At 34.5% G+C, this 283,173-nt stretch overlaps 5 protein-coding genes, 1 long non-coding RNA gene and 2 other non-coding genes across 26 annotated transcripts; 5 read left to right on the top strand and 3 right to left on the bottom strand.

The window, feature by feature from the left end:
* Positions 1-45,157: 45,157 nt before the first annotated feature.
* Positions 45,158-45,259, top strand: LOC114092075 (U6 spliceosomal RNA). The gene has a single exon (XR_003582614.1). It is a non-coding gene; the product is annotated as a U6 spliceosomal RNA (small nuclear RNA).
* Positions 45,260-76,297: 31,038 nt separating this feature from the next.
* Ccdc88a (coiled-coil domain containing 88A) lies at positions 76,298-202,083 on the top strand. 7 transcript variants are annotated; one of them, XR_011704344.1, is made up of 33 exons: positions 76,298-77,145; positions 77,233-77,333; positions 102,877-102,985; positions 112,420-112,489; positions 114,776-114,834; positions 123,887-123,970; positions 125,827-125,967; positions 132,519-132,691; positions 137,253-137,334; positions 139,617-139,775; positions 141,099-141,245; positions 141,827-141,971; positions 150,192-150,376; positions 153,498-153,635; positions 155,398-156,468; positions 157,957-158,084; positions 162,370-162,511; positions 167,303-167,467; positions 172,771-172,932; positions 174,754-175,031; positions 175,250-175,393; positions 179,074-179,260; positions 181,753-181,898; positions 184,266-184,358; positions 184,487-184,701; positions 187,677-187,760; positions 188,745-188,948; positions 189,533-189,604; positions 190,606-190,686; positions 192,623-192,891; positions 193,299-193,405; positions 198,195-198,294; positions 198,783-202,083. XR_011704344.1 is itself a non-coding variant. In XM_027934372.2 (33 exons), the coding sequence occupies exons 1-32, from the start codon at positions 77,083-77,085 to the stop codon at positions 198,257-198,259; spliced, it is 5,622 nt and encodes a 1,873-aa protein (XP_027790173.1). In that variant the 5' UTR covers positions 76,298-77,082; the 3' UTR covers positions 198,260-198,294; positions 198,783-202,083. The 7 variants fall into 7 exon arrangements, 6 of the variants coding, with proteins under 6 accessions (XP_027790173.1, XP_027790175.1, XP_027790171.1 ...); XM_027934372.2 differs by having other exon boundaries at positions 193,299-193,758; XM_027934374.3 differs by lacking the exon at positions 187,677-187,760 and having other exon boundaries at positions 193,299-193,758.
* LOC114091856 (uncharacterized) lies at positions 150,129-192,885 on the bottom strand. Its single transcript, XR_003582569.3, has 4 exons — positions 192,608-192,885; positions 184,583-184,679; positions 180,768-180,967; positions 150,129-150,337 (listed from the first exon to the last, which is right to left on the bottom strand). It is a non-coding gene; the product is annotated as an uncharacterized lncRNA (long non-coding RNA).
* Positions 202,084-203,524: 1,441 nt separating the features above from the next.
* On the bottom strand, positions 203,525-213,589 carry LOC114091916 (prolyl-tRNA synthetase associated domain-containing protein 1). 2 transcript variants are annotated; one of them, XM_071601588.1, is made up of 4 exons: positions 213,378-213,589; positions 209,891-209,978; positions 206,327-206,909; positions 203,525-205,025 (listed from the first exon to the last, which is right to left on the bottom strand). In XM_071601588.1, the coding sequence occupies exons 3-4, from the start codon at positions 206,408-206,410 to the stop codon at positions 204,594-204,596; spliced, it is 516 nt and encodes a 171-aa protein (XP_071457689.1). In that variant the 5' UTR covers positions 206,411-206,909; positions 209,891-209,978; positions 213,378-213,589; the 3' UTR covers positions 203,525-204,593. The 2 variants fall into 2 exon arrangements, with proteins under 2 accessions (XP_071457689.1, XP_027790273.1); XM_027934472.2 differs by lacking the exon at positions 213,378-213,589 and having other exon boundaries at positions 209,891-210,618.
* A 19-nt stretch (positions 213,590-213,608) lies between these two features.
* Positions 213,609-238,737, top strand: Mtif2 (mitochondrial translational initiation factor 2). Of its 6 annotated transcripts, none has more exons than XM_027934423.2 (15): positions 213,609-213,722; positions 214,939-215,022; positions 217,118-217,374; positions 217,756-217,867; positions 221,360-221,531; positions 221,968-222,128; positions 223,027-223,203; positions 227,312-227,451; positions 228,005-228,129; positions 230,643-230,847; positions 231,486-231,738; positions 232,058-232,198; positions 233,453-233,617; positions 237,698-237,838; positions 238,537-238,737. In XM_027934423.2, exons 3-15 carry the CDS (start codon positions 217,138-217,140, stop codon positions 238,707-238,709), a joined length of 2,202 nt encoding a protein of 733 aa, XP_027790224.2. In that variant the 5' UTR covers positions 213,609-213,722; positions 214,939-215,022; positions 217,118-217,137; the 3' UTR covers positions 238,710-238,737. The 6 variants fall into 6 exon arrangements, with proteins under 6 accessions (XP_027790224.2, XP_071457685.1, XP_027790225.2 ...); XM_071601584.1 differs by having other exon boundaries at positions 214,939-215,056; XM_027934424.2 differs by having other exon boundaries at positions 213,609-213,933; positions 214,939-215,056.
* A 667-nt stretch (positions 238,738-239,404) lies between these two features.
* Rps27a (ribosomal protein S27a) lies at positions 239,405-241,847 on the bottom strand. Its single transcript, XM_027934427.2, has 6 exons — positions 241,816-241,847; positions 241,651-241,715; positions 241,198-241,252; positions 240,564-240,649; positions 240,227-240,358; positions 239,405-239,592 (listed from the first exon to the last, which is right to left on the bottom strand). Exons 2-6 carry the CDS (start codon positions 241,696-241,698, stop codon positions 239,443-239,445), a joined length of 471 nt encoding a protein of 156 aa, XP_027790228.1. The 5' UTR covers positions 241,699-241,715; positions 241,816-241,847; the 3' UTR covers positions 239,405-239,442.
* Positions 241,848-242,191: 344 nt separating this feature from the next.
* Positions 242,192-276,134, top strand: Clhc1 (clathrin heavy chain linker domain containing 1). 7 transcript variants are annotated; one of them, XM_071601573.1, is made up of 13 exons: positions 242,192-242,280; positions 248,078-248,271; positions 249,045-249,303; positions 253,752-253,939; positions 258,889-259,022; positions 261,282-261,483; positions 261,595-261,707; positions 262,273-262,366; positions 263,012-263,118; positions 267,806-267,980; positions 271,384-271,586; positions 272,622-272,801; positions 275,095-276,134. In XM_071601573.1, exons 3-13 carry the CDS (start codon positions 249,127-249,129, stop codon positions 275,289-275,291), a joined length of 1,770 nt encoding a protein of 589 aa, XP_071457674.1. In that variant the 5' UTR covers positions 242,192-242,280; positions 248,078-248,271; positions 249,045-249,126; the 3' UTR covers positions 275,292-276,134. The 7 variants fall into 7 exon arrangements, with proteins under 7 accessions (XP_071457674.1, XP_071457678.1, XP_071457680.1 ...); XM_071601574.1 differs by lacking the exon at positions 242,192-242,280 and adding an exon at positions 245,815-245,871; XM_071601577.1 differs by lacking the exons at positions 267,806-267,980; positions 271,384-271,586.
* On the top strand, positions 246,719-246,791 carry Trnaa-ugc (transfer RNA alanine (anticodon UGC)). Its single transcript has one exon. It is a non-coding gene; the product is annotated as a tRNA-Ala (tRNA).
* Positions 276,135-283,173: the final 7,039 nt, after the last annotated feature.

Genomic DNA, 283,173 nt, shown 5'->3' with positions numbered 1-283,173 from the left:
GTAAAGGGTTCTAGAAAAAAGAAGTATAGAAGCTTCCAGTTATGAAAACAGAGTAGTACCAAAGGGAAAATGAGCCAATAAAAATAACTGGCACAATAATATTATCAGTTAATTAAATAGATGTTCAAGAATTTGATATCAATTACATTTGATAGAAAATCACTTCTGAATGGGCTAGATGAGTACATAACACTAATCAATCTCTTTATAATCATTTCTTGGGAAATCTTTCTGTTGAGACTTATTAAGATGGCATAGGTAGCTCAGTGGTAGAGCACTTGCCTAGCATGTGTGAGGCACTGGGTTCAATCCTTAGCACCACATAAAAATAAACATATAAAATAAAAGCATGCTGTCTATCTACAATTCAAGAAAAAAAAAAAAAAACAAGATGGCAGTAGCATGAAACCAAGACAGGGAGTCAAGGATGGTTGAGAAAGAGAAGTATGGCCAGTACAGGACAGGTCCAGGAGCAGACATCCAGAAATTAACTTGATGAAGGGCCAGTATGGATTTGAAAATTAATTTACCTTTCCAATTAGAAAACATCTTATCTTCCAAATTGACAGTGGAGGAGGGACACCACAATCAAAATCTTTCTATTTGTCACAAGTAGCAAGAGCCAATGAGATTTATAGAGGGGAAATCTAGCTTACTAATTATATTTAAAGTCTCCTTTATAATGGAAGAAAAATGAATCACCAAAAATGCAAAAGCTACATAAATTAATGACCTTCAATATCTTTACACAACTCAGTGACAGCATAGTAGATTTATGTCCCAACATTAACCTCCTTTTAGATTCCTCCTAGGCATAGCTGCAAGCATTTAAAAAAGACTCATGTTACTGCCATTTGATACCTGATATGGAATCTTTTTTAACATCTTTTTTCCTCTACTCTTACACTGATTCATACAGTGCTTTGTTCAAATTCACTGGGGTTTTGTGGCTGGAATTATATGACTCAAAAATGAGTTAATTCCTGTTTGGTTCATGGGCATATAAAACATTCAAGACAAATGCTGAACAGGATGAATGTCCTAATGGTAAACATGCATAGATGATTTTGAAGATTGTTTTGAAAATTCTACTGTAAAGTAAAGGATATTTGATTTTAAAAGATCTTATAATTCTAAGACATGAGTTTCTCGAGTAAACTTTGCGCCTTGACAGGGTATGTATGTTTGTATAGACATTTTAAATTTCAGACTTTATTTGTTGAGTATTACTCTGAAATGCTGTTCTGGAGACTTTTTTTCAAGAATGATGAAATGGTTTAGAATTATAAAAGTTGGCATGGCTTCTTGGAACTTCACTTTTTAAAAACTGCCACTTGCTGAAATCATAAAATGAATATCTTATAACCAATGAAAATCAACATTCATGAAGACAATGAGTTCATATGTATGTATTTAAAATTTTCACTTGTTAAAAGGAAGATTATTTCTATCATATACTGCCGCAGTCTGGCTGGGCACAATCAGGAGCCACTTGTCAAAAGAAACTAACTTTATTTTTAGAACCACACACCAAACCACACAGCTCCTCAGGAAAAACCCTCAGAGCCCAACTGCCACCACCGGCTTTCCACAAGCCTCTCTCTCCCACATAAGCTTCTCTCCACCTCCCACAATCCTCCTGCTCTTGAGGCCGATTGGCTGGGTCACGTGGGCGGAGCCAAAAAAGTCCCCCAATGAGCAGCTCCGTGGTCTGAAAGGGCAGGGAAACAGCCCAATGAGCATCACCGCAGAGGAGCCAATCAGCTAGATGTTGCTGGGGCCGCTGTGAGCCAATCATCAGCCGGCAGCTGGAAGTTTGCTGGCAGCTGGAAGTTTGCTGGGGCCCCTTCGGCTGTGGCTCTCAACATCTCCCCCTCTCTGTTTAAACAACAAGCATGTGGCTTAGGGACCGTGCCTGCCTTAGGTTGTCCAATAGTACATATGGTCCTTAGGTTGGTACCATTGCAATTGGATCTTACCCGTCACTGACTACCGGTCCAGTATACAGCCACACCTGTGGAGAGGTCTTTGTACCAGCGGGGGGGTGAGGTTCTTTGCCTCACCTCTGTTGGCCCCCAAATTTTAGCTGGACGATCATGACAAGCAGAAGGGAGGAAGATACACCAAGCCAATTGACGGCTCCTTTTGGAAAAATTGTACCACCGATGACATCATCAGCAAAAATACCCCAACACTACCACAAGTAGCTGCACCAACAGATAGTTCACAATGCATACAGGTGAGTTCACAATGTGTCCAGGCAAGTTCTGCAAGCAGTTCAGTGATGGCTATTGTAGAAGCTGTAGATTGGTTTTATCTTTGACTTCACCAGCACTGGGATGAAGATAGGAATTCTGGCAATAATGGCTAAAGAAAAAATTATGTAACATTACAGAAGGCACTAAAAGAAAACAATTTTCTTAACAATTTACATTGTCTTCACCAGCACTGGGATGAAGATAGGAATTCTGGCAATAATGGCTAAAGAAAAAATTATGTAACATTGCAGAAGGCACTAAAAGAAAACAATTTTCTTAACAATTTACATTGTCTTCACCAGCACTGGGATGAAGATAGGAATTCTGGCAATAATGGCTAAAGAAAAAATTATGTAACATTACAGAAGGCACTAAAAGAAAACAATTTTCTTAACAATTTACATTATCTTTAAGAGAATTATTAAATATAATGAAAAGGAAAGGTGAAAGTAAACAAACAGATCTGTTAACCTTCTTTTTTGTTTACATATTAAAACAATCCTCAACAGTTGTTTACCCAATTTAAATTAAACCATATAAATCATGTGAAAAAAAAATATTTGGATCCATTTTATCATGAGCGCTCATCATATATGATATATGGACATACATACATTCAAACATATAACACAAAACACAAGTGTGCACACATAATATAATACATACAACACATAACATTATAGTAAAGGCCTTATAACTTTTTACAGGTGAAATCTCCATTGCAATGTTTAAAAACTCTATAGTCAAAAAATAGAACTGATCAGCAAAACATTAACCTAGGTCTGTATGAACTCAAAAAACAAAATAGAACTTCATGATATGGCAAAGAGCAATAATAAAACAGATATTGAAAAAAGCATCCTGGTTCTGTTGCAGATGTAAGAATAGCCGAACTGGAGTTTTGGATATCAGTTGTTATGGATTTGAGCCAAATCATCTTCTTTTTGGTCTGTAGAAATCGCTTTAGTTAATCTTTCTGGAATCCAAATCGGCTGCTGTTCTCCCTGTGGAAACACACAAACAGACCCCCGACTCCAGACAATCACTGGGTCAGGACCTTGGTTAATCTCTCTGGAATCCAAATCGGCTGCTGTTCTCCCTGTGGAAACACACAAACAGACCCCCGACTCCAGACAATTACTGGGTCAGGACCTTTCCATTGTCCTGTTAGAATATCCTTCCAAAGTACCTTGGGCTTATGTACATTTTTTGGACACATATGCCTTTCCGCAGCACTAAGTCCTGATGAATCCAAATTTAAAAAGTTTAGAGTAAAAAGGGTTATTTTAAGTTTATCTTTGGGGAATATATACCCCTTCCCAATTCCTTCTTTTTGCTTTAATAAGTACATTTTAATAGTTTGATGAGCTCTTTCAACTATGCCTTGTCCCTGTGGATTGTATGGGATTCCTGTTATATGAGTAATGCCAAATGTTGAGCAAAATTGTTTAAAAGAGGTAGAAGTATAACCAGGGGCATTATCTGTTTTTAACTGTTTTGGAACACCCACAGTGGCAAAATTTTGTAAGCAATGAGCTATAACATCTTTAGTTTTTTCTCCGGCATGAAGGGAGCCCATCAAAAATCCAGAAGAAGTATCAACTGTAACATGCAAATATTTTAATTTTCCAAATTCTGGCAAGTGTGTGACGTCCATCTGCCAAATATGGTTAGGTATCAATCCTCTAGGATTGACTCCAAGATTAACTTGTGGTAAAAAGGTCACACAATTTTGACATTGTTTTATTATTTGTCTAGCTTGTTCCTTAGTTATTTTAAAACACTTTTGTAAAGTATTAGCATTGACATGGAACTTTTTATGAAAATTTATAGCTTCTTCTAGTGTAGAGAAAATATGTATGTCATATGTAGTTTTATCTGCTAAATCATTGCCCAAACTAAGGGCTCCAGGCAATCCTGTATGTGCCCTGATATGTCCTATAAAGAATGGATCTTTTCTGTCCCAGATTAGACTTTGTATAGTGGAAAGCAAAGAGAAAACAGTAGAAGAAGGGGAAATCCTACCAGCATCTTCAAGAGATACTATAGCATTAACTACATACTGACTATCAGAAAATAAATTAAATACAGAATCTTTAAACATCACAAAAGCTTGTAAAACTGCATTAAGCTCTACCTTTTGAGCTGATTGTTTGGGTACTAAAAATGTAAAAGTTTGATCAGGGGTAACTACTGCTGCTGTACCATTATTTGACCCATCAGTGAATATATTTGGAGCATTCATGATAGGTGTTTTTCTTGTCATTTTTGGAAAAATTACAGGATGCAATGACCAAAAAGACAATAAAGGATTAGATGGTAAGTGGTTATCAAATGAAACATTAGATTTGCACATGATTATTGCCCAAGTATTTAACTCATTAGCTAACTCATCAATTTGATTCATAGTATATGGAGTAATAATTTTATTGGGAGAAATTCCAAACACTCCCTTTGCTGCTTTTATTCCTTTGAGTATTAATTGTCCTACAGCCTCAGGATACCTAGTAAGAATAGTGTTAGGAGAATAAGATAAATGTATCCATAATAATGGACCTTCTTGCCAAAATACTCCTGTAGGAATATTTTTTGTTGGTAGTACAATAAATAATAAAGGCAAACTTATATCAATTCTATCCAAATGCATATTTTCCATATATGTTTCAATGATTTTTAATGCCTTTCTTGCTTCAGGCATTAACATTCGGGGTGAATTTGGATCTGATGGACCTTTTAGGATATCAAATAAAGGTCCCGACTCTCCTGTTGGTATACCTAAATAAGGCCTTATCCAATTTATGTCTCCTAATAACTTTTGAAAGTCATTAAGTGATTTGAGTTGATCTACTCATATTTGAATTTTTGGTGGACGGACCATGGTTGAGGATAATAGAACTCCTAAATAATTAATTGGAAAATTTAATTGTACTTTATCTATTGCTATCTCTAGATTATAATTTTTTAATAAGTTTGTAAGTGTGGCATAACATTCTAGCAATATGTTTTTATCTTTGTGTGCTAATAATACATCATCCATATAGTGAAATATTTGTAGTTCAGGATTTTGATTTCTAAGTGGCTGGATTACTTTGTTAACATAAATTTGACACACAGTTGGGCTGTTAGCCATCCCTTGAGGGAGTACTTTCCATTCATATCTCAGGACCTTCATGATTCAGTGCAGGGATAGTAAATGCAAAACGTGGACTATCCTCAGGATGAATTGGAATTGAAAAAAAAAACAATCTTTAATATCTATAACTAAAACATACCAGGTTTTTGGCAAAGCAGACAACTGAGGAATCCCTGATTGAGCAGGTCCCATAATAACCATCTCATTATTAATGGCTCTTAAATCTTGCAATAATCTCCATTTACCAGATTTCTTTTTGATGACAAAAATGGGAGTATTATGGGGAGATACAGAAGGTTGTATATGTCCTTCTGCTAATTGTTGTTTGACCAGGTCATGGGCTGCTTGTATCTTTTCTTTAGTCAGGGGCCACTGAGGAACCCATACTGGTCTTTCTGATTTCCAAGTAATTTTTATTGTCTCAGTGGCCCTTTCTGAAAATCCAACCCATGTCTTTCTGTTCCTTGATCTATTTGTATTGGTGCTGCTATACCTTGTTCTTGTTTTTCTAATCTTTTTCCTTTCCTAAAACCTTGTCTAGTCATAATAGTGGGTGCATTTTGGTTGATGTTATTTGTTAATGTCAAACCTAATTGATCTAGGACATCTCGTCCCCATAAATTTACGGGAAGATGATCCAATACATATGGCTGTATAGTTCCTTCACATCCTTCAGGATCCTTCCAATCTAATACCATTGCACTTCTATGGGGATTAGTTGCCACTCCTAGGCCTCGAAGCGTTTGAGTGGCTTGTTGTAATGGCCAATGTTTTGGCCATTCTTGACGAGAGATGATGCTAAGGTCTGCACCTGTATCTAGTAGCCCATTAAATTCATGTCCTTGAATATTTAGTTTTAGCATGGGGCGAGAATCTAAATTTAAAGAAAGCATAGCCCAATCTACACCTGTGGAGCCTAATCCCTTGGAATCTATTTCTACAGCACGATTGGAAAATTTATCATGTAGGCTGGGTATTATTAGTAACTGTGCTATTCTATCTCCTGGTGAAATTACTGATATACCCTTTGGAGAACTGGCTATAATTTTTATTTCACCTTCATAATCGGGATCAATTACCCCAGGACTTATCATAAGTCCTTTTAGAGTAGAAGAGCTGTGTCCCAATAATAAGCCTACTGTTCCTTTGGGAAGAGGTCCTTTCACCCCTGTGGGAATGATTTGAACTCCCATCTCTGGAGTTAGTACTGCTCTGGCGGAGGCGCAGATGTCCAACCCTGCGCTCCCTCTGGTTTGTCTGATGAGGGATCTGATGGACAATGTGTCCTGGGCACTACCCTGATGGGGTTGCTGGGTTCCTCCAGTGCTCCGTATATTTATGGTTTTGGGCCCCGGAGCATTGGGCCCCCCTGTCCATTTTTTGGCAATGGAGCCCGATGCCTTTCTCCACGATATCGTGGATAAACACCTGGTCCTTGTTCGTTTTTTGATAATGGAGTACCCTCTATGGTGGTTTGAGAACGGCATTCATTAGCCCAATGTCTCCCTCTACAGCATCGTGGGCAAATACCTGGTATTCTACTCCTTTGATACCTAGTTTTGTTAAACCCTCCTCCAATGGGGCAATTCCTTTTAAAATGTCCTGTTTGTTCACAATTGTAGCATGTTCTTGGCCTGGCATCTAAAGCCTGTTTTACTGCAGCTGCCACAATTTGCCCTTGTTCATTAATGTCTCTGGCATCTAAAGCCTGTTTTACTGCAGCTGCCACAACTTGCTCTTGTTCATTAATGTCTCTACATAATTTAATATATGTGTTTAAATCTTCATGTTTCCATGGTCTAATGATATCTCTGCACCAATGATTCGCTTGCTCATAAGCCAGGTGTTTTAGTAATGGCATTGCTTGTTCTGTATTCCCAAAAACTCTGGTAGCTGTTTGAATAAGCCTATCTACAAATTCAGCATAAGGTTCATTAGCTCCTTGTATTACCTTAGATAATTGACCTTGTAAACCTCCATGTCCTTGTAAAGTCTTCAATGCCTTAATTGCATCTACAGCATTTTGTGCATATACACCAGGATCATATGCAATTTGTTGCTGCTGATCCTCATAAGGTCCCTTTCCTAACAACATATCTAGATTTCTCTGAGGATAACCAGCTGCTGCATTTCGCCTAGCCGTCTCCTTGCAAAATTCCTCATTGGCAACCTTCCATAACAGGTATTGTCCTCCATTTAGCACAGCTTTACACATATTAGCCCAATCTGCTGGCGTCATGTTCAAGTTGTTAATGGATTCGACCATGCTTACAGTGAAGGGTGCTTGAGGACCATAGGTTGTTACAGCCTCTTTTAGCTGCTTCACTGTTTTGAAATTTAAAACTTGGTAAAATCGCTGCCCTCCTGCCTCAAATACAGGGCATGTTAATATTTGAGATCTTGTCTCAGGATCCCAACTATCAACTGCGGGGGTTGGGGACCTCCCAGCATATGGAGGTGGCCTTGTTAGTTGGACACTTACGTCCTTTGGTGATAGAAAGGTGTTAGTAGCAGTCTCCTGTAGAGGTGGTGCTGTTGGTTGGACACTTACACCCTCTGGTGATAGAAAGGTGTTAGTAGCAGTCTCCTGTTGTAACTTTCCCCGGATGGCTTTTTCTGTTTTACACTTTCTTTCTCTGTCTGACTAACTTGAGAGACCTTCTCTTTTACTTGAATCATTATGTCTTCTCCTTCCTCTACCATTGTCTGAACTGAAGGCTTTGGACTAAGCAAACAAGATATGAACGTCCACAATGGCAATGTGCCAACTGGCAGAGTCCCTGGGCTTTTCTTTTCTATTCTTTTTAAATCTTCACCATGATGGTTCCATTGTGATATATTTAACAACTCCTCCTTAAAAAGCCATGGGCTACATTTTTGTATTGTATCAACGTATGCCCTGACTGTTCTTGATTTTACTGAGATGCCTCCTTCCTCTAACAATTTACTTAACACTCTTTCAGTTTGTTTTTTGCTAATTTCTGATCCCGTATTTCTACTATAATACAACCCAAAAAGATGACGCCAAACAAAACCGAGACAGAATGAAATAAAAAGGGAACAACAAAAAGTCATTATAGCCTTTCTATCCTCCTGACATGTGCATCTGTCCTTTCTCCCTATCTGTTCCTCAGATGTAAATAGTTTTTCCTCAGATGTGAGCGGTTTTTCTTCCGTCTCACTCATCTCCAGGGACAGGCAACTTAAAACAAAAGTGAAGCAAAATAAAAGAGGAATCTTAAAATGGCTACCCATCCTCTCGCCCTGCCCTCAGGGGCGAGCAGTTTCACTTACCCTCAGTCGCTCCCCGTGTGAGCCACCAAATGCCGCAGTCTGGCTGGGCACAATCAGGAGCCACTTGTCAAAAGAAACTAACTTTATTTTTAGAACCACACACCAAACCACACAGCTCCTCAGGAAAAACCCTCAGAGCCCAACTGCCACCACCGGCTTTCCACAAGCCTCTCTCTCCCACACAAGCTTCTCTCCACCTCCCACAATCCTCCTGCTCTTGAGGCCGATTGGCTGGGTCACGTGGGCGGAGCCAAAAAAGTCCCCCAATGAGCAGCTCCGTGGTCTGAAAGGGCAGGGAAACAGCCCAATGAGCATCACCGCAGAGGAGCCAATCAGCTAGATGTTGCTGGGGCCGCTGTGAGCCAATCATCAGCCGGCAGCTGGAAGTTTGCTGGCAGCTGGAAGTTTGCTGGGGCCCCTTCGGCTGTGGCTCTCAACAATATACTTTTCTTAAATTTATGCCCGATTCTCTCTCAGTTCTCCTGAGTCTGAGATAGTCAACCCATTTCATGGTTAAGCTTCTAGAAAAAAACATACGAGAGGGGAAAGCAATGAATTGAGTTATATTAGTTGGTGTAGCTTTAACTTTCCCCTTCCTCCTCTTGGAGGTGGTAATTTTCTATGTACTACAGCAATGAAAATAAATTATTATGATTTAGATATGAGGTGTCCCCCAAAAGCTCACAGGTAAGACAATATAAGAAAGTTTAGAGGTGAAATGAATGAGTAGGAGAGCTTTAACCTAATCACTACATTAATTCGCTGCTTTGTATTTACTGGACAGTAGCTGTTGGCAGGTGGAGAGTGGTTAGAGGAGGTAGTTCATTGGAGGCATGCTTTGGGGATTTATATTTTGTCCCTGGTGAGAGGAGCTCTCTTTTGCTTCCTTGCTGCCATGTCCTGAGCTGCTTTCCTTCCACCACACTCTTCCACCATGATGTACCACCTCACCTCAGGCCCAGAGCTATGGAGTCAGTTGTCTGTGGACTGAGACCTCTGAAACCAAGGAGCCAAAATTCTTCCTCCTTTAATTGTTCTTGTCAGGTGTTTTGGTCACAGCTATGAAAAAGCTGACTAAACCACCTATATACCCATAGAGACACTGCCCCAAGCCCTTTGCTGCCTTGGTCATTTTGGCCTTTCCCTGCGGTCCACCACAAAAATATAACCCTGCAGACCAGTTTTCCAGCGCTGCAGCTAGCTTTAGTTCTGACTGGGCCATAACCAAGCTTTACAAGTTGTGAAATATTACATCACTTTTGATTACAAGGGCATAAATCAGTGATTTTCAAACTTTTTCTTTTTACTTCAACCCACTTACTATAAGATACACATTTTAATCTCAATGTACATATATTATTGTAGAATTAAACTAATGTTTCATGAAGCAGTACTTATTTTTACTGTATGTATTGCACTCTGATATTTTTAATTTTATTTGTTTCTATTTTTAATATGTTGTCACCACTAAACTGTTTTCATGTTTTACTAGTGGGATGCAACCGTCAACTGAAAAACACTGACCTAAATCATGACAACTATTTGATGAAGATGTAGAGTTTCCAACAGAGAACATTTTCTGTTTTATTTTATTTATTTAAAAAAAAATTTTAATATCTATTTTTTAGTTTTTTTGGCAGACACAACATCTTTGTTTGTATGTGGTGCTGAGGATTGAACCCAGGCCGCACGCATGCCAGGCGAGCGTGCTACCACTTGAGCCACACCCCCAGCCCCATGTTTTATTTTTTATGGAAGCAAAAACATCTGCTTATAATTAAATTACTATATGTAACTTCATTGTTGTTAAATATTATTTGTTAATGTGCTGAAATGTTTTCATTTTTTCAAAGTGAACATCAAACATGATATTTTGGAAATTGAGCCAAAGGGTAAGAAAAAAAAAAGGAACACAACAGTGAGATAATACTCTAGAAAACAATTTTTATACAAACCAAGTTTTGGGGTATGTATATTTTGTGTTCTGCTTTTCTATTACTCAATTTGTTCATTTCTGCTTTAACTTTTAGTATTTCCCTTTTCTTGTTCGCCTCTAAGGAATTATGCATTTTCTTGTCTACAGTTTTAAGGTTGGTTAATTTATTGCACTTTTTTTTTCTTATTACTATTCATAGATGCAGTGCCATTTTAGGAAAACCTATTTTGCTTCAGTATGCCTTTCATTTAGAGATCCTGGAGATTTTCCTTATTCTCTCAGGAGTTTATGCACTTAAAATTATGTCTGTTATAAACTTAACTAGTTTTTCTAGGTGTTGGTAGCAAATGGTTTTTAAAGTTATGATATATAATAGTACATTATGTTGCAAAACAAACTTCCCCCAAAACACAGTGGCTTGACAACAGCAAAGGTTTACTGGTCATTCACTGTACGTGTTGGTTATAGTTCTCTTCCAGGATCTTCATTCCAGGATTTAGACTAAAGGAGCAGCCTACATATAGGACATGACTGCCTCGTGTCTGAATCATAGAAGGTTCCTTTTTTGTTTTTTACTTTGTTTTTGCTTTTTAAAAACTTTTTCTTGAATTCATTTTTGTTGTTGTTTTGCAATGCTTATGGTTAAATCTTTGGCACAGGATATCTCTTACTTCTGTTCAGATGTGGGGCATACGTCACTTCTGAATACATTTTACAAGCCAAAGCAAGTCAAATGATAAATTTAATTGGAGAACATAATGCTTTCATAAGGAGGGCAGCAAATAATAGGAAACAATAATATAATCTATCCCATTTTATCCCCCATAATGCTTCAACCCAAAAGATTTATCCTTGCATCTCTATCAATTCAAAACTCTATTTTAGTGTTGCATTATATTTAAGACTTACCATTATAGCATTTTGTTTTCATTTTAAAAATCTATCTTTAATCATAGTATAATTCTGTTAATGCACTTTGCTATAAAAACAGCTGTGCTTATCATGTTTTTATAGGCCACATGAGGCTACAGCTATTGTGGATTATAACAACATCAAGAAAATAGGGCTGGGGGCATATAGCTCAGTGGTAAAACATGCATGAAGCCCTGGGTTGATTCCCCAGCAATACACACACACACACACACACACTTTTTTCTTTTTTCTAGTTTACCCTGTACCCACAGCAATGCAGTCTTATCTCCCCCAGAATTCACTGGGGGCTACATGTGCTTATGTAAAAAAGGCCTTGGTGGCCAGCAGGATTCTTCTTGGGCCCAAGTATCTGTCTGGGTCGCTTGTCTTGTGAGAGGATAGCAATGTTCCCTGTCACTTCCAGACAGAGCAGTGTTGCTTTGTGCATCCACAACTTTAGAGACTCAGGGGTTTTATACACTGTTTTCTAAATTGTAACCATCTCTCCCCAGCTTTGGCCCAAGTTCCTAGTTGCTGGGACGTGATGAGATACAGAATAAAATAATTAATGTAATGTACCATACTAAAAATTACCTCTGATAGCCAAACCTTGTGTTTTAATTACTTTGTAATTCTCTCTCTCTATCTCTCCTCCTTCCTCTACATCAGGCTCCTCTCCTGTTTATACTATGATATATCCTCCAATAACCAAGCCACCCTGGAACCTCTGTGAAAACTCATTTAAGTTAAACACCAAGTTGTTATTGTGCTTGTGTAGCCACTATGAATCATAAGTTATTCCCTCTTATCTTTATTAAAATTTCCTTATTCTAAAACATCTTATCACAATAATGACATACATAGAAAAGCATGATATATTAGCAAGGCTTACTAATATATGAATGAAAAAGTATGGTGTACATTCCCACCCTTTTCCATGCCTAATTGGACTTCCCAGAAGGAAGCACTTTTTTAAAAAAAATTTTAATTATACATGGGCACAATTTCTTTATTTTGTTTATTTGTTTTTATGTGGTGCTGAGGATCAAACCCAGGGTCTCACACGTGCAAGACAAGCACTTTACCACTGAGCCACAATCCAAGCCCCCAGGAAGCACTTTTAAACTTTCTCTTTCAAGGCTCTTCATGGTCACTTTGTTTAATTCTAAACAACGAACCTTAACTACTATTTCTTAATTACTTATAAATTATTCTATTCGTTGAGACTAGTCTTCAAAAAAAGAAATAGGGATGTAGCTCAGAGGTAAAGTGCCCTAGGTTCAATCCCCGTACCCACTGCCCAAATTTATAAAGGTTGGCATTTATATTTTCTCTATTAACCATATTTTAAGTTTTCTGTTTTGTTCATTGCATTGCTGCTAAAAATTGAAAAACAGTGACATAACTATAAAAGTTGTTGACAGAAATATTAGTCACTAGGATTTCATTTTCTTGTCTACTAGGACTCTTCAAGTCCTATAAAAGATTGTCCAAATTTAAGATTATAGAGTTTTTGGATAAAAGATTTAGAATAAAATAGAGAAATACATGAGACATTGGAATGGGCAATAATTTGGGGGGCAAGACTCCCAAAGTACAGGAAACAAACACATACAGACAAATTGGGTTACATCAAATTTAAAAACGTCTGCATATCAAAGGAAAATATCATCAGGGTAAAGAGGCAATGTACAGAATGGGAGAAAATATTTGCAAACTATGTATCTGACAAGGGAATAATAGCCAGAATATATAAGAAACTCAATAACAAAAAATTAACCTCATTAAAAATGCGCAAGAGATCGAAATACATATTTTTCAAAGAAGATGAATAGTCAAATATGAAAAAAATATGAAACAACATTATTCTTGAGAGAAATATAAATTAAAAAGACAATGATATATCACGTCACTCCAGTAAGAATGGCTATCTATCAAAAGATAACAAGTGATAGCAAGGATGTAGAAAAAAGAGAATCTATGCACAATGTTGGTAGAGATGTAAATTAATACATCCATTATGGAAACCAGTATGGAAGTTCCTCAAAAAATTAAAAATACAACTATCATGTGGTCTGTAATCTCACTCCAGGTATATATTCAAAGAAATGAAATCAGTATGTTAAGAGAGACGTCTACATTCTCATGTTTTTTGCAGTACTCTTTATAATAGCCAAGAAATGGAAACAACCTAAGTTTCTATCAACTGGTGAATGGAAAAAGGAAATGTGCTATACACACACACCATGGAATAGTATTGATCCATAAAAAAGAATGAAATCTTGTTATTCATAACAACATAGATGGAACTGGAGATCATTATATATTAAGTGAAATAAGCAAGGCCCAGAAAGACAAGTATCTCATGATCTCATTTATATGTCAAATATTTAAAAGCTAATCTCATAGAAACTGAGAGTAAAATGATGGTTACTAGAGGCTGAGGAGAACTAGAGGGAAGGGGGTTGGTAAAGTTAATCAATAGGTACTAAATTGCAGTTCCATAGGAGTAAGAAGTTCTGGTGTGCTATTTTACAGGAAGGTGCATGTAAATAGAGATTGTTTATTGTATCTTTCAAAAAATCGAGTAGAAAATGTTTTAACTATAAAGAAGTTATAAATGCTTGAGGACTTAGATAAGTTTAACCTGGTTGTACAATGTTGCGTTGGAGATGTAGCTCAGTGGTAAGAGTGTTTGTCTAGCATGGTTAATACCTTTTGATCCCCAGCACCATAAAGCAACTAAACAATGTATACATCTAACAGAACATCAACTGGTACCCATTATATATATATATATATATATATATATATATATATATATATATATATATATATATCACACATATATATATATATATATATATATAACATATATATAATTTGTATGTTTTATGAATCAGTTAAAAATAAATTTGATTTTTACATGCTAAAAATAAGTAAAAATTTAAAAAAATATAGAGTTTTCAAAATATTTTTGTTAGTGCATTATAGTTATACATGAATTTAGGGTTCATTTTGACATAATCATACAAGCATGGAATATAATTTGCTCTACTTCAGTTTCCAGTACTTTTCCTTTCTCTCCCTTCCTCCTTCCATACTCCCCTTCCTCTATTTGAGTGGTCTTCCTTCTATTTATTTATAGTTTTTTTTAAATTAGTTAGTGCTCTACAGATATACATAAAGGTGAAATTCATTGTGGAATAGTCATATATGTATATAGCATAATTTGGCCAATTTCCTTCCACTGTTTCTTTTCTAGTTCCTCCTCCCACCCCCTCAATCCTCTTACCTGCACTCTACTGATCTCCCTTCTATTTTCATGGGGATTCCCCTCTACTCCCACTTTTTTATTCTTTATTTTGGTCTAGCTCCAACATACAAGAGAAAATATTTGGCTTTTGACTTTCTCAGTCTGGTTTATTTCACTTAGAATGATGTTCTTCAGTTCCATCCATTTACCAGCAAATCTCGTAATTTAATTCTTCTTTGTGGCAGAATAAAACTTCAATATGTATGTACACCACATTTTCTTTATCCATTCATCTGCTGATGAATGTGCCGGTTCCATAACTTGGTTATTGTGAATTGCATATAAACACTGATGTGGCTATATCACTATAGCATGTTAATTTTAGTTCTTTTGGATAAGTACCAAGGGGTAGGATAGCTGGATCATATAATGATTCCACTCCTAATTTTTTGAGGCATCTCCATACTGCTTTTCAGAGTGATTGTACTAATTTTCTGCTCCATCAACAATGTATGAGTGTACATTTTCCCCCATATCCTCTCCAGAATTTATTATTATTTGTATTCTTGATGATTCCCATTCTGACCACAAGTAAAATGAAATCTCAGGGTAGATTTGATTTGCATTTCCCAGATTGCTAGGAGTGTTTAACATTTTTCATATATTTGTTGGCCATTTGTATTTCTTCTTTTGAGAACTATCTGTGTAGTTATTTTGTCCATTTATTAATTTTTGTGTGTGTTAAGTTTTTTGAGTTCTTATATATTCTGGATATTAATCCGCTGTTAGAGGAGCAGGTGGCAAACATCTTCCACTCTTTAGGCTCTCTCTTCATGCTCTTTATTCCTTTGCCGTGTAGAAGCTTTATAATTTGATGCAATCTCATTTATTGATTCTTTCTAAAATATTTTTTATTTGTAGATGGACACAATACCTTTATTTTTTTGATGTATTTTTATGTGGTGCTGAGGATTGAACCCAGTGCCTCACACATGGTAGGCAAGCACTCTACCACTTAGCTATAACCTCACCCCTACTTATTAATTCTTGTGGTTTAAGAGTCTTGTTAAAAGTCAATACCTGCACCAGTATGTTGGAGTGTTGGACCTATATTTTCTTCTAGTAGTTGCAAAGTTTCTGATCTAATTACTACTAGGTCTTTGATCCACTGTAAGTTGACTTTTGTGAAGGGTGAGAGATGGGGATCTAGTTTCATGCTCCTATATATGGATATCCACTTTTCCTAGCACCATTTGCTTAAAAGGCTATTTTTTTATCCAATGTTTATTTGCAGAACTTCTGTCAAGAATAGGATGACTGTATCTATGTGGATTTGTCTCTGTGTCTGTTTTTATGCCAGTACCACAGTGTTTTTGTTACTATATGTCTGTGATATAATTTAAACTATGGTATTGTAATGTTTGTTTGCAGAACTTCTGTCAAGAATAGGATGACTGTATCTATGTGGATTTGTCTCTTTGTTTTTATGCCAGTACCACAGTGTTTTTGTTACTATATGTCTGTGATATAATTTAAACTACGGTATTGTAATGCCTCCAGGATTGCTCTTTTTACTTAGAATTGCTTTGGTTATTCTGGGTATTTTATTCTTCTCTACAAATCTTAGGACTGTTTTTTTTCTAGTTCTGTGAAGACTGTAATTGGAATTTTGATGAGGATTGCATTGAATCCATCTGTAGATTGCTTTTGGCAATATGGCCATTTTAGCAGTATTAATTCTGCCTATCCATAAACATGGAAGTTCTTTCCATTCTTCAATTTCTTTCTTCAGTGTTCTATATTTTTCATTGTAGAGATCTAATCCATCCTTGGTTAAATTTATTCCTAGGTACTTAATTTTTTGGTGATGGCTACTGTAAATGGAATTGTTTTCCTGATATCTTTCTCATAAGATTCATTGTTGGTGTATAGAAAAGCTATTGATTTTTGCATTTTGATTTTGTATCCTGTCACCTTGCTGAATGTATTAGCTCTAGAAATAAAGAACTTCTGGTGAAGCTTTTTCAGATATTCTTAGTATAGGATCATATTATCTGCAAATAATGACTATTTTACTTCTTCCTTTCCTATTTGTCTGCCTTTTATTTCCTTCTCTTGCATAATTACTCTGGCCAAAATTTCAACTACTATATTGAAAAAAATGGTAAGAGTGTAATCTTTGTCTTGTTCCTGATTTTAGAGGGAATGCTTTTCGTTTTCCCCCCATTCGCTATGATGTTGACTTTGGATTTGTTATATATAGTCTTTATGATGTTCTTCTATCCCTAGTTTCTGCAGTGATTTTATCATAAATGAGTACTGAATTTTGTTGAGTTTTTTTTCTCCGTCTATTGAGAATGTTATGTGATTTTTTCCTTAATTCTATTTATATGGTAAATTACATTTATTAATTTTTTGAACTATTATTGCATTTGTGGAATGAAAGCAACTTCATGATGTCCAGTCTTTTTACTGTGTTGTTCAATATTATTTGCTAGCATTTTATTAAGTTTTTTTTATGTCTGTGTTCATCAAGGATATTGGTCTATAGTTTTCTTTCTTTGGTGTGTCCTTGTCTGGTTTAGGTATCATTGGGGTTTTTAAATAATAATTTTCTAAGTTATTTTTTGTGATGACTTCATACTGTACTAGTGCAGAGGTGTACCAAAATTTACTTATGAAGTCACCTACTGATAGATATTTAGATTGTTTATAGTCTTTTGCTGTTACAAACAATGCTGCAAAACACCCTGCTATCTTTTATGCAAATGTGCATCTATAACTGTTAGCTGAATTCCAGGAAGACAAATTGCTAGTTTAAAGGCATTTAATAGATAGATAGATCATTTTGACCTGCATATCCATATTGAATAGGTAGATCATTTTTATATACATTTCCATGTTGCCCCCCACCCCAAAGAGGCAATACCAATTTACATTCCCACTATCAGTGCATCAGACTGCATATCTTCCCAATTCCTTTATTTTTACATGGTGTAATGTAGCATATTTTTACTTTATCTATCACCACTATCTATTTTTCCAGGTTACTCCTTGACTCCCACAACTCTTCCACTCCCTCTGACCTATGGGCCATTATTACCTTTTCACTAGTTCTCACTCATCTTCTGTTTGCTTCCCCTGCTTCCGTTTTATGATCTTGCATTATAATTATTCTCGCATGCTCTCAAATCTGTTACTTCTCTTTCCCTTTACTGTAACTGACAGCCAAACTCCAGGCCCAATGAAGCCCAGCTCTCTCCCTATGTCACACACATCAGTTCAATGTGATTGGAGAAGAACGAACAAGTATGCAGACGATACTGAAAATTCATAACCCCACTCAGGTAGGCCTTTAATAGAGTCCCAGTGTATCCCTTGGCCCATTCTCTTCCTCTCCTAAAGAGAGAGTCACAAATGTGCTATTTTATTCCTATTCCTTTCTCCAACTCTTTAACATCTTCTGAACCCTCTATTGATGACTTTGCTTCCTGCTTCTCTGAGAACTTCCATATCCACCATCACATTTTCTAGTCTGCCAGTGTCATTGCCCACATATTCTGCCTTCTTTACTGTTACTAAGGATACACTGTCCATCTGCCTGTGTAAAATCAATACATACACTGGATTGAATCCCTTCTCACTTACTCAAGGCCCTGTCTCCATAAATTGTTCCTTCTGTCTTCTGCATTATTGCTATGATTTAGACATGCATTGTCCCCCAAAGATTCATATGCAGGAACCTTGGTCCCCAATGTAACGGTATTGAAAAGTGGTAGAACCTTAAGAAGTAGGCCTAGAGGAATATGATTAGTTCATTGGGGCCACCACCCTCTGAAGAGACTAACACCTGTCTTGCAGGATTGGGTTAGGTTTTATTGGATTAAATTAATTACCTTGAGAGCAAATTATTATACAGTGAATATAACTTTCTCACCTTGCCCTTTTGCTTACTCTCTCACTTGTGTGCTCTTCCATATGTGTTCTTGTTATCCATCACGGTGTGATGTAGCCAGAAGACCCTCACCAGGAGTTGATCTGATGAAGCTGCCTGATCTTGGACTTTCAGCCACCAAAACTTCTTTCCTTTTACAAAGTATCCAGTCTCAGATATTTTATTATAAAAGCACAAAATAGACTAAAACAATCATCGTTTCTTTCTATTGAATCATTCCCATTATTACCAGCTGAGAGCCATAGCCAAGTAGGAATGATGCATGGCAATTTCCTTGTCAGCCTACCCAATATTGCTTAGAGGGGATGCAGAGCCCGGTGGAGGTGAAAAATTTTTCCCAGAACGTGAGTGTAGAGTGCCGGTGATAGTTTGAGAATAAAGAGTTGCTGTTTGAATCTACAAGGCACTCTACACGGGCACAAAGTAACCGAGCTGAGCCGGGCTCTGCATCCCAAATACTCTCTGAATCCCGGGAGAACTCAACGGGAACTCAAGGAGTGGGCGCCTGAGGCAGCAGGATACGCCCTATTCCCAGCAGGATCCACCTTAAACCTGGATCCTCCCTAAACCCGGATCCGCCCTGGTCCTTGAGCAGGGTCACCTTTCTCAAACATTCATGCAATGTCACTGCAAATGACCTGGGTCCAAGGCAAGCCCATTTCCACAATGGAGAGTCCTCCTTCTAAGCAACATTGGGTAGGCTGACAAGGAAATTGTCATTCCTACTTGGCTATGGCTCTCAGCAATTACCATACATGTTGTAGTATTTCCCCATTGGGGAAAAAAATCATCTGTTGGCTCCACATCTCTTCTTACCAGTACCCCACTTGTCAGCTTTCCCATACATACTTTTGTTTAGAGTTGTACAGACAACTCTTTTATGTTTCCACCTCATCTTTTCCAATTCTCTCCTGAACTCATTCCAATCAGGCATTTATCTCCACCATTCACAAAAACAATTTTAATCAAGGTACCCAATAATTACTTCCATGTTGCCATGTCCAAAGATCAATTCTCAGTCCTTACCTTCATGTAACCTATTTGCAGCATTTGACAGTTAGTCGTATTCTCCCCAAAATTTCTTGCTATTTCTGCTCAGATCTCATCTTGTTAGAAAGGACTTTCCTGAGCATTCTGGGTTAAATAGTCAACCAATTGATCCCTTCTACTGTCCACCCCCTGGTCTACTCTGTAGTATTGATTTCACCTGATCAATTTTATGCTTGTTTATTGGGTTCCTCCCTTATTTCAATCTTAGTTTGTATAAAACAACAAATGGCATCTTTGAAATAATAAAGGATATTTGAATATAGGCTAGGTATTAAATGATATTAAAGAATTACATTAATTTTTGTTAGGCGTGGTATTCATGTGAAAAAATTTAAAAGTCCTGTAAGTTAGAGATGCAGAATGAACTATCTACTAGTGAATTGAATACTATTTGAAATATTCTTTACTCAAGAATAAGTCCAAAATTTTGGGCATGAGCAGTTGGGATAGTGGAGCTGTTATTTTCAGAGATTTTTGAAGACTATAGGAAGAGGCAGTTTTGTAGGAAATGAGTAGGAGAAAATAATGGGTTTGGTTTGCATGTGGTAAGTTTGAGATGTATATAGATACCCAAGTAGAGACACTGAGTAAGCATTTGGATACAAAAGTCTAGAGTGCAGGGAAGAGATAAACATCTGTGAGTCAAAACAACATGATATTTAAAGTTATAAGTACATTTAGAAAATTAAAGTTAACTAAAAAAAAAAAAGCAAGAAGTCATCTAAGGACTAAGCCTATTATAGCACTCCAAAATCTAGAGGCCAGAATTGGGGGAAAGTCATCAGAAAAGATGAGGAAGGAGTGGTCACTGAGGTGGGGGAATAAATATGGCAATCTGAGAGCCAAGTGAGGAAGGGCCTCCTCACCAAGAGTTTCAAAAATGGTTATATAATTAAAATATTTAGTGAATGAATAGAGTATAATAATTTATTTCCCTATATCAGAATGTATAATAATTGAAGATATAAAATGTCAAAACTTTTGTGATAATATTTTAGATTTTTTAAATAAAATATTTTTATGCAAATTGTGGTTTGAATAATTGCTAAGAATTACTAATAATTTCAGAATTAAATTCTGGTTTGAATTATTGTAGTGGACACTTTTTTGTTTGTTTGGTACTGGGAATTTAACCCAGGGGTGCCTTACCACTGATCTACATCCCCAGCCCTTTTTATTTTTATTTTGAGACAGGGTCTTGCTAAATTGCTTAGGGTCTTGCTAATTTCTGAGGCTGTCCTCCAATCTGAAATCTTCCTGCCTCCCAAGGTGTTCTTGATGAGAACAACTCAGTGAGACCCTAACTCTAAATAAAATATAAAATAAATGGCTGGGAATGTTGCTCAGTGGTTAGGCACCCCTAGATTCAATCCCAGTACCAAAAAAAAAAAAAAAAGAAAGAAAGAAAAAGAAAAAAATCAATAATGTTTTGTGTTTTTTTTCAGAGTTTTTTCTTCTTTGGGGCCAATACTCTCATCTCCTAGCTGCTTGGAATGTCAGCTGCTGTTGTCTTACAGATGTATCCCTCACTAAGAACACCCTTGGACTATAAGAAACTGCGCTCCTAAAGGTAAACACTCTACCAGTAGGGAGTCCAAGCCAAATGACTGGCTGAGAGTAACAATACATAACCTGGCCCCTTCTCTTAGTTTGGGACAGTTGTACATTTATATATAAATTTATATACATTTATCTATAAATATGTTTGAAAAGCCAGGACATTTGTTCTGTAGAGTTTTCCATATGCTGTAGTCAAAGCAGTTTTGCATAAATGTATATAGATATGCATAATTATGTTCTTTTATGTGTCTCCTTTTAAGGACATCCCTACTCCAGAACTCCCTATAGGACAACTGAGGTTTGGAATGAAACCTGACTGAGATCCATTCCACTTCATGCATACCATTCCACCTTCCTCATTTCCCCAGAGGCATTTCTCCAGTAAACTTCTGCAGGCAACTCTCCACCTCAGAATTTGCATCTAGGGAACCCAGCTTAAACAGTGTTCTACCCGAGGAGGCGCTGTCCCCCAACGTAATTGTGCCATTTGCAAAATAATCTAGAATTTATTATTTATTGGAAAAGCCAGGACATTTGTTCTGTAGAGTTTTCCATATGCTGTATTTGTCTGGTTGTATCCCTGTGTGCATTCCTTATCTGATCCTTCTGTAAACTGGTAGTATAGAGGCTTAATTACATTCACCCCCACCCATTTTCAACCTTGTGAAATTTAAATGTTGGCTTCTGATGCTAAGAGGAGGAAAATCCAAAGCTCCCCAGGATCAGAGGAGATTACTCATGATTATATGCGCCCCTTTCCTACCTCCCTCATCCCCCTTCATCACATAGACTTGGTATCTGCAACTGAAAGCCCTTCCATTTACACACTCAGGACTGGGAACAAATGACTGGAAAATGTGTTTACCTGTGTTTAGTCTTTTTTTTTTTTTTTAAACCTACATTTAGTCTTAAACACTAAATACCTTCCTCCCAGAGTATGATTATCTTTTTCTTACCCAGTAAGGAAACCAAAGACAGCAACACCATCTCGAGATTATTTGCATGTAGAATTCCCTGTCTTTATTAATTTTAAAAGCCATCCTGGCTTTCTTCTGTCAAACGGTTTGATTGTGGATCACATTCTTTCAACGACAGCTGGTTAATCATCATGCTTTTTTCTGGCACCTGCTGCGTGATCAGCGTCATTCTTGGAGAATTCATGCTGATTAAATTCCCTGTAAAACAATTAGGAAGCTGTATCTTGTTTTTGCTCTGTCCTCATCTCCACCCCACAGTTCACACAAATTTATTCCAAAATCAAATAAATATTCTTTCTTTTGTATCAATTCACTGTTTTTGAATTATCTATACTATGCCCCATTCTGTTAAGAGTTGATAACACCTTAGACAATTATGATTTTTCTAAGGTAGTCAAAGCAGTTTTGCATAAATGTATATAGATATGCATAATTATGTTCTTTTGTGTGTCTCCTTTTAAGGAAATTTGTTAAGATTTTTTTCCCCTTCATTTAGTTATTTAATGTAATTACAAGCAACAGAAACCAGGATGAGCTGGCTCAAGGGGGAAAATCTTATTGGAAACATATGAGTCTATCACATAGAATCCAAAGAATTGACCAACCAACCATGAAGAGCAGAAGCCAAGGAAGCTCTGGAGACCCTGGTAACAACTGCTTAGGAAACTTTCCTTTCCTTTATTATGCCTTTAACTTGGCTAGTCCAAACTCTCCGTTCTCTGTGTATCACAATTTAAATTCAAAATCTTCTGAAGGGGCACAATCTGATTGGTTCCCATGCTCTATATCCCTCAGTGTCCGATACAGAAGCCATCAGCTACATGTAGCCATGGAGCACTTGAAATGTGACTACCACAATCGACAAACTGAATTTTTTATTTAATTTTATTAACTAACTTAAAGATTAAAGCAAAGTGAAATATTTTTCTGTTGCACACAACTTTCTTATTTTGGTGTAAACTGAACACATTTCATTTTAACTATTAAAATTTATCATTTAAATTGAGATGTGTTGCCACTGTAAAATATACCAGATTTTGAACACAGTATGGAAAAAAGAGAAGGTAAGATGTCTTATTAATATTCAAGTTTTTAATGATTACATGTAGAAATGATAAAATTTTGGACATATTGAGTTAAATAAAATATTGAAAAGTATTATTTTTACTTTAAAATATAACTGCTATTACAAGAAATGTTGCTATTACTAGAAAATTTTAAGTTTTATATGTAGCACATATTATATTTCTCTTGGATAGTGTTGCTTTTATAACTACTGAGGATTTGCTTCTGAAGATTAAGCACAATTCTAAAAGACTGAATGAAAGTTCTGAATAGATTGGACACCCTCAAAAGGATCAACTACCCGGTATAAAATAACAAATAGAGTGGTTTCTGGGACAACACAAATGTGCCCAATTTTTAGTGGAATACATCTCTTCCATATTATTTGGCTATTTCATTGCAATACTCATTATACCATTAAGTAGTGTTAAAAGCTGTTATCTCAGACTCTAACATTTGATACTACAAATATTCCCATCTAACCAACATTTATTGACAAAACCCCCATCCTTGTGAAACTGAAAATCTAGTAGCAATGAGAAAGATTATAAACAGGTAAGTATATAATGGCCAGTTATTAATAGATGTCCTGAAAAAAATAACAGGAGAAAGAGAATAACAGGAGATGCTCCTTATCTGGATGATTAAGAAAGCCAGATCAGGTGACAGTGAAAGAGAGACTGGAATGAAGGAAAGGGATGAGTCATGTGCCTCTCAGGAAAATCAGTTCTTGAAGTAGACAGAATTAGTTTAGCATGTTCAGGATCCTCAAGAAGCTTCTGTGGCAAAACACAGAGAGAAAAGAGAAGAGTAGAAAATGGAGTCAGAGCAGGGAGTTGTAGTCATATCATTCACGGTCCTCAAGATGAGGTAAATCTGAGTGTAATCCTTTGCAATGCTGAGAACAGAGAATGACTAGATCCATTGATATTTTTCATTATGATTCCACAAATCATATAGGTAGGACTTGATTTTATGACCCATTTTTTTTATGTGGAATTTTCCCCTCATGCTTAAATAAAGGATTATCAACTCTTACTTGATTTCGTGGCTCTGAATTAATCTTTTGAAAAAATTAAATGAATTGTGGAAAAATAATAAAAATTTGCAAAAAAATAATTGAAAATTTAAATTCAGAGCTATTTCCCTTCTGAATTAATTTGAATCCTGAAAATTTTCTATGCCCTTTCTATGTGTATGCCCTTTTCTACACCAATTCCTACAAATGAAAATTATAGGACACAATTATTTACCTAAGGGAATAAATGTTATTCATGGAAGAAGTCTTTCTAATGGATAAGAATTCTTCCAATTATTTTGGATGCAAAGCTTAAAAAAAAAACAATAATTCATTCAATGCCTTTAACACACAAAGGAATAGGCACCCATAAAACTTAAAAGAAACCACAAAGAAGACATGTATGCAGAGACTTATAAATTTTTTAAAGCTAAATAAGCGATAAATAATCTAATACAAAATGTTTATACATAATAACTGCCAATTATGCAGAAAAACTACCACTTTTTATGCACTTTCCAAGTGTCATTTGCCTATGAGTGTCTATATAGACTTGCTAGGGCTGTCATAACAAAATATCTTGCTTGGTGGCTTAAGTAAACGAAATTTATTGTCTTACAGTTCTGGAGGCTAGAAGCCTCTAGGTTTAGTTTCTTCTGAACACATCCCTGTGACTGTGTGTCCAAATATTATCTTATAAAGATACCAATCATATTGGATTAAGACCTAGCCTAAGAAACTCAGCTTAACTGAATTACCACTTTCAAAGCTCTTAACTCCAAATAAAAACATATTTGGAGGTACTGTAGGTAGGACTTCAAAAAATGGATGGGAGGCGGGGGACAGGGATTTGGCCCATAACACCATCACTGACTTTTTATAAGGATAAAATGTTCAATAAGATAGTGTCCCTAAAAGAAGTGGCAATGTGATAAATGTTATCATAGAAATAGGTAAAATTAGTGGTCGAGTATCTTGGGAGCACAGAAGAGAGAGTACAGATTTTGCCTTGTGCAGGAGCTAGAGAGGGCAAGGCAATCAGTTTCAAAAAGCAGGTTACATTTGAAATAGATTTATGGCTAGGGATATGACTCAATGGTAGAGAGTTACTTAGCATGTGTGAGGCCCTGAATTCAATCCCAAGCACTATAAGATTAAAAAAGAAAAAAAAAGTGAAATAGGTTCAAAAGGATAATCAGACATTATTTGCCTGGTGACAACACCCATTGTAGGTGTGCCTAAAATACAAAATCACTAGTTAATTATTAAGATGTCATACATGATGAGCAAGTAAGAAACAATAAGGTACTATGTAAATATTTCATTTAATTTTTATTAATAAGCAAAATTACTATATTCTTTATTCCTTCAGAAAACAAATTGCTAAATAAAAACCTAGGTACATAATACCTTCATTTGCCTTCTTTATATTCTAATGCTTAGCAAAATATTTTCTTGCTCCTTGTTGCATTCCTTCTGTCTTTGATTTCTTTGGGTTTTATGAAATAACTTAGAGAAGTTTTAGATTTATTTTTCTGAAATGGAGAGAGAGAGAGAGAGAGAGAGAGAGAGAGAGAGAGACCTTCTATAAAAATCTTACATGTCATCCCGTGATTGATGATTGTATCTGAAAATAACTATTACTTGTAGCAGGAACTAGATAGAATATATACTTAGTAAAGTTCTATAATTCTCCTGGGTTGAATAAGTATTGAATTGACTTGAAGCAGAATTCTTTATAGCTCTTTATTTTAATACCTAAAATATTGGTCTCAAAAGAAAAGATAACTGTAACTTTTTATTATAATTAAAAATTGAATAACATTATCTTAACACAATATAAGTTTCTTACATGATAATACATAATTTTTTTAGTTGTAGATGGACACAATACCTTTATTTTATTTGTTTATTTTTTATGTGGTGCTGAGGATCAAACCCAGAGCCTCAAATGTGTGAAGTAGGCACTCTACCACTGAGCCACAACCTCAGCCCCAATACATGATTTTTTTTAGAAAGGTCTTAAATATAAGATGACCTCTATAAGTCTGAAATCCCTTTAATTAAAACTACAGAGTCACCAGGGGCAGTGGTGCATGCCTGTAATCCCAGGGGCTCAGGAGGCTGAGGCAGGAGAATCATGAGGTCAAAACCAGCCTCAGCAAAATCGAGGCACTAAGCAACTCAATGAGACCCTGTCTCTAAATAAAAAATACAAAATAAGACTGGGGATGTGGCTCAGGGGTCGAGTGCCCTTGAGTTCAATCCCTGGTACCAAAACAAAACAAAACTGCAGAGTAACTTTTACTTTCCCCCAAATTACTCAATGTATTACTCCTAGAGAGAGTACTAGGGTTTTGTTGGCAAGCATCCTTCCCCCTAGAGAAGTTGGTTAGACAAGAATCTGATTGTGAGGTCTTTGTGGTTTCTGTGGCTCAGACTGTGATGATTGGATCATATTTGTAACATATTAATAAATTATATTCACACTACACTTATGGCATGACATGGGAATAAAATCCCAACTCTTCTAATTACATTAGGAAGAATGAGATTATTTTCCACCAGAAGTAAGAATGCTTTGAATTTCTTGTACTTCTTTCAATACTTACTGCTGTGAAAACTACATCCTATAGAGAATTATGAAACTATAGGTAGCTAAAATGTGCCAAACAAAAGACAGAGACTTTTCCTGGAGGAACTCATGATCACAGTACAAGTGGTATCTTACTGACTTGTGTTATTTTAGTTAATGAATCATTTTATCTTAAATATTAAAATGCCATACTCTTCCTAATTGTCATAGCTTAACTGGAAATGACTTGAAAATGTTTTACAATTTAGCAGGCTAAATGTAATATGCAACCTTGGATTGGATCCTGGAATAGAAAAAAAATAGTAGAAAAACATAAAATCCATTTAGTTTGGCATTTAGTTAATAATATACAAATGCTAATTTCCTAGTTTTGACAGAGATATCCTGGCAATAGATGTTACCATGAGGAGACACTGGATAAAGGACATGGAAGGACTCTCAGTACTATCTTTGTAACTTTCCATCAGTCTAAAATTATTCTGAAATTAAAAGTTTATTTTTCAAAAAGAATTTAGCAGTATGTTAAAGTTATATTTTCCAGTCTACATCCATGAATAAGTGTGCTAGGCTCATTACTGCAGTGATCTGGGGATTGGATTTGGGTTATGGTAGAAAATAAGACAGAAGATGCAAACCAAAAAGACTGGGAACCAAGAGTGCTTTTGCTGTGTGAGGAGGTTCAGAGTTGGCTAAAAGCTCTTGACTAGAGGGGAAATCTTCTAGGTTTAAAATATAGGTATTCACTGATATTAGAAGCATAGAAATGGAGGGTTTAAAAGAAGGTATTGCAATAAAAGCAAAATATTATGTAAACAAAATGATGGCTATAACGCTAAAGAAGGCACTTTCTAAAAATACTTTTGAAATTTAGACTCTATGTTAAATATTTGGAAACTGCCTGTAGAGGAAAAGCTAAGAAAGTTGCTGAATAGGCAGCAGGGCACAGTGACACTCACGTGTAATCCCTGTGACTCAGGAGGCTGAGGCAGAAGGATCATAACTTTGAGGCCAGCCTGGGCAATTTAGCAAGACCCTGTCTCAAAGTAAAATATAAAAACAAGGGTTAGGAAATGTGGCTCAGTTGTAAGTCATTTATTTGCCTAGCATGTCCAAGGCTCTGGGTTCAATCCCTAATACCATAAATGAAAAAGAAAATAGGGTGTGATCTTAAAAATCTTTTCTACTCATATTTACAATTATAGCTTTGAAGATCTTTATATGAGGTACTAAAAATTTTTTTTTAAATAAAGTTTACATTGGACCTTGTAGTCTGCTTCATCATGGTTTCCTGGCTATACCCTTTCTTCAGTAAATTCTGCCCTCTTAGAAGTAAACACATGATCTAGGTCCAATCAAATACAGTACCACTTTCTCTGAGCATTACTGTGGGGTGGGATGATGCAAATATAGAGATGCTAGGAGGAAGCCCTGCTGAGCTAGGCAAATGGACAAGTTTGAATGTAAACTCATTTGCTTGAAAGCAGAAAAGCAATAGCACACAGGGAGACCCATTCTGCCTCTAGCAAGCAGCCTGGACCATGGAGTGTCAAATAATATTTCTACTTGCTGAACTCTGGTAAAAAAAAAAAAAAAAAAAAAAAAAAAAAACAACTGAATTTTATACTCTAAATTGAAGTTAATACAAAGGAGAGAAGCAGGAAATACACTGGGGACTTGGTAAGGACCTACAAATTCGAGAAGCCTGTTTCCCTTTCCCCTTTCAAGTCTGTTATTCTATGATAAACATAATTGAAATCAGTACCTGTGGCCAAACATTACCTCGGTCACACAGTTAGGGGCAGGTTAGCCATTATAAGAGCCTATAGGATGGGTATAGCTGGGATACTGTGCTAAGAAACAGAAACTTCAAGTGCAAGGTAAGATCTCTGACTGCTGGTGCCTAGTCTGTGAAATACCCAGATATCCAATTGGCAAAAATCCATCAGGTCTAAAGGGAGTTGTATTGCCAGAAAACCCACCTTGGAAATAATCGTGTCTTTGTTCAAAGCCTAAGCCAATATCCAGTCTCCATAATCAGAACAATAAGAAATCGGTGGCTGAAGTAGTGCAGTCTAGAATGTGAGGGGCAGGGAAAGATTCGCTCCTTACACCTGTAGACCCATGCAGCAAGATTGACTCACCAAAGAGAATTTTTCATTGCCTGAGAAGCAAATTTAGATGATATTTGTATTACAAGACCAGAGAAACCCCATCTCCACCTGACCAAGAGAAAAGAAAGCATATCACCAAATAAGCAAATAAAAACTACATAGCAAGTTCAAAAAAAAAAAAAAAAGAAAAAGAAAGCATATCACCCAGAATTCCCAGACTTCAAAAGAATATGGTCACTGGATGAGACTGGATTGTTTCACTGGGAGATGAACTGTACAGGGAGATATTGCATTAAATTCAGTAAAGAACATTTTTAGAATTGCACATCTGGAAAGGCAAGAATGTGGATGAAGACAGTGAACCATAGTAGCATTCTGTGCTGCCCAAAGTCTGACTTAATTTGGCTGGCATGGCACTGTTTCTCTCTTCCAGTACCAGAGCCTCTCCCCAGGGACAGATGTTGGCATATGTCACAAGCCCACCTAATTGTAATACTCCATTCCCCAGGCATGTGATTACTCTTGGGGTAGGCTTGTGGCCCAAACAGGGCTTTGAGAGTCTTCTGGAATTGATACTGAGATATTGGGAGAGAAAGGTCTCTTTCCTCTGGGATTCCTAAAGCAGATGATGTAAGCCTAGAGCAGTGGGCAACCTACTTCTCTGGCAGTCTGAAAGATGGAAAAAATGAGGTCACTACACAGAGGAGTCTGAGCCGAGATTTGGGGGAGGGGGAAAGAAAGAGACCTGATGATATAATTTCCATCTGGGCCTGAAGCCAAATCCATCCAGGAACACTCTCACTCTCCCCACCCCCACCCCCCAATCTTCTCACTCCTCTCAATTCCTCTCTTTTTTTTGCATAGAGTTGTATTTCTGTCTATTTCAACTGAAATAGTCTTTACATATTTTTGTTTTTCTAAATATAAAAGTAATACATGGTAAATGTAGAAGAAATTTGAAAAATATAGACAGGCATAAAGAAAAAAGAAAATCATCTATTCTCAAAAAAAAAAAAAAGAAAGAAAGAAAATAATCTATTCTCTCATGCTTACAATAGAGCCAGATGAGTATTTCAGAGTTTTTGTAGTACTTTAAATGCTATTTCTCATAGTTATTATCACAATAGATTATTTTACATAGCTTTTATCATAATAAATTTGCTTCACATGGTTTTGATTATAATAAATATTCAATCTTGAATAGTGGTTTTACTATTTAACATTATATCATTTTCCCATGTTCTTAAACCACCTATAAATATAATTTGCTTAAATTTCCCCTACTATTTAGATAATTTTAAAGTACTAAGACCATTTTAGAGTATAAGGCTTTTCTTAGCTTTCCTGTGCTATTTCGATAATTTTAAAATATTAAAACCATTTGGATTTTAAGCCTAATATTTATTTTTAGAAACATAATTACTAAGCCTAAATAGTAGAACATTTTAAAGGATTCTGATATGTTTTATTGATTCCTTATTTGGTTGAATACAAATATACACATGAGAAATTTGTCCTTCATAGACAATTAGGACTAAATTAATCAAATAAATATGGCTAAGTTAGAGAAAAACCAAACAAGACACCATCAGGCCTTCAATGAATAAATAGTTCTTTTTAGGAGCAAAAACTACCCTGCATTAACTCAATTCAAAATTTAAGCTGTATTAAATGACAGAAACTAAAAGAAATTAAAACACTGACATTTAACCATGTTATCTGATACACATTTCTCCCTAAATGACATAATCTTTTAAAAATATAATTTTAGTGTTTCTCCACTATGAAAGTAAAATATAAAATGATATAAGATACCATCAACAGCTATTTTTTACAATGACAGTGTCCATTGTCATTGAAAACAAGGACAGTGCTGGGAAGGGTGCAGATTAATATAATCCTTTGAAGACATCGTAGCAAATTTTTAGTTTTTATATAAATTAATAAATAGCCAGACATTTCAATTTATTATAGTATTCCATCAAGTGCACATATTTACCTTATTGATACTATTTCAAGCATTTTACTACTGTAATGTATATTCATTAATACATTTTAATATGTTATGGATTATTTACTTTGGATTGATTCCCAGAATTGAGATTACTGAATTAAAGTTAATAGAATTGAGATTGCAAAATCAAGCATTTTCTGGATCGTGATGTAGATGGCCAAAGCATATCAATGTATAAGGCCAAGCACAATAAATGAGTATGCATTTCAGGCCATCCTCTCCAATCTATTAAATTATTTCAATGTTTTGCTTACTTAAGAGGTAGAAAATAATATCTGGCTTTAATATAAGATTATGTCTGATTTGAGTCTGAAGAAGGTGTGGCCTTCACTAGGGAACAATCAGAAGAGAGACCTATTAAGTGGATACAGCAGGTGGAAAGGCACAGAATCAAGAGAGCACAAGTTGGCTGGCCTGGCTGGAGTGCAAGGTGGAACAGGGTGACAGGAGATGAGGGAAGAAAATGGATAATATGCCTCATGAGTCATGCAAACAAGTGCACATTTATAATGTAAGGCCATCAAGCCTTCATCCCTCTTTGTAACTTACTGCACCCTAGTATTGGGGGAATTATCTCACCCCGATTGTGTCTCACTGACAGGATAAATTCAAATGTGCTCCTGGTACTGAAACCAAAGTCCCTATAGGCTTCTTTCCTCAGACTTTCCTCTCACCTCCCTGATATAGTCAGGGGCAATCAGGGGCATACGTGTAACCTAAACTAGACTGACCACACTCACTGTCTCTGGGCTTTTTCTCTTTTCTTAGTTTAAGCTACTTCTGTTTTCTTTTTCTTTTTTTAGAATTTAAGGTTTTTTATTGTGGTGAATTCAAATATACACAAAAATAAAACAGATAGTGTAATGCATCTCCATGAACCAAAACTCATTCTCAACAATGATCAATTCATGGCTAGTCTGTTTTATCCGTTCATTTCTCCATTTCCCCTTGTCCTCAGATATTTCGGAAACCAATGTTGGTTATAATATCAAGGAATATTTTCCAAGAATTATTACTATAAACCATTTGAACAATTTAAGTTAGTTTAATGAAAGTGATTTGCGCTAAAGATAATGAATTCCAAAAGTCCTTTCAGTATTTAGTGCTAAGTGACAAAGCCTACAAAACAGATGTTGAGTAGATGAAGGGAGAAATGTCAGGTTTGTTCATCTTCTTTCTCTGCCTCTTTGTCTTTGTTCTTTGATCTCCAAAGTCAAATATAAGGGTATCAATTTTATTTAACTTGCTTGTATTTATTAAACCTCACATATTACTGAGTCATCTAATCTCTAAAGAGATTTAAACCGGATGCGGTAGCGCATGCCTGTAATTCCAGTGGCTCAGGAAACTGAGGCAGGAGGATCATGAGTTCAAATCCAGCCTCAGCAAAAGTGAGGCACTAAGCAACTTAGTGAGACCCTGTCTCTAAATAAAATACAAAATGGGGTTGGGGATGTGGCTCGGTGGTTGAGTGCCCCTGAGTTCAATCCCTGGTACCACCCCCTCAAAAAAAAAAAAGAGAGATCTAAAACCATATATTTCATTGTTTTCCAGAATATGTTAAATATTTGGCTATATCAAGATCCTTATTAAATTTTTATGTTTGGGCTGGGATTGTAGCTCAGTGGTAGAGTGCTCATAGAGCATGTGCAAAGCCCTGGGTTCAATCCTCATGCCACATAAAAATAAATAAATAAAGATATTGTATCCATCTACAACTAAAAAAATATTTAAAATTTTTTATGGTATTAAAATACTTTATAATGTAGAATTTGCCATTTAAGTGATCTTAATTTTACAATCAGTGGACTTAAGTATATTCATAATGTTGTATACTAGAAATTTTATATCTGTAACAATGTAACATAAGAAGAATAGAAGCAGAAAGAGTCCACCCATTGTAGTGTAAGTGTCCAACCATGATAGTCCAGGGATCCCTGCTACTGAAACCTCCAGGAACTTCCTCATTACAAGCTTGGCCCTCCCGCCTTATCTTCAATTCTAAAAGCTCCCGAAACTCACTTAAGATGAGCAGAGTCAATTTCTCCACCCAAAGAACCCTGAGAGACACACAACTATGAAGGATTTTAAGCACATAACTTAGAAGACTGTAGTGTGGAGGCTGATATGAATTGAATTTTGGTGCCTACCCTGCCATTCATATGTTGAAGCCCTAACCCCAATGTGATTGCATTTAGAGATAGGGCCTTTAGGGAGGTAATGAAAGTTAAATGAAGCCGTAAGGATGGGGTCCTAATTCAATAAGGCTAGTGGCCTTAGAAGAAGAGAAAATGACCCAAGAGATCTCTATCTTTCTCTCATCCTCCATGTAGCCACAAAGAAGAGTCCATGTGAGGAATACAGCAAAAAGAGAAAGGAAGAAAGGCTTCACTAGAGCCAAGTCTGCCAGCACCTTGATCTGGAGCTTCTAACTATCAAAACTATGAGAAAATAAATTTTTGTTGTTTAAGTTACCTAGTCTCTGGCATTTTGTTATAGCAGCCCTAGCAGACTACAGAGGTTATGTGTGTAAAACAGTGATGATGTTGGCCTGGTCTAAAGTAACAACTGGAAATGGAAAGGAGGGTATGAACTTAAGACTGATTAAGAGAAAGAAATAAAAAATTTACTGACAAACTGGATGTGGGGACTGAATCTACATGATTCCCAGGTTTCTGACTTGAACCCCTGGGAATAGTTGTGAGGTAAGGATGAGGTCAATTGTTTTTCTCTTTCTCATATATCTGTGTAAATCCTACCTGTCTGTATCTGGAATATCAAAGCAAAGATCTTAGTAGCTGTTGACAATTCAAATTTATCCAGGCATAATTTGTAGATAAATGAGAGGATCAATGTGGGGTCTGTGTACAGGATAGCTCATGAAGCTTCATTAAAAAGACAATGTGGAAGTTGGCACCTTATGTCCACTACACTCCAGGCTCCACCCATATGTATATATTTTTTATTTATTCTGATTTATTATACATGGTGGCAGAATGCAATTCATTTCATATCATACATATAGAGCACAATTTTTCAAGACACTGATTGTACACAGAATATTTTCACACCATTCATGTCTTATACATGTACTTAAGGTAATGATGTCTAACCCATTTCACCATCATTCCTACCACCTTGCCCCCTTGTCTCCCCTCCCTCCCCTTTGCCCTATGTAAAGTCCCTCCATTCCTCCCATGCTCCCCCAACATTTGCCGTTATAAGTCTGCGTCCTCATATCAAAGAAAACATTTGGCTTATGGTTTTGGAAGATATAATGCTTGCTTCAATTAGCATTATATTCTCCAAATTCACCAATTTACCTGCAAATGCCATGATTTTATTCTCTTTTAATGCTGAGTAATGTTCTATTGTGTATGTATATCAAAGTTTCCCTATCCATTCATCTACTGAAGGGCATCTAGGTTGGTTCCACAGTTTAGCTATTGTGAATTGTGCTGCTATAAACATTGATGTGGCTGTGTCCCTGTAGTATGCTGTTTTTAAGTCCTTTGGGTATAGATGGAGGAGTGGGATAGCTGGGTCAAATGGTGGTTCTAGTCGCAGTTTTTCAAGGAGTGTTCATACTGCTTTCCAGATTGGCTGCACCAATTTGCAGTCCCACCAGCAATTTATGAGTGTGTCTTTTTCCCCAGATCCTGGCCAACATTTACTGTTGTTTGTATTCTTAATAGCTGCATTTAGACTGCAGTGAGATGAACTCTTAGAGTAGAAATGATTTTCATTTCTCTAATTGCTAGAGATGTTGAACATTTTTTCATGTTTGTTGATTGTTGTATATCCTCTTCTGAGAAGTGTCTGTTCAGTTCCTTGGCCCATTTATTGATTGCGTTATTTGTTTTTTTGATGTTAAGTTTTTTGAGTTCTTTATATATTCAAGAGATTAGTGCTCTATCTGATGTGAGGGGTAAAAATTTGTTCCCAAGATGTAGGCTCTCTATTCACTTCACTGATTGTTTCTTTTTCTGAGAAGAAGCTTTTTAGTTCGAATCTATCCCATTTATCAATTCTTGGTTTTAATTTTTGCACTACAGGAGTTTTATTAAGAAAGTTGGGACCTAAACCGACATGGTAGAGATTAGGGCCTACTTTTTCTTCTATTAGATGCAGGGTCTCTGGTTTAATTCCTAGATCCTTGATTCACGTTAAGCTGAGTTTTGTGCATGGTGAGAGATAGAGGTTTAATTTCATTTTGTTACATGTGGATTTCCAGTTTTCCCAGCACCATTTGTTGAAGAGGCTATCTTTTCTTCATTGTACATTTTTGGAGCCTTTGTCTAATGTAAGATAACTGAAGTGATGTGGGTTAGACTCTGTGTCCTCTATTCTGTACCATTGGTCTACAGGGTCTATTTTGGTGACGATACTATACTGTTTTAGTTACTATTGCTTTGTAGTATAGTTTAAGATCTGGCATAGTAATGCCACCAGCTTCATTCTTCTTGCTAAGGATTGCTTTGGCTATTCTGGATCTCTTATTTTTCCAGATGAATTTCACAATTGCTTTCTCTGTTTCTATAAGAAATGCCATTGGGATTTTGATTGGGATTGCATTGAATCTGTTTAATGCTTTTGGTAGTAAGGTCATTTTGACAATATTAATTCTGCCTATCTAAGAACAAGGTAGATCTTTCTTTCTTCTAAGGTCTTCTTTAATTTCTTTCTTTAGAATGTTGTAGTTTTCACTGTAGAGGTCTTTCTCCTCTTTTGTTAAATTTACTCCCAAGTATTTTATTTTTTGGAGGCTATTGTAAATAGTGGTCTTCCTGGTTTTTCTTTCAGAAGATTTGTCACTGATGTACAGAAATGCCTTTGATTTATAAGTTTTTTTTAATCCAGCTACTTTGCTGAATTCATTTATTACTTCTAGAAGATTTCTGGTGGAATGTTTTGGATCTTCTAGGTATAGAATCATATCATCAGCAAATAGTGCCAATTTGAGTTATTCTTTTTCTATGTGTATTTCTTTAATTTCTTTGACTGTCTGATTGCTCTGGCTAGAGTTTCAAGAACTATGTTAAATAGAAGTGGTGAAAGAGGGCATCCCTGTCTTGTTCCAGTTTTTAGAGGGAATGCTTTCAATTTTTATCCAGTTAGAATGATGTTGGCCTGGGGCTTAGCATAGATAGCCTTTACAAGGTTGAGGTATGTTCCTATTATCCCTAGTTTGCATCTATGGAGATGATCATATGATTTTTATCTTTGAGTGTCTTTATGTGATGAATTACATTTATTGATTTCCATATGTTGAACCAAACTTGCATTTCTGAGATGAACCCTACTTGATCATGATGCCCTATCCTTTTGTTATGTTTTTGTATTCAATTTGCCAGAACTTTATTTAGAATTTTTGCATCTATATTCATTAGAGATATTGGTCTGAAATTTTCTTTCTTTGATGTGTCTTTGGTTTTGGAATCAGGTGATACTGGCCTCATAGAATGTGTTTGGAAGTGTTCTTTCTTTTTCTATTTCATGATATAGTTTGAGCAGTATTGGTGTTAGTTCTTCTTTAAGGGTCTTGTAGAACTCAGCTGTGATCCATGCAGTCCTGGGCTTTTCTTGGTTGGTAGACTTCTGACAGTGTCCTCTATGTCCTTGCTTGAAATTGATATGTTTAAATTGTGCATATCACACAATTTAGGCATATCATATGCCTCTAGAAATTTGTTGATGACTTTGATATTTTCTATTTTATTGGAGTACACATTTTCAAAATAATTTCTAATTATCTTCTGTGTGTTTGTAGTCCATTTTGAGTTTTCCTTTTTCATCATGGATGTTAGTAATTTGAGTTTTTCTCTTTCCTTCTCTTCATTAGCAAGGCTAGGGGTTTATCAATTTTATTTATTTTTTCAAAGATTAGTGGGGTTTTTTTGAGTTCTTTATATATCCCAGAGATTAATTCTCTATCTGATGTGCATGTGGTAAATATTTGCTTCCATTCTGTAGGCTCTCTCTTCACCTCACTGATTGTTTCTTTTGCTGAGAAGAAGCTTTTTAGTTTGAATCCATCCCATTTATTGATTCTTGATTTTATTTCTTGTGCTATAGGAATTTTGTTAAGGAATGTCGGGGCCTAACTCAACATGATGGAGATTTAGGCCTACTTTTTCTTCTATTAGGCACAGGGTATCTGGTCTAATTCTTACGACTTTGATCCATTTTGAGTTGACTTTTGAGCATGGTGAGAGATGGGGCTTAATTTTATTTTGCTGCATATGGATTTCTAGTTTTACCAGCCCCATTTGTTGAAGAGACTAACTTTTCTCCAATATATGTTTTTGGCACTTTTGTCTAATATGTGATAACTGTAATTATGTGGGTTTGTCTCTGTGTCCTCTATTCTGTACCATTGGTCTACAAGTCTATTTTGGTTCCAATACCATGTCGTTTTTGTTACTACTGCTCTGTAGTAATAAATTAATTAGCAAAGTAGCAGGATATAAAATCAACCCCCCATTTCAAAGGCATTTCTGTACATCAGTGTCAAATTCTCTGAAAGAGAAACTAGGAAAACTACCTCATTTATGATAACTCAAAAAAAAAAAAAACTTGGGAATCAACTTAATGAAAGAGGTGAAAGACTTATACAATGAAAACTACAGAACATTAAAGAAAAAAATTAAAGAAGATCTTAAAAGATGAAAAAATCTCCCTTGTTCTTGGATAAGCAGAATTAATATTGTCAAAATCACCATACTACCAAAAGCACTATATAGATTTAATGCAATTCCAATCAAAATCCCAATGACATTCCTCATGGAAACAGAAGAAGCAGTCATGAAATTCATCTGGAAAAATAAGAGACCCAGAATAGCCAAAGCAATCCTTAGCAAGAAGAGTGAAGCAGGCGGTATCACTGTACAAGATCTTAAACTATGCTACAGAGCAATAGTGACTTTTTATTCTTTTAATGAATGAGCTCAATGCAACAAATTTTCCCCTTAGCACAGCCTTCATAGTGTCCCAGAGATTTTGATATGTTGTATCAGAGTTCTCATTTACCTCTCAGAATTTTTTATCTCCTTCCTGATGTCTTCTGATATCCATATATCATTCAACTGAGTATTATTTAGTCTCCAAGTGTTGGAGTTGCTTCTATTTTTTATTTCATCATTGATTTCTAATTTTATTCTATTATGGTCTGATATAATGCAGGGTAGTATCTATACTTTTTTGTATTTGCTAAGACTTGCTTTGTGCTATAACATATGGTCTATTTTAGAGAAGGATACATGTGCTGCTGAGAAAAAAGTGTATTCACTTATTAATAGATGACATATTTTATATATGTCTGTTAAGTCTGAAATTATTGATTATATTATTGAGTTCTATAGTCTCTTTGTTTAGTTTTTGTTTGGAAGATCTGTTCAGTGGTGAGAGAGGTGTGTTAAAGTCACACAGTATTATTGTGTTGTGGTTTATTTGATTCTTGAAATTGAGAAGGGTTTGTTTGATACATGGATGCTCCATTGTTTGGGGGCACAAATATTTATAATTGTTTTGTCTTGTTGATGTATGATTTCCTTAAGCAGTATGAATGATCTTCTTTATCCCTTCTGACTAACTTTGGTTTGAAGTTCACTTTATCTCATATGAGAATGGAAACCCCTGTTTGTTTATATGGGACCATATGATATATTTTTTACCATTCTTTTACCTTCTGTCTATAGATGTCTTTTGCTATGAGATGAGTCTCTTGAAGGCAACATATTGTTGAGTTGTTTTTTTTTTTTTGGGGGGGGGGTGGTCCAATCTGCCAGCCTATGTCTTTTATTTATTAAAATCTTTATTTTTTTATGTGGTGCTGGTAATTGAACCCAGTGCCTTACACATGCTAAGCAAGCATTCTACCACTGGCCACAACCCAGCCCCCAGTTATGTCTTTTAATTGATGAGTTTAGGCCATTAACATTCAGGGTTATTATTGAAATGTGGTTTGTATTTCCAGTCATTTTGGTTTATTTTTGGTTTGTATTTTTGACTTGGCTTCTCCTTTGATTGCTTTTCTTTTAGTGTAGTTCCTCCCTCTGCTGATTTTCATTGTTGTGTTTCATTTCCTCCTCATGGAATATTTTTCTGAGGATATTCTGTAGTGCAGGCTTTCTCATTGTAAACTCTTTAACTTTTGTTTATCATTGAAGGTTTTTACTTTATCATCAAATCTGAAGCTTAATTTTGCTGGATTTAAGATTCTTGGTTGGCATTCATTTTCTTTCAGAGCTTGCTATATATTGTTCCAGGATCTCCTAGCTTTGAGTTTCTGGGTTGAGAAATCTGCTGAGATTTGAATTGGTTTACCCCTGAAACTTTTCTCTTGCAGCTTTTAAAATTCTATTCTTATTCTGTATGCTAGGTATTTTCATTATAGCGTGCTGTTGTGTGGAGCTGTTGTAATTTTGTACATTCATTGGGTGTCCTGTAAGCCTCTTTTATTTGATTTTCCAACTCATTCTTCATGTTTGGGAAATTTTCTGATATTATTTCATTGAAGAGATTGTTCATTCCTTTAGTATGTATCTAGGTGCCTTCCTCTATCCTGATAATACTTAAGTTTGGTCTTTTCATGTTATCTCATAATTCTTGGAGGTTCTGTTCATGGATTTTTACTGTCTTCATTATATGGTCAACTTTATTTTCAAGATTGTATGTTTTGTCTTTATTGTCTGAGGTTCTGTCTTCCATGTGATCTAGTCTGTTAGTGATGCTTTCTATTGAATTTTTTATTTGGTATATTTTTTCCTTCAAGCCTGAGACTGTTGAAAAGAAAAATGCTCCAGAATTACTATCTCTTTCTTGAAGTAATCTTTTGCTTGCTGCCTGTATTTGCTCTCTTATCTTTTTGTAGGAGTGATCAATTGTTGCCTGTGTTTGCTCTATTATATCATTCTGTGCTTTGCAGGTCATTTTAGTTACGTCTGTTGTGCTCCTTCTCTGACATTTCAGCTACTGTGCCATCAATGGATTCTATTATTATAGCATCTCAGTTTGTTTGGGGCACCTTCTTCCCTTGTTTTCTCATGTTGTTCAAGTGTCTTCCTCTCTAGCAGTGCATATCTGAGGCATTACAATTTCTACCCTATAATCTTGTAGTGTACTTGCAGGTTACCAATACCTTACCTTTAAAGGTGAGAGCAATATTCACAGCACCCAATGCAAATACTATGCAGCCTTAGACCCAATAGCTTCCATTTAGACAATTACCATTTTGTTGCAACAAACAGAAATGATGTGTTTGACTAGTATCCACAATATAAATAGTAGGTTTGCATATGGGTCTACAGTATCTAACGGTAGACAAAGAGCGGGTGGGGGTAGGGTGTGGGGTTTATGAGGTGGGAGGTGAGAATATAGAGGTATTAGGTTATAGGAAGGGTGAAAGAAGAATCAAAAGAAGTGGACTAGCGTGGATACCTCTGGTGTGACCAGGCCTGCAGGGACCTTGGTGATGGTCTTCCAGGTCCTGACTGTTGTCTCTACGTGGAAGTAGGCCAAGAGAGCTGCATTGGTAGATGTAGGCTGCAGTGCAGTCACTCTCCTCCCCCATGTGTGGAGCCAGGATCACTCTCTTTTTTACTATGGAAATTTTCAAATATACAAAAAATGTAAATAGGTAAATAATATAATAAACTTCCATATACTTATCCATCAAGATGAACAATTAGCACGGGCTTGTCACATTTGCTTCCTATCTTTCTTACCTTTCTGTCTCTCTCTCATGCCACCTAAATGTGAAAAGGGCCAATACAATGCTGTGTTAGGGAGAGAGGAGAGGTATTTTTTAAAAAGTTTGCAGGACAAATATGTGCATGTGAATATTAATTGCTTATTGGCACTGAGAGACTCCTCTTCATCCTAGAAGTTCCTTTGCCTCATTCACAGATTGAGTTCCCAGTCAAGTTTCTCCTGCTAGAGTGATTCTAAGCCAACTGGAGTCATCTGGGAGCTTTAAAAAATATATTGATGTCTGTCTGGGTCCTACCCCAGGAGGTTTTATTTCATTGGTCTGGGATTTGGTCTGGGACACAGGAGTCTTTAAAAGCTGATTTTAAATGTACAGCCAAGATTGAGAAGTTCTACTTTAAAATGTAAAAGCCCTAATTCTTTCTACTTTCTATTTTAAGGTATCTCTGAGTGTTTTGTACAAGATGCTCAAAAAAACAAATGCTGTGAAATTTGGCTGTTCACTTTCATAGTGAACAAACAAGTAATAAGTTCAAACAAGGATTTAGATAAACACGAAGTCTAGCCAAGGCCAGAAATAAATTCAGGAGCAAATTCAAAAATCTGTTGAGTTACTGATCATTTTACCTGGGAATCAGAAAGAAGGGAGCATAGTCAGGTATGTGAACTGAAGAGTTGATACTGAGTTCCTTTTATCCAAGGCAACAATCTCAATGTCCATTGTACATTAGAATTGCCTGAAGTGATACATTTGTTCAGGCTTCACCTCATATATTCTGATTTAATTTCTCTAAGTCAAACATTCTTAAACTTTAGCATGCATCAAAATCACTTGGAGGGCTTGTTAAAACAAATTTGCTGGGTGCCATCCTCAGAATTTCTGATTCAGTAGATCTAAGGTTGGGCCCAATAATTTGCATTTTAGCAAGTTTCCAGGTAATGCTGATGCTGCTGGTCCAGAGACCACATTTGAGAATTACTGGTTTAGGATAAGACCCAGGCCTGAGACTGTTGGAAAAAAAAAAAAAAAAGTTCCAGGTAATTTCAGTGCCCGGAAAAAAAAAAAAAAAATCACTGCTCTAGCACTGCTTACTCTCTAATTGAAGGGAAACAAAGTACAGAAAGCCTTATCCTTTTCAATCAGGACACTTCAGATGAATGAATAAATGAATTTCAGATAGAGTCCTGGTTAGAGTCCATGGAGTCAAACTCTATGTATGATACATTGTGGGGAAAGTAGGGGTAGACTCAATTCCTAAATTTCACTTGTGCTTGGTTTCCAAATTTTACTTCTGTTCAGCAATTTGTCTCTATTTCTCCATCCTTATAGAACTGGAAGAAAACTCTTTCCAGAAACACTATCTGATACCTTTAATTCTGAATAGAAGAACTATCCAGAAACCTTACAAAGTATCTGATAATACAGAAACTTAGTCATGTCCTGGGTTGAATCTTTTTGTTGTTGTTGTTAACTCTGGCATTGCCCTAACATCTGATAAAATATTTTTTTGAATGCAGGTAGCTACTATTTAAAATTAATTTGTCAGTTGAAGAGATGCAGCTAAAGATTAATCCCCGCCACCCCGCACTAAACTACCATAGATCATGTGAACCAGTGCTTCTAACACAAATGGCACACATACAATAATAATACAGTATTTGTACAGCTCACTGAGACAAAAGGAAGAGACTGCTTACAGCTGAAGACAACCAATCAGGGGTAACCAGCCATCGCAAGTCAGTGAGTATCTCAGAAATAAATTATGTTGTTTAGAACACTCTGATGCAAACAAAATACTCTTCTACTTAATGCAGATGTAGCCTTTTCTAACATATAGTATTTAAAGAAAGCATCCTCAAGAAATTATTATTAGCTTAAAAAAGAGGTGGCTTAATGTATATTTTTTTAAAAAAATAGTGTATTTACTTCTGGTAGGTGTGAATTTACTCCATAATACAGATATGCAATAAATATCATCACAATCTTATGGTAATACTGGAAATTATATATATGTGGTGGGGAGGCCTATATAATCCACAACATTTCAGGAAGAACTTGGGTCTTCAAGCCATTGTTGGTATGGAATTCAGATGCTTCATAACCACTCCTTTGAAAGCAGGTGCTCTACTATGTCTATGCCATGATTGGGTTTGGGCAACTTTCTCAAGGCTTCCAAGCCAAGCACCTAGTTTCCACCTGTCCTAAGACCCCATGCAGGTATTTCATTATCCACATACTCTGTGTAAGTGGGACACAGGTCTTGGCTAAAATCGAGCCCCCTCCACCCACCTACCTTCCTTGAGGTCAGCTCAGTTTAGTTCTCTATTAGGTCTTTGTGTATTTTCTATAGGCTAATACAAAGAAGTTAAAAATATTCTGGTAGTGAGAAAAGCCCCAAAGTCATTTTTCTAATGGAAGTGGGAATACTTTTCCACATTCTTTTCAGTCTCCTAAAGCAAGTGGCCAAGAATTAGACAGATACGGGCTGGCGATGTGGCTCAAGTGGTAATGCACTTGCCTGGCATGCACGGGGCGCTGGGTTCGATCCTCAGCACCACATAAAAATAAAATAAAGATGTTGTGTCCACCGAAAACTAAAAAATAAATGTTAAAAAAAGAAAATTAGACAGATACTCTGTTTTGATAAATATAAAAAATAAATTAATATCTATAAACTAGCCTGTCCCCAAAGAATAGGGCCTCTACTTTAAGAGCACATACTTATGGCTAAAGCTTAAGAAATTATATGGTGCACAGTAATTTATTGTGTATTTCAAAATAGCTAGAAGAAAATATTTTGGTTTTTTTAATAACTTTATTTTATTTATTTCTATGTGGTGCTGAGGATCAAACCCAGGGCCTTACAGGTGCAAGGCAATCACTCTACCGCTGAGCCACAACCCCAGCCCCTAGAAGAAAATATTTTGAACATTCCCAACACAAATGATAAATATTTGAGGTGATGGATATGTTAATTGCATTTCTTTTATCATTATACATTATAGACATATTGAAATAGTACATCATACCTCATCAGTACATAAAATTATGTGTCAATTAAAAACTAAAATAAAGATTACAAAATTGTTAATATGATTTATTACAATAGAAGTGTTCAAAAAAAAAAAAAAGCTAGTGTCAGACCTAAATTTTCCACACATACAAAATTTGGATTATTATCAAGTAAGCTAAAAGAGAAAAGTCATACAAGAGTTCTTATAGACAGGGAAAAGTCCATACTCCCTGCTTACAGCTGGCACTCTAACAAGCCCCTTGCAAAGAAGACTCACTTGGAGGCTGATTCAACCATATTTTGACAGAGCATCAGTTAACCTTCTAATCAGGTTATGTAAAACAATTTTATGTTAAGAAAGGTGACATGGAAAAAAGCAAGTTCTAAACCTCGGGTGCTACTTTAAAGGCTATTAGGCAGCTGGACTGCCAGATTCACAGGCTCCATTTATGTACAGTGCAAGTACCTGTACAGTATATTTTCAATACCACTATTTCACTATGAAAATGGTACATGCTCAGATGGTGATATCTAATGCTCTACACCAGCCTTCTTTGGAGGGTGGCCTGTTGTCTTTCGTCTTCTAGCTCTTCACCCCTACCTTGGGTGGGGACTCCTGATAAAGGCATTAAAAATCTTAAATTATTGTCTGTGGGGTAAGAAATTTACACACATACACATTAAATTAGGATATTTTTAAGCAAATTCCAGACAAAATATCAGACACCTTTATCTCATAATATTTAAACATAGTTTTATTTCCCATGGAATTTGTTTTTTCCTCCTAGGCTTAGGAGTGAAATTAATTTAAAAATAGTTGTCATTACTCAAAAATGGATAAAATGTAATATACCTTGCTCTTACAAGGGGCAGAAATCCTACTCAAAATGATGTAAGCAAGAGCAGAATTTATTGGTTCATGGTCTGGGGAGGACTTGGCCATATGCACTCTGGACTGACTCAAAGAACACTAAAATCTCATCCCCTCTTTGTGTGTCTATCTTCCTCACAGGTCTGTTCCTCTCTCTGTTTTGATCTAATTCTCTCTGTCTCTGATAGACCTTTTCTTGAGGCCTGCAAGTCCCTCTTGCTTCCCGTCCTTTTAGCTCCATGACCCTGGAACCTAGGAGTGCCTTAAGAAACTGCTAGAGACGGAATTGGATTATGCCAATTTGTGTCACCTGCTCTAATAATAACTCCAAGGGCAACACTTCTATCCAGGAGGCTGGTGTATTCTAATTCTGGGTCACTTGCCTTGTGTTATGTTTATGAGGGAGGACCATTATCAGTAGAAGGGAACACCCCTTTCAGCAGCATGCACACTAAAATTGGAACAATACAGAGATTAGTGTGTTCCCTGTGCATAGATGGCACATAAATTTATAAAGCATTTCATGCTTTTTAGCTTAAGTGTTTTGCCATTAAAAAAAAAAAAAGTATGTGGAGAGGAGTGACTCACACCTCTAATCCCAGCTATCCAGGAAGTGAGACAGAAGGTTCACAAGTTCAGGGCCAGACTGAGCAATTTAGCAAGATCCTATCTCAAAATAAAATAAACGGGGTCAGGAATGTTGCTCAGTTTTAGAGAATTTGCCTAGCATATGTGAGGCCCTAGTTTCAAACCCCAGCAACACACACACACACACACACACACATACACACACTTGTAACTATGTGAGATTATGGACATGTTAATTAGCTTGATTATTTCACAATGCATATGTATATCAAAACATCAAATTGTACACCTTAAATAAATACAATTTTTATTTGTCCATTATACCACAATAAAATTGAAAAAAAAATAGAAGAAAAAGGGATGGGTACCAAACTCCATACAAGTGTACTTGCCATAGCCTCCTCAGCCCATCCAGTTCCCCTTTCTTTGCTTTTCTATATTTGGGATCTCTGGTTTATATGTGTTAAATTGGATGAGCAAGAAATATTAAAACTGTTCTATGTCTTAAGATTTTATAGTTTATAAACTTCATTCTTCTTCCTACTTTGCAGTAGATAGACTCATGTAGAATAACTGTCAGTAGAACTTCCTGAATTTTTCCCTCAAATCTGAATGTTTTTATAAATAGATGTGAGCTAACACTGACCTGGAAAAAAAGCATGTTAATACATCATAACAGTGAATATCACAACCAAAATAAATTTCGTTAATTAGTGCAATTAGTTGAATTTGGCATTAGGAAAAACAGTTCAATATTTAATCATCATCTACAGGTAAGAAGCTCAGAGATTTTCCAGGTGAATGATGCTCCCAATAAATATATCTCTGTCTCTTGTGGACAATAAGATGATTCAACAATCGCCATATGCAGTATTTAGCTCTCAAGAAGACCTACGGCTTAGTTGGAACACATCCTATTTGCTGTGCCTACTGAAGAGTAGCATGAACAGATTGTTGGTAATAGCTCACTCCACGTAGTATCTGTCAGACATAAAGTGCCAGGTCAAGTACTGACCACCTGCAATGTGGATACTGTTATTTTTCCACTTCTCCCAGTTAATAAGAAGATTCAAAGAGTCAAATTGCAAAAACACTATCAAATAACAATAAATTGTAGTATAGTATCTGACAATAATATTATGGTGTCTAATTTATGATGGCATTGATTTAAAAATAGACAAAGGGTATCAGCTGTAATTTAAAAAAAATTTTAGTTGTAGATAGACACAATGCCTTTATTTTATTTATTTTTATGTGGCACTGAGGATCAAACCCAGTGCCTCCTATATGCTAGGCAAGTGCACTACCACTGAGCCACAACCCCAGCTCTATCAGTTGTAATTTTAAGTGTTTATAATAAATACGCTTCAGTGCAATTATTGGCAATTTTCTGGCATGAAATTCTATTATTGATTATATTCTGAAGAGGAACAGAAATGTTACTATTCTTATAAAAAAGATAATGGCAACACATAGGTGGATAAGATCAAAATAAAGGTGGAATAGTGGATGATAAAGCCAAAGTTCTACTAGTAGCCTAGTTGGTTACTGAGAATTGTACTTAAGACACTAGAAAGACATACTGTTGGGTATGCATGAATGAGTCAATGCCTTGCTACTCAAAATATGATATGTGGACTTGCAGCATCAGCATCACCTGGGAGCTTGTTAAAAATGCAAATTATTTGGCCCCACCCCAGACCTGCTGAATCAGAAATTTTGGGAGTTGGGCCAGAAATCTGTGTTTACAAGTCCTTCAAGTACTTCCATTACATACTGAAGTTTGAGAAACTTCATTCTAATTAGTTATGAGCAATATCCTAATGCCTTATGAAACTACCCAAGCAATAGGAATGGAAGATATAAATTATGTGATACATAGGATTCTTTTGTGGCAATAAACCAACTTAGTAGACTTCTATCATTTTATAGACTTTAGTGATGTTAAATCTACATGTTAGCTGGTCTGAACAGTCTCGTTTTCCTCATCAATTTTTCAAGTCATCAACAGGAACCTCTAAGGTCATTTGTACTTCTGTCATTCTATACTCATATTTACATCATGTCATATAGTACACACAACGCTGAACTAAGGTGTTTCCGTTCAATATCATATTCTTTAATCTTTTTTTAATTTTTTTTTTACTTTTTTCCACAAAACTGGAAGGTTGAGTTTACTAATGTCACTTGGTAATCAGGCAAACTCCTTTCAACATGCACGGTAGCCAGAGCTGCATAATTCAATCTTTATTATTCACATATAATTAAAAATTAAGTTGTAGGAAAGTAGTTTATGAGCCAGTGATCAGTTGGCATCAATAAATATCTATTGTGTGTATATTATAATCAATACTCTGATTTAGGAGCAGCAGAATATACATACATAAAGTGACTTAAGAGATGAGCATCATTTACCATTTGGTTAAGGAGAAAATAGAAACTTGAAAAAAATAAATGATAATATCAGATAATAACCTAGTTCTTATAATATGACAAGGCATTATATGATTAATCATAAAATAAGTGGAAAGTTCAGCAAAAAGGGAGACATTACTTATGGGAAGGCTTCACTGCATTGAACCTGATTAGGAAGTACCTGCTCAAGGAAGGGACTGTGCAGGTGCTAGAGGGAAGGTAGAACTTGAGCTAGGCTTCTGAGAAAGGCATTTCAAGTGCCAGGATCCAAACCCGCCAAGGTTCCCTGTGAAAAGTTTACACAGCAGGGCTGGTTGCTCTCTCCTTGCATACCTCCAGGGAAAGTTGAACCCATAATTGGCCATTGACCAAACATTGGCCACTGGTAAGTGGCCCTTGGAAAGTTTGCTTTGTTTTGTTTTTGTGGTACTGGGGATTTAACCCAGGGGAGTTTTCCCGCTGAACTATATCCCCATCCCTTTTTATTTATTTATTTGTTATTTTGAGACAAGATCTCACCAAATTGCTGAAGGCCTAAGTTGCTGAGGCTGTTCTCAAATTTGTGATCTTCCCGCCTCAGCCTGTCACTGAGATTATAGGCATGCACCACCACTCCTGGCTGGCAGGTTCTTTTTGTTAATGTTGATGATTTGGTGTTTGGCTTTTTTTTTTTTTTTAGTTGTTGATGGACCTTTATTTTATTCATTTATTTATATGTGGTGCTGAGAATTGAACCCAGTGCCTCACACATGCGAGGCAAGAGCTCTACCACTGAGCCACAACCCTAGCCCAATGATTTGGTTTTATACACCTGGAGCAATGGACCATGTCTTACTAGTTTGTTGGATCTGCTTTGCACAAACATCAAAATTGATGATGTATATCTGGTCCATTGTTAGGATTTTGAGTTTCTTTTGCCTTGAACGGTTATATGTATGTGATGAGGCATCTTTCAAAGCATTGATCCTGAGACTTAAACTGGTAGAGACATTTTGCACATGTCTTCTGCTTAAGAGAAAGCATGTCTTCTATGACTCTGGATGATAAGGACTTAAAAGACTGTAGCTGATCTCCTTGGATTCCTTTCAGTGTTTATCTTTTTCTTGTTGCTTTTTTGGTCTCTATCTTTTGTCATGATAAATCTTAGCCATGAGTATCTGACAAGTATATATGAATTTTTGACATAGAACCAATAAATATTTAAATCTGGTGGGAAAAGTAAATTTTTAAAAAGTTTTTTGAAATTGTAGATGGACAGAATACCTTTATTTTATTTGTTTATTTTTATGTGGTGGTAAGGATTAAATCTGATGCCTCACACATGCTAGGCTAGCGCTTTACCACTGAGCTATAGCCCTAGCCCCAGGAAAAGTAAAATTTTGATTGCTCAGTGTAGGTAAAGGGGTATGTGGGTAACATTATGTTATGCTTTAAAAACTCCTGTAAGTTTGAAATTTTTCAAATATTAATTTATAGAAAAATGAAAGGTCTTTGGTAAATAGTACTCAAGAAATGTTGGCAATTAAAGTCACTTACATGTATGCATATATATGTGTGTATAGAATCATATAATCTTATGTTGCCTTGCAGAACAAAAGTTTTATACTTTATTGTTTAGTCAAATCTGTCCATTTTTTCTTGTGTTTGTTTGCATGTGTATTTCCAATATATTTTGTCTACAGACTCCTGCCCTGGACAGATGGGGGCCCTGAGTCCCTGGGTTGGAAGTGGGCATGAGGCTGCAGTGAATGGTGCCAAGAGAATAATTGCCAGGTCAATTTCCTATGGAGTTTCTGGGTCAGTAGTGCCAAGACCAATAGTCTGAGGTCAGGATGCCAAAATCAGATAAGACAATGAGAAGAGGAAGCTTTAATTCAAAGCTGATGGATCCAACACAGAAGGTAATACAAAGAGAGTTCAACAGGGAGCAAGGCAGACAAGCCAGGAATGATCCTGAGAAAAAAAAGGCATACAGCAGCAATTTCCTTTTTTAGGAAATTTCAGTGGTTCCTGCCACCACTGAACTAGGGGATGTGTCCTGAAGTGAGTGAGGCAGCTGGGGAACGGATATTTGTTAACCCAATAGTTCTCTATTATCCTGAGGGTGAATATTCACCTATATTTTCTTCCTTGAAAATTCACATTTATTTAATCCCTCCTGTTACAAAAGTTTATGTATATAAACATTTATTAGAAAAGTAAATATATATGCATGAGATTGGTTACATTGTGCTAGCTTCCTCAGGCTTTATTAATAGGATTTATATAGTGGTCAAGAACATGAATTCTGGAGTCAGATTGCTTGGGTCCAAACTTTGGCTCTAGCAACTAATAAATAATTAGCCACATTACTTAATTTATTTATCTATGTAGATAAAAATATTACCTACTTCCAGCTACTGGAATATCAGTAGCAATGAACATACCTGTCGCGTGCCACCCGTGGGCTACGTGTGGACTTAACACTGGCATCGCAGCTAGTGAATAGGAGAATCTGGTGTCTGGGAACTTCCTCTGTCCAAGACCTCCCAGACATATTGTGAGCCCTATTCAAGCTCTGCCCCAGGTCCCACACAGCACTGGAGATGGTGTGACCTGCTGTAGCCACAGAGCCTCTCAGAGATGGGTGTAACCTGCCAAGATGTCAATCAACCTGTTGACTGCAAGACATCACAAGGAAGACTCCATCCCTGAAACCCTATTCCTGCCTTTGATGTACCCCCTTAAATAAACCACGGGAGCCATTTTTAATTGTACAGCTCTAGCTCCGTGTGGACTGGATCTATCAGGTGCTCTATTTTAAAACTAAAACACTGATTCTCTGTCTTTTGTTCTTCACTAATTATTTCTGACTTATTTTCTCTGGTGGCTTATAATCTCCTGGGCAGGAAGGACCCCCTGGTGAGGCTCTTGCAGCCTCTCCATACATTCCTGATATCCAGATCTTGTTTTCTTTTTTTCTCCACATTTTAAAAATTGGTGCATTATGGTCATACATCATGGTGGGATTTGTTGTTACATATCTGTACATACACAAAATATCAGATCTTGTTTTCTTTCTTTATGTTAATTTTTTTTAAATATTTTTTTAGTTGTAGATGAACACAGGGCCTCACGTGGGTGAGGCAGGTGAGCTACAACCCTAGCCCTCAGATCTTGTTTTCTAAATATAGTTTTCCAAATATGAGAAGCTATTAGTCCTTAAAGAAATAACTGATTCCAGGGATAAAATAGGAAAAGAACAAGATAAGCCTGGAACATCCTGTAATGCCAAAATAAACACTCAAAATATAATGGGGTCTGGTGTGGTGGTGAATGCCTATAATCCCAGTTACTTGGGAGGCCAAGGCAGGAGATCCCAAGTTTGAGATCAGCCTGCGTAACTTAGCAAGATCCTGTCTCAAAATTCAAAATATATATATATATAAATTAAACTAAGAAAGGCTGGTGATGTACCTCTGTATTACAGAATATGAATAGCCTATGTGAGGCCCCAGTTGAATCTCTAGTATAATTTAAGCGACAAAATAAATAATGATAATACTATATAATAAACCATGGAATGAAACAAGTATCCATAAATCCACAGTGATAAATTCAATAAAATAAATAAATAATTGGGGGAGTAGGGGAAGTTCTTCCTTGTGATAGAATTCCAAGTAATAGGGGTTTGGGCTGTAGCTCAGTGGTAGAGCGCTTACCTTGCACATGTGAGGCACTGGGTTTGAGCCTCAGCACCACATAAAAATAAATAAATAAAGATTTTTTTAAATTAAAAAAAAAGAATTCCAAGAAATAAATGTGGAAGAAGTGGTGGAGATTTAAAAAAAAAAAATGGGCTGGGGATATAGCTCAGTTGGTAGAGTGCTTTCCTCACATGCACAAGGCCCTGGGTTCAATCCCCAGCACCACACACACACACACACAAAAAAAAAAAAAAAAAAAAAATCACCATTTTCTAGACACCACAGTGAAAACTAGGTTCAGAAAAGAATCATTAATGGATTTTAAAATGAAGGGCTGTAGTATGGAGAAATGGTATTTTTACATAGTGTAAAGATGTCTTCCCAGAACATAGTTACTAGTGGCAAAGAGAAAAATAATAATGTTACAGTCCACCCTACCTCAGTGATTCTAGTTAATATCACGAGGCATGTCAGTATCAAGTATCTCCTGACGTGCTGCAGCACTACTGTGGTATCACTGCCAAAACATATAACCTGATTTTAACCACGAAGAAACATCAGACAAACCCAAAATGAGGGACATGCTACAAAATTACTGACCTGCATTCTTCCAAAATATTAAGTACATGAAAGACAAAGAAAGATTAAGAAACTGTCCCCGATTAAATAGATGAAGGAGATAAATAAATGTACTGTGTGATTCTGGATAGCATTCTGGTCTGGGAAAAAAATGACATAGTGAGACAGTTGACAAAATTTGGCTAGTCTGTATATTAGTGGTATTTCCTGGTGTTATTTTCTTGGTTTTTATTTTTTTTTCTGTGATTATGTAAGATTTAACATTTGGAGAAGTTGGGTGAAGAGTTTAGGGAATTCCTTGTACTATTTTTGCAATTCTTTTGCAAGTCTGAAATTATTTCATAATGAAAAGTGAATATGCATATATATATATTTTTTTCATAAAAACTCCTTAAGACTTCTAATCATGGGCTGGATTGTATATATATATTGGTATTATGTTCATCTACAACCAAAAAAAATTTAAGAAAATATTTCTGATCATATTTATTACCAATAGACATATTTTTATGTAAATATATCTGCATTTTTGCTTTTCTTACAGAAATGGGATTGTATCATACATGGTCCTTTCTGTTTCCACTCAACAACTGTAGTGGATTCATTTTGAGTATTGGTTCATCTCACAATGACCTAATTTGTTTCCTCCTCCTTAAAGCTGGGCCTCAGACAGCCATGTTTCTGCTGAACCACTTCATTCCCTGATCAGAAAAAGTCAAATCACATGTGAACATCTGACACAAACTGGTTGATCAGATTCTTTCTAACAGGAATTTGAAATTGGGGTCATGATATATTTATTCAGACTGACTGAGCTACTCTCCTGAGTGAACGAAAGATAAAACTTTCAAAGTTGGGGTATAGCAGTTATCTGATATGTGAATGGAATTGTGAAATAGTTCCTAGGCAGAGAAGTGAGAATTGAACAGAGGGGCCACTTCCTGGGTTCTTTGCTGCTAACCATTTTCTTACCCTAGGCTCTTCTTGATGTACTTTTGCCCTCAGATGCCACAAGACACTTTTTTTTTCACCCTCCTTTTTCTTTTATAGTACTGAGGATCAAATCTAGGACTTTGTGCATGCTAGGTAAGTACTCTCCCACTGAGTTACACCACCAGCCCATGTAAGACCTGTTTGAATCCTTATAATTCATTCCCCTTTAAGGTACAAATAAGCTCTCAAGAGGTAAAACCAAATCAGTTATTTTTACAAATATAATTTGATATAAAGAATTGCCAACTAGGTACTGATGAACTGAAAAGGCAAAAACACTTAGAGAACACAGAAGAAGCAAATGCAGGAAAAAGATTCTTGGGGCTGGAAGGAACAAAGGAAAAGATTGGAACCAGTACATCTTAAAAGCTTGGGAGAGGAGCCAAAAAGAAGTGCCTGAAGGGTCCCTACCCCAGCAGAGACTATGGAAGGGTAGATTTGAAGCAAAGGGATGATAACATAATAACTTACACCAGCTCAGGCTGTTTTCTGTTACTTGCAAACAAGAGTTCTAACTAACAAAATAATATTTTACATGACAATATACGCAACCTCAAGATGATTTTAAATGGTTGTGTAATAATCAAAGGTATGCGTGTACTATAATTCATAGGGCTCTGCTTTAAATATTTAGGTTGGTTTTTAGTTCTTCATCATTAGGTACAAAATAGTATTGTTAGGAAATTCCTCCTACATATTTTACTGTACATATATCTGTGCATATCTTTTTTTCTGAATAAATTTCTAGAGCATCCAGATTAAAAAGATGCACACTAAAAACCAAAACTTTGGGTGTTGGAAATTTCCAAATCTGTAGAAAAAGCACATGAATTGTATCAAAGATTCACTAAATGACTTTTTTTTTTTTTACATTTGCTGTCTCTCTCTCTTTCTCTCCTCCTCTTTCTCACTCTTTAAACCATGTAAGAGTAAGTCATAGGCCATAAAAGATATACATTTTTAAAACTTTTAATAATACTGCCAAAATACTCCAGAAAAATGTGTGCCAATTTACACCTATTAATAGCCTTTGAAAATATTTCTTCTCCTTCCCGCTACTATTCCATTCCTGACTAAATATATAATCTTAATTATTGTAGCTTTAAAATATGTTTTTATTACCTGGAGGATCAAGTTCCCTCTTCTTTTACTGTTCTTTAAAAATTTATTGACACATTTAAATATCACTTTTGAATATTCAAAAAATTTCTATGCAAAAAGTCCTTATAAATTAAAGATGCACACTGGAAGTATTTATGGGAGAAAAAGACATGTCTTTTTGCATTTAAGATTTGCTTTAAAATATGCCAAACACACAAAAATTTAGGGAGGGAGTATAAAAAGGTTTTAAAAGATCAGCAAAGTAGTAACAATTATTAAAACTAGTTCTGGATTTATTATACTATTATCTCCACTTTTATGTGTATTTGAAAATTTCCATACTAAAAGTAGAAGTTATTAAATATTTCATTGTAATGACAGATTAAATTAAAATCACTTGACATCACTACTATATAAAATCTGGCTCTTAGTACTCAAAATACATTTACTTATTTGCTTAATCCCATAATACATATAAAATACATTCAGAATTGCTAACTTATTCCCTTAAGAAAAACAAATTTATTAACTAGAGTGGAATACTTATGCACAGTTCATTTTATCATTAGCCTTACAATAGGAGTTTATAAACCTTTTTCTACGAAGATTCAGATAACAAATATTTTCACCTTTGTGTTCTAGATAGATGGTCTATATTTCAACTACTTAACTCTGCCATAGGAGTGCAAAAGCAACCTTAGACAATACATAAATGAATGAGCATGGCTGTGTCTAAAAGAATTTTATTTTAAAAAATAGTTGGTGAGTCAAATTTAGCTCAGAGGCCTTAATTCATCAACCCATGCCTTAGGATATATACTAGAAAATGCTGTGGTCCAAAGTTACTTGAGTCAGTTTTTATCTTTCCTAACTGCTTCAGTGTGGTTGTGTTATTTTTGTCATATAATGAATTTCACTTGTTATTATTTGTACTCAATTATAGGTGTCTCTCACATTCTGGTTGATTTAAATTATCTGTTTTGTTTTCTTAGTAAGTGCAATATTAACATAGTCTTAAAAGCATAACTGTATAAAATAGTTTACTTACAAACGTGTCAGTACCCCCTTATCGCTTCTATCCTGTTCCCACTCCTCCATTCTTTTCATCTTGCCCCCACCTATCCCTTATAAGTAATTAGTGGACTATATGTTTCTGTTCTCCCAAAAGTTCTGTGTTAAAACTCAAAGTGATGATATTAGGAGGTGAGGCTTTGGGGAAGTTATTAGGATGAGATGAGGTCATAACTCTCCTTAATGGGATTATGCCAATACAGCTTGCCTATTTATTTATTTGGTATGCTGGGGATAGGATCCAGGGTCTTATGCATGCTAGGCAAGTGCTCTACCACTGAGCTACACCCTGAGCCCAAGATCTTGCTTCCTTCTGCTCTCTACCATATGAGAAAACATTGAGAAGTTCCAGTCTCATCCAGAAGCCTTCCCGAGAACCTGAGCATACTGGCAACCTGACAATTCCAGCCACCAAAACTGAGAGATAAATTTTGGTTGTTTATAAACCATCCAGCCTATAATAATTTGTTAGAGCAGCCCAAACTAATAAAAGTAATCAATATCATCAGTTCCTAATTTATTATTTTTTCTTCTTCTCCTCTTCCTCCTTCTCACTCTTCACAAATAAAGAGATATGGATATATTTTCTTATCTTCTCTTTATTCTGACATGAAGGATGACATTCTATAAATGTTCTTGTACTTTGTTTTCACAGGTGTCTATATCATGGAAATCAGTCCATATTGAATCATAGAGCTCGTACTCATTCTCCTTTACAGCTGCACTATCTGCCTTTCTGTTGCTATACAATATTTTAAAAATTATTCTAGCAGGATATTTTAAAATTATATACTGTTTTTTAAAAAAACTTTATAGAATTATGCACATAACATATTTTATGCACACATCAAAATTTACAGCTCAATAAATGTTCATAAAAATGAATACACAAATGAACCAGCAGCTTGGTCAAAAATTAGAATGTCATAAGCATTCCCAAAGCATTCATCCTTGTGTTGCCTTCCTGTTCTTCTGCCCCCAGCAACTAACTGGGATAGAAATTTAGGGATACAGAAAGAAGACTGGGCTTCTGAAGGAGAAATATCTCTGTCAAAATATAGACCCCAAAACTTGTGAGCCAGAAGAAGGAATCTAAAGGCCAAAAATGGTCAGAATGTAAGTCTGTGTTAAAGTGATCATAAATTTCTTTGCAATTTTCCAGTTCCCTTTAAGTTTTCTGGAATGTAGTGAAAGAGGAACAAGACCTCAATAGAAGGGGACCATTAACCTCATGAGGATAGAGGCTAACATTTGATTGAGCCATGACCCTCTGGCCTGATCACCTGATAACTACCTGATTAACCACCCGAACTTCAAAGTCATGGATGTAAGCTGAAAACCATGAGCCAGATCAGACCCTCTAAGGGGGAAACATGATCTTGTTGCTCAGTATTTTTCAGTCACAAGAGAAGCCCAGCCCCCTTTAGATCATACATATTCTACCCAGTTATGTACCCTAATAAAAAAATCTTAAGACCTGGTTGAGCTCTTTTAGTAAGATTTGTTTCTTTTTTATTTGAATGAGCATTAAATTATTTGAAATAATTACTGCATCCATCAATATTATCATATGATTTTTCTCTTTTTTCCTGTAAATGTGGTAATTTAAAGTGATTGATTTCTTAAATTATTAAATCATCCTTGTATAATGACCAAAAACCTCTTCTTATGATATATAATCCACATTATATATTGCCAGATTAACATTGTTAATATTTCTTGTTTTTAATATGTTGCTGGATTGGATATGCTGAGAATTTTTGCATATATATTCATGAGAGTGATTGGTCTGGAATATTCCTTTTCAGGTTTTGGAAATGAAGGTTATGTTTGCTTCCTATAAAGAAAAAATGTTTCTTCTTTTTCTATTTGAAAAACTATGTTGCATTAGTTTCCTATTGCTTGTACAAATTACTGCAAACTCAGTGGCTCTAAATAACACAAGCATATGGAAGTAAAAATTGAGTTAGTAGGCTGCATTTCCTCTAGAGACTCTAGGGGAGAATCTGCTTCCTTGTCTTTTCCAGCGCCTAAAAGCTGTCCACATGTCCAATGCTCTTGGTGTCTTCCCCCATATTCAAAGCCAGTTGTGTTTCTCTCATTTTTGGACTAATACACCTGTCTCTCCTTTTTTAGGACACTTTTGATTTCGTTAGGACTGCCTGAAAAATCTAGGATAATCTTTTCATCTCAAATTCTTAACGTAATCACATCTGCAAAGTAACTTTTAGTTTGAAAGGTAACATATTCACCAGTTCCAAGAACTGGGAGGTGTACATTTTGAGGAGATAATCATTCTCACTACAATATACGTATAAGTGTGGTGTTATTTCTACCTCAAAAGTTTGGAAGAACTTATCAGTGAAGCAATCTGGGACTGAGATTTTCTTTGTGGGAAGCTTTATAAGAATGAATTAAATGTCTTAGATATATCATGGACTGTTCAGATTCTCTACTTCTTCTGTTAGTTTTGGTAAGTTACATTGGAATTTGACCATTTCATTCAAAGTGAAAGTTGGATCATTCATAAGATTCTTGGAGTTGTTCATAACAGATTTTTACTCCACCCCTCACCCACTCCCAATGACTGTAGGGTCTGTTGTAATGTTTCTTTCAAGTTTCATAGATTTAAGTTTTTCTTATATCTCACTGATTTCTATTCTTTATTATTCATTTTCTTCTACATTCCTTGGATTGTGTCTGGGGTTTTATTTTTAGATTCTTGAAATAAAAACTTAAATCATTGTTTTTTAGTTTTTTTTTTCTTTTCTAATATATGCATGTAAAACTATAAATATCCTTATAAACACAGATTTCACATCTACAAACTTTGTTGAGACGTTAATTTTGAAAATGTTTTCCCCTATGCAATCTTTCTTATTCTGATTTTTAAAAGTATAGAAAAGTTGTATTACTCATCATGATAGAGAGGGTACTAACCAAAATCCATTTATCTCTTATGATAGCTGAGGACATGGCAAGAAAAATAGTTTTATGATATGTGACTAAATTTTCTCTTGTGTGGTTTAAATAGAAGTATGTGTGCCTTCACTCTTTACTCCGAATGCAAAGAGAAAAGTCCAAAGGGAAGAAGGATTACAAAAAAAAAAAGAAAAGAGCTGAGGGCTCTGAATTTTCATTTAAAATAGAGGTGCCACACACCTGAATACCAGTCCTAGTCAGTTTTATTAACTAGAAATAAATTTATGCTATACTAAGCCATTGAAGTTTGGTGAACTATATAGTTTAGTGTACCCAAATTTACATATTTGCAAAAAAAAAAACCATGAAATTTTATTTTTAAAACATCTGTAACATTTAACTCAGAAAATCCATTTCTGAGGATTTATCCTATGGAACTAAGCAGTATTGAGAGTTTTGAGCTACAAATATATTTATTGTATCACTGTTTATAATGGAAAAATTTAGTAAACAACTATGGCTAATAGCATAGGATTTTACTTAAAAATTGGTTCCTGCTGGGAGCCATTAGCCAAGTAGGTATGACAATTTCCTTGCCAGCGTACCCCATGTTGCTGACATTTTGCAGTGACATTGAATGTAGGTGACCTTGCTCAAGGACCAGGGCAGATTAGGGTGTTCCCGGTTTAAGATAATCAGGTTTAGGGCGTTCCCAGTTTAGGTTCCAGGTTTAAGGTTAAGATTATTCCTGCTGGGAATAGGGCGTATCCTGCTGCCTGAGTTCCCCTTGAGTTCTCATGGGATTCAGACAGTATTTTTTGGGAGATAGAAGCCCAGTGGAGGTGGATTTGGGCAGAGAACGTGGATTTCCCCAGAACGTGATTGTAGACGGCTGGTGTGAGTTCGGGAATAAAGAGTTGCTGTTTGAATCTACAAGCTGTGTGGTGGCTCGTGATTGTGTGCCCAGCCAGACTGCGGCAGGTTCCCATACAATTCAAGTTATATTCTAAAAGTTTAATTACTCACATAGGTATATGACCTTGGTATATTGTTAAGTGGGAAGAAAAGAGTAATACGTAATATACATTATCTATAATATGATTGTGTGTTTGTGTGTGTGTGTGTGTGTGTGTGTGAGAGAGAGAGAGAGAGAGAGAGAGAGAGAGAGAGAGAGAGAGAAAGAGAGAGAGGGAATTTGGAAGGATTTAAGTAAATGGGATGTGGGTATAGTCTTTTCTCAATTTTTTTGTTTTATATTTATTTGTAGTATCTGATTTTCCTGAAGCAAAGATATATTTTAACAAGGCAATTTATATAAATATAAAACTTATATAAACTTAGATTTTATTAATGTTATTTATATTGAATGTATTAAGATTTATAACAAGAATTCAAGGACAGATGTGAATTAGTGCTTAGAGTATTTTGTATAAAACATGTTAATTTTATTTATGTTTTGTGACTACCATGCTAATGATATTTTGATTTTGTAATTGTTCTTTTTAATTTTTTTTTGGTTGTTGACAGACCATTATTTTATTTATTTATATGCAGTGCTGAGAATCAAACCCAGTGCCTCACACATGCCAGGCAAGTGCACTACTGCTGAGCCCCAGCCCCAGCCCGCCCTTTTTTATATATAATTTTATTTTATTTGTTTTTGTATGTGGTGCTGAGAATTGAACTCAGTGCCTCAGGCATGATAGGCAAGTGCTCTACCACTGAGTCACAAACCCAGATCTCTTATGTACTTCGTAATATTCTTTTTTGTGTCCTCTATTTTTAGCAGTTACAGGCACACAGTTACAATGGAATTTATTGGTGAATTGAATTTAAAGGAAGGATCAAACTGTGCACATTGTTGTGTGTGTAAAAACATGGAAATAATAATTAAATTTGCAGTCCCACCAGCAGTGTATGAGTGTACCTTTTCCCCCACATCCTCGCCAACACTTGTTGTTTGTATTCATAATAGCTGCCATTCTGACTGGAGTGAGATGAAATCTTAAGAGTAGTGTTGATTTGCATTTCTCTAATTGCTAGTGATGATGAACATTTTTTCATATATTTGTTGATTGATTATATACCATCTTCTGAGAAGTGTCTGTTCAGGTGCTTGGCCCATTTGTTGATTGGGTTATTTGTTTTTTTGGTGTTTAGCTTTTTGAGTTCTTTATATATCCTAGAGATTAGGGCTCTATCTGATGTGTAAGGGGTAAAAATTTGCTCCCAAGATGGAGGCTCTCTGTTCACCTCACAGATTGTTTCTTTTGCTGAAAAGAAACTTTTTAATTTGAGTCCATCCCACTTATTGATTCTTGATTTTAATTCTTGCCTTTAGGATTCCTGTTAAGGAAGTTGAGGCCTAATCCCACATGATGGAAATTAGGTCTACTTCTTCTTCTATTAGATGCAGGGTCTCTGGTTTTATTCCTAGGTCCTTGATCCATTTTGAGTTGTTTCGTGATGGTGAGAAATAGGGTTTTAATTTCATTTTGTTGCATATGAATTTCGAGTTTTCCCTGCACCATTTGTTGAAGAGGATATCTTTTCTCCAATGCATGTTTTTGGCACTCTTGTCTAATATAAAATAATTGTAATTTTGTGGGTTAGTCTCTGTGTCCTCTCTTCTGTACTATTGGTCTACCAGTCTGTTTTGGTGCCAATTCCATGCTGTTTTTGTTACTATTGCTCTGTAGTATAGTTTAAAGTCTGGTGTAGTGATGCCACCTGCTTCACTCTTCCTGCTAAGGATTGCTTTAGCTATTCTGGGTCTCTTATTTTTCCAGACGAATTTCATGACTGATTTTTCTATTTCTATGAGGAATGTCACTGGGATTTTTACTGGAATTGCATTAAATCTGTATAGTACTTTTGGTAGTATGGTCATTTTGATAATATTAATTATGCCTATCCAAGAGCAAGGTAGATCTTTCCATCTTCTAAGGTCTTCTTTGATTTCATTGTTTAGGGTTCTGTAGTTTTCATTATATAGATCTTTCACCTCTTTCATTAAAAAAAAAACTTTCCCAAGTATTTCATTTATTTATTTGTTTGTTTGTTTATTTTGAGGCTATTGAAAATGCTGGTGGGGCTGCAAATTGGTGCAGCCAATCTGGAAAGCAGTATGGAGATTCCTAGGAAAACTGGGAATGGAACCACCTTTTGACCCAGCTATCCCTCTCCTCGGTCTATACTCAAAGGACTTAAAAACAGCACACTACAGGGACACAGCCACATCAATGTTTATAGCAGCATAATTCACAATAGCTAAACTGTGGAACCAACCTAGATGCCCTTCAGTAGATGAATGGTTAAAAAAAATGTGGCATATATACACAATGGAATATTACTCAGCAATAAAAGGGAATAAAATCATGGCATTTGCAGCTAAATAGATGGAGTTAGAGAAGATAATGTTAAGTGAAGTTAGCCAATCCCCCCAAAACAAATGCTGAATGTTTTCTCTGATATAAGGAGGCTGATTCATAGTGGGGTAGGGAGAGGGAGCATGGGAAGAATAGACGAACTTTAGATAGGGCAAAGGGGTGGGAGGGGAAGGGAGGGAGCATGGGGTTAGAAATGACGGTGGAATGTGATGGACATTATTATCCAAAGGACATGTATGAAGACACGAATTGGTATAAATATACTTTGTATACAACCAGAGATATAAAAAAATGTGCTCTATATGTGTAATATGAATTATAATGCATTCTACTGTCATATATAAATAAAAAATAATTTTAAAAAGAATAATTAAAAATCTCAGTGGTAGCATGCATGTAGAATTGTGACATAATTCTGGCATGTATTTTTATGGTATCAAAAATAACAAACATTTATTTTAGGGAAATTGAAATACCATCAGCAAATAAAATGTGAAATAATGCCCTTGACAGTAATTTCTTTTCCTTTTTGCCAATAGAGGGCAACATGAACAAGTTGCTGGATTGACTGTAGCCTTCTGATTCAACAAAATTTTAAAAGTTAGTATTAAATTTGCAAAAAATAAAGGCAGCACAAATTGAAGATACAAAACTTTTTTTTTCATCTTTTATTGTTGGTTGTTCAAAACATTACATAGTTCTTGATATATCATATTTCACACTTTGATTCAAGTGGGTTATGAACTCCCATTTTTACCCCATATACAGATTGCAGAATCACATCAGTTACATATCCATTGATTTACATATTGCCATACTAGTGTCTGTTCTATTCTGCTGCCTTTCCTATTCTCTACTATCCCCCCTCCCCTCCCCTCCCCTCCCCTCCCCTCTTCTCTCTCTACCCCCTCTACTGTCATTCATTTCTCCCCCTTGTATTATTTTTCCCTTTCCCCTCACTTCTTCTTGTATGTACTTTTGTATAACCCTGAGGGTCTCCTTCCATTTCCATGCAATTTCCCTTCTCTCTCCCTTTCCCTCCTACCTCTCATCCCTGTTTAATGTTAATCTTCTTCTCATGCTCTTCGTCCCTACTCTGTTCTTAGTTACTCTCCTTATATCAAAGAAGACATTTGGCATTTGTTTTTTAGGGATTGGCTAGCTTCACTTAGCATAATCTGCTCTAATGCCATCCATTTCCCTGCAAATTCTATGATTTTGTCATTTTTTAATGCAGAGTCATACTCCATTGTGTATAAATGCCACATTTTTTTTATCCATTCATCTATTGAAGGGCATCTAGGTTGGTTCCACAGTCTTGCTATTGTGAATTGTGCTGCTATGAACATCGATGTAGCAGTGTCCCTGTAGCATGCTCTTTTTAGGTCTTTAGGGAATAGACCGAGAAGGGGAATAGCTGGGTCAAATGGTGGTTCCATTCCCAGCTTTCCAAGAAATCTCCATACTGCTTTCCAAATTGGCTGCACCAATTTGCAGTCCCACCAGCAATGTACTAGTGTACCCTTTTCCCCACATCCTCGCCAGCACTTGTTGTTGTTTGACTTCATAATGGCTGCCAATCTTACTGGAGTGAGATGGTATCTTAGGGTGGTTTTGATTTGCATTTCTCTGACTGCTAGAGATGGTGAGCATTTTTTCATGTACTTGTTGATTGATTGTATGTCCTCCTCTGAGAAGTGTCTGTTCAGGTCCTTGGCCCATTTGTTGACTGGGTTGTTTGTTATCTTATTGTCTAATTTTTTTGAGTTCTTTGTATACTCTGGATATTAGGGCTCTATCTGAAGTGTGAGGAGTAAAGATTTGTTCCCAGGATGCAGGCTCCCTATTTACCTCTCTTATTGTTTCTTTTGCTGAGAAAAAACTTTTTAGTTTGAGTAAGTCCCATTTGTTGATTCTAGTTATTAACTTTTGTGCTATGGGTGTCCTATTGAGGAATTTGGAGCCCGACCCCACAGTATGTAGATCGGAGCCAACTTTTTCTTCTATCAGACGGCACGTCTCTGATTTGATATCAAGCTCCTTGATCCATTTTGAATTCACTTTTGTGCATGGCGAGAGAAAGGGATTCAGTTTCATTTTGTTGCATATGGATTTCGAGTTTTCCCAGCACCATTTGTTGAAGATGCTATCCTTCCTCCATTGCATGCTTTTAGACCCTTTATCAAATATAAGATAGTTGTAGTTTTGTGGATTGGTTTCTGTGTCCTCTATTCTGTACCATTGGTCCACCCGCCTGTTTTGGTACCAGTACCATGCTGTTTTTGTTACTATTGCTCTGTAGTATAGTTTGAAGTCTGGTATCGCTATACCGCCTGATTCACACTTCCTGCTTAGCATTGTTTTTGCTATTCTGGGTCTTTTATTTTTCCATATGAATTTCATGATTGCTTTCTCTATTTCTACAAGAAATGCCGTTGGGATTTTGATTGGCATTGCATTAAACCTATAGAGAACTTTTGGTAATATTGCCATTTTGATGATGTTAGTTCTGCCTATACATGAACAGGGTATATTTTTCCATCTTCTAAGATCTTTTTCTATTTCTCTCTTTAGGGTTCTGTAGTTTTCATTGTATAAGTCTTTCACCTCTTTTGTTAGGTTGATTCCCAAGTATTTTATTTTTTTTGAGGATATTGTGAATGGAGTGGTTGTCCTCATTTCCATTTCAGAGGATTTGTCGCTGATATACAGGAATGCCTTTGATTTATGCGTGTTGATTTTATATCCTGCCACTTTGCTGAATTCATTTATTAGCTCTAATAGTTTCTGTGTAGACCCTTTTGGGTCTGCTAGGTATAGAATCATGTCATCTGCAAATAGTGATAATTTAAGTTCTTCTTTTCCTATTTTTAATGCCTTTAATTTCTTTCGTCTGTCTAATTGCTCTGGCCAGTGTTTCGAGAACTATGTTGAACAGAAGTGGTGAGAGAGGGCATCCCTGTCTTGTTCCAGATTTTAGAGGGAATGCCTTCAATTTTTCTCCATTCAGAATGATGCTAGCCTGAGGCTTAGCATAGATTGCTTTTACAATATTGAGGTATGTTCCTGTTATCCCTAGTTTTTCTAGAGTTTTGAACATAAAGGGATGCTGTACTTTGTCGAATGCTTTTTCCGCATCTATCGAGATGATCATATGGTTCTTATTTTTAAGTCTATTGATGTGGTGAATAACATTTATTGATTTCCGTATATTGAACCAGCCTTGCATCCTACTTGATCATGGTGCACAATTTTTTTGATATGTTTTTGTATCCGATTCGCCAGAATTTTATTGAGGATTTTTGCATCTAGGTTCATTAGAGATATTGGTCTGTAGTTTTCTTTCTTTGAAGTGTCTTTGTCTGGTTTAGGTATCAGGGTGATGTTGGCCTCGTAGAATGAATTTGGAAGTTCTCCCTCTTTTTCTATTTCCCGAAGTAGCTTGAAAAGTATTGGTATTAGTTCCTCTTTAAAGGTTTTGTAAAACTCTGCTGTATACCCATCCGGTCCTGGGCTTTTCTTAGTTGGTAGTCTTTTGATGGTTTCTTCTATTTCCTCAATTGATATTGGTCTGTTTAGGTTGTCTATATCCTCCTGACTCAATCTGGGCAGATCATATGACTTAAGAAATTTATCGATGCCTTCACTATCTTCTAATTTATTGGAGTATAAGGATTCAAAATAATTTTTGATTATCTTCTGTATTTCTGAAGTGTCTGTTGTGATATTGCCTTTTTCATCCCGTATGCTAGTAATTTGAGTTCTCTCTCTTCTTCTCTTCGCTAGCATGGCTAAGGGTCTGTCGATTTTATTCATTTTTTCAAAGAACCAACTTTTAGTTTTGTCAATTTTTTCAATTGTTTCTTTTGTTTCGATTTCATTAATTTCAGCTCTGATTTTAATTATTTCTTGCCTTCTACTTCTTTTGCTGTTGTTTTGCTCTTCTTTTTCTAGGATTTTGAGATGAAGTATGAGATCGTTTATTTGTTGGTTTTTTCTTTTTTTAAGGAATGAACTCCAAGCAATGAATTTTCCTCTTAGAACTGCTTTCAATGTGTCCCATAGATTCCGATATGTTGTGTCTGTGTTTTCATTTATGTCTAAGAATTTTTTAATTTCCTCCTTGATGTCTTCTATAACCCATTAATCATTCAGTAACCTATTGTTCATTCTCCAAGTGATGCATGCTTTTTCCTTCCTTCTTTTATCGTTGATTTTCAGTTTCATTCCATTATGATCAGATAAGATGCATGGTATTGAAGATACAAAACTTTTAAGGAGGAATTCTTGTCTGGTTTCTCTTTCAATCTCCGCACTACAGTGTTGGTAGAATTGTCCCCTATTCTCTATAGGATAAAGGCCATGTTCTTTTTCCTTCCTTCCTTCCTTCCTTCCTTCCTTCCTTTCTCTCTCTCTCTCTCTCTCTCTCTCTCTCTCTCTCTCTCCTTTCTTTCTTTCTTTTTTTGGTAGAGGGGATTGAACTCAGGGGCGCTTGACCACTGAGCCACAACCCCAGCTCTATTTTGTATTTTATTTAGAGACAGAGTCTCACTGAGTTGCTTAGTGCCTCGCCTTTACTGACACTGGCTTTGAACTCGTGATCCTCCTGTCTCAGTCTCCTAAACTCTTGGGTGTGCACCACAAGGCCAAGTTCTTTAGTATGACATTTGGATTTCTTCTTAATATAACTTTAACTTTCATATCTCACCATTTTCCACCTTTGTCAACTGCCTTCTTAAAGCTATTTGTGGTTCCCCAAATACACTATACATTTGTATGATTCAGTGCTTTTCTTCTGTTGTTCTTCTACCCACCAGAAGTTCCCTGTATTTCCCCTCCCCATTGAATGCCTAATCTTCATGCAAGACTTGGCTTAAAAGTCACCTTTCTGTAAAGACTTTCTTAACTTATCATTAAAAATGACCTTGTTTCTCTCTCAAATAGCACATAATATGGGTTCCACTGCTTCAAATAGTCAGTTTGTATTCATTAGCAGTCTACAGAGTTCGAGAGGACTCATTTGTCAAAAAGGAAACATCTATTCATTTTCATATCCTCAATGCTTGATACAAAGTAAATATTCTAAGTATGTGTTCACTGAATGAACAAAGGAAAGGAACTGAGAAGGAAGTTCTTATATAGGGAAAAACATCTTAGCTTATATTTTAGACTAGCATTATGTAGTTAAGGCACGTGGATGGTACTTCTCTCAAGATTTGGAAGTATCAAATATTACTGAAAGTTTTTTTTTTTAAATAAGTGGACATTTTTGGTAAATTTTAATTTCATTACCACCTCTTAGTTATCAGGACTTTTGTAATGTTAGTCCAAGGTAGAGGCAGAAGCACAGGAAATTATGTTACAGTTTAAAGAAATCCTGGTAGCACTAGGTCACATGATTTTCGAGACAGGTGGAATTCCACTTCTCTGTTTCTCTGGAGACAAGGGATGATCTACAATCTGTGTGTACTCAATATACTCATAACTGATCCCAGTCTCATTTTGCCCATATGCTGAGGTTAGCATTCAAGAGTGCAATAAAAGGAGAGGAGACATTCCTTTCATGATTTGACCTCAGGCATGAGTACCACAGAATGTTCAAAAACACATGATCTATATAACAGTAAGTAGACACAGATGATATTTTGTAGAGATGATCATTGTTATACCATCTGCCAGGTTTTGCAGTTGGTTAAAAAAAAAAGAAAAATTATTTTGGCAGGATTTGTTCTTCTCAAAATCATGTTGATTTTTGCCAATTCTGTGTAATTTGATATGTGTCTTGCAAATTGAGTAAGAGAAAAAATTCTTTCACATTGTACTCCAGGAAAAATATGGATATTGTCTTTATGAACCTTGTTAAAAAAAAAAAAAACACATGTATGTATTCAAGTCTAAGTTAGATAGGGCCATAGAAAACAAGGAAATGGAGACAGTTACTTAACTAATTCAGAGTTACCAAACTAAAAACCTTTTTTGTGGCTACCATGATATAATTGATGTACTATGGCCATCTCTGAAATTAAAACAGAGGATATTGAAACCTAACACTGAGAGTAGGCTCCCATCTGAGATCAAAATAGGCCCAATCCAGAATTTGGAATCCTGTATACTAGTAAATTTCCACAAAAGCTGTGTGTGTTTGTGAAAGGCAAAAATTGCACATTGTTATTTTCTAATTTAGAGACAACATCTTCACAAGATTAGTATTGTGAAATATAGGAAGTCTAGCTGGTGGGTAGAAAAAGATTAAACAAATTTGTCAGAAAGTATCATCTATTAATACTAACCCAACCAGTACCATAGCTGTATACTATGTTGCTTTCATAATTTTGTAAGAGGCTGATGGGATTTTAACATGAAATCTAATTTGTAAGTGATTTGAAATGGGTATGTATTCTTAATAAATATTTAATGAATGTGTTTTAGTGAAAGTTGGTTTGTAAATACTACTTCCAGATTTTGCTCCAAATGGGGATACACATAAGAGAATCACAAGTAATTTGTGCTCCATGGTCACTTTAACTTTATTTTGATTTTTTCTTTTAAAATAATGTCTTTTAATAAATAACATTTTATGCTACTTAAATATTCTTTTTTCTATTTAAAGAAAAAATTCTAGATGGAAACTATGAAAACTATGAAAAATTAATTATTTCAATAAATTCTTCATTCAACCTATACACAGCATATAAAATATATAAGACTTCAGAGGGTATTGATACTATATATTTGTTAGTTAAAAAGTTAGTTACTACCATGCATTAGGAGATCATAGATAACTAACTATATGCCACAAATTTTATGGCAACTTGTTAACATACTTATCAGCTGTGTTTCTTAATGACAATCTATCAAAATTTTAAGCCTCTGTTAATTTGAAAAGAATTGCCATCATGTATGGCTATCAGAAGATCTATAGAAATGATTCCAGGTGTTAGACACAGCTCTATGCTGCATTGTCCTGTTGTATCTTCTTGCTCCACCTCCACTCTGTACTTTTTGCCTCAGAGGTTGACCTCTACAGATTACATTGTCTGTGGTTTCTTGTTCTCTGCTTCCCCTTAGGTTCAACAACGCGCTGAAATAAAAGTGATGAATTTCTTCTGTGTTATGATTATGGCAGTGGCTCCATGCTCTATAAACACAGCTCCTGTCCAGTGGCTTTTTTTCCCATGATACCAGCTCTTTTAGGGTTCCCCAAAATACACTCTCTACCTTTTACCCCTTCAGGCCTACAGTAGAGAATACTACCTGTTAATTGCTCATGCCAGGTGCTTCACCACCTTCTATTGGTTCATTTAACTCTCCACACTGCTCTAAAGCATTCTTTTATCAAATTCTCCTCATTCAAACACTTTAACTGTGCCCCCTGCTTCCGGCCAGAACTCAAGAAGATTTCCAAAAAATAGTCTTCTATCCAGAAGAAAAGTTTTCAATGGTGACTGAAACAATTTAAATTATACCTGATACACTTGAATAATGAAATCCAGCTTCTAAGCAACTTGTGGGCCACTTCTGCAATTCTAGAAAATAACTATACAATATATTGATGGAAAATAACTATAATATATATATATTATATTATATATATAATTTAATATTTGTAAAGTTTAAAAAATCATTGGAAAAAAGTCAATCCTGTTTTCTGTTTGATTTGCAGCTAGTTTGATTTTCAACTAGTTTGGAGATTGACAAACCATGGTCTGGGAACCAAACCTGATCCACCATCTTTGATTGTAAATAGACTTTAACTACAACATAGTTTACCTACTTCATTATCTTACAATTGCAGAATTGACTGGTTGCAACAGAGACATTATGGCCCACAGATCCAATTTGGCCTTTATAGAATAAGTTTGCCAACTTTTAAACTAGTTGATTGAATGATACATTTGTCACTTTTCTTTGACCTCATTTAGAAGCAATCTTCTGTGTATCTTGAATGCTAACATGCTTAAATACTGTAGTTCAGGAAATACTGATCAATGAAGAAAGTGAGAATGTACTGACAAACATAGAACTCATAACCTCAGTTTTTCTCCAAACTTGGAGAATATATTTTATTCTTTTATAAGACATATTAGTCAAATTTCATTTATGATATGGGAATTGAGTTCTGATGTTTTAAATTTTGTTCACCTGGTAGTTCTACACCATAATAATATGATAATCATTTGTAAAAATGCATTTGGATTATATTTATTGATGAATTCAAATTAAAAAGCATATATCCAAACTTTGATCATTGCTGTATTTTTAATGGTCTTATGAGAAAGTTTAATTCATTAAAATACTATGAAAAAATTACAGCAACATATTAACCTCTGAGTAGAATTATACATTGCTCTTTCTATTGGTTTTTTTCCTTTAAATGTTATTGATTTTTTTCCAGTGATGAAATTGAAACATTACTTTTATAACAAAAAAATTTTTTAAAATACAAAACATGATTAGCTCAATGTAACTGAAATTTTTATATCATTATTTTAGTTTTAGAAACCAAAGACACACTTTAGTTTACAAGAGAAATAGAGTGAAATTGAGTCTGAAAACTCTTCTCAAGCTAGTATTTTAATTTTTAAGATATTGGCACATATTAGTTGAAATAGAGAATAAGAACATTTAATTTGGAACATTTTCAAAATTTCATATGAATTTTAATTTTTCATCACCAATATATGGGTACTTATCAGTATATAATTTTTTTTGGAGGTGGGTACTGAGGATTGAACTCAGGGGCATTTGACCCCTGAGCCACATTCCCAGCCCTATTTTGTATTTTATTTAGAGACAGGGTCTTACTGAGTTGCTTAGTGCCTTGTTTTTGCTGAGGATGGCTTTGAACTTGTCATCCTCCTGCCTCAGCCTCCAGAGCTGTTGGGATTATAGGTGTCTGCCACCGCGTCCTGCAGTATATACATTTTTATATGCTTTCTTTCTGCTATTCAACAGAAGGAAATAAAATGTCTTCAGATATCCTCACTTGTATGTTCTCATTCGTAATTTATATTTTTTAAAATATGGGAGCACGTCTACATTTTTCTATGATTTAAAGTATTTACTTGTTTCAACCCACACTTAGTAGCAGAAAGGTGTCAATTATTGCCTATGTGGAAATATTCTTACTGATTTATCTTAAAGAGAATGCTAAGTTGTAAGTTCAAGGCATGCCCTAATGATGTTATTGTTATACCCAAGAATATCAATTTGTTTCTTTTATTAGAAGGTCTTAATTTTTTTTCAGGCTATATAACTTGTCAGTGATCTTTACCATGGGACTAATGCCCCCCACAGGGCATATTTATCTATTTTATTAATAATCCATCTTCTATGCAGACAAAGACTAGGTTCTGAATCAACTAGTCATTACTATGTCTGTCTCTGGGATATAAATGGATGAATAGTAGAGGTTAGGAATAGGCTTACGATTAGAATAAGAAACTTATTTTCTTACTTTCTAAATGTCTATTTTACAATTTTGTCATTTTCTGCAAATGTCTTTATTTTTTCCTTTATTTATGAGGTTTCCACTTGCTTAATATTCTTTCAAAAACAGCATCGTATGTAGTAATGAGTCACTGCCTATTGCATAGTTTTGAAGAATTGAAGAAAAAACAATGCAAACACAGAAACTGATTACATGATTGAACAGCCAACACTGAAAATACTATATCTGGAATTGACCATTAATTTATAAGACTATTTTGTGTCATACTGTGGCTGAATAGTTAAAGAAACAGAGTAGAATCACACTTCCCTAAACAAAGATGAGGAAACTGAAAGTAAGCAAAAACATTATACTAAGAGACTTTTAGACCTGTTACAAATCCATAGACTTTACTCATCTTATTCATCTTATTATTAATTCTTTAGACTATTTTAATGATAGACTATTATTCTTTAGACTATTAGACTTAGACTTTAGATTATTAATTCTTTAGACTATTTTAACATGCATTCCTAGCATACAGAAAACTAGAAACACTGAATTTAAATGAGGCCATAGGTAGATATATAGTCAGTTACAAAAGAAGATAGAAAAACTATTCCAAGTAAAATAAAATTCAAAACTTAGTTTTCTGGAGCCTGCGAGTATATCCTTGTAATTTTTTCCTTTCTTCTTCTTTTTAATTGGTACTGGTGACTGAAATTAGGAGTGTTTTACCACTGAGCTTCATCCCCAGCCTTTTCTTATTTTATTTTTTAAATTTTGAGCCATTTGTCTCACCAAGTTCCTGAGGCTGGCCTTGAACTTGTGATCTTCCTGCCTCAATCTCCTCAATAGCTAGGATTAAAAGAGTGCACCATTGTGCCAAGCTACCCTAGCACTTCCTAAGAGCCTCTGAGTATATCATTATATTAAAAGCACAACAGGATTATTTAGATAGTTGTTATGATGTAATTTCTCAAAAAAGTCAATTTATATTCAGAACATGCTGTTCAACAAAGCTTAGTCAATTATAACACATTTTCAGATTTCCATCAAAAGGATCCCCAAAAAGGAAAAAGAGTATCTGTAGTCTCAGGTAGTGAGCATCTGAGGTCTCAGGTTCTGGAAAGGTTGAGGCCAGGATGATCTCTTGAGCCAGTAATTAGAGGTCAGCCTAGGAAGCACAGAGAGATCTCCATGTCTCAAAAATAAATAAGTAAATGAATAAAAATAAATGATAAATAATAAATAATAAATAAATAACAATTTAAAATTAAAAAAAAACAGTTTGGGTGTTTTGAGAAGAATATCATTGTATGCTGCCTAAGAAATAAAAGATTATATGATGTTTATGTATTCCTCTAAGCTTTTCTCTGGAAAAAAATATGTAGCCTTGAGAAAAAGCTGTCTTGAAGGCTATGTATTTTCTGACCTCAATGTCCCAGGGCAAATTCTTTAGTCCTTCAACAATTTCTAGCTAATGTCTTCTCAAGGTCATTAGTTAATTAGAATAGTTCTCAGAGTTGCTCTGCTATGAGCTCTTGTCTATTGTTAGGAATTTAAACTGGTCTTCATGGTTGAAGGAAGACATTGCTCTATTAACTAGATAGATGTGTCCATAATGGTGTCCACTATTGCAAAGCACAATCCTAGACCCAAGGATACAAAATTGAATAAATCAAAATTGTTAAGGAGAAAAGCATGTGGGCAAATACATGCCGATTCAGAGCAAGTTACTAAAGGAAGATGGAGATTAGATACTGTGCAGGCAGAGAATGCTTTACAGAGAGGTAACATCCTGAAGGATGAGTAGGAGTCGGTCTGACTAGCAAGCAAGAAAGAGCATAGGGCATTCTGGACAAGGATGGTAGCATGTGTATTATGGTGAATTTGAGCATGGAATTTTATGGTGAATTTGTGATGGTTCATTTTGTTTGGAATACAGAATTAATGTATTTGAGAATAGCAATTTATACTGCACTGAAAAGAGGACTTTCTCTTTCTGAGTTTTCTTTTTTCTCTCCAGTTGAAATGCAGGACAAAACAATAAGTCCACTGGTCTAAGCAGGTGTCCAGTAGGAAGTAAAACCATTATGCCCATTTTACAGTTGAGGAAACTGATGCTCAGAGAAGTTAAACAACCTTGCATAATTTTGATCACCCCACCCACATTATATTTCTCTTAAAACTATATTGGATATATTGGATAATTAAAACCTTCTATGTTGTCAGGTGAATCTAAAATATTACTCATTGCATCAAGAGGGCTCTTCTGAAAAGTCTGTGACAGAGTGAATTTCTTGATCACATTTTGCAAAGTAGAATCATACAAAATGTTTTCCTTTGTGTCTTTCACTTAGTATAATACTTTTAGGATTTGTCTATGTTGTAGCATCTCTCTCTCTCTTAAGTATTTTTTAGTTGTAGATGAACACAATACATTTATTTATTTATGTGGTACTGAGGATCAAACCCGATGCCTCACACATGCTAGGCAAGTGCTCTACCACTGAGCCACAACCCCAGCTCCTGTTGTAGCATCTCTGGCTCTTCATTCTATACCATTGACAAATAACATTCCATCATATGAATATACTACATCTTATGCAGTCATTTATCAGTCAATGGACATTTCAGGTGTTTTGACTTTTGGGCTTTGTTCAGGGTGAAACTATCACTTCTTATGGTACCGATCAAGATAAACACAGGTAGAAGTAGAGATAGGTGCTCTTGGTACATAGGTAGTGTTATATACTGATAGAATCTTTGTCTAGTGATTTCTAAATGGAACCACAGTCCATTCCAACCATTTAGTTTTGCTTCAGAAGAAAGCTGAGTAAATAATTTGGAAACTAACAAGATGGGTATGGTTTTTCCAAAGTACTTTCCTGTTGCATTTAACATTCTGAGAAAGGATGGATGGAAAATCACTACAAAGTACAAAACAAAAGCACTTTGAATAAATCTTGAGAAATATTTTCCTAAGTGAAAGGATAGGAGGCTTTTGAATTTAATCTTACAGGACATTGCAATTCAAGGACCATTAAATTATATATAATGTACAGTCCCTCTTTTGCCAGACAGAGAAGGTTCCTGATTGTACTCTTGAGATATTATAAAACATTTCTAAGGCTGCTGTTAAACTAGAGAATTGTGAATTGGTAGATTTTCAAATAAGTTCCTGCAGACTTCAGTCTGGCCTAAAATTTCCTGTTTTTACAATTAACTCCTCATGTTTCTTTGTTGAGTATGTGTGTGTGTATGTGTGTGTGTTGTGTATGTGTAAAACCTAAAGATAGACCAGGAAGCATCTGGGGCCATCTGGTTCTACAGGGGAATCCAGATTTCTGTGAAGGATGGGATGGGTACTAAATCTAAAATGGATAAACCATGCTACATTAATGTACTACTCCTGGGCTAACCCTTCAGCTACCATTATCTGAAACATCCTTAACCTGCTGTACTTGTTGTTAATACTTCCTGGGGTTTCCATCTGTGATTGAAGTAAGTTGATCTGTCCTAGGGTAAACTCCAGAATAAACATGAGTACTTCCATGTTGTCAAGTTTCTATGAGATTATAAAGGAAAATAGACATGTCAAGCACTGGGCTCCTCTTGAAAGTAATGCTTCCTTCTTGGAGCCTCTTCTCCCTCTGTCTGCATTTCCTTTACCAAATATGAATGTGATTAAGAAAGAGTCATCAAGAGTAGAGGAAAAAGATTGCTAGCAACCAGGATGACTCAAGTCTTGTGTACTGGCCAGGGCAATGCAAAGCTGTGCTCTACACCACCAGTGCCACATAAATGCATCCTAATAACTTTTAGAAGGGCATTTATTTCTCTATTTTCAAGACAAGATATTTTCTGTTACAACTGAAATGAAGTAGGGGAGGTTACAGGTTAAATTTTCTCTAACGATTCCTCATGGGGGATAGTGATGAAAACATCACCACCAACAATAATAGAATAGTTGCTTTATAAAAGCTGTCATTTCATGGAAGCTTACTGGTTTCATATGCTTTTATTTTAGTTGTAGATGGGCACAATATCTTTATTCTTATTTATTAATGTGGTACTGAGGATTCAACCCAGGGCCTCACACCTGCGAGGCAAGAGCTTTACCACTGAGCTACAACCCCAGCCCCTTATCTTCCTTTCATATGAAGAAAGTGAAGACAGAGAGGTTCAGTAATTTGCCTAGGCTTACAAAGCTGGTAAGTGTTATAATCAGGCAAACTCCAGAATCAGGCTCTCAAATATCTAATTAAATTTAAGAAATTGTGCTGTTTCTTAATTCAGTGTTATGACAAAAACGTTTTTACTGTTTATTTAAAATAGCATATATGTAAATGTGAACACGGCACACATTGTAAAACTATAACAGTATATTTATTTTCTTAAAAAATGTGTTTCACATGCCCATTTTATCTCAGGAAAAATTAGGAGAAACATTTGATTTTGCTAGTGGACTGCTAAAATTATTTTGATGGTTTCAGTCATGCATAGAATAGAGATTTATGACAAATATGTAATCTGTTTATTTGTCACCTAACTTGGATGACTTCCAAATGTTTCCTCTTTGTAGCTCTTGATTTTTTTTCGGATATTTTTCAATGGCCAAATAGTCACACACACACACACACACACACACACACACACACACAGTGTCTGAATCACGTTTGCTCCAGTCAGGGAATACAGCATTGGTTATTTAAAATCCTACCATATTTCACTGGCAACTTTGAAGAACATTCACGCTTTCTCCGACTAGATTTTTTTTTTTCTTAGGAAGGAAAAGGAGAAGAAGAAAAAAGAAAGAAACAAGAACCAAGTTGTGGCTCAAATGTCTTTGCCTGTTTTTCTATTCCATCTCGCTGGGGAGAAAGCATGCTTAACAGATCAAACTGTCCGAAAAAGGCTGTCTGCATCCCTCATGTTTAAAAAAGAAGGACTGCGTTCTCTTTCCTTCACACATCAAAGGAGGCACTCGAGGAGGAAATAAACCATAATTAGGCATGAGCGAGCGAGCGAGCAGACAGACCCCCTTCCTCTGCCTTACCCATCCCCTCCTCCCCGGGCCCCCCTCCGCCGCCCTAGCAGCCGTCCTGCGCGGGAGCGAGGGGCCGGCCACCGCAGCAGCTGCGAGAGCGCGCGCCCGCGCTCCCGCCCGTGGCCAGAATCTGGGCGGCGGCGGGGCCGGCCCGGGGGCGCGCGCTCGGGGACGCGCTCATGCAGCGGTTTTCTTCTCCCACAATCCAGAGGCAGCGGTGCAGGAGGGGCGGGGAGTCGGCGGAAGGATATCGACGCGGAGGGAGCAGCGCGTTCCCTTTGACGGCGGGCTCGTAAACGCTGGTCGGGCGGCGAGGAGTGGGTGTGATGCGGCACTGCGGTTCTGAGGCCGTTACTCCGGCTCCTCCAGAGAGGGCGGAGGAGGAGGCAGGAGTGCGGCGGTGATTTTGTGCCAGGGCTTCCCAGAGGCGCACTGAAAAGGCTGGCGGAGCTCAGGCAGCCGGGGGCTTAGGGACACACATTTAAGCCCCCAGCCCCCGGCAGGGGAAGGGGGCTGGAGGCGAGGCGTGAGAGCTTTGGAGGGATGGTGTCTGCTCGGGGGGAAGGGGCGAACCCTGCCTGTCGGTGGTGAGGGGCTGCGGTCAGGGGAGGCTCTGCGGGTCGAAGCGGCTCCATGCCCACTGGTGGGTGGAACGTGTAGCGCGGAACGCGGGGGTCGAGCCTGGCGGCCTCTCGGACCCCTGACGCGGAATTTCATTTAGCCCACGTTGGGATTAATTCATCGGGGGCAGTTTCGCCGGTCCGCTTCCTCCAGGAGCTGGGCAACCTTGACGGGCTTTTTGTCTTGCTCCAGCCCCCTTTCCCTTCCTCCTCCTCCAGATGCCTTTTCTCTGCCCCTCCTCGCCCGGTACAGACATTTCCAGCGCAGGCTACCGCTCGTGGGGGTTCTTGAAGGCGCTTCACGGGATTTCGGCTCGTTTCCCTCGGGGGTTTTTGAGGAGGGAGAGTTTCCCCCCCTTCCTCGATGGGATTTTCCTCGGTTGTCGAAATGGACTTTCATTGATTTCTTCTTACTTATTTAACGTTTAGTGGCCAATTCTCTAGGCGTATTTTTGTGGTAGTTCCTTTTTTTTTTTTTAATCCCTTTTCGAATACATAATCTGTAAAATGGAGAACGAAATTTTTACTCCCCTTCTGGAGCAGTTCATGACCAGCCCATTGGTCACTTGGGTAAGTAGGATGTCCTTTATTGCTGTGTTATTTGTGGCTGCAGAGATGGAGGTGGGCGTTTACGTCCTAATGATCCTTCTGTTCTAGGTTAAAACGTTTGGACCCCTGGCTGCAGGAAATGGGACCAACCTGGATGAATATGTGGCTTTGGTGGATGGGGTATTCTTGAACCAGGTCATGCTCCAAATGTAAGTGTTTTTCTTCTTTTTTTAGGTAACTTGTTTTCCTTGAAAAATTACCTACTGTGAACTTGGAGACTTTATGTTTTAAGCCCTTAATTTGGTTCTTTGGCAGAAAATTCAGGTGGTTTAAGAATTGGATCTTGAAAGAAGTGATAATCATATGTGCCCAGCCCATTTATCACAGCCCAGTAATTTTACCTGTTAAAATTGTGAAACTTTTATTTTTCTTTCTGCCTTTATTGTCGTTGATTTGTCTTCAGTACTGAAATCCAAACCACATTGTGTCATCTTTGATAATTGGTAAAACAAGAGAGCATCAGAGAGACAGACACAGACACATATGACTCTGGTTCTCCAAGAGAAAAGAAAAAGACTTTACTATGAAGTTATGTGCATTTGATGCAGAAATGGTGTCTGATTAACCTTTGTGTCCAAGAATAAATGGCTCAAATTTCAAAACAGATGAAGTAATAACAGATTTCAGAAGATAGAATTTTAAACATCAGTTCTGATTGGTGAGGAGGACTGTTGCTGTAGCAAGCAATTTAAATGCCTATAGTAACTAAGTCTGATTAGATGACTTTTATTGTGTGAATTTTGAGATTGCTTAATATATGGTCAATCATTTAAAGGTATTTTTAAGGTTTTGAAATGCAAGTAATTGAAGTCTTGACAGCTAGATGATTGAGTAGTCGAATCTTTGTTTTTGTGTTTATAATGTTGAATTAATATTAAGCAGCAGTGTGTTTTTGAGATGGGAATTGGATATTGAAAGCCTATCAGTAGCTGATCAGTGAAATAAAACCTCCATTTTTATCATTGTAGGTATTATAGCATACAAACATACTAAAAACTTCCATGTAGATTATCAAATTTAATATTATAGTTGTGTCTAGAATTATGTGTAGTTAGCCTTATTTCTCATGAATAGACTCTAAAAGTAGTTTGCAACTTTTGATTTGAATTCTTGTCTTATATTGTGTAAAATTATTACATTTTAAATAAATACTTGTTACTAGATCTATTATTCTGCTGTGATAACTTTATATATAAAATAACAATTCTGTATTTCATTGAAAATTATTTTTTCTGTTTATATTTTTGTCTTTAAAGGAGGTTAGAAGTCAAATCCATAAATAATTGTTCCAGTGTTAGCTTCTCTATGTGTTCAGAGATTCTTGTGTTGTTTTTCATGTATATGTTAATCATGCAGGGAAGTATTATGTTACTATACTTTTCAGAAAATGTGTTCTTTTTTTGTACAGGCCTCCTAAGAAATACATAAATAATCTAAATGTGTGTAAATAGTTTTTTCTTTAGAAAGAAAAAAAGAGTAGACATAAATTATTTCCAGCGTTAGTATTTTATTTTTAGCAGCTACCCCATGGAATAACTTCTTCTTTGAAATATTATACTATTTCCTGAACAAAATGGTAGAATGATCAAACTGACTATTTTAGGGAACACAGGACAGGAAGGGTAGCCATTATGATAGATACTTAAAACTCTCCCCCTCTGTGTCTTTACTTGATTATTTGTAGGCAGAAAATTTTAATTTGTGTGCTAAAAAATGTGTATTCACAAAAAATAGGAAATATATTAGTTTTCCACTCTAATTTTTTTTTTGCTGATTTTTTTCCCCCAAAGAATGTTTAGATTGTTTTGATTCCTAGTAATTAGCTCATTTCCACTTAGAGTACACTTTTATATTTAAGTAAATATGTTTATATATATCCATACGTATGTGTATATATGACATCCGTGTGTGTGTGTGTGTGTGTGTGTGTGTGTTTCATTTGTAAATGAAAAATAATGGTGTTCCAAATAGTGGTTGCCAGGTTTTTTTGGAGAGGAATGGTTGCTTTCTAAACCTCAAATCTGCTGCTTTGTTTTCGGTTCCATCTCTCAGGTTCCTTAAAAGTTTTTTTGGTGTCCTAATTCTGTTCTGAATGACCTATATAAATTAAAGGAAAAGAAAATTTATAAAAGAGAAGTATGTTTTTGCTTTTCTAAAAATTAATTTGCTAAAATCAGATAAGTACAAAATTTTTAATGACCTTTTATTTTAGTGATAGGGCAAATAAACAATATATTATTTTAAAAGCTGTGTTATTACATTTTGAAATCTTAGGATTTTTTTAAAATTAGGATTTCTGATGGGCATGTGATTTAATGTACCTTATTAAGAAAGTGTCAGTTGAAACTCTTGAACCCAGTAAATTAACCTAAAGGTTAACGTTAGTCTAAATAATTTCTAGATTACATTTGGTTATAGAATTTGTGAGCAAGAACCATTTGTAAAACTATTTATATATTTATCTTCAGTACCCTGTGCTTGAAGTTTGTTGAGGTTCTTGGATCTGTGGGTTTGTAGTTTTTATCAAATTTGGAAACTTTTCAGCCATTATTTCTTCAAATATGTATATTTATTATATACATTTGTACCTCCTTCCTCCTTTTGGAAGTCTGATTACATGGGTGTTAGGTTGCTTGACATTGTCTTAAAGATTACTGATGTTCAATTTTTCTTTTGTCTTTTTCTTCGTTTCACTTTGCATAGTCTATTTGATGTCTTCAAGTACATTAATCTTTTCTTCTATAATGTTTAATCTGCTCTTTTTAAAATTTTTTTTTAGTTGTGGGTGAACACAATACCTTTATTTTCTTTCTTTATTTTAATGCAGTGCTATGGATCAAACCCAGTGCTAGGCAAGTGCTCTACCACTAAACTACACCCCCAGCCCTTTAATCTGTTCTTAATCCCATCATCTTAATTTTCATTTTGGACATTATTGTTTCATCTTTAGAAATTTAATCATTTATATCTTCCATGTTTTCTGTAGCTTTTTGGACATACGGGAGCTCTAACTGGCTTCATGTCCATGTCTACTAGTTATATATGTGTCATTTCCTTGAGTTTTTTTTTTTTTTTTTAAATATGTCGTTAGTTGTTGATGGACCTTTATTTTACTCATTTATATGTGGTGCTGAGAATCAAACCCACTGCCTCACGCATGTTTGGCAAGTGCTCTATCACTGAGCCACAACCCAGCCCCTTGAGTTGGTTTTGATTGATATTTCTTCTCATTATGGATTGTATTTTCTTGTTTTTATATGCCTTGTTATTTTTTTATTTGGTGCCAGATATTTGAAATTCTACCTTGTTGGTATTGGATATTTGCAGGGTGGGGGTGGGATGGCATACTAGGGATTGAATTTAAGGGCACCTGACCAATGAGCCACATCCCCAGCCCCATTTTGTATTTTATTTAGAGACAGGGTCTCACAGAGTTGCTTAGTGCCTCGCTTTTGCTGAGGCTGGCTTTGAACTCAGATCTTCCTGTTTTAGTCTCCTGAGCCACTTGGATTACAGGCCTGTGCCACCTGCCTGGCTGGTATTGAATATTTTTTTATTCCATTAAATTAAAAAATCTTGAACTTTGTTCTGGGATGCAGTTACTTGCAAACAATTTTGATCTTTTTGAGACTTGCTTATAAGTCCACTTGTTGTATTTATTATTAAGGCAGAACCCTTCTAAGTACTTTGACTAGTGGGAGCAGGAATTGTTTAGTGTTGTTCCCTCTAATGATAGAATTGGTGATTCTTCCATTATCCTTGGATAGGTCCTTTATATTTATATATATTTAGATATACTTCACAAAGTATATCTAAAGAAACACTTAATACAGGCAGTTGGCTGAGAAATGTTCTTTTTTCCTATCAAATCTTGAGATTTCAAAAGTAGATTGGGGGGGGGGGGGCTAGGGTTGTGGCTCAGTGGTAAGTACTCCTCTGAAAACTTGAGAGATACGGTCTTCCTATACAGCTCTTAGGTACTCTACCCTGTGTATTCCAGTTGCCTTATCTCCAGATTTAATTGTATCTCCTCAATTCAGGAGACCACTTTGCAACTGCCTAGGTTTCCTCTTGCCTATTCCTTGGCCTGGAAACTTTTTCAAGACAATAAGCTGGAGCAGTTGTTGGATGGACCCAGGCTGTTACTCATCTAACAGAGATCACTGTCCTTTGTTGCCTGATGTTTAATGTCTTAAAAAATGTTTTGTATATTTTGGCTTACTTTTTCTAGTTGTTTCAGGTAACTGAGTAAATTTGGTCCCTGTTATTCTATCTTAGCCAGAAGTGGAAATCTGTTTATATACTTTTAATTACATTTTGCTCTGCTGGTCTTATATTACTGCTTTCAGAGGTGACATAGACTTTCATTATAGGAGCCTTACTATAGAATTTTTCCATTCAAAGTGTTTATTAAGTACAGGTATATTGATTAATTTAGTGAGTCTGGTGTTACTGTTTTGGACCCAGACTCTGAAAATGAGGAATTGACTTCTTAATGACATTATTTTCTGATCTTGTCTTACAATTTTGGAAACTGTTCACTGACTTGGGATTCACTGTGTTTAAAGGTGAATCTTGGATTTCATTGAGTAACTCCTCGAGTCAAAGAATCTCTAGGAGCTTGTGACATGGCAGCAGTCATCTTTAACTAATGGGAAAGGAGAAGCTATTTAGAGATGAGGAATGATAGGCCAGCACTTCTGTATGCTTCAGGGCATTTTCCTACTTTAACCAAATGAAATATTTTTTTTCTTGGCATTCGTTACCAGACATCAGACTTGGTGACAGTCAAGCAGAAATAAATATATATATATATATATATATATATATATATATATATATATATATATATATACACACACACACATATTTTTTTTTTCTGTTTGAGAAGTCATACAGTTTTGAACCAATGTTGAATATATTTTACTATAAGTTTTTAAGGAATTTATGACATATTTAATTTCATAATCCTAAAATTTAAACCTGTGCTACTTATGTTATCTAAGCTGTTAAAAATGTGGATATGTTAGTTTTAAATGTTACAGTTTTATACTAAGAAAATTATTAGTAGTGTCAGAACAATATTTAGAATTGCTTTCTGTGATTTAACCTCATTAGGTATCTGTAGAGATCTTATTTAGAACAGTTGCTTGTGATATATTTGTTATGACTTTTTTTTTCTTCTTTTAGAATCTAGAATTTGAAGGAACTTTATCATCTGTTGTGAAAATTCCTTTTTATTAAAAATTTTATTTATTGATTGATGCTTGTAGTGCTGGGGATCAAACCAAGAGCCTTACATGGGTTAGATAAGTGCACCAGCACTGAGCTACATTCCCATCTTAAAAATCCCTTTTTAATTAAAGCCCTGATAATTGATCATGCAACTTCTGTTTAGGTATTTCCTGAGAATCAACTTCATAAAGTATATCTAAGGAAACACTTAATACAGGCAGTTGGCTGAGAAATGTTCTTTTTTCCTATCAAATCTTGAGATTTCAAAAGTAGATTAAGGGGGGCTGAGATTGTGGCTCAGTGGCAGAGTACTTGCCTAGCATGTGAGGCACGGGGTTTGATTCTCAGCATTGCATATAAATAAATAAAAAATAAAGGTCCATCAACAACTACAAATATAAAAATAAAAAAAATGCCTTAAAAAAAGTAAATTGGGCGAATGTTATGAGTCTAATAACCATCAAATGACATAAAATATGTAGGCTGTTTTACCAGGTATGACATTGACTTTGAATTAACATTAGCCCAATCTACCTCAGTTTTTCTCAGTGGGACTCATAGTTTATATTCAGTTTTGTTTCATGTATTACTTCTTTAAAAACTTGTTGTCTTGATCCATAATCACAAGAAGTTTTCTAAAACACATTTTTACCATGTTGCTCTTCTCTTTAAAATGATCTGTATCTTTCATTGTCTTCAGAATAAACACATTGTTTAAGCATCTAGAATTCTTTGTGATCTGGCTGCCAGCTTCTTTAATTTAGTACCACTCTTCATTGAATGGTCTAATATCCAGCAAATTTGTAATTCCCAAAGACACTGTATTCTCCTATGTTTCTGTGCCATTCTATACACTCTTTCCTCCCTTAGAACACTTATATCTCCTCACTGTTGCTTTCTTTAACTGACTTCTACTTACCTTCATTCCTCCTTTGCCATTCCCTGGCTCCTGCTAGCCTATGTATTCCTTGTGCCTCTATAGGACGTTGCATATGCTTTGATTATAGCATTTATCTCACTGTATTACAATTCTTGGTTTGCTTCACTCTACTGACTTAGCATGTGAGTTTTTTGAAGTTAGGGATTGTATCTTTCATCTGTGTTCCTAGCACAGTACATGAAATGAATTTGGACAGACTCTGGTTCAGTTCTAGCTGTTCTGCTTATTAGTGTGTGAACTTAAATAATTTGCTTTGGTATCTCCACAGTTCACTTCCTGCATTATAATGGGAGATAATGTTTCCTTCAGAATCAGGAAGGATTGGACATAATCTTAAGGCCAGGATAGTATCTGTTTTCTCATTTGTTGACCACTGTATCTCCAGTGCTGGTTACTGTCATTAATTCTCCTTTGCTACATCATACCTACATATTTACTTGTTTCACAGTTTAGTTTTGTATGATCTGACTTGGTGTCACCTCTTTAGCAAGCTATGTAACTTCTCAATTTCTTCATTTATAAACGGGGGGTAAAATGAATCACAGGATTATTGTGAGAATCAAATAAAATAATTTTTGCACAGTGTTTAGCATATGGTAAGTGTTTAATAAATGTTAACTCTTGATATCTTCTTTAAAAATTTTAAGTTATAAGTGAACACAATATCTTTATTTTATTTTTTTGTGTGGTGCTGAGAATCGAACCCGGTGCCTTGTAGATGGACACAACATCTTTGTTTTATTTATTTATTTTTTTATGAGGTGCTGAGGATCAAACCCCATATCTCACGCATGTGAAACAAGTGTCCAACCACTGAGCTACAACACCAGTCCTGTTTTGTTTTTATTATTATTTATATAATATTTTCCTTCTAGATTCCCTCCCTTCTTTCTTTGCTAAGCATATTTCTACTTATCCTTTAACATTCTGTAAAGTTTCTTGGTAAAGCTAATTGCTTTCTTTGCTATGATTCTGTAGTACCTTCATCAGAGTAACTGCCGCTCTAGATTTTTGTTAGCATTTTTGTGTAATGATTTGTAACTTCTTGTATATACTATCAGTACTTAACATAGGATCTAGCATGCTGTAAGTTTTCAGTAAATGTTGAGGAATAAATAAAGACATTATAATTTTATAAATTTTCAAAATTTTGGAAATATGCTCTTGTTTAGTATTCTAGAATTTAGTTTTACTTTTTAGTTTGTCTTCCATTTTCCCCTTTTCTTTTTTTCTTTCCCTGTATTCTTATTTGTTTCAATTACCTTTATTGGACATTTTTCCTCCTGTTATGTCTCCATTAATGGGAGGTGAGAATGACAGGTCATGCATGGTCTATGGTTTTGTATGGTATTAAAATATATAATCATTTTTATTTTAGTTTCCAGTAATTCTTCTGATGTTGAAATGTCCCGAATGTTGAGATTTTTGTACATTGCCTTATTTTGTACTGAAGATCTATCTATAGTGATTGCCTAATTCTCATTATAACTCATATCTAGTTAAACTGTAGAAATTATGAGAACCTGGAGAAGAACAAATGAGTTGGTTGCTACATATGGAATATGTATAAATTTTTTAACTGAAAGTTCCCTTTATAACATGTATTAATTATGAGAAACTAGTTCTCACAGTATAGATAGAAAGTAAGACTAATTTTATAATTATATTCTTTTAAAAGGACCTCAGGATCCATGAAAGAGTTTGATATCAGTCTAGGCATAAAGTTTTGATATTTGGATATAATATTTGAGATTTTACTTGATATTGAGATATTTGTACCTCAATTTGATCATTAGTGAACTTGCTGTTTTTAGAGACAGTGTGGTATAAAAGTAAAAAACATGGACTTGAGAGGTTAAGCCCTGGATCAGTCATGTAATGTAGTATTTAACCCATTATTGAAATTGAGATTTAACCTGAAATATTCTCTTTATTCCTGATTTTATTCCTATGCTTTCTTAGTACTATTTTGCTAGGTCAATAAATAACAGAACTAGGTTGATGAGCCAGGCATTGGGGCACACACCTGTAGTCCCAGCAACTCAGGAGGCTGAGATAGGTGAATCATGAATTTGCAAGTTTGAGCATAGCCTGGGCAACTTAGCAAGACATGTCTCAAAAAAGGTGATGATGGGGGACTTAGGTCAGAGGTAGACCACTGGCCTACTCTGTATGAAGCCTTGGGTCTGGTCTCCAACCCACTAAAAGAAACAAGAACAAAACCCAAAAAAACTAGGTTGATGAAACTCATCAACTTTGAGTGAAAGAAGGCCTGCTTCTAATATTTGTTGAACCCAGGGAAAACGTTTGTTACAACAGGTCTAAATATTTAAAGATTATCAACCAAACTAATAAGTTCTTAGGCATGTTATGGTCTTTTATCTTAATAAATGTATCTTAATAATGGCTTAAAAGGAAGCGTTCAAATTTAAAATTTAGAATTTATAAACTCACAGCAGAATGTGTTGGAGCTACTCTCCTCCCATCACCCTTGGCTCTTTCTGTCACCATAAAGATGTCTCATGCATAGGCATGTCAACACTCTGCGTGTGTGTCTAGAATCCAAGCTTTACACTCCCTGTTCCAGACAGCTTCCCCTTGGCCCAAGGGTGTACACATCTGCAGTGTAGTTCATCCTCAAAACACATCTGTTAGAAATTGGGTTAGAGGTAATTGGGCAAGATATTCCAGAGTTCTAGGTACCTGGAATGTTATTTGAAAAGAAGAGTTGGTGACGTATAGGTACATCCTTCTGTTTACATGGACTCCTTTCCTAGTGGAATTGTGTGGCGCGGGAGGGCCACAGTAGGACTCAGCAGAGATCTTTTTTATAGGATATGAATACAATACTCAGGGATGAAGGAGTGAGTCATCAAAGATCATTTCATTTATTGGATAGTTTCTGAGCGCTTACTATATAAAAAACTGTCTGCTAGGTGCTGGAATATGCTTTGTCCACTAATAAGGGGGATGAGCATGTAAGCATTAGAGTATGCTACATGATGAAATTGTGATTAATACAGTGCTGGTACAAAGAGGAAAATGATGATTTACATGGAGGAAAGACTTCTTGGAGAAAGTAGCATTTGAACTGGATATAAAAGTTAACTAAGAGTAATTGGGCTGAGCAGGAGTTCTAAATACCGGGGGGCGTGGAAGGAAAGACATTTTAGGCAAAGACAGTAGCAAGAAAGGGGCATGAATAAAATGGTGGATCAGGAAGTTTTGAGGAAAGTGGAAACTTTTTGCAAGACTATTATAGGAGGGAATCACAAAGGGAGTTAAAGATGAATACAAGTATAGTCATGCAGGGTTGATGGCTTATTTGAAATTGGGAAACCACACATTTGTAGAGGAGCCAGTCATCATGGTTGGGTAAACCAGTAATGCTTAGCTATTCAGAAACTGACAAAAAAGAAAAGTCTGTAGAATTTATTCAGAATGGGAGATTGATAAGTAAGTATGGGATGAGAGAAAAAAAATAGTAGAGATTCTTAAGTGAATAATTGGGGTCTCAGGTGACTAGCATATAAACATTAAAGTGAGGGGAAAAAGCAGATGTCTTCAGGAAGAGGATGATAGGCCAGAGGTTGCAAGAATTGTGCAGGAAGAGTATGTTTTAGAAGAAAAGAAATGAGAGAGGGTGGAAAGAATAGGAAGATGAATTCAGAGGGTACTTAATAGAATTTGAGATTTTGGATTTTGCAATTCTGAATAGTGATTAGAGCCAAGATGACCAATGTGTAAAGGTGGATAAAATGAACTTAGAGGAAAATAATAATTAAAGTTGAGAAGGAACTTCCTTCCTTATTCTTGAAGCTTTGATTTTTTAATTGCTGCTAGTAGTAGAAATGAGGGTTAATTCAGAAATTAAAATAGAAAATAAGGCAGTAAATAGTTAATTTTAACAATGTTTTAACTAAAGAATAATAGTGGGGAAGGAAAAAACTGATAACTGTTTATAACTTTATTTATTATTATTTAATTATTATTATCATTTTGGTACCAGGGATTGAACCCAGGGGTGCTTAATCACTGAGCCACATCCTCAGCCCCCCTTCCTTTAAAAATATTTTTTTAGTTGTAGATGATCATAATATCTTTATTTTATTTATTTCTATGTGATGCTGAGGATTGAATCCAGTGCCTCACACATGCTAGGCAAGCACTACACACTGAGCCACAACTCCAGCCCCTCCCCAGCCCGTTTTTATATTTTATTTTGAGACAGAGTTTTACTTAGTTGTTTAGGGCCTCAGTAAGTTGTTGAGGTTGGCTTTGAACTTGCAGTCCTCCTGCCTCAGTCTCTTGAACCTCTGGGATTACAGGTTTGTGCCACCATGCCCCTCTGTTTATAACTTTATATAAATATAATCTTTGTCTTAAAATGAAAAAAAATTAAATGACATATTCTTTTTTTTTTTTTGGTGCTGGGGATTGAACCTAGGGCCTTGTGCATGCAAGGCAAGCACTCTACCAACTGAGCTATATCCCCAGCCCTGAATAACATATTCTTAATGTGACCTAGTTTCTAGTGAAGACTAGGACAAGAAATTGAACTTCACATTATCATTGACGGCATAACTATTTTCTTTCCCAGGGTGGTGAAGGAGCAAGAAAGATGGTTTAGTTTTAAGTATTGAGTGCTAGTCCTTGATTAAAACCTTGGTAATTATAAACTAGTGAAGGATAAGAAGTTATAGAGAAAACCTAATGGAGACAATACCCTAATACATCTTTACCAACACTGCTTAAAAAGGGTGAACTATAGTAAAATTCCAGTTAACTGAAAATGTTCAGGGAAAATGAGGTGTTGGGTTTTCCCATATTTGAGAGTTAACTTAATTTTTCCAGCTCTTTGTTTAAAATCTTTACAAATGAATTAGATTATATTTATGCTGTTGTAAATAGAATATACATGTAATAATTCAAAATCTTGTCTCTCCTTTTATTTTTTTAAATTTATGTTAGTGTTAAATATTGAATATATATCTTAAGACAAATGAATCCAAAGATGAATGAATCCAAAGTGTGAATTTGAAAACAAATCTCTTAGTTTGGGATTTCCCCTCCTCTTTTTCTTTAGTTTGTATAGATTTAAAGGTTTCTTTTGAGAGAGGGGTGGGGTGGGGGGAGTATTAATTAGTTAATGGGAGTAGAATAGGGAACTGTGAGGTTTACAAAAGTTATTTTGACCTTTGGAAACCATGGAGAGTCATGGAAACCTGTATATGGAGGAATTTAGATTTAATTTAAATCTTGAAGAACGATTGTACTTTGGTACATGAAGATAAAGAGAGGAAGATATTTTAGGCTAGGGAAGCAGCTATAGGAAAAAGCATAGTGTATGTATGATTTTAGAGATGGTGAGGAGATTAGCTTATTAGAGGATTCAAGTTGGGGAATAGCAGACTATAAATTCACATAGGCAAAGTACACTAGATTATGAGAAATTTGGAGATTAACTGGTATAATTTAGAAGGTATATGGCAGGCAATGGAGAACCACTTAAAATTCCTTATTACGTGATTAAAACATTAGATTGATATGGAATTCATTTGCTCATCTAATTTTTATTGAGCCTGTACTATGTACACTATTGTGAGACTGAGAGTACATCAGTGAATCAATGCAACTTGAATGTAGGGGTGTTTGAAGCAAGGGTGTGTATTAGGGTTCCCTGAAGGAAAAGAACCAACAGAAGAAAACACACACACATATACACACATAATTATAAAAGAAGATTTATTAGATTCTTTTACATCGTCTGAAGATGGGTAGTCCCAAAAGGCCATCTGCTAGCTGGAGACCTAGAGGAACTAGTAGCTGCTCAGTTCAAGAAGCTGGAAGCCTAAAAACAGGAAGGACCAATGATGTATCCCTAGTCTGAAATTGAAGGCCTGGAAACTCTGTGGAAAATTGCTGGTAGGAGTCCACATTGGAGGAGTATAGAAGCTGGAGTCTGATGTCTTTGGATGATGCCATCAGCAATAGACATACTCTCTAAAGAAGAGTTGGGTGTGTATCCTGTGCAGTTTCTTCCTTTTTTCTGCTTTTTGTTCCATCCCAGATCCTAGCCTTTTGGACAGTACTGCCCATATTCGGAGCAGGTGTCTCCCCTCACTTTGCTGTTGCACATGCTGATTATCTCTGAAAACATCCTCATATATACCCCCATAAGTCTCCTAATCCTAGACATTTCCTTGACATCTCAGTCCTGTCAAGTAGACAATCCAGATTAATCATCATAGGGGGGAATAGAAAGGAGCAAGTAAAGGGGATGAGTGGGCAGTGATAGATGACATCTGAGTTTATGGTGGTCAGGTCCTAGATCACGTTGAGCGGTTATTGGAGAAGGAGCAAATTCAAGAACTGTTTCAAAAGAATTGGTAGTATTTTAGATGCAGTGTATGAAAGACAGGGAAGAATGAAACATGATGCTAAGGTTAAAACTGAGCCAGTGCACTCTGGCACATGCCTGTAATCCCAGCAGCTTGGGAGGCTGAGGCAGGAGGATCATGAGTTCAAAGCCAGCTTCAGCAAAGGTGAGGCACTAAGCAACTCAGTGAGACCCTGTCTGTAAATAAAATACAAAATAGAGCTAGGGATGTGGCTTAGTGGTCGGATGCCCCTGAGTTCAATCCTTGGTACCACCCCCCCAAAAAAAGAAACTGAGCAGACAGATTATATTTTAAAATATATATTTATAGGAAAAATGAGATTTGGATACATAATTTTACATAAAATATATATACTTTTTTCTTTATTTGCAACTAAAACCATTTAAATGTATGAAACAGCAATATGTTTTGACAATGACATCTAATTTTGTGTGAGAACATTTCAATAGCAGTATATTTGTGCTCTTGTTTAAATTTTGTTTTAGAAAGTGCATGTTTCATTTTCAAATTTATTTAGTAGTTGTTTAGGGATGTATTACTATGATTCTTTTGGGCCATTGGAATGCTTGGACAACTACATTTATAGGCTATAACTTATCTGGGAGACTTAATTCTCTGGAAAGTAATTTGCATTTTAATTACTCAGAATTAGTGATCTTATTAATGTTATTTCTATTAATTGTGAATATTCAGCGTTTCATCTGAGCTATTGCTGTCTTCAATAAACTTTTGTTATTTGAGAGTATTCATATAATTACTCCTTTCCATGTTATTCTATAAATGTTACTTGTATTGAATTGTATTCTGGAAGAAATTCCTTTCTTATTTGCATGATTTTACAGAGTGTTTTTTTTTTTTCTTAATTGTGCAATATAGAAATTTATTTCAAGTAGTTAATGTTAAAAAAAACTTATATTTTGGTACTGAGGATTGAACTCAGGGGCACTCAACCACTGAGCCACATCCCCAGCCCTATTTTGTATTTTATTTAGAGACAGAGTCTCACCAAGTTGCTTAGTGCCTTGCCATTAATTGCTAAGGCTGGCTTTGGACCTTTGATCCTCCTGCCTCAGCTTCCTGGAGCCACTGGGATTACAGGCATGTATCACTGTGCCAGTCTAAAAACTTTTTTTTAATGTCCAGTATTTATTGTCTACATTTTTCTTTTGAATATTCCATTATCCTCAGTTTTGCTATTCATGGCTATTTTCAAAATATTCTTAAATCTTAGGTCATTTATTGTTTCATCTTTTAAAAATTACTGACCCATTTAATAAATTGGAAGTCCCTGAGGTGGATGTGTTGGCACATACCTGTAGTTCAAGGCCAGGTTGGGCAATTTAGTGAGACCCTGTCTCAAAAAACAAGGGCTGAAGATGTATCTTAATGGTAGAACACCCTGGGATCTATCCCCAGTACCAGCAGATACATAGATGGATGAATGGATGGACAGAGGGAGATAGACAGGCAGACAAATAAATACACACACGTACACTTAAATCCCCAAACAGCTTACTTTTCTTGGGCCATTGTAGATCATGCTGCAAATTTCTTTAAGTTTTCTATTAATAATTCCTTAACTTTTTATATGTGTATCTTTTCTCTAACTTGATGATTTTTTTTTTTTTTTTGGTAGTGCTGGGTATAGAACCCAGGGCTTGTGCATGTTAGCCAAGCACACTGCTACTGATTTTTTGTAGATCACATTTGTTTTCAGTGTTACACTTGTTAGACATGGCTCTCTTTTTCTCTTCTGGTTTACTTTTTATTATATTATTTTATTTTTTATTATCTTTAGCAGTACTTGTATAATAGGTACCTGTTAACTTGCCTTTAATTCATGGTTTTATAATGTGGTTAGCATTGATCCTTTTGGAGCACTTTCTGGTACACTGAAAAAGACAAACTAATATTGTTGTAATCGTGTTATACTCTTAATGGGAATCCATTTTCTTAGAGTTGTCCTTTGTGGGAACTTTAAAAAAAATTGTAGCTGGACAGAATGCCTTTATTTTATTTGTTTTATTTTTATGTGATGCTGAGGATTGAACCCAGTGCCTCACACTAGGCAAGCGCTCTGCTGCTGAGCTACAGCCCCAGCCTGGGAACTTTTTCAATATTAGAGAAATTGATGATGAAAAACAATTTCTTACCTAATTTAAAAACTGGTTGACAGTTTCTATGTCTTTATATATATTTTAGTTTGTTGATTAGAAGAGATTATACTTTGGAAAAAGTTTTTAAAGATTTTCTTCATTTTAGAGGTGAACTGTTGAAATTACCAAGAGGGGGAGTTTAGGTTAAGTATTTGTATCCTATTGAGTTAGTAGTGTAGAAGTGAAAGCAATAGTAATTAAGAAGTGTGTTACTGATAGAGGAAATGCCTAACTTTGCATCAGCCCACTTCGGCATTTCTTGAGTCTCTAGGACTGACTATATTTGGACAGATACTGCCCTAGAATACTGATTTTTTTTTTTTAAAAAAAAAAAGGTGAAAAAAAAACAAAACTCTGTAACCCTATCTTAAGGTTTAATAAGGATAACACGTAAAGACTCTGTCACAGCACAGCTTCATCAAAATTCATAGCAGCTCAGTTCACAATAGCTAAGCTATGGAACCAACCTAGGTGCCCTTTAATAGGTGAATGGATAAAGAAAATGTGGTACATATGCACAATGGAATATTACTCAGCCATAAAGAAAAATGAAATTATGGCATTTGATGGTAAATGGATGGAACTGGAGGCTGTCATGCTAAGTGAAATTAGCCAGTCCCAAAAAACCAAAGGCCAGATGTTCTCTCTGATATGCAGATGCTGACTCACACTAAGTGGGATTGGGTAGGAGAGTGGAGGCTCATTGGATTGGATGGGGAGAACAGGGATAGGGAAGGGGGATGGGAATGGGAAAGACAGTAGAATGAATTGAACATAACTTTCTTATGTTCATATATTAATATATGACCAGTGTTAACTCCATATCATGTATAACATAAGAATGGGAAGTTATACTCTATGTATGTTTGATATGTCAAAAATACATTCTACTGTCATGTATAACTAAAAAGAACAAATAAAAAAATTCTGTCACAGATCAGTGCTACTCACTTGTCCCATAAACAGTCTTTTTTCATTTTAGTCACTAGTCATGTGGTTAACCACATCACTTTATGAAGGTACCAGTTAACCTAATACTAAGTCCTTAGGTCTCCATTACCAAGGTCAGGAATTGATTTGCCTAATTCAGTGGTTCTCAAAGTGAGATCCATAGACTTCTGCAACCCCAGAGACACTTTGAAGGTTGTCTATCAGGTCAGAATACTTTTCATAAAAATATTAATGTCATTTGCCTTTTTCGCCTGTGTTGAAAAAGCACTGATGGTGCAAAAGTAAAGGTGGGTAAAACTGTTGGCTCCTTGGCATGATCAAGGAGTTGCACCAGATTGGTTTTGGTAGTTATTGTATTCTGCATACTGTGCATTTGTAGTTTAAAAAAGTAAAAATTTAAAAATCCAGTTGATTTAAAAATGTCCTTGATGAAACAGTAAAGATTGCTTTATTGTTTTGATCCTTGACTACACACGTTTTTTTTTAACATTCTGTGGAACAAAATGGAAAGAGTACATAAAACACTTCCATTGCATAATGAAGTATGATTAGCTCAAGGAAATATGTGTGAGTTTTGAGTTGCAAGGTGAACAAATCTTTGTTTTGTGAAGAACTATTTTTATTTGAAAGAACACTGACAAAATTCAGACTTGAGTATTGAGCAGATGTTTTACCAAAAAAATTAAAGTGAGCCTGTAAACAACGGATTATATTTTCAATAATAAAATCTGAATTATGGAAACATAAGCTTGTCAGTTTCTAAGTATTTAAAGACTTTTCTGATGAGGTCAGAGGTGATAGTGATTTTTTTAAAATTCTGAATAAAATATGCTAACATTTGGAAGATCTTTATTATAAACTCAGAGAACCAATATTTTCAAAATGACTAGTGTAAGATGTTAAGAAATCCACATTCATCCATTCAGCATGCCAGATAGGCCATTGGTTTTTAATGTCAGAGTAAGGAAAGTTGAACAATATGGTGTCACAGTTTACCTCGCAACCAGGTACCTCTCACTGAATTTTTGTAGTGTCAGAGAAGAATACTGAGCCACAACCCTAGCCCTTTTTCATTCTATTTACTTATTTATTTGTTAAGCATTTTTTTTAGTTGTAGGTGGACACAATATCTTTATTTATTTATTTTTATGTGGTTCTGAGGATCAAATCCAGTGCCTCACAAGTGCCAGGCAAATGTTTTTCCACTGAGCCACAAGCCCAGTCCCTTTTTTATTTTTTATTTTAAAACATTGTCTCACTAACATTGCTTAGGGCCTTACTGAGTTACTGAGGCTCGCCTTGAACTTTTGATCCTCCTGCCTCAACCTCCTGAGTCCCTGGGATTACAAGCGTGCACCACCACACCTGGCTAAACTATTAAAGAGATTTAGGAAGATAAAAAAAAGTTACTTCCACTGATATTTTTTCTGTTTTGGAAAAGATATATTTCTAAATATACTCTTTGTGATAGTAAGTATAATATTTTTAGATGAATTAATAAAGTTAAATTTTTAATACAGTAAATATAATAAGCAAATTTCTGTAGATTTGGGGGTCTTTAATAATTTTAAACAGTGGGAAAGGATTTTGAAACCTAAAAGTTAGAATACGAATAGATTAATATTTGAAGGGTTCATGTTTACCTATTCTGTAGGAAATAAAGGGTACGTCTTCAGCCATCTTCTCCAGTTTAGATAAAACCAAAGTTACATGTATGTAGTATTGGATTTTAATAAGTTTTCTGTGCATTTGCAATTTTTAAATAAAGCTTTACTTCTTTTATTAAATTAGTGAATATCTTGGTGGGCTATTAGCTCAGATTTGGACTTATTAGAAGATGCCAGATTTTTCTTCAATCTTTAAAGGAGTAATTCAGTGTGTTTAAAATTATGAGAATAAATCTGTAGGTGGTAGTTACAATACATACTGTGCCAAACATGTTTATTATTGTGAAGATCAAAATAGGGGCTGGGGTTGTGACTCAGTAGTAGAGCACTTGCCTAGCTATATGCAAAATTGCTTGAGACTCTCTTTTACTGCCATATTACATATGTGTGAGGCACTGGTTTCAATCCTTAGCATCACATATAAATAAATGAATAACATAAAGTTTCATCAATGCCTAAAATACATTTTTTTAAAAAAGATAAAAATAATTAATACATGTGAAAATATTCTGCAGATTTGTAGAAGATTATATTAGTATTAAGTTGTATTGTTAGCTTCCATGCATAGTGATTAAATTTGTGAAACAGTATGACAGTGAGAATACAATATTTTTAGATGAATTAATGTGAATTAATTAAGTTTATGGGCTACCTTTAAAAAAAAGGGATACCTTTTTTTTTTTTTTTTTTTTAAAAAGCCATTTATTTCACTGATTAATACTAAGTATTAATACTTAATATTTCAATAGACCTCGATAGTGATATTTACCAGATTAACTATATTCATAAAACATTCTGATTTATGTGTATTTTAAGTTAGATATGAAACTCAGTTATTTCAAAAGTTCCATAGTTATGTATTTATATAACAAAAAATTTCAAAAAAAAACACAAAAATTCTATACAACTAGTTTTAAATTATAGAGACATGATCAAAAGCATGAACACATGTAGCAAAAGCGCTGATGGTGCTTTACCACCATCAGTTAAGCATCAACACAGAACAGATGGTCCAAGAGGACACACAACAGCTTTGCAGTCTGGATAGAAGAGCATAAAGCCATTAAAACTATCAGATTTCTGTTTCTCATATATATTAATCAATGAATAAGACATAATCCTCAGTTGTGCAAGGACTAAATCTCAGTGTATTAATGTTGCAAAATTGCTAACTTTTCCTTCATCTTTTCTTCTAATTTAAAAATAGATGTATACAGTAGAAAATAATACTATTACCTGTTTATTATTTAATTGAAATTAATGCAACTTGTCATAAATAGGTCATTTATAAATGCAAAATTGCTTGAGGCTCTCTTTTACTGCCATATTGCATTTAACTTCTGACTGGAAGATTTGAGCTATGTTGCTAGACTGTTTGTCACTAAAACATTTTTCATTTCCATCTTATAAAAAAGGTTGTTTGATCTGTGATTGTGTTACCTTGGAAATAGCTGTGTATGATTAGAAAAGTACTTGTTCATACTGCACATGGTACATAGGTACCATTTAATAGCTCATCTTTTATTTTAGAAAATGGCCTTTCCATATATATTCTTTTAAAAAAGGTATGCATTTAAAGAGCCTTAAACAACTTTGTTAATTATGATTATATATTCTGAATTAATCTTTGTTCAGCATTTTGAATATTAAACAAAATAAAAAGCGTAACAGTGTACTATTTGGAATACTTAATTGATCACAGTTTCTTTTTTTTTTTTAGAAAATTTTAGAATCATAGTATATTCAGTTTGTTTAAATTACTACACAGAGGTTTTTAAATTAGATGTTCCCTTAAATAAATACCTTGAAATACAAGAATGGGGATGTTACAGAAGAATAATATTGTTTGGTTTATGCTTAGTCTCATGGATTTCTTATGACTCTGAATCCTTAGCATTTAATTCAACATATAATACAGTTTTATTAAATATGCTTCTGCTAAATAATAAGCAATTATAAATATTTTAACTTAGAATTATAAATATTTAATTATAAATATTTTTATTTTTAATTATAATTATGATTGTAATGCATTCCACTCTTGTCATGTATTAAGAAATAAAAATAAATTAATAAAAATAAAATAGTCATCCCAACATGCAAAAAAAAAAAAAAAGAAGTAGTAAATAAAATGGACAGGCTTCATGAAGCAAAAAATTTTTTGGAGATGCTTTTCACATCTCCTTAAAAACATGTTTTGCATAATTAAAAGGGTTAGTTAATACCAAAGGGTTTATAACAAAATCCAGAAATTCACTGTTCTTTCTCTCCCCTTAGTTCCATTCCCCAGAGTAAAAACTTATAATTTTTGGACAAAAAATTTCCTATTTTTTATATGTATTATTTATAGTTACATAATATGCCTACTTTGGTATTTATTGGTTTATTGCTTTTAGACATTGTCTGTAGATATCCTGATAATGGCAGATAAGATTTTATCTTTTTTATGTCTCTTATCTGTATTTCTCCTTACCCTGTCCTGATAAAACAGTAATTACAAGTTTACTTGTTAGTAATCAGTACCTACATTACTGTAACTTTAAAATATTTGCTGCCAAATTAGGTATTATTTTTCTTGAAGTCACTAAGTGTGTTGATTTGCATAATTTTCTGTAAATTCATCCTTAAATATTCAACTGTTTTTCATAGAAGTGGAACTTACTTTTTAGCAGTTTAACCTGAGGGCAGTTTTTCTCACATGTAAAGATCATATCTTTCGGGCAAAAGGACATGTTTTCTATGATCCTAACATATGTCAGAGTGACCCTTTCTCATATTAGACATGCATCAAATGGGAAACCTGAGCCTTGTAATTGAAAGTTTATTGCTTTCTAGATTCATGCCTAGAATGTTTAGTGGTTATCCTGGCCTCAAAGTGCAGAAAGTTTATGGTAATAGACTATGAAGTAGGAACTTTGCAGTTCTGTTTCATACTAAAATAACCTTCAACCAAGTGCAAGGTAGATTAGAAACTGAAACTGGGGATTTGAAGTGCCTGGATGTTAGCCTAGTCAACCAAAGAACTTCATTATTCTCCTGAGTTTCTTAATGAGTCTACCAGATCATAGAAGTCCTCTCGGATCTCATGTATTCATTTCAAAGATTTGCAGATACAAAGCAGCACGGTTTTATAAAGGATGTAGAAAACTTTTATTTCAATGTCTTTATGATTTCTGTTCAATGTAAGGCTGTTTTTAGGTTTGAAAGTATTTTTCTCCTCAAGTTTTTTAAATATTTTCTCTAGCTCAAGTTGTATTTTTCATTTTCCCTTCAATTTCTAAAAAAATTAATCTGATACCATTAATATATAAAAATTAAACTCTTTCTTATGTATACTCAGAATTAATTGTTAAAAGCATGTTTTCTCAAAAGCTAGAAGAATTTAACGTGAACTTAGTTGTTTTTACAAAAAAGATTTGATTAAACCAAAATTTTAAATTCTGAAACCTGAGTAATTCTTAGAAGAGCTTTATGCAAAGGAGACTTTCAGACTTCCTAAAAACTGAATAAATTTTGAGATACCACTTGAAAAGTGTTAAACATAAAATTTAAAAGAAAAATTTTAAAACTTATTTGAGGTCTGGGAATGTAGCTCAGAGATAAAATGTTTGCCTAGCATGTACAAGGCCCTGGGTTCGATCCCCAGCACTACAAAATAAGCAAAATATTTATTTGAAAAAAATAAATCAGTTTAAAGAAAACAGAGAAACTTGATAACATTGTGTTGTGTCACAAGATAATATTTGCATCATAAAATTTGTTAAAGTGAAAGTGAAGTCACAAGCCAGGCATAGTGAGGATGGCCTGGAATCCTGCTGGCTTGGGAGCCTGATGCAGGAGGATTGTGAGTTCTAAGCCAATCTCAGCAAAAGTGAGGAGCTAAGCAACTCAATGAGACCTTGTCTCTAAATTAAATACAAAAAAACAGGGCTGAGGATGTAGCTCAGTAGTCAAGTGTCCCTGTGTTCATTCCCTGGTACCCCCCGACAAAAAAATGAAACCACAAATATATTAGGATACTATTAATTTCATTGACTGGTCCAAATTATGTTGTCATGAAGTAATGAGCTAAACTATAAATAGGTATAGTGTTTTTGTTTATAAATGTCACTGTAATGAACTGGTGGGAAAAGGACAAATCATCTTTAGTTACTTTCTGTGAAAACAGAATTAGGAATATGCTCAAATTTTACAGGTAATATTGCTTGAACCTTTCTGTCATTTTTTTCCTTTGTTTTCCTAAAAGATCCTTTAAGAGAAAAGTCTAAAAAAGAATAAAGGGAAAAAGCACTAGGGAAGAAAATTACAGGTTTGGACTTCAACTTTCTGATTTATAGTGAAACTAGGTTTCTGTCAAGTATTTTCTTACTCTAACTATTATCAGTGTGTGAATAGGAAGTCATGGGTGAGAGGTATATAAGGGGTTCCAAATATATAATAAAATAGAAATAAAAAGATGGAAGAATGCTTTAGAGCTAAGGTATTTATTGAATGCTTATGGTTGCAACTTAAATTTATATAACTATAGGTGAACTTAACACTGGGGTTGTTTCTACTTGGTTTTCCCAGTTACAGATGAACTTTTCTCCATAATGAAAGCTTGACTGACTGAAGTTTTTATACATATTAAGTAATATAATTGGTATAGTAGGTATTCAGTGAGTACTTGTGTAGCTCACTGACTAAAAATGTACTGGAGTTGATTATGTAAGCCAAGATTTTTCCCTTTGGTTGTCTGAGTTCTTAACCATGACTTCCTGACCATGCTGCTATTTGGCTTTGTTTGCCATGACACATGACTTGACTGCTATGCTATAGTCTCCTTGTTTTTATAAGACTAACTAGTTCTGGTTGGTGCTTTGACTTCATAGACCCAGTTTTCCATTTAAATTCTCATTTGCCTTGGGCTGGTCTGGTTTTACTCATTGTTTCCCCTACAGTAAGCATTAATCTGTCACAACTCATATTCAGCCTGCCTTACTAGTATTCTTCCTTGTTCTGCAGATAAGTACTCTGTTATTCAGGTGTCTTTGAAACAGAAACTTTAGTGGGGAGCATCTATTCCAGGCTGTCAATTGAGTGATTTTGGAAGAATGTAATCTCATAACTCATTAGAGATAAAGAATTTAAAAAACATTGTGCAAAATCCTGATCATTTATTTTCAGTAGAAAAGTGGATGAAATTTAAGGCAAATGAATATTTTACAGTTTATAGTAGAAGAGATTAAAATGGTCAATACACATGAAAGATTCTCATGGTTAATATTGTAATCATGGAGTTACCAGTTACAACATAAAAGCACAATTGCTTGATACCTGTAAAATGGTAAAGGTATGTGAGAAAAGGGATTATGAGTGGGAGTATAAATTCTGACAGCCATTGCGAAGATCTTTTTGGCAGCGTTTATTAGAAATGAAAATACGTATACCTTATGCCCCAATAGTTCTTCTCTTTACTTCAGAAAAAACCTTGAACATGTGATGTATGTATGAGAAAACACCGCCTATTGCTGCATTGTGTATAATAGTGAAATTTAGGAATGATTTATCAATGAATAAGTGAATAGAAAACAAGTATCACACTTGATATGAATTGAGAGCAAGGAATTGGGTCTTGCTTGAGCAGGTAGGGGTCCCTTTGGGGAAAGGAGCCATATAAAGGACTTTATTTGACCTTCTTGGGGTGGAAGTTGTTGATGTGACCACACATGTTGTTGTGGCATTTGACAACACAGGGTGAAGGTGGACATAACACTTCTAACAGATAATCATGTCACAGTTATACTTCTAGGCAAGCTCGTACAGGGAAGGCTCAGTGATGCCATCTTGCAGATGAAGCACTAAGTGCAGCAGGGTGGACTCTTACTGGATGTTGTAATCTGATAGAGAATAGCCATTCTGTCCTCCAGATGTTTGCCCACAAATAGCAGACACCACTGATCAGGTGGGATGCCTCCTTATCTTCGATTTTGGCTTTGGCATTCTCAGTTGTGTCACAAGGGTCAACCTTGAGGATGATGATCTTGCCCATCAGGGTCCTCACAAAGTGCATCTCTGTGTCTGCCATTGGGGGCCTCGTTGAAGAAAAAGAGCAGTTTTAATTTCTTATACAGTAAATAGTGATAACTATAGCACACTAAAACAAAAGTTGTTTGAGGTCATCAGCTAAGATTGTAAAGGAGATTCAAGGCCTCATAATTGGAACATTGCTGAAATAAAGCACCATTCATTCTAATTCATCTAGGGAAGGACCTGAAGGCATTAGTAGTGCAATGGGCTGTGAGAAAAGGAGGTGGTTTAAGGAATGAGAGTTTTCTATTCAGCTTGTATTCCATACTGGGTAGATGTCAATTTCTTGACTTCTCTGCATCCTTATGTGGAGGATTAAATTCTGTAATCATGGGAAAATATACTGAGTGACTGCTTAGGTTGCTTCTGATATTCTGAACTCAGCCCTTGAACAGGATGTCTTGATTTATTATCTGTCATTTAAGCTGGCATCATCTTTCTATAGCTTGGCCTGTTTCTCTTAATGAGAACCTAGCTTGTACATGCTTGTCTTCTGGCCTCAACTTAACCATCTATTCTGATGCCACCATTTTAATTTTATTTCCCATTCTTAATTACGGCCTTACTCTTTCTGCTTCAGTTTGTCCTTATAATCATTCAGCCCATTGCTTTAATTGAATCTACAAAGTTTATCAATATGAAAGTATTAACTTGCATTATCCACTTCATTCTTTATTTCTTTAGAACATTTGCTCAAATATAATCTCCATTACCCAGGGAGGATAAGTAACATTTATTGGGTTATTAGCCAGTAGTTTAAATTCTTGATTTAAGTGGATTCGTTTTGGTTTAGTAAAATATATATTCAAAAGGAATAAGCCAGGCTCAGTCACGCACATCTGTAATCCCAGCAATTACAATCCCACTGAGGCAGGAGGATGGCAAGTTTGAGGCCACCCAGGGCAAATTAACAAGAACCCATCTCAAAATGAAAATTAAAAAAGTCTGGAGATGTAGCTCAGTGGTAGAGCACACCTGGGTTCAATCCCCAGTACCAGTTTCTAAAAGTGAGGGTTTGGGTTAGGACTAAGGTGTTATTCATCTCAGGAATGGGGAGAGAAAACATGAGAATAAAGGACAATGTCTGACCCAGGTTTCAAATTTATTTTGCCACTGATTTTGGAATATCAGATGTATTTGTGTTAGTTAGAAGCACAAAATACATGACAAAACATCTGTCTTTTTGTATCCAATAATGAAAATGTTTACACAATTTTATAAACAAAATACAGTATTAATCGTGTTTCAATGTATTATTAGTACATTTAATTATTAGTACATTATACCTATACATGATAGTGAGGTTCATTTTGACATAATCGTACATGTATGGGCTATAATTTACTACATTTCATTCCTCAGTACCTCTTCCTGCCCAACCCTTCTCCCCGTCACATACCACCTCATTCCCCTTCCTCTATTCCACTGGCCTTCCTTCCATCTATTAATGGTTTTTATAAATTCTACCTTTTAAGTATACGTAAAAGTGGAATTCATCATGGTACATTCACGTATACACACAGCATAGTTTGCTCAACCTCATTCTGCGTTTTCTCCCTTACCTGTTCTTCCCCCATCCCCTTCAGACCTGCTCTTCCATTCCACTGATCTCCCTTTCTTTCATGGGGTTCTAGCTTTTTCCCCCTTATTTTCCTGTAGCATCCAAATATGAGAGAAGATGTTTGACCCTTGACTTTCTGATCTGGCATAGATCATTTTACCATGATATTCTTCATTTCCATCAATTTGCCAGGAAATGCTATAATTTCATTTTTCTTTTTGGCTGAGTAAAACTTCATTTTGTGTGTGTGTGTGTGTGTGTGTGTGTGTGTATCTCTCTCTCTCTCTCACACACACACACACACACACACACACATATATATACACACATATACATGCACCACATTTCTTTATCCATTCATCTGTTGATGGACATCTGGACTGGTTCCATAACTTGGCTATTGAACTGCTAGAAATATTGATGTGCCTATATCACTATAGTATGCTATTTTTAGTTCTTTTGGATAAATATTAAGAGTGGTTCCATACCTAGTTTTTTGAGGAATCTCCATACTGCCTACCAAAGCAATTGTATTAATTTGCAATCCCACCAACAATGTATGAATGGACTTTTCTCCCAGAGTCTTGTTAGAATTTATTATTGTTGTTTGTATTCTTGATGATTGCCATTCTAACTGGAGTAAGATGAAACCTCAATGTAGTTTTGATTTACATTCAATGTAATTGTAAAGCATTTTTCAAATTTCTTTCAGTAATCCAAAATCGGAGAGTCAGAGAGTAAATAAAAAAGTCAACAATGATGCTTCACTTAGAATTCATAATCTATCCATTTTGGTGAGACAGATAAAATTTTATTACCAGGTAAGTGTTCCTTTATTTAAATCTGGGATTTTAATAACAACTTACATGTTTACATTGCTGTGCTATTTAGTAACACTAATTGAATAAATCTTAAATGTTTAAGTCCTTATTATATGCCAGGTCCTGGATTATTTACTGGACATTCTTAAAATATTTAAAATATAAGACAACACTTTTTAATTATTTAAAATTAAAAATTACTGCATTTTATGTAGTTTTAAGACCAGTTCTGAGTTTTATGAGAATTTGCATAATGTAATACTTTGTTAGTCTACAGAATTATGCTTTTGAAGAATATGTTTTTAATTGTCTTTCAAAAAACTTGAATTGGGTGTATATTTCAGATTTTAAATTAGAGTATTCTTAAGGCTATCATTATTCCTCTAACAATTGTTTTGACTGCATTATGCAGATTTTAGTTTGGTATATCTTAAAATGTTTATGCATTTTCTAATTTCTTTTTTTTTTTAATTTTTTATTGTTGGCTGTTCAAAACATTACATAGTTCTTGATATATCATATTTCACACTTTGATTCAAGTGGGTTATGAGCTCCCATTTTTACCCCATATACAGATTGCAGAATCACATCAGTTACACATCCATTGATTTACATATTGCCATACTCGTGTCTGTTGTGTTCTGCTGCCTTTCCTATCCTCTACTGCATTTTCTAATTTCTACTACGCTTTATTTCAGTTACAAGTTTGTAGAGAAGTGTACTTTTACATTTCCAAACTTTTTTTTTTTTTTCAGTTTTTGAATGTTTTTATTTTGATTTTTGGTCAAAGATATGGTTTCTTATGGTTCTGATTCTTTGATGTTTGTTGTTAATTATTTGGCTTGGCCTTATTAATTTTTGTCTCTTGAAAAAAAGTTAAAATGCCTTTTTGTGATGGTGGATTTGTCAAGCTTTCTGTTACATGCTTCGAAGCAATGTTAGTAGGTGCAGATTAACTTTAAAATTATTAAATCTTTCTCAAGAATTGGATCATTTACCAGTAATTCTAAATTTTTTTCTTATTAGTAAAAAATTTTTTTACTTTTTGTTTTTTACAGAGATGACTCTCAAAATTATACCTTTCATATTTTCATACTTAAAATAGCAAAGGCCAAAGTTAGTCAACATCATTATACCTTTGTGGAATAGTACTATGACCTTACAAGCTTTAACTCTATTTATTCTCTCTCATAACTTTAAAGCTTTTATTTTATTTTTGTGTTTGTTTGATGGAGGTGTTCAGGAAGCAAACCCAGGGCTTCATACATGCTAGTCATACACTATGCTGCTGAGCTGTACTCTGAGCCCTAAGCTCTTATTTTGCATTTTTGTTCTTTTTTTTTTTTTTTCACCCTATAGATTAGATACTGAAAGTATATTTAAATCAGTTAAGCCAGTGTTTCTTTATGTCAAGCTACATATTTCCCTTTCCCCCTCCCTCATGGTTTTCTCTTGTATCCAAGACTTTCTTTTGCTATCATTTTCTTACTGAAATACATCTTTGTTTTTTAAATTTTACTTTGTAGTGTTGCAATTTTATTATATATAATAGTGGATTTATTATGCCATATTTGTATACACACGAAACATCATTTGATCATTTACATTCCCTAGTACCTACCCTTTCCCTCTTCTCCTTCCCTGATCTGTTTGCTTAATTCTTATTTATCTCCCTTCTATTATTATTGTGGTTAGTGCATAATCATACGTGAACATAGCATATGTGGTAGGTTTCATTCCCCAGTACTTTTCTCTCCCTCTTTCCTCTCCCTTAGTCCTCTTTCATTCTCTGTTTTTCAGAGGTCTCACCACCCTTTGTATACTCTCCACCCTCCACTTCCACATGGGAGAGAAGCCATTCAACCTTTGACTTTCTGTGTCGGGTTTATTTCATTTAGCATGATGTTCTCTGATTCCATCCATTTATCAGCAAATGCCATAATTTCATTCTTTATGACTAAGCAAAACTACATTTATATACCACATTTTTATTTATCCATTTGTCTGTTGATGGGCACCTAAGCTGGTTCTACAACTTGTCTAGTATGAATTATGCTCTAGAAACATTTGTATGCTTGTCTCAATGTAGTACTGACTTTAGTTCACGTGGTTATACTAGTTTTCAGTCTCACCAGCATTATATGAGTGTAACTTTTTCTTCCACAACCTTACTAGCAATTGTTATTTGTAATCTTGATGATTGCCATTCTAACTGGAATGAGATGAAATCTCAGTGTAGTTTTGATTTGCATTTCCCTGATTGCTAAGAACGTTGAACATTTTCTCGTATTTTTTTTTTTAAAGAGAGAGAGAGAGAATTTTAATATTTATTTTTTTTTAGTTTTCGGCGGACACAATATCTTTGTTTGTGGAGCTGGGGAACCCGGGCCGCACGCATGCCAGGCGAGCGCGCTACTGCTTGAGCCACATCTCCAGCCCTAATTTTCTCGTATTTTTATTAAGACCAATTCTATTTCCTCTTAGAGAAATGTGTGTATAGATCATTTTCCCATTTTTGGTTGGGTTATTTGTTTGTTCTTTTGTTTGAGTTCTTTGTAAATGGATCTCAATCCCCTGATGGAAGAGTAGTGGCAAAGGTTTTCTCCCATTGTGTAGCCTCTCTCCTTATACTCTTGTTTCCTTTGCTGTGCAGAAGCTTTTTAATTTGATGGAATTCCACTTATTAATTCTTTCTTCTGGGGGAAGGAGTACTAGGAATTGAACTCAGGGGCACTCGACCACCAAGCCACATTCCCCAGCCCTAGTTTGTATTTTATTTAGAGACAGGGCCTCACTGAGTTGCTTAGCGCCTGGCTTTTGCTGAGGCTGGCTTTGAATTTGTGATCCTCCTGCCTCCTCCTCTTGAGCTGCTAGGATTACAGGTGTGCACCACCGTGACCAGCTTGGTTGTATTTCTTGAGCTTTAGGAGTCTTATTAAGGAAGTCATTGCCTGTACCATTATGTTGGAGTGTTGATCTTGTGTTTTCTTCTAGCATTCACAGTGTTTCTGATCTAATTCTTTGGTCTTTGATATCCTTTGAGTTGATTTTTGTGCGGGGTGAGAGCTAGGGATCTAGATTCATACTTTTACATATGGATATCCAGTTTTTCCAGCATCATTTGTTTAAAAAGCTATCTTTTCTCCAATGTATGTTTTTGGCTCCTTTTTTGGGCATCACATGACTCTATCTATTTGTGTTTGTATCTGTGTCTTCAGTTTTATTCCTTGGTCTTCATGTCTTATTTTGATACCAGTGTCTTACCTCTGTTACTATGCCTCTGTAGTATAATTTGAGGTCAGGTATTTTGAAACCTTCAGTTTAGTTCTTATTGCTCAGGGTTGCTTTGGTCATTCTGGGTCTTTTATTCTGCCATATGAATTTTAGGACTATTTTTTCTGGTTCTGTAAGATATCGTTGGTATTTTGATGGAGACATCTTTTATTTGTTTAGAGTGCTGATAATAAGGCTTCCCAATCGTTATTTTCTGAAATTGCCTTAATCTCAACTATATATGTTTTTGTTTTTTATTTTGTGCTGGGGATTGAATTGAGGATCTCACATATGAAGAACTTGCTCTGGGTAGTTTTGGGTATGAACTTCTAGGTTGACAATTATTTTTTTCTCAGGGCTTTGCAGATTTTATTCTTCTATCTCTGCAAGGTTTTTCCTCTGTTGGGGTTAATTATTAGATTAATTTTTGTTCTTGGTTTAAGCTGTTTTCTCTCTTGGCTAAAATACTGTTCACGTTCTTCATTTTAATACTGTTTCTTCTAAAATTGTCTCTTTTTTAAAAAAAAAGAGAGAGAGAGAGAGAATTTTTTAATATTTATTTTTTAGTTTTCGGTGGACACAACATCTTTGTTTGTTTGTGGTGCTGAGGATTGAACCCGGGCCGCACGCATGCCAGGCGAGCGCGCTACCGCTTGAGCCACATCCACAGCCATGTCTCTTTTCATATTCTGTTATTAATCTAATATTATAAGAAGGTTGGGAATGTGACTCAAGTGGTAGAAGTGCTTTTTTAGCATGCATGAAGTCCTCAGTTCAGTCCCCAGCACCACAAATAAAATTAAATGAAAAATAAAATTAACATTCATATATTTGTATTAAATGAATATTAGACTTACCTATTCTATCCTCCTTGTTTATTAAACTCTATTTTATGTTATCTTGGGTTGTATTCTAATTTATTCAGAATTCTAGTTTGCTAATTTGCTTCTCATCTGTGTCAGACCTTCTGTTTAATGTATTGATTACATCTTTCATTTTTAGAAGGTCTCTTTACTTCTTTATATATCTGTTTTTTCATTTTGTTCATTAATATTTTGGTTCTTTATTTAGATATTTAAAATTTTTCTATTTTAGATTTTGCCTCTGATAATTATAAAATCTGAAATATGTGGAGATCTGGATCTTTCCTTTTTTGTTTTCTGCTTACTGTGTCTTGTGGTGGTAGTGATGTGTCTGTGTGTTTTAATTGGAAGCTCATCTCCCAGGAGAACATTATCTGTAGTAATTCTTTGGTGTTTGGACAAAGGATACATGCCTTCAAGAGATTTTTTTTTTTCCTTTCGTGCAACCAGCCCTGAGCCATTTTTCATTTAACTCATTCTAAGCAATTTTGTATTTTTTAGAACCAATTAGGTACACCATAGAAAATTAGGAAAAAAAAGAGTAAATACAAACATGGTTCCAGTATTAGGATATTACCACATTTATCACCTGAATAATATATGCTTTTTAGATCTTTTTTCTCCATACTTGTGTATTTATATATTATATTTGTATGTGTTTAATATTTTTAAAAATTGGGACCACATTACTGCAAATCCTTGGGGAAACAATTTTTAATCCCTAACAAAGGGAAGTGAGGTATTGTAATAGAGGTAACTACTTAACATTAGACTATCAGAAATTTTATTGAATGTATACTTCATTGTGATTAAGTGGCAATTCAGACCTTTTTATTTGTTTATTTTAATATGTATACATATGTGTGTATATGTATGTATATATTTTTAGTTGTCAATGGACCTTTGTTTTACTTATTTATATGTGGTGCTGAGAATCGAACCCAGTGCCTCACACATACTAAGCAAGTGCGCTACCACTGAGCCCCAGCCTCATTTCAGATCTTTTAAAATATTCATTTAATCCATAACAGATGTCTCTTTCTTTTGTAAATATTCAAAAGTTTTTGAAGTCAGAAAATAAATTATAGTGGTTATATAAATTTGCATAGGTTCTATTTAAAATTTTTTTTTCATTATTGTGAGGGAGAGATATTGAATATTATCAGAGACACTATGTACAAATAAAACAAATCTTAGTCCATTTTCAGAACTGTTTTAGAGAGAGTTTTGGTATCATTATAGTTAGGAACTTAAATTTATTAGGAAATTTTTGCATGGTGTCAATGTCAATAATAGTGAAAACAGAAAACACAGGTGTAGTACTAATAATCTAATTGCTACAGAAAGCAAATACTGTTTAGTTTTTTTTTTTTAAACATCTGTGGTAATAAGCAACATTTGGAGTATTAATAAAATCCAGTAACAAATAAAATTATACAAAAAATGCTTTATATTTCTTTATATTTTTGAAACTGGGCAAATGTTCTTTACTTTCAAATGCCATTCATTTAAATCTTTTCTATAACCTACTAAAATGTGTAGTCTTATTAAATCTTTTCACTAGTAACAGAAAGACAAATACATATAGTATGATAAACATAAGTATGATAAATGTAATTATATGCTGACTTTTTACAATAGATTATTAACTGTCATTTCAGGGTATTTTAGTAACAGCATTTTGTTCCATGTGTGATTCAATAAAGGGAAATGGGAAAAAAATAAATAAAGGGAAATGAGGCCTGACCTTTACCAGAAGTGTTGTTTAATTTCTTATCATGAAGAAAGTTATTATGGATTATTTTTAGGAAGAAGGCAATCCTAGTTTAATTATCTTTGAATAATAATAATGTTTATATCTGGCATTTATTTAAAATAGTCTTTCTTATACTCTATTAGGAACATGAACTTTAATTCATACATATTCAACAAAATATTTTTAGATGGTCAACTAAAATATGATTAATATTTCATTTTATATAACAAAGTTATACAAAACCAACTAACAGAAATTGGAATGAAATTAGTTAATACTGTTATTACTTTTAACATAATATCTGCCAGTTCATCCTTTTCCCTATCTTTTACTAATGAATGTATTTCTCCAAATCTTTCTGGGCTGTCTCATGCCAGAATAGAATTTCTATCTAGTCAGTAAAATTTTGCTTTAATGGCCCTGGAAATGCTTTAGTTTTCTATATTTGAATACTTGCATATCTTTAAAAGATTTCACCCTTCTTATGTACACCTTTACTCCATACTTGTATTCCCTGTTTTATCTTTAGCACTTCATCATCAAAACAATTTTTTTTCTCTCTAATCATACCAAAATGAAAATTCTTTGAGAGCAAGGATTTTTGTTCACTGCTATTTTTGCAGTGTCTAGATTAATACATGGCAGATAACAGATATTCAAATATTTGTTGAATGAATAACTTCCATGATTTCCTCAAAAATTTCTCCCCTCTTATTCCATTTTCATAGGCTTCTATAAAATTTGAGCAACAAATTTATCTTCAGTAGTTTATATACATATTTCCTTGACCTGACAATTAATTTATTCCTCTTAGTAAAGTCATTTGTATCTTGGACTCATTTATATATCCTTTTGCCACTTCTTTAATACTTTATGATTAATATCTTTAGGGCTAAGTGATGTCTGGGAGTTTTGAGATTACATAATAAAGCTTTAACAAGAGAAGTCAGTTTTTTATCCTCTGCTTTCTTTTATGTTTAGTACATTTTTCAGTATTGCTTGTAATATTGGAGTAAGGAAATAAAATGCAATTTTTACAAAAACAGCCAGAATCCTCTGAAGAACACATAGGGCAGCCAAGTAGTGATTTTAAAGTAATTTGCTTTTTAAAAATTTGTGTAACTGCCTGATTGCCCAATATTAGTAGTTTAGATATAATGTAAAATTAATGCTTGAAAATAAAGTAAAAGGCAAGTTTTTTCTCATTAACTCTTTTTTTAATTTTTAATTTTTTTAGTTGTAGATGGACACAATATCTTTATTATATTTATTTTTATTTATGTGGTGCTGAGGATTAAACCCAGTGCCTCACATGTGCTAGGTGAGCCACAACTCCAGCCCTTCTCATTAACTGTTATAATGTTTAATAATCTTTAATAATTTAAAATTTTCTGCTTTCATTTCACTGTTTATCCTAACAACAACCACAACCACAAAAACACGTATATAGTAAATCATGAAGCTAAATTTTAAGCCAGGACATCTGGCTCCATTCTTCCAAAGTATATTATACTAGGCATTTGCATTCTATACTAGAATATATTTTTTGATAACATGGAGGTAAGTTTGAATTTAGCAGTTTAATCAGACTTCAGATTTTGTTAACATGAGGTCTTTGATGATACCATGTGGTGTAAGAGTGTATGAGATTGCTTTCATCACTATAGAAAGACTAGCTTAACATGGGAGCATGGGAAAACAGACAATAAGTGGCAAACTACTAAGGAAAAGGAAGCAGGAAAGTAGTAGATTGAAGATTACCATCTACTTGGACAGTTTTGCTTATGAGAGTTTACTGATATGGAGTGTTACATGGTAAATCAGTAGAATTAATTGCCTTGGAAATATGTAGATTCATTAATTTTGACTCATGTTACTCAAAAGTAAATGTAAATGAGTTTTATCAGTGATGTCCTTAAATTGAGATAAAGCTTTTTTTAAAAAAAATTCAGAATCTAATACAATTTAAAATTCTTCTTTGTGAGGGTGTATTTGAAGGTTCTTTATTCTGACATAGGTTATCTTCACAAAGTTAGGATATGGACAAAACATTATTGTTGTTTTATGCAAATAACATCTCTTATTTATAATTTCTTTTAAATATCCATGATGATAACCTTTAAAATTTTGCTTCAAGACAAGAAACTAAAATTAAATCAGAAATGTATTCTTTTAATTTCTTTGAGCTGTTACATGCATGGTTATAACATTGTCTCTCTTGATATAACTTGCTTTTAACTGGAAAAATTATTTATTAAATACCCAAATCAGTATCATTCCTTGGCATAAGTGATTTTAGCAATTTTTGACACATTCTTAATATTTTTTATAAGAGTTTTATGGTTATACATAGTAACTGGGTTTCATTCTTAATATTCTTAATTGTATTTTTCTAACATGATACACATTGAGTATTTACTTTTCTTTAAGTGAATACATATTCTTAGTAGTAGGCTTTTAAAATAGCTAGTAAATATAATGCTGAAGAAAAATTTTTCAAACTTTCATATATATGAAGAATTATAGATAAAAGACTAATTCTAATTAAGATCTATTGTGATGGCACCCATCAACCATGAAAAAATACTTTAAAGGATCTAGAATTGAATATCTTTAAAAAGCAATACAAGTTAACTTTTCATAGTTATTTTTCATGATTATTTGCTTTCTCACATTGTTATTTTTAAAAGGATGATTTTAAAAGTTGAATGCTTTCAAAAATATATTTCTCAGTAACTACTTATCTAAAATGTATTAGTAGTAATGTAGTCAAAGCCAATTTGTGAAGAAACTATCGTGATTATTTCTATACTCTGTTGCAAAGATTCAGTGATTTCATATGGTACCCATCCATCCTGTAGTCTGGTACATTCATCCCAGACCATTTGTAGCATATCATCAGTGTCAGTGGTTATAATGGCAGTGTTCTTCATTTCCTCTCAAGGAAAAGATGGTATAAACAGAAGGTACATACTAGATGTGTATCTAAGATGTGTAATTTTAAAACATTCATTTCTTTTTGAATCATTCTGTGCCTTCAGGATGTGCATATATTCTTGGTAATAAAAGTTTGATAGTAGTCAGAGAAATAATGATTCACTAAGGAGAAGATTGCTTGTGTGAAATGATCATAAGACAGTATTTTTAGTAAGATAATTAGCTTTCTTAATTTTCAAGTCAGTTGGCATTTTTAGTTCCCCCAGAGAGAAATAACAAAAGGACAAAAAGTACACATTCTTGATCTTTTATTGAGGAATGCTATTTAATTTTCTAGCACCTCAACCTTCAGATTTTAAAATAATAAATATTAGAACAGTTCAACCTAGATAATTTTGTTTTGTGAGCATTAAGTCTATCTGGTATTATAATTTTAGCTGTTTAATCCACTAATTTAAAGTTGCAAAAGTTTTAAAACCTTGCATATCTTTTCTCACGTTTGTATAGCACACGTACAGAAGAGTGTACACATAATTATAACTTGATTAATAATTATTATCTCATCAGCATTAGCCATACAATAACTATTGGGTATTATTTTACAGGAGACTTTGCAGCAATTGATTGTGATGTCATTGCCAAATGTCTTAATCATTGGTAAAAATCCCTTTTCTGGTAGGTATTGAAATTAATATAATGTGATGATAATGTCTTTTTTTGTGTAATTCTATAATGTTTACCAGGTATTTGATTATTTACATTGACTCACTAGGTTTTTTACAACCCTGTAGAATTTCTGGTTTGTAGACAGAAAGCAAGCTTAGGGCTGGGCCTGGTAGCACACACCTGTAATCCTAGCAGCTTGGGAGGCTGGGGCAAGAGAATCGAAAAGCTCAAAGCCAGCCTGAACCAACTTAGCAAGACCCTGTCTCTAGATAAAATATAAAAAGGGTGGGGATGTGGCTCAGTGGTTAAGTGCCTCTGGGTTCAATCCCCGATACCAAAAGAAAAAAAAAGAAAGAAAGCTTAGAATATTTGTAAGTCGCAGGTGAGACCAGACACACATTTAACACTAACTCCCATTTTTTTCGAATATACCAAACTGATGCTTTTTGATGGTGATTATGGCTTTTAGTGTGTCATTGTAAACAAATATAGAGGATGATCTAGTTATAAGCTTAAAGGTATATAACCTTACTTTGAAATAATTTCCATTTATTTATCTACTGTCTATCCTTGCCAAATTGTTTGAAGCTAAGGTTTTACTGATGATATGTTTTAATGTACATTAAACTACTTCTGAATTGAAAGTTGAGAAGTAGTTTCTTAGGTTATTTAAATTTCTTCATTGAAATTCTTTACCCTTTGCCAGATTTTAAATGTTACATGTTGAGAATTTTTGGTTTTGTTTTTTTCTTGGTGATAGGGATTGAAATTGGAGCCTCACATTTATTAAGGACACGCTATATCACAGAGTTATACCCTTAACACCCTCAGGATTAGTTTTTTAATATTTGGGGAAATCAGTATCTACTTGTTTCCACAAAAAGTTTGATTCTTGCAGGCCCTGTGGTATCCAAATGAGTATATTTTCTTCAATCCCATCCCCACGGTCGTCAAAATAAACCAAAATAAAAAACAAAAGTAACTGTTATTATAGAGAAAGCAATCAATTAATGGATCAGGAGTAAATTTAATTAGTACTTAAATTAGGTGGATTAGGAGTATGGATAGTCTTTAGAGATACTCCAGGATATTTAATTATACACATTTTAAAAAGGGAAAAAGTTTACATGTAGAATGATATTATTTTCTTTTTTTTTTTTACCATACGATTTATTTTTATTTTTTTTTAGTCATACATGGCAAGAATGATATTATTTTCATTCCATATTTATTTAGCAAGTCCCTACCAAGTTTTAGGGACAAGGAATATAAAGAAATGATCCATGTTCTGGAGGATCTTGTGGTTCAGTGAGAGCGAGCTTACTAAGAAATTGTATAATAATTAGTATGAAATAGAAAAAAGGCATATAAATATTAGATCCATTAATCATTCTTAATTAATGAAAGTTGGGGATCATTCATGATTGGATCAGGAAAGACTACACAGAAATGTGTTAGAGCTTTCCCTAGGAAGATAATTAGTTAGTCGTTCACACAGGGATGAGGAAGTAAGGGAAAAAAGGCAGAAGAATTAGCCAAAGTTAAGACAAAAGAGTGGGTATGCATGTATGTTTGAGAGAAACAGTGATTAACATGGTTCAGGTGGCTAGAAATTAAGTTGTTTCATAGAAAATAGGAGAAAATGTCTGAAATGAAGGCTATTATCACAGACAGTTTAACCTAATAGTGAAAATTTAGCCCAGAGATATAGATATATTTTAACAAAATCTTCACTGAATGCTATTGAATAGGGGTATTCTTGCCAGTTCTATTACAGACCATTAACTCTTATCTTGCTTGTCTTATTTATTTTAGCCTCACTGTAATAGAGAACTATAAAAGATATTTAAGGTTCTGACCCTTATAAGCCTACATAGTGGAAATCCATGTAAATGCTATAGGTAGATAAGTCATAATGTATTTGTTTTTATAAGAACACTAAGAGGAGCCATATTGGCTGACTTTGTGGCATGTCCCTATATCTACATAATTTGGTAGGTTCTTAATTTGGTAGACTGATATAATTTAATTATGGAAAAGTAGTATTTTATAGTATATTTACTGTAAAAAGCCTTGAAGCATACTTACCTATATTAATAATCTTCCAACATAGAGATCCTTGCTCATTTCTTCTTCTAGTACTACACTGCACATAGAGTTGGTTTTTTTTTAATTGTTTGCTATATTTATAGAATAAGTCTTTTGGTCAATTTATTATAGAAGTGATTCTCCCATTATAAGAAAGAGAGTAGAAATAGAGCTGAATGTTGTACTTAGTTATTGTTTTTATTTCAGAGCAAGGCACAGAAGAAGTTAAAAAGCTGCTTTTACTCTTACTGGGGTGTGCAGTTCAGGTAAGTTTAAATATTTCTTATATTAATTTTAAAACCTCTTTATGTTTTTTCAGGCTCTGCTTTCTCAAAGATTTAAGGATGGACCTTTGGTTTTCAAAGTGTGTGTTAGAAAATTTTAAATATCTGTATAAGGAGATTATCTTAAAGAAAAATATATTCTTTTAAAATGTAGTTATATATTATTAAAAACCTTCAGTTATTATTATTCTCATTCTGAGGCTTTTAGTGGTCTTCTTCTAAAGATTTTTTTTTCAGAAAGATATCTTTAAAAACCTATTCCCCAAATTTTCATGATTTATGTTTGCATTTGTGTGTGTTTTAGGAAAAGGGAAGGAGGAGTAATAATAAAAAGGAGGGGTTTGGGATTGTGGCTCAGTGGTAAAGTGCCTTCTAACGTGTGCAGCACTGGGTTTGATCCTCATCACCACTTTAAAAAACAAATAAATAATAAAGTAGATATTGTGTCTGTCTACGATTAAAAAAAAAGAACATGAGATTCATTTAAAAAAATAATAAAAAGGATGACTTGGGAGGCTGAGGCAGGAGGATCACGAGTTCAAAGCCAGCCTCAGCAAAAGCAAGGTGCTAAAGCAACTCAATGAGACCCTCTGTCTAAATAAAATACAAAATAGGGCTGGGGATGTGGCTCAATGGTCAAGTGCCCCTGAGTTCAATCCCTAGAACTCCCCGACCCCAAAATAATAATAATAAAAAGGAGGCAGAATTTATGAAAAACATTTTAGGAGTCTGGGTTATTATTATATTGCCCTTTGATCAGTGATTATTCTAATAGTAATAGCTATGATTCATTGAATTCCTACTTTATGTTATACTTTACATAGGTTTTCTCATGTCTTAAATAAAAAGATTAGGTAGCATGATATTTCAGTTAGAAGTTATCAAAATTAGGGCAATTCTCAAAGTCAGGGAAGGAGTTGTTAATAATTACAGTGGAGGGGCTGGGGTTGTAGCTCAGTGGTTGAGGACTTGCTTCTCATGTGTGAGGCACTGGGTTCAATCCTCAGCACCACATAAATCAATCAATCAAAAGATATTGTGTCCATCTTCAACTAAAAAAAGTTAAAAATAATTATGGTGGAACTGCATGTGTCTAAGGCAAACTGAGATAATTATTTTAGATATTAGGTCATATTGCTAGCAGGCCAAAGAACTGAAATTCTGGTTTGATTTCTGAACCATTATATTGCAGTGAATTAATTTAATCAGCTTTTTTTCTTACATGAATGATTACAGTGTTACTTTAAACTATCTTGATTCTTTGTGAAATCAGGTTATTTGTAAACAAATGAATAGCTAAAATTCTACATCCCAGGAAGCTGACTTTTAGAAGCTGACTGCCTAGCAGCTGTATTCTTTTAATTTGATATATAGTGATCATACTTATTTATGTGGTACAATATGACATATATATATGTACATATATATAAATGTAATGATCAGATTAGGGTAATTGACATATCTGTCATCTCAAACATTCATTTATCTTTTTTTTGTGTTGGGGACATTCAAAATCCTTTTTCCTAGTCATTTGAAAAGCTCAAATTAATTGTTGTCTACTGTTGTTATCCTGCTGTGTTCTGGAACATTAGAAGTTACTCCTATACATTAGCCAAGTCAGGCTCTTCTATTTCTGCCATTGGGTATTTCCTGAAGAAAAATTTCAAGAATTTTTATAGTTGAATGATTGTTGATATTTATGACATAGCAGAGTTGTGCAATAGATGTGTTTTTCTTACTTCTTTTATGTATGTACATATATGTATATATATATGTGTATATATATATATATATATGTATATATATATATATACATGTGTATATATATGTGTATATATGTGTGTGTGTATATATATATATATATATATATATATATATATATATATATATAGTTGTAGATGGGTAGAATACCTTTATTTTATTTATTTATTTTTATGTGGTGTGGAGGATTGAACCCAGTGCCTCAAACATGCTAGGCAAGTGCTCTACCACTGAGCCACAACCCCAGCCCCTTCTTATAACTTCTTAATGAGTCATTGCTCCCAAATCAACTACCTCAATATTAGATATTCCCTCTTAATGATGCACAGAACTAAATAAGACATAAAGCAAAATAATATTTAAATAGACCTGTCATATCTTCTAAAATAGTTTAATGTTGTCATGTAATTAAAACAAGAGGGTATTCTAGTGAACTTAAGTATTCTCTTAATTTTTCTGTAAATATATGAGCTGCTATATTTATCTGCTTATAGATTCATATGATCCAGATTCATATAATGTGGAGATAAAAGGTGGGTGTTATTTCAAGGTCAGTGGAAAAGAGAGGAAGAATCTTTGGCTGGACTTAGGTAGAAAACAGAATTGGAAATTATGTAAAAGAATAGTTATACAAATATGTGTGGGTATATAATAAGCAGGAAAATAAAAAAGTGATTTTGAGATGTTTTGAAAGAATAGGGCACGGTAGAGCTAAGTTTTAAGGCTGAAGGGAGGAATTTATCAACTTTATTTTAACTTGAGAATAGTTTGAAAAGCTGGTAGACAAAATGTTAGAGGGCAACTTTAGGGAAGTATGTGGTTAGAGTTAGTGGATAGCAGTCAGTAGTGCTATATGGAAGATGTCCAGGACCCAAAGTAGTAAATTTATTTCAGAATAAAGAAAGAATAAATGTAAGCCAGTTTATTTTTTTACATCAAGAGAGGATAAGTTTTGTCAACTATAGAAATGGTAGAATAAATCTAACGTAATTTTCTCGTGTACAAATATGAAAATACTCAGGTGAATCCCACCATCCTGCCCACCCACAAGAATGGGGTCCTAATTAGAATAAGATATATTCCTTGCTTGTATAATTTTACCAGAGAAAACAAAAAGAGAGTTTAGACTCAGGGATACCATTGTTCTGAATTGTGTCAACATTTAAGGTTTTTATGTAAATGAGGAGATGGGAAGGTTGTCAGACATTGGTCTTTGATGTGATATGACCTTACCAAGAAACTTGGAAAACAGTCTTAGTATATACTTTGTCTTTGTAGTCACAGAAAAAGATTTTTTTTTGAAAGCCCATGAGACTTACATCTATTGCAGTGCTAGAATTGCAAATCTACCAAGAAAGGAGAAAGATCCAATTTTGAAAAATAATGGTTTATTCTGTATTTTAGCAACGCTAGTGATCTGATTTATTTATTTATTTTTAATGCTAACTATGTAACAGGTGCTGTAGTAAAAGAAAGGCATAGCTCTTGTAGAAAACATATAGAAAGTTCGTAGAGTTTAAATTTTAGAGGCAGACAGACCAAACAATAACAGTAAGAGGTGATAATTACCATAATGCAAAATATATATTGTTGCATAGAGGAAGTATTTTCTTAAGTCTGTTTGTAGTGTCAGGGAAGGCCTTTGATGAGGTAATATCTGAAATAATGGAAAAGATGTTGAGACTATAGCTTGTTCAGAGAACATAAAGTGTGGCTTGAATGTAGCAAAAGAGAAGCAAGCCAAGTGATTAGACTGGAAAATTGACAAGAATTTGGTCATGAAGGACTGGATTTGCCACTTTGAGTTTAGATTTCATCCTATAGGCATTTTGGAGCCACTAGGGCTAATAACATCAAATGTGTAATAATAATCAAAATCTCCTGTTTTCCTTCAACTATGACTATATGAATAGTAAGAATTCTTTGTTGATATTGAAGAGCCAAAATGTACTTCAGGATAAGAAACTGTTGAGGAAAACAATCTGCCAAAAAAGTATTGTTGAAATACTTTTTAGCATGTACTATTACAGGAAAAATGTGTTCATTCATTTAGTATTCAAACAGTTTAAAATCCTAGTGTTTATACTATGATATATAGTATACTAGTAAGTGGCAAAAGTGTTTTCCTCATCCAGATCAATTTTGTTATACATGTGATGCATAGGTAGAAGTAGCTAGATAAATCACTGAATTCAGTGAGCTGCAGGGTTCAAAAGATGTTATATTCATAACAAAGAAAACAAAAGCAAACATTGGAAAAAAAATTTGCTTCTTTTGAAGAAAAAATTATGAAATTCTTAAGAGAGGAAGCAACGTTCAAAAGTTAAGTTACGGGTTGCGGTTGTGGCTCAGTGGTAGAGCACTTGTCTAGCACATGTGAGGCATGGTTTGATCCCTAGCACCACATTAAAAAAAACTACATAAACAAAACAAAGGCATTGTGTCCATCTACAACTAAAACTATTTTTTTAAAAAGTTAAGTTAGCACTATTCAATGATCTTACTTCATAAATAAATTTGTAAATAAGATTTTTTATCATTGATTATACCTAAATAAAAGCCCCAGGAATAACTTTGAATGTGAAGAATAATACTAAGGGTAAGGCTTGGAATTTTTCATTATTGGATGGCTTTAGACCAGTCAAATTCCTCTAGAATTTTTTTCAGTGGATAACACACGTCTCCTGAACCTTTTCTGAACATCACGTAGAATTTTTACAGATTTATGGTTCTTCACCATAGCCCTGATACAGTTGGGAGATTCCTAGGCAAAATCATTTTATATAGCAGGACAGAATTTTGCAGTGTTTGTTGTTTGGAAATTTCTTTAAGACCATGTAAAATTTACCCTTTTTCAACAGAACTTAGATATTATATTTTTCTGGCTGTTTAGTTTCCAGAAATATTACTTATTTTGGTGTTTGGCCAGGTAGTGCTGAAAGTAACTGTAAAGTGTGGTTGGAATAAAATTTTGACCTTTTTGTATTACTCTCAGAAGCAAATACATTTGTATTTGATTCTGAACTTGCTCAATTTTTTTTAAAGAAAGAGAGAGAGAGAGAGAATTTTTTTTAATATTTATTTTTCAGTTTTTCGGTGGACACAACAGCTTTATTTTATTTTTATGTGATGCTAAGGATCGAACCCCCAGCACCCCGCACATGCCAGGCGAGCGCATTACCACTTGAGCCACATCCCTAGCCCTGAACTTGCTCAATTTGAGAGCTACAATCTGCCATTCACCCATTAGTTATTTGTAAAGCATCTTAAAAGTTAGCATTTTATAGAAGGGAATTCAGGGGAATAAGGAAGGGAATATAGAGGGGAAGAGAGGAGAAGGACAGGAAAAGAGAGGAACTGTGGAATGAAATTGACCAAATTATGCTATGTGCATTTATGACTATACCACGGTGAATTTTACCTTTATATTTGTAAAGCACCATTTGAAAAAAAAAATGAACAGGACACTTTTGCTCCTCCCTGGTACACACTGTTTTGGGAATTCTGAGTCTTTCATCCTCCTTTTTAATATAATTCCTACTTACTCTCGCAGTAGAGTTGAAGAAGGGAACAGTGGGAGGGAAAGAGGAAGTACTGGGGGTTGAAATGGAGCAAATTATAGTTCACTCATGTATGATTATGTCAAAATGAATCCCAATATTATTTATAACTAAAATATTTTTAAAATTCGCCTTTTAGAACTTTAAAAAAAATATATATATATATATATATATATATATTTTTTTTTTAGTTGTGGATGGACTTTTATTTTGTTTATTTATTTATGTGTGGTGCTGAGAATCGAAACCATTGCCTCACACATGCCAAGCAAGCACTCTACCACTGAGCCACAACCCAACACCAGCCCCTGGAACCTTTATCATCATATTATTTTGGGGGTCATATAACTTCTGGCTTAGGCATTTCTTTTTCTAAGAATGTATAAAATAGCAAATATAAAAATAATTTTCTCTGATTTTTTTATTTTAGTTTTGTTAATTTTAAATTGTGACAGAATATACATATAATATACATATAATAGAATATAAATGAAATTTACCATTGTAACCCCTTTTGAGTATATAGTTCACCAGTATCTAAATTGTTAAGCTTTCATATTGTTGTATAATCTTCACTATCATCCATTTCTCATTTTCTGAAAGAGCATCTCCGTGTTAAACAATAACTTAACACTCATTTGCCCCTACCCATTGTCAGTCACCGTTTCATTTTGTATTAACTTGGTTACTCTAGGTACCTCACTTAATGGAATCATATAGTATTTGTCCTTTTGTGTTTGGCTTTTTTCCTTAGCCATGGTAAAACTTTTATCAAGTTTTATCCTTTTATCCATGTTATAGCGTTTTTTTCATTTTCTTTCTTTTTAAGGCTGATAGTATGCCACTATATGTGTATACCCCTTTCTGTGTCAGTGGACACTTGGATTGCTTTTAGTTTTTGGCTGTTGGAAATAACAGCCATGAACATGTGTATATAAATATCTGTTTGAGTCCCTGCTTTCATTCTTTAGTGTATCTACCCAAAATTGGAATTGCTGGATCATATGGTAATTCTGTTTTTTTGTAGGAATTGTTATACTGTTTTCCATAGTGGTTGGTATTTTACATTCCCACCAGCAGTACTCAGGAATCTAATTTTCCCACATTAGCATCAGCATTTGTTGTTTTTATTTGATAATGATTATCCTTTAAGGAGGGAATTTTAATTTTTCTATTTTTATTATGTGTGGCTTATTTTGGTCTTTGGTAGGACTTTAACTTGTTTAGAACTATGGTTTTATTAGTGTTCTTATAAGATTTTATTATTCTTTGTTTATTGTTTTCTTGTTCAGTAACTTGTTGGGTGTGCCCTTTCCTCTATTTTAATTTTTCCATATAAGCCTGTCTCTTTTTAAGATGAGAAATCACCAAGTACCAAGTGAAAACTATGAGGAATATAAGGAATAACATATTAAGAACTTAAGCTCTCTGGTGGCAGATGTACAACTTTAAGGTCCATGTAGTTTTCCTTCTCATCCAAATAACTTTTTCTCCTTTCCCTCCATATCCCAGTTTCCATATCCTAAGAATATTATGGTAATCTGCTAGCTTAGAAATCTAGTTACTATAACACAATTAAAAGTAATTTTATGCCCATGACAGTTTGAGAACTATATGTAAAGATAAGAGAACTTATTTTTAAATGAAAAAATATATATGTTGATTATTGTTTAGTCTTCATAGTCTTTTTAGACTATGCAATAAAAATTATTTATGTATCTTTTTTAATGCCAAACTTTTTTATGCTCTGGAACTATAGTAGCCACTAAATTTTCAATTGCACTAGCTACATTTCAAGTACTCACTAGCTACATGTAGGTAGTGACTACCATGTTGAACAGTGCTGGTACAGAATGTTTGATTTGAAGTTATCCAACTTTAGATTTTAAATCTTATTCTCTTTTCCATCTTGACATTCTTATTCTTTTCTGTCCTTTAAGGACCTGTGAAATTCACAAAGAAAGCCTCGCCTATTTATGAAACATTCAGAATTCTTAAAATTGTTAATGTTTAAATTATGTTGAGATTTAGTAGAACTTTGTGTATTTTAAGGATAAAGAGAATTTTTATTGTGTATATTAATGTGTATGAGTGAAGAAACAGTGCCTCTGGGGCTTAGAAAAGGGAAGTGTATCTGTTTTGTTTAAAGGCGGAAAAATACAAGACAGTTGAATTGGGGACTTTATGGTAAATTAGAAGTCATAACTTTTTAAAAATATTTTTAGTTGTATATGGACACAGTACCTTTATTTTTATTTATTTATTTTTATGTGGTGCTAAGGATCGAACCCAGGGCCTCATGCGTGGGAGGCAAGTACTCTACCAGTGAGCTATAACCCCAGCCCTGAGTCATAACTTTTTATAATAACACTGCCATTTTATTTTCTGATTAGTTCAGAAATTATGCATAGATCAACAATTGTAAGAGGCATTAAATTAAAAATTTGTGATTACTCTGCCTAGTAAGCTAGTTGTTTACTAGACCAAAAAAATTAGTATTTTTAAACTCCAAATTTTCTTCTCTTTCTCTCCAAGACTCTGACATCCTATTCATATCTAGTAGTTTTACATTTCTGGTAATTGTTTTAAATATTATGTCATCCTTATAATTTTGTTTTTATAAAATGTAGAACTTTGTACACTGGATGGCAGTATGTTCGAATTGTACAGCAACAGAAATTGAATATTACAATTTGAAAAAAATTTGACATATAGAGTATAAATTTGGGCTTTGTAAGTTTCTTAGTGATCAAAGAGCCAGTTTCTCCTTTTGTGAGTGTATTGTCTTTACTGGTAGTTCAGTAATTGGCCCTGGAGATTCATCTAAGCTAGGCAAGGCAATACTGTCTATTTTGTATGCACTTCTCATTTGGTAGCTGCAAGAATACAATTATACTAGCAGTTGGATTACAATATAAGAGATGTAGACAGAGGCAGAGATTAAGATGCAAGTTAAATATTATTTAACTATTACTGGAAGGAAAAATTAAGTTTGTATTTCAATATTTTAATTTTTATAAAGCTTTAAAAAAAGTTACACAATAAAGAATTGTCGCCTTTATTCCATTTGATTACATGTGCATTTATATATACGTAGTTAAATTTTGCCCTTGGTAACTCTATATTATGTTAGAAACACCAAATATTTATTATATTACCTTATAAATGTTGAACTGGGCCACAAAAAGTGAGTTTCTTTTTATTAAGATTGATAGCATGAAGATGTGAGAATTAATTGTAAGCCTGAAGTAAAAATTGCTTAAAATTTTTTTTTCCCTAAGAAGAAAGACTGTGTTGTTTGGTGATAGCCAGGGACTGACTGAGCATTTTGGCTGTATTCCGAATTCTGCCACTGACTCACTGTGTTTTTTGGCAAGTAACTTATCCTCCTGAAACAAGTTCTTGATTCTTTACTTCTCTGTTTGTAAAGTTAGCATAATAATATTGTGCTGACCTCAAATAGGTTGTGTAATGGTTTCCCACTTTAGAACTTGCCAGCATAGTATGAATTTTCAGTGCATTGCTTTTTTAAATAAATGTTTCCAAATTGTTATCTCTGTATTAGGTAAGTGTATTAGACACTTTAAGTGTAAAATAAATCCCCACTATACTATTCAAAACATAGCTAAGCCTGATGAGGTTTCAGATATATACAACATTTTAAGGATGATACCCTGCATTGTATAAATGATTATTTTATTCCTTTATTTTAGTGTCAGAAAAAAGAAGAATTTATTGAAAGAATTCAAGGTTTAGATTTTGATACAAAAGCAGCAGTTGCCGCACATATTCAAGAGGTAATGACCTATATATAAATTTGTATGTACTTTTTGTGAAGCTTTTGATATATTTATATATCTCTTGAAATACTTAGTCATAGGGTGTTGAACAAGATTGAGATAAAATATTTAAATGAATTCTACTTTTATACAGATAATTTCTTTTTTTAAGAGATAGTCCTCAAGGGCATCATCATATAACACGGCATGGTGCTAACTACAAATGTATTGTTGCCTTTGTCTGTGAGGACTTAGGGATAAACTGTTATTTGAGGAATGAGGTGTATGACTTTGTTAGCACAGAATGAATTGTATAGTAGTAAAGGAAAGCAGCAAAAAGTAGAACTCTGATTGTAATTCAAAATATCAATACAGTGATATTTTGTAACATTGATATACAAATTTAAATCTAGAGTATAAAGTGCAGTGTCAAATAAATAAAGTTAATATGATTGTTAATAAATATTATTTTAAAAATGCTTTTTCTGACTCTTATCTACTCATGGGCTTTTAATCTTACAAAAACTTTTAAAATCAGAATATATTAATTTTGCATGTTAATTGGAAAAGGGGAAGGAGAGAATTTTGAAGACTGAGAATTGGTAGTGTTTGAAATATTCTCTATTTCGATGACTTTGTGTTTCATATGTAATCTTTTATCTTAGTTAACATCCATAGAGCCCAGATTTCTTTACAGTAACATTATGTTCAGTAGTAAGTTTATTAGTACTTGATAAAATGAAGTGTTATTTGTAGTTCCCTTTTACATATATGTTGTGCTATCTTCGTGTTTTTTTTTTCATTTCACATAAATGTTAAGTATTACAAGTTACTGAATTTGCAACTATCCTTGAAAGTGTTATTTTTCTATTTGTTGTGGAAGTTAAAGCAAAATACCAGATTCATGGTAAGAAATGGAAAGCAAGAAATATTTTCTTTTCTTTTAGAGAGAGAGAGAGAGAGAGAGAATTTTAATATTTATTTTTTAGTTTTCGGCGGACACAACATCTTTGTTTGTATGTGGTGCTGAGGATCGAACCCCGGCCGCACGCATGCCAGGCGAGCGTGCTACCGCTTGAGCCCCAGCCCCAGCCCTTTATTTTTCATTCTTTTAAATATCTTTTTTTTTTAAATAATTTTTTAATTGCTAATGGACCTTTACTTTATTTATTTATATGCAGTGCTGAGAATCGAACCCAGTGCCTCGCACATGCTAGGCAAGCGCTCTACCGCTGAGCCACAACCCTAGCCATTTAATATCTTTATATTGAGAGACTTTTCTCTATGATTCTGTGACCATGCCATCTTGAGAATCTACAAAGACTTTTCAAGTATAAGAATGCAGTAACATACCCTATAAATTTAAAAAAAATTTGCTTTTGAATTCAAGTGTAATAAATTTAAAGTCTTTTTTATATTTACTTTTTAATTATATGTGTACATCATATCTTTTTATTTTATTTTTATGTGGTGCTGAGGATTGAACCCAGTGCCTCACGCATGCTAGGCAAGTGCTTTACCTCTGAGCCACAACCCCAGCCCCAAATTTAAAGTCTTATCTAAAGAAAAGTACAATAGATTTTGTTACAACAGTGTCCAGTATGTCAATTTTAACTTCCCATAGGAATGCTGTGAATTAAATTTTATTTTTTTCATTGATTAGAAAATGAATATTAATTCATTTGAAGACTACATTTAGTATAAAATAATTTCAGTTGTGTTTTCATTCATTTTCAAGTGTACCTTTAGAGACATCATATTGGCTTTTTATTTTATGGCATAATATTTGAGCTAATATTGTACTAGTACAAAATATAATGAATATTTAAATGTAAGCCTGTTTTTGATTGTTTATTTTGCTTGTCCTTCTAAAGGTAACACATAATCAGGAAAATGTGTTTGATCTGCAATGGATGGAAGCAACAGATATGTCTCAGGAAGATATAGAACCACTCTTGAAAAATATGGCATTGCATCTAAAAAGACTTATAGATGAAAGAGATGAACATTCAGAGGTTTGTAAATTTCAGTGTATTATTAAAGTTTTCTTTCTAAGAACAGAAACTAGTATCTTCAGAAGTTTTCTAGAATTGATACTCTATTTCTTAAGAGAGGGTAATAAAATATGTTCATCCATTGGCATCCATTGGGATTGTTTCCAGGACCACAGAGGATTTCAAGTTCTGTGAATGTTCAGGTCTCTTATATAAAATAATTCAGTGTTTGCATATAACCTACACATAACCCAACACATCCTCTTGTATACTTTAAATCATCTCTATATTACTTGTAATTAATACAGTGTAAATAGTTGTTATACTGTGCTGTTTAGGGAATAATAACAAGAAAAAGTCTGCACGTACTCAGTATAAACATTTTTCTTTCCTGAATATTTTCCATCCACATTTGGTTGAATCTGCAGATGTGGAACCCACATGATGGGCCATCTGTTGTGTGTGTGTGTGAGAGAGAGAGAGAGACAGAGAGAGAGACAGAGAGAGTATGTGTGTGTGAGAGACCGCGAGTGTGTGTGTGTATGTGAAATACAGAAACCAGAAAGGAAATGTAAGAACCTCAAATTGTTAGTTAATGAATTGCAGTTAAGTTTTCTTTTCTCCTTTCCTTTTAAATTAGTATTTGATTTTTTTCCTGTGTGTTTTTCAAATCATCCTCACAGCTCTGGCAACAGTACAGAAGTGTGAAACTGAAAATATAGTTGATGTAAGTGGAAAAATCATTGCCTTGAAGCATAAGAATTTGCTTAAGGTTAATTTCTTAGTTTTATTGCCACATTTTGAAGTTGGAAAAATAAGTATTAATAAAAGGAGAAAAACAGGTGTTCTGAATAAAAATGTCCCACAAAGATTTCAAATTTTTGTAGTCAATATTATGAAGTATGATTTTTTTAAAAAAATAATTATTATAAGCTCCTTTAAAGCAGAACTTTGCTTTTTAAAAAGAGTAATATTACACTGAACTTTTTGTCTGCACTCTCTGAAAGCAAGTTGAAATTTTGGAGCCCTCTAAACTTTAGTGCATGCAGTGGTGAGTAATATTTTCTTATAGCAGACAAAAATACTTTTCCATTCAGGAGAATGTATAGCTCTGTTTAGTTGTTCCATTTACATGTGACAGACAGTTTTGAGCTTATTTATAGAGAATTTATGTGATTACTCTTGGAACTAATGAAAGACTACATAGAGGAAATTCCTAAGTAATTTTTTTTCTAAACAAAATTTTCATGCCCCTATAAAAGTATTTTCATTTCTGATGAGAATTTTCAATTTTTTAAACATTAAAAGAGTAGAAAGCATCCCTAGTGTATATCAAGTTTATCCTAAGATACTTAGATCATTCATTTTTTATCTGATTTTTTAACCATAGGCTTTATCTTCTTTCAGTTTTAATGTCTTTTTACTGCTTTATCCATTATCTAAAACATTCCTCCATTTGTATTTCAAGTTTTTAAAGGTATTTCAATATGGTGCTCCTAAATAACTTTTAAAAATTCATACTGTGGTTTCATATGATACGGACATGTATAAATTGCTTTATCTTGTTTACCTTAAGTGATTAATATAGGTTGAACAAAAGTATTTGTCATTATGTGACTGTGGCAAATCTAAAAGGAAGATGAAACACTGCATGAAGTGATTGTGTGGAAAACCTTTTAGAATATACCATCCTGCCCGATTAAGCATTTTTGTTGAATTACTTTTTCTAACAAGGAAAATAGAAAGCAGCTGTACTACTGTCTCAGGTATTTGGGGAACCAGTTGCTAGCTGGTTTAAATACATTTCCATGGAGATTTTTTTTTCCCCCAATTGGAGCCACCAATAGACAAACTAGAAAAGGCCATTGAAGATAATTGTGAAAAATATTAGACAAATGTAAAATATATAATAGTATATAAATATAATAATTCTGTATCTAAATATAAATAAACTATATCCTTGTTTTTTTGAGAGAGTTATTCTTGATAAATTGCCCAGTCTGGCCCTAAACTTGTGATGCTCCTGCCTCATCTTCCTAAGTAACTGGGATTATAGGCATGCATCATTGTGCCCAGCCCCCAAACAAGTTCTTATCTATGTTTTACTCTTAAAGTGTTATGTTTTGATTCATTTTTGTCATAATTGTCTAAAAAGTATATTTGATCACCCTATTTTAAATTTGCTTTTTACTTTGTAATTCTTAAAATTTTAAATTTTACTTTTTTATTCTTGTTTGTTTTTTGTTTTGTGGTGCTGGGGATTGAACCCAGGGCCTTATGCATGCAAGACAAACACTCTACCAACTGAGCTATATCCCCAGCCCAACTTTTTTATTCTTGAAATTAAAAAAAAAAAAAATTGTTTTTTGTAGTTGTAGATGGTATTTTATTTGTTTCATTTTTATGTGGTGCTAAAAATCAAACCCAGTGCCTCACAGGTGCTAGGCAAACACTCTGCCACTGAGCTACAGCCTCAGCCCCTACTTTTTTATTCTTAATGCTAAGGAACAGTTCTACTGTGTACCCAGTAGGAGACTTGAATGAATTTAGTATCTCTTTACTGTCATTGTTTCTTTTATGCCAGACTTTGTACTGCAAGTCTTAATACATACTGTCTTATTAAATCTGCATAATAACCATGTTTTATAAAGATGGAAGATACTCATCCTCTGAGAAGTTAAGTAACTTCCCAGGTCTGTCTAACTTAAATGCTTGTTTTCCTAACCATTAGAATACCTTTGTTTAAATCCACAATTGTGCTGAGAATATCTCTAATTCTTTCTCTTAATGATGAGTTCTGTAAGTAAAAATATTGGGTTACTTGAAGTTTTTTTTCTTAGCATTGGTGTATTTTTTTTTAAATATTTTCCTCTAGTTGTCAGTGGACCTCTATTTTATTTATTTGCGGTACTGAGGATCGAACTCAGGGCCTCACACATGCCAGGCATGCACTACCACTGAGCCACAGCCGCAGCAGCATTGATGTATTTTTTTATGGTCATTCTTTTATATATTAATAAACACCTGTTGTTTTTTTTTTTCCAAAAATCTTGAAGATTGAACCAAGTGGCACTTTCCTGCAAAACTTCATCCTCATCTTTTTCATATTTTAATTTGACACAGAATCTCATTAGATTGCTTAGGGTCTTGCTACATTATGCAATTGTCCCTGAATTTGTGATCTTTCTGATTCAGACTCCCAAGTCAAATCATTGAGATTGGGAACAACAGAGTGTTATGCTGTTTGAAAAAGGATCAAAGGTTCTTAAATCTAATACAGAAGACTTTTAATAAAGTAATTAATGGTAATAAAAATTTAGAAGTGATAAGTAGCAAAAGTGATATATATATAAATACTATAGGAATTTAAAGAAGGAATATTTATTTGCAGCTGCTAGTTGGAAGGATCAGGCAAAACTTATGAAAAATTAAGAGTTATACTTTAATGATATTTCCCATCAGATTGTTTTGAAAATGTATGAGAGGCCTTGAACTTTTAAAGCTACCACCAATAAAGAAAAGTCAAAATCTCTAAATAATCTTTAATGGAAAATAAACTCTTAGCACCAAGTTTCTTTCTCTCTTTATTTTCTTTTAAAGTATATCTTGTAGCACATGATTCTTCTATGTTCTGTTCATTGATAATCTGAAAACTCTTGATATCTCCATTTCACCACCTATAAATGATATATTTGTCTTTTTTACTTTCCTTGAGTTTTATATTTTGTGAATAACTTAGTTGAATATTCTTGTTCATCTCTTTTTGTGCTTAGTACTATTCTAGAAAAGATGAAGTTTGTACATGAAAAGTGTGAATCTAGTGTATAATTAGGTACCAGTTTATTTGTGTATGAATCAAATACTTATTAAATACTATCTGCCAGGTACTGTTGTTACAAGTTAGGAAATAATAGCAAGATCAAAGATGATTGGGTTAGTAAGAAAATATAGAACTGAAAGTTGACTCCAAGTCTGGGCCACTATGGAGATTAATGACACTATCCACAGAGACGGGAAAGTTGAGGTGGGCATACTGGGTAGGCGGATAGGGTTAGAGTAGTGTCAGTGAACATGTAAACTACCTTTCAAAGAGCAGCAATAAATAAATTTTTTAAAAAAATATTAAAAACCTGTATGTATATCTTTGAAGAACAAGGAGAAAAAAAAAACAAGTGAAAAAGAAATTGAAAATGTTTAAGTAAAGGATATATTATTGGGAGCAAAAAAATACTTAGAAAGGGAGGTGTTAATCCCAGGTGGTTTTGTTTCATGGATAAATTGGAAAAGAGGTTATTTGTTGTATATGATAATATTTTACAGTTGGAGACTTAAGTAGAGAAAAAGGAAATATATTTATAATAATCTTTTGGGGGAAATTTACCAGGATATCAAGATTTCAATAAAGGAATTGATGAATAATGGAAAGAGTTTCATTGGAAGTGGGTGGCAAAACCTGTAGTAGGGTTGTATAATTTTTTCTTTTTCTCTTAGAAATATAATTTTTTTCTTTTTCTTATACCTTAGAAAACTGATGGTAGGTAAAGAAAATCATGTTAGATTCAAACTTGAATTTTAATTTCTCCTATATGTATCATTGGTTGTATGACTTTGGTTGAGTTATTTGATTTATAGGAGTCGGTTTCCTTGTGTCTAAAATAGACAATACCTCTGTTGCAGATTATAATATTGCATGAGATCTTGTTCAAGAATGCCCTAGCTAGGAATTCTATAAACATAAAGCAATGGTCCATCGCTAGACAGTGGTATGGTTGTACTAAAATGAAAACTGAGAATGATAATTTAAGTGCCTAATTATAGTTCCAAATTGAATAGGAACTCTAGAGTAGCTAGGAATAATCTGTTGGACAAGAGGGGAGGAGATTAGCTGGGCGCCGTGGCGCATGCCTGTAATCCCAGCAGCTCGGGAGGCTGAGACAGGAGGATCATGAGTTCAAAGCCAGCCTCCACAAAGATGAGGGGCTAAGCAACTCAGTGAGACCCTGTCTCTAAATAAAATACAAACCAGGGCTGGGGATGTGGTTAAGGGGTTGAGTGTTCCTCAGTTCAATCCCCAGTACCCCGCCCCCGCAAAAAAAAGAGGGAAGGAGTTTAGTAATCAGAGGTTCAAACAGGTATGGTGACTTAGGAACAGTGAGTAAAGGAGGCATGCCACGAAAGAATGATTGGTGCCTTTACTGGAGAAACCTGAATGTATTGAATATGGAGTGGATGTGGAATTGTGGAGAGAAAAGGAACTGGTAAGTTACTTACTAAGGTTTGTCATGTGTAGTAGAATTTGTGAAAGCAGTAATTGCAGACAGAAAGTTAAGACAGATCTTGATTAGGTGCTGAAATGTATCCCAATGATAAATGACTTCTGGTTAAAACAAAAAAATAATAATAATTCAGTGGGGTGGATAAGAGCTGATGATGAGAAATAAGGATGGTGGTTTCATTGTCTCATGCAGTAACTCCACCCACTCTGCCTACAGTAGTAGCACATTTGAATTTGTGTAGAAGATAATTTGTTTGCCTGAGAAATTTCAAACAAAAACTAAGAAATTTGTTTAGAATAAGAGAAGTTACCAATAAAGAAAAGGAAAATTAGGAGAATGGAAGAACTGTAATTGGTTGCATGAGGTATATAAAGGTTAAACAGCCCTTGAAGTTTAGAAAAGGAAAAGTTGGTTTGTGCCTTGTGGAGGGTCTCTGGAGAAAGAAGTAAAGAAAGCATTGATGGGAGACAGATTAGAATTAGTATAGTATTATAGGAGAGAGAGCATATGATATGGAGTCAAGAGACTAGCTGTTACCTAGTTGTGTAACCATAGCCAAATTAGTCTTTATGCTTTGGTTATTTTTACTACAAAAAAAATAAATTAAACCTGTGAGGTCTTTTATTCCCTCCAGAATAAAATTCTAGAGCAGTATTGTCCAGTTCTGTCATTATGGCTGTATTGTATTTCCAGTACAGTAATCACTAGCCACCTGTGGCTGTTGTGTACTTGGAATGTGGCTAGTGTGATTAAACAGCTGAATTTTTAACTTTTTAAATATTTAATTAAACAGCCATTATGCTACTGGCATAATAGACAGCACAGTTCTAGACAAATTATTCTAAGGTAAATTTCTTTCCTGTGTCAACAAGTTTTTTCAGGCCTTTCCAACATTTGCTGTCTGAATTATTGTAATTTATTTTTTTAAAAAACTAGGGAAGCAAGAATGTACTAAATCTTCTTCAAGTGTTACCTACTAAATAGCTCATACATAAACTGTTTGTTGAATTTAACCTTTTTTTCTTCTTTTATATTTGTTCTTTTCAGTTATACATGACAGTAGAATGTATTTTGACATATCATACATACATGGAGAATAACTCCCCATTCTTGTGGTTGTACATTTTATGGAATTAAACCTTTAAAAATGCAGCTAAATATGACAGTCTTTTGACCAATGAATTTTTGAAAATATTATATTATAAATCTTAGACCCAGTAAATAGTGTAAATATGTTTAGTTTGCTGATATGTAGAATAATAAAAGTGATTCTGTGTTTATTTCTATAATTCTTAGACTATCATAGAGCTCTCTGAAGAGAGAGATGGTCTTCATTTTCTACCCCATGCCTCTTCATCTGCACAATCACCCTGTGGTTCTCCAGGCATGAAGCGAACAGAAAGTCGACAGCATCTGTCAGTGGAACTGGCAGATGCTAAGGCCAAAATAAGAAGGCTTAGGCAGGAACTGTAAGTTGCTGGTTTTCAAAGTTCATTGAATTTATACAGTGACCTAAACAATATTTTTAGGCTTATGGAATACAGATCAATGTCCCACCATTGCTAGTATTTGTCAAATTTTTCACTAGTATTTGTCAAAATGAGAAAAATAGAGACTGGCATAAGGTTTTGCCAGTATTGGTTCTTACCAATTTAAAGGTTGCCTTTATTCTGGATTTTTTTTTTCTTTCTGTCTTTCTAGTGTTAAAATATCATTTATTTTATAAAATAGTGTCCTTCTTTGGAAAATTGGGGGAATGCCTTAATTTTTAAAATTTTTATATTCCTTAAAATCTAGAATTCTGGGAATCACTGATATAGATTAATAAGTTCAGTTCTTTTAAAATTAATGTTTTTAAATTATTAGCATATAATAGTATACAAACAATTTTTGCGTGTATCGTCTGCATTACATAATTGAGATGCTTAAGTCATCTGTTTAGTAAATCAAATATTCTGATTTGGTTAGAGTTGATAACATTATATTTTTTCAGCTTTCTAAGATATTACAGGAAAATTGATATAAATGCCATATATACATTTCTTAGTAAAACACAAGTCAAATCTCTGCTGTTGATTTTTTATTTGGTACTTTAAAAAGAACAAAGGATTTTTATTTTAGGGCCTTTTTCCTCTTCTTTTTGGTGTGTTCCTGAAATTTGAGCTTCAGAGTGTAGATAGTAAATTTAAAAACACAATATAGCAATTAAATTTATTTAGTGGTTATATAAAGCAGCTAAAGAAAATGATTTAAATATGCAAGGTAGAAAAATATTAGTCTATAGGAAAACTTGAAAACAACAAAAAAATAACAGCTTTCATTTGTGGATGTCTGCATTACTATGTGTCTATTGAAGTGAACACGCCCAGGATATTCTATAAACAGCTGCACCAGGAAAATTAGGGAAAAGATTGCTGTTATTAGTTTGACTGGCAGTTAATGGATAGCCTAAACAGTGAACACTAGTTCTTTCCATATAATTTAGCACAATCTTTGCCAGTCTTTAGATAAAGCATGCAATTAGAACAGCAATGATGGCCTTGAATTCGCTTAACATTTTGCACTATACTAGAATTTAATTTTTAAATAAAAATTACTTGGCCTTGCAGTCTATTAAACAGGGATTGACAAAATTTGGTTTCATATATACTTACTAAAAATGTAAATGAGTATTTTAATGGATAAATAAATATGCCAGATATATAAGCAAGTATTTCCTGTAACTAGCACTTAATCATTACCATTTAATATCTTTGTTATCCTTTGAAAATGTGTCTTTTCATGAATTTCATATATTAACATTTGTTTTAAGTCTTTTTATTGCAACAGATTTTTACTAAAGTGAAGCAGCCATCTTCAGAATTCATTATGCACAAAAATAGTCTAGGTAGTTTTATACCTAACAAAACCTATATAATAAGTAATGGTAATTAGAATGTGCAAATTAAGTGGTATCATTTATGGGTGATACATCATAATATTGCCTTTGATTTATAAACATTCAGAGTAAAAGTATGATTTACCATTTGGATATAAGAAAAAATTCCTTGTAAATTTCACTTTAATATATTTGTTACACTTTCAAAGACTGCCTTTAGTAATATATGTATGTATATATATGTGTGTGTGTGTGTGTGTGTGTATAATATATCATATATATGTTTTTGTTTTGTTTTGCTTTGCTTTGTTTTTGTACTAGAGATTGAACCCAAGGCTCTCAACTACCGAGCCACAATCCCCAGCCCTTTTTATTTTTTATTTTGAGACAGAGTCTCGCTAGGTTTCTTAGATGCTGAGGCTGACTTTTAACTTCTGTCCTCTGGCCTTAGCCTCCCTAGTGCTGGGATTACAAGGGTGCACCACCACATTCATCCCTTAAATAATTCTTAATGCTTCATTGATTTCATGTTTTGAAAGTTTCTGTAATGTAAATAATTTTTTTAAAATATAGATTATTGAACACTGGGTATGGTGCCACATGCCTGTAATCCCAGCGGCTCCAGAGGCTAAAGCAGGAGGATCTTGAGTCTAAAACCAGCCTCAGCAACGGTGAGGCACTAAACAACTCAGTGAGACCCTGTCTCTAAATAAAAATACAAAATAGAGCTGGGGATGTGGCTTAGTGGTCACATGCCCGTGAGTTCAATCCCCAATACCAGAAATAATTCTGTATCTGAAAATTCATCCTTTTAAAGTGTACAGTTAAGTGCTTTTAATTTACAAAGTAGAATTGCTCAGTGACCACACAATAATTGCAAAACTTTTAAAAACAATATTTATTTTTAGTTGTAGTACAATACCTGTGTTTTATTTATTTATTTTTATGTGGTACTGGGGATCGAACCCAGGGCCTCACATGTGCTAGGCGAGCGCTCTACCACTGAGCCACAACCCCAGCTCCAAGACATTTTTATTTTTATGATATTTTTTGATGGTTTTTAAAAACATATTTTATACCTATCCTTCTTTTCCCTCAGCTTCTGGCAGCCACTACTCTACTTTTTTCCCATGGATTTGCCTATTCTGGATATTTCATATAAATAGGATCATATAATAAATGGCTTTCTGTGATTTGCTTCTTTTACTTAGCATAATGTTTTCCAGTTCCATCCCTGTTATAGCAAGTACTTCAGTATTTTATGGTTGAATAGTATTCCATTGGGTGATTATCTCACATTTTGATTTTTCATTCATTAGATGATTGGTGTTTGAGTTGTTTTCCACTTTTTGACTATTACAAATAGTGCTGCACTTTAAAATGATTAGAGCAGCTGGGAGCAGTGGTGCATTCCTGTAATCCCAGCTACTGAGGAAGCTGGAGCAGGAGGATTACAAATTAAAGGCTAGCCTGGGCAATTTAGCAAAACCCTATCTCAAAATAAAATTACAAGGGTTAGGGATATAGCTCTGTGGTAGAGCACTTGCCTAGCATGTACAAGGCCCTGGGTTCAATCTCCAGTAAAACAACAACAAATTAGATTGTCAAATTTTATGTTATATATGTTACCACAATGAAGAAACTAAGTTTAAAAAAGCACTCAACAACAACAAAACTTTGCAAAAAATATTATTAACAACATGAAAGGTAATAGCTTTCTTTTTTGGTACCAGGGCTTGAACCCAGGGACCTTAACCACTGAGCAACATCCCCAGCCCTTTTTGTATTTTACATAGAGACAAGGTCTCGGCCAAGTTGCTTCGGGCCTCATTAAGTTACTGAGGCTGGCTTTGAACTCACAATCCTCCTGCCTCAGCCTCCCAAGCTGATAGGATTATAGACCTGTACTACTAAGCCTTGTTGGAAATAACTTTTTAGTTAAGGAAAAGACAGACCATCCAGTAGAAAGTTAGAATAAGACGTGATCTAATAATTCACAAAATAGAAACTTTTTTTATATTTATTTTTTAGGTATAGATGGGCACAACATAATGCCTTTATTTTTATGTGATGCTGAGGATCAAACCCGGATCCCACCCGTGCTAGGCGAGCGCTCTACCACTGAGCCACAATCCCAGACCAAAAATAGAAATTTTAATATCACAAATGTGGGGAAACAAATTTAGTCTTTGCTAGTATTCAAAGGAATACAAATTAGAATAATAATACAACAGTTTTTACTTTTGTCCTCTGCTGTTTGGTATTATCCTTTCTGTAGAGCAGTTTGACAGTATATGTTAAACACCTTTAAACCTACACTTTCAGACATCTGTCCTGAAATATACAGGATTTCATGTGTAATGAGTTTTATTACCTAAACATTCATTACAACGAGAAATGGAACCTACTTAACAAATTATGGTTGCTCTAACAAAGAGAATATTTCTTCACCTTTTAAAATTATGGTTTTGATATGCTTCCTGTTTTTATATGAGGAGATGTGAATAACAGGTTGTTTATACAGTGACCTTTTATTATTATTAAAAAAGAAAATATAAGAAAGTAGAGATAGTGAGTGGAGGCTTACTCTGAGCAGATTTGCTCTGAAGGGACATAGAAATACAGTTCAAAAAATAATAGAAGAAATTGAAGACATTTTAAGATAACATTGTAGAAAACAATTAGAGAAGTTTAGAAATCTGTATAGCAAGTAGTAAGTGTATAATTTTCTTTAGACCATTGGGAACCCTTGAGAGTCTACCTCAGATAGTATTGCATCAATAAAAAACCTTCCAGCTTAATTGCCATTGACCATGCAAGGTGGGAGCAAGGGAGAAAAAGAAAGGAGAGTTGGGAACAAAAGGGGAAGGAAAGATCAAGAGAGAGAGAGAGAGACTACATTATAAACTGTGAGAACATTAGTCATTGAAATTAGCCTTTGAAGAACATTGAGGTGGGACTTTGGTGACATCTAGTTATATGCATTCCTAATATCTTTTGCTTTGCTTTTTTTCCCACTGGGTTGGGATTATGGCTAATACTACGTTCAACTGGTTATTTAGAAATAATTCATTTGTATTAATGCAAATGATGATCACAGTTTTTAAAAGAATTGTTTATTCTTTAATAAATATATTTTTTGTGTTTATAAGGGAAGAAAAGACTGAACAGTTGTTGGATTGTAAGCAGGAGCTTGAACAAATGGAAATAGAACTTAAAAGGCTGCAACAAGAGGTTTGTACCTGGAACTGTTGTTACATAAGACCACCAAGTATTAGAAATTGATTTTTCTTCTTGTAATTTATAACTTTGCCTTTAGTTCTTTAAATTATTAAGTAAAGTAACCAAGCCTTAAAGAAATTGATGATTTTTTAAATTCTCTGTCTTCAAAAATAACAGAGCCCAAAAAAGAGCCTATTGGGACTAGGACAGTTCCATCTTTTTGTTATGTTTGGCTTTTGTGGTCTTGGAAGATGGAGTACCTCTACATACTATGAATTGTGCTATTTATGTGTATCTCCCTGGGTTTTTGTTCTCTGATGGTGTGTTCCTTTCACTATCACTTAAAACTAAGTGAAACTGGGGCTGGGGTTGTGGCTCAGTGATAGAGCGTTCGCCTAGCATGAGTGAGGCACTGGGTTCAATCCTTAGCACCACATAAAATAAATAAAATACAGATTTAAAAAAAAGAAGGAGAAAATGAACTTGAGGATATAAGAATAGACTTAAAAAATAAAAAACTAAGTGAAATTTAAAACTGGGAAACTTCTTCCCGTGCTTCTGCATAGTTGTGTTTTTTCCCCTTATTGGTACCTAATTGTACAGTATGGCAGGTTTCACTGTGGCCCATTTAGCTATGCTCATAACATATTTTGACTTTCCCTTGCCCTACCCTCATTCCTCTCCATCTACTTTTACTATTTTCCTATTAAATAAGATTACTTTTTATTTTTTTAATTATATTTTATTTTAAAGCCTTGTGTTTTGAGGGTTTTGTTATTTTTTTTTTTATCTTGAACCAAGAGTGTGTAAGAATTCACGCCTTTTAATCACTCTATTTTTTTTCATTTCAGGGTAGTGTATAGGCTCTTAATTCACAAATGATAAGGACTGGGCTAAGGTCCCCAATTTCCCGTAATCTGCCATCTTAAATGTAGAGAACACTTCATTTGTAGGGTCATGAACTGGGACTTCCTAGATGAATGAGACTGAAAGTCCTATTTCTAGATAAGCTGTGGCTACTATTCTACTTCTTAATGGTAGAGGGATTTTTGTTTTCAGTTTGTTTATTATATGTGTGTGTGCCCTCTAAAAGTGTGGTTCTTAAGCTGGGTGTGGTGGTGCACACCTGTAATCCCAGCGGCTGTGGAGGCTGAGGCAGGAGGATCGAAGGTTCAAAGCCAGCCTCAGCAACTTAGTGAGGCCCTGAGGAATTCAGTGAGACCCTGTTTCTAAATAAAATCCAAAAAAGGACTGGGAGTGTGGCTCAGTGGTTAAGTGTCCCTGTGTTCAATCCCCAGTATACCCTGCCCAAAAGTGTGATTCTCCAAAACATTATTAACTGAAAAAGAAAATTAAAGGGAAAAAGTACTACTATTTTATATTTTTGAAGGTCTCTTTAATGCCTGATACAGTAGAAGACTGCTGGATTCTCTTCTCTTCCTGCATTCGGTTTATTAAGATGTCACATGCCATGTAGCCTCTGGAAAAATCTACAGCACAGTCATGAGAGAATGAGAGTGAAAAAGATAAAATACCTTAATCTTTATTATGAATTCCCTGAAATCTTTTCAAAGAAGCCCCTGGACCATGCTTTGAGAACGACTGTTCTAAAAGATTACAATAGGAGTTTTAAAAGGTTTTTAAAATTTGACTCAAATGCTATGTCACAATATATTTGAAACACTTAATATAATAGAAACATTTCTCTAAAATAACTACTAATATGCTTAAGTAATACAGTCTGTCTCTTCTGTATTTTTTTTTTTTTTTTTTAAGTACTAGAGGTTGATTTCAGGACATCCCAGGCACGCCCCTCCTTTTAATTTTTTTTTGGAAAGATGGTCTCTCTAAATAGCCCAGGCTGGCCTTGAACTTGCAATCCTACTGCCTCAGTTTCCCAAGTCACTGGCATTACAGGTGTGTACAACCACACCAGGCATCTTCTGTATTTTTACTGTCTTGTGTTTTAAAGTTAACTTTTTCACCTTAAATTACTTGCAAATGATTTTGTTGAGATTAACTTACTTTAAAATATCTTCATATTTTTTACATTCCTGAGTATTATATAAGATTTTGTGTATGATGTTTAAAATCCTTTTCTTTTTCTTGATTTAAGAAAAAAGGCTTCATTTTTTTTTCCCATTTTTTAAAAAACTTTCTAATTAAGATACAATTTATATAAAATTCCCCTTTTTAAAATATGTAACTCAATGATTTTTTAGTAAATATTTCGAGGCATAAAATGTTTAAAATAGAAAGTAATATTAGAAGTATTACTCTTTATTTATATCTAGAACATGAATTTACTTTCGGATGCTCGTTCTGCTCGAATGTACCGAGATGAATTAGATGCACTTCGAGAGAAGGCAATTAGAGTTGATAAGCTTGAAAGTGAAGTCAGCAGATATAAAGAGAGGCTACATGATATTGAATTTTATAAAGCAAGAGTTGAGGTATGTTACATAATATTAACCATTTACAATATTTTTTCTTTAAAAGTGATATGATTTTCAAAATGCATGGAAAATGCGCTTGATAACCAAGGACCTTTACAAATGTTAAACAAACAGTAAATATCTTTTGTTCACATTATGATAGATCAGCATTATTTCTTAGACTTTTAAAAAGAGATTTTCAGACATTTTCAACTCTGTGTCTCTTCTTTCATTCCTTTACTTAACATCATAGGTAAAGCAGACTTTTTCAAGTCCTTCCCTCATAATCAAAAGCATTTCTCTACTAATCAAACTTATCCCCATAAGTGAAAGCATAACATGTTCCTGATTGCTGCTTAACTGAGTTGGTAAATGTGAATCAGTGAAGGCTATGTATATATAAGTAAATTTTTAAAAAGCAACTTTTCCTCCTTAGTAGTTCAGTGTTATAGAAATTTGACACTAACAGCAAGAATTTGACAGTCCTTACATTATTTTTTTCCTTTTTCAGTAGTTTTCTTATTTTCTGTCAGCTAAATCTGAGGAGATTTTAGTCAATTTCAGTATGTATCCTCATACAGAAGAAAGGAGTATGCAAAATGAAGAAATGAAAACATAAGAGAAAATAGAACACTTTATCCTGAAAATTATCACTAAATAGCCCCAACAGGCCTTCAAGACAAAATTCATATTAATTCTTTTAGATGTACATATGCAAGGCTAAGGTATTTCATGGATGCCACTGTTTTTATATATTTTCTTTAGGATGTATAAACCACAGGCATAGAACTTAGATAGAATCTTCAAATCATATATGGGGATTTTTAAGGATTTCCTCAGGATGTTTTCATAAAACATTTATTGATAGACATTTGGTTTATCATTTATGTGAGTCTTAGTATTTTATTACAAAAACCTTCACTCTCAAGTTATATCTAGAGAGAAATGTGAGTCTTATTTCAGTTAATAGAATAAGCCCCGATTCTATGGAACTTAGTTTCTTAAATATCTGAAAGACTACTTTGTTCTTTAACCTTGTGATTAAGAAATTTAAATATACTCCCTACAGTTTTATGTGAAATTATAGTAGTATTACTCATTCTAATATAAGGACTAAGCATTTTGATTGCATTTTAGCTTAAATTTGTGGAGAGGAAAGGGAATGAAGCCAAAACACATTGATATATTTGTTATTCATTAGTTTTACTCTTGCATAGATCTTTCAATAAGGATGGCTTTTATGTTTTAGTTTACAATAAATAATTTTTATGTTCTGTTAACTTTCAAAAACTAACAGACACTAGCACTTTGGTGATAAATAAGACTTTGAAATGTTTATAGGAATTAAAAGAAGACAATCAAGTTTTATTAGAAACAAAAACCATGTTGGAAGACCAACTAGAAGGAACTCGAGCTCGTTCTGATAAATTACATGAATTAGAAAAAGAGAATTTACAATTAAAGGCTAAACTGCATGATATGGAAATGGTAAGTTTTATAGGTATATCAATTAATAGCCTCTAAGGAAAAATTCTAAAATATGACTCATTTCTCTCTAATGCCAAGAATGACTAGAATCCTTAAGTCATTAGCAGAAAAGAGATAGCTAAATAATTTAGATGCTTCCAACTTTGCATAAACACATAAGTAGTAGAAATTTCTGCTTTTGTTACAGATGTGTATTATTAAGTTTGTCATCTACCTTTCAAAACCACAATAAATTAGCTATTGTATAAACATGTCTTTAAAAACACAAAAATAAAGCTGTTGGCTAAAATTTAGCATTGGGTCAGAATACTTTTGTGGTATCACTGAAGCTATTCTTCAGAGAAGAAGCATTTTCATTGTTCCCAAAGATCACTTTAAAAGAATGTCAGATACCTGGTCAGTATAATGACCAGTAACAATTATAATAACTGATTATTGCCTTCAAACTAAAAATTTTAAGGAAATGAAAACTTATCCTCATATTATTTTTCTAATAGAAGTTATAAATAATAAAACAGTGGCTTAAAATAGTACTGTTTCTTAGTTTTCTTTTCTCTCCCTACTTCTTGCCAATAAAAAAGGAACGAGATATGGATAGAAAAAAGATCGAAGAATTAATGGAAGAAAACATGACTTTGGAAATGGCACAGAAGCAAAGCATGGATGAATCATTACATCTTGGCTGGGAGCTGGAACAGATATCCAGAACTAGTGAACTTTCTGAAGGTATTCCCAATATTGTTTTACCTACAAAGATAAATGAAAGTTGTATTTGTTTATATTTTTGGATATTTTATTGCAGTTCTTCATTTTTCCTAACTGGAAATACCTCAGAAGGCCAACAAACCATTGTCTAGCATAATAATATGTTGATTACACTGTTTAGGTCTGATTATTAGCTTTCCGTGTCTAGAATTCAATTTTATGTACGATTGCAATAGCAGATTTAATTGGTGATTTAGGCACTATTTCATGTTAATGTCACAAGAGGCTACTGGAATAACAATTTATTGATTTTTTTCAAAAAATATAATAGTAAATGTAGTAACATTTAATAATATTTAATATTTATATATTTAATATATAATTTATTAGTAAATAATAAGTTGTAAGTAAAGAAAACAGAAAAGTTGTATTAGCTAGTCAGCATGTTCTTTGACTATAGACAGACCAAAATAGGAAGTCAAAATATAATGGGCAGATTCTTAGGTTAATATGTGGTCAGGGTAAGAGAAGTTAAAGATTTTCATGGCTACTTTCATAATATGTGTGATTGCCATTATAGGATTCTGTCCAGCCCAACCACTGATGGTTACAAGATTACTCTTGCTAACCAGTCTACTCCTGGAGATAATAATCGACTGTCAGACAAATTTTTTACAATTTGTTCTCTTTTTCTAGGCTTCCCATTAATTTATCTTTCTTAAAGTTGGGCCTAATTAAAATACAGTTGCTTGGGTTATGAATTTGGATGTACTAATGATGACATACTTTATTGAAATTACAGCCAGGTCATATTTATTCAAATGAGACTACTTTTATAATTTCTGTTACCCCATATTGGATTATTTTTTGCATTCCTTCAGCAAATATTTATTAAACATCTGCCAAATGTAAAACACTATACCTGGCACTGAGGATATAGTGTTGAGGTAATATAATCTCTAAGAGATTTTAGAATCAGATACTTATAGAATAATTACTTATACACACGACTTATCCTATATATTATATCTTTAAGGTTTTTCCTAATTTTACAAAATTTGACAACCTAATTCAAAATTCTGGTCCCCTGTGTACTGACCACATTCAGTTAATGAACTTACAGAGATGGGTTACTTAAAATATTTGTTTAACTTGTTTTTTCCTACTCCTTGGGAATTGAGTTGCAAAGAAAGTGATTCAAACTAAATGCTTTCTATTAAAGTAGTTAAAATTTACAGTTAAGAGTTTCTTCACCTAACGGGAGCAAATATTAACTACCTTGTGAGGTAGTTGGGAGGATTGTGAGGATTAACTTTGTTGATACTTCAAAATCCTTATAGTAACTATCATTGTAATCATTATGTCACACAGTTGTTTTATAACTGATTTTAACTGTAATTGTAGACCAGAATATTTGTTTTAATGTGGTGTAGTAGTTGTCTCTTCAAATTATACAAGGGATTTTCTTTCTATAAAATTAATTGTATGTGGAAAAGTACAAAGGAGGAAATTAAGATCAATAATAGTTGCTTATATTACTTTTACATTTCAGAAAACTTTCTTCAGAACATTTCAGTACATATGTAATTAAACATTACAAGGTCACCATGTGTATAAAATTCAAATTCCTTTTTTTACTTAACACTACTACATAGACACTCTTCCATATTACTAAAAATGTATTGTAAGCCTCATTTTTAATACATCATGATCTGACATGAAGCTTCAGTGAAGCACAGTCATAGCATTGGAAGTATTAATATATACCATGTTATAGCGTAATATTATTTATTGAAACACATGACTACAAATTGTGACTGAGAGTTGGTCTGACTGAAGCATAAAGAAATAATATAATCTGAACAGATCAATAATGAGTAAGGAGATGGAATCATTAATAAAGTCTTCCATCACTGCTGAATGAACCATTTAAAGAACTAATACCATCTTTCTCAAACTCTTCCAAAAGAGTTGAAGAAGAGAAAAAGCTTACAAATTCATTTTGCAAGGCCAGCATTACCCTAATTCTTGAAAATCAGACAAGAGCTCTATAAGAAAAGAAAATTGCAGTTCAGTATTCTCAGTGAACATAAATGGAAAAATTCTCACCACATCCAGTAGCATCATTCTTCATGATCAAGTGGGATTTAATTTTGGAATGCAAGGATGGTTCACCATATACAAATCAATAAATGTGATACACTACATTAACAGAATAAAGAACTAAAAACAATATGATCATCTCAATGGATAGAAAAGGCATTTGACAAAAGAATTAAACCTCTCTTTTTATTTGTACTGAGAATTGAACCCAGGGGCACTTAATTCCTGAGCCACATCCCCACCCCTCTTTTTGTATTTAGAGACAACAGGGTATTGCTGAGTTGCTTAGGGCCTTACTAAGTTGCTAAGGCTGGATTTGAGCTTCTGATCCTCTTGCCTCAGCCTCCTGAGCCACTGGGATTTCAGGTGTGCACCACAATACCTGGCTAAACCTCTTTTTGATAAAAACTCTAGGATAGAGATAGAAAGAATGTACCTCAACATAGTAAAGGTCATAAGTGACAAGACTGCAGCCATCATCATAGCCAACATTATTATCCATAGCTAGCTAGCATCCTGATATTCTAAGGTCAGGAATAAGAGAAGGATGGCTATTCTTACTACTTCTATTCAACATTGTACTAGAAGTTCTAACCATAGCAGTTAGACAAGAGAAAGAAATAAAAGGAATCCATATCAGAAAGGAAGGAGTTAAATTTGTGTTTGCAGATGATATAATCTTTTAATATAGAAAGTGCTGAGGCAGAAGAATATTCAAGCTCAAGGCCAACTTCATCAACTTAGCAACACTAAGCAATTTAGCTGTCTCAAAATAAAAAATAAACGGCCTGGGCAGTGTTCAAGCATTCTTGGATTCAGTCTCTGCTAATGGGGGAATAAAATGCTCATACTACCCAAAGTGATCTAGAGATTTAGTGCAATCCCTATTACAATTTCAACAATATTTTTCACAGAAATAGAAAAAAAAGAACAATCCTAAACTTCATTGAAACCATGCAAAATCTTGGATAGAAAGAATAAAACCAAAGGCATCACACTACTTGATTTCAGAATCTACTACAAAGTTATAGTAAACAAAATAGCACAAAACTAGCCAGGCATGATGACATACACCTGTAATCCTAGATACTCAGGAGGTTGAGGTAGGAGGATTGCAAGTTCAATGCCAACCTCAGCAACTTAGCAAGACCTTGTCTCTAAATAAACAAATAAATAAATAAAATGGGCATAAAAACATACACATAAATGAATTGAACAGAATGGAGCACCCAGAAGTAAACCTACATATTTGTGGTCAATTGATTTTTGACAAACATGCCAGGAACAAATGATAGGTAGAGGACAATCTCTTCAATAAATGGTGCTAGAAAAACTGAACAGACACATGCAAAAGAACAAGTCTAAATGGATTAAAGAATTAGATATAAGACCTGAAAGTATAAACTACTGAAGAAAATAAATATAGGGCAAAAGATCCATGACATTGGTCTGGGCAATGATTTTTGGACAAGATCCCCAAAACAGAGCAACAAAAGCAAAAATACACTTACAAGATTACATCAAACTTAAAAAGCTTCTGCACAGCAAAGGAAGCAATCAGTAGAGTGAAGAGAGACAGCTTATAGAGTGGAGAGAATATATTTGTAAAATATGGCATCTAATAAAGGGTCAATATTCAAAAGATATAATGAACTCCACTCAATATTAAGAAAACAGCATGACTTAAAAATGGGCAAAGGATCTGAATAGACATTTCTCCAAAGAAAATATACAAGTGGCTAATAGGTATATTAAAAAACTCTCAGTGTCACTATCAGGGAAATGGGAATTAAAACCACAATGAAATATCACCTGAAACCTCTTAGGATGGCTGTTTATGAGACAAAGGATTCAGATGTTGGTAAGGATACAGATGACAAGGAGCATCTGTATTCTGTTGGTAAGAATGTAAATTGGTACAACCATTTTGGAAAACAGTATGGAGGTTTCTCAAAAAATTAGAATAGATATACCAGGTGGATCCAGCAGTCCTAATTCTGGGTATATTCTCAAAAAAATATGAAATCAGCTTGTTAAAGATTCTGCACTCCCATCATAATTGCAGCATTACTCACAATAGATAAGACATGGAATCAACCTAAGTATCCATCAGTGGGTGAATGGGATAAAGAAAATGTGACTGGAATATTATTCAGCCTTAAAAAAAAAGCAAGGAAAGTGGGTTGGGGATGTAGCATGCACAAGGCCCTGGGTTCAATCCCCAGCACCAAAAAAAAAAAAAAAAAAAGAAATTGTCATTTTTGGCAATATGGAAAAACCTAGAGGACAATATGTTGAGTTAAATAATTCAGGCACAGAAAGACAAATACTGCAATGTCTAACTTATACATGGAATCTTAAAAAGTCTAGTGGTTACCAGAAGCTACCGACTGGGAAGATAAGGGAGATGTTGGGTAAGGGATGCAGCATTTTCAGTTATACAGGAATAAGTTTATGAGGTCTGTTGTACATCCATAGTACCTGTAGTTCATAAAAACCCTGTGAATACTGGAAAATTACTAAAAGAGTAAAATGAAATGGTCTCAGCACACACAGAAAAAAGTATGTGAAGTAATAAAATATTAGCTTCATTTAACCAAAATGTAGTTATATCCAAACATCATATATATATACCATAAATATATACAATTTTTGTTAACTAAAAACAAATAAATATGTCAGTAATTGTAGCATGAAAACAATTAAAATTTTTAATAAATGAAAATGTGAATTTAAGATTGAGAGAATTTCTATAATTCCTTTTGTTGCTCTTTTTTATAACTAAAGAAAATTATAAAGTGAATTAGTGAAATCCTAGATTAAAAAATTATAGATGCTTTATAAAAACAATGCTTATTAATATTTTTACATTTTTAATTTGACAAACAAGCTTGTTTTTTCTTGTTAGAATATCTAATCCAGAGCTAAGCATAGTGGAACATGCCTGTAATCTCAGTGACTGAGGAGGCTGAGGTAGGAGCAATTCAAGTTCAAGGCATCTTAGTAATAGCCTGTCTCAAAAAATAACAATAATAATTAAAAGTATAAGGGACATAGCTCAGTGATAAAACATCCCTTGGTTTAGTCCCTAGTGCAAAAAAAAAAAAAATCCACGTTGGATTGATAATAATACTCAAGAATGATGTATATCTAAATTGTTTCTTTGCTGTTTTATTTTTAATATTTTGTTTTTAGTTGTAGATGGACACAATACCTTTATTTTTATATTTATTTTTATGTGGCATTTAGGATTGAACCCAGTAGCTCACACATGCTAGGCAAGCTGTACCACTGTACTACAACCCCAGCACCTCTATGCTATTTTTGTTTGTTATGTTGTGTTGGGGATTGAACTCAAGGTGTCATACATGCTAAGCAAGTACTTTACCACTGAGCTGTCTCCCCAGCCCCTCTATGCTGTTTTAATATCATTTATAAGATGGAACAGATTTACAAAAGGCTGATAATGGAAATAGAAATGGGAAAAATGTGAATAATTTCATCAAGTCTAGGGCATGTCACTTTTTTTAAACTCTTACCCAAATGAAAAAGTGGTGTCTTTTCAAAATTCAATTTTAATGCTTCATTAGTTGTCAGTTAGAACAATTTATCCTGTAAGTTTTTAGTTAAATCGTCTTTTTAAAATCTTTTTTTTCCTCTTTTCTTGATTTTGTTTTTGGGGGCGTGTGGTACCAGGGATTGAAACAGGGCCACTCGACCACTAAGCCACATCTCCAGCCCTATTTTGTATTTTATTTAGAGACAGAGTCTCACTGAGTTGCTTAGCGCCTTGCCATTGCTGAGGTTGGTTTTGAACTGTGATCCTCCTTTTTCAGTCTCCTGAGCCTCTGGGATTACAGGCGTTCACCACTGTGCCCAGCTTTTTCCTGATTTTTTATTAGTGCATTATATTTATACATAATATTAAGGTTCATTTTGATCTAATCATACAAGCATGTAATACAATTTGTTCCAACTCATTTCCCAGTATTTTCTCTTTCCTTTTTCTCCTTCTTCCCCCTATTCCTCTTCCTTTACTCTGCTGTCTCTGCTGTTCTTTGATGGAGTAAATAGATTATAGATGAAAACAAAACAAAAGAGATTTGGGGAACTAATGGAATTATAAAATTATCCAACAAAATTTTAATAAAAGATTAACAACTTGATGACTACAACTAAAGCCAGACATAAAAATTGAGGTTTGCATTTTTTGAACTAGGAAGTTATTTACTGTACCTAATATTTAAGAGAATGTATGCAAGCAGGGGTAAATGCTGTGTGAGTGTTTCTTTGCTTTTTATCAAGAAAGTTTTAAAGCACAAAATAGAAATGCCCTCTAATACCTCACCCATTTCAATTCTTGAGGGATTTTTAAAAATCCTAGGTATGGTATTTCACTTGTAATTCCTTTTATTTTTTTTGAGATGGGGTCTTACTATGTTCTACAGACTGGGCTCAAGTGATTCTCAGCCTAGCCTAATATTTTTGCACTAGCAAGTTATGGTATTATAGAGCCTCCTCTCACCCCCAGTACTGGGATGCTCTACCATTGAACTATATCCCAGCCCTTTCTGTTATTTATTTTGAGACTTAGTTTCTCTAAATTGCCCAGGCTGGCTTTGAACTTGCAATCCTCTTGTCTCACCTCCAGAGTTGTTCTGGTTATAGGTGTGTGCCACCACGCCCAGACTACTGTAGGGTTATTTTTAAAATAATTATTTTTGGCTTACTGAAGAGTATTTTCAGAAGTAGACACCAAGTTTTCTTATTTTAAAATATGTAAAGCTAAAGATGCTTTCTCTTGGCAAAAGAGAATAGATTTGCTCTCTGCTCGTAAAAATTCTTTCTTTTTTTTTTTTTTTTTTGGCACTGGGGACTGAAAGGAGTACTTAACCACTGAGCCATATCCCCCCAGCCCTTTTTTATTTTTTTAAATGTTTTTTTAGTTGTTGACAGACCTTTATTTTATTTATATGCGGTGCTGAGAATTGAACCCAGTACTTCACACATGCTAGGCAAGCATTCTATCACTGAGCTACATCCTCAGCCCCTTTTTTATTTTTTATGTTTTATTTGGAGACAGAGTCTTGCTGAGTCACTTAGGGCCTTGCTAAATTGCTGAGGCTGGCCTTGAACCTGTGATCCCCCTGCCTCAGCCTCCTGAGCCACTGGGATTACAGGCATGTGCTACTACACATGGTCATGAATTCTTAATTTAGAAGAAAATGACCCATGTATACTGTCTTAACTTTGTCCATATCATAAGATTCTTCTTCAATCTGTCATCTTTTAATTTTTGAAGGTATCGCATAAATATGCTTTATATTTCTTATTTGGGTTACACAATGACCACTAAGATCACAGAGCAGTACCTATATTTACAAAAGAAACCTAAAAATCATTAAGAGTAAAGTGGATTGGCCATTGTCAAGTAGTTCATTTCTCATGGAACTAGAACTGGTGATCTCTTTTTTTGGTACCAGGAATTGAACCCAGGGGTGTTCAACCACCAAGTCTCATTGCTAGCTTATATCTATATCTATCCATCCATCTATATATATCTATAGCTCTCTCTCTCTCTCTCTCTATATATATATATATATAGAGAGAGAGAGAGAGAGAGAATGTATATATATATATATACATTTTTATAAATGTATATATATATATTTATATATATTTTTATATATATATATTTATATATATATTTATATATATGTATATATATACATATATGTATATGTATATATATATATAAATGTATATATATATATTTATATATATATAAATGTATTTTTATAAATGTATATATATATATATATATATATACATTTTTTTTTTTTTTTTAACTCAGGGTCTCCCTGAGTTGCTTAGGCCTAAATTGCTGAGGCTGGCTTTGAACTCTGGATTCCCCTGTCTCAGCCTTCCAAGCCACTGGGGTTATAGGTGTGAGCCTCCATGCCCAGCTCTTTCTACTCTCTTAAGGCTAAATTTTGTACATTAAATTTTTCATGCTTATATAACTATTAACTTTTATTGATTTTATAAAATTAAAAACCAAGTGTCCTAATGCATTAACATTCAACATTTTTTATATAAACGTAGTTTTACTAATGGCATATTTTTTCAATATTATAGCACCACAGAAATCCTTGGGCCATGAGGTGAATGAGCTGACATCAAGTAAGTTATTAAAGTTAGAAATGGAAAACCAGAGTTTGACAAAAACTGTGGAAGAGCTCCGGAGTACTATGGATTCTGTAGAAGGCAACACCTCCAAAATTCTGAAAATGGAAAAAGAAAATCAAAGGTTAAGTAAAAAGGTAAATAAGTTTATTATGTTACTATAGATATTAGATATATGTATAAATAAATAGTATCTTTGACACAACTTAGCACTCCTAAAAAAAGCGTTCCTTGCTTTCTTCCGTGAGAAAATCTAAGTTCATTGTTAACATTTTTTGTCCCAGACATGGAAATACCTATTTCTCTGAATCTTTTTTTTTTTTTAAATGGGAAATGTTATTTGGAGCTCACAATTTATCATCTTGAAACCCGAATTTTAATTAGGCTTTAGCTGAACAGAAATATTTAATTTTGTAACATTTAAACCAAGTAATTAATTTTTGCGTATATTTTTGTGCCCCCTCACATAATTTTGCATGAATAAAATCATTTCCTAAAAAAGTCCTATGTGATATTCATCATAATGTCCTAAAACCATGTTTTGAAAACCACTGCCTTAGATTATGCAAATATATTCCATGATTTTCTTGCAAAATTTTTACTGCTTTAAAATACTTTTGCATTGATTGTTACCAGTCTGTTAACCAAGTAATCTTGATGAGTATCTGGCAATTGATAGAATATTAAATTAGAAAGTTCATTTAGAAATTGGAACATTTGTATTTTGGTTACCATTATAATTAAACCTGTAAAGTATAGTTTCATTTTGAACTTAGTTTTGATAGCTAGTAAATTCTTAGTGATTCTAGCAAGTTTTGGTCAGTTCATTATATGAAAGAAATTTTTTGTAAATTTAATATTTTATGAATCCCATTTGTGTAAACCAGTAGGTGAGTTTAATAAACTATTATTCATGTATTTCCATCTATATTGGGAGAACCAGATTAATTAATTAGTAATAATTATACTTCCTGAACATGCAAATTAATGTTTAATTGAATTACCCAGTAAAATATGTAACTTGAAGTTAGATGTAGTGGCATATGCCTGTAATCCCAGCCACTCTGAAGGTTGAGACTAGAGGATTGCACTTTGAAGCCAGCTTGGGCAACATAGCAAGACCTTTCTCAAAATTAAAAAGGAATGGAAATGTAGCTTGCTGGTAGAGTACTTGCCTAGAATGTGCAAGGGCCTGGGTTTAAGTAAAAAAAAAAAATTGTGATTTGATGGCTTTTGAGATACTAATTGAAAATTGTATTCTGTGTGTAGTTATATACCACTGTTGTTAAAACAGAAACATTAAACTTGTTCTAGAGTTCTAAAAAAAATTTTTTAAACTATTTATATTTTAGTTGTAGATAAACACAATATCTTTATTTTTATGTGGTGCTGAGGATCAAACCCAGTGCCTCATACATGCTAGGCGAGTGCTCTACCACTGAGCCACAACCCTAGCCCTAATTTTTTTTTAATTGTAGATGGGCACAATACCTTTATTTATTTATTTATTTTATGTGGTGCTGAGGGTCAAACCCAGTTCTTCGTATGTACTAGGCAAGAGCTCTACCACTGAGCCACACCCCAGCCCCTGGAGTTCATTATTGAAATAAGAATTTAACATTTAAACCTGAAGTGGAATATTTCATAAAGTCTTCTATGTCAGTCAGCGTTCTGTTGCTATGACAAAATGCCTGAGGTAAACAGTTTATAAGGAAGAAAAGCTTATTTGGGTTCATGGTTTTGGAGGTTTCACTTCCTGGCAGGCTGGCTCTATTGCTTTTAGGTCTGTGACAAGACAGAACATCATGGTGGGGACCACATTGTGGAGCAAAGCTGCTCACCTTGTAGCAACTAGGAAGCAAAACAATAAGAAGGGATTCAAGTGCCAATTACCCTTTCAAGGGTACATCTCAAATGACCCAACTTCTTTCTAATAGGCCTACCTCCTAAAGGTTCCACCGCCTTCTAGTTGCTCTACAGGCTGTCAGCCAGGCTGTTAACACATGAGACTTTGGAGAACTGTGTAGGTATAGACTGCTGTACATTTTCATTTAAAAAAATGCCTGGTTTGAATATGTTATATAAATAATAAGATTATCAATAGTTTGGAATATTTTAGCTTGAAATTGCTATCCCATACTTATTAACCAACAATATTATTTTATCTTTAAAATGTTATCAATCAGAATAAATTTCTGTCAGCTGGGCATGGTGGCACACCTGTAATCCCAGCCATTCAGGAGGCTGAGGCAGAAGAAATTCAAAGCCTGGCTCAAAACTTAGTGAGACTTTGTCTCAAAATAAAAATATAAAAAAGGCTGGGGATGTATTCAGGGGTAGAATGGCCCTGGGTTCAATCCCAGTACCAAAAGTAAATAAATTTAAACCTAAAATAAAAGTCTTTGCTATAGTTTTGTTCAACCCTATTTCTCTTTTTTTATTTTAAAGCAGTTCCTTCTTGCTTTATTAAAATTATACCATTTTTTATCTCTTCCTTCATACTTTTTATTTATTTTATTTTCTCAGTTCTGGGGGTTGAAGCTGGGGCACTTTATCACTCAGCTAGATTCCCCCAACCCTTTTTAGTTTTTATTTTGAGAAAGGGTCTTGTTCAACTTCTGAGGCTAGTCTCAAACTTGCAGTCTGTCTGCTTCAGCCTTTTTTTTGGGGGGTGGGCAGTACTGGGGGAGTGCCTTGCCCAATCCTCCTGTCTTAGCCTCCAGAGCTGCTGGGATTACAGGCGTGTGCCACTGCACCCAGCTCCTTTATGCTTTTTATATTCTTCTCCTCCTTCTTTTTTTCTTTTTTTGGTGCTGAGTATTGTACCCAGGGTCTTGTGCATGCAAGGTAAGCACTCTACCAACAGAGCCATATCCCCAGCCCTCTCTTCCTCCTTGCTCACTGAAATTCCATGAATATAATTAAAATTTTATATTACTAATCAACTTAAACTAAGAGAATATTTCAGTAAGATTTGTATAATCCTTATGTAGTGTGTCATTATCATTTATTCAGTTGGATTTGTCTTTGTGTTTAGAAATAGAAATATGCCCTAAAACATGCAGAGGATAAGGAAGATAATCATGTCTGCATATTTTATACATCTATTAAAATTAGTTTACTTTCTATTCTAAATTCTTAAATTTCACCCTTTAGGTATTAAAACTATATGCTTAAATCAATCATTATATTTTGTTTTGACATGTTTCCTCTTTTGGAAAATAGTTAATGTTGTTTTTGTGATTTAATTTTCTCTAGGTTGAAATTCTTGAAAGTGAGATTATTCAAGAAAAGCAAAGTCTTCAGAATTGTCAGAATTTAAGCAAGGATCTAATGAAGGAGAAAGCTCAGCTTGAAAAAACGATTGAAACACTTAGAGAAAATTCAGAGAGACAGGTTCATAAATTTCTTACTTAAGCAAACAATGTATTTTAAAATTTATTAACAAGTGGCTTTAAAGTATATGCAAACAGAATGTTTATATGTTAAAGAGAAATATTTTAGATTTTTTTTTAGATTTTCAAATTAACTGTAGTATTATCCCCTTATCCACAGTTTTATTTCAGCAGTTTTAGTTACCCATAATCTGCAACCATCCATAAATTTTAAATTGCATGCCATCCCAAGTAGCAAGATAAAACCTTATGCCATTCCCTTTGTCCATCATATTCACCCTGTGTACATACTATTTGTCTGTTAGTTATTTAGTAGTCACTTCCATTATCAGATCAACTTTCTAGTTGTAGTATCATAGTGGTTAATAAATTCAGGTAATCCTTATTTTACTTAGTAGTGATTCCAGATTGCAAGAGTAGTGATGCTACAAATTCAGATATGTCAAAGAGGTTGTTAAATGCTTCCTTTAAATGTAAAAGTGAAAGTTTTTGAATTAATAAGGAAAGAAAAAAATACACCAAGATTGGTAAGATCTACAGGAAGTTATTGTTAATTTCTTACTATGCCTAGTTTTTAAATGAAACTTTATCATAGGTGTGTGGATATAGGGAAGATGAGTACACACAGGGTTCAGTACTGTGGGTATTGGGAGTCTTATAATGTATTCCCCATGGATAAGGAAGGACTACTGTGTAATTCTACATCATTTTCTATCCCTTCTGTTTCAGGAAAGGTGAAAAGAAAACCTAAAATTTTTTTAATTGCCTGTGTGCTTAGTAGTAATCTAGCATAAAATTTTGCAGCACCTATTCCTTCAAATGTCTGTGGAGTAGAAATGCAGATTTTGAAATCTGAGTGGAATTAGAGAAATGCATGTGTATTGTGACCCTATTTAAAGAGGAAGAAGGATGGTGGCAGCAGACATCTTAACTACTGTCAAGTTTGCTAGTCATTCTTATTTTATATCTGAGAAAAGTGAATAGATTATCTTGGCTTTTGAAATGTTTGTTTATTTTTTACTTGCTTCTTTTATATCATCCAGGCAGTAGTTAGTCCTAAGACCACAAGTAAAAATTCACATTTCTTTAGGGCACAGAAATTCCTGCAGGTACTTTTACAAACTTCGAAGGATTATTTAACACGCTAAGTTTTGAGACCAATTGTTTTGGGCTATACTACAAATTGGATTAATTGGTTATCAAATGTACTAGGTAATTTTGTTATTAGGTGTTTCCTAACTAGAATTTTTTATTATTTTAGGAATGAACATACACATACATGTACCCATATATATAAACAAATATAATGTGTACATATTTATTGAGGACCCAGTATGCACAGGCATTGCAAAAATGGTTACCTGAAAATAAAACTTCCTGTCTGTAAGGAGGCATGCGCACATTATTTCACCTACATTTATATCTGAATTTGAAGCATAAATAATCTGAAACAATCTGAAGATAATTTTTATTAATTCATATTTTACTGCATAATTATGAATGTCTATCTCAACCACTCATTTAGATTGTCTCATTTATATTGTCTCTAAAGACATGAACTTTAATAAACCTGACAGTATATATATATACAACAGTCTTTAGTAAATAAATATTTGTCAGAATTTAAAATAAGACATACATACATTCTGTACTCCTTTGTCTTTTCCCTGTTCATTTTTAGAAAATAAAAATTATGTAATTCAGAATATTTGAGTTTTGCTCACTATAGTTTAAATTTTTCTTTTTGTATTTTTAAAAATTAGGTTAAAATATTGGAACAGGAAAATGAACATCTGAATCAAACAGTGTCTTCCTTAAGGCAGCGCTCCCAGATAAGTGCTGAAGCAAGGGTGAAAGACATAGAAAAAGAAAATAAGATTCTCCATGAATCTATCAAAGAAACAAGTAGCAAGCTAAGCAAGATTGAATTTGAAAAAAGGCAAATTAGAAAAGAATTGGAGCATTATAAAGAAAAGGGAGAACGAGCTGAAGAACTTGAAAATGAGTTGCATCATCTTGAAAAAGAAAATGAGTTGTTACAGAAAAAGATAACTAATTTAAAAATTACTTGTGAAAAAATTGAGGCCTTAGAACATGAAAATTCAGAGCTAGAAAGAGAAAATAGAAAATTAAAAAAAACATTGGATAGCTTTAAAAATCTTACTTTTCAGTTAGAATCCCTAGAAAAAGAGAATTCCCAACTTGATGAGGAAAACTTAGAACTGCGAAGGAATGTGGAATCTTTGAAGTGTGCCAGCATGAAAATGGCTCAGCTACAATTAGAAAACAAAGAACTGGAAAGTGAAAAAGAGCAACTTAAGAAGAGTTTGGAGCTTATGAAAGCATCTTTCAAGAAAACAGAACGTTTGGAAGTTAGTTACCAGGGATTAGATACAGAAAATCAGCGGCTACAGAAAGCTCTAGAAAATAGCAATAAAAAAATTCAACAATTAGAAAGTGAACTACAAGACTTAGAGATGGAAAATCAAACATTGCAAAAAAACCTAGAGGAATTGAAAATATCTAGCAAAAGACTAGAACAACTGGAAAAAGAAAATAAATCATTAGAGCAAGAGACATCTCAACTGGAAAAAGATAAAAAACAATTGGAGAAGGAAAATAAGAGACTCCGACAACAAGCAGAAATAAAAGATACCACTTTAGAAGAAAACAATGTGAAGATTGGAAATTTGGAAAAAGAAAATAAAACTTTATTTAAAGAAATTGGTGTATATAAAGAATCTTGTGTTCGTCTAAAAGAATTAGAGAAAGAAAACAAAGAACTTGTGAAAAGAGCAACTATTGATATAAAAACTTTGGTTACATTACGTGAGGTAAATATATACTTACTTAAATTTAAAGCTTATATTTTTTATATTTTTAACTCAAGATTTAAATTTTATTGGATACCATCAGTAATTTGTATCATCTTTTTTATGGTTTAGTAGAATTTTGGAATTAGAACTAGAAACAGCTTTCAGGTTTCCTACTTTTATTAAAAAGTACATATTAATTGTATTTTTAAAGATTTGTAGTAATTCCTAACCAAATCTCTATGCTGCTTAATATTTTAAGTCTTGAGATTTATAGTTTCTAATAAAACTTTATCAAATGGGTAGGGAAAAATGATTTGCAGTAATAAATTTTCTTTGAGGTATCTGATTCATTATATTATAATATATTATAACTTTTTTTAAACTAATATTAAGATATTTGATCAGGACTCTCACTAAATGCTAAGTATAATAGGAAGCATACTAGCTTCTGTTTATTGAATACCTTGTGCCAAGTATTGACTGGCCTAATGACTTGGATTTAAGTTGTACTTAACATGTGTTTATATAGCTTTTATAACCAAACCTTGTAGGTATTACCTGCACTTTCCATATTAAAAAACAAGTTAAAAACCATTCGGTAACTTACTCAAGATCACACAGCTAATAAATGGCAGAGTTGAATTTCTGGATTCAAACCCAGATCTTTCAGGCTCCAAAGCCCCGTGAGCCACATGAATTTTGAAGAGCAAGAGATTACAAGTTAGGTTCAGGTTAAAGGTCAGCACTAAATAACTGGTTGTTTCCTGGATCTGTGTATTAAAAATTCTTAAATTCATAAGTATGTGGTAATGTTTCCTGTGAAACATGGTGCATATCAGAGGATAACATGTTTGGCTCTTTTTTCCCATCCCTGTGCAATATGGTATGTTATAACCCTTTTAATGTAGTTAAAATGTCTTAGCATTCTGGCAAAAAGTCACATTGTGCTCTCTCTGTTTCTCTAAAGAGACTTTGAGAAGGACCTTTACAATTCCCCCCCCCCCTGTTGTTCTGTAGTCTTATAGACATGAACAGCAGTTTTCTTATGCCTGAACTTCATTACCTAGTTCTTCAGGTCAATATCCTAGGCCTCTTCTACAAGGAGAAGAGGTTTTGTTGTGGAGGAGGAATGTCATACCCAATATATATTCATAGGAAGAAGTAGGCACTAAAGTTTTGTCATTAAAGACTGAATGGGATGTGTGATTTATTTTTCCTCATAATTTTCAGACTGAGGTGTATATTCACACAAAAAAGTTGCTCCTTTTTAGTTTTAACATTAGGGTTTAAGAAGCATTAGCACAAGAAAAGAAGGAAAAAATGTTTCAACTGAGTTATAATTTTGCCATTTGACTTTTTTAATGATAAAAGATTTAATGACAATATTTCTGTCTTTCCTGGTCAAATTATGTGTATTTCTGGATGATAGTAATTAGAATCTTGGCTGACTTTCTAGATATTAATGTTCTTACACTTAAGTGAGTTGTGCATTCCTTTTGAAATAAGGATTTGGTGAGTGAAAAATTGAAGACTCAACAAATGAATAATGATCTTGAAAAATTAACTCATGAACTTGAGAAGATAGGGTTAAATAAAGAAAGACTGTTGCATGATGAACAAAGTACTGATGACAGGTGAGTGAGTGAGTACAAAGTCTGTTTTGCAAAAAGTTGGAATTATTGTTATTATTTTGGCCCAACATGAATTCCTTCCTGTACTAGATACAGAAAATATTTATGTATTTCACCATTTCTGAGCCCTTTGTTCCCTTACAGAAAGTTCTGTAAGAAAAAAACTATCAAAGACACCTAATATCAATATAAGAAAAAAAGTTACAATGTTATTATGTAAATGCAATGAAAAAATAGAAAAAACAGGAGGCCACCCAGGTAGAAGATGATCAGGAGCTGTAATCACCTGTGAAGCACAACAAAACAACAGATAGATAAGCAAGTTATTTTTCATCTGAATCATGTGCTTAAGTACCTCAGTTTTGTTTTGTTTTTTAACCCCATCTTCCCTATTTCAGTTCTTTCATTTATTTTGTTTGCCAAAATGTGGACTATAAAGGAAATGGAGGGCTGGGGAGATAGATAGCTCAGTTGGTAGAGTGCTTGCCTTGCATGCACAAGGCTCTGGGTTCAATCCCTAGCACCACACACACACAAAAAAAGGAAATTCAGGAAAAGTATGAAACAAAGGAAAATATACTGAGAAGTGATTAAAGTATAAAAATGATGTGGAAAAATGAAAGTTTTACAAACAAGATAGGAAATTACTTCATATCCCTTTAATTTTAAAAAATGATCAATATATATTTAAAGAAAATTTCTGTTTTTCCCTGGTAATTACAGTCTATCAACTAGGGTTAATTTCATTTTCAAGTAGTCTAATATCCAGCATCCTGGGCTGTGTGGTTCCAGATAGGACAGAAGTTTACATTGTTAAAAATACTATTTCCTTTCTTTTTTTTTTTTCCTTTATTGAAATGCTGGGGATACAACTCAGGGCCTCAAAGGCTTGGCAAGCTATCTAACACTGAGCTACAGCCACAGCCCCAAGAATATTGTTCTATATAGATTAGATTTTAATTTATTGGAACTTTTATAATAATGTAATTTATATTTTTTGATCTACCTATTATTACTGTTCAAGTATTAATATTCTATATTAACATAAATACAATTATGAAAAAGTAATGCTTATTATATAGTATTTACTAATGTAATTTTGAGAATATTTAAAAGAAAATAGACACTTAAAAAGGTTAGCTCCAGGGGCTGGGGTTGTGGCTCAGTGGTAGAGCACTTGCCTCATACATGTGAGGCACTAGGTTTGATTCTCAGCACTGCATATAAATAAATTAGAATAAAATAAAAGTCCATCAACAACTAAAAATATATTTTTTAAAAAAAGGTTAGCTCTATAATAAAAAAGAGAAATAGTTTCAGATATTTATTCTGTCAGTTTAAGTCAGACAACCATATTGTATTACCATATGGCGATACTATAGAAATTTATCATGTTGAATAAATATTACAGGTATTTTATGAGAAAATGTTTTTTTATTTGATCAGAAAGTCATGTAAATTTAGATGGATAAGAGTATATGTTGAACTAAAACTTTCAAGAAATGAGATTGAAAGCAATTGATAGCTGTGATTAGGTTAAGGAAACTGGGAAAGAAGTGTCTTAAGTCCTTAAGTTTTCTTTCTCGGTAAGTAAGCTTTTATTTCACAAAGAAAAGAAAAGCTTCCATTTTTACCCCATATACAGATTGCAGAATCACATCAGTTACACATCCATTGATTTACATATTGCCATACTAGTGTCTGTTGTGTTCTGCTGCCTTTCCTATCCTCTACTATCCCCCCTCCCCTCCCCTCCCCTCCCCTCTTCTCTCTCTGCCCCCTCTACTGACATTCATTTGTCCCCCTTGTATTATTTTTCCCTTTCCCCTCACTTCCTCTTGTATGTACTTTTGTATAACTCTGAGGGTCTCCTTCCATTTCCATGCAATTTCCCTTCTCTCTTCCTTTCCCACCTCTCATCCCTGTTTAATGTTAATCTTCTTCTCATGCTCTTCGACCCTACTCTGTTCTTAGTTACTCTCCTTATATCAAAGAAGACATTTGGCATTTGTTTTTTAGGGATTGGCTAGCTTCACTTAGCATAATCTGCTCTAATGCCATCCATTTCCCTGTAAATTCTATGATTTTGTCATTTTTTAATGCAGAGTAATACTCCATTGTGTATAAATGCCACATTTTTTTTATCCATTCATCTATTGAATCAAAGTGTGAAATATGATATATCAAGAACTATGTAATGTTTTGAACAGCCAACAATAAAAAATTAAAAAAAAATAAATAAAAGACAAATTATATTTTGTCTTTTTCAAATGAATACATATAAGATCCTAAACTAAAAGTTCATATCAGCCTTTTGATATAAGGCCATACTTTTTAGCTTCCCACTAATGGATATGAAATATGAAATTTCCATTTGTGAATTAACAAAATGAATTGGTTACCAACAAATTCAAATCTGTTTCTTATTTAAAAGTGAGCATCCATTGTTATTCCAAAGGAGAGAATCATTTTGAAAATAGTGTAAAAAAGACCAAATGACCTTTCAAATCACATCTATGTTGTCTAACCTGTGGTAAGAAAAATTCAACGTTCCTAGGAGAATTTACTTCTTTGGGAAGGAAGAAAAGAAAGATCAGCAAAGAGAGAATTAAAGTGATATGACATATAAAATGCAGACATAAACAAAAAGATTCAAAAATAAACTTTCAATCTTATGTTTGAAAATGATTTCCAACTTTTCCTCAATTACCAATAAAATTACTTACTAAAAATCAAAAAAAAAAAAAGAAAAGAAAAGCTTATAGACATAAATTTCTTTAACCTTTCATCTCCTCCAACTTGGAATTTATATGTATCAGTCTCAGATGATATCTCTAATTCCTTTATTAGTCTAGTCTTCCTAATGTCTTTTCTTCTGACCTTCTTTGAAGATACAGGTATTATTAAAGACACTTATTTGTCCTATCAAGGAATATATAGGCTAGTTGTGAATTGAATGTATAAATAGATGAAATGTAGCAAAGTTAGAGTTGTAAACAGATGTGATTATTCTTGACTTTATCTTTCAACAGCTCTTCATCCTGTCTTCTCTTTCAATATAGTTGTTTCTTAGAGTTATGTTTTCAGGCCTCTTACCATTCATTGTGTGTACTTACATTCCAATCCATCATCTCACTTGAGATCTTTTTCTCTACTTTCTGTACATCATTATCAAGATCACCCAGAAGCAACTCAAATATTACAAATTCAGCATATCCAAAATCAGTAAATTTCATTAAGAATTTTTGTTGACTCAAGCCAATGCCAAAATGAGTGAGATTTATTCTGTATATTAAATGAACTTTAGATCTGAATAGAAACTATATATATATATATATATATATATATATATATACACACACATACACACATACAAACTAATTATAGTAAAAGAATGTGATAAAATTTCATATATATTCAGCTTTTTATTTGGTTTTATCTTTGACTTCAGCACCCTTAAATAAAAGAAATACATTAATCATAATCCTTGGCTTATGATACATTCTCAAATTGTGTTCGTGTACCATCCTTTTTGTTAAAAAATTTATTTAGCCAGGCGTGGTGGCACATGCCTGTAATCCCAGTGGCTCGGGAGGCTGAGACAGGAGGATCACAAGTTCAAAGCCAGCCTCAGCAAAAGTGAGGTGCTTAGCAACTCAGTGAGACCCTATCTCTAAATAAAATACAAAATAGGGCTGGGGTTGAGGGGCTTAGTGGTTGAGTGCCCCTGAGTTCAATCCCCAATACCAAAAAAATTATTTAATAATAATTTAATTATTGATACATCATTCAGAAAGGCAAATAGAATATTTGACAGTCACTTATATCTGCCTGTTGGCATCTTGTATCACAAGTATGTCATTACATTTTTCGAGTTTTATGTCTTAATTTTTCATGAGTCCTTGTATGACTATTTTACATAATAATATCATAGGCAAATGTTTAATGATATAATGAATCCATTTACTTCCTTTCTCTATCAATTTTAGTCTTATAAAAGCAAAAGAAATATTTTGGGAACTAAGTTTTCCAGATTCCTTTTTTCAACATGAATTATTGCTTCTGACAATCCAAGTTGTAATCTGGAACAATGTTCACTCACTGATATTTGTTGGTTTATGACCAGGGAAAGTTTTAAAGAGGGAGTGGGACAAGATAATTGAATTTGCCTCTTAACACTGAAAGAATTTGATAAGACTCATTTATGGCAGCAATATTTATGGTCATAAGTTATCTTTAAAAATAATTTTCTCCAATGATGGACCTTGTTACTTTTTTACTTGAATAGTAGGTACAAACTTTTGGAATCAAAATTAGAATCTACTCTTAAGAAGTCACTTGAAATAAAAGAAGAAAAGATTGCTGCTTTAGAAGCTCGATTAGAAGAATCCACAAATTATAATCAGCAATTGCGCCAAGAACTTAAAACAGTAAGTGATTTTCTTGGAAGGAATTTTAATTATCATTTATCTTATAAACATTTGGATGGAAAAGTATAAAATAAAAATGCAGATGTCATTTTATTAATATTTAGTCTGTTCTTCTTTCATGCTAACTTTACCAAGTAAAATTATACAATTTTAGCAGGTTTCTAGAAAAACAGTTAACCAAATTTAAATTTCATCCAGAAAAGGAAATGGTTTTTGTTCACCATTTGCTACACCATCATGATATTTGTCACAGATTTTGCAATGGAACATGAATTGTTGGCAGAAGTTTAGCAACTTTGCTTAGTTAATGTGAATGATTATCCAAAATATAAAGTGAAATTTGGTGCCAGATTTTTTTTAATCTAATTCACATCCTAAGTTTTTTTTATCCTATTAAATAGTATCAGTTTGTTACGAATAAAATTTACTTTCATGAAGCTACTCAGCTTGAAAATAAGTGGCTTTGGCTATGGGTTGGTGTATGTGTGTTTCAGGTCTAGAAGATAGAACTTATTCTTTCATTGTCTTCCACTTTTCAGCCATTTTGACATAACTACTATGGATTAGCTTCCTGTCACACACATCAGTTGAACTGAAAGTCTATTGTTCTAAGCTTCTAATATTATGCATGAAAAGGCATATCACTTGAAAGCAGATTGTAAAAGTTAAAGACGAATAGCATAAGGTCTAAAATAACCACTGAAGTAATTTGGCAAAGATGTATAGCTAATATGACCCCCAAAAGATAAACTGGAAGTCAAAAATAAATAAAAAGAAACAGGACAAAGTATAGTTTATACAAACATAAAAACAATAAAAGGATAGTTTTAAGCCAGCTATATTAATAATGTACCCCAGTTTAAAAACAGTGATTATTAAATTAGACAAAAAAGCAAGACTCAATTATTTGCCACCTGAAGAACTTTGGGGAAAAATGATATAGCATTCTAATACTAATGAAAGAATGTTATTATGGTTATATTAATATTAGACTAAGTTGATTTTAGGGCAGTGAATAGTAACTGGGCTGAAGACATTCATTTTCCAATAATAAAGGGGAAATTTTAGCTCAAAATAATAAGATACATGTATTCATACCTAATAAAAACTTTAAAATACATGAGACAAGTACTGATAAAACTACATAAAGACAAATCCACAATTGTCATTAGAGGACCTAATACCAATCTCAACAAGTAAAAATGACTTCATCAATCAGATAAAAGGCTTTTATGAATAACTTACAGCAAATATCATCCTTAATGGTGAGAGACTAATTACTCTTCCCCTTCAATCAGAAACAAAGCAAAAATAATTGCTCTCACTGTTTCTATTAAATGTACTGTTTATCCTAATCAGTGTATAAGATAAGACAAGGCAAAAATAAACAGATTTGAAAGGAAGAAATAAAAATGTTTATTTGGGAATGGGATTGTAACTCAGTGGTAGAGTGCTTGCCTAGCATGTGTGAGGCACTGGGTTTGATTCTCAGCATAAGGTCCATCGGCGGGCTGGAGTGGGGGCTCAGCAGTAGAGCGCTTGCCTAGCAAGTGTGAGGCCCTGGGTTCGATCCTCTGCACCACATAAAGATGAATGAAGTGGGGGTATTGTGTCCACCTACAACTAAAAAAGTATTTTTTAAAAAAAAAGGTTCATCAACAACTAAAATATTTTTTAGAAGTTTTTACTTCGGGGTGGGGGGTGCTAGGGTTGTGGCTCAGTGGTAGAGTACTTGCCTAGCATGCACAAGGCGCTGGGTTTGATCCTCAGTACCACATCAATGTAAAATAAAGATATTGTGTCCACCTAAAACTTAAGAATAAATATTTTTAAAAAAGTTTTTACTTGCCTCTGACATGATTCTATTCACCGAAATCCTGAAAAATTTACAGAAAAATCTCTGTAGCTAAAGTGAACTTCTCAATGTTACCAAATAAAAGTTAATATGTAATAATCTATTGTATTTCTATATATTAGCAATGAAAAGTTAGAAAATAATTTTTTTAAAACACCATTAAGCAACCCAGCTTCTTAAAGACTATAAAAAATTAATGTGTAAGAATTCCGTACTATAAATTTAAATTTTAGATAATGTTAAAAGAAATTTAATAGAAGCATTCTAAAGAATATCTTAGTAAATGGAAAAGAGTACCATATTCATGAATTGGAATACTCAATATTGTTAAAATGACAGATCTCCCCAAATGAATCTCTTGATTCAGCATAATCCCAGTGAAAATCCAAATAAGATTAATATATAGATTAAGAATCAAGGGTGGGTGTTATGGCTTAGTAGTAGAGCCCTTGCCTAGCATGTGTAAGGCACCACATAAAAATTAATATAAATAAAATTTATAAAAAGGTATTGTGTCCATCTACAACTAAAAAATATTTTAAAAAATAATCTGATTCCAAAATTTATCTGGAAGTATTGACAACATGTTTTTTAAGCAGCTGGAACTATCACATATACTGTTGGGAATTTAAGATGGTATAACTAATTTAGAAGTTTTATAGCACTTTCTCATACAGTCAGGCGTATACTTAATCTTTGAAATGGCAGTTCTACTTCTGTTTATTCAAAGAGAATAAAAACAACTGAATTTTCATAATACCTTGATTTGTCATATTTTATTTTAAAAAACTGGAAGTAACTCAATGACCATTAATTGGTAATTGAATAAGCAATTTTGATATATTCATATAATGGAAGACAACACAGCATTAGAAAAGAAACTACTTATGCATTCAACACATGGATAAAGCTTAGAAATAGCTGGGGAAAACACAAAAGATTACATAGTGTGTGATTTCATTTATATGGCTTTTTAGAATAGGCAATGCTAAATTTTAGTGAAAGAAATCAAAACAGTGGTTGCCTAATTAGCAGTGATCTTTCTAGAGTGATTGAAATGTTCTGTCATGGGTATGTGCTGTTCTCAAAAATCACCAAATTTCACTTAAAAATCTGTGTATTAGTAACTGTATAGAAATCATACTTTTTTCTTAAAGATTACATTATCTTTGGGAACCATTAAACTTGAATTCATAATAACCTAATTTGCAACACTGTATTTTAATTAAACTTTGATAGATGAATTTAATAAAAATTAATTTGATTTAAATTAACCATTTTTTGTTACAAAGTTTATCTTGATTCAGTTTATTAATTTTTTGTTTGAACATAAGTTAAACATTTTGGTTTAATTGTATGTAAGGTAAAGAAAACATTTTATTTTTTAAAATATTTTTTAGTTGTAGATGGACAAAATACCTTTATTTTATTTTATTTTACTTTATATTATTTTGGTTCCAGGGATTGAACTCAGGGGCACTGAGCCACATACCCAGCCCTTCTTTGTATTTTGTTTAGAGACAGGGTCTCACCGAGTTGCTTAGCGCCTTGCCATTGCTGGGGTGGTTTTGAACTGTGATCCTCCTGTCTCAGCCTCCCAAGCCACTGAGATTACAGGCTTGCGCCAACGTGCCTGTATTATTTATTTTTATGTAGTGCTAAGGATCAGACCCAGTGCCTCATACATGCTAGACAAACGCTTTACCACTGAGCCACAACCCTAGCCCTTTATTTTATTTTTGTACTAGAGATTTAAACACAGGAACACTTAACCACTGAGCCACATTCCTAGACCTTTTAAATTTTTTATGTTGAGACAGGGTCTTGCTAAGTTGCTTAGACCTTACTTAGTTGCTGAGACTGGCCTCAAATTTGTGATCCTCCTTCCTCAGCCTCCCAGTGATTAGGATTACAGCATATGCCACCATGTCCAATTAAAGGAGACATTTTAATTTTAACCATGGACTAAAAATGAAAAACCTTGAATTTTATTCTCAGCTCTCCTTAATAATGGTGTATATCTATGACCTTTCTAAACCTAGAAGAGTCCCTGTAGGAAATTAATGTATAATAGGATAATGAAAATGTTGCCCACTCATCTTTTGTTAAAAAGGTGTGAAAAGAAAAATACTTAGAAAATCAGGATACCAGAACAACTATTAGATCATTTGCAAACTTTACATTCTCTCTTGCCATCTTTTTTCTTTCATCTGTCATTATTATTTTTAATTTATTTATTTGTTTTAATAAGTTATACATTACAGCAGAATGCTCTTTGATGCATTGTACACAAATGGAGCACAATTTTTGACTTCTCTGGTTGTACCCAAAGTAGGGTCACACCATTAACTCACTGATAGCAATACTAATTTGTTGAGTTACAGGTTTCTTAGTTCTGCAATAAATATTGAGCTATTTTAACTATATTCTTGTCTTAGCACAAACTTTAGGATTAATTTTAAAGTTTATGATAAACATTTAAGATAAATTAATGAATCAGGATAAGTGTAAAAATATCTAATATCTATATCCATTCTAGGTAATATATCTTTTTATTAAAAAACAGACATTTAATAGATACTTTCTAATCTTATTAGAAATCTTTTTAAGACTAATTATTAATGTGTCAAAGTTTCATTTTTTTTTCTTTACATAGGAATCTCTGTTAAATTTCTAAACTGGGTTATAATAAATATCTCTACAAAGAGTTCTTAGTATTTAGCTGCATATCTGTGTCCAGTTAATCTATTCTTAAGGGCCATTTTCATCACACACTATAATCCTTGAAATTATAAAATACATTATAGCAGCATGGTATAGAAGCAAATTTCTAATATTTCAAGGAGTGATTTTCATTTTTTAAAGCACAAGTTGTGATTATGTTAATAATGAGAATTATAACTTTGATTTTTCTACCCATAAAAATAAAATTCTAGGTAAAAAAAAATTATGAAGCTCTCAAACAGAGACAAGATGAGGAAAGGATGGTGCAGAGCTCTCCTCCAACAACTGGTGAAGATAACAAATGGGAGCGAGAAAGTCAAGAAACAACCAGAGAGCTTCTAAAAGTTAAAGACAGATTAATTGAAGTAGAAAGAAATGTAAGTAATTTTAAATTTTTAAAATATGAATGAAGTGTTTTAGAAATAAAGTGTAAAAACATCAAAGATAAATTAGTGAATCAGGATAAGTGTTATAGTAATATAGAGAGGTATATTAAATCCGATAATTTTGTCTATATAAGATGAACACATTGTTAATATTTTAATTAGCAAACAAAGAATATATCTTATCCAGTATTTTCTAGTGTTTTTGCAACCTACTTTAAGAAAGCCACCTCAAAAGTAACTGGGTACGTTGGCATAAACCTATTATCCCAGCAACTCAGGAGACTAAACAGGAGGATGAAGAAGGAGGATTTAAAGCCAGTCTCTGGAAATTAGCAAGGCTCTCAGCAACTTTAAATTCACAATAAAAAATAAAAAGGGCTGGGGATGTAGCTCAGTGGTAAAATGCCCCTGGGTTTAATCCCCAGTACCAAAAGAAAGAGAGGAAGTATAATTGGCTATATTTATCTTAGATAAATTAGAAATTTAGAAACTGGGGTTTTAGTTTTGTCATTTTGTACTTTTGTCATGTACTTTTTTCACTGATTTATTGTCTAATAGGCAAAAGACTTAAGATCTAATAATTTAATAATAATCATCTCATTGTTTCAACTATTAGAATATCTCTCCTTTTTTTTTCAATCTCCACTTCCTTTTTTTTCACACTCATACCCAATTCAAACTCATTCTCAGTGCAGTAGCCAGAGAGATCTTTTTTTTTTTTTAAGATGACAGTAGTGCGATCGTCTGGCATGCGCGCGGCCCGGGTTCGATCCTCAGCACCACATACCAACAAAGATGTTGTGTCTGCCGATAACTAAAAAATAAATATTAAAAAAATTCTCTCTCTCTCTCTCTCTTTAAAAAAAAAAAAATCCTCCTTTGCTCCATTGTCTGTATCCATCATTAAAAAAAACTAAAAATTAAAAAAAAAAAAGATGACTTATTTTCTTTCTTTTTTATTTATATATGACAGTGGAATGCATTACAATTTTTATTACACATATAGAGCACAATTTTTCATATCTCTAGTTGTATACACAGTATATTCACACCAATTCGTGTCTTCATATCTGTACTTTGCTAAATATTGATCATCACATTCCACCATCATTAATAACACCGTGCCCCCTCCCTTCCCCTCCAACCTCTCTGCCCTATCTAGAGTTCATCTATTCCTCCCATGCTCCCGCTCCCTATCCCACCATGAATCATCCTCCTTACATCAGAGAAAACATTTGGCATTTGTTTTTTTGGGGATTGGCTAACTTCACTTAATATTATCTTTTCTAACTCCATCCATTTACTTGCAGATGCTATCATTTTATTCTCTTTTATTGCTGAGTAATATTCCAGAGTGATCTTTTTTAATATAATCCAAACCATGTCACTTCACTATTTAAAAACCTTTATGGCTTCCAGTTTCAATTAGAATCAAATTAATATTCTTTACTGTGTCTTGCCCTGCCTATACTACACTACTATTCTACCTCTTCCACCCTCTTGTACTTGAATTGAATCGGAGCTTCAATACCACTTTACCACTGAGTTCCATATTTTTATTTTTATTTTTAGACAGGTCTCACTAAACTGATGAGTGTCTCATTAAATTCCTGAGGTTTACCTTGAGCTTGTGATCCTCCTGCCTTAGCTTCCTGAGTCACTGGGATTACAGGTGTGCACCACTGCACCCAGGTCCCTCTTTAAAATCTGAGAATAATAGTATTAAACAATGCCCGGCACATAATAAGTATATTAATTCTAATTATATTGATCTTTTCTATTTGTGTCTACCTTGAGACCTTTCTCTTTGTTTACCCTTCCCAAACACATGGCTGGCTTCCCTTAGCATTCAGATGTTATATCACATATCCTGCAAGAGGTCTTCTCTGACCCTTCTCCTAATGAAGTAGCTATCTGCAACCTAAACAATTTACTATCATACTTCTTAATTGTTTCTTCATAGTGTTCCTCACTAGTGAAGTTATATTTTTTATTCATTAATTTGCAGTTTGTTTATTAAAAAAAACTGCACCTTAGCAGATAATTGTTTCATCAATAAATATTTTACCTTCAAAGATGACTAAGCTTAAGAAACTTAACCTGCTAGCAAGTAAAATAATTGTTATTTTTTAATTTAATTTTTAAATTGTTATTCTTTTAATTTAACATAAAGTAATGTACTTAATTAAAAACTTAAAGCTAAGCCAGGCACGGTGGCGCATGCCTGTAGTCCTAGCAGCTCCGGAGGCTGACGAGTTCAAAGCCAGCCTCAGCAAAATTGAGATGCTAAGCTACTCAGTGAGACCCTGTCTCTAAATAAAATACAAAACAGGGCTGGGGATATGGGGCTCAGTGGTCAAGTGTCCCTGAGTTCAATCCCCAGTAACCAAAAATCCCACCAAAACAGAACAACCAAAAAAAAAAAAGAACAAAAACCACTCATTTTTATTTTATAGCTTTAAAATAAAAAATTAGTCCTAACACCATTGATTCCTCCTTTGTCATCCAAAAGTAATCACTGTAAATGGTTTTATCTTCCCAACTGTTTGTGACTTATCTGTATATGGAAGTTTATTTCTTTTATAAATTTATGCCTCTAAGGTCATACTATATAAAATTCTTATTTGCATTTTTCAAATATTTTATCTTGGAGATTTCCCAATTTTAGCAAATATGATTTTATCTCATTTTGTTTAATGACTGTATACATTATCCCATAGTGTGGATATTACTATAGTTTATTTAAATAAATTTTACATTCATGAACATAAAGGTTATTTTTAGGTTTTGCTGCAGGGAATATCCATGTATAAATATGGGATGCTGAATTACAATATAATTATTAAACCAGTGGTAATATGTGTGTGTGTGTGTGTTTTCTAATTTTTTTTTTAGTTGTAGATGGACACAATATCTTTATCTTTATCGAGCCCAGTGCCTTGTACATTTTAGGTGAGCGCTCTGCCACTGAGCCACAACCCCAGCCCTGTGTGTGTGTTTTAATTGATGTTTTTTGTATTAGTCTTTAAAACTCATGCCAATTTTCATTCCCACTGATAGAGTACCTATCTTTAAAGAACTTGGGGTATTACCAACATTTTAGGTTGTGTTAAAGTGATAAGAGGAAATATTTTAATTTACATGTTTTAAATTATGAATGAAGTATGCATCTTTTCATATATTTATTAGCCATTTATAAACATGTAATTATTCAGGGATATACATATACTTATACACATGTATACACATATACTTCTGTCACTTGGATTCATAACTAGATTTCAGAAAATTTGGCTCACATGTAAAGTTCTATAAGGTGATACATTTTTTTCTATTGACTTAATAAATTTTCATTAGAAAAAAATTACTTGGTTGTCTCATTTTTGCCATTTGACAGTTATTGATAAGGTTATAAAAATGGTTAGCCCTGTTATAAACTGGTAATTTTTCTGCATTTGTCAGTATTACATTGGCTAACTTTGTACTTTTTTATTCTAATTTTTTTTTTCATTTTCTGATATATCCTTTCTACTCTCAGCTATCTCTTCTTTTCATTATAGTCTAGAGGGATTTTTCTTATTTCTAGAGATACTCAGATAAATCATTAGAGCTTATACAATTTAGTTTCTAAAGTCTTTTTGTTCACCTTTTTGTACCAATATAGTATGTAAATACATCAGTATTTCATATTTTTCCAATGTAAATTCATATCATCCTTTATTTGAACAAATGAACAAAAGAAGAGTACAATATCAAAAAGCATCTTGAAATATTTTTCTTCCTCAGTTTTGGTTTTATGATATAATATATGAATCAAATAATGATCTGCCTTTTGTGTGTGTGTGTGAGAAAGAGAGAGAGAGAGACACCAGATATTGAACCCAGGGGCACTTAACCACTGAGCAACATTCCCAGCCCTTTTTTAAATTTTATTAAAAACAGGGTCTCACTGAGTTGCTTAGGCCTGGCTAAGTTGCTAAGGCTGGCTTTGAACTCTCAATCCTCATGCCTCAGCCTCCTGAGTTGCTGTGATTACCGGTGTGTACCACTGCACCCATCTATGATCTGCCTTTTATACATTGACATGAAGTATATATGAGATGAAAATAAGTATTATCTTTGTTTCTCAGTATATGTAAGAGTGATATGTTGTGATTTGGTTGCAACTTTTTATGCATATTATAGTGACAATAGAGCAATTATGGCCTTTTTGTGTGTTAAAATTTTATTTCTAATATCTGATAGATTCTTCATTTATGGTTTTTTAATTGTTTTGGTACCAGGGATTGAACCCAGGGGTACTTTACCACTGAGCCACATCCCTAGCCCTTTTTTATATTTTATTTTGAGACAGGGTCCTACTATGTTGCTGAGACGAGCTATGACCTTGCAGTCCTTCTACCTCAGCCTCCCAAGCCACTGGGATTATAAGAATGTACTACCATACCTGGCTGTTAATACTTTTTGATGGCAATTTATTTTTTATGAAATTTGTAAATAATCTTGAACATGTATTATCCATAACAAGCATTTTAATGTTTGTCACATTAAATAAAATGATCTGTGATTTGTGTAGTAATTAACCTGTTATAAAATTAAAATGTGGCCATTTGAAATGAATATGTTCCATAATTCTATATTGAAAAAGAGTTTTACTAAGTGTTTTATACTGTGAAAAAAAAATAAAGAAAAGATGTAATATCTGTTGGGTCTGTTATGGACTAAATTTTTTAAATAGATGAATAACATTGTTTCAGTAAACCTGCTTTCTTCCATATATTTGTACTTAAAAAATACTTAGTTTTGCTGCTATCCCCAGGACCACCACTCACCTATGTATATATTTGCTTTGAGTAAATTAGAAAAGACACGCTCTCTTAGCTGGATACAGCCTTAGTACTTTTGAGCAGTATTAAAACCATTAAACTGGGCTGGGGTTGTGGCTCAGCAGTACAGCACTTGCCTAGCATGTGTGAAGCCCTGGGTTCAATGATCAGCACCACATATAAATAAATAAAATAAAGGTAGGGTGTCCATCTACAACTAAACCCCATTAAACAGAAAATCTCATTCTAGTTTCTTGGGTTAAATACATTTAGAATGGAATATTTAGGACATTATAAAGCAAATAGGACATAGGCAAAATAGTATATTAAGTTTTTACTATTATTGCCTTTTTTCTTAGATGAATGTTAATTGCATAAAATTCCAGTGTCCATTAAAGAAATACATTTGATGTTGATTTTATTTTTAATATATGTGATGGCTCTTTCTTTCTTTCTTTCTTTGTTAAGAATGCTACACTGCAAGCAGAGAAGCAAGCTTTGAAAACTCAACTGAAGCAACTTGAAACACAGAACAATAATTTGCAGGCTCAGATTCTTGCTCTTCAGCGGCAGACGGTGTCATTACAAGAACAGAATACTACTCTTCAAACACAGAATGCCAAGCTTCAGGTTGTGATGTAATGTCTTTGGAATATGTAACCAAACTCTTGAGTTATATAGTTAAAATAAGGGAAACTAGACATTGTTTCTTAGTGAGTGCATTTAATAATTGAAGATAAAATATATTTATTTAGTTCCATGCCAAACTTTCGAAAAGCATTTTTTAAAATGTGAGAGCCTCTATGTATTTATTAATTCACTCCAAAAATTTTATAAGTGGCTCTCCTTTTTTTGTTGTTGTTGTTGTTTGTTTGTTTTGTTTTTTTTGTTTGTTGGTTGTTGTTTGTTTTTCTTACGGTGCTGGGGATTGTACCCTGGGCTTTGGTTATGTCAGGCAAGCATTGTATCAATGAGCCACATCCCCAACTCACCAAAAATTAAATAAGTAAAGGTAATTTTTCTTTTATTCATTTTATTACCTTTCCATCACTTAAATAAATTGATTCTAATTAATCAGGTAAAAATCTTTGCTTTAGAGTATCCATATTTCATTTTTATTTAAAATTTTTTTAGTTGTTGATGGACCTTTATTCTATTCATTTATTTATGTACCGTGCTGACAATTGAATCCAGTGCTTCACACATGTGAAGCAAATGTTCAGCCACTGAGCCACAAGCCCAGCCCATTCCATATTTCATTTTTACAACTTTTTTATCGGTAGTTTAGTTAGTTGAAAGCACACAACATTGGAATTTTGTCATCAGACTTGTCTTTAGTTGAAAGGATCCATCTTTTACTTAACATTGCCAGTGTTATCTTTCTTTTTTGGCTGGAGTAGGGGGCAGTACTGGAGATGGAACCCCCAGCTGGTCTACCACTGAGCTACATCCCCTGTCCTTCCTATCTATCTGTCTGTTTTTATTGACAGGGTCTCGTTAAGTTGCCAGGCTGGCATCAAAATTGCTGTCCTCCTGTCTCATACTCAGTTGCTGAAATTACAGGCATCCAGCTATCACTGTCTTTATTTATTATTATTATTATTATTATTATTAGTAGTAGTAGTAGTAGTAGTAGTAGATGGACAGAATGCCTTTATTTTTAGGTGGTACTAAGGATGGAACCCAGTACCTCACACATGGCTAGGCAAGTGCTCTGCCCCTGAGTTACAGCCCCAGCCTGTCACTCACTGTTTTTTCTATTAAAACAATCTATTGGGGAAAAGCACAGTTCTTATCAAAACTTCTTAAAGAGCAAACTAGGCATAGTGGTGCACGCCTGTAATCCCAGCAACTTGGGAGGCTGAGGCAGGAGGATCACAAATTCAACTTACCTGTGTTAAAATAAAAAGGCCTGAGGATATGGTCATATGGTCCAGTTCAATCCCTGTACCAGAAACAAACTTCTTGAAGAACAGAAACAAGTTCCCTCATAATTTTTTCAGTTTTATCAACTTTTAAATTCTAGAAATGATATACTAGCATTTCAAACTATTTACTTTTTCATAAGTTCAATACAAATAGCCAAAAAATATAATGGGACAATTAATTATATTTCATTGTGTTGTTAATTTAAATCAAATTGTCTTTGAGTAGTATAATAAATTTATGCATTAAAATTCAAATTCAACTCAAAATATACATATGATACACACGTTAATTTATACATATGTATATTGTGTGTGTGTACATACATGTATCATGATGACTCCAAAATAAAAATGAAATGGTAGCCTTTTTCTTTGGGACGCTAAATCCAAAGTTTTCTAGTATAATATGAATATATCTGCTATGATTTAGAGCTTCCCTAAGTTAGCATTGTAATTTTTTGTTTCTAAAAAAGAAAACATTAACTAGTTTTCTTATGTCTGTTAATAATACACATTCTTACAGGTTGAAAATTCCACCCTTAATTCCCAAAGTACCTCACTTATGAACCAGAATGCACAACTCCTAATCCAGCAGTCTTCCTTAGAAAATGAAAATGAATCCTTAATCAAAGATCGAGAAGACTTGAAATCTCTCTATGATTCTTTGGTCAAAGATCATGAAAAGCTGGAACTTCTTCATGAACGGCAAGCTTCAGAGTATGAATCTCTCATCTCTAAACATGGAACTCTTAAGTCTGCCCACAAAAATCTTGAGGTGGAACATAAAGACCTTGAAGACCGGTAATTAATTATATTTCATTGTGTTGTTAATTTAAATCAAATTATCTTTGAGTAGTATAATAAACTTATGCATTAAACACATCTAAGAGGTAATTTATGAAGGAAATATATTTAAATTTACGTGTGTTTTATTGATACTTATTAACATATTCACTTTTATTTCTAAAATATTTTCTTTCTTGGAAATATTATAAACCATATACCTAATTTTTTTCCAGTTACAATCAGTTACTAAAACAGAAAGGACAACTGGAAGATTTGGAAAAAATGCTCAAAGTAGAACAGGAAAAAATCCTGCTTGAAAACAAAAACCATGAGACAATAGCTGCAGAATACAAGAAACTTTGTGGTGAAAATGATAGGTAAAAAATATTTATATTTACTTAACAAATTTTTAATTTATATTTATTTAACAAATTTATATTTATTTTAATTCATATTTATTTAACAAATATTTTAATTTTGTTTTCCTCTTATCTGAAATTTATATTACCACTCTGTGATACCAACCATAATGTGGACTTAGAATTTTAAAAAACAGACTCTTTGGTACAATTCCTTTTACAGGTAAAGAAGGAGGGAGGGTAGGAAGGAAGGAATTCTTCTTTAAAAACCCATAACAAAATCATGCAGCTATGGAATCACTCAAAAACCTAATTTTCTTATTTTCATGTATTGGTCTCTCTTGTTTTATTCAACTAATTAGTTTTTAAGTTACAATATTTAACAAAATTTCTACACTTTTTTTTTTTGCTACATTGTAATTAAACCTGATCATTTATGTCTTTTTTTCACTATTCTGGTATCCCGATTCTTGTCTTTTGAAATTGCTGTAAAGATGGGCCTAGTGGAGGCTGAAGAAGGAGCATGATAAATTTAAGGCCAGCCTCAGAAACTTAGCAAGACCCTGTCTTAAAATTGAAAAATGAAAAGGACTGTGCATATAGCTCAGTGGTTTATGCCCTCCCTCTTCAGTTTAATCCCCAGTCTCTCTCTCTCTCTCTCTCTCTCTCTCTCTCTCTCTCTCTCTCTCTCTCTCTCACACACACACACACAAATTGAAATTACTACAAATGAGCAACCTCTTATTTCCTTGGCTATGTGAAGGTTTTTCTTAAAAAGCTTGAACAGCTGTGACATTTGTGCTACAATTACACTGCCATAGCTGAGGGACCGAAAGATAGCATACAAAATTCAAATAGGCATTGTTCAATTATGAATTTAATACGTTTGTAAGAGCCATTTCTTTTCTTTTTTTTTTTTTTCCTTTTTTTTTTTCATGTGCTGCTGGGAATTGAACCCCGGGGCCTTGTGCACTCAAGCAAGCACTCTACCAACTGAGCTACGTCCCCAGCCCCTAATACAATCCTTTTGTAAAACTAAACTTTGTTTTCCTTTTTTTAAAATCCCTAACTTTGTAGAGCCATCTTTATTTTCATAGTCAACAGGGATTTTGTTTGTTTTGTAGTATTGGGGATTAAACTCAAGGCTTACACATCAATAACAATTTTTTTTGTTTGTTTGTTTGTTTTGTGGTGCTGGGGATTGAACCCAGGGCCTTGTGCATGTGTGGAAAGCACTCTACCAACTGAGCTATAGCCCCAGCCCAGTTTTTTTTTTTTTTAATACCTTTATTTTATTTATTTATTTTTATGTGGTGCTGACAATCAAACCCAGTGCCTCACATGTGCTAAGCAAGTGCAGCACCATTGAGCCACAATCCCAGCCCACACATCAATAGTTTTGAATTTAGTTTTCTATGGTTAAAACTAGAAATTCTCTACTGCAAATTTGAACTTCAATAAGCTCAATATCAAGCCAAAATAAAACACTGTATACATCATATATAACAAGAAGAATGAGAAATTACACTCCATTATATATGATGTATCAACATGCATTCTGCTGTCATGTATAACTAATTTTAAAACAAATTTAATTTTTTTTAAAAAGACTGTAGTTTGTAAAGAGAATATGTATGTATAGTTTATGTAGTAAAAGACTGTGACAAATTATGTAATGTAAGGATAGCATCATTTTTATTACGTACCATATTGGGGAATATTTACTTTGAAGGTCCCATCTTTTAGCTAATCTTTTTCCATTGCTGGGATTTTAACATAATTGGGACAGTTCATGGACCTAGGTGGGCCTTACAGTAATCTAATTGTGTACATTACATAGCGGCCTCCTGAGAAAGAACTTAGCCAAAATGAAGAAATTGAGTATAAGGAGCTTGACCTCAAAAAAATCTCTAAAGTTGGAGGGAAAGAGTGATTCTGAGTATTTTCTCTTTCTTGGATTTGCCTTTGCCCAGCTTTTATGGATTCATGTCTGTGTTTTAAGGAAAGAAAAGGCTTTAAGGAAAACATGAAAGAGATGTTTTCTTTAATAAGTATATTTATGAAAATATCTGAAGGATAATAATTCATCTATTCCTTAGTCTGTTTAATCTAAGGTAATGCCTGACCAAAAAAGTTTCCCTCTTAGACTAGGTTGTCTTGGCCTCTTTAGAATTATATTCACTCACTTGCATTTTGTTATTAATGTTTTAAAGGGCAGTATATAAAAATTCAAAGAGCTCAGGCTGGGGCTGTAACTCAGTGGCAGGTTACTTGCCTAGCATGTGTGAGGCACTGGGTTCAATACTTAGCACCACATAAAAAAAAAGTAAGCAAATAAAATAAAGGCATGCTATTTATCTACATCTACAAAAAAAAAATTAAAAATAAAAATTCAGCTCATTTTAACATATCCATAGAGATACTAGGACCTTGTACATTATCTCTTTATATAACCCATACCACCCCCCTCAATTGAAGCATAAGCAGGAATTTTTTTTTTCAATTATAGATGGACACAATACCATTGTTTTATTTATTTACTTTCATATGGTGCTAAGGGTCAAATCCAGTGCCTCACATGTACTAGGTGAGCACTCTACCACTGAGCCACAACCCTACCCCAGGAAATTTTTTGATTGTCATAGTTGTCAATGTACTACATAGCTGTCTCAAGTTTGACCAGCTATTTTACTCATGGTGTGCATTTGTTAATTGATTCAACCCATTTGCTGTATGTTTCTGATTTTGCCATTTTGATCTCTTTTTACCAAGTCTTAATTTTATAAATATATTATTTTTATTTGTGATTTTTTTAATCTGGTTTAAATTCTCTGAGAAATGAGTTGAGTGTAAACTATTAGATGCTCTGAACAGGGACCACACTGAGGAAGTTTGTTTCATTTGGCTGCCTCCCTTTTTCTTGGGTTTCTGCTCTTAATGTTATAAGATAGAGGTTTGCAAAGTACTGCTAGCTTACATGCCAAATTCAGACATGTTTTGGTACAGCCCCAAAACTAAGAAAAATTTTTATATTTTAAAGGGTTGGTGGGATGGGAGGAAAGGGGCATGCTACAGACACTGCATGTGGCCCACAACTTTAGTATTTACTCTCTGGTTCTTTACAGAAAGTGTGTCTATCACTTCTTTCCTTAGAGATCAGTGAACCTTGTTCTGAATATAAATAATGGGGGGAAAAAAGAAAAAGCTTTGTTTCATGTTGAATTTTAAATTCTCCAAAACTGAATTGGTCACTACTTCTTTTATCTTTTTTTCTAAATATTTTTATTAATACTTTTTGTGACAAAATTGTGAGCATCTTTCTTTTTTTTAATATTTTTTTTTGTAGTTGTACACAGTACTTTCATTTATTTATTTATATGTGGTGCTGAGGATTGAACCCAGGGTCTTACACATGTGAGGCAAGCGCTCTACCGCTGGGCCATAACCCCAGCCCGCATCTTTATTTCTTCAACCTATTTAAAGGATAAAGATTCTTTTCTACAGAAATGTACTCAGAAATTTGTTAATCTAGTTTTCCCAGAAAAGAGACTGATTCTTGATCAGTTTAGTAACTGGCAAAGAATCTTGTATATTCTTTAAATATCTCTTTTATTTATACAGCATTTTTACAATATGTAAATTACATGAAAGCTATTAAGAGAATCTAATGATGTTTCTGTTGTGATTTCTAATTTTAGGTTGAATCATACATATACTCAGCTTTTAAAAGAGACTGAAGTTTTACAAACTGACCATAAAAATTTGAAAAGTCTTCTAAATACTTCTAAACTGGAACAAACAAGGTTAGAAGCTGAATTTTCAAAACTGAAGGAGCAGTACCAACAGCTAGATATCACGTCCACTAAGCTGAATAATCAGTGTGAGGTGAGCTTTAACAAATTGAATCACTGTTTACTTCCTTTGGATATCAAAACATGCCTAAAAAATAAATAATCATATTGTAACAACATCAGCAGCATATAATTAGTGGTATGTTTTCAAAAGAATTGATCACAAATAATTAAAATCACAAGTGATTTAGAAAAACCTACTGTATCTTTAATTTCATTCATTTTTATTATTCATTTAAACTTTTATGTCCAGATACTTTGAATTGTAAAGTTATGTGTTTCCTTAGTGAAAAAATGTTTATGTTACACCTACTGTGATACTATAAACCAGTAGAAAGGAAAATTAGTTTGAAAGCACATACATTTAATTACCCAACAAAGTTAAAAGGTGCAGAGCATTCATTCTACCTATGATTTATAGAAATCTAAATAACATATAGTTAGGTGGGTGTACTTGGTAAATCAACTCCTCAACAAATAATAAAATTTGATAGAACTGTCAAAAAATATTTTAGAACTCCAGAACTCAAGTAATGGCATACAGAAAAGTGAGAGGCACTTATTAGAGAAAAATTGCTCAACCTTAGAGAATAACTGTGGTTGGTTTTCTGAGGCATTTTTATCTTGTGGTATCTCTTTCCTCTGAAGTTCTAACAGCACAAAGTAAGCTGTAAAAACCAGCAGCACTGCTGTTAGAGAAGACTGGCTTGATTTTGAGCAGAGCAGGGAAAAGCTCCTTGCCCAGATAGCCTGAGATTAAAGTACATTGAGGCAAATAATTGACTAGCAAATTAGTCAGAAATTTAACTAAGACATCCAAGAAATAAGACTACCACAGTGAGTTTTGGTAGGTCTCACCAAGTGGTCTGGTATCTGGTATGCTGGTCAGGAGAGATCAGAGAAGGCCCTAGCTATCTGCTTCTGCCTGGCTGTCACAAGTTGGGACAAATGTTAATCTTTGGCTAGGGGTGAAGTCATGTAATAAAATGATTTGGAAAATGTAGAAGTCTAAAGTGTAAGAAAGAGGTTGGGGATGGTAGTTAACCTTGGTGGGAAGGAATGGTGACTGCAAAATAGCATAGCAGTGTTACTGGAATACAATTAATGTTCTGTTTCTTGATTTGGGTGCTGTCTTAACACGTTAACTTTGTGATAATTCATTGAACTGTATATACACACTTAAAATCTGTTCTCTTTTCTGTATATATGTCTCACTGGATGTGGTGGTGCATGTCTATAATCCTAGCAACGTGGGAAGCTGAGGCAGGAGGATCACAAATTTGAAACCAGCCTCTCAGCAACTTAGCGAGCTTGTCTCAAAATAAATAAAAAGGGCTGGGGATGTGGCTCAGTGGTTAAGTGCCCAGGGTTCAATATATGTCTCATCCATTGTCTTTTAACATAATAACAACCATAAATCCTCAATGGTGATGGACATTAAACATTTCTTTGTGCTCAATAGTTTGTGTGTTAGCCAAGCAGATGTACCAATCCACCCACTAATATATAGACCAGTGATTTGCTTCTGCATTTATAGTTACCTGGCAGATATGCTGGACAGCTGCCTGAGATACCTCTTTTCTGTTTTATGTGGCTTCTCATCTTCTAGAAGGGTTTCAATAGACTGAGGTGAAGTATACAAGGCCTCTTGAGGCCCAGGTTTGAACTTTCATACATCACTCCCATTTATTCTTGGGCAAAGGCATTCCAAATTCAAGAAGAGGGGAAATAGATTCCACTGCTTGATGGGAAGAGTGAGAAGTCATAATGTAAGAAGGTGTGGATAAGAAAGAAAATAAATGTTTTTCAATGAATCTACCACATTATATTTCAATATAACAATATATAAATAAACCAGTCATGTACAATATTGATATTTCTTGGATCAAGATGATTTTGTATGGTTATTCATAGTAAGTATCATTCTTCCTGATTTTCTTTACCTTTTGAGAATTTTTCATTAACTATCTACTATGTGACATAGGTATACTTTATTTTCAACAGTTGTAGCATGGTAAGAGCTATTCTCATTTTATAGATTTGAGAATTAACTAACTTGTCCAAACTTTCTTAGCCACTTAAACAAAAGACCAGAGATTTGATCTAGCTTTTGAACTATAAGTAAAACAGTTTTTAAGGTAAAAAGCATTATTTTGGGGCTGGGGATATAGCTCAGTTGGTAGGAAGAGTGCTTGCCTTGCATGCAAAAGGCCCTGGGTTCAATCCCCAGCACCACACCAAAAAAAAAAAAAAAGTATTTTGGAACAGATCATTTATGATATATTAAACCCAGTGTTTGAGGGAATAAGAAAATACATTTGTATAGCATGTAACCCAGTGCTGTACCTGTCATTATCACTAAAATAATCATTCATGTTCTGACCAAAGTGAAACCATCTAATTGTTAAAACAGCGGAAGACTTAAGTCTTTGTGTAGTACTTAATATATTTTAAATGTTTTGGGTCAGGTGATTTATGTAAAATGTAAATGTTTAAAAAATTTTTCTTTTGTGTGTGTTTTAACAGTTGCTTAGCCAACTTAAAGGAAATTTGGAAGAAGAAAATCGACACTTACTAGATCAAATTCAAACTCTCATGCTACAGAACAGAACACTTTTGGAGCAGAATATGGAAAGCAAGGATCTTTTTCATGTTGAACAAAGACAGTACATGTAGGTATCAAATAATTTCACACTCTGAAATAGTAGTCATGATATTATCATTGCCATACCTGGTGACAGAGAAAATTTCATACTCATTTTTCTTGATTATCAGCATTATTTGAATATGTGTTTTGAGTGCTTATATTCCAGAAACACTAACATGAAAACACATGGTTCCTGCTCTGAAAGAATTAGTAATATAAAGCAGTAAAGACAGGGAAATACTTTTTAATACTATGATGCTAAAGCTAGGTTTGGTGGTGCTTTCCTAGAATCCCAGGTACTTGGGAGACTGAGGCAGGAAGATTGCAAGTTTGAAGTCAGTCTGGGCAATTTAGCAAGAAATTGTCTCAAAACAAAAAGGGCTGGAGATGTGGTTTAGTGGCAGAGTACTTGCCTAGCATGTGTGAATCCCTTGATTCAGTTTCCAATACTGTCAATATAACACATACACACATAATGGAGATATGTATAGGGGGCCCTAGTTTTCAAAGATGAGACTTGAGCTGAGACTTGAAGTTACAAGAAAAAATTTGCTTAAGGTACATACTAGACCAAAATATATAACAATGCAAAAACGTGGAGGTATGATGAGTGTGTTGTAAGAACTAAAAATTAATTATTATTTCTATAGCCAAACTGAAGGAGGAGGAACACTAGAGAAGTGGAGCCAGTTCACAAAAGTTTCTTTATACCATAAGTTAAGATCAAATTACATGGGCCTGGGGAGGTAGTTCAGTGGTAAAGCACTTATTTTAAATGTGCAGAGCCCTAGGTTCAATCCCCAGCATAGCAAAAAATAAAAAATAAAATTATATGAGAGACAGAATTAGCCAGCTAAATTATTCAGAAGTTAAGTACATTAAGAATGGGGGAATTTGATAAGACTCAGAGATTTGGACCTGGGCAGGTCAGTTTATTATACCATGATTCACCTGTATTAAATTCTTCCTTTCCTTTTCCCCACTAAAATAAGAAACACCATAGTGTCATAGAAACTGCCAGCTGTTGAAATCAAACAGCTCCTAATTTATGTCCTAATTTTTCAGTTTTATCCGAAGACTAAAAACAAGTCACTTCATTTCTTTGATCATTAGCTGCTGCCTCTCTAAAATAAAGATAACAGCTACTTCCATGTTATTCTAAAGTGTAAATGAAATAATGCTTTTCCGACTTGTTCATGATGGGAAGCCAAGGCACATCTGAAACCAAAATATATATATTTTTCAAATATCTATTTTATTATAGAATTTAGGGTAGGGAGCATTTTTTTATATTAATGCACATGGAACACAGAGTTTGCATGAATTTTTTAAATTTTTATTTTTAATATTTTTTGAGGGGGGCATGGTACTGGCAGTTGTATTCAAGGGTGCATGCTAGGTAAGCACTCCACCACTGAGCTACATGCCTAGCAGTTTTTAAATTTTATTTTGAGATAGGGTCTCACTGTGCTGCCTTAAGCTGGCCTTGAATTTGTGGTCCTCCTGCCTCAACCTCCCAAATAGCTGGGATTACAGGTATCTGCCATCATACCCATCTCAGAGTTAGCATGAACTTTTAAGATAAATGCAAAACCTTAAAGAAATTTCACATTTGTTGCTGGCCACTTTGGACTACAACCTTTTTAGGAATATATGTTCCTTTAGTCTCTGCCATATTGTAAGTTAAAAAGCACTGAGTATATATAAAGTTCTTGGCATTTGAGTTTCCTTTTCGTTAAGCAGAGGTATTACCCAAAGTTTTGTCTTAATATTCTGACCCATGGTGACTAATTTATTTCCAGGGTTTAAGTGATGTTTTTGTATGGTTGATTTCCAAATATTATTATCCATTCTGACTCACTGAATATAAGTTAAAAATATCCTTATTATATGTTGGACATTTCTAGCCAAATGCCTCTATCACATGATTCTGGCAGGAGTGACAGTGAACACAGGTAGTATTGAGAAGTTTCTAATGATCTTTCTTTCTTTCTTTTTTGATACCAGGAGCACTTTACTACTGAGCCAAATCCCTAGCCCTTTTTATTTATTTATTTATTTATTTTGAGACAGAGTCTCACTAAGTTGCTTAAGATTTCACTAAATTGCTGAAGCTGTCTTTGAACTTGTGATCCCCCTGCCTCAGCCTCCCAAGCTGGTCGGATTACATGCATGCACCATTATGCCCAGTTAAATTGGAAATTTGAAGAAAAGGAGAAATATGGGAAAAACCCATTGTTCTTCCTAATAAACAAACTTAAGAGTTGTCAATCATAGTGACCATTTGTTTACATTTGGGGAAGAAGTTATATCATAGTCCCAGAATAATTTAATACCATTCATAGCTGTACAAAACATGACTGCATGTCCTAAAACATTTTTATTTCTATAGTGATAAGTTAAATGAATTAAGACGGCAAAAGGAGAAATTAGAAGAAAAAATTATGGACCAATACAAATTTTATGACCCATCTCCTCCTAGAAGGTACTTTTAACCAAATTTTATGAATTTTTATTTTGGAAAATAAATTGTTCTAGTTTTGAAGACTTCTAATTCATGAGGAATTTATGTGTTGAATTTTAGACTAAGAATTTTTTAAATTATTCTATTAGGAGAGGCAACTGGATTACTCTAAAAATGAGAAAATTGATAAAATCCAAGAAAGATATTAATCGAGAACGTCAGAAATCTCTAACGTTAACACCTACTCGTTCAGACTCCAGTGAAGGATTTCTTCAGCTGCCCCATCAAGATAGTCAAGATAGTTCTTCAGTAGGATCAAACTCTTTAGAAGATGGCCAAACCCTGGGGACCAAGAAAAGCAGCAGTGAGTGCTCAAACTTTTAAACCTAGTGTTGATTTAGGAGTCCTTTCAAAAAACACTTAAGCAATCTTTTGGGAAAACAATCTGATATATGGTATTTCTTTTTAATCCAATATCAAATTAATCACATACTGCAGTAATACCCAGTCACATAATTTTCTAAAATGTACTATGCATCATCATTTGGCCTGAGAGGTAAAATATTGTAGAAAGAACATAAGAGCCAGAATAGGTCTGCCAATTGCAGGTTGCAGATTGTTTTAACATGAGCAGTTTTTACCTTTGTTTTATACTTCACAGGGTGGTTATGAGAAACAAGTAAGAAATATGTATAAGATTTCATTTTCATAAATATTTATAATAATCAAAATAAGGCATTTATAATTGGGGTTTGCTCATATACTTTGAGCAATTTGATGATTATCAAATTAGAGAGGGATGCTTGGGAAAAGTTTTGATTAAAATGAAATAAAGATGTGAATTGGCATACTAAACTTGTGATTTAACTTTTTATTACAAATTTTAGAAGTAGCACATCATAACATGCTCTATACAATTTGTAACCTTTTTATTTGGCTACTAGTTTGCTTACACAGGAAGAGCAAAGTAAAAGCCTAAAAAATCATATTTCAAGAGAAAAAAAATCCAATAAGTTAACTATTAGAGTTCTTAAAAATATGTAAACCAGGCACTTTGAATCCTCTCACATTATCACCAATATAAATGACTAAATTTTTAAAATTTTAAATGAGTACACACACAGATACACCCCAATTCTTTTGAAATAAATAATAAGCAAAAGCAGCTGCTTCCCCCAGAGATAAGATCTACACCTGAGTGATTCTCAGAGTATTCAGAAAACTGCACAGTGTTTGAGCTTCAGGTGAATTATCTTTGAAAGGGAACAATTATTTTGGAGTGAGGATATTAAACATTTTATAACATGTATTTCAAAATACAAGAATCCATAGGCAAGCAACAATAATAGAAAGTAAACATGCATTCTTGCATGTAAACACTAATCTCTAGAAAGCAGTTTTGATTCTATTTCTCCAAATAAAATTATTGTCATCCTAGGTCTTTTGCGATCTACTCTTGTCCACAAATTTGTAGTTATTGTTTTAGAGAAATCCTAAAGTTTTCCTTTAAAAGATGTTTTAACTGTCTCCTTTAGATATAAAATACCTCACACTAAGTAAAAAATGGTAACACATCTACTTCTTTTTTTTTTTTTAGTTAAACAAAGATGTTTTGATTCAGGTATGAGAGCATACACAAGAAAGGCACAGCAATCTCTTTTGAGGTCATCCTATCTGTTAGAAGTATAAATCTGTATTTCTTTCATGCTCTCTGCCAGAACAAGCAGAAGGATTCTTGCTTCTGCTTTCCTACAGTTGTTCATTTTTAGAATTTTTAAAGCAGACACAAAACCCAACAGTATTAATATTCCTTTAATTTTAAGTGTGCTTTGGAAAAAGCAGCACACTAACTGCCATAAGAAGAATCACATTTCATCCCTGGCAAATTTAAAATTTTTTATCTTATCCATTTTGGAAGAGTGTCTGTCTGTCAGTAGAGCAGTCTTTGGAAAACAGTTGAAAACAGAAAAAGAAAAAAGTGTCTAAACAAAACAACATGTGTGTGCATGCATGCTGCAACCACCCAGCTTTGTTTTAGCTAAGTGTCCATTTTTACATTGTTTTCAGTCCATTCTTTTTAATCATTGAAAACAGCTGTGTTTACCAAGTTTGAGGAGAAATAGGTCAGATTAAAGACCTTAGCAGTCAAACAAGTTAAAAAACTGTATGTCCATTTCATTCTCTTTAATGAATGATGCTTTTCAACTTATTAAAAGAGGTTCAATGATTTACAAAATGATAGCACACCCTGAGAAGGGTGTGTAATATGTTTTTAAGTCTTATAAAAGTTGTTTTCTCAACTCCTGTATTACATTTCTGGGGTCATAATTTTTCGTATACTTAAGATAAATCTTAACAAAAATGTAGCTTGAGAATGATTAAGTGACTCACGTGAACATTTTAATTTTTATTCTAATGACTCCTATGCTTGAGTGGTAATCCCTTCACTGATAAAATTTTTTCACGCAATGTTTTTTTAAATAAACTCATCCAAAGCACCCTTTGAAATGTTTTAAAATATTATATGCATTTTTATCTCATTTTGCTTACTTTGGGGTGTCTTTATCTTTTTCACTTTACCAGAGCTTAGTGCTATCACTTATTACTGCTGTCAATATATTCTTTTTTTCCTTTTCCCCAGCCAACTTTTTGTAAAATGAACTCCACATAATTGCTTGTTTCATCTTTAGACTTTGGTTGAAACCATATGTATTTCTGTGGTACTGATAAATAATGCACTAGAAGACAGTTTAGATCAATATTTTCTTCATTAAAGTTTAGGGGGAAAATGAAAGGTAACTTCAAAAGTTTCTTTAGATTATTCAGAACATCTTTAGGGACCCCTAATTTTTTGTTGATGTGTTACAATAGAATGTACAGTTTCCTAAATTATTTTTTCTAAAATAAAGCCTTTAACTTCAAAAGTAAAAGAAAATAAGGGCTTAAAAAGCCTTGTTCATTTTCATCATGTACTTTATGGAACACCAATAGCCTAATTTTTAAAGTTTGCCTTTATGATTTAACTAGAAAAATTGGTCCTTTCCTAAGTAATTCTAACCAGTTCCTGTTTTTACAGTACTTTAGCCAATCTAAGCTTTCCAAGTATGTTCCTCATCATTGTCTTCAGTGCTTTTCCAAGTATTTTAAAATATCAAAGTACATATTTCATATTTCATTATCATTCAGCAGCATGAGAATAAGCTTTAATATAGCATACATAGCTGAAACTCAAAACATTCATTTCTGTCCTTAATTTCAACATTTAACTCCCATCTGTTCTTCTCCCTTTTTTCTTTCATTTCCCTGTTTCTGTTTTTCCCTCATGCTCTGACATTAAAGTGGTTGCACTGAAAAGACTGCCCTTTTTGAGGAACAGACCGAAGGATAAAGACAAAATGAAGGCCTGCTACCGTCGTTCCATGTGTAAGACTTTATGACAGTTCAGCTTCTTTCAAATGACTACACTAGATTCCATTACTAATTTTTCACTAACCTTTCTCTGGACTGTGCCAGTTTATTATTTTGCAAAGTGCAGTCTTCCTTTACTACAAGGAGCTGGAAGAATATTTTTTTCAAAGTCTGCACTGAGTTTGCATTATATGTATGTCTACTGATACATATACATGCATATGTTTAATAATACATGTAATATACTTTAAAATTTCCAGTGCTTTCTGAAAGTTGGCAGAAAAAAGAACATTTTATATGCCATGGAGATTTTTTTCCCTCAAGAAATTTACTTAAGGAAAAAATAACAAAATCTTTAGCATTAGGTATTTGTTTACTTAATGAACCTGGTTAAATAAATAAATAAAATGGCCTATAATCCTTGAAAATGTTTGTCATTCTTTATATAATAATATTCTGGGTTTCTTTTTTTCTAAGTGGAATGGGTAACTACATAATCACGTTAAATGTCTCTATCACTGGAGATCATCTCTTTCAGGTTTTTATTCAGTGGTGTACTTATTTATAAAATGAATAATTTCTTCAGTAACCTGCTCTGACCAAGGACTCCTTCATTTTCAATAGTGATGCTATATAAGAATTGCTCTCCATCTTAATTCATTCCATTTTGTCACCACAAAACCACATTATGAAGGCTTCTAATTATATTGCACATCATTGCGCAAAAGCATGGCAATTGTACCTAGTAAAATTCCTTTCTTTGTCTTTTAAAGCGGGTGGAGGTGGGATAAAAATATTTACTGAAACTTATCAGCCTTTGGCCTCCTCATTTCATTCAACTGAATGCATGTCATAATTCAAATGACCTTGTGGTTATAGTTTTTTTTAATGTCCATTTTCATTAGTTCATAGACAAAAATCAGATCATTTTTAATACAAAATAGAAATAAAAGCAATACATTAACCATGCTGATTCATTTGCTTTCATTTGCATCCCAGCCATGAATGACCTGGTGCAGTCCATGGTCCTAGCAGGAGGACAGTGGACAGGTAGTACTGAGAATTTGGAGGTTCCTGATGATATTTCAACGGGTAAAAGGAGAAAAGAATTGGGAGCTATGGCCTTCTCTACTACAGCCATCAACTTTTCAACTGTCAACTCTTCTGCAGGCATCAGATCCAAGCATTTGGTTAATAATAAAGGTATAGGCCGTCTGCTATTTGCACTGTGGTGTAACTGTTGACAGCAGGAATTTTAATTTGACTTTCCCCTGTGTTCTTTTTTTTTCAAACAACCTTAAATAATTATCAAAACATAATCTGGATTTAATTTGGAGGAATTTCCAAAGCATTTCAAAAATTTAAAACATTACACAAATAATTAAAATCTACTCTAGGCCTACTTTCATAATAAACAGCTGATAAACTAACAATTGAAAAGAAGTATACCAGATAAAGAGTGAAAAAAGGAGAAAGAAATCTAAGTTTAAAAATCAAAACAAAATGTAAAAGTACTACATAGAACAATCCAGGTTCTTGTTTTACTTTCCAGGGCCACAGGAGTGATTGTTTCATTGCTTCTGACATTTTCCCTAAGCAAGTCAACTCTCATCAGAACTACTTGATTCTTTACTTCTATTTCCAGTTTCTGGCTGAGTCTATGAAATATGTTAAGTCAAGATATATGTGATTGAAAAAGAACTTCTATATTCTGTGTAAATAATATTTTGTAGTGGTATTGTTTTGTTACAAAAATATGTTTATATCCATTTTGCTATTTTATGTAGATGCTACATCCTTTGAAGACATAAGTCCACATGGTATTAGTGATGATTCTAGTACGGGATCAAGAGTTCATGGTAAGATATGGTCCTTTATTTAGGGAGTACACATTAAATACTAAATGGGAATGCTGACACTCTTGCATTGAAAAGTAAATGTGGTATTGCCAGCAAGCATGTTCTGTCTGTCCTGAATCTCACAGTTACTTCTGCCATTTCTTCAAACCTAATCCTCCCTTTTGTCCTTTTTAATATTATTGTTTCTCTATGTGTTTTCTGTTTTTTTTTTATTTATATAAATTAGGCATATATGACAGCAGAATGCATTTTGATTCGTTACACAGTTGCAGCACAACTTTTCATTTTTCTGGTTGTATACAATGTAGTGTTGCACCATATGTGCAATCATACATGGTCCTAGGATAATGATGTTCATCTCATTCCACCATTTTTCCTCCCTCCCCTTTACCCAATCAAAGTTCCTCCATTTTTCCCATCTTCCCCCATTATGAATCATCATCCACTTATCAGAGAGAACATTCAGCCTTTGATTTACATGCTTTTTCTTTTAATCAAGGTCATTTATAAAATATGCCTGCACAATCTCCAAAGATAATTTTATTTCTATTTTTACATAAGCTTAGTTATAAGAGTTTAATTTTACCATTGGTTTGTAAATACTCATTTTGGCAAAGGATGAACTTTAGCAAAGTTTCTACAATTGAATATTTCAGATTGTTTAATTTCCACCTGAAATCATATGTTAAAAAACTTAACCATTATTAATAATAAAAAATAGATAACATAATAGAGGAATTTCATGGAATTTTAAGCAGGGTTTTAAGAAGTAGTAGCATAGGGCAATGTGAACTGTACGGTTGTTTCTATCTATTGTAGATAGGACTACAATCTGAAAATGTCTTTGCTTTCTAAACTACAAGATTCACCTGTCTGTGGGCATGCTTAGTCTGTGAAAGTATGCATGATTGCTTCCTCAAAGCATTCTGTGATCAGAATGTACAATTCAGTGTTATCAGCTTAGAAGTTTTATCACACTGTCTCCTGATTTTTTCATTTAGCTTCAAGACCAGCCAGCCTTGATAGTGGCAGAACATCCACTAGCAATAGCAATAATAATGCTTCACTCCATGAAGTCAAAGGTATGCTGTAGGTAAATTTATTAATGTAATCCATCCATTTCCAGTACTAATTAAAAGTTTGGGTGGGGCTGAGCCTGTAGCTCATTGGTAGAACACATGCTTAGCATGCACAAGACCCTGTTTTCAGTCCTCAGCACCAGTGGGGAACAAAGTTGAAGATGAGATGACATTTCCAGGATAAAGTGTGAAATACAAATCTGTGTTGGAACATAGTCTTTTGAACATTTGTATTTTTTTCATTGTAATACATATGTATTTCAATGAATACTAATGTAAAAACAGGAGCATTTATTTTGGTTTCAGTTTTTCATCTTCACAGATAAAATATTCATGTTGTACATAAAAATTGTTCATAGGTTCTTATTTTACTTACATTTTGTTGGACATCTAAGTGATTGTCCTTAATTTTCTTATGATTCATGTACTTTAAACTTACATTAATCATATTTTAGAAATACTTTTAGCTTAATTTATCCACAAAATAAAATTAAGCTTTGTTAGTCTTAATTTGAAAAGCAGTTGTCTGTGTGTGTGTGTGTGTGTGTGTGTGTTGCACAAGAACTGTATGGATGCATATTGCTCATAGAAAGAATTATTTCAATACTTCTTCGTCACTTCTTAAATATGCATTCAGAGGTGAGGCTTTTATGTTAAATGTATGGAAACTTTGACTAAAATCTTTTTCTTTGAAGATATACTGCCTTTTCAGATGCTGGAATTATTTAACCAATCTATTATAGTTATCCTGTATAGTCCAGAATTATCAAATTATATAATGAATATATTCTGGTGCTTTGAGGATTATAAAATTATTTTGTCTCAGTTGTAATTTCATCATGAATGCTATGCCATACTGCAGTGATGTAAAATATCTGATTTTGAGGGATTTAAAAAAAATTTTTACAAGCATATTATATCCAGTAAGAAAACATAGTATAAACTGTGAAGAATTTCTTTTTATTTGAAAATTTAAGAAAATGCTATTGCTGTGAAATGTTACATAAGTTGGGATAAATTCTTTCATCTCCCACTTTACTCTCTGTAATTAGGAAACCATGGAATGTTTCATTTTCTGTTTTGATGTGTTATACAGTTTTTTATTGATCAAAATAAATCAGTACTCTTTAGGAATAGTATCAATTTTAAGGAGCTTTATTCCAGAACTAACTAATTCTGTATAATTGACCTTCAACTGAGTCTTATAAGACTATGTAGGCAACATACCAACAGTGGACAGTAGGAACAATAAGATGATTCATTAAGAAAAGAATAAAACAGTAAATATTTGATTTCATATTTTACTGGAGTTTTCTAACTAACTGTATCATGTCTCCATTTGACTTACCTTATGTGTGTGTTATTTAAATTTTAATTTAAGTATTCAATTAGGATGAACAGAACCTTCAAATAAGTAAAGGGAACTTCACAGAGAAACAAAGAACTAGAAATCTTTTCTTGTTTTACCTCTGTTTTTTTTTTTTCTTTTTGCATTCAGAACAGTTTTAGATTTTAACATCTTGAAATAATTTAAAATTCATGTAATCATGTTCTTGACTAAATTTTACAATTAATTGAGCCTGAATTTTTAAAAATGTATTATTCACTCATCTGTTTATTCATATATTTAGTCATCAGTATGTTGAATGTTTTCTATGTAAGGGGTTCTCTTTAGGCTCTGAGAATTATGGTAAAAGCAAATTTTTGTCCTCGTGGAACTTAAAATATCTGTCAATTTGACAAAATAAGGAAGCAAGCTGTGACAGATAGTTGTTAAACTGATGAAAGATTAATGTGGTTTACTAAGCGTTTCTAAATAAAACCTGAAAATAAGATTGACTATTCATACAGTAAGAGTCCCATCAACAAATATTACTGCTTATGTAGTATTAATCTCATCTCTATTACTGAAGTCTCAACATACCATTTACTCCAAAAGCAGGTGCAGTTAATAACCAAAGCAGGCCACAAAGCCACAGCAGTGGAGAATTTAGCCTGCTTCATGATCATGAGACTTGGTCCAGCAGTGGTAGCAGTCCAATCCAGTACTTGAAAAGACAGACCAGATCAAGTCCAGTGCTCCAGCACAAAATGCCTGAAACACTAGAAAGTCGAGCACATCACAAAATCAAAACTGGTTCCCCTGGAAGTGAAATTGTTACTCTACAACAGTTTTTGGAAGAAAGCAACAAGCTTACCTCAATACAGGTTAGTTTTATGTATGATGACCTTAATTAACATGAATATCACCTCGTGCAGTGGTTGTAATCCCAGGGTTCAGGAGGCTGAGGCTGAAGGATTGCAAGTTCAAAGCTAGCCTCAGCAATTTAGGGAGGCCCTAAGAAACATAGTAAGATCCTGTCTCAAAATAAAAAAGGGCTGGGGATGTGGTTCAGTGGTTTAGTGCCTCTGGGTTCAAATCCATGGTGCCAAAAAAAAAAAAGAAGAAGAAGAAGAATACCACAAGTTAAATATCTGTTTGAACTTTAGAGCTTTTTTAAAAAAATTCTGGAGTGTTAAGAATTACCAGCATCTGTATATCATACAGCTCAGTATATCAGGAAAATCAAAACATGGCTGTATTTACTGATCTGTTTTATTTTTTTTTTAAACAGTTAAAGTCCTCAAGCCAAGAGAATCTCTTAGATGAAGTAATGAAAAGTTTGTCTGTCTCTTCTGACTTTTTGGGAAAAGACAAACCAGTTAGCTCTGGTCTTGCCAGGTCAGTAAGTGGAAAAGCCCCAGGGGACTTCTATGAGAGACGGACAACTAAGCCTGAATTTGTGAGATCTGGTCCTCGAAAGACTGAAGATGCATACTTCATTAGTTCTTCAGGAAAAACTACACCAGGCACTCAAGGAAAGATAAAATTAGTAAAAGAAACCTCTCTGTCACGACAATCAAAAGATAGCAATCCTTATGCCACTTTACCTCGTGCAAGTAGTGTGATCTCTACTGCCGAAGGAACTACACGAAGGACAAGCATCCATGATTTTTTGACCAAGGACAGTAGAGTACCTGTATCAGTTGATTCACCTCCACCTGCTGCTGATAGCAACATCACTGCAGCATCTAGTGAGTACCATTTACACCAGTGGTCCTCTCATGCATTTCACAGTTCAACATGTGCTGTAGATTCTCATGCCCAAAATGATTTAGCTACAGATATGCTTGAGTCTCTATCTGCCCTGACTAGAAGCTCAAGAACAGAAAAGTCACATTTTCCAAACCAAACTTTTGCTACTTTTAATGTATCTAATGAGGCATTTGGAATAGCAACTAAAGATAACATAGGATCACTTAGTATGGTTCATTCATCTCAGCCATTCTTATCCCTGAATACAGAATTAGTTAGTAACATAAGTGGGTTACCTCTCAGATCAGTCACCAGAGATACTGACCAGGTTTTTGCCCCTTCGGATAAAGCTGCAAAGAAAGATAATGAGCAGTGTTCTGATAGTCAGAACCCTAGTAACAGTAACTCACAGTCCTCTATAGATAGCAATAACCTTATCATTCCTGCATGCCTCTATCCTGATGACACAGAAGCTGCATTGTTGGTTTCTGAGGATAATCAAACTGTTTGGTATGAATATGGTTGTGTATGATCAAATTTGCACAATACTTTGATGTTCTTTAATATGCACTGTGCTTCTCTCATCTGATTTGAAGAGCTGCTATTGAAAAGTATCATTTGGCTAGTTTTTTTTTTTTAAATTTGAAAATTGTGGCATTGTCTTCAGCTGTATGTGATGGCATGTATATATACATAAATGTGTAACCACACCAAAGCCTGCATGAAATATTAATTACATTGTACATTGTATGCATGACTTTAAAAACCTCAACTATATGTGCTCCTCTTTCACATTTTTTGTCACTTGATAAAGAGGTTATTACATTGATATCCTATGCATGTTAAAATAGTTGCATGTTCTGTTTCCAGTAAGACATTTCAAAGTCATATTTCCTTTGTTGCTTACAAAAAGCAAATGTCCACTCACTCTGCTTCTTCATCTTCTGCTCCTACTTTTCTCTCTCTCCTTTTTACCCCCAGAATGTGCACTTTATATTGCACATGTACAGTATTAGTAAGAAAAATATGTAAAAAAATCATTTTCTTATATAGTTTAACTATGCTGTCTATTGTGCATACAAAGAAATAGTTAATAATGCAATTTAACATTTTGTGTAGCAAATTTTAATGATGCCCATGTTTATAAAACATTGTTCAGATTTAAGACATTGTAAATATTCATAAATTTAGTGTTACCCATTGAAAACCCCTTCAAATTTAAATGTCATTTACACAGTGACTAGAAGCAGTTGTACTAATTCTCTTCTTTGCATTTTCCTGATAAATACAACAGTTTAAGTACTATCTTTCCTTCAAGATGATTTATTTACTTGGAACCAGTTAACACAGTAGTTTTTCTAGTTCTTTTTTATAGACTCAAAGAGAAATAAACAATCATACTCAGTGTGTTCGAAATTTTTGTATTTTTCCTTCTATTTCAAAAGGGTAGCAAGTTTACAAAGTGAAAATCATCACTTCTGTAATTAATGATTAAAATATGTATGTATGTCCTTAAAGCAGTTTTTTAAAATTAATACATTTTTGCTAAAATGTACAATTAGGACTTGTAACCATTTAAACAAACAAATGTGTTTTTATAAGACAAATTATAGAACAAAAACAAATATAAACGCTGTAGCAAAAAACACGATATATAAGATAAATATAATATTTGCAAACTCTTAACTCCGTTGTCGTAAACTTTTTTTTAAGTTGTAGATGGACACAATACCTTTATTTTATTTATTTATTTATTTATTTTTATATGATGCTGAGAATCGAACCCAGTGCCTCGCGCATGCTAGGCAAGTGCTTTACCACTGACTGAGGTACACCTCAGCCCTGTCATACACTTCTAAATTATCTTTCTATGTTAATATAACTTTTAAAGCAAACCAGATAAACTTGAATTTCTAATTCCCAGAATATTAAGGGAAAAAACTGTAATCCTGATTCACTTACATCTGGAGGAATATATCTTAGATCTGTCTTTGGAATATTTTTGCCATTTTGGTTGAGCCTAACTATTACTGAAAATAACTCAGCCTGGAATCTGGAAGGAATGCCTTGAAATGTGACTTTAAGAAAGAAAGAATTAATTATTATTTTATATTCATGATTATTAAGCTGTTATTATTGGACTAGAGGAAAAATCACAGAGAATCTTTGCTTAATGAAATGTGTATCCTTGGTAAATTAAGTCTCATACTTAACATCATTTCACAGACTAGGCTCCTTCCATTTGGTCCAGTACCTTACATCTAGGTAATCAGATGTACAAAATCAGAAATTTTCACCTTTTTTAGTACCACCTACTACACTTTCTGCATGAATACTTCATTCTATTTTACTATCAGTTTTTGCTCAGTTAGTCCTAACATTCCAAAATTTTGGGTACTAATATTTATTTTTCCCTCTGTTTTCTCTCTGTCTCCTCCCCCTCTCCCTCCCCCTCCTCCTCCTCCTTCTTCTTCTTCTTCCTTTCTCTCTCTCTCTCACTGGGTATTGAACTTAGGGATGCTGTACCACTGAATTGCATTCCCATTCCCTTTTACTCCCCTCCAACCCATAGGGTCTCACTGAGTGGCCAAGGCTGACCTCAAACTTGCCATCCTCCTCCGTCAGCTTCCCAAATCACTGGGATTATAGTCTTTTTTTATCACCTAGTATCAGTTTAATGGTAAATATAGCTTAGATGGGAGCCATATATGATACAAATACAATTAGTGTTGTTCCTTTTCCATATTGAGTCAAAGATTGTTTTGCAAGTATTTCAAATTTTTTAGATATCATAAATCTACCCATAATACTTTAAACTTAAAATATTAACTTTATTCATTCAAAATACATTTAAAACTCATGTACTGTTATATTAATGTGGTTATTTTACAATTAAACTTATAGGAAAGAAGTATTTCCTCCCAAATAATTGTATGTGTATAGATAATATAGCATATTTTCAAAATGAATATATACACTGTGCATGTAGAACAAATACATAACATTTCCATGAGTCCTGAAGATTGTCTGCGAATGCAGATTAGACTTCCTCCAGAAACCATCACCTGCCATGGAGTCATGAAATTTCCCCAAAACAAAACTAGTATCTTACCTCCGTTACTTCAGAGCAATTGAAGTAAAATTTTTGTGGTGGGGGAAAAAAACTTACAAATTGTACAGAACCATTGCCTCCAAAAATTTTGTTTAAATTAGCATAATACTTTCTGTAAATGAAAATTTACGTAGATGGCAAAAGAAAATTTAAGATAAATCAATTCAGACTCAGTTAAGCAGCTGCGCTTATTTTCTCTAAGACACCTCCCTGAATATCTACAGCTTCACAAAGGTTTATTTGAAAACAATTTGAAGATTCAAAATTATTCAATTTTATAAACAATGAAATTAAATAGCTTTTATATTCCTGAGTTAGGTTTCTAGAAGTTATACCCATATGATTTGTGCAATATTATACACATAATGTCATGCTATAGATCCACTTTGAGCAAAACAATTTTAGCTGTAATCAGTATGAGTGGCATATTATTTAAAAAATATAACTCAACCCTAGTTTTCTTAGTAAATAATACAAATATTTCATTCTGGATGCTTCTGTTATATGCAAAATTATAGTTTACTTTAAAAACTGTATGTAGGTCTGAGGTTGTGGCTCAGTGGTAGAGCATTTGCCTAGCACATGTGTGGCACTGGGTTTGATTCTCAGCACCCTCAACACCACATAAAATAGTAAATAAATAAAATAAAGTTTAAAAAAACTGTATGTTACGTAACCATTTGGTAAATAAACAAATATTTACTAAATAAAGCATGTGAGCCTGACACACAGAAAAATGTCATTGTTATAGGTTTTTAAGAAATAGTGATAGCTTTTATAATGTTTGTAGCTTTAAAATATAAAAATCAAGGGCTAGAGATGTGACTCGGTGCAAGACACCTTGCCTGGCATTTGTGAGGCCCTGGGTTCAATCCTCAGCCCTGAACTAAATAAATAAATACATAAATTCATAATTATATAAATAAATTTAAAAATTAAGCCAGGCGCAGTGGCACATGCCTGTAATCCCAGCAACATGGGAGGCTTAGACAGGAAGATTGTAAATTCGAGGCCAACTCAGCAGCTTAAGCAAGGGCCTAAGTAACTTAGTGAGACCCCGTCCCAAAATAAACAATAAAAACAGCTAGGGATGTAATTCATTTGTAATGTGTCCCTGAGTTCAGTCCCCAATACTGAAAAATAAATTAACGAATTAAGTGTGAAAATCATCTTTAAATAATGAGATGTCTATCAGGTTAATAAATTTCCCAGTTACAGTTTCCTTCTCCTTACCCTACTCAATGAGAACTCTTTAGTGTCTAATCTTCATGAATTGTTTTGTTTAACTTTGAATAAATAACATGAACTGCTTTTCTCCTGCAGATGTGGACAAAGTACAAGAAAGCAGACATTCAAAAAGCAGGTCTAGGGAGCAACAAAGCTCCTAATTCTATTGCCCACTACATGACATGTGGGCCAAGTGGTGAGTTTACTGCTTATAATGTAAATGAGATTAGTCTCATTTATACAAACTAACCAAATTAAGTTGAGAACAAGTGCATATTGCATTAACAGATGTAAATATTGCTTGCTTAATTGGTTGACTTTCTGTCTTGTTTACTAGTAAAACAAGATTAGTTGGTTGCCCTAGGTTTTTGCCTGTCAGGACAGGGAACAAATCTTTACATATTCTTCTTTTCCCTTCACTTTAAATTTAATTTTTCTGGTGAGTAATGATAATCTTTTTATGGTAAAAATAGAGCTTCCCCCACTATTTTGTTGATAACTAATGAGAATAAACTAGATGCCTATTCTATAAAGAAAAGTTGTCTCATTTTCTGTCACTCTCTCATTCCCATTGAAGTATCTGGTGCATGCTGTTCATAGTGGCTGTTCTGTAGTTAGTATCCCTCTTATCTTCAAGCTTTTCTTATATTTTCTTTCTTCTTTCTGCCTTTCAACTAAATACAGAGAGAAAAGTGTCCTTCAGTTTCTCAGTATGAAGCCTTTATTTCTGAAGTAACAAGACACCTAGCAACTATAGGAACCATTTTTTTTTAAATCTTTAAGGAGACTTTTAAACAATCCTTCGTGAATAGAGCAGGCAAGAAATACAAACCTTCATTCCTTCCTTGAATCAAGGAGCACTACTGGATTCAACTGCCAAAAGTTTTAGAAGGTTTTAGGACTTAACTATACGTTGTATTGTTAAGCTCTACTGAATAAAGGACGTTCTCTCACTAAGGACCAAGTGTTTTAAGGTCAAGTGTTAAAAGAAGTACTCCAGGAACAATCTACTTCTCTCATCATTTGTTTATGAATTTATCTATGTTTGCTTAATGCTTCTGCTAAGTATTAGCCCAAATCTAGCCATTTATATTTAGTTGTGTAAATCTAAATTAAATGCTGTAGTATTTTGTGGAATGTACTATATATGAAGATACAGAGAAAATTGTTTTGGCATGTCAGAGCCTTTTTTTCGTTAGACTGCATGTGTTGGTACTTTTTTTTTTTTCTTTTTAAAGTCAGTTATCTTGATGCACTGCAAAAAATTCAGTTTATAAGATAAATCTGAAAATTCATAACGAGATAGGAGTTATAAAAATATTAATCTTCCATATTCCTAACTAAGCTACACTAAGCATTCCATATATGGATCCAAGATAAAAGTGTTTTTCTGAAACTTTTTTTAATAAGATGGTTTTCCACTGAATAGCATTCCCAAGGTAAAGCTGTTTCACTCTTTCACTTCTTTACTGTTGGGCTACGTATGTTTCTTTTTTTTTTTTTTTTTTAACTTGAGAGCTGACTGTTGCTTAAGAAGTTTTCTTATGGCAAAAATAATGTAAATAATTTATTACGATCTGCATTTTGCCAGGAACTCATTTATTATTAAGGTTATCATTTATTAATAAGAACTTTTCTGTTTTTGTTCTTTATAATATTACATTAAAGTTGAAAACTGAATAACAGGTACTTTTGAAATATTTGTATGCATTTGTTACCTTAAACATTTGGAAGAAGCACAAAAAAGTAGATTTAGTTAACCCAGAGAAACATCATTTTTTAGTAGTTCCAATTTTTATATCACAGTTTTATTTTCTTATGAAGTCCAAAAAACTGCATTGATACTCATTAATACAAATTCATTACTTAACAATAAATATCAAATAGTCTTCTGAAATAAGATATTGACTATTTTTTATTTTAATAGCACACTTCTTAGGCTCTCATTACCAGCTCTAAAGGACTTTTTAGAAATGATTCCTTATTCCTTAATATGTGGTTTATGAACTGTGTGTGTATCATCACTAACCCAGTAGCCATGAGAATAGCCTCTCTCCCCTTCCGTCCATCTGTCTCTCTTTTTGGTTAGCAGTGTTGTGTTTATAGTTGTCTTTGGAAAGACCATCAATAAAAAAGAAAGAGAGACAGCATGTTTAGCTGACCAGAAATAGAAATGAAAATTAGAGAACTTGGATTTATTAACTCAGTGTCATCATTAACGTAGGTTTTGCCACCAAATAAAGTTAAATCTCTTTGAAACTCTTGGATGAAAGGTGCTATATAAATGTAAATACAAAGGATTCTTACTGAAATACAAATATTGCACAACAGAAATATTCAAAATCTATTCTCTAGACTTTGAGATCTCTCTATCACGACTCCCTTGATTCAAGTATCAAATTGGTAAATGGGTATCATGACAGTCTAGAGACACTTTGCATGTAAAAAATGTAAATTTATTTTTGGTTGGGTAAGTTGAAAGTAAATGTAGACATTATGTTTTAGCTAAATACAGTAAGTGGGTAACTTAGATTTATATTAACTAGCATCTAATTTGCACAGCTAGGACACATCCCAGAACTGTTACTGAAAAGTTGAAATTTAATGAGTGTGAGGTGGCCCAATAAAGATGAATATCACACTTTCACCTCTCCAGGATACTAATATTCTAAAATAGAGAATCTGCTGAATTAACCAGCACATTACTGTTTCTACAGAAAATGCTGAATGACAGCCTTTGAAGTACTAAATTTAAAAAGGCTGATCTAAAAGGACAATTGAAAAGAATCAAACAAGGGGACATAGTGAGACTGTAAAAATAACAAATACTCTCAATTATATTCATCACCTTTTTCATACCATTTCAAGAAAGGACTAGATAATAACCACATGAATATTTTACTTTCTCCAAAAGCTACCGCCAGAAGCAAACATGTAGGAAGCCACTCTTTTACCTTACATACATAAACTTCTGTCAAACAAAATAGTAAAGCCAACTGGAAACTCACCAGGGCCTATTCCTGATGAGCCAGACATACTTTTAATTTTCTGGTTCTACTCTGAATCAATACCTAAAACCCCTAAGGAAACTGAAAAATTCAATATACAGGGTAATAACTTTGGCCTAGAGCTGTAATCATGTGCTTCAAATCTAGCCATGTGGAAATGTTTTGGTCCAAGTTTTTGAATTGGTGGTTACCAAAGAGTTTATAAGACAGGTTCGTATGTAGCACCTTTCATGCCAGGCATGGTAAGGGCCTATTTTAAAAAACCACCGTGCGTGTAATAGAATTGCAGCCACCTCACAGATCAAGTTCTACAACCTGTACTGTCTTAACAGATTATGTCAGGAAATGAAAATGATACTGTACCAAATCTGAAATTATAATGGGAATAATAATGTATTCTAAATTACTTTTGTATTTTAAGTTACTTTTTAAAAGAAAAGTGAATTTTGTGTTTTTCTTTTCAACTGCTTAATCCCAAAATGTGTTTTTTTTCTTAAAGCCTTGAATGAGTAATACAAAAGGAGCCCATTTTATAACATACAAACTTGATGTACATGTTATTTGGATAATGAAATGCCTTAAAAGGAACGCTTAACGGATAATGTTGCACTTACAACCCCCATTAACAAAACCTGATTTTAAATGGCCTTTTTCTTTTCTAAGGGTTCTTTCTTCAGTGTTTGCCATTGTACTTACAACTGTTATTAAATACCAAATCAATATATAACTGTAACATTTCCTTTAAAACTAATGCTGATGAGAATTTGGAGTTGAATGGCAAAATGTTTATTACTTGGCAATACTTAATATCAGCCATAGAAATCCAACTCGTGAAAAGAGGCACCATTGTTTGATTTGTCTTTTAAAAACATTCATTTTCAACTTAGCTTTTAACTTTGTTTCTCCTTTAAAAAGTTGGATTAACATTCACTTTTCAGACTGATATATAAAAAATAAAAGGTGATTTTTTACAAGAAGTAGTAATCATTTTTAAGTCATAATTTTAACCAAGTGTCATTCTGTACCCTGGAGAACTACTTTCAAATGTAATTCCTAACTTCAGATTACTTTGCTCTTATCATACTGGGATGAGTATTAGAGGTTTGGGGAGAAAGTGAAGAGTCTGTCAGTTCTCTCAATCCCAAAATAGGTATAAATACAGTTTACATATATTGGCCCCCCAAATAGGCCAAAACCCAGTGGATCCCTGATAAAAGTATTAAGTAATACCAAGTTCTATATGTACTGTTTTTTCCTATAACATACATAACTATGATAAAAGTTTATAGACACAGTAAGACATTAATGCTAGTAACCAATAATAGAATAATTATAACATATTATAGTAAAAGTTACATGAGTGTAATCTCTTTCAATATCTTATTGTATTCACTCATGAGATGTCAAATGATAAAAATAATGTGATGAAGTAAGGGGGGTGAGGTATGAAGTAGGAATTGTAACAATGATGTAGGAATTGTAACAAAGCATTAGACTACTACTACCTAAGAATTACTTGAACAGCAATACTACAGTTATCCTAACACAGTTGATACCACTACAGTTGATCCTAACACGGTTGACCCACTGTCAGTCTGCTAACCAAGAGGGCTACTAAGTGACTACAGGGCTGGTACAGCATAGATACACTGGAAAAAGAAATGATAAATACCCCAAGCTGGATGAGATGTGAGATTTCATCATGCTACTAAGAACAACACCCAGTTTAAAATTTGTGAATTATTTCAGGAATTTTCACTTTAATATTTTTGGACTGTGGTTGACCATGAGTAACTAAAACCTCAGAAAGCAAAACTGCAGAGAAGTGGGGACCAGTGTACTAGACTGCACAAAATTACAGACTTTGGGAGGCAATCAGACCTCCTAGACCTGTTTTCACCATCAGACAAGCTTCTCAAGGTCCTCAAATTGTGATTTTATTCCTTCATTTTATGTGCAAAGCAACCTAAAATTACTATTGTCACAGAAATACAGTACAGACTAGTTAAAAACTAACATGGAACCTTACAGTCAGGTAATCATTACCTTTATTTTACCTTTCAGTAACATCCCATTTGATTATGTACTAGAGAAAAGTATGTGAATTTTAATGACCCACAACAGGAATTCTTGTAATCTAAACCATGTCAGATCCTCAGTTAAAGAAGGCTTTTGTTTGATTCTAAGTGAAGTGAAAAAAAGTCAAATTTTCTGGTTTTTTTAACTAGTTTCTATATGACAACCAACTACATTTTTATAGGCTTTTATACTATTTCAGATGTCATAACTGAAAGAAAATGAGTAAAATCCTAGAAATAGTGTAGTAAAATACCCTAAAGGACAGAAGAAACTTGTGGAAGTATGTTCAGATTTATAACCTCTGAACCAGATAATAAATCATTTTTAATGGCATAAAAATCAATGGAACACCCAACAACGGAGTTTTTATCCTTCTCTCCCATGTTTGTTTTAATTATCTTGTTGGGGAATCCTTATTCCTTAATCCCCATTTTCCGAAATAATAACAATTTAATATATTCCTTTTTTATTGTATTATGTACATTACCATGTGTAAATTTCACACACACTGTTTTTCAGCTTGCTTTTTCAAGTACAATAAGCATTCTAAAGATGTAAGCTAGCTAAAGCTAAGCGTTCCTAATTGTTTAAGGCATTCCTGTAATGACTTACTGTTATAGGAGATGGAAAACAGGATCTGAGTTGACTAAAACTACCTCAGTATGTCTTTTATATTTTTCAGTACTGAGGATTTAATCTAGGGGCATTTCACCACTAAGTTATAATCCCATACTTTTTCATTTTTATTTTGACACAGGGTCTCACTGAGTTGCTTAAGGTCTCACTAAGTTGTTGAGGCTGGTTTCAAACTTGTGATCCCCCTGCCTAAGCCTCCTGAATCACTGGGATTACAGTTTTGTGCCACCTCGCCCAACTCCATCTTTTTTATTTATTTATTTTAATATTTACTTTTTAGTTTTAAGTGGACACAATATCTTTATTTTACATTTATGTGATGCTGAGGATGGAACCCAGTGCCTCAATGCATGGTAGGCAAGTACTCTACCACTGAGCCACAATCCCAAAACCAAAGATACTACTTTATCACTTTCAATTTTTTGATTTTTATTTCATATAATTTTAAATAGTGAATTGTTATATATTTGTACAGGCACACAATATAACTATATAATATGGTCATTTTTTTTTCCTCCAATACCTCCCCTTTCTCTCCCCTGTTCCTGCCTCCTGGTACTCACTTTCATTACCAGGAAAAAAAAGTGGGGAGTAGGGGATAAAATAGGGTACCAGAAATAAAATAAAAACTCCATGTCCTTACCTTCACCCCAAGGCCTGTTTTCTTCTAGGCCTGAATTCTTAAAAGATTCAATAAATCTTATATATAATTCATTTTAAAAAAATAAAATTACAAGAAAGACAGTTTTCAGAAATACAGTTATTCGGAGCATTAATTTTTATCAAAATTTAGTATTATGGGATCATGTCCTGTCATCTTCACAAATGTAAGAAAGTCTTCAGGGCTCAATCCCATGGTTGCAGCATTGGTCATTGGATGAAAGTATACCTTTTCGTGTCCACCTTCCAGAAAAGCAGAATCCAGAACAAATTTTACATCTCCATCATCACAGAAGAGGGCCAGAGGTGTGGCACAGCCTTGACCAACTTTCAGTTTTTCAAGCATGACTGTTTCATCAGCAAATCGCAGACCTCCGCTCCCAACACCTAACTGTTTGGCAAGATCATTTAAATTAATTTGTCTATCATGAAGAACTGTCACCAACCAATAGTTTTTTTTCTTTTTGTCTTTAAGAAATAGGTTCTTACTATGTGCTCCTTTCAGATGCTGGATATGAGGCATCATTTCTTCAACTGTAAACACCTACAAAATAATCACATATATGAGAAGTTTAGGAATTAATATGCATATATACATACTTACACATTATGAAATATTTACAATCCCTTTTCTCAATTCCTCATCTTAGGATCTCAGGCAGTTTCTCTTTAGACCAGTGTTCCATTCCAAGGTGCAGCCAAGCATGCTCTCACATTCCAAAAAAAAAAAAAAAAAAAACTTTAAACTTTGGGTATTAAAAGTAGACAGCTGCATAAGACTTGGAAACTTACATAAAAAGCATCAAAAAAATCTGGCAATATGCACAGGTAAAGCCCAGCACAGTGGCACAACCTGTAATCCTAGCGACACCTGTAATCCCAGTGGCTCAGAAGGCTGAGGCAGGAGGTTTGCAAGTTCAAACCTAGCCTCAGCAATTTAGCAGACCCTATCTCAAAAAGCGGGGGTTGGGGGTTGGAATGTGGCTCCGTGGTTAAGCACCCCTCAGTACCAAAAGGTGGGGGGCGAGGATGTCAGAGACCATATGGAAGAGAGGAAGGTCAGAAAAACAGTCTTGATGTTGGATTTGTAAAGGTAAGGAATACTAATTTTGTATTCTAGTCTTTGGAGATCGCCATTTTAGCCATTATCGACTGTCACTTTTGGGTAAGCTTTATGCCCCTGCACCACTCAAGTTACACTAGTTTCAGGAAACGTACAAATATTCACATTAGTACATTAAACCATGTTAAGGGCTGGGGGTTGTGGTTCAGTGGTATAGTTCTTGTCTTCCACCTGTGAGGCACTGGGTTCGATTCTCAGCACCACATATAAATAAATGAGTAAAATAAAGGTTCATCAACATCTAAAAATATGTCTTAAAAAATGTTAAAATGTGCATATTCGCAACCATTTTTTTTTTTTTGGAGGGAATGGTGATTTTTGCCATGCTGGTAAAGTGAAAAGAGTAACCTTTGTGATAAACTGATCCATGACTGCAAAATATCAACCCCTCACCTCCGGCTGTACGTAGGGGCCACTAAATAGGCGGTTTGGTGCTTTGTATCACTTTATATACACAAAGTGGACAAACTGACCACAACCAGACCGGTTAGATGCACAAGTTTTCCATATTTTGAACTAGTTCTCAACATAGTATGTGATCAAGTCACTCCAAGAAGAAAACAAGTTTCAGGACAACCTTACAGTCCTAATCGAAAGCACTCTGCTGTACATCACCCCTGGAACGCCTGATCTCCACGGCCTCGGCGGATGGACCTGCAGTGAGCGAGCACCTGCTCTGGCCAGGGCTATCCCTGTAGTCACGCCTAACGCGAAAGCCTCACCTCGGGGTGTTCCACGACCTCGGTGCGGATGGCAAGGGCATCGAGTCGCTGCTCCAGCGCTGCACGCAACTCAGAGCCCGCCATTCCACCGCCACGCCGACAGCCTGAGGCGGAAGTGCGGGAGGGATGGCAGCCGAGCCGGAAGCCCAGTGTGCGCACCTTCCGGAGGCGGGGCCGCGCCGCCCTGCCACTCTGCGCCAGCCTACGTCTCCACGCGCTAATACCTGCCTGCGGCAGGGAGGTTACTGTATTCGCTCAGTGCCCCCAGATCCGGCCGAAAGTTTCCTGGGTCCGCACGTTTTTCGTTTAAATAGAATCCATTTCCATTGCAGCGCTAACCGGGACTCACTTTTTGCTTGGTAGTTTGATAACATCTTGGTGCAGTGTTTTCAGCTATACTGGCAAACACGCATTCACCACTTGAGTGAGGCATGAAATTCCACGTTAGGGTTTCACTTAGAGATTTAGATTAAGACTCAAATCTCATACGGAACCTGGGAACGTTCAATGTTTGTGTGGGTGAGTTCGGGTAACTTCTCTTATCACTTGCAAAATGAGTCTTTACCAGGAGCCTTGGAAGAAGCTGCAAAAGAAAAAGAAATCAGGGCTGAATTTACAATTAATTTCACCCAGAACTGACTTTAGATAACACAATTTTCTCAGCTTTATCTGCCTCCTAGACTTTTAAGTTGTGGGTTTTTTTTTTGTTGTTGTTGTTGTTGTTTTTTAAGGTCCATGTTTGCTTATTTGCTTACCCCTCCCCCTTCTAGGCGCTGGGGGTTAAACCTTGGAGGACCTTGTGTGCTGTGCCTACCACTGAGCTACATCCCCCACCCCCACGCAGTTGTTTTATTTCTGATTATAGAAACAACAGGTCATTTCCCATGGCCTCAGTAAATTCAGATCAACAACAAAATTTATCGCATTACACCGTTACAGGGCATTTGGAAAACAAGAGTAAAGATCACTCAAACTCCAGTGTTCCTATAATGCTATTGCTACTTAGGTCTGTCTTTCCATTCTTGTGCTTGTTTCTTTTATTCTTGTTGTTTTGTATAAACGAAAGTTTTTCAGATAATTGAAACCTTCATATATACACAGTTTTGTATCCTGCTTTTATCAGTTACAAGCATTTTCCTGTTTCTACACTGTTTTCCTATTTTAATAGATATGTATTAAATCATAGTTTTGTTAAGAGTTTTTATTAGTTTTTGTTATTTTTGAGGTACTGGGGTGGAGCTCTAGGCCTCATGAATGCTACACCAGTCCTTTTCCCCTAAGCTACATCCCCAAACCAGGATAATAATTTTCTTTATCATTTCTGCATTGGTGGACATCCTGTGTTAATGAATTCTAATATTCTAAATCGCTTTCCAAAATAATTATTCTTATTTATAATATATTAACAATGTATGAATTAACCCATTTTTCTACATTTTGGCAGATATATAATTTTAAAATTTGACAGACAAAAGGGACCATTTATTTTTTAATATGCATTTTTCTGATTATTGCATATATGTATATATAATTTCTAAATTAAAATTTTATTTATTTAATTTTATTTACTTATTTATTTATTTATTTATAACAGTACTTGGGATTGAGACCAAGGTGTTCCACCACTGAACTATATCCCCACTATTTTTATTTTTGATTTGAGACAAGATGTCACTAAATTGATGAGGCTGGCCTTGAATTTGTAATCCTCCTGCCTTACCTCATGAATTGCTGGGATTACAGGCTGTGCACCAAGCCCGGCTGTAATTTAATTTTCTTTTTCTTTTTTTAATAAGCATTTTTTTCTGATTACCCAGGACCTGGATATGTTTCCATGTTTAGTCTGTGGTCCTACCAGCCTGAATGCACCTGATCACATCTGTTTCCATGTTTATTATTTTATTTTCCCATTTGTGAACTAGCTTTGTTCCTTTCTTGACTCATTTATCCACTGAATGAATATTAATGGGTTTGATACTGATAAATAATTATCTTTCATTTGTCATATATCCTCCAAATCGTGTTTCTTTCATTCCAGCTTCCATCTACAGAAGTAAACTCATTTTTGTGTAACCAAATGTCACTCTTTTTAAGCTTTTTTTGACCTAAGTTTCTAAACTTAGGAGTTTAAACTCCAGCAATAGAATATTCAGACTATTTTCTGTTTTGTTTTCTTAAGAATATTTAATTATGGGGGACTGGGGCTATAGCTCAGTGGTAGAGTGCCTGCCTTGCACGTATGAGGCACTGGGTTCAATCCTCAGTACCACATAAAAATAAATAAAGACACTGTGTCCATTTACATATAAAAAAAATTTTTTTTAAAAGAATATTTAATTATGGGGCTGGGGCTGGGGCTCAGTGGTAAAGCGCTTGCCTAGAATGTGCAAGGCACTGGATTTGATCCTCAGCACCACATAAAAAATAAAATAAAGGTATTGTGTCTATCTACAACTAAATATATATATTTAGTTGACATATATATATATATATATATATATATATATATACATATGTATATAAAAGAATATTTAATTAATTAAAATGTATTTAAGATTTGCTTTAGCATATTAGGTGTGATGTGCTCACTTTTTTCAGTAGGTTTTGCCAAAAATGAAATTTGAATAGTAAAGATTACCCATTCCAAGAAATGGCAGACAGCCATTTTATTTATTAAACATATGTGTGATCACTGCATGCCTGTAATCCTAGCTGCATGGGAGACTGAGACCAGAGAATTTCAAGTTTGGGGCCAGCCCTCTCTCAAAAGCTTAAAAAAAGACTGGGAATGTGACTCAGTAGTAAGCGCTCCCTGGTTCAATCCCTGATAACTAACACACACACACACCCTGGTGTACACTAATGATTTGTTTTTGTTTTGTTTTGTTTTAGGTACTGAGGATTAAACCAAGGGGTGCTTTATCACCGAGCTACTTCCCAGCCCATTTATTATTTTTTATTCTGAGACAGGGTCTTGGTAAATTGTCCAGACTGGCCTCAAACTTGTGCTCCTTCTGCCAAAACTTCCTTAATTGCTAGAATTATAGGTGTGCACCACCATGCCTCAGCACTAATGGCTTCTTTAATTTTAAGTACCTGTGATTGAACAACCAAGTATACTGCAACCAAGATTTTACAACCCAAGACTTTTGTTATAAAACAGAGCTAAATAATCTATGGTGAAAGAACTATGTCACTGATCAACAAACAAAAAACTACTATCATAACTCAGGTTTAATGCAATATTTATTTGTTAAACATATGTGTGATCACTGCATTAAATGCTATCCTGAGTATAGTCCTTTGTCTTCAGAGCAAATACATTGGAAACAGTAATAATAAGAAATAGGTTACATTAAAAATTATCTACAGTGAACTGAATTAACTCACTGATTGGGTTAAGACTCTCTTACAACACAATCATTTCTCCTCTGAATCTTCTTTCATTGTCTCACACATGAGCTTTTGGGGGACATCATATCTAAACCATAACAGACATGGATTGCAGCAAGCATTTAAAAAAGATAGGTGGGCTCTTGGAGAGAAAGAAAAAGAGATCCTTACTAGATGGAGGCCCAGATATATGAGCATGACCAGACATGCTTGTCTGGTTAGATGAACAATTCTTCAGTGTATGCTTGTACCAGATCAACTAGAAGAAAAACATAATAATTTACATGTCACCAAGTTCAAAGATCTACACAATGTGCCCACACCTAATTTATAGCTAGTCGCCTTAACCAAAAAGAAACCTGAGGAGCCACATACATGGCCAGTGTGGATGTGGGATGAAGAAATAACTTTTTTTTGAGAGAAAAAACTGATGCAGACTGCCAAGATGAGGAAGTTGCAAGATAAGAAAGAAGCCTCTGAAGCCAAAGTACAGTTGGAGGAGGATTTATGAACCTTGAAAATACCTCTTGGTTTCCCCCATATTGTTGATGGAGTTCAAAGAGGAGGAAGATTAATACCTGCAAGCCTGGCCAGTGGCAAACAGTGGTAATGCAGAAAACCAAGCAGCAGCAGCCAAGGGCTCTTGTGAACAACAGGTGGATGGTGGACTTTGGAAAACAATTTAGACAGAGGTTGGGAGAGTCCCTGGCTGCTTTGTGGTCATGCCTGTGAGATTTAAGGGTGCTGGGAATCAACAGGGGCAAGACAGTCCATATGCTATATGTTATTGATACTGCACAACCTTGTGACTTAGATTGCTAGAAACCAGCAGGGGCCAAGAGAGAACCCAGTGTGCTAGGAGCTAACAGGGACCAAAAGAGAGCCCAAGTGTGCCAGGAGCCAACAGGGGCCAAGACAGCCCAGATATGCCAGTAGCCAGAAGGGAGGAGAGACTTTAGGAGGTGTTAGAGCCTGTTACCTGTGAAGGTGTACCAGAAACAAGAGGTAAAGCACTTATACCGTCCAGTGCTTGTTACAATGATGGTTCCAGCTGTGGACAGCTGCATGTGTGGATGTCAGTGGCTGCAGAGCCAGAAACAGACACTGTCTAATTTGATAATAATGCAGGACAAAGTAGTCAGTGAGCTGAACTACACACTGTTGATGATCATAGCAAATGAAGCATCCCCTATAATGATATGTACTGGCAGTTGTGCTGTGTATGGGGGCAAGTTCTATGGCAAGAGAACAAACCTGTTGGGTGACTCTCATACTTAAGTTTAGAGACCACTAGTCTTATTCAGTAGTATTTTTTCCCCAGTAGCTTCTAGTTTTGAAATTATGATTAGAATGGTCTTTCCTACTCAAGTCAATGAATCACATAATTAACATTATCTTCTCATCTTTAACATTTAAACATTTAATCCATGTGGAATTTCCTACCATAAGAACTATAATGTTCTTGAGGACAGGAGCCTTACCTAGTAGGCACCCCTCAGAATTACATTACTTTCCAGGAGAGAAAGGCTTTGGGGATGAAAACCTTTTCCTTACCCTCTTAGGTTTATTCACAGAGATGTTTGAGTTAAACTAACAAAAGACATTATCAGAAGAAAAAAACACCATTTTTATTAACATTTACCTGAATAAAAGTTCACAAAAAAGAAGTCAAACTCTAAGAAGCAGTTAGATTTGGGGGCTCACGTAGCCTTTTAATAAAGGAAGTTTGATCTGAACAGAACTGTTTCATGTGTCATAATTTAAAATATCTCCTGGAAAGAAATCCTAATAAAATGACTGATTTCCTGTTTCACAGCTGGTTCATCAATTAAAATTTTAAAAAGGAGCTATTTCCTGATAGCTTATCATGGGAATTAAGAACTTCTGCTGGTGTCATCACTCACCAATATTTTGAGCAAAATTTGCTCCAAAACAAAACAACAACAAAACTCTAACAGATTATGTTACCATGATTCTATTTCTGTAAATATTCTCTATGAAGAGGGAATCTCTTGCCTAGCATGTGTGAGGACTGGGTTCAATTTTCAGAACCATATATAAATACATAAAGGTCCACTGGCAACTAAAAAAATTTTTTTTAAAAAAGGGGAGGAATCTCTTATGAGCCTATTCAGAAGCTTGGTTAAGGTGGTATTTCTCCCCAGTTAAATTATTATTTTCTGACTTCCATATTCTGTCCTTTGGAAGGAAAGCACTAAATCTAATTCATGAAACACACACAGAAACAGGAGAATTAAACTTCACCTCCTAATGGGGCTTATATACATATATTGTTTGAAATGCTGTAAGAAAGATTTGTCCATTTTTTATTTTTTTTGAGAATTTATATCAGCATGTATGTGTATGTGTGTGTGTGTGTGTGTGTGTGTGTGTGTTTCAACATTTTTGGTTGAAATCCAATACTGTTATTTTGCTGCTCAACTGTTTCTAGCTTAGTGATAGAGTGCTCACCTAGCATGCACAAAGCCCTAGGTTCAATCCTCAGCACTATCAAAGCTATTCAGAGCTCTTCCAAGTTGGCTTTCTGTTCCTTTACTGTCCTCATTTTTAAAAAATTGTCATTTTCCCCTATATTTTGTTGTATAGCTTGAATTTTTATAGCATAAAATTAGATTATTTTCCGTTTAATATTGGGGGAGGGGAAGATATAAATACTACTTTGGTGTTCTACCAATCTATTTTCTGCTTCTCAACTGCTTTGCAAGGCCAGAGAACAAAGAACTACTTCTTGGAGAAAGTAAACTTCAGTAGATATTTGTAAATGGTAGGTCCAACGATAGTAACTGGAATGAATTTCAACAGTTTTCAAGTATGTGAGTGTTAGGTTTAAATTAAAAGATCCCCAGGAGCGGGGTGGTGGGAAGGCTAGGGGGTAAGGTTTACATTCAATCACTGAGCAACACTTTTTTTTTGCCTTTTGTTTGTTTGGCAGGGCTGGGGATTGATCCCAGGGCCTCCTGCTTATGTGTGCTCTCCACTCCCGAGCCACACCCCCAGCCCCAACCAGTAAGGCTTAGTACAAACTTTTGTGGTAGGCACCCGAAGGCCAAAAAAAAAAAAAAAAAAGGAAAAAGAAAAAAGATGGGTGGGTAGAGGCATGAATTAGGAGGTTACATTATGGGAGAAATAAAGGAAAGCAGGCTTTTGAGTAAGCAAAATCTTCTATATAAGAGTTAACTTATTGAAGCCATTAACTATGGCAGTGTTCGATGTCAAAACACTTAACAGTCAGAGGCGGTGATGGCTGTGGTCAAGGGAACGGGCCCAAAGACACTCTCCTCAAAGTGAGGCATATAGGTGGGAGGTGGCTTAAAAATCACAAGAGTAAACACTTACATGAACTATGCGCTATTATCAACACTTTATCAAATCACTAAACCTTACTATGATCCTGTGAAATAGCTTCTGTCGTTACCATATTACAGATGAGGAAAGTGAGGCAAAGAAAGTTGACAAAACACCTCCGTACATATGGGAAATAAATCAGGTTAAGAACCCAAGCTCCCTGGCTCTACTATAAATTCTGTCCGAAATACTTCCGAAAGAACTCCTCGTACAGTACCACCATCGCCACCTTTCCTTGAACTTTTTCCTTTTTGTTAGTTACATGTGTCTTTGAAGGACAGCATTTTCTCACATTTCCTCGTTTAGTTTTCCCTCCGGTGTAGACACTGCAGCCACAAACAATCCCGGAGAAGCAGTAATTTGTTAAAAAGGGAAACGTGCAGCAGACGCGACAAACGACACGCGGTGGATCCTGGAAGGAGACCCCTGATTGCACCATCACAACACGTCGGACAGCCAGAGTTCGGGGCGACAGCGACTATTTAGAATTCGGGGGAAAACCACTTCCGGCACGACCGGAAGCCCGACGGGGACCGTTTATGGTACGGACCTTCAGATGGACACTTCTTCTGGGTCCGGATGGTGATCTCCGCCTGGAATCAGAATCGTGGTGCCCAGAGCCTCTTGTAGGAGTAGAGTGAGTGGGGTTCCTTAGCCAGGGTCTTCCGGGTGGCGTTTATTATTTGGTCTAAAATGTCAATGGCATAAATCACGCGAATTCATGAACGTTGCTCATTCGGAAGCCTTTCCAAGATGCATTTCGTCCCTGCGTGACCTTCACTTAGACATTCACCAAATCCTGTTCATCGTTCTTGGAGAAACCGCCAGCGGCTTGCTTCCTCTCGGAGGTGCCGGTCTTTACTCTTCCTGTTTGCAAAAGCCTTTCTGGATTCGAGTTTGAGGCGAAACCACCCCACATTCGTAATTTTTCTACACCGACTTCCTTTTCTTTTCATTTAAGCTCCTAAGTTTCCAGCTCTTAAGTAGACGTTCCCACTGGTGCAGTTACGTAGGCCCACCGTCCTTTTTTTTTTTTTTAGATTCCCCACACCAGTACCCTTGCGGCAAAATAGCACCGAACTGGGAGTTAGAAAACCTGGGTTCTAGTCCCGACTGCCACTAACTAGCGGTATGACATTGTAGAAGTATTTTTGACCCCTCTGCATGCATTCCAGTTTCCTTTGCTGTAAAACGAGGGTCTTGTAGTATATAACAACCAAGGTTCCTTCCAGTTTTGACGTTTGGTTTATTGCCTCCAATGTGTCTTTCTAATTCCTGCCTCAATTACATACCTGGATTTAGGTTAATATCTTGTAGGGTCTTTCCTCTTACTCCTTGAATCAATGCCCTTGTAAAATCTGTTTTCAGATTAATTTAAAAAAATAATTTCCCAAGGAAGCCTGTGCTCCCTGCGCACTTTTTACTTCTTAGATTAGGGGTACATACCTAAAAAAGATTTTAAACGTGCAGTTCTTGAAGTGTTTAATGTATGAATGAATTTCTAAATCTTAATGTGTTTATTTCTTTGAAATTAAGTCAGCATTTCTTTTGATCTTTACTTGAATAAATTTTTTAAGGTAACTTGCTAACTATGTTTAACACGCGCGTGCACACACACACACACACACACCTCTCAGAATCATCTGTATATAAACAAGATAATGACTTGTGAATATTTTTAACTTACAAGTAATTAATCCTTAAAGCATATAAACTATCACTAAAAAAACCCATGATATAATGTAGTTTAAAATAGCTGGTGACAAAGTATATACATCACCTCATTTTTTTTCTTTGTAGCCTTGTGAAAGGAAGGACAGACATTAAATCAATTTTTTCTTTTCTTTTTACAGAGATCAGAAAAAAATGAGGCTCATAGGAAAGAAGTGATTTACTCAATCAAGATAACAACGCTGGGCTGCCAAATGTCAGAGCAGATATCCATCCAAGATTCTTTTGTTGTCTAGTCAGGTACTTTGTTCACTATACTGCACCTTTTTCATTTCTTTTGTTTGAAAACAAATATTCAGGGTTGGGACGGTAGGGCACACCTGTAATCCTGGTGGCTCAGGAAGCTGAGGCAAGAAGATTGCAAGTTCAAGGTTGGCTTCAGCAACTCAGCAAGGCGCTAAACAACTTAATGAGACCATCTCTCAAAATGAAAAATAGAGCTAGGGATATGGCTCAGTAGATAAGTACCCCTGGGTTTAATTCTCAGTACCAAAACAAAACAAACAAGCAAAAACTCTATTTGTTGTTTCAGGAACATAAAATTCATATGGGGAAGATTGGTTAAAATGTAACATTTAATTTTTACTTTACTGTCTAGTTATGTAACAAAACTCACTTGCTCAGGCCCCAGTTTCTTTGATCATATCTTGTAACTATTAATCATTTCTGAAGAATTTTAAAGAGTATATAGTAGAAAATATATGTAAAGAATAAATGGGGGGCTAGGGATGTGGCTCAAGAGGTAGCGCGCTCGCCTGGCATGCGTGCGGCCCAGGTTTGATCCTCAGCACCACGTACAAAACAAAGATATGTTGTGTACGCCGATAACTAAAAAATAAATATTAAAATTCTCTCTCTCTCTCTCCCTCTCTCCCTCTCTCTTAAAAAAAAAAAAAAAAAAAAAAACAGAATAAATGGGGCTGGGGTTGTGGCTTGGCAATAGAGTGCTTGCCTAGCATGTGTGAGGCACTGGGTTTGATCCTCAGCAACACATAAAAATAAATAAATAAATAAATAAATAAAATGAAGGTATTGTGTCTATCTACAACTAAAAATATTTTTTAAAAGAATTTAATTTCTATGAAAATGTTTTATAATTATATTTTATTGTAATTCTGTAATTAAACTATAAGCATATTGTAGAAATACCATATTGTATGAGAAACAGTTTAAAAATTTTTATAATTTTTTTATTTTTGAGATAGAGTTTCACTATGTTGCTGAGGTTGGCCTCAAACTTGTGATCTTTTTGCCTCACCTGCAGGGTAGCTGGTGTTATAGGCCTGTGGCACTACGCCTAGCTAAAAGTATTTTAAGGCAATGTAAAAGTTGAGAATTTTGTTCAAGATAGCTTTATAAATTATATAGTTACGGTAAACACATTGAAATGTTTCTTTTTTTTTAAGTACTGGGAATTGAACCCAGGGCCTTTCTAGGCAAGCACTTTATCACTGAGCCATATCCTTGACCCTTTTTTTAAAAAATTTTTTTAGTTGTTGATAGACTTTTATTTTTATTTATTTGTATGCTATGCTGAGAATCGAACTCAGTGCCTCACACATGCCAGGCACGTGTGCTACTGCTGAGCCACAACAGCCCCAGCCCCTCTCTGGCCCTTTTTTAAGATTTTATTTTGAGACTGGATCTCCCTAAGTTGGCCAGAACTTGTTGGCCTCAAACTTGCAATCCTCTTGCCTCAGCCTCCTGAGAAGCTGGTATTACAAGCATGTTCCACTCCGCCTGGGTCTTCTTTTACTTTTTTTTTTTTTCTTTTTCTTTTTGTAATGTTAAAGAATAATGTTTAATGATATAAAACACTATTTACAATATATTTTTTAGGGAAAAATTATACACATAGTATGACTTCATTTTTTTCTAAGTAGATATAAGCATAAAGAAAAGGTCTGAAAAGATACACATTATTATTATTATTATTTTACTTTTTAGTTGTAGATGGACACAATTAGAGATTATAGGTGGGTGAGAATATAAAAGCTTGGTAGATAGGAGTGGGGAGATTTTCTGAGTGTAAGAGATGAAGTGAGAGCTTATATAGGATGTTAGCACATTGTACTAGCTAATGGGGAGTCATCAGAGGGTGTTTAGCAGAAGTAATTGACTTCAAATATACAGTTTAGAAAAATCCCTTCTCTTGACTTGACTGAGCTCCTTCAGGGCAGGAACCCAGTTTTACTCACTGTTGTACTCTAATACCCTTGTACAGTGCTTGACATGTTGTAGATGTTCAATTAATATATTTGCTAACTTGATTTAAATGTTAATCCAAACATTATTTTTAAGTCTTTCTTTTTAGGAAAAACATGAATCAGAAGCTACTAAAGTTGGAGAACTTGCTACATTTTCTTCAGACCTATAAATATCACACCGTTTGTAGGCAGCTGCACAGCCTGGGTCAAAGAAGAACATTAGTACAGTGGAGGCATGGATTTTCATCTGCTTACCCAGTGTGGACAGCTCAGATATACGCCTGGCCATGGCAAACAGATGTGCTCATTGGGGCTGCTTTATCGCAATACAGGCTTCTAGTAACAAAGGAGGTAGTTACATATTTTTATCTCTTATAATATTATTTAGCCTGATATTAAAATGCTTCGAAAGAGGAGTAGAAATTCATTTTTAGTATTTTGTCATTTGTAGAATCTTTATTACTTAATGCTGTACTCTAGGCTAGAGATCTTGGTGAGGAAGGGAAGTTCTGGTTTGTTGTTTGGTAATGCTGGTGAATTTGATGACCTAGAGATCATTATAAAACAATGAATAAAGGATGCAGGATTTTAAAATTTTAGCTTAAGGTTTAACTACTTATGGAAGTGTTTATTGATAGAAATAGTAGTCGTTATCATGGTAGGTATTCCAGAATAAATCTGAATTGTCACTTAAATTTTTTTCTTCTTATTTGTCTATTTTTTAAAAAATAGGAAAAGAGACCAAGGAAATCTCAATTGTCTTCAACAAAAACTAAAAAGGAGGTAGAAGTATGGATTGGAATGACTGTTGAGGAACTAGCCAGAGCACTGGAAAAAGACATAGGTGAGCAGATAAGTTTACAAGGAAAAATATGGGGATGTGGAAAACCTGGAATTTTACAAATGAGATTAAGGCAGTCAGGGATAAAAACTAGACTGAAGAAGATAAGTCGTTCCAATATTTTTCATTTTAGGTTACAAATTTTAGTAGTATTTTCACTCTTTGTTAAATGTAGTTCTCTATGCATTTGTTTTTTGTTTTTTGGGTTTTTTTTAGTATTTTTCGTTGTATATGGACACAATACCTTTATTTATTTTTATATGTGGTGCTGAGAATCAAACCCAGTGGCTCACTCATATGTGCTAGGCAAGTGCTCTACCACTGAGCTACAACTTCAGCCCTATGCTTTTGCTTTTAATAAAAGTGGGATATATTTTCTTATCTGAATTATTTTTTTCCTTTTTAGCAACTTTGTGGATTGTTAGAATAAGTCCAAAGAATGCTTTTGCACTAAGGGGTATACTTACACTTTTATTTTTCCCCTTTGTTACAATAATTTTCTTGTTTTTTTTTTTTTGTTGTTGTTGTTGTTGTGTTGCATTGGGGATCAAACCCAAGGCCTTGTGCCCAGTCTCTTCTATAATTTTCAGATTTCCTTTTTTTTTTCATTCATTTTAACAATATCTGTAAGTCCAGAGAAAAATATTTATAGTAATCACTACAACTTTTGTTCTGCTGTGCTGGGAATTGAACCCAAGGCCTTGAACATGCTAGAATAAAGATAAAATAGTATGTTGATAATAATATGCATTTAATATAGGAGAGAAAGGATTATTGCTTAATACCAGGTACCTCTCAAAAGTGCAGGATAACTTATTAGAAAACTGTAGTAATTGGATTATAGGTATTTTTAGCATTATTAAAAACAGTATTGCCCCCATTCATGCCTGTAATCCCAGCAACTCGGGAATCCAAGGCAGGAGAGTGAGATCCTGTCTCAAAATAAGAAACAGGCTGGGTGTGGTGCTACATACCTGTAATCCCAGCAGGGCTGGGTAGGAGGTCCCAGGAGGCTGTGGTAGGAGGATCACAAATTCAAAGCCAGCCTCAGAACTTAGCAAGGCTCTGTCTCAAAATAAAAACTAAAAAGGGTTGGGATATGGCTCAGGGCTAGAGCATCTCCTCAGTTCAATTCCTAGTATTGCAAAAACTAGTTTTTGAGCCCAAATTGGGACCAGCTAAATTAAAAAGAATTATTGAGCTAGTTCTTACACATAATAATTTTTTACAATAAAATCATAAAAAGAAAATATTAAAAGCTCATCAAAGCCAAGCACAGTGGTGCATACCTGTAATCCTAGTGACTCAGGAGGCTGAGGCAGAAGTATCATAAATTCAAGGCTAGCTGGAGCAATTTAGCAAGACCCTGTTTCAAAATAAAATAAAAGGGCCTGGGTATGTAGCTAGTGTCAAAGAACTCCTGAGTTCAATCCCCAGTACTGCAAACAAAACAAAACAAAATTCAACAAAACTCTTTACTTCTTAACTACTTAAATGCTTTTTATTACTAACCATTTTAATTGCTTTGAGGTTTTTTATTCTTATCTGTATAATAGAAATACTATATAACAGTGTGCTGTTTTGCTCTTTTCCTATCTCTGCATTCATTGACTTCATGTTGGTATCTTGAAATCAAATTTGACTGGAGTATTTACATTACAGAAATTGGGAAATATTACAAAACAGGGATTTTTATTTTATTTTTTATTTTGTGGTTCTGGGGATTGAACCCAGGGCCTTGTGCATGCAAGGCAAGGATTCTATGAACTCAGCTATATCCCCAGCCTGGGATTTTTATTATATTTTATTTTTTTTGAATATTTATATTTTAGTTCTCGGCGGACACAACATCTTTGTATGTGGTGCTGAGGATTGAACCGGGGACGCACGCATGCCAGGCCAGCGTGCTACCGCTTGAGCCACACCCCCAGCCCCGGATTTTTATTTTTGAGAGCTTCATTATTAAACATTTATCAGCACACCATGAAATTGGAGTTTTTCAGTGTACTGCTCTTACTTGAAGATGTTTTTATATCATATCTCCTAAGTATGTTAATGGGTGACTGAAAGTCTTTAAAGATAAAAATATTTTTTTCATCATCATCACAGATACATGACTTATTATCCACAGGGAAATATGATTGAGTTTAAAACAAAGCACATTAAATAAAATGAGTAAGAGAATAAATAAATATTTTTCCTCTATTTCAAGATTTTTTATATTGGAGATTAAACTGAGGGGCATTTTACCTCTGAGCTACATTCCTAGTCTATTTATTTATTTATTTATTTATTCAGATAGAGTCTCACTAAGTTGCTAAGGGTCTCGCTGGGTTGCTGAGGCTGGCTTCAAACTTGTAATTTTCCTGTTTCAGCCTCCCAAGTCACTGAGATTATAGCCATGTGCCACCATGTCCGGCTATTTCATGACTTTTTGGAAACCCTAAATAGATACATAAACAAGTAAATAAATCATGGGTACATATGTTCAGAGATGAGTGTGTGTCTGTATATCTGTATGTACATACAGGCAATGCTCATTTTTCATAGATTCTGTATTTACAGATTTGCCTACTTGCTAATATTTATTTGTAGTTTTGCAGTTATCCTGGACATGCTCAGTGCTGTGAAAAATTTGGGTTGCTCCATGCATATGTTCCCAGTTGATATTGAACAAGGCGATTCTCTGCCTTCTTGTTTCACCTGTCATACTGTGACATTTAATATCATGTTTCTGAATTCTTGTGCTTTTTGTAGATGATATTGCTCTTTAAAATGGCCCCTTACTGTTGTGATGAGGTGCTATCCAGTGTTCCTAAAACAAGAAAATTGTGATGTGTATTATGTAGGAAATATATGTCTAACACAAACTTGTTTAGGTGTCAGGTATAATGTTATTAGCTGTGAGTTCAATGTTAATTGACAATATGTATTTTTAAAGTATCTTTAGATAGAAACACATAAAATAAGATTTTATGTATTAATCTGTTGATGAAATGTTGCAACTGGAGGCTTGAAGGAGCCTAACCCTGCATTTCCTCTAAGAGCAGTGTGGTTCAATATTTGTTAATTCAGTATTCATGGCAGCTCTGTAGAGTATAACTATTGTAAATAACAAGAAATGACTCTGTATATACACATGTTTATATGCATGACATATGAGCATACAAGTTTTCAAAGAAATAGGCTGATCAACCACACAATGCTAAATATATACAACATACAACTTAACATTTTATTGATGTTTCAGATGGTTCAGAAGGTACACAAATATTTATGAATATATAGAATTGTCAGTTAATATGAATGTATCATTTTAAGGAATTAATTTTTTTTCAACTTTGTGATTTTTTTAACATAAGAGAAAGTTTATATACTTGTATATCCCATTTATACACCCCATTGATGTACTGTTTATGTAGACTTTAGTAATAGAGGTCACTTTCTTAAGCATTTAATGCCTGATCCTAAAAGGTTTTGTCTTATTCTGACCAGATTATGTATATGAAGCTTTATTGAATACTGCAATTGACATAGATTCACTAGAAGCACACTCACAGTTAGATGAAATCTGGATCAAAGAAGTAATAAAGAAGGCAGGGATGAAGTTGAAATGGAGCAAATTAAAACAGGACAAAGTCAGAGAAAATAAAGATGCTGTAAGAAGGTAAATATTACCTATATGTTGCAAGAGGGAGACCATTTAGTGGGAAGATTTGCCTTAAACATTCTTTTGTAATTAAAATGATATGTGAGTGCAGGGTCAACTTTTTTTTCAAAGCGATTAAAGCATCAGAAAGTATATTCAGGCTATTATAAAACTCTAAAGGTTATTTTTTTATAGAATGTTGAATATATATATTAACCAGAATTTTAAACTTTGATTCATATCTGCCCATTGTTATGAAGATGCCAAGTATAGGTAGAAAGTCATTAAATATTCTGTTATAGTAGTTATATGTAGAGAAGAGTTGTGTCTAATTAAAATTGAATGTTGGGTTTTATAGTTAATGGTAGCTTGCAGAGATAACGGCAAACCAATTCACAGGTTATAAAATGTTTCAGATATTTAAGCAATGAAACTCCTTTGCTGTTAATTGTAGGCCCCAAGCAGATCCAGCTTTATTAACCCCAAGGTCCCCTGTTGTTACTATAATGGGCCATGTCGATCATGGGAAAACAACGTTACTTGACAAACTTCGAAAAACTCAAGTGGCAGCAATGGAAGCTGGAGGCATCACTCAGCACATTGGTGCCTTTCTGGGTATGACACAGATTACCTTACAAGGCTTGGGAACCCCACTTACTATTTTTTTAATCAAATGTTATGATTAAAAAAAATGTTATTATAAAAAATCAAAGTAAAAGGGAAGCCATTGGATTAATGAAATGTAGAGCAAGTGGTTAAAAGTTATTTTGTATTTTCTATAAGAAATTTATGTTACTGTTTTTTCTTGGTCATTCTTAGTTTGGCTTAATGAGCCTAAAATTTTTACTCAATTAATTAATTATGCTTATATAATCTCCTATGCTAGGTTGTGATAATGTTGCTCATGATAATTAATAACTACTGCTTAGTGAGCACTTAACATGTGCCCAGCACTGTGCATTTTATATGCTTCATCTCTTTTATCCTCACAACAACATCATTAGGTAGGTATTAATATTCCTACTTACAGCTGAGGAGGTTGATATCTTCAGGTTAAGTAACTTTCCCAAAGTACATAGTTAGTAAGCAGCAAAGATGAGATTTAAATTCAAGGATCCTGAGCTACTAACTGTGCTAAATTGCCTTTCTCTGGCTCAAGGCCATTGTTCAGATGTGGTTTGCTAATGTAGGGGATGACTGACTTGTTACAACTATTGGTCTGTTCTAACTTCAGAATGGATGTCAGTTGGTACATTTATGAAAGTTACTATATTTTAGAAGTATGAATTTGAAATTGTTATATGAAAAGAAAACCCTAAAGGTCTCACTAGTATTTTGTAAATTTTCATTGTGAAATTTTAATCTGTGTTGTTCTGATTAAGATTAGTGGAAGGAATGTAATTAATTTAAAGAACTGTTGATTATATTCAATAATGTCATATGTACATTCCGTATATATGTTAAGGAAGTACATATTTGAATCTTTGGTTTTCTTGGATTTCTGTTTCCACAGTCTCTCTGCCCTCTGGGGAAAAAATAACCTTTCTTGATACTCCGGGACATGCTGCCTTCTCAGCAATGAGAGCCAGAGGTGCTCAGGTCACTGATATTGTAGTGTTGGTCGTAGCTGCAGATGATGGGGTGATGAAACAGACTATAGAATCTATTCAGCATGCTAAAGATGCTCAAGGTATTGTGTGTCTGACTTATATGTATCAGGAAGGAAGTTGCTTATTATTTATTTATTTTAAAAAAATGATCTCCTCCATAAAGTTGCAGTTCTGGAGCCATTTACATGTAGCTTTAATCATCACAACAGCCCCAGGATTGTTATACTTGTTTTACAGATAAGCTTCAAAGACAGTTAAATTATTTTCCCACTGATATATAACTAAAAGGAAAGGTGTCAGCAGGAGTTGACTTGGGACTTGTGATCACAAGATAATCTTACTTCCACTTTAAAAAAAAAAACAAAAAACTTTTTATTATAGAGAATTTATATAGATGCAACATTAAGAATAGGATAATGAATCCTATTAACCCTTTTTCAGATTTATTAGGAGTTGCCAAGAGGTGATATTTCATTATTCCTTGTTCATTTACCTAGAATTCTTAAGAGAAACTTTCTCTTCATTTCCTTTATTTTTTTTTTAAATTTGTTCTTTTTAGATGTTCATGACAGCAGAGTATATTTTGACATATTAGATATACATGGATCTTCATCTGCTTTAATAAGTTCTTATTTAATCAAAGGAATAAAATTGTAGGCTTTGGAAAAATCACCTGGTCATTTTCTCCCTTATTTCTCTCTTTTTATTTTTTAGTTTGAGACAGGATCTCCCTACGTTGCTTAAAGCCTGGCTAAGTTGCTGAGGCTGGCCTTGAACTTGTGATCCTCCTGCCTCAGCCTCCCAAGTTACTGGGATTAGAGGCATTTGCTACCACACCCAGCATCTTCTCCCTTCTTTCTTCTTTTTTTAATATTTATTTATTTATTTTTAGTTGTAATTGGACACAATATCTTTATTTTTTTAATTCTTTTTTTTAATATTTATTTTTTAGTTGGACACAATATCTTTATTTATTTATTTTTATGTGGTGCTGAGGATTGAATCCAGGGCCTCACACATGCTAGGCGAGTGCTCTACCGCTGAGCCACAACCCCAGCCCACAGTGTCTTTTTTTATTTATTTATTTTTATGTGGTGCTGAAGATCGAACCCAGGACCTTGCATGTGCTAGGCTCTACTGCTGAACCACAACCCCAGCCTCCTCATTTAAAAATTATAATAAATGGAGCATGCCTGTAATCCCAATGATTCAGAAGGCTGAGGCAGAAGGATTGCAAATTTAAGGCCAGCCTCAGCAGTATAGCAAGACCCTGTCCCAAAATAAAAAGAGGTGGAAATGTAGCTGAGGGGTAAAGTGTCCCTAGGTTCTGTCTCCAATATTGGGGAAAAATTATAATAATAAATACTGCACATATGCACACACATTTATTCTATACATTCATTCTTTTTAAAATTTTAAAAAATATTTTTAGTTGTAGATGGATGCAATACCTTTATTTTATTTATTTTTATGTGGTGCTGAGGTATCAGGATTGAACCCAATGCTTCACATATGCTAGGCAAGAACTCTACCACCGAGCCACAATCCCAGTTCTATAGGTTTCTTCTTCTTCTTTTTTTTTTTTTAACATTTATTTTTTAGGTGTAGGTTGACACAATACCTTTATTTTTTTATGTGGTGCTGAGGATCGAACACAGTGCCTCACGCATGATAGGCAAGCACTCTATCTCTGATCCACAACCCCAGCCCTGCATTCATTCTTATTGTGGTATGATGCTGTACCTACCCCCAATGAGAAAACATGAAGTGTTGTATCCCCCCAGGTTTGTTGGCAAGAAATAAAAAAGGTTGAGAATTACTGATCTAGGTTGAGTCTTTCATCTTATAATGCGAAAACTGAAACCCAGACAGGAAGGAGCCAGAACTCTTCCCAATTATATACAATTACATAGCTAATGTGCAACTTGTTTGAATTTGGCATCTGACTCTTCTAGCTTCCAGTATTATTCTCTTTCCTTCTCTTTTTGTAGTACCGAGGAGTGAACCCAGGAGTGCTCTCCCACTGAGCTACGTTTCTAGTCCTTTTTATTTATTTTATTTTATTCCAGATACTTATTTTTTATTTTGAAACAGTGTCTTGCTAAGTTTCTAAGGCTGTCCTTGAACTGACAATCCTCCTATCTCAGTCACTCAAGTAACTGGGATTACAGGCCCTCTTTTCTTTTAAATTCCTCAAAACTGTCTTTACATATTTTTTTAGTTGTCAATGGACCTTTATTTTTTATTTATTTATATGTGGTGCTGAGAATCGAATCCAGTGCCTCACACATGCTTGGCAAGCGCTCTACCACTGAGCTATAACTCCAGCCCATAATAACTGTCTTTGTATGTTGATCTTAACAATTCTAGGCAATACATGGCAAAAAGAAGAGGGGTATAAATTTGCCAGGGATCCCATAATAAAGCAGTTGGTTGAGATAGAATCATTTCATCTTGTTATGCTTTTTGCATTTATTCTTTTGATCCTTGTTAAATTCAAGTTCGCCTATATAGAATATGCACTTTTTCACAATAGAGGTTATAGATTGAGAAACTTTTTGTGTCTTTTTTGGTTTCTGTTCCTTTGACCCTGAGAAAATGGTGGAGATAGTAAAACTCAACTAGAATTATCTCCTAGATTTTTGTGTGATATCTTTAATAAAAGGATATGTTTAATAATGATGAACAAATTATAAGATTCTTTAAGTGTATGCTTATTGAATTGAGAGTCCACTATGTGTTGGTCACTAGAGTATGTATATAAATAAAGAGTTGTTCTAAATCCTAAAAGAAAATTTGCAATAATGATACTTAGATTCAGCTGAAGGTGGGATATTAGGTTTTAACAATGAATAAAGGCTTTCAACAGGGAATTGCACCCAGCAGATGAATGATTGGAAGCAGCTGGAGAACCAACAGGCTGAAGCAGTTTGATGCAAAGAATCAAAGTGCAGCACTTAATCATTGTCTCCTACAGGAAAACTGGAGAAAAATATCTCTTGAAAAGAAATAGTAGTAAAGCGTGGACTGGAATCGTATCTCAGTGATGCTTGTCTGGCATGCACAATGAGGCCCTGGGTTCCATTACTAGCACTGCAAGAGAATTTTTTTTTTTTTTTCTTGGTAGAACTGGGGGTTGAGCCCAGGGTCTCCATCACTGAGCTACATCCCCACCCCTTTGTATCCTTTATTTTGAGCCAGGGTGTCACTACTGAGTTGCCCAGGCTGGCATTGAATTTGCAGTCCTCCTGCCTCATCGTCCCAAGTGGCTGAGATTATAGGCCGAATGCGGTGGCACATGCCTCTAATCCCAGTGGCTCCAGAGGCTGAGGCAGGATCATAAGTTCAAAGCCAGCAAAGGTGAAGTGCTAAGCAACGCAGTGAGACCCTGTCTCTAAATAAAATACAAAATAGGATTGTGGATGTGGCTAAGTGGTTGATTGCCCCTGAGTTTAATCTCTGGTACTAAAAAAAAAGAAGAAGAGGCAAGTGATCTGATGGTATTAAACTATACTTGTGATTTTTTTCCCCTAAAAATTATCATCTATGTAGTTACTGAACTCACTTTCAGATTTAAGGATAGGTCTCCACTTCCCAAATATTGTTTTTAAAATTTTTTCTCATGTCAAGTGTCTGCTCTTAATTCAGAATTTACTTATAGTTACAGTTTTAATATCTCACATCTGGATTCATTCTTTTTTTTTTTTTTTTTTAAGAGAGAGAGAGAGAGAGAATTTTTCTTTTATATTTATTTTTTAGTTTTCGGCGGACACAACATCTTTGTATGTGGTGCTGAGGATCGAACCCGGGCCGCACGCATGCCAGGCGAGCGTGCTACCGCTTGAGCCACATCCCAGCCCTGGATTCATTCTTTTTTTTTTTTTTTTTTTTAATATTTATTTTTTTGACAGACACAACATCTTTGTTTGTATGTGGTGCTGAGGATCGAACCCGGGCCGCACACATGCCAGGCGAGCGCGCTACCGCTTGAGCCACATCCCCAGCCCCTGGATTCATTCTTTATGTGTAGAGAGTACAGAGTGGTGGTGTGAGTCTAAAGTGGACCTTTTAAGCCTTTCAATAAATAAGTACATCTACTGAGTAAAAAAAAGCCAGAACAGGTTGGTGTCTCACTGTGAATATAGAATTAAAGATACTCTCATTTACATTCTTCTTAATCTCCTTTAGTTCCTATTGTCCTTGCAATAAACAAATGTGACAAAGCTGAGGCTGATCCTGAAAAAGTGAAAAAAGAGTTGCTGGCTTATGATGTGGTGTGTGAAGATTATGGAGGCGATGTTCAAGCAGTGCATGTCTCTGCGCTCACGGTAAATATCGGTACCTGAGAGACAGATGTGTGGATGAAAGTGCATAGCTGGATGGTTGCAGAGTATGGCTTAAAGCCTGAGAGTATTCAGTGCTTTTTCTCTTCCTTTATTTAATAATGCTAAGTAATGCTTGATTCACTTACTTTACAGGATTCTTGAGTGGATCAGATGAAAAAAATATATATTCAGGCTTATTTAATTAGGTAAAACTTGAAATGTAAAGTAGCATCATTAGAAGTTAGTGAGAGGAAGAAAGCAATTGTAGAGGCAGATGGAGGAGAAAGAATGAATTAGCATGCGTTTATGAAAGATTATTAGCAAGCACCACCAGTGACGGACCTATTAAACAAGTAAGTCAGTTGTTCCTTGCAAGATCTGTTCCTGGGTCAGGATTTCTTTCTAATTCTTCCTTCCTTTCTTCTAAGAAATAGGTAATTCTTACTTTAAATACTTAAAGAAAAAGATCAAGAATAATTTGGTTTTCTGACCCTAGTATTTATATTTACAGATAGTATTTATTAATGTATATTAACCTTTGTTGTTGTTGTTAAAGGGCGATAATCTGATGGCTTTGGCAGAAGCAACAACTGCTCTTGCAGAAATGTTAGAATTGAAAGCAGATCCCACTGGTCCAGTGGAAGGAACAGTAATTGAGTCTTTCACAGACAAAGGAAGAGGGTAGGACTATGCTATGATGCTTTTCTTTGATAATTTTGTTTCATGATTTTATGACTTGATTATATGACTACATATTTTTATTGAATATTATTTTTAGTTCATGAACAATATTTTCAAAGCATTTGTTTTGAAAAGTATTTATTGTACTAGCACACAGAACACAAAAATGCAGTTATTGTCAATAGACCGTAGCAACTATCTGTATACACCTAGTCATACTTTGATGACTTAAGTAATTCAATTTTTTTCTCCTGACTAGGCTTGACCTAAATTAAAATAAAATAGCAATTCTAAATTCTTAATGACATTACCCATTAATATAATATGTAGAGGGTTGGGATTGTGGCTTAGTGGTAGAGTGCTTGCCTAGTACGGGCGGGACCCGGGTTCAATCCTCAGCACCACATAAAAATAAAGGCATTGTGTTGTGCCCATCTACACCTAAAAAATAAATGTTAAAAATAAAAAATAATATATAGAAAGGTGTTTAAAATGGTGTTCTCTTCTTGAATTTCCCTATTAGCAAGAAAGATTTTTTCATTGTTTTGTATGCTGTACCAACTGTGAGCAATCTCTTAGCTGACATGGCCAGTGGCATAAAAAGTATATTAGGATGGTGTCAAAACACTCTGCTTTCTGCTTCCTCCCTTACCATAACTTTATAAGGAAAAAAATTCATTTTAGTAAGAAATATATTATTAAATTTACTGCATTAAACTGGGCATGATGGAGCATGCCTGTAATCCTAGTGGCTCAGGAGGCTGAGGCAGGAGGATTGTGAATTCAAAGCCAGCCTTAGCAAGTTAGCGAGGCCCTAAGCAACGTAGTGAGACCCTGTTTCAAAATAAAATATAAAAAGGGCTGAGGTTGTGGCTCAGAAGCTGAGCACCCCTGGTTTCAATTCCTGGTACAAAAAAGATTCTGCCTCAATAAAAAACAAAAAGGACTAGGAATGTAGCTAAGTAGTAAAGCACTGCTGGGTGCAATCCACTGTCCTGCCAAAAGGAAAAAAACATTATAGCATATTATCCTTTTTTTTTTTTTTTTTTGGTAGCAGAGTTTGAACCCAGGAGTACTTTATTGTTGAGCTACATCCCCAGCGTTCAATAGTATTAAATATATTTCATTGTTGTGCAGTAGATTTCTAGAACTTCCTCATCTTGCAAAACTAAGACTATATACCCACTAAACACTAATTTCTCTTCCCTCCTTTCTCCAGTCCTTGGCAACCATGTTTCTATTCTATTTTTAAAATTTTAACTACTTTATATATTTTACAAGTGAAATCATACAGGATTTTTAAAAAATATTATTATTTAATATTTATTTTTCTGTCCCAGGTGGACACAATATCTTTATTTATTTCTATGTCATGCTGAGGATTGAACCCAGTGCCCCACGCATGCCAGGCCAGTGCGCTACCACTTGAGCCACATCCCCAGCCCAAATTATTTGTTTTAATTAGTTATATATGACAGTAGAATATATTTATGCACTTATACATAGATGGAATATAATTTCTCATTTTTCTGAGTGTACATGTTGCAGAATCATATTGGTCATGCAGTCACATATATACATACAGTAGTAATGTTTGTTTCATTCTACTGTCTTTCCTATCCCCACATCCCCTTCCTTCCCCATCCGATCACTTCCCTCTACCTAATCTAAGGTGACGCTATTCTTCTCTAGTGCCCCCGCCTTATTGTGAATTAACATCCACATATTTGTGATTTTATTTTTCCCTGTTATAGAGATTGAACTCAGGGGCTCATGCATACTAGACATGTGCTCTACCACTGAGCTATATCCTCAGCTCCCACTTACTTTTATTTTATTTAGCATAATGTTCCTAAGGTCCATCCATGTTGAAAAGGATGCATGATATTCTTTTATGTGTATGTACCACATTCTCCTTGGACAGCTTATCCATTCTTCTGTTGATGGATGTTTGGGTTGCTTTCACTTTCTGGCTATTGGGAAAATATATATATATGTATATATTTGTGTGTGTGTGTGTGTGTGTGGTAGTGCTAGGGATTAACCCAGGGCTTTAAGAATACTAGGCTTTAAGAATACTAGGCAGCTCAGGATTTATGTCTGTTTGTGTGTGTGTGTGTGTGTGTGTGTGAGAGAGAGAGAGAGAGAGATACTGGGGATTGAACCCAGGTCCCTGTGCATGCTAGGCATATGCTCTACCACTAGGCTACATCCTTAGCCCTTATCCCTTTTTGTTTTGAGACAGGGTCTCTCCAAGTTTCCCAGGCTGGGCTCAAACTTGTTATCTCCCTGCTTCAGACTCCCAAGTAGCTGGGATTACAGGTATAAACCATCATGCCCAGCTTCAAAAAAATGTATTTATAGTATCAAAAATCGGTAGTTGAGAAGAGAATTAATGCATAGGTTTATATATATTTAAACTGCATATAGACATTTTTGCTATAGTTAAGAAAGTATAATTATATCTTTATTATGGCATTAAATAAATATGTATATATATATATTCATTTTAGTCCTGTTACTACAGCTATCATTCAAAGAGGAACTTTGAGAAAAGGCTCAATTCTGGTTGCTGGAAAGAGTTGGGCAAAAGTACGCTTAATGTTTGATGAAAATGGAAAAATAATCAATGAAGCTTATCCCAGCATGCCAGTGGGAATTATAGGCTGGAAGGACCTTCCTTCTGCAGGAGATGAAATTCTTGAAGTAGAATCTGAGGTATTTCAAGTTTAATTCCTGCATATTAGATATGATAGAATGATTTTATTTTTTAAAAATTTTCCTTTTTATTGGTACATTATAATTATACATAATAGTGGGACTTATTGTTACATATTCATAAGTACACATAAGTGATATTAATTATTTTAAATATCAAGTTTGTACTGTTATATCAAGTGATTGATGTTAACAAATAATTCTAGTTTGTACATGGCCTTGAGGGAGTTAGTTGTGTCATTTTTAGAATTTGACTTTAGCATTTTTTTTAAATGGAAATTATTATTTTTTTAGTACCTTGTTTTATTTATTTATGTTTATGTGGTGCTAAGGATTAAACCCAGGGCCTCACATGTTCTAGGCAAGTGCTCTATCACTGAGCCACAACCCCTTTAGCATTATTTTTAAATTTTGAGATAAAATTTTAAAATTAAATTGTAATTTAATTAAATTATAATTTTATAATTTAAAATTTTTAATTATATAAGAAGCTCCCCAATTAAACTTTATAAGTTTCTTGAAACTTATAAAAGTGGTTTCAGACTAATTAATTGCATAGTGGGGGAAAATAAAAGCCTTTCACCTAGCATATATCAGTGTCTGTTTTATTAAATAATGCCAGTATTTCTCGTATAAAGGCAAGGGCACGTGAAGTTATTAACTGGAGGAAATTTGAACAAGAACAGGAGAAAAATAAAGACGATCTGAAAATACTGGAAGAAAAACGAAAGGAACACCAAGAAGCACATCGGAAAACCCGTGAGAAGTATGGCACTTTGCACTGGAAGAAGAGATCATTTATGAAGTACTTAGAAAGAAAAGAACAAAGACCCTTAAAGCCAAAAGAGAAAATAGAAAGAGATTCAAACGTACTACCTCTAATTATTAAAGGTATCTTTTTGAAGATTTTACTTTACAACTCACCTTTTGAATACATGTATATTTTTATTCTTTGTTTTTCTCAAATTTAGTAGTCCAAACTCCTAAACTCCTAAAGGAGTTTGGACTCAAAAATTTGAGTGAAAATTAATGCCGTATTTTGAGAGACATTTTTCTAAGTCAACATATTTTTTGCTAATTTAGTTGTAAGTGAACATTTGGCTCATTATACTTTATATAAATTCTTTAAAATTTTTTTCCCTTTTTAAATTTTCTTTTTGTTAATGCCTAATTCTTGACATTAACAATTTTAAACTTTTGCTGTATTTAGGTGATGTTGATGGTTCTGTTGAGGCCATTTTAAACATTATGGATACCTATGATGCTTCACATGAATGTCAACTAGATTTAGTACATTATGGAGTAGGTGATATTAGTGAAAATGATGTTAACTTGGCTGAAACATTTGATGGTAAGGTTTCTACTTCCTATTTGTGTTCCCTCAATCACATTGTGATTATTTAATTCTGTCTTGTTTGGCTTGACATACCTAATATTCCCATTATCATCACCCTTTCCACTATAGGATCAGATATCACTTCTATTAATGAAAAGGTCTTTTTCAGTAATGCTAACCAAAGTATTTGTTAGGCACTGACTAGCCGAGCACTGTTTTTTCTGTGTAAGGTATACAGTGTAAGAATTTTTTTTTTTATCCTTTATTTATTTTTATGTGGTGCTGAGGATTGAACCCAGTGCCTCACACATGCCAGGCATGCGCTTTACTGAGCTACAATCCCAGCCCACAGATTTCTTAATGTTAAAACTTTCAGGGTGATTGAGTTTTTTCTTTTAAGCTTTCTTTTTTTTTTTCTCATTCATCCTATTCAAGGTGTTTTTCCTTGCTTCTTTTCTTTTCGTATCAGGGATTAAACCACTGAGCCACATCCCTGGCTCTTTTTTATTTTTTGAGGTAGGGTCGGATCTTGCTAAGTTGCTTAGGGCTTTGCTAAGTTGCTGAGGCTGGCCTCAAAGTTGTGGTTCCCCTGCCATACCCTCCTGAGTTGCTTGGATTATAGGTGTGTGCCACCTTTGTTTCTTTTTCTTCCAAAGTATTTGCAGTTAAATATTATTATTCTTTGGTAAAATGGTCAATTCTTGAATTTTTCCAATTAAGTAACTATTTTTGAACAACTTTTGGCCAAATGGATACCTAAATATAAACCACAAAAAACTTTTAGACAATAGAATTACAATTGTATGGACACCTTTATTTTATTTATTTATTTTTATGTGGTACTGAGAATTGAACCCACTGCCTATACATGTAAGGCAAGTGCTCCACCACTGAACTACAACCCCAATCCAGGATTACAATTTAATAGTGAATTATTGTAAAAATAAAAAATAATTTAGCCTTGATCATTTTTTGTTTTATTTCTCTGGTATAAAACCAAAGCTTTGTTTAGCATATTGCCTTGCACATTATAGACACTTAAGAAATTATATTTCTTAAATTAATAATTTAATATGAAGAAATTTTCCTGACTAAACAATTTATAAAATTCAGTGATTTGAAAATTTACTAGTTTTTGTGGGATAAAAACCCCACAATTTTTCATTTCCCCAATTGCTATTGCCATTTAACTTATTTAGAATAAAATTTGAGTTCTGCTTGAAAGACAAATGATAATACTTGTGTTACTTTATTATTTCTCTTTTCCAGGTGTTATATTTGGTTTTAATGTGAATGTAAGCAATATTATCCAGCAGTCAGCTGCAAAAAAGGGAGTAAAAATTAAACTTCACAAAATCATTTACCGTCTTATTGAAGATTTGCAGGAGGAACTGAGCAGCAGAATGCCCTGTACTGTAGAGGAACACCAAATAGGTGAGTGTTCACTGAATGTTTCTTTTATTTTATTGTGGAACTGGGGTTTGAATCCAGAGGCACTTTACCACTGAGTTATATCCCTGGCCCTTTTTATTTTTTATTTTGAGATGGGGTCTCCTAAGTTGCTTAGGGCTTCTCTAAATTATTAAGGCTGGCCTTGAACTTGTGAGCCTCCTGACTCAGCTTCCCTGGTCACTGGGATTACAGGTGTACGCCACCATGCCTGGCCTGAATGTTATTTTTTTGTTTTTTAGTTGTCAGTGGATCTTTATTTTATTTATTTATACATGATGCTAGGAATTGAACCCAGTGCCTTACACATGCTAGGCAAGCGCTCCACCACTGAGCCACAATGCCAGCCCCCTGAATGTTATTTTTAAACATTCATATCTTAGGTGTTGTAAACAGCCCCTGAAAGCAAAGTTGAAGAGAAATATATTCACTTTTCCAATAAATATCTATTGTTTTAGAAAAACTGATGACCATAAGATGAAAATTCCTGGTAACCTCATATGTATTATGTGTCCTGTAAGACACATTGTGCTTCATTTAAGCCCTGAAAATACAAAGGCAAATAAGGCATTAAGAACTTGCCCTCAAATGTAGACATGAGCAATTAATGGTAGTACAAATTTGACTAAGATCAGCAACATAAAGATTAACACTGTCACTGGGTACAGTGGCACATGCCTGTCATCCCATGGGTTTGGGAGGCTGAGTCAAGAGGATCACAAGTTCAAGACTAGCCTCAGCAATTTAGCAAGACTGTCTGAAAATTTTAAAAAAGTCTTGGAATGTAGCTCAGTGGTTAAACACTCCTGGATTCAATCCCTGGTTTCATATATATATATATATATATATATATATATATATATATATATATACACACACACATACACATAAACATATACATATATATACACACATCATACATATATACATACATATATACGTATGGTACCATATATACATACACACAGATATATACATACACACATACACACACACATATATAAAATTAACAGTGTTTTGGAAGGTGCCACTGGGACTGGCAAAGAAATTATACAATAAGAAAACTTACTTTATATTTAAATGTTAAATATTGTTAAGTATTGTCTAGCATATTCTTTAGCCAGATTTAAAGGCTGAATTTGTATTGTACCCACTTGCCTCTAAATACGTACATTTGCTAAATAAGTACAAGGATATTCTTATAAAACTAACAATGATCAAACAATATTCTCTAATTCAGTCCAAATTCAAATTTTGTCTATTGTCCTCACAGTGTACTTTTTTTTTTTTTTTTGGTGCTGGAGATTGAACCCAGGGCCTTGTGCATGCAAGACAAGCACTCTACCAACTGGTCTATATCCCCAGGCCCCTCACAGTGTACTTTGTAATGCATGTGCTTTCCCTCTAGTCCAGGATCTTGGGTTGTTATTTCATTGTCCTATTTCTTTTCTTTCTTTTTTTTAAAAATATTTTTAAGTTGTAGATGGACACAATACCTTTATTTTATTTTTATGTGATGCTGAGGATGGAACCCAGTGCCTCATACGTGCAAGGTGTGCGCTCTACCACTGAGCCCCAACCCCAGCCCCTCCTATTTCTTTTTAGGCTCATTTAGTCTGGAATAATTCTACAGTCTTTCTTGACCTTGACCTTTTTGAAGTGTATGTAAGCAACTGTAGAACATACCTTAATTTTTAATGTCTAATGTTTCCTCGTGATGAGATTGGATTTTACATTTTGGTTCATACAAAGTTAGTTTATGCCTTTCTGACCTGCTAAATATGATCATGCAGATATTTGTATGTTCTTATACTAGTAGCAATTTGGAAAAACAGTCATATTATGAGGGTTTTTACTAGTCAAATCCCACTAGTCAAGTAACACCCTAAAAAACTGGTAATTATAGTAAGTTATTTCATTATTGGAACTTAATTTTCATTGAGAGGAAAAATATTTACAGAATTAGTATTTATAAGCGGATCTGAAAACATTTAAGTGACTTAAAAATAGATCAGGTAATGATAGGTGATCTACTCTAGAAAATAGGTTTTCATAGAGCAGTGGCAACACTCAAGGATTTTCATGTTTATTTTTTGCAGTACAGAGTCTCTCATGCTAAGCCAATGCTTTCCACCAAGCTACATCCCCAGCCCTTTTTTTTAAATGTAATTTAAAAAAAATTTATATATGACAGCAGAATGCTTTATAATTCTTATTACATATATAGAACATGATTTTTCATATCTCTGGTTTTATACATAGTATATTCACACCAAATCATGTCTTCATACATGTACTTTGGATACTAGCCCTTTTTGAGATGAGTTTCACTAAATTGCCCAGTCTAGTCTTGAACTTGGATACCCTACCTCCTACCTCAGTGCCCCAAGTTCATCTGTTATTTCTAATTATTGGACAGGGAAATAAAGTTGGTGGAAATAAACCAGGACTTCTTTCTATGCACAAGTTCATTTTTTAAATTAATTTTTTATTTATACATGACAATGGAATGCATTACCATTCTTATTACACATATAGAGCACAGTTTTTCATATCTCTGGTTGTATACAAAGTATATTCACACCAATTCATGTCTCTATACATGTACTTTGGATAATAATGTCCATCACATTCCACCATCATTTCTAACGCCATGCGCCCTCCTTTCCCCTCCCACCCTGCCCTATCTAGAGTTTGTCTATTCCTCCCACGCTCCCCCTCCCTACCCCACTATGAATCAGCCTCCTTATATCAGAGAAAACATTTGGCTTTTGTTTTTTTAGGATTGGCTAACTTCACTTTGCATTATCTTCTCTAACTCCATCCATTTACCTGCAAATGCCATGATTTTATTTTCTTTTATTGCTGAGTAATATTCCATTGTGTATATATGCCACATTTTTTAATCCATTCATCTATTGAAGGGCATCTAGGTTGGTTCCACAGTTTATCTATTATGAATTGTGCTGCTATAAACATTGATGTGGCTGTGTCCCTGTAGTGTGTTGTTAAATCCTTTGCGTATAGACCAAGGAGAGGGATAGTTGGGTCAAATGGTGCTTCCGTTCCCAATTTTCCAAGAAATCTCCATGGTGCTTTCCATATTGGCTGCACCAATTTGCAGAGTCTGTCTCCCCACCAGCAATGTATGAGTGTACCTTTTTCCCCACATCCTCACCAACAGTTATTGTTTGTGTGCATAATAGCTGCCATTTCGACGGGAATGAAGTGAATGAAATCTTTAAGAGTAGTTTTGATTTGCATTTCTCTAATTGGTAATGATGATGGACATTTTTTCATGTATCTGTTGATTGATTATACATCATCTTCTAAGAAGTGTCTTGTTCAGGTCCTTGGCCCATTTATTGATTGGGTTATTTGTTTTTTTGGTGCTTAGCTTTTTGAGAGTTTAGTGCTCTACCTGATGTGTGAGGGGTAAAGATTTGCTCCCAAGATGTAGGCTCTTTCTTCACCTCACAGATTGTTTCTTTTGCTGAGAAGAAACTTTTAGTTTGAGTACATCCCATTTATTGATTCTTGATTTTAATTCTTGCACCAAAGGAGTCTTATTCAGGAAATTGGGGCCTAATCCCCCATGATTAGGGCCTATTTTTTCTTCTGTTAAACACAGGGTCTGTGGTTTTATCCCTAGGTCCCTTTTTTTTTTTTTTTTTTTTTTGGTGGTGGTTGTTATTTCCTATTTTAATAACATACATTAAAATTTACTAGTAAATATTTCCTTTTGGTGGTCTACCTTGTTGCATTTCAAAACTTTCTCTTATACCACTGATATTGGATTCACTAGAAAGCTTGCTACATATTCAGAAAACCCAGTTCCATCCCAGAACTAATGAATAAGATTCTGCATTTTAGATTCTGCATTTTAGACTCATGGTAGTATAGTTAAAATTTGAGAATTCCTTTTTTTAAATTAATTTTTTAAAATTTATATTACCATGGAATACATTACAATTCTTATTACACATATAGAACACAATCTTTTTTTAATACTGTAGAATAGGAGGCATTATTTTTCAGATCATTAACATCATTTTCTTTCTAAAGGTGAGGCTTCTATACTAGCTACCTTCTCTGTAACAGAAGGAAAGAAGAAAATTCCTGTGGCTGGCTGCAGAGTTCAAAAAGGACAGTTAGAAAAACAAAAAAAATTTAAATTAATCCGCAAGGGACAGGTTATTTGGAAAGGTAAGCAACATCAAAATGTTTTCTACGGTTTATCCAGGCCCCAAACCTACCGATTGCATAACCATCTGAAATCCATTGATCTTTTCCCATCATAACGCTGTTTTAGCATTCTTAACTTCTCCATAGCGATGAGTTCCCTTCCTATTAATTTTTACAATTCCTCTCGATTGTTAGTTCCTCAGACTTGATTTTAACTACTTTTGTTTTTGGAGACTGAGCCTATTTTTCAGGCTGGCCTTGAACTTAAGAAACTGTCACCTCAGCCCCCAAGTAGCTGGGATTATAGGCATGTACTTTTGCATGCAGCGATTTCCCAAGCTTTTAAAAATTGGCTTCACTTTCATCCTACACTTACACATTCCAGTCCTCTACTCCCATCTTTTCAGAACTTGACCTACCGTCTACAGTGTTTATCAGTCCTGAGTATAATCCCATCCTTTGCGGTCTTGAAGTGGGAGATTTTTGGGCTTTCCTGGCATAAAATCCCATTTAATGACAGGACTGTATAATAAAGTTTCAAAGAATTCCAGTGAGAATTTTCATTTTAACACCAAACTACATAGCATTTAGTACTTGAGGCGGGTCTCAAAATTAAAATCATTCTGCCTTAGCCTTCCAAACTGCTGGGATTATGGGTGTGCACCTCATGCCAGCCTTAGTACTTTGTTAAATATACTCACCTTAAATTTCCTTTTAAGGCTCATTGACCTCGTTGAAACACCATAAAGATGACATCTCAGTCATTAAAACTGGAATGGATTGTGGTCTCAGTTTAGATGAAGAAAAAGTGGAATTCCAAGTGGGAGATGAAATTGTTTGTTATGAAGAAAAGGAAGTTTCAGCAAAGACTTCTTGGGACCCAGGATTTTAAAACTATATTAAAAATGTCAATGATGAAATGCCTTTGCTTTATTTTACACCAACTGGTTTTGTTTTACAGAAGTTAAAGCTTCACCATTAAATGGTCAAAAAGTACTTGTAGACACCATGTGTATTAGAGCATGTCAGATTGGTACAGAAATAATAAACCGTTCAAGGATATCTCCAATGAGAAATTCTCAAGTGGGAATGTAACATGCAAAAAAAGGGAGTTGGTAGCATTACCACTGAATGTAATAGTTTAATAAAACTTTAGTTAAGAGTGGCACCAACGAACCAATCCTCCCCAAATTGAGCTGGATGGGTAAAATATGACACAAACATGTACTGTTTGAAATATTTTTTTCTTTTGCCGTGAACACCATTAAATATTTTATAAGGATCCATCCTGAATAATTTCTAAGAGCTTATGCATAACATTAACTAGCAGTGTGTTCCCTTGTATTGCAAAGGGCAGATATCCTACCAACACAGGATGCATCTTTGAATTGAAAACTGGCTTATATTTACTCAGCTGCTAAGGTAACTCCCGCCAAAGTATGAAATTACTATGTAGTAAAAATACCAAGTAGTTGACCCAGAACAACTAGGTCAAATAATTCACACGAAGAGGCACATCAAAGAATGATGGGACCATCAATTTGATGCTCAAAAAGTATTCTTTAAATCCGCAAAGAAATTCAACAATTAAATATTAGTTCATGTCTTTTATTATCTCAAATACATTACTTGTCTTCTGGTTTGTTGAAGCAGTAAGTCAGACAACACTTGCCACAATAGTGTCTGTCAAAGTGGCTGGCCATAAAAACTCCTGCACCACATTCATCTGAAGGACACTCACGACGAAGGCGGCTAATTTTGCCATTTTCATCCACCTGAAAAACACAAACTTGCTGTAAGATAATCTTAGAAAACATTTTGGTATTTGATTTCAATGACTCAAAGAATTTAACCTTTCTGGGCTGGGATTGTGGCTCAGTGGCAGAGCACTAACCTCGCACATAAGAGGCGCTGGGTTTGATCCTCAGCACCACATAAAAAAATAAAGGTATTGTGTCCATCTACAACTAAAAAAAATTTTAAAAAGTATTTAACTTTTTAACTCCACAATACTGATGGCTTTTGTGCTTACAAGCTTAAGTACTCTAATTATTACCAATACTACTATAATAAAAGTCATAGGACATTTGTACATTAAAATACAGCTTTGCTTACTGGTAGATGAAGTTAAGTTCTGAATCCAGATCTTACCTCAAATTCAGAACCCCATGGAATAAGCAACTAGGGCAGAACTCCACTATATAAGCACAATCAACTACCAAGCAGAAGACTTCAGAAATTGAGCTTTTCATTTTCAGAATACCTTGTTTAAACCAAATGTAGGCTCATTTAGATATAAGTATATTTAATTCCAATTATTTCATAAGAAAAATGCCAACAAGTTACTGTGAAGACAGTTTACAAATAAACAAGTTTTCTGATATTCTACTCCACATAAAACTGGCTCACCTTATAATATTTCAGGACAGCCAACTTAACCTTCTTTCTCTTATGCTTATTCTTCTTGGGAGTGGTGTAAGACTTCTTCTTTCTTTTCTTAGCACCACCACGAAGCCTCAGCACAAGATGAAGGGTGGATTCCTGTAAACACAGGATGAAACATTTTTATGCTACATTAAGGACAATATCAGGCATCTGCTAATTAATGTGAGAAATGGTAATAGCGCTTCTCAAATGTTAGTGTAGGAATCACCTAAGAATCTACTGCCATTTTCTTTATTTGTATGTGCCCAAATTTCTAATGTAAGACTTATTTTTAAGGAGCCCCTCTTTTCCCGAAACAAACCTTCTGAATGTTGTAGTCAGACAAAGTACGTCCATCTTCTAGTTGCTTACCAGCAAAGATCAGTCTTTGCTGATCAGGAGGAATTCCTAATGCAGAAAACAAAAACCCTCAGTTTAGTTAGCAGAAAAAAGGTATACATGCTCCAGATTTGCAAAATAATCCAGACTCAAATATTTGCTATTTATTTCTGTCACTAAGTCCTTACAGAGCTACACACAATTCTGAAGGTTTACATGTTCGCAAATTTAACCTGTCAATACAAGAATCATTTTACATATCAGAACACAATTAATGCTGGGCACAGGTGGCCCATGCCTGTAATCCCAGTGGCTCAGAAGACTGAAGCAGGAGGATCACATGTTCAAGGCCAGCCTGAGGAACTTAGCAAGGACATGAGCAACTTAGTGAGACCCATCTCAAGAAACCAACCTCACTGAAATTCACACATGCAAAATGTTCTACAGAGCTTCCAATCTAAGTAGCCTGAGTCCATTCTCATTAATATTTGTTATTTGATTCCATTAGTACTTTGTCAATCAGACCTCTTCCCCCCAAGAGCAGATACATTAAATGCTTAACAGGTAGGCCGTGTCTGTACAAGTTAATTTTCGTGAACTTCAAAAATATTACTTGCCTTCCTTATCCTGGATCTTGGCTTTTACATTTTCTATAGTGTCCGAGGGTTCAACCTATGAATTTTAAAATCCAAGTATATTGGTTACACTAGAACGAACATTGACTTAATTCAATCGACAGTTTCCACAGAACAGAACTCAATAAAGCTGACCCGGTGGGCACTCTCCAATGGACGCTACAGATGAGCTCCCTAGCACAGGGTGGCCGGCGGATGCTGGGCCACAACGCGGCCGCCTAGCGACAAGCGTCTCCTTCCTCACCTCAGGCTGGCCAGAGCCACGCGAGAGGTGAAAGGCGCGGCCTTGCTCCGCAAACCAACCTCAATTCAGGGAGAGGTTTCAGAACTCAAATTAGGAGGTATGTCCTAAGGGTTGGAAAGCGGCGCGGGGCCCCCAATTACACCTCACCACCTTATTCAGGCCTCGGTTTCCTCACACCACCTGGCCCGTACCTCGAGTGTAATAGTCTTCCCCGTTAGGGTTTTTACGAAAATCTGCATCTCGGCGGCGGTCCCACCTGAAGCCGAGAATAAGGGAGACACGGGTTAGACCTGGGGATACCGGTTTAGGCGTTTCATAAGCCGCCGACTGGAGGCCGAAGCAGAGCACACACTCACCGCAGATGGCGGATCGGAAAGGAAGAGCGCGGCGCTGGCCCCGAGGTTTCCTGGCCGAAGGTCCCACCCCTTAGGCGACCAAGGCAGATGCCTGGCCGCTGTCACAGCAGCTGTCTAACCCAGTGCCAGAATGGGTCGCGAGACTTCTTTCCTCCTTTCTCTAAGTCTGAGCTTATTTCTCACGTTAGCTTTCAGAATGTAATTAAAATGCTAGATTTTAATAACTTAAAAAAGATGTTTTAAGAAGACTTTTCGCAGGCCGTCGAGGAGACTAAGAGGGTCTTTCAAAGTGGCTAATAAGATTGGAGAAAAGGGAAGTAATGGAAGTGTATTCTGGGAATTGTAGTTTTCTACTGCTTTCCTCTGGTCAGAACTACTTGTCCCAAGATGCAGTTCCACACCCCAGGCTCCCTAGTTACAGTCACTAAGCACTCACTGGAGTCGGGTTAGGAGAAAGGGATTCAGGTAAGGATCCAAGAGGAGGTGAGGCGGAGTAATGGTTTCTGGGAGGGTGGGACTGTGCCGAAAGTAACTAGAAGGAAAGGCTTAAGAGGCGGGAAAGGGGTGTGAGCATGAAAGCATCCTTCTTGCTCTTACTGAGTCGCAGAGGGAGGGAGGGAGAATTAGGCGTCGCCTTTCAGACCTCCAGGGAAAGGGAAAGGGGCAAATCGGAGCGCAGATGAAATTTTCAAAAATGGGGCATCAGTCGTTCTGTAGCCTACTTTCTACCCCCAAGCCTCCTCGCTGGAGGAAGGCTCTGGGCCGGTTATGTCACTCCTCGGTGTGAAAGGATTTAATATGTCGAAAGTTTCTGGAGTTTTACAAATGTAAGAATGGAGTCTTATGCGAAAGAAACGTTCAAATGGTTAGTTGTAGAATTTACAAGTTTGGACGTGGAGAGCATTGGCGAAGGTCCTGATAGGAAAATTTTGGAGTGTGTATAGCAAGTTAGGCTTTTTCTCTACAAACCACAGAATCTTTTCTAATAAATATTCATATTAATTCATATATATATATATATATATATATATATATATATATATATATATATATATAGTTGTGAATAGACACAATACCTGAAAGAACAATAAAGTCTTGCCTTCGGAGAAAAAAATGCCTGTTTATTGAGGCAGCTCTGCATATTTATAGAGCTGGAGGTGGTTTGACAGTTGAAACAGTTTAAAGGGTTTTTTGGCAGCTGGCTTGGGGTGCATTCTAATTGGTAGGTAAGGATCAGGTGAGCCAGCAGGGCTCACCATTGGACAGCAGGATCATGTGAGCCAGCAGAGGTCACCATTGGACAGCAGGATCATGTGAGCCAGCAGGGCTCACCATTGGAGGGCTCTTCTTGGGGGATGGGGAAGTTAGTCTTTGGAGCCTGGGTGAAACCCTGTGCCTCACGCATGCTGGGCAAGCTCACTGCCACTGAGCCCAGCCCTCTAATGTACATTAATGTCATTTTTTTTAAAAACTAGGGATTGAACTCAGGGTTGCTTTACCACTGAGCTACATCCCCAGCCCTTTTAAATTTTTTTTTTTTTTTTTTTTTTTTTATTGTGAGTCAGGGTTTAAGTTTCCTAGGCTGGCCTGGAACTTTGGATTCTTTTGCCTCAGCTGGGACTACTAGGGGCATGACATTGTGTCCAGCTTTAAGAATTTTTTTCAGGGGCTGGGGATGTGGCTCAAGTTGTTAGCGCGCTTGCCTGGCGTGCGTGCGGCTCCAGGTTCGATCCTCAGCACCACATACAAACAAGGATGTTGTGTCCGCTGAAAACTAAAAAATAAATAAATATTAAAAATTTTCTCTCTAAAAAAGAAAAAAGAAATTTTTTCAGTACTCAGAGTCCCTACTTAGGGTCTTGTCTCTAGTGTTGGACAAACACTCTACCACTGAGCTACACCCCCAGGATTTTTTAGTCTGTGTCACTAAGTTTGAGAGTGGCATCTTCCTTCCTCTTTATGTCTTATCTCTTTATCTCCCCATCCCTAATTTGTACTTCCTGTATTTTCTCCTACAGGAGTTCCTTACCAAACTGGTTACTTATCTCTACTCTTTTCCCCTTTCTAACCCACATCTGTACCCTCAAAAATATTCATTCTAGAAAGTAAAAATGATTGTCATTGCTTTACTTCAAAGGGTCACCTTCCCTATAAAATCCAAATTCTTGAGTATGATATCAGCCTCTGCCTTTTTTATAATCTTATCTGCTAAACCCATCGCTCACTTCACATTTTAGTAACATTGAATTGATTGAAGTTACTGACTTATGCTGTCTAATGGCTTTGGCACTTGTGAAGAACTCATTCTTTTCTTCTTCATGGAATATTCCTCATCTAATTGGTAGGTAAGGATCAGGTGAGCCAGCAGGGCTCACCATTGGACAGCAGGATCATGTGAGCCAGCAGAGGTCACCATTGGACAGCAGGATCATGTGAGCCAGCAACTAGTCTCCACTTTTACAACAGAACTCTCAAAGACTTGTTTATACTCATTATCTTCAGTTTTTCTCTTCATTGTTGCTTCTGTCAGGCTTTTGCCCCACCATTCTGGTGGAGTAGCTCTTGTAATAGGCACTTGTGTATTCCATGTTGCTAAGCTAGTCATTTCATCTTCTTTGATGTAAGCAACATTTGACACAGTTGATCACTTCCTCTATCTTTAAAACATTTTCTTCACCTGACTTCAGGGTATCTCTTAACACTTTTACTGTACTAAAAGCTCTTTTCCGGGGTCTTATTTTTCACCCATGAGACCTCTTTTAATCCATGAGACCTCTAGACTTAGAGCACCCCAGTCTATAAATCTCTCCTTTATTTATATTTCCTAAGTTATCTCATTCTAATAACTTTTTAATACCATTTATATGCAGAAGACTCATAAATTGTCACTCAGACCATTTCCCAGAGCTTCTGATTCACATATCTAGATATGTATTCAGCCTCTGTAAAAGACAAGTCACAGACTCCTGATCTCAGGAAATTGCACTTCCCATCTCTATATATGGCAGTTCTCATTTTCCCATTTGCTAAGGCCAGAAATTGTATGGTCATCCCTGACTGCTCTTTTATACCCCACATTTAATCCTGTAAGGAAATCTTGGCTTTGTTTTCAGTATATGTACAGAACACTTCTAAAAATACTTCTAGCTTTGACTCTTTTATCCCAATTATCTATTCTTCACAGAGCAGCCCCAGCAATTTAAATGAAAGTCAGCTGTCATTTTTAATTTAAAATGTAAATCAGCTGCTATTCTTTTGTTTTCTATCTCACCCAGAGCAAAGTCTAAATTCCTATAAGTGAGACTATTGCTCCAGCACAGGAACAAGTGAAGGCCACAATCCAGCTCAGTATTCCTCTTGCCAAAACTGCCCAGAGAAAGGGGCACCAAATCAACTGGTAGTAGTCCTGTCTTCGTGGCCCTGTATCCTGCAAGATGTGACAGCTACCTCAGACCTTAACTCTTCTCTCCCTTTCTCTCTTCAAGTCCCGCAGGCCTCTTGTTCCTTAAATATACTGTCCCACCTTGAGACCTTTGGATTTACTATTCTGTACCTCAACCACTTCTAGGAATCTGCATGACATGTTTTCTGAAATGTCACCTAGTCAGTGAAGGTTTTCCTCTTTCTTGACCCTGTCTTACATAAAATAACACCCTCCCAGCTTCTGTACTCTATCCCCCATAATGTCTTATTTTTCTTCATACAATTTGCCGCATCTGTCATATATTTTCACTTATATGTTGTCTGTCTCTACTTGAATGTAATTTTTGAGAGGTTAGGGATTTTGTTTTAGTCAGTTTGGTATCTCCAGTGCCTAGAATAGTGACAGATGCCCTCAGTATTTATTGAAGAAGTAAGTATAGCACAACTTAAGCATTACCCTATATTGTTCCACTGGATGTTCTCTACTTAATGTTCTCTCCTCTCTCACAGGTTAGTGAAATGCTCTGTGGGCATCTGTAGTCCAGTGTACTCTGCTCATTGCTTCACACTGCCTTCTCTGCTCTGTAGCAGTGGCTCATTTACTAGACCCAACAGACTTGATTGGGAATCCAGGTGACTTGTTTTTAAAAACAAGTGAATGGCAATCTTAGTTGATATATGTAATTCAGTGACATTTTGAATATGCTAAGGAATAAATAATTTAACTGTTTCCTGGTTTGAGGCCACCATAAGTCAGTTGTCTTCTGGGACAAGATTTTGTTTGCTGATTCAGCAAATATTTGTTGAATACCCACTCTGCCAGGGACTACTATGTACTGGAGTGCACATGGGTGGAGGAGGGGTAATGGGGATGAGAACATTTTGGTTCCAGATCTTGTCAAATTTACATCCTAACGGGAGAGGCAGAGAATATAAACAGAAACTGTACAAAACAGTGTAATAATTCTGTGACAAGGGAAGTGCATAGTACTATAGGAGAACAATGGCAATGGCGCTGACCATTGAGGGAATTCGGGGCAGCTTTCCTGAAACCATGTAGGCTGAGATCTGGAGAACAAGTGATGCAGTGTGTGTGTGTGTGTGTGTGTGTGTGTGTGTGTGTGTGTGTGTGAGAGAGAGAATTTTTGGGGGGAAAGGGGAACATGAGTGTGAGATGAGAGTTGCAGGAAGGGAGAAATATACAAGATCCTAAGGTAAAAGGGCAAATTCATAGGGGTGAGGATAGAATGGTATGGGGAGAAGGATAAGAACATGAAAAGGGTAGATTTTATCAGAGAGAAAAAGAGTCATTGGTTCCTAAAGGGCATTAATAGGTCAAGTAAAGGAATTTGAATTTTATCATAAGGGTTATAGGAAGCCACTGGTATTCTGATTTGACCATCTGTTCCCTGGTGATTAAATCCATTCCTTCCTCCTTTGATTTTTATCTTTTACTATTTAAAATTACATTGTTGGGGCTGGGGATATAGCTCAGTTGGTAGAGTGCTTGCCTTGCATGCACAAGGCCCTGGGTTCAATCCCCAGCACCCCCCCACACACAAAAAAATCAAACAAACAAACAAAAAAAAACCATTGTTTTTAGTGTGTCTCCCCTACTACATCTTAAGCTCCAAGGAACCAGTGGCGTTATCTTATTTATTGCTGAATTTCTAGCTGTGAAATATTATTTGGTGCTTAGTAGACAATAAATACTGGCTCAAGGAATGAATAAAAATTCACTGATTTTTTTTTCATTTAAGAAAACTGTTTATCCATTTATGGGTTATTACGTTGTTGTAGTTTAAATTGACTTTTTGTTATCTAGTTCATCAGTATAAGATTAATTTGGTCTCTTAAACTTCAAAATTATTTTGGTTGTCTCTTCTTTTTTTTATGACCTATAGTTATATAGGTTTTATAGTTATATAGTTTCTATAGTTGTATAGAAAATAATAGATATGTTATTTCAGATAACCAGATGTCAATTTGATTGCCAAAACATCATACAATTGGTTTAGACATTTATTCATTACAGCATTATTTATAATAGTGAAATTATCCAAAATTAGGGGGATGGTTAAACAAATTATAAAATATCATACTATGAAATACTTTGCAATCTTTAGAACTTATGTGTTGAAAACAACAAAATAGAAAGTGCTTTTAATATTAAGTGAAAAGGGCTGTGGTTGAGGCTCAGTGGTAGAGCGTTTGCCAAGCATGTGTGAGACGTTGGGTTCAAGCCTCAGCACCACATATAAATAAATAAAATAAAGGTGTTGTGTCCATCTACAAGTAAAAGAATTAAAAAAATAAGTGAAAAAATTAGAATACACAACTGAATATAGAATTTGAACCCAATGCTTATAAAGATTGGTAGGAAATATAATGATTATCTTTGGGTAATAGGATTCTGGATGGTTTTTGTTTTCTTCAATAGTTTTCTTTGGTTTATATTTTCAGATTTTATTCCATGGATATATATTCCTGTAATTGGGAGAAAAGTTAAAATGTTTTTCTTTGCCAGACAAAGCCAACCAATTGTTCTGTCTGACGTTTAATACAATGACAGTATGGTTTTTTTGTTTGCTTTGGTGCTGGGGGTTGAACCCAGGGCCCTGCACATGCTAAACACAAATTCATGAATTTTACCACTGAGCTACAACCCCAGCCTACTCAATGGGTTAATGTGAGTGAATTTTAGGAATCACCTTCTGTATCCAATTTCAGTTGAATAATGATTCTTTGCCAAAAGCATTGTAAAAAGCTGTTTGAAAACTGTACTCCCCAAAGTACTGTTATCTTTGACATTATTGATGGATAGATTTTTTTTTTCCAGTGCTGAAGATCAAACCCACATGTGAGACAAAGGTTCTGCTGCTGAGCCCTATCCCCAGCCTTGATGGATGGATTTTAACAGAAGACCTGCCTCTTACTTTTCAGTTAGCACCTTTGTATCAAGGATGCGAATCATTATAAAATCTATTATAAAAATTAATTTTTCATAGGTACTGTATGCTGTGACTGGGCCAGGTAGGCACTTGGGTAGGGGAATATCTGACCTTTTTTAAATTTTTTAGTTGTAGATGGACACAATATCTTTATTTATTTTTATTTATTTTATGTTGTGCTGAGGATCGAACCCAGAGCCTCACATATGCAAGGCAAGCGCTCTACCACTAAGCTACAACCCCAGCCCTATCTGACCTTATTTGTGTCATCAAGAGACTTACTAACTCGTTTTTCCATATGAAACAAATAAAATATTAAACTTTCATTTGAGTTTTCTAGCTGCCTGAAGTATCCTTATAATTATTAAAGTGTGATCTAAAAATAAATTGAGAGCTGGAGTATAGCTCAGTGGTAGAACACTTGTCTAGCCTGTGCAAGGCTCTGAGTTTGAAACCCAGCACTGAAAAAAAAAAAAATAAAGAAAAAGAAAGTGTTGCGTTAAACCATTTATTATATGATACATATGAGGAGTTGTGCTTGGTTAATAAAGGAAGAGCTCCTAATTAACTAGTATTTGGTATTTCTATCCCAGAGATATCTACATGGCCTAGAATAGCATAGATCTTTTTTTTTCTTTTTTCTTTTGTGCTGGTGCTTAAATCCAGGGCCTTGCACATGCTAGCAAGCACTCTACTACTGAATTACACCCTACTCTGTAGCATAGACCTTTTAATTTATAGATTGAAATATTTTTCTTAAAAACAGATCAATGGGAATTTTTCTGATGTTTTAGATTAATATTCAATTTATAATTTTTAAGCCTTTAGATTAATTGATGGTCTTTTTTCTTTCAGGATTATCAAAGTTTTGGCTTTGTTACAAAAGCAGTTCAAGATTTCACTTTTCTTTGGTGACTAAGTGTGCAGATTGTGACTTATGTCCATCCAAGAAATACATAAACATGCAGTTCTTCCTCCTATCATTAGTAGATGTGACAAGGAATTTTTGGAACGTACGCAAAGATACATAATTACAGAAATTGAAAGAGTGGGCTGTAATGAGGAAGGACCTGCTGATGAATATTACATCATATACCAAAATGTTTTTAATAAGGTATCTTAATGCTCTTAAGGCAATGAAGTTTTCATGAGAGTAGAAATGTCCTACCTTGATAATTGCCTTAAAAATACCACTGCTTGTTTGACCTCATTCTTTTTGTTGGTTTTTAGAAGTTCAACTGGTTTGTCAGAAAGGGATGAATGAGGAAAATGCAATGCTGGATTTACATTACTTATTAATGAATGTTTTAGTTATTTTAACTTAACAGGTTGTTTTTTCTCTTCTCATAATCATTTTGATCTCTCTATCTAACTTGTTAGGAATTGGGTTTTAATCAAGAGCTTGCTAGTTCCTTACTGTTTTGGGTTTGTTTGTGATATCATTAAATGTTGGTTCAAATTTGATTTAGCATATTAATTGAGACCTTTTGAGCTTGGCATGGTGGCATATACCTATAGCCCAGATACTTAGGGAGCTGAGGCTGGAGAATCCCTTGAGGCAGGAATTTGAGGCCCTCCTTGGTAACATAGCACCCAGACTCTAAATAAATAGGCAAACAAATAAAATACTTGATATAAAAACATGATACCGCTTGTAGTTAGTGGTCTTATACGCATGAGCAAGAGATTTGACTGGACTTAACACTGGAAATAATAGAGATTAGATTAAAAAATGTTATGACTTTATATAACATTTGATTTAGTTCCTTGAGATTTTAGAAATAATTGTTTTTCCTTATAAACATTAACTCTCCCTTGGAAGGTACCCTGACAGAAATCAGCATCCTTTCATCTTTGCCTAAAGGAAGTGCTTACCTTAAGTTTCTTGGTTTCTGGGTAAAATAGCTACAGGCAAAATAGGAACCCTGTGTTTTGCTTAATTTTTAAATGTTAGTACACTATGAGTCAATTATTTCTCCTCTAAACAAAAACCTAGTGCCTCACTTTACAGAAAAGTGAGCCCTAAGTAGTGATATATACCTAACAGTGGAATTAAGAAACTTGATACATATGTATGAGAGTATAGAGAGTTTTTTTCCCCTTCCCTTTAAATCATACAGAACATCTCTCCCTTAGAACTGCTTAAGATTATCTTCATTGTATGTGTTGTCTGTATGTTGTATCTAATGTGTTCATTGTATGTTGGTCTTTTAGTTGGTGATTAAGAAATATACTGGGTCAATGTTTTAAATAAAGGTATTATCTTGACTAGGTTTCATAAATATAAGTCACGCTAAGACTCTATTTGTGTGAAATCAGCAAAGAAAAGTTGTGTGACCTACTTATCTTTGCATGCCCAAATGATAACACTTTGTCAGAATTTTTGTCATCTGAAGAGCAGTCTGTTCTAAATTAGTATAGTTAAAATGAAATAATTTTGGAATTGGTGTTGATAAATGTTATTATTATTATTATTATTATTATTATCATCATCATCATCATCATCCTCCTCCTTTTTTTTTTTTATACTGGAGATTGAACCCAGGAGGTCTTCACTACTCAATTACATCCCCAGCCCTTTTTATTTTTTATTTTGAGACAGGGTCTCCTAAGTTGCTTAGGGCCTCCTTAAATTGCTGAGGCTGGCCTTGAACTTGTGATCCTCCTGCCTCAGCCTCCAGAGTTGCTGGAGTTACAGGTGTGCACAATCATGCCTAATGGTAAATTTAATTCTTAGAAAAGCAGATGTGATTAATTAAAAAACATTATCTATATCTGTAGTTGATGCCCCCTTTCTTTCTGTTTTTCAAGATTTCCATCTAGATTGCACATTATAATTAAAATTTGTACATTTATTTATTTTGTAAAGAATCTGTTTTTCAAGACTGAGAGGCAATTCTGAAATGGAAATCATTTGATCCTTTTAGGAGAATAGAGAAACTTTTTTCCTAGCTTCTCTTTGATTTTCACATTATTCCAGCACATTTGATGATAGATGACTTGATTTGATTGATTTGGATGATTTGGTTGCCTCCCCCAGTTCTTTCTCTCTTGGAAGGATCTGATGGACAGAAGATAAAAAATATCAGCTTGCATCTCAGGTTCTTGGAATTGGAGAACAAATACCAAATTATATTTAAAATGATTTGACTTAGAGAATCAAACCTGAATCAAAGCAGAGAGGACCTGATATATATATATTTTCATATTCTTAGTTTTCAATGGACTTTATTTTATTTATTTATATGTGGTGCTGAGAATTGAACCCAGTGCCTCAAACATGCTAGGCAAGTGCTCTGCCACTGAGCCACAACCCAGCCCCTGAGATGCGTATATTAAGAATTGGGGTTAGATGTAGAATGAGTCAGAGGCCTAAGAAACAAGACACAAGCTAGAAGAGGGAATTTCTATAGAAATGGGTGTCTTATGGAGGTACTGGACTCTAGAAAATGACTAGACTTTTGTGTTCCTGATAGTGTGTTGAACAAATAGTTCAGATCCATGTGTAGGAACAGAGACAGAATGAATGCCATTCTTTTTCTCCCTCCGATCCCTGTAGCAAGTAAGTATAGTTGTGATTTTCTTGGGTTTAATGGAAATCTTAATAACAAAGTCTCAAAAGTTTAATTCCTGCAGAGGCCATAATGATGATATAAAGAGTTAAGTGACTAGTTCTGAGAGAATTTTTACTGTTGTAAAATGAAGAATCAACTCAGTCTAAAGGTCCAGCTATTATTGCCATTAAGGAATGTGGGTTCCATGCTGGTAGACTTTTCAGAGTTTTCAAGAGGAGCTGAAAATATTATTGGGGGTGAAATTTTTTTAACTTAAAGCTGTTTTGTGGATCAGGCAAAATTTCCACCTGTTTTCTATTAGTGGCATGCCAGTTTGCATCTTCTACTTTAAAGCATTTTCTGTGCATTCTCATAGATATCATGGGTGGTTCTTCTGAAACCTGTTTCTTCTAGCAAACTGACAGAAAATCTGATCTTGGTATCACTATAGTTCTGTTATCTACTCATTAATGTATATGAGTTGTGCTGCATTGTTGGAGCACATCACAGGGCTTCATGAAGTAGAGGATGATAGGAGCAGCAGGGTACTTAATTTGGATTCTCATAGATTGTTCCTCTATTCTATTATTGACCCCTATTCTAATTAAGGTAAACAATTTGGTCATGTCCAAAAGAGACAAGTACCTATCTCCTACTCAAGTGATTTCTCCTCCTTCTTGCCACTGATTTATTCTCTCTTTATTTTATTTCTTGATCAACTGAAAATCTTCCTGGATAACTTTTTCTAGATTGACTAGCTAAAGAAAACTACTGGGGGATACTAGAGTCTAGAATGTAGCAGGGATAGAAAGCATAATTGCAGGCTTCAGAGAAAGTTTTGAGCAAATCATTTCTATTCCCTGTACACATCAGTACTTTCTCAAATCCTCATGAGCAAAATTTGGAAACCATAATTATTTATAATTTTTCTGTTTTTTTCCTAGCTTATTTAAAAGTATTTTTGATTATTTTTGCATGGGTAATGTACAAGATTAAGAAAAAAGAAAATTGGTAAAGGAAAAAACCTAGTACATGGAAGGTTGGTCCTTCTCATCTCACACCCTTCCGTTCTCAGCAGGTGCCCACTATTTCTTCGGTTATCCTTTCTTAAGTTATTTGTTATTTTCTTCAGTTATCTTTCCTGAGATAGTCTTTACTTAAACACCACTGGAAACCATGACTATGTAGTGATGAGGGTTTTTTAAAGTTGCATTTGACACCTTGAGAATAGACATGCATTAGGAATTTGCCGCAGTCTGGCTGGGCACAATTCACAAGCCACTTGTCAAACAGGAAGGAACTTTATTTTTTGAATGCAAGCCGCACTACCCCAGTGCTCCAGGAATTCCCCAAGAGCCCACCGGCTCTTCTGGTGAGCACCTCAACCACTCTTGAGGCAGATTGGCTGGGTCGCATGGGCGGAGCCAAAAGAGTCCCCCAATGAGCAGCTCCGTGGTCTGAAAGGGCGGGGAAACAGCCCAATGAGCATAACCGCAGAGGAGCCAATCAGCTGGAAGTTTGCTGGGGCTGCAGTGAGCCAATCAGCTGGAAGTTTGCTGGGGCCTCTTCGCCTGCGGCTCTCAACATCAATTCAGAGTATTGATTAGCCAGTAGGTAAAGGGAATTCAGGATTTTAAGGTCTTAAATGAAGGAACTAAGAGAAGATATGTGATTAAAGGATTGAGAATTGGAAAAATTTAACCTGGTATTAGATTCAACTGACATAATATATGGTATGCGTTTATAACAGGTAAAACAGAAATAGTCTTTTTTCTCCTCTCTCTGGTACTTAAGATCAGTCTCCACTGTAATGATCCATAAGGAGTATATGTTCAATAAATATTGTCTTTAGTGCCCAGTCATGTATGAGCTTTCTGTAAAGTTTTTAGATTTGTAATTGTTAATCATGTTTCATTTAAGAAATAATCTTAATGCTATTTGTAAGGCTTTTGACTTGTAGTCTTCTAGAAAAAATTTCAGTATCATGGGCAGAAATATCATATTTCAGGTAATAGACTATGTCACTGCATACAAATCCATTCTTACTTCAATCAAAAAAGAATATGATGCCTTTATTGAGACACTAAAGAAAGACCGAAGAATTACATTTTTTCTTCATGGAAAACTTAAAGTTTGGGCAGCAGAGCCCACAGTTTTGGTATATCATCAGAGAAGAGCTATCCAGCTTGAAGCAAAGTAAGTATATTAGTAGCTAGCCCAAAAGGTGATAATTGTTTCTATACTATAATAACCAGCCAATATAACTTTAGCCAAAGATTATTAGTCTTTTAAATTTCATTTTAATTTTAAAAGCTGGGTTTTTATGCTTTCCTCTCCTATTAATTATATTTTTTACATGTTTCAAGTAGGAGTATTAATTTTGTTTGAGAACTTTGTGAAAACCAGAGGTACACTGTGTTTTCATAAAATTGGGGATGCAAAAAATGATTCTCTAAGTAATTTCTTGCATGAAAAAAAATTTTAATTAATTTATTTATTCATGGAATAGCTTTTTATTTTTTATTTAATTAATTTTTTATTTGTATGTGACAGCAGAATGCACTACAATTCTTATTACACATATAGAGCACAATTTTTCATATCTCTGGTTGTATACAAAGTATATTCCCACCAATTCATGTCTTCATACCTGTACTTTGGATAACAATGTCCATCACAATTCCACCATCATTTCTAACCCCATGCCCCATCCCTTTCCCTCCCACCTCTCTGCCCTATCTGGAGTTGTTTTACTTCTCCCATGATCCCTCTCCCTACCCCACTATGATCAGCCTCCTTATATCAGAGAAAACATTTGGCATTTGTTTTTTTGGGATTGGCTAACTTCACTTTGCATTATCTTCTCTAACTCCATCCATTTACCTGCAAATGCCATGATTTTATTCTCTTTTATTGCTGAGTGATATTCCATTGTGTATATATGCCACATTTTTTTAATCCATTCATCTATTCAAGGGTATCTAAGTTGGTTCCACAGTTTATCTATTGTGAATTGTGCTGCTATATATTTGATGTGGCTGTGTAGTATGCTGTTTTTAAGTCCTTTGGGTATAGACCAAGGAGAGGGATAGCAGGGTCAAATGGTGGCTCCATTCCCAGTTTTCCAAGAAATCTCCATACTACTTTCCATATTGGCTGCACCAATTTGCAGTCCCACCAGCAGTGATTTGATAGTACAATTTCATGATTATTTCTGAATTAGAGCTTAATCTTGTAATGTACAAAAGTAAGTAACCTACTAGAGTGGAGAAAATACTCTTGTTGAGTAGTCATGTTTTCAGTATTAAATTTGACAAATAATTGATAAATATTTTTATAGATGATTTCAAATCAACTTAAAAATTATGCAAAGTTTGACCTTTCTGGTAATATGAATGGCTAGATGTTGGTATAGACCTTGCTATTAGGGATCTCTCTTTTCTTTTTAAAAGATTTCCAGTACTGGGGATCGAACCCAGGGCCTCATGCATGCAAGGCAAGCATTCTACTACTGAGCGCTCGCTACATTCCCAGCTCTTTTTGTTTTTATTTTGAGATAGGCTCTCACTAAGTTGCCCAGACTGGCCTTCAATTTGCAATCTTTCTGCTTAAGCTGCCTAAGTAGCTTGAATTACAGGTGTGTGCCACCACACCTGGCTTTATAATTTATTTTTAATACTGAGGATTAAATCCAAGGGGGCTTTGCTACTGAGCTATATCCCCATCCTTGTAATTTTTTGATTTGAGACAGGGTCTTGCTAAGTTGCTTATGGCCTCCCTTCAAATTTATGATCGTCCTGCCTCAGCCTCCTGAATTGCTGGGTTTACAGACTTGCACCACTGTACCCAGCTTATAAAATAAACAAAAGTCTTTCCAGAAGCATTAGAAAGCTGATGAGAAAATAAGAGATTATGAGGGCAAAATCTAACAGAAGATAAAAAATAAGCAGAGCACTAAAAATTGTTTGGCCATGAGAATATTTATTAAAACTTGTGACCATAAATTTCAGTTTTTAGTATGCAACTTGGGATAAAAGACAAAGTCTAGGCTCTTCCCAAGGGTGTAGCCCACTGGGAAGCCCTCCCCATAAAGCTAGAATGATAAAGGACTCCACTCTGGTAGAGCAAACCACAGGTGAACTGCTCCATGCCTGGGGACTGAATGGAAAATTACTTTCTGCTCAGCAGACTTCTGATGGGTATAGGGATTATTTTTTGGATGATGATACATTCTAGAACTATTTAGTGGTGATGGTTGTATTAAAATTCACTGAATTATACTCTTAAGGGTGAATTTTAAAAGAATCTGAACTACATATCAATAGAACTATTATAAAAGATGTGGCAGATTGGTCATATTAGCTTGTCTAATCACAGCTCTAAAAGAAAAGAATATGGGACAGAAGTAATATTTGAGGAGATAATGACTGAGAGTTTTCTAGAACTGGTGAAATATACCAATTCACAGATTCAAGAAAGCCAAGTGTGATAAATGCTAAGAAATCCTCAGCTACATCTATCATCGTGAAGTTGTAAAAAATAGACCATAAAAGTAGCATAGAAAGGAGCAACACTTGGGCTGGGGTTGTGGCTCAGTGGCAGGGCGCTTGCCTAGCATGTGTGAGGCTCTGGGTTCGATTCTCAGCACCACATAAAAATAAATAAATAAATTAAATAAAGGTCCATCAACATCCAAAACATTTTAGAAGAAAAAAAAAAAAAGAAAAAGAAAGGAGCAACGCTTAGAAGCCTTCTCATCCATGTGGTATCATGAATTGGAATGTCATTATTTTATGATCAAATAATATTTTATCGTATGTACATGTTAAATGTTGTGTTAAATTTTGTGTATCCATCCATCTATTGATGGATTCTTGGGTTGTTTTCACCTTTGGCTATTCCACTATGAACGTTTGTATGCTAGTATCTGAGTTCCTGCTTTAAATTCTTTTGAAGTCCTGTTTATTTTTAATATAGCTTTCTTTCACAAGCAGAAGTTTATTTGGAATAAAGCTAAATAAATTTTATTTCTATAATCCCTTTATTATAAATACTTGGCTTTTACTTTGAGTCATCTGTCGTTACCAAGAATTCGGTATAATAATCAGAAGTGGACAGCAGTTATCTACTAAAAAACTGGGTTTTAATTTGCAAAACAAGAAAAAGAAAAAAATAACTTTTTTTTTTTTTTAAATATTGACAAAGATTCTTTATCTGGCTTCCCTGAACTCTTTTTCATATAGACTTGACTTCTGGACTTTCATATCCACCTATGACTGTATAATTTTAGCAAGAATCCTATCAGATTGGTTTAGGCAGAATTTCCAGCCCTAAATACCTGATCATCCTCATTGTGTGACTAAATTTCTTATGTCTGATCATATCAGAGATAGTGGAGCCTTGCTGGCCTTGCCTTCAGCAATTCTGTTAGGTCTACTTACCCAGAGTCTTCCCTTCTGATGTTTCCTCTTATTTTTTTTTTCCACTGATACTCCCCCGCCGCAGCTTCTTGACTATGTATTCCCACTTGCTAAATGTATTAGGAATTGAGACCAATCTTTCTCTCCTACTACAGAACCCCATTACAGTGGTCCCTAGATCTTGCCATGCCCCTCTTGCTTAATTTTTCTGCAAGGGTGTCTAACTTATTTTAGTCTGTTATTTTTCCCCCTGGACCACCAAAGCTAGGAAATAAACCTCAAATAATCCTTAATAGAATTTTTGAAATTAGGCTGAAGCAGGAAGATCTCAGGTTCTAGGTGAGCCTGGGCTCTGTAGCAAGACCTTGTCTCAAAAAGTAAAGCAGGGCTGGGGTTATAGCACAGTGGTGGAGTGCTTACCTAGAGTGTGTAAAGCACTGGGTTCAATCCTCAGCACCACATAAAAATTAATAAATAAATACATAAAATAAAAGTATTGTATCTATCTACAACTAAAAAATATTAAAAGGAAAAAAAAAAGTAAAGCAAAACCAAAACAGGCTAGAGATGTAGCTCAGTTGTATAGTGCGGACTTAAGGTACTTTTAAAACTAAGTTTGGTTATTTCTTAAACTAAGAAGTAGGGTAAATTTCATTTCTTCCCCCCCCCCCCCCCAGTACTAGGGGCACTTAACCACAGAGCCACACGCCCAGCTTTTTTTATTTTGAGATAGGGTCTTGCTAAATTGCTTAGGCTGACTTTAATCCTCCTGCCTCAGCCTCCCAAGATGGGAGACTTAATCCTCAACCTGCTGGGATTACAAGTGTGAACCGCTATGCTGAGCACTACTTTGTAGTTTTTAGGATCTGTATTTCTGAATGTGCTCAATTTTACCTCAGGGAAGTGTTATCTTTCCTCTAGCTTTAGTATCAAAATCTCTGCAGTAGATTGAATAATGGCCCTCATAAACATCAGGTCCTAATTGCTGGAGCCTGCAAATGTTTATCTTTGTTTGGAAACAGGTTTTGCAGATGTGAATAAATTAAGGTTTTGACGTAGGGAGATTATCCAGATAAGCCCTAGATATTAAGAAGTATTCTTATAAGGGGGAGGAATAGGAGAGAGCAATGTGATCATGAAGGCAGAGATTGAAGCTTTGCAGCTATGGAATTCTTGAAGCAACCAGAGGTTGGAAAAGGCAAGGAATGGATTGACTCTTAGAGCTTCTATAGGAAGCATGGCCCTCAAAACACTTTGATTTTATGTATAGTGATACTGATTTGGGACTTTAGCCCTCCACAATTGCTAGAGAATAAATTTCTGTTAAGTCACCAAGTTTCTATAATTTTTACAATAGCCACAGGAAACCAAAACAATTATTTACCAAAATGATATTTAAATTGCAAATGTCATTTTTTTTTTTACTAAAAGGAATAGATGGTGTTTTGTGACTAGAATATGTTTAATACTTATGAGTTTCTGATAGGTTAATAATCATAGCCAATATTAGATTATATTTTTACTGAAGCTCTCAAAGAAAATTGTTCCTTATTTGTGAGATTACTTAACTTTTTCAGGACATGTTTTTCTGAACTTCTACCTAATTCATAATGGTTCAAAATGATAATTAGCCAAAATAAAATAATGATTTAACCTGCTTATCTTAAATATTATGATTCAAGAATTAAATTAATTGAAAGAAACATAAGAATTTCTGTTTTTTAGAATGAGGATTATTGAAAATAATTCCTTGAAGATTCAATTGCAAATAGATCAAATGAAACAGCTTAGGGCAGAGTATGACACAAAAGAAGCAAAATACTATACTCTCTCCAAAGATCCTTCAAAACCTATTCCAGGTACTGTATTTTGTTTAAGATATTCGAGAGAGGGGGCTGGGGTTGTGGCTCAGCAGAAGACCACTTGCCTAGCATATGCGAGGCGCTGGGTTCAATCCTCAGCACCACATAAAAATAAATAAATAAAATAAAGATACTGTGTCTGTGTCCAACTATAACTAAAAAAGTATTTAAAAAATATTCGAGAGAAAGCCCAACTATTTCCAGTTACTACCTATTATACAAATTTATATAAGCATGCTGACATGTTTATATCTATCAGTTGTATGTTACAAAACAACTTTAGTCAGTGTTCTAGACGGATACATGGAAAATAGAAAACTTTAAACAACCCTAAAACATTTTAAGCATTCCAATCTGTCAGGGTTATATGAAGTATAAAGCAGTGACTCAAAGTATGGTTCTTGTATCAATATCAGCATCACCCGGAAATTGGTTAGAAATCCAAATTATTGGGTCTCACTGCAGACTTACTAAGTTAGAAACCCAGTGATTGAGTCTGGCAGTCAATGTTTTATCCAGTTCTGGTTATTATGATGTATTATAAAATTTCAGAACCACTGGTATAATGTATGGAAAAAATGTAGGATATTGTTCTCATGCATCTTATTATTATTTGTGTTTATGTCTGCATTCACTGTTTCAACATCTTAGTATAATACATATTTTAAGAAATTGGAGTGTATCTTGGAATTCAGTAGGATTTGTAGAGGTTTGTATGGTGAACATATAAAGTAGTTGTTAAGTATTTATCCTGGAGAAAATAAAGACTTTGAAAATAGGTAATGATATTCAAAACTTAAAAGATATTTACTTGGTAGAATCAATAAGTGGAAATTGTAGGATGCCAGATTTGGTCTAAATGGAAGAGGCTCTTCCTTGAAGTAATAAGCTACTCTATACTAAAGGATTTTTACTAACTTTGAATGATCATCTTGCATTTTGTGGAAATAAAGATTCACATTCTATTTTTTTTGTCTAAATTCATTTTCAAATATAAATATAAAATTGTGACTAGCAAACTTCAAATAAGATATATGAATAGGGGCTGGGGTCGTGGCTCAGCGGTAGAGTGCTCGCCTAGCATGCACGAGGCACTGGGTTCAATCCTCAGCACCATATAAATGTAAAATAAAAGATATTGTGTCCACCTAAAACTTAAAAAAATAAATATTTAAAACAATTGTTTTAAAAAAAGATATATATGAATAAGTACAGAATAACTGACAAATAAATTGGTGAGAAGATACAGGACAAGGGAGTGATTAAAATCCAGTAGGGTTAATCCAGAGTGGTTCTGGAGGAGTGGAATTTTGAGGTATTTCATAAAGTTAGCAATTAGCCCAGATGAGAAAGGAAGACATTTGAAGTGTTTGAGTTAGGAATAATTAATTCAGGGGACAGCAAGAGAGGAAGAGATAACTAGAGTTTTGGCAGGCATTTATAAGTTTTGTGTTGGAAAAAATAAGGTGATTATATTGGGGTTAATTTTTGTAAATAATGGGAAACGGAAATTTGTTGATTCAATCCTTAGTTATTAGGCAGAGGCTTTTGGTGATATTTAGGAGTTTTCAGGCAGTACTGATGAGGTAATTAAAAAAATTTCAAGAGCTAGAGTTGTGGCTCAGTGGTAGAGCGCTTGCCTTGCATGTGTGAGGCACTGGGTTTGATCCCCGGAACCACATTAAAAAAAAAAATTAAAGGTATTGTGTCCATCTACAAAAAAAAAAAAAAAATATATATATATATATATATATATATATATATATATATTAAAAATTTGCAGATGTTAAGGTTTGTGTGTTCTCAAACAAGCAATTTTTTTTTCTTTTTCTTTTTTGGTACTGGGGATTGAACCCAGGGGCACTCAACCACTTGGCTACATCCCCAGCCCTATTTTGTGTTTTATTTTAGAGACAGGGTCTCACTGAGTTGCTTAGTGCCTTGCCATTGCAGAGGCTGACTTTGAACTTGCGATCTTTCTGTCTCAGCTTCCTGAGCCACTGGGATTACAGGCATGTACCACTGTGTCCGACTAGAACAAGCAATCTTAACTGGGTCTTCATTGGTGATGTTTAAAACTGCTAGCCTTTTGCAATTTTATGCTAATTTTGCTTATGTCAGGAGCTGTAAGTACATGCTACTACTTCTGAATTATTTCTTAGCATTGGAATCTCTGCTCTATTTTGCTGAGACACTGTCTGAGCACAAGAGTCCCAAAAATTGCTTGGCCTGTTGATTTATTTCCTCTTCTCATAGGCATGACTCTCCAAGATTCTGTCAATCTAAATGCTCTCAGGAAATTCAGGAAACACCTTGAAGATAAATACAGAGAAATGAAGCAAGCTATGTTGGTAAAATATGTACCAATTCAAAGGATGGCTGATTTTGATGAGGAAATGATTGTGTTATTAAAACGGCGAGATATAGCTGAAAATCTGAATGAAAAATTACAGTTTCGGTATGAAAGTTGATTGTATGTTTTTAAAGTTCAAAGGTTTTATTTGTTTATTTTAATATTCTACCTTTCAATTTTAGGCTTAGTATTTTGTTGATGTTTTTATCTTTATAGTCATCAAAGACTGCAGATTATTTTATATGCACTTTCTTCATGGGTAAAATCTGATAAGAGCAAAACATTTGAAGACTTCGTGGAAGAAATTCAGAAAACCAAAGATTTTCATGGTAGCTTACTACATTTTTAAATTAGCACAAGTAGTAGGAAATATTGTTCCCCTAGAAAACTAAGAATGAACTGAGTTTTAAAGAAAACAAAAATACACTGCGGTTGTGGCTCAGAGGTAGAACGCTCGCCTAGCATGTGTGAGGCAATGGGTTGGATCCTCAGTACCACATAAAGTAAAATAAAGGCATTTGTTCACTTATAACTAAAAAAAATTTTTTTTTAAATATACTTACCTCTACTAGTTCTCTGATATTCTATGGGTTTCTTCCCTCAGCAGTTGTCAGATATTAGTTAAGAATAGACTTTGTGAGCCAAAGAGGGAATCCTGAAAATAAGGAGCAAAGGGACAGGGATGCCACTCAGTTTAGGAAGAGGTTGGTACTGTTGGAAACCAAAGCAGTATTAAATGTATGTTTATGGGCTGGGGTGTAACTCAGTTGGTAGAGTGCTTGCCTTGCACACACAAGGTCCTGGGTTCAATCCCCAGCACCACCAAAAAAAAAAAGTATGTTTATTATTTTTTATTGGTAAATAACCTTAAATATCTTATGTTGGTCCTTTTAGCATTTATAGTTGACCAAGGCTTTGTTGAAGAACTGCTTGAAGATGATCCAAGCAAGGCAAAAAATGCTGAAATTATACTGTACTACATTGAAAGGCAAATATTTTTAAAACTTTGATTTTCTACATTTAAGTGACCATGTTTATCATTTATTTAGTATTTTGATAAGCTGTAGTCTTTGGTTTTTATATCTTTAAAATTCTATTTTAGTTGAAAATTTAGAACATAAAGTAGAATTTCATTTTTTATGGAAAAAAACCCCACAGCTTATAGCAGACATTTCAGAGAAGATAAGAGGATTGTAGTGTTGATATAAATTTTATTTACATTTTTCTTGCATTCCCTAGCCATCAATTTACTGGTCTTAAATGTTCTTTTGAGAATTTCTTTTCTTTTCTTTTTCCTTCCTTCCTTCCTTCCTTCCTTCCTTCCTTCCCTCCCTTCCCTCCCTCCCTCCCTCCCAGGGATTAAACTCAGGGGCATTCGACTAAGTACTATTGGAATATGTACAGGATCAAGTTCAAAGTCAGCTTTGTTTTATAATGAGATAAAACAAAACACCCCCCAAGAATATTAGAGAAAAAATTGAATGAACAGCCTCTAAGTAAACAAATCTAGTCATAGTTCGTTAGAATTGTTTTTTGTTCTTCTATATTATGCCACTATACTTACTTCGTATTAGATATTTCTAATCAGCGTTCTTACTTTTTTGTGTACCATTATACAATGCAATGGCTCTAGGTTCAATGAACTAATGTCACTTGGTGAATATGAAAAGGCAGCTTATTTTGCAGCAAGCAGTCCTAGAAGGATTCTTCGAAACATGGGTTCAATGGATAAATTTAAGGGTAAGCATCTCTCTCCAAACCTTATCCATGTATGTAAATTATACTTTTTTTTTCTTGATAGAATATAAAGAATATTAAACTGAGAGACTAAAGATTAGATCTAGACTCCAGCCCTATCTCTGTCATTTACTGTTAAAATTAAGGACTTTGAATAGTTTTTCTAACTTAAATTTTGATATATTACAAGTATATAGAAAATATGGAGAAATGTATTAACACTCATATACTCACTATCAAAATGTAATGAATGTTAATATTTCGTCAAATTTACTTATTTTTTTTATATTGAGGATTGAACCCAAGGGTGCTCTACTACTGAGCTACACTCTCAGTCCATTGTATTTTTTATTTTGAGAAAGGTCTCACTAAGTTGCCAAGGCTGGCCTTGAACTTATGATTCTCCCAATTGCCTTCTAAGTAGCTGGGATTACAGGCATGCACCACTGTGCCCGATAGGCAGGCATATCCTTTTAAAAAACAACTTTCTTGTCATAAATTGACATACATACAACAAGTTGTGTGTATTTAAAGTACATAATATGTGTATGTTATTTATACCATCTCTTGTACAATAATATATTTCATTTTTAAAGTCATGTGTACTATGTACTGACAGGTTGTCAGGCAATTTTATCAGTGTGCAAACAGCACAGAACACACTTTAAAAACCCTAGATGGAATAGCCTAGGCGATATGGTATAGCCTATTATTCCTAAACCACAAACCTATACAGCATATTACTATACTGAATACTGTGGCAACTGTAACACAAGAATAAGTATTTATATATTTAAACATAGAAAAAGTACAGTAGTTTATTGGTTAAGTGCCTCTGGGTTCAATCCCCGTTGGGCCCCCCTCAAAAAAAAGAAAAAGAAAAGAAAAACAGGAACAAACCAATCCTCAAAGTCAGTAGAAGAAAAGAAATAATAAATGTTAGAGAGAAATAAATAGAGACTAAAAAAGCAAAACAATACAATGAACAAAGAGTTGATTCTCTGAAAGCATAAAATTGACAAATCCCTAACCATACTAACCAAAATTGAAGAACCAAATAAATAAAACTAGAGATGAAAAAGTATTTCACAAATACCAGTGAAATCCAGAGGATCATTAGGACATATTTTTTAAGTACTACATGCCAATAAATTTTCTGAACATATATGACCTGCCAAAAATTGAATCAAGATGATATAAGAAAATGTAAATAGACCAATAACAAGCATCAGACCTAAGCAATAATAAAGTCTTAAGCAAAGTAAAGTCCTGGACCAGATGGGTTCGCTGCTGAATTGTACCAGACTTTTGAAGAGTGAATACCAATGTTTCTCAAATTACTCTATAAACAGACAAAGACATACACAGGAACTCTCCCAAACTCTTTTTACAAAGCCAAAATTACTATACTACCAAAGCCTGAAAAAGACATATTAAAAAAAAAAAAGAAGAAGAACAAAAACGATAATTGTAGACCAATATTCTTGATGAACATAGATGCAGAATCCTCAATAAAATACTTGCAAATTGAATTCAATATCACATTAAAAATATCATACACTGAGGTCAAGTTGGTCTCATTCTGGGATGCAAGACTGATTCAACATTTGCAAATTAATAAATGTAATTCACTACATAAATAGAATCAAATATAAAAATTATATAATCATCTCAATAGATGCAGAAAAGCCTTTGATAAAATTCAGCATCCCTTCAGGATAAAAACCTTTAATGAATTATATATACAGGATCATATCTCAGGATATAGAGGCTATATGTGAAAAATCCATAGTCAACATCATACTAAATGGAGAAAAACAAAGAATCTTTTTTAAAATCAAGAATGAGACAAGGATGTACACTCTTAACACTCTTATTTAGCATTGAAGACTTTAGCAGAGCAGTCAGGCAAGAGAAAGAAAGAAAATGGATACAAATAGAAAAAGAAAAAGTTAAATTAGCTTTGTTTGTAGATGATATGATTCTATACCTAGAAAATTCTGGAGAGTCCACCATAATTATCTTAGAACTGATAAATTGAGCAAAGTAGCAGGATACAAAATCACCATACAAAAATTGGCAGCTTTTCCTATATCCACCAATAATGAAATAAGGAAAATGGTCATATTCACAATTATCTCAAAAACAAAACAAAACCAAAAACAGTAGGAATAAACCTAATTAAGGAGTTGAAAGACCTCTACAATGAAAATTATAAAACACTGAAAAAATATTGAAGAAAATAATGGAAGTTGGAAAGATGTCCCATATTCATGGGTTGGGAGAATTAATACTGTTCAAATGGCCATATTGCTGAAAGCTATCTGCAGATTCAATACAATCCCCATCAAAATACTAATGACTGGCCTGGAAGTTGTGGCTCAGTGGTAGAACACTTGCCTAGCATGTGTGAGTCCCTGGGTTCAATTCTTAGCACCGCATATAATAAATGAATAAAATAAAGGTCCATCAACATGTAAAAAAAATATTAAAAAATACTAATGGCATTATTCACGTAACTAGAAAAACTAATCAAGTTCATATGGAAGCACAAAACACCTGAATAGTCAAAAGCAATCCTGAGTAAAAAGAACAATGATGGAGGAATCATAATACCTGATTTCAAAATATGCCATGTATTGTATGATATTGTCATAAAAATAGGTACATAGAGTCATGGAATAGAATAGAGGATCCAGGAATAAATCCACCTATCTGCAGTCATCTGACTATTGAGAAAGGAGCCAAAAACATGCTGGAGAAAAGACAGCTTCTTCAATAAATGGTGCTGGGAAAACTGGGTATCTGCATGTAAAAGATTGACACTAGATCCCCATCTCTCACAAAAACTAATTCAAGATGGATCAAAGACCTTAATATAATACCTGAAATTTTGAAATTATTAGAGGAAAACAGGGGAAATACTTCAAGATACTGGTATAGACAACAGTGTCCTCAACAAGACTCCAGTAGCTCAGGAAGTAATAGCAAGAATGGACAAATGGGATTTTATCAAATTAAAAAGCTTCTTGGGGGGCGCTGGGGTTGTGGCTCAGCAGTAGAGCACTCGCCTAGCATGAGTGAGGCCCTGGGTTCGATCCTCAGCACCACATAAAAAAAAATTTTTTAAAAAAATAAAATAGCTCTCAGGGTTGCAGGGGAAAAGGAATACACTGTTGGTGGGAGGGTAAACTAATATAGCCACTATGGAATTTTAGTATGGAATTTCCTCAAACAAAAATGGAACTACCATATACAATAGAGAGAACTGCATGTGCATCTTTATTGCAGCACTATATACAATAGGCAAGTTGTGGAATCAACCTAGATTCCCATCAACAAATGAACTGTTCATATGTGCGTGTCAGGGTGTGTATATACATCTATGTATCACGTTTTTATCAGTTCATGTATATACACATAAACACAATGGAGTATTATTCATCCCTGAAGAAGAATGAAATCATGTGATTTGCAAGAAAGTGGATGGAATTGGAGCTCATCATGTTAAATAAAATAAGCCAGACCCAGAAAGACAAGTATCACATGTTTTCTCTAGTGTGGAATCTGGAGGCGGGCGGGCTAGGCAGCATGAAAGTAGAAAGGGTACTGTTAGGGAAGGGGAGAGGGACCAAGGATCAGGAGGAAGTGGTAAGAGAGGTAACAGTGAGGGTAAATAAGATCAAAATACATTATATGCATGTATGAAAATACCACAAAGAAACCCATTATTTTGTACAATTAATATACATTATTATCATTTGATACCAAGGATTGAACTCAGGGCATGTAACCACTGAGCCACATCCCCAGCCCTTTTTTCATATTTTATTAGAGACAGAGTCTCACTGTGTTGCTTAGGGCCCTGCTAAATTGCTAAGGCTGGCTTTGAACTTGAGTTTCTCCTGCCTCAGCCTCCGAGCTGCTGGGATTACAGGTGTAATCCCAGCTTCACATTATTTTTTAAGGATTCTAATTTATTATTCTCATTGAATTATTTTCAAAGTTAAGGTCTATAGTCTGGCTAAATATGTAGTTCTGAATACCCAGTTTTATATTTTTCTCATTTGGTTATAGAGCAATGTAGTTTGCTTGAGGACTTAAATTTTTTTTTTCTTAGTTGTAGTTGGACACAATATCATTATTTATTTATTTTTGTGTGGTGCTGAGGATTGAACCTAGTGCCTCACACATGCAAGGTAAACACTCCACCACTGAGCCACAACTCCAGCCCCTGCATGAGGAATTTTATCCTCAATGTATTTATAACTACATCTTTTGTGTTCTTTATTCAAATCAGGTTTTTTTTTTTTCTTTTTGGTCACACCATTAATGGGAGACTCTGTCACTTGAAATAAAATAAATTTGTTTTCTCACAGTTCTGGAGGCCAAAAGTCTGAAATCAAGGTGTCAGCAGGGTTGGTTTCTTCTGGAGACTCTAAGTGGGCTTGCCTACCTTCTAGTCACTGTTAGCAACTTTTCTGCATATCTCGGCTTGTAGACGGATCACTCTAATCTCTGCCTCCATCTTCACAGGGTGTAAATAATGATATTTAGTCCTCATCCAATATATAAAGTTTAATCTATACGTAATACTAAGTTTTTAGAAAATGCAGAGATGAAAATAATAATATGAAATAAGAAATAGCAAACTTTCTTAAAATATTTGATTCTAACATTTTTTTTGTAGCTATTGGAAAAATTAGAGGAAAAACTCTTCCATTACTCTTATTTTTTGAGGCTATATTTAGCACAAGCCATGCTTTTACAACTCCTGTTGATGCAGATCTAACCCTAGAAGGAATCAAATGTGGATTATCTGAAAAACGGCTGGATTTAGTTATCAACTGGGTCACCCAGGAAAAGTAAGCAAAATTAAATCTTAATTGTGACATTTTGTTAATATTATTGTTTGGTCTAAAAATTATAATAGTTTTCATATCAATACATTATTTGAGCATTTAATTTAGATCAGGTCCCTGTTGCAGTTAATCAGAAAGTATTTACTAAGCATTCACAGAGTAATGAGACTTAGTCACAATAAGCACAAATAAAGAGTTGAGTGACAGCACTCTCCAAGGTGATTTGTAAGAACCTAATGAGGGGCTGGGGATGTGGCTCAAGCGGTAGCACACTCACCTGGCATGCGTGCGGCCTGGGTTCGATCCTCAGCACCACATACAAACAAAAGATGTGTCTGCCGAGAACTAAAAAAAAAAAAATACATAAATATTTTTTAAAAATTCTCTCTCTCTCTCTCTCTCTCTCTCTCTTTCTCTTAAAAAAAAAAAAGAACCTAATGATAGATGGAAGTTGAGCAATAAGAATAAAGAAGTGGTGAAAGGAGACCCTCATCATTATACAAAATACATGTATGAAGATGTGAATTTGATGTCAACATATATAATCAGAGATATGATAAATTATGGTATAATGGTGTATTAAGAATTGTAATGCAAAATAAATTTTAAAAAATTTAAAAAAAAGGAAAAAATTTAAAAAAAAGAATAGAGAAGGATTGGTCAGTATTATGCTGATTGGGAGAGAAAAGGCAGATTCAAATCTGGTTCTGGATAGGCTGTGGGGACATGTAAAGAATACAGCCAAGAGACAGTGTATAAGCAGGAAGAATATGGACCAAGATGATAAAGAACACATAAAGCAGGCAAGGTGACAGGCGAGAGGTGACTTCTTGAAGCTGAATCTCAGCACAGATTGGCAGGTTTGTGCTAGCTCTTTGAGGTTAGGTTCCCTAGAACCAAAGCCTGAAGACAAGAATTTGGGTGAATATGATTAATAGAGGTAGGGCTTCTCAGGAAATACATTAGGAAATGAGTGAAATAGAATAGGGAGGGGGAAAGAGTCAAGCAAGGATATGGCCTCAGACAAAGTCTACTTGGCCTAATTTATTGCTCAGGAGCATAAACCACACTATAGAGCTGTTCTTCCTTGATGTAATGGACCAGTCTTTTATATTTTTCTATCAGGAAGAATATTCTGGCCCTGTAGGGAAAATTTGGATGGGACATTTGAGTGGCATCAATTCCAGTCAACCAGTTGCACAAAGTCATTCTATTTGCTTCTCACATTAAAGTATACACGGGGTTGGGGATATAGTTAAGTTGATAGAGTGCTTGCTGCTCATGCCCAAGGCCCTGGGTTCAATCCCCAGCACCACACACACAAAAAAACGTATACTTACAGGGCACAGTGATGCACACCTGTAATCCCAGCAGTTTGGGAGGCTGAGGCAGGAGGATCACGAGTTCAAAGCCAGCCTGAGGCACTAAGCAACTCAGTGAGACCCTGTCTCTAAAATACAAAATAGGGCTGGAGATGTGGCTCAGTGGTCAAGTGCCCCTGAGTTCAATCCTCATACCCACCCCCCACCCCCCCAAAAAAGTATTTGGTACTAGGGATTGAACCCAGGGATGCCTGGCCACTGAGCTATATCCCTAGTCCTTTTCAGGTTTTATTTTGAGACAGGGTCTCACGTTGGGTCTTGATAAGTTGCTGAAAAAAAAAAGTATCCAACTTCTGAAGGATTCTGTGGTCTTAATTCCTAGGGAATCATAATTCTTGAGGAGAGTTAGTGGGACATACTGTAGCTCCTGTTACTATGTAGGATACTACATAATTTGTTTGTTTTTATAACTTTATTGAGGTAAAATTTACATGCAATAAGCTACACATACTTAGAGAATATAATTTGATGAGTTTGATTAGAAAAAGCATTAATGGGATATAACTGACAAACAAAAACTCAACATATTCAAAGTACAGAATTTGACAAATTTTGACATAAGTATATACTCATGAAATCTTTACCATAATCAAGGTAATTTAACATACATAACTCTCAACTGTTTCCTTATACTTCCTGTATTGCTCCTTCCTTCCTCCATTTCCTTATTCTGACCACCTCCCTCTCTATACCCAGGTAACAACAGATTGGCTTTCTATCACTGTAGAATAGTTTATAGAATTTTCTAGAATTTTATATTAATGGAATTATACAGTTATGTATTCTTTTTTCTTCTTGGATTGGCTTCTTTCACTTATAATTATTTTCAGATTCATCCATACTAAATAGTACTAATTATCTTTCTCTTCTGTCATCTAATTAAAATTTTTTTATTCTTGCACTTCTGTTGGTTTTGATGACTTGCCTGGTAGGATGACCTTGGTTATCAAGCCTTTATCAAACAGAAATTAAAAGTGATATCTTTAATTATACCCAGATGTTCTTATTGCTCATGCTGATGATTTCTAAGAAGAGTTACTGTGATAATACAGATGATTCACTTCAACTGTGTGTGAAGATGGAAAATTAAGATATAATGACAGCTGGGCATGATGGTACAGGCCTGTAATCCCAGCTGCTCTGGAGGCTGAGGCAGGAGTATTGCCAGTTCAAAGCCAGCCTTAGCAACTTATGGAGACCCAACGTGAGACCCTGTCTCAAAATAAAACCTGAAAATGACTAGGGATATAGCTCAGTGGCTAGGCATCCCTGGGTTCAATCCCTAGTACCAAAAAAAAAAAAGGCAAATGAAATCTATTCGATCAAGCTGTCTCAAAAGAAGTGCTTCTTCAGTTTTTATCTCTCCTAATAGGCACAGTTATGTCTTTTCTCCGCCGTTGCTTCTTATAAATCTATAACAAATTTTAAAAGTAACAATGCTGTCATACTTTCTCTGTTTTCTTTTTAGTACAAATGTTTCTTGAAAGATCTATCACTAATTTTGAGGTAAAATTGTTCTATCTTTAACCAACAATTAATAAGTTCTTTATATTCTACAGTTCTGGACTCTATGTAGCTGCTGAGAATATTGTGACCCCCAATTCTAAGAGAAGTTTTGTTTATCTTGTAATTTTAAGTCCTGTCCATATTATCAGGAGAGTTTTAACTTTGTTTATAGATTATTTTTAATCTGATTTTTTTTTTCTTTTGAGACAGGGTCTTGCTAAATTTCTGAGGCTGGCCTTGAACTTGTGATCCTCCTGCCTCAGCCTCCTGAGTTGCTGGGGTTTGTAGATGTTTTAAAAACTTGATATCAGTTTCACCAAAATGTCTTCCCCCCAAATAATACTTGTTCATTTGTTGTTGTTAAATCTCAGATATGTTTAATTTCTTTTATATCAATTGTCTACTGATTTGGAATCATTATAAGGTATAGAGAAGTCATGCTGAATTTTCAAATATTTCAGTCTCAGCTACTCATCAAGATTTCTCTAATGTGTGCCTTATTGATCTGCTTGCTCTAGGCTGACATTTTCAGAGAAGGCTGGGGATGTGATTTATGATTATGGGGAACAAGATACTTTTAACAAAGCCAAGTGCCTGGCTTTAGCTCAGATTATCTACAGTGAATGTGGCCTGCATAAGAAAGTTCTCCTTTGCCTGTGTAAACAGGGTCAGATCCATGGGGCCATAGAATACTTACAACAATTCAAGGACTTTACTCCTGGTAAATAAAAGAGACTACTTATTTGTGTACATTCAAATTCTGGACTTGACTTCTAAGATCACTGATCACAGCAGGCATTATTTTAAATTTACATTATAGAATCTATTTTATACATATTGATAAGTAGGATATTTCTTTTGTAATTTTTCATGAAAATAGTTAAGATGGAGCTAATTGAATTTCATGGTAGACATTAAAATTCATTATGCATTTTCCCAAAACATTAGTAAATTAGATGATATTAGAAATATATAGTCTTAAAAAATCTTGTTTTAATTAGTTATACATGACAGTAGAATGCATTTATGCACTTTGATATATCATACATAGATAGGATATAATTTCTCTTTTTTCTGAGTGTACATGTTGCAGAATCATATTGGTCATGCAGTCACACATATACATAAAGTAATAATGTTTGTTTCATTCCACCATCTTTCATATCCCTTTATCCCCTCTCTTCCCTTCACTTCCCTCTACCTAATCTAAGGTAACACTATTCTTCTCTAGTGCCCCCCCACCCCCCTTCCCACCGCCTTATTGTGAGTTAGCATCCACATATTAGAGAAAACATTCGGCCTTTGGTTTTTTGGGGTTGGTTTATTTCGCTTAGCATGATATTCTCCAACTCCATTCATTTATTGGCAAATGCCATAATTTTATTCTTCTTTAAAGATAAGCAATATTCCATTGAATATATATACCACATTTTCTTTATCCATTCATCTATTGAAGGATACCTAGGTAGGTAGGTTCCATAGTTTAGCTATTGTGAATTGAGCTGCTATAAACATTGATGTGGCTGCATTACTGTAGTATGTTGATTTTAAGTCCTTTGGGTATAAATGGAAATATATACTCTTAAAGATAACTTTAATGGATATGCTGGACCAGGCTACATAGGGCTATTTTAAAATTACTGAACTTATCTGTCATATATAATATTCTAAAGTATTAAAATTGAAAAAACTAAGGAAATAATGTTTATTTCAGGATTTTGAAACACCTGAGATAATTTTTCATTTTTACTTTCAGATGACCTGATGAAGCTAATAACATTATGTCCTCAAACTGAACTAATTCAATGTCTCACTGAAGAAAAGAATGGGAGACCACCATTTTTATCTTTTGGACTTGCCATACTTCATCTGTTCTCTGTGAATATGGAAAAAGTTGGCATTAAGCTACTCCAAGAAATAAACAAAGGTGGGACAGGTAAGTAGAGTAAAATGTTGTTGTGAAAGAAATATTAGTGGATTATTTAAGGAAAGGTTCAAGATAGTTATGTACAAGTTAACACAAATTTTCCTTAGGGTTCCTTCTTAGCAAGAATTAATCTGAGGGGTTGTGGCTTAGAGGTAGAGCACTTAGAGGTAGTACGTGCCAGGCTCTGGGTTTGATCCTCAGCATCATAAAAATAAATAAATAAAATAAAGGTATAAAAAAATAAAAAAGAAAAAGAATTAATTTGAGGCTAGTAACATTGGCACATGCCTGTAATCCCAGCTACTTGGGAGATTGAGGCAGGAGGATTTCAATTTGGAGGCCAGTTTGGGCAATTTAGTGCGATCCTATCTCAATATACAAAAATAAAAAGTGTTAGGGGAATACTAGGGATAGTATTCCCTGCAAAAAAAGAGTTAGGAGTTTGTAAATATAACAATTCCATGCCAATAATAGTCTATTGACAATACTATATATTTCTTAAGAGAATTAGAATGAAGAGAAAATCTTTTTAAAGCCAGAGGGGAATGCAATAACAATTGATAGCTAACACTTTTATAAATTATAAAACTTTACATATATTAATGTATGTGTACTTTTTTTTAAAGAGGGAAAGAGCGGGGGGGAATTTTAATATTTATTTTTTAGTTTTCAGCGGACACAACATCTTTGTATGTGGTGCTGAGGATCGAACCCAGGCCGCACGCATGCCAGGCGAGCGCGCTACCGCTTGAGCCACATCCCCAGCCTGTATGTGTACTTTTAGCAATATTTTATGTGTATTTTATTAAATATTATTTAGATATAAACATGTATTTTAATTTCTAAACCAAATATATGAATATTTAATATGATAATCATTCTGAACTGAACTGCAGTGGGATAGAGAATTTTTAAAAATTCACTTTTTTTCTCTTTCATTAATTTAACATGAATTTGAGCAGACAGTTTGATTTCATTTTTTATTTTTATTTTTTGATACTGGGGGTTGAGTAAAGTTCAGAGGTGCTTTACCACTGAGCCACATCCCCAGCCCTTTTTATTTTTTATTTTGATAGGATCTCACTAAGTTGCTCAGAGCCTTACTAAGTTGCTGAGGCTGTCTTTGAACTTGCAATCCTCCTGCCTCATCTTCCCAAATTGCTGGAATTACAGATGTTTACCACCACATGTAATTGCCTGAAAACATATTTGTGAAGATAATTTAATATTTTGAAATTCTCATTACAGATATTATCTAAAATATTTGATAGGAAAATAAATTACAATTGTGGTATAAATAAAATAATAGCAGTAACTATTCCAAAGAGAAATCCTCTTTTATTAAGTATCACTAAGTAAATGCAGGTAATTGGTAAGAAATTCATTTTGTAGAATCTCACTATTATGTATAATTATAATGCACTAATTAAAAAAATTAATTACATAAATTGATAGATCACAGAGTCACTAATTGACTTTTAAAAGTAAATAATGTCATTAGATTTCACTTAAAAACAAAATTATTTCTTTAGAAAACCATTTGCTATAGAAACCACATTAAGGATGTGGCTTCGAGGCTTCCATTTAGGGAAATGGTGGAAGATTTGCCTAAGAGTTTCTGAAACCCTTGGGACAGCACTACTAAGGCATTTACTGAAGTGCTTGAAGAATCATGAGAACTCAGGCAACAGATCCTTAGTTATTTGACAAATTCTGGTAGAGCATTATAGGCTCTGTGAATAAGGAAGAGCCCACACTCTTCACTTTCTGAGCTCCTTACCTTATAGCCTTCAGAGTGTCTACTACCTTATCCAAAAGGAGATGAGTGGAGAAGTGTGGAATGTGGAAAATGGTAGAGGGCTGAATTGAGAAATGATAAAGGGGGAGAAGGAACTAACAGTTGAAAACTTAACCTGAGCAGGTCTAAGCATACTAAATGTTATATCATTAAACTTAATGGAAATCAGGTAGAGTTCAAAAGTAACTCAGGTGAAACTATGTCCCTTTTTTTTTTGAAGAATCACTAAACCCAGCATGGTGGCACATGCCTGTAGTCCCAGTGGCTTGGGAGGCTGGGGTAGGAGGATCATAAGTTTGAGGCCAGCTTGGGCAATTTAGTGAGGTCCTAAGCAACTTAGCGAGAGCCTGTCTCAAAAAATAGAAACGACCGGGGATAGAACTCAACGGTTAAGGGCCCCTGGGTTCAGTCCCCTGTACTGAAAAAAGAAAAAGAAGAAGAAGAATCACTAAGTGTGGATTATCAGATAAGTACTATACTGTAATATTGTATTTTTCTTCTCAGATGCAGTAGAACATCTTGTGATAAATGATTCATATTGCTCCCTAGAAATGTGGCAACAATTGGCAAATATATGTTTACAGAATGGCTTTGACAAATTATCTAATGACATCATATCCATTCTTCGATCTCAGGCTGGAGTTGCAGAAATTTCTGAAGAAGAAGATACAGTCAATTTAATGGAACATGTTTTTTGGTAGTTCTGTATTTTAGCCAGTTGAGGGAGCTTGTACAACATTTTACAGGCAAACTAGTTTTCTCATAATTAACTTACAAATAAATCTAGTGCATGAAGCTCTCAGAAGTAAATCACACTTCTTTTTGTTATGATTTCAAGTTGGCTTCTTAAAAATCTTCATTTTTGAATTTTTGAATCCTTGATATTTTAAGGAAAAAACCTCTGAGGTCCTTTTTCTGTGTAATGCAAGAAAAAGCAAGATGATAGATACTTCAAGGTTGACTCGCTGACAGAAAGCTAGAGTATAATAATTTTGTATTTAAAAATACTGCTGATTTAAAGATGTGCCCCATGATTTGGCATATATAAATATGGCAAAGATTAGGCTTCTACTAAAGTCGGGCATCTTAACATGTTCTTACTTAGAGGGAAGACCAGCCAAGGTTTGCTCATAAGTAGAGCTGGGATACCTATAGGCATAAATGTTATTATGTGTCATAAAGTGTTATTTTATGACTTCAAATATGTAAATATTTGAAGTATTTGAGAACTCAGAGTTCTGTTCCTTGTATAGGTGTGATAATCAAAATCGTTAATGATCAATATGACAGGGGCACCAATCAAGCGGAACAGACATCCAACCAATCAGTACAGCTTTCTGTTCTTATTGCCACATCAGAACATAGCAGCTGAATGTCAGCCTTGACCATGGGGTATGGTAAAAATTAGCTGCTGTTACATAGAATAGGAATAAAAAACATAATTTTTTTCTCCTAAATTTAAATTGGATATGTATTTTTTATGTCACAATGGAAAGAATATGAACTTGGAGTCAGTCTTATTAAAATTCTGGTACTATCTTTTACTCATTTGTGAAATTTGTCTGATCTAGGCTTGTTATGAGGATTAGTGATAATTTATATGTATAATATAACACGATGGAGAAATTTAGTAGAAGATGGCCATCATTTTTATGTAGTAGGCCCCAGAAGCACATATTCTCCACTTAGTTTATACTTAATTAATCCCACATTTCTATCCCTTTGTATGCTACAATTGTAATTCTTTGGAGTAGTTGACATTAGTTTAACTTATTGTCTAAACTCATATTTTGGTTGCCTGGCATATAGTATAAATCCATAAGTGTATAGGCTGAGTTTAATTTTTCCATATAGTGTTAAAAATTTCTAGATAGCTATACTTCAGTTTTCTAAACTTTAATAATTTTACTAAAGTAATATGCATAGTTTAAAAAGCAACATATTATTAAGATGCTTATGATAATTAATAATATTTTTATTTCTGGTCTTTCATTAGCTGTGATTTTTTAAAAGAACAGATGAAGGACAAGAAAAAAGAAGGGAAAGTAAGAGGGTATTTCAGCCACATCCATTCTTTAGGTCACAATGGTTTAAGTCCTTTTTTCCTTTGAGAATTGCACAATTGATAGCAAGCTCCTGTGGGTTCACTGACAGAACTTAGAAACAAAATGTGACCATGAAGGCCAGGGGGATGAAGTAGCTATATAAATCTGGAAAAATCTTGAAGTAGCAGCTGTTTTTTTTTTTTTTTTCTTAATTTTACCTTGATTTTGAAATGTTTTCCCTTTGCTCATTATGATTCCTTCTCAGTTATCATTACCTTTGGCAGCTTTCCTAAGGAAAGTAAAAGTTGTCAAGTGAATATAAATTAAAATGCCTGGAGATAAAAGTTGGGAGGAAGAGTGAGAATACAAATGAAAAGAGGAAGGAGAAATAATTGAGTTGTGAGCTATGTAGTTGTGAGCTATAAGAACCTCCCTGTAATCTACACTGAAAGAAGTATAACGTGGGCTTACCACAGAAGCCTGCCTTACAAACCAGCTGTACCCCTACTGAGCTCTGTGCTCTTTTCCTCATGCTTAAGATGATTTTTTTTTTTAAAGGAGGAAAAGTTCATTTAGGGGCTCATGGTTTCAGAAGTCTCAATCCATAGATAGCAGGCTCCATTCCTCTGGGCTCAGGGTGAGGCAGAACATCATAGCAGAAGAGTGTATTAGAGGGAAGCAGCTCACATGGTGATCAGAAAGCAGAGAGAGGTCTCCACTTGCCAAATACAAATATACATGCCAGAGCCACGCCTCCAATGTCCCACCTTGTCTAGCCACACCCTACCACTTCAGTTACCACTCAGCTAATCACTGTTAGGGAATTAATTCGCTGACTGGGTTAGGACTCTTAACAACCCAGTCATTTCTCCTCTGAACCTTCTTGCATTGTCTCACACCTGAGCTTTTGGGGTACACTCACATTCAAACCATAACTTTCCAGCCCTGGCCCCCAAAAGCTCACACTCATCTGACAATGTAAAATACATTTAGTCCATTCCCAAAACTCCCTATAGTGTCAACTCTTCCAAGATTGCTCAAAGTTCAAGTCCAAAGTCTTCTCTGAAGCTCAAGGCAATCTTGCATTTTGAGGTCCTTTAAAAATAAAAGCAATTTACAGGTATACAATATATAATGGTACAGAGTAAATATTTCCATTCACAAAATTAGGGGCATAGAAAGAAGAGATAGGATCAAAGCAAGACCAAAATCCAGCTGAGCAAACAAGTCTTGTAGCTTCATATCCAGCAACTGGGACATATGGCATTGTGGTATTCTCTCCAAAGGGCTTGTGTAGTTCCACCCCTGTGGCTTTGTTGGTTGCAGCCCAAGTGGCCTTCCTGTTGGCTTATTTCTGCTAGATTCTTGCAGCTTTCCTAGGATGATGTCCCATGTTAAAAGCATTTCTTAATCTTGGGGGTTTCCACTGCAGCTTCAGCTTCCTCGTCATATCTCCACACTTTGCTTTCTCAGGGGATGCCCACAGGGACTCTGACCCTGCTGAACCTTGCCTGCACTCCCAGTTCTTCCTTTGAAATCTTGATAGAAGCCTCCATGACCCTCTAACTTCAGCATACAGCATTCCTGCAAAACCAGCACCATGTAGTTGATGCCAAGGTCTGCCACCATCTCGAGCAGTAGCCAAGCCTCCAGGGACCCTGGCTGTAGCAACCTCTGAGTGCCTGAGTAGCTGAGCATGTTGAACAACTTCCTAGGCTCCCTTGTGCAAGAAGGGTGCCCCACTGGTCTCTTCTCAAGAGAATTTTCTCTTTTATTCCCTTGAGCTTGAGCTAGGTATGGTCTTGCCAGTTCCTGAAGCAATCTTTCTTATTGTCTCTGAGCAAAATCTTCAGGATTTATTTAGTGGCAGTAATGTTTTTAACACTTGCAACTTCCATATCCCCAGTTTTATTCCTGCTTTTCAAGTTCAAGTTTTTCAAATATTTCTTTTTTTTTCTACTCCTGAATATCAGAATAAATTTGGCTAAAAGTCACCAGCAATATCCATGCCACTTCCTGAATGCTATGCTATCCAAAAATTTCTTCTACCAGATTAAGAAGTACATCGCTTTTAAAATCAGCCTCACAGAAAGTCTCAGGATACAGGCAAAGTGAAGACAGTTTCTCAGAACATAACACTAATAGCCTCTACTCCAGATTTTAATAGGATCCTCCTTTTCTGAACCCTCTTGAGCCCTGTCTTCACAGTCCTGTTGGCATTCTGTTCTTTTGAGTTCCCATCAGAATTGGCCATTAATCTCTGCTTACAGTAATCTGAAGTAATCCAAGCTTGTGCTGCTACACATCTCAAAATTCCTCCTACCAATTCCAAAAAGCTCCAACAACTTATGAACCACATGGTCAGGTTAGTCACAGGAATGACCCCACTTCTTGGTACCAATTTCTGTTTTAGTCAGCTTTTTCACTGCTGTGACTAAAGTAATCAACCAGAACAATTTTAGGGAAGGAAAAATTTATTTAGGGCCCATGGTTTCAGAGGTCTCAAACCATAGACAGTAGGCTCCATTCCTTGGGGCTCACAGTGTGGTAGAACATCATGGCAGAAGAGTGTGGCAAGAAAAGGAGCTCTCATGATGATCAGAAAGCAAGATGAATTTGACTGGATAATTTCTCTTTGTCATTTCAAAACTCTAAAATTCATAATTCTGAAAAGATACAAATTATTTCTCAGGGATTCTTGACTTTTTTCCTAAATTCGTAATACTCAGATTCAGCATCAGCATTAGCCATGCATCCTAGATACCTATTTTACATACAGTTTGTGCTATCAAGATCACAACTTCAACAGGAAAGCAACATATTTTTAAAATTTTGTAACATTAATTCCTTAGTATCATTATAGTACATTCAAATTTCACCAGTTACTTGAAAGTGCCTTTTTTTTCTTTAAAGAAAAAAACAGTTGAGTTGTTCCAATAAGCATCTAAACAATGTTCTTGAGTTCTATTTGGTCTAGTCATCTAGAGTATGTCTTCTCTCCTGTCTGTTTTTTGTCACGTAATTTTCTCTGTGTGAACTGACTTGATTGTTACTGAGAATGTTCCATATTTTGGATTTGTCTGATTACTTCCTTGTGGGATTATTTAACTTGTTCTTCCATTTCCCATATTTCCTATACCTGGAAGTTAGCTCCAAAGGCCCAGCTAGATTTAGGATCCTCTCTTTAAACAAGGATACTCATAGGTGATGCTGGGTACTTCACATTTCTTCATGGTATGAGCACCCAATGTTTGGTTGTCTCATGCCAGTGCTTTTTCAGATAAATTCCCAAATCTTTAACATGACCTAAACCCCCTACATAATGAGGATTTCAGCTGCCTCTTCACCCTTACCTCCTATTGTGCACCTTACTTTCTTTGAACTAGGTACTTGCCTTCTTTTTGTTCTTCCTGTAAGGGGATTTAAAATACTTTCTTCTACCTAAAAGTCTTGTTCCTTTCTTTTTACTTTAAATCTCAGCTTAGTTAAAAACTTCCTCAGCTGATCAATGTATGTTATTTCCACGTACAAATATGCCACAGTTAAATCCATTATTCTGTATAATTAAAATATACTAATAAAGGGGAAAAATCTTTAAAGAAACTTCCTCAGGGAAGGAAGTCTTTGATGACATCCTTAATCATTCCTGTTTTCCTTTTTATAGGTTTTCCTTCATTGCAGTTATCATCCTTATAGTCAGGGATAATATTTTTTTATTGAGGGGAAGAACAGCACCTTTTTAGGGTCTGAGGGATGGGGAAGATATCAATTTTCTATGCTGTTGTAACAAAGTACTTCAAATTGAGCCATTTAACAAGCAGAAATTTATTGCCTCATACTTCTGGAAGCTAGAAGTCTTAGCTCAAGGTTGATTACTTCAGAAGGCTCTCTCTTTGGCTTACAGATAACAATCTTCTCTATGTCTCTTCACGTTTTCTTCCCTTTATGTATTCCTGTATCCAAATTCCTTTTCTTATGGGGCCCACCATGATGATCTCATTTTAACTTGACCCAATCTCCAAATAAGGTCACATTCTGATATACTGGGAGTTAGGACTTCAGCATATGAATCTTGGGAGGATGTAATTCAATTCTCAACAATTATCACTGTATCACCAAAAATACATAAACATAGAATTGATCAAATTATATTCAAGTATAAGTATGTCAAAATGAATCCTACTATTATAAATAACTATTATGTGCCAATAAAAATACTAAAAGTTGGGGCTGGGGATGTGGCTCAAGCGGTAGCGCACTCGCCTGGCATGCGTGCGGCCCGGGTTCGATCCTCAGCACCACATACAAACAAAGATGTTGTGTCCGCCGAAAACTAAAAATAAATAAATAATAAATATTAAAGTTCTCTCTCTCTCTCTCTCTCTCTCTCTTTACTTAAAAAAAAGACTTCATAATATTTAAAAAAAAATACTAAAAAGCAATAACAAAAAATGAATATTTAGTAAGCAGTTGCTGCAGGAATAAATGTTAGTATGGGTCTAATATTTTTATATTTAATGCCAATCTTTTTTTTTTTTTTTTTTTTTTTTGCATTCATGTAATTCAGTCAATAGATCTCAGCATCTTTGATGGGTCAGCCATCAGGAATATTTTATTGATTGTGTTTCTTTTGTATCCTTGTGTTTGCATGTAAGTCTAATATTTTCCCAACATTTCTATGGTAATTAATGCCAATCTTGTTAATTAACTTTGGTCTTGATAAATATTTTTGGTAAATTTTATTATGTGTAAACATATATGTATACAATTATATCACACATTCTAAAAAATGTGCAAATTGTAAATGTAGAGCTCAATGATTTTCACAAAGTGTGACCAACCCACAAAGAAATAGAACACCACTGGAAGTTTCCAATCTGAACCGTCCTTCTCCCCAAAGTAGCTACTTTCCTGAATTTTCTCACCATAGATGAATGTTGCCTGATTTTGAATTTTATATAAAAAAATAATACATTTATTCCTTTGTGTCTGGCTTTTTTTTTGCTCTTTATTATTTTTATGGGACTTTTCCATGTTGTGTGTAGTTGTAGTTACTTATTCTCACTGCTATTTGTTAGTCTATTGTATAAGTATACATGTTTCATGTCTATTGTATAAGTGAACACGTAAATTGTTTCCAGTGTGGGGCTAAAACATAGGGCCCGTAAGCATTCTAATACGTGTTTTATGTCCTCCATGTGTGCATTTCTTTCTATTGGATAAGTGATCTGTTAATTGCCTCTGAGCTACTGTGAAGTATGTGTAATAGAAATTATTTGTATATTTTTGTATATTTTTCTTTCCAAACTTATGGGTTTCTTCATTTCTTACATAGGGCACTTCTTTGCTTCTCATGTAAAGTCAAGAAAAAAATTCTTTCAATGCTCTTGAGTGGTGACACTGTGCTAGCAATTTTTTTTTTTAAGTTTCTTTTCTTTTTTTTTTAATATTTATTTTTCAGTTTTCGGCGGACATAACATCTTTGTTTGTATGTGGTGCTGAGGATCGAACACGGGCCGCATGCATGCCCCGTGAGCACGCTACCGCTTGAGCCACATCCCCAGCCCCCTAGCAATTTTTTTAATAACTTTATTTTATTTATTTTTATGTGGTGCTGAGGATCAAACCTCTGAGCCACAATCCCAACCCTGTGCTAGCAATTTTTTTTTTTTTGGTGGGGGGTAGGGTACCAGAGATTGAACTCAGAGGCACTCGACACTGAGCCACATCTCTAGCCCTGTTTTGTATTTTATTAGAGACAGGGTCTCACTCAGTTGCTTAGCGCCTTGCCAAATTGCTGAGGCTGGCTTTGAATTCACAATCTCTTGCCTCTACCTCCCAAGCTGCTGGGATTACAGGCATGTGCCACTGCCCCTGGCCTAGCAATTTTTAATATATGTTCTTACTGAATTTTCTTAACAATTTTTATGGTAGATATCTCCAATTTTTAGACTCCCTCCACATCCCCCCGCCCCCCACCAAAAATCACTCTGCAGTATCTATAGAGGCCTGCCTGATACTATTGTAAATTAGTGAAATATATCACGCTTACACATAGGGGGATCTGAGTAATTTTTGAAAGGGAGGGACAATTATGATAAATTCCAGTCAGTTTTTATTACACAGGATTATGGATTTGGTATTACCCTCTCAGAAGCTGGAAATGTTGTCTGATATGTATGTAGGCCTGATTTTCAGAATATTGTGTGGGCCAAACAAGATACTTCTACAGACCAAGATTGAGCTGGGGAGCATCAATTTGAAGCCTCTCTCCTAAACTCAGAAGACCAAGCTTAATTTCTTGTGTTTGCCAACTTTAAATTAAACACTTTGAATATGAAAGTTAAAAAAATGTTTTTTTTCATTCAGAAAAAGCTGCCGTAGAGTACCCACTTTATTTTATTTTTTTTATTTTTTGAAAATTGAGGATGTTGAGTTTTTGCTTTTTTTTTTAAAGAGGGAGAACATGCATGAGAATTTTTAATATTTATTTTTTAATTTTCAGCGGACACAACATCTTTGTATGTGGTGCTGAGGA

Source organism: Marmota flaviventris, chromosome 14, assembly GCF_047511675.1.
Source record: "Marmota flaviventris isolate mMarFla1 chromosome 14, mMarFla1.hap1, whole genome shotgun sequence".
Taxonomy (NCBI): Eukaryota; Metazoa; Chordata; class Mammalia; order Rodentia; family Sciuridae; genus Marmota; species Marmota flaviventris.
The sequence above is the reverse complement of the archived record's forward strand: the minus strand, read 5'-3'. Positions and strand labels throughout refer to the sequence as shown.

Coding starts and splice junctions, on each gene's coding strand:
- Mtif2 (XM_027934423.2), top strand. CDS start 217,138: ATGAATCAGAAGCTACTAAAGTTGGAGAACTTGCTACATTTTCTTCAG. Junction 217,375..217,755: donor GGCTTCTAGTAACAAAGGAG/GTAGTTACATAT, acceptor TTTAAAAAATAG/GAAAAGAGACCAAGGAAATC. Junction 231,739..232,057: donor ACTACCTCTAATTATTAAAG/GTATCTTTTTGA, acceptor TGCTGTATTTAG/GTGATGTTGATGGTTCTGTT.
- LOC114091916 (XM_071601588.1), bottom strand. CDS start 206,410: ATGGCGGGCTCTGAGTTGCGTGCAGCGCTGGAGCAGCGACTCGATGCC. Junction 205,026..206,326: donor AGGTCGTGGAACACCCCGAG/GTGAGGCTTTCG, acceptor ATTATTTTGTAG/GTGTTTACAGTTGAAGAAAT.
- Ccdc88a (XM_027934370.3), top strand. CDS start 77,083: ATGGAGAACGAAATTTTTACTCCCCTTCTGGAGCAGTTCATGACCAGC. Junction 139,776..141,098: donor TTTATAAAGCAAGAGTTGAG/GTATGTTACATA, acceptor AAATGTTTATAG/GAATTAAAAGAAGACAATCA. Junction 150,377..153,497: donor ATCAAAGGTTAAGTAAAAAG/GTAAATAAGTTT, acceptor AATTTTCTCTAG/GTTGAAATTCTTGAAAGTGA.
- Rps27a (XM_027934427.2), bottom strand. CDS start 241,698: ATGCAGATTTTCGTAAAAACCCTAACGGGGAAGACTATTACACTCGAG. Junction 240,650..241,197: donor CAAGATCCAGGATAAGGAAG/GCAAGTAATATT, acceptor TTTCTGCATTAG/GAATTCCTCCTGATCAGCAA. Junction 240,359..240,563: donor CTGACTACAACATTCAGAAG/GTTTGTTTCGGG, acceptor CTGTGTTTACAG/GAATCCACCCTTCATCTTGT.
- Clhc1 (XM_071601573.1), top strand. CDS start 249,127: ATGTCCATCCAAGAAATACATAAACATGCAGTTCTTCCTCCTATCATT. Junction 261,708..262,272: donor GAAAACCAAAGATTTTCATG/GTAGCTTACTAC, acceptor TGGTCCTTTTAG/CATTTATAGTTGACCAAGGC. Junction 271,587..272,621: donor ATTCAAGGACTTTACTCCTG/GTAAATAAAAGA, acceptor TTTTACTTTCAG/ATGACCTGATGAAGCTAATA.